The following is a 261,555-nucleotide window of genomic DNA, read 5'->3' on the forward strand; positions in this document are numbered from 1 at the left end:
CTAAAAAGGCGAAAAACGGATAGATAATTAAAAGTATCATTTTTATGTAAGTTCATATTGTACAGTCTCAAAAGGTCAACAGATGATTGTGAATTTCATCAATGCTTTTGATATCTTAAAGTTAAGAAATTAACACCCTACGCATCGCCTGTACACGCATTCTACAGAAAGACAGCGGAACCTTGCAATTACTAGACAATTACTAGAGATTAAGCAATTACTAAACCTTTCTTTTCTTTTCTTTTTTTTATATAGTAACATTTAAAATATATGTGATCGCTGATGAGCAATGACTGTAGAAATATGACCTGTCGATAAAGGAAATTTAAACCATGCAGTTTAAACAAATGGTTTTTTTAATTATAAAAATAGATATACTTTTGGCATAAAAAGTAGTCACTGTAACTAAGTAATTTATTTATTTATAGTGACATGTGTATACATTTCCAAGTGTAATATTAACAACAGTCAGCATAGATTAAACACCCGGCCCGTCGGGCCACTTTGAACATATAATACATATAATACATATGTACATGAAAAAAGAAAAGAAAATAACACAGCGTCAAGCGGTAAAGAAAGATATGATTGAAACTGTATATAAACTTCTAGGTCGACTATTAAATAGGTAAATCTTTCGTATTGTGTTAAGACCGCGGAATATTAATTGGCAAGATTGGAAATTGGAAGTACATGCATGCGCGGATCTAGAGGGGGGGTCGGGGGGGTCCCGACCCCCCCTGGAAAATGAAAATTTATTAAATTTACATAGTAAAATTATCGCGAAAATATGCCTCGGACCCCCCCTGGCAAACACAATTATCCTTCGGACCCCCCCCCCCCTGGAAAAATTTTCTGGATCCGCGCATGCCATGTATACAGCGTACGTCAATTTCACTTGTTGCAGTCAAAACATTTGAAATGGGCGGGAACGAATTGACACGGACGTCTGAGAAAACATTGCATTGAAACTGTACATGTAGTTATGTAGGAAATGTATTTTGAATACACCCCGGCATTTCTAACTTGCTAAATACATGTTAGTTAAAGCGATCGAAAAACATTTTATTTAGTATCAGCAAAGTGATTGAAAATAAAAATTATTTCACCAAATAAGTATTTAATCAGCAAATATAATACGCAAGGCAAGGCATTGTCCGATGACTTCAGAGAATCAGTCGTCACAAGTGAATTGAACATATTTTATTGTGTAAGTAACACAAAAGGATCGGAAACAAGTTCTTGCAACTTACAAGTTCCTCTCCTAATGATAATACATACAATATATACAATTGTCATAGTACATGTAATATTACATGTTACTTATAGTTATTGACTTTATAATAATTAAATTCATAGACATACATTTACAAAGTAATTGCAAATATATAGTAGATAACGTTAATGTACAGTATAGAAAGCAAAAGCAAAAAGGAATTTAATTATTAAATCTTCCAGACTCATTAATAAACTTTTGAACTGCTGAAAAAATAAAGCAGTTTGTATTGTAAGACAAATTGTCACTACCCCAAAGAAGCAAATGTGAGTTAGTTAAAATTGTTTCATCAAGCCTATTAAAAAGTAATTCAAAAAGATTGTTTCTTGCATTTACATAATTCTTGCATACAAAGAAAAAGTGATAAACATCCTCCTTTTGACCACAAATACAATTGGGTGATTCAATAATGTTTCTTCTATACAGATCATAATGTCGTCACAAGTCTGAAATCAAGTGGGGCCATAGTTGAAACGGGGTTTATTCACAGAGAACAATCAAAGTTCCCATTTATAAGATTAAAATCATATCCAATAATAGAATATATAAAATGTCATCGGACAATGCTTTGCCCTTCGTATAATATCTCCGAATTGGTATCTTTTCACATTTGCTGATTATTTACTTACTGATGAAATAAAATGTTTTTCAACCGCTTTTCTGATACTAATTAAAATGTTTTTCGATCGCTTTAAATTATTTAGCAAATTAGAAATGCTGAGGTGGATTGAAAATACATTTCCTATTACTACAGTTTCGATGCAATGTTTTCTCAGACGTCCGTGTCAATTTGTTCCCGCCCATTTCAAATGTTTCGACTGTAACAAGTGAAACTGACGTAAGCTGTATATTTCCAATCTTGCCAGTTAATGTTCCGCGGTCTTATCATTCATTTACAATTTTATAAAGTACCAGTACATTGAACAAATTTGTAAGTCCAAAACTAAGGTGGCATATATCTGTCATCAGTTGTCAGATATTTATGTCGACTTGTCAGATTTTTTAGGTATAGTCTTGTTTGATCTTTATGTCGACCATGACTTGGAACTTCAAGAAATGGATGTCAAATGTATAATTTCACTTAATCGATAGTCGCAAAGAATTAATGTGGACGACTTGATTTTTGTTTGTTTTGCGTGTGTTTGAAAACTACAGTAAAGAAACTCCTTAATGGACTTCAAGTACATGTTCTTTTAAAGTTTTATGAAATTCGATCATTAGGGTATTGATAGGGGATGTCTAAAATTACAGGTGTATTACTGCAGGATTAGATACAATTATGAATTAAGTTCCCCCCCTCCCCCCCAACTTCAATTTATTTCACATTAAAATCGTTTTACTGTCATTCTCATCATCAGAATTGCTAGTCCACCACACTGGTCATGTTGTTAAAAAATTAAGTTTGCCAGAGTGTTTTTACTAATTTGGTTTTCCAAAATAACATCATCTATTATGATTTTTCCTGCAAATTATTCCAAAATACCTATTGTATAAATTACAAATCTAGCTCCGATTATTTGCATTGTGTGTGTGTGTGTGGGGGGGGGGGGGGGGGTCACAGTTACTCTTGTTAAAGCGGTGTTTTATTCCACCAATAAATAAATAGTCAAAAGATTCACTAATTCTATATTAATTTTGATTGTAAAGAAATTTATCACTGAAACCTGTTTGCCAGACTGTTTTTACTAATTTGGTTTTCCAAAATAACATCATCTATTATGATTTTTCCTGCAAATTATTCCAAAATACCTATTGTATAAATTACAAATCTAGCTCTGATTATTTGCATTGTGTGTGTGTGTTGGGGGGGGGGGGGGGGGGGTCACAGTTACTCTTGTTAAAGCGGTGTTTCATTCCACAATTTTTCTAAAAAACTGCAAAAATATTGAATGCATGTGCAGGACGAATGAGACTGAGGCAAATTTGCTTATCGACACCAGAACACATTAAAGTCTTTTAATGATCATCTATTCGATTTAGTTGCCTTTTAAAAGCAATTTATGTATTTTTAAAATATCTTTGAAAGGATTTTGTTCACTTTGATAAAAAAAATATTAGATGAAAAGATTGGTACAAAATTGAAAGATAGAGAACAGAATGTTAAGTAATTCAACATTGCTAATTAGTAGAAATTACTTGTTTGTCAAATTAATGATAATTGACAGAAAAATTGTAAAACTTGTAAAATTTTACTTTTCCTTTCCCTTTTCATATAGACATATTTTTTTAAAAATATGTCCATGATTTTTCTCTCGACGGTTGTATTTCCGCTGTATGAAGAAACATAGAGAAAATAATAATAATAATAAACTAATGTTTAGTGAAATCAGGTTCATTTCACTCCTTTACTTACATTCATATTATATATAGATATATTTATTTATTTCACCATTTTGGTATGAAAATATTAGGTCTATACACGAATTTATATGACATTTTCAATCTCGAACATGAGCGGACCCAGAATTTATTTCGACTGGGGGGAGGAGAGTGTTCAGAGGGATATCAATGTTTGCCGGGGAGGGAGATTCCTGGCCTATTTTAAGGTAAATTTATTTTTAAATAATGGACATTTTAATTGTTTATGTGTGATCCAACCACCCACCCCCTCTCCTCAATATCCGCACATGCACCGTGACCAATTTTAAATTTTTGATTCAATAAACTTTTCATGGTTTGATAAATTACATATCACTGTACAAAGATTAATATTGAAACGTGTCTTTTGCTATATAAACAATGAACAACATTTTGCCTGTATCTGTGTGTGATGAAGCCAGTATAACTTCTTGAAACAATACGACAAAGCTCCTTAACATCCGTTACCATTACTTTTCATTAAGAAATTCTTCGAGTCATTGCATATTTTTACACCCCCCCCCCCAAAAAAAAATACAAAACTTCCAATATATGTCGTTATTATTATTTGTTTTCGTGTATACATGTACTTCATTATGTGCATTGTCAAAAAAAAATCAAACATTATATGTTTATATATATGATCGATGATCGAATATATATACTTTAAGATATAAACTTGAAGAAAGTCTTTAATCGTGTTTGTAAACTTTGTTGTTACGTCATAGGTGCCGAGTTATTTGAAAAATTCCTGATTAGTTAGATTCGTTTCGTAAATAAAGAATAGCAACGCCTGTTAACGGTAACACTTGTTAACAAAAATCATTTATTTGATTGTTCTTTTTTTTTAATTCAGTTTGAACATTGTCAAAACAAAAACTATACAACTATCCAGAAGATATATATATAGGGTGGGATTATTTAGAGAATCGCTTGTTAATCCTTTATCATATGACAGTGAAAATAATCGGATAGACGCCATGTTTTTGAACAATGCAAATGCCATTTAGTATAAACGGATCATATACTTAAAAATGCCTAACAAATAGATATATTCAGATAAAACTTGATTTTAATAGCTTAGTTCCCATGGAGATATGTTATGGTAACGCTTGTTAATGCTTATATTGCGACAAGTTTTATCAATCCTTGATTAAATAAATATTGACGAGAGGCAAATACGGCTGTTAAAATAATGAAAATGCATTTCAAAAATAACGGCGATTAATTCTATATAAATTGAATGTTAACCCCTAAAATCATTTTCTGCAATCGAGTATAATTTTATCCCATTACTTCATAAAAAAACGATCTTAACATCAGCGACAGTAATATTTCAAAATGGAGTCATATAAACAAGAATGACTGTTTAATTAACAGGAGCTTGGACTTTCGGTGGGATGTTACTATCGCATCAAAACAAGCTGTCAAATATTGATCTTCTTTCTCCTGATTCGCTAAAAGAAGCTCATGAATATTCATATATAGACTATCAAAACCGGATATAGTTGTTTGCCATTATCTGGTCTGTTGTGTAAAATTGACACTGTTTCAACGAAATATACAGTCATGGATGAAGTAGGACGAGTGTCATTGCGTTCAATGCATTCATATTTATTTTAGCCAATGACTGAACAGTTAACCATGAGTAGACCCGCCTGCATCAAATCGGAGTTTTTCACGTACTGCCCAAAGTCCAAGCTCTTGTTAAAACGGCTCTATATGCAAGAGACGCTTAGAACCATTTTGACAAGAGCTTGGTTGTTGTGTCAAACAGCAATGTGACGTAGGCCTGTCTATTTCATCGCTGGCCTTTTAGTCATTGCTCAGTCATTGCATACTAGTAGTTTTGACGCAAGAAATAGATAGTTACGTCCTAACGAAAGTCCAAGGTCTTGTTAAAATGGTTCTAATTTTACTGTCTGGTTTTAGGAATCATCTCAGGCTATCACAATGCACAGATCTTTTCAAAGTAGATTATAGTACGAATTAATTTAAAGCTTAATTTTGGAGTCCCAATCCGATACTGACTCCTCTGACTGTTACCCAAGCTTTTATTATTTGATATTTGCAAACATCAATTCATGAAAAAGGAATGGGGCAAGAGGCAGAGGAAAAAGACCTGCAGGGTTTTAATGGCCACTTGTCAATGATTAAAATAAAAGTTATACCCGAGAATGTCGCAAAATTTAATATCCTTGACGCACTTTTGTGAATGATTTTTTACCAGTATTGCGATGGCAAAGGAATTTATACATTACTATGTACATGTACATGGACAGTTAACCATGAGTTAGACCCCGCCTTCATCAAATCGGAGTTTGTCGCGTACTGCTCAATGTTCAAGACGGTTCTAATCCCCGTGCATGCAGTCAAGCGCACTTTCCACCCCCTACCCGCACCATCATAATTTGGACATTTTCAGCCTCTTTCTGTATTTAACCTAACTCTTACAGCTTACCTTAATCATGCTTAGACAGTCGCTTGTTCAATCACAGTATCTCGCAAGCTCCACATACCCCACGCTCCTCCATTACTTGACAAAGCTTCATAAAATGAATGGCAGATTATGCAAGTCTGAGAAAAATGCATGTACACAAAATGATAAAGGGCAATATTTACATTAATATTTCAATTCTGAACGAGTTGTTTTTTTTCAAGCGTAAATATAAATAATAAACAGCAATGTTAAAAAGTTCACCGGGATATGAACTTTGTTAACACGTGATCAAATCTTCTGAAAAGCCATTCGGGCTTCACAGGATTTGATTACGTCACCAACCAAGTTCATATCCCGGTGAACTTTTTAACATTGCTGTTTTTTCTTAAACAAAATCATCAGATCAAAACTTCCAGCAAATAAGCACATCTATATCTTTGTCTTTAACAACAACAGAATTCTAAGATCAAAAGGGCTGACATTCACAGTAAAATAATGGAATCGGAATTTTATGCTAATATGCAAATCTATGATTTGTGTCCTAAATACCTGCACAGTTTTACTGTTTTCCGTGCAGCGGTTCAAGAGCAGTTGTGCTTACAAACTGTTCATTACTACACTCAGCAAAACTTCTACCCTAATGAATGGAATAATTTTAAAATTACAAAATAAAAAAATGCGATATTTTCAAAATTTTGTAACTGATATCTTCTCTTTAATAGCATAGATTGACATTAGTCATAAGTAATGGTTTCAAAATAAAAACACTTGAAAAGGGCAAAATGGTCTTTGCGGAAAGAGCCAAGGCCGTTGTAATGTTGATGTCTGGAATGTTCCCAAAGAAGGTTATACTCACTGTCATTTTGTCCTCGATATTGTTTTATATAGTAAGCAATACGAAGAAAAGGTTATTTTAACATGATTTTTATCTTCTGTATCCATCGGCATCCTAAAACAATCCGGAATCTCTGTGCGAAATTCAACCAAACCGGAAGTATTCGTGATATCAAGCAAAGGTCAAGGTCTCGGGTCGTAACCATAGTAGCGGTCGCCCAAGAGTTACAATGCAGCGTCAGACTAGGTACAACCTTCGTCATCATTTACACGATCTATTCAGGCACACCGACAGCCCGACAGACAATAGGAATTCAGCAGAGACCAGTAAGCTATAATAATATTCGTCGTAGGTTAGCAACTAATAACCTTGCATGTCGCCGTCCAGCCAAAGGTGTAATCCTCACACCTAGACACCGTCAGAAACGCTTACAGTGGGCTACAGATCGACGGAATTGGCGTCATCAACAGCAGAAGAACATCATTTTAGATCCATTTTATCCCACCTCTTGCTCTGTTCCACTTTGTTAGCCTCACCAGCCGATATCGTCTAATCAAGGATTAAGGACAAACGAGACGTTCATTAATTCTATATGATTTTCCTTGATATACTATTCCTTATTTATTAACATTCAAACCTGTTAATTCCCAAAAATTCAGGATACATTACCAGGCTATTTTCGGAGCTAGAATATTTATAATTGTTATAAAAACATCATGCAAAATGCATTTGAATGCTAATAAATAAAGTCAAGTTTATGAATTATCAATTTACAGCTTATATATAAATAAAAAAGTATCATATAGCATAAAAATATAATTATGGAATTACTTAGTAGAAATCTTCACATTGTGGAGATAGGAAATTTTAAAAAAAATGGAAGATAGGTCGCGTCTGACCTTAATTAAAGGGACTTGAACACGATTTGAGTTCAAAAAAATTATTTTTATTTTTTATATATAAAATGGTTTACTGGTGCATTTTAAATGACTGACCAAAATATTGAATGTTAAAGTCAAGTTACAAGCAAGATAGAGAGGTAAGAATTGGTTGTTATGTAAACAAAGCTCGAGTCTTATACTTGTTTACAAAATATGTAATGTAGAGATTAACCATTTCTTAGACAAAATGACATGTTAAAAACAATTTAAACTAACACAATATCTTAATAAATACCAGTATCAACAAAAGAAAGATACATTTGATTGAAACTTACATCAATACAACACATATGTAAAAAATGACAATATTCGAGCTTTGTTTACAAAACAAAGAATTATGAACTCTGTATCTTGCTTATAACTTGATAATTGACTTTCAAATTTTGACATAGCATTAAAAACTTCTATATTTATCAGTATAAACATTGAAAATGGAATAATAAAATTTGAAAATTTTGAGTCAAATCGTGTCCAAGTCCCTTTAAGTGGTCGAATCAGACATAGGGCCACTAAAACACGTTGATGCAAGACTAACAAGATTTAGATAAAAACGAACGACAACCGATGCAAAACCTTCCTTTGACAATATGCTTCGCAAATAACATGAACAAGAAACTCCCTAAGTTATCTTTCTTTGTTTATCAAATGAGTTATATTACCATAAATTATCGCATAAGTCGTATATACACGTATAGTTGACCTGTATTTAGAAATGGTAGGCATTCAGGATTTTATAAATTTATCTATTTATCTATTTTTCTATTAACAACTTAATGTAACGTTCCACTTTTTGGGGACAGTGTTATCGATAAAACTTGAAACTCATTATATAAAGACCGCCTCCACCAAAACGAAGATGAGCGAAATTATAGAATCATCCCTCCCCTTATTTTAAAGATGTTGAAGAACCCATAGGACAACGATGCTGGAATTTAAAATTATTATAAATGAAGTTTTACTCTTGTTCATATGTACTGACTAGTCAGTGAGCAATCGGTTCGTGGGCCACACTGTTCAACAGGGCAACGATGTCGAACTCTTACCCAAGTAAAATCCAGTACAAACCCAATAACTTCTTGGAGTATGCTACATACATGTAATTTAATTTTACTAATTCCCTAAAGATGTCTTCCAGCCATTTACTTCCACAAACTACAGACGACATTTTCTCTATATGTGTATGCAAAATTAGGAGCCTGTATCCCATCAATAATCTTAATGACTACCATAAACATAAACTTTGTAAGTAGTCTTCTGTGATGTTTAAAATGGTTAACATAAAGCACCAGTCTGACAGGCCTGTTTCTTTAAAAGATCGGAACATAGTCAGTCTGAGACAAGACCCGTTGGCAGTAAGCAGTTGGCAGTACGCATTAAGCAGTTAGCAGTTGACAGTTGGCTGTCGTATATGGAATTCCTTAGGATGGAGAGATTGATAGCGTTTATTTTATTTTACACAAAAAACCACATATTAACAATTCGAGTACGTATGAAAACCCATCACGCACGTAACCAGGACACATGGAGTAATCATAGAATTAGAAAACAAACACACTTTGTCCATCTAACGAGTGTTCTGAAATTGCTGTAGAAACAATCTTGCATCTAAATCTATTGCTCCCAAGCACGTTGCACGAGGCTATGAAACTTTTTAGGAACCTTATAACGTTTTTTAGTGTTTAATGGAGTAAAATAATCTCTGTAAAAATAAAATCATAAATGTTAAACACACACCTTACACTGTATAGTTTTAATTTAATATGCTCAAAACACGTTTTAAAAGCCATGGATAATATTGGCAGTCACTCATAATCTATCATTCCTAGCGCAAATTGTTTGCAGCAAGTTGCAGCAAGTTGCGCAAGGGGATACTAGTAACAATATCGCGTACAGAGCAATAAAATCAGGATTTCAAATTACAACAAAACTTTGCTTGGGGTTAATAGTTAGATGCAGCATCGTTTCTAGCGTAATTCCAGAAAACTCGTTGGATGAGCCCATTACAAAATCATTTTTAGTTGCTTGTATATTTTCAAATATATCAAGAACTAGATCTCGTTACGAGTAACGAGTAGGTCTTCCGTCCGATTTTGTTTTCATATGATACGATGAATTATCGATATTCTCTGCCAAATCTGCGATCTTTGTGAATCTAGGTTTTTTGTCTCGAGACCGAAAACGGACGAACAAAAGAGGTTTATGAAAATAAAAGCTAGGGTTTTTTATACATATGTTTAGTGTACACTACTGTTAATCATAGCAGATGAAACACCAAAGATAATCAGTTAAACTTGTGAAAAAAATGAATTGTTTGAACTCTTCTGGTGAGTACCGGAAGTGACGGTTGACAAAAGAAAACCCGTTAAAAATCTTCAATCGATTGTCTATCATTTATAAAAGTTTGTGTCTCAATCACTTACAGTGACTAAAATCTCGCTGGTATCAATTTTGTAAAAAAGGCTAAGTACCAAAGATATTTGAAATCTTGCTTGTTTTCAAGTTATCTGTAATATAGTTTACGAGTGTCTTGGCTCCTCATTTAAGGGGCCAGCCCCTGTTTCTTGAGTTCAATCGAAAGTTCTCACGAAGACTAACATTTTTTGTTCTTACACCCATCTAAAATTGTTGTTCATTTTTGAGATACAAATGATTGAATATTTTAGGGGCCAGCCCTATAGATCCTTAATGGGGACAGACTTTGGAGTTTTGATTAGTGGAATTGATTAGAATCATCAATGCAAACATTTTCTTTTCTACATTGCCTAACAAAATATGTCTCCTTCTCTAGATATATTGCATCAAAGTTTAAGTACTTTGGCCCCTTAAAATCCCTAATTACGTCATAAATGGGTGTGAAAATGATTTTACCTGATAAATATTGCTACAATCAACAACTTTGCTTCTATATTGCATTACAAAATTTTGATCGTTTTAAAGTTATTTGCAATAGAGTTTACGAGTGTCTTGGCCCCTAATTGAAGGGGTCAGCCCCTTTTTCTTGATTTTGTTGGAAAGAACGTTTAATTATCTACTATTTTTGTTATATATGTCTTAACAAAATATCAACTGATAAAAAGATACAGATGAAAACGTATGAAGAATTTGAATGAAAATTCGTACCCAATTTTCGTGCCTAGGCGAGCTCCAAAAAATGGCGCCACTGGCGTAAAACAAAATAATAGTGCACAACTTCAAACTATAGACTACCTATCCTGAAAATTTCATAGTCATATCTCTGATAGTTTCTGAGATCAGCTCTGCACAAAATAGGTCGTAAAAATGTACAAAATGGCCGATAAATCGGTACCGGAAGTGCCGACAGGAAAAATCTCAAAAACGTATGAAGTTTACATCAAGACTCATCTTCTGTGAAAAAATGGTCGAAATCGGTCGAATAGTTTTCGAGAAATCTCGTGCACAAAATTTGTGGAAAAAAATAATAATAACTAGATCTCGTTACGAGTAACGATTAGGTCTTCCGCCCAATTTTGTTTTCATATGATACGATTCAATATCGATATTCTCTGCCAAATCTGCGATCTTGGTGAATCTAGGTTTTTTGTCTCGAGACCGAAAACGGACGAACAAAAGAGGTTTATGAAAACAAAAGCTAGGTTTTTTTTATACATTTGTTTAGTGTACACCACTGTTAATCATGGAAGATGAAACACCAAAGATAATCAGTTAAACTTGTGAAAAAAATAAATTGTTTGAACTCTTCTGTTGAGTACCGGAAGTGACGGTTGACAAAAGAAAACCCGTTAAATATATCTTCAATCGATTGTCTATCATTTATAAAAGTTTGTGTCTCAATCACTTACAGTGACTAAAATCTCGCTGGTATCAATTTTGTAAAAAGGCTAGGTACCAAAGATATTTGAAATCTTGATTGTTTTCAAGTTATCTGTAATACAGTTTACGAGTGTCTTGGCCCCTCATTTAAGGGACCAGTCCCTTTTTCTTGAGTTCAATCGAAAGGTCTCACGAAGACTAACATTTTTTGCTCTTACACCCATCTAAAATTGTTGTTCATTTTTGAGATACAAATGATTGAATATTTTAGGGGCCAGACCACTAGATTCTTAATGGGGACAGACTTTAGAGTTTTGATTAGTGGAATCGATTAGAATCATCAATGCAAACATTTTCTTTTCTACATTGCCTAACAAAATATGTCTCCTTCTCAAGATATATTGCATCAAAGTTTAAGTACTTTGGTCCCTTAAAATCCTTAATTACGTCATAAATGGGTGTGAAAATGATTTTACCTGATAAATATTGCTACAATCAACAACTTTGCTTCTATCTTGCATTACAAAATTTTGATCGTTTTTTTAGTTATTTGTAATAGAGTTTACGAGTGTCTTGGCCCCTAATTTAAGGGGCCAGCCCCTTTTTCTTGATTTTGTTGGAAAGAACGTTTAATTATCTACCACTTTTGTAATATATGTCTTAACAAACTACCAACTGATAAAAAGATACAGATGAAAACGTATGAAAATTTTGAATGAAAATTCGTACTCAATTTTCGAGCCCAGGCGAGCTCCAAGAAATGGCGCCACTGGCGTAAAACAACATAATAGTGCACAACTTCAAACTATAGACTACCTATCCTGAAAATTTCATAGTCATATCTCTGATAGTTTCTGAGATCAGCTCTGCACAAAATAGGTCGTGAAAATGTGCAAAATGGCCGATAAATCGGTACCGGAAGTGACGACAGAAAAAATCTCAAAAATGTATGAAGTTTACATCAAGTCCCATCTTCTGTGAAAAAATGATTGAAATCGGTCGAATAGTTTTCGAGAAATCGCGTGCACAAAATTTGTGGAAAAAAATAATAATAAGAAGAAATCGTACGAAAACTATAAGGTCTTCCGTTGGAAACGGAAGACCTTAATAATAACTAGATCTCGTTACGAGTAACGAGTAGGTCTTCCGTCCGATTTTGTTTTCATATGATACGATAAAATATCGATATTCTCTGCCAAATCTGCGATCTTGGTGAATCTAGGTTTTTTGTCTCGAGACCGAAAACGGACGAACAAAAGAGGTTTATGAAAACAAAAGCTAGGGTTTTTTATACATATGTTTAGTGTACACTACTGTTAATCATAGCAGATGAAACACCAAAGATAATCAGTTAAACTTGTGAAAAAAATGAATTGTTTGAACTCTTCTGGTGAGTACCGGAAGTGACGGTTGACAAAAGAAAACTCGTTAAATATATCTTCAATCGATTGTCTATCATTTATAAAAGTTTGTGTCTCAATCACTTACAGTGACTAAAATCTCGCTGGTATCAATTTTGTAAAATAGGCTAAGTACCAAAGATATTTGAAATCTTACTTGTTTTCAAGTTATCTGTAATATAGTTTACGAGTGTCTTGGCTCCTCATTTAAGGGGCCAGCCCCTTTTACTTGAGTTCAATCGAAAGTTCTCACGAATACTAACATTTTATGTTCTTACACCCATCTAAAATTGTTGTTCATTTTTGAGATACAAATGATTGAATATTTTAGGGGCCAGCCCTATAGATCCTTAATGGGGACAAACTTTGGAGTTTTGATTAGTGGAATTGATTAGAATCATCAATGCAAACATTTTCTTTTCTACATTGCCTAACAAAATATGTCTCCTTCTCTAGATATATTGCATCAAAGTTTAAGTACTTTGGCCCCTTAAAATCCCTAATTACGTCATAAATGGGTGTGAAAATGATTTTACCTGATAAATATTGCTACAATCAACAACTTTGCTTCTATATTGCATTACAAAATTTTGATCGTTTTTAAGTTATTTGCAATAGAGTTTACGAGTGTCTTGGCCCCTAATTTAAGGGGCCAGCCCCTTTTTCTTGATTTTGTTGGAAAGAACGTTTAATTATCTACTATTTTTGTTATATATGTTTTAACAAAATATCAACTGATAAAAAGATACAGATGAAAACGTTTGAAGAATTTGAATGAAAATTCGTACCCAATTTGCGTGCCTAGGCGAGCTCCAAAAAATGGCGCCACTGGCGTAAAACAAAAGAATAGTGCACAACTTCAGACTATAGACTACCTATCCTGAAAATTTCATAGTCATATCTCTGATAGTTTCTTAGATCAGCTCTGCACAAAATAGGTCGTAAAAATGTACAAAATGGCCGATAAATCGGTACCGGAAGTGCCGACAGGAAAAATCTCAAAAATGTATGAAGTTTACATCAAGACTCATCTTCTCTGAAAAAATGGTCGAAATCGGTCGAATAGTTTTCGAGAAATCTCGTGCACAAAATTTGTGGAAAAAAATAATAATAACTAGATACGATCTCGTTACGAGTAACGAGTAGGTCTTCCGTTCAATTTTTAAACGATACGATTAAAATATAATTGAAATTTCAAATTTCCCCCTCAACCACTCCCTTTCAGATAATGCATACGATTGTCAATATCCCTTGAAATGCTTAACAAAGAGTTTTGCTTTTTCACATACAGCACATTTAAGGTTTAAGATTTTAGTCCGCTAAAATCCCTAATTACGTTATAAATTGGTTTAGAAATTCGTTATACAAAGTGCTATTGTTACGACCAACAACTTTGTTTCTATAATGCATTACAAAATCTTTATCGTTTTTAAGTTAGTTGTAATAGACTTTACGAGTATCTTGGCCCCTAATTTAAGGGGCCAGTCCTATTTTCTTGAGTTCATTTGAACGGTCTCACGAATACTAACATTTTTTGCTCTTATACTTATCTAGAATTGTTGTTCATCTTTTAGATACAAATGATTGAATATTTTAGGGGCCGGCCCTCTAGATCCTTAATGGGGACACACATTGGTGTTTTGATTAATGGAATCGATTAAAATCATCAATGCAAGCATTTTCTCCTCAACAATGCTTAACAAAATATGTCTATTTTTCTAGATAAATTGTGTCAAAGTTTTAGTACTTTGGCCCCTAAAAATCCCTAATTACGTAATAAATGGGCGTAGCAACGATCTTGCCTGATAGATATTGTTACGGTCAACAACTTTGCTTCTGTAATGCATTACAAAATCTTTATCGTTTTGAAGTTATTTGTAATAGAGTTTATGAGTGTCCTGGCCCCTAATTTAAGGGGCCAGCCCCTATTTCTTGATTTTGTTGGAAAGGGCTTTTGATTATCTACCACTTTTGTTATATATGTTTTAACAAAATATCAACTCATAAAAAGATACAGATCAAAACGTATGAAAAATTTGATTCGAAATTCGTACCCAATTTTCGAGCCTCGGCGAGCTCATAGAAATGGCGCCACTGGCGCAAAAAAACTACATTGTGCACAACTTTAACCTATGGTCTACCTATCCTGAAAATTTCATATTCCTATCTCTGATAGTCTCTGAGTTTATGTCTGCACAAAATGGGTCGTAAAAACTGGCAAAATCGGCCGTAAATCGGAACCGGAAGTGCCGATTTCAAAATTTCAAAAAACTTCTAGAATTATGACCACTGGCAATCATCTGTGAAAAAATGGTCGAAATCGGCCGAATAGTTTTTGAGATATCGCGTGCACAAAATTTTGGGGAAAAAATAATAATAACTAGATACGACCTCGTTACGAGTAACGAGTAGGTCTTCCGTCCGATTTTTTTTTTTTTAGATAAAATGATACCATGAGATATCGATACAATTTCAAAATTACCCCCCCCCCCCCCCAAAAAAAAAAAACATTTGAAGATAAAGAATAAAAACCCTAATTACGTCAGACATGGGCCTGACGATGACTCTTTCAAACCGATAATGTAGAGATCAACAACTTTGATTTTTATAATGCATAACGAAATATTTATCGTTTTCAAGTTATTCGTAATAGAATTTACGAGTCTCTTGGTCCCTAATTAAAGGGGCCAGCACCTTTTTCTTGATTTTATTGGATAGAACTTTTGATTCTCTACTACTTTTGTTCTATATGTCTTGTCAAAATATCAACTGATAAAAAGATACTGATCAAAACATATGGAAATTTTGATTCGAAATCTGTACCCAATTTTTGTGCCTAAGCGAGCTCCAAGGAATAGCGCCACTGGTGCAAAACAACTAAATAGTGCACAACTTCAAACCATGCTCTACCTATCCTGAAAATTTCAAAGTCATATCTCTTATAGTTTCTGAGATCAACTCTGCACAAAATTGGTCGTCAAAAATTACAAAATCGACCGTAAATCCGGACCGGAAGTGACGACGACAAAAAATTCAAAAACATATAAAATTCAGATCATTTCCCATCATCTGTGAAAAAATTGTTCAGATCGGTTGAGTAGTTTTCGAGAAATCGCGTGCACAAAATTTGGAAAAAAAAAATAATAATAAACAGTACGAAAACAATAAGGTCTTCCGTTGGAAACGGAAGACCTTAATAAGAAACAGTACGAAAACTATAAGGTCTTCCGTTGGAAACGGAAGACCTTAACTAGATACGATCTCGTTACGAATAACGAGTAGGTCTTCCGTTCAATTTTTTAAACGATTCGATTAAAATATCAATGAAATTTCAGAATTCTCCCTCAACCACTTCCTTTTAGATAATGTATACGGTTGTCAATATCATTTAAAATACTTAACAACGAGTTTTGCTTTTTAACATACAGCACATTAAAGATTTAAGATTTTAGTCCCCTAAAATCTCTAAATACGTTATCAATGGGTTTGGAAATGAGTTTTACAAACTGATATTGCTGCGTTCAACAACTTTGTTTTTATAATGCATTACAAAATCTTGATCATTTTTAACGTATGAATAATAGAGTTTATGAGTCTATTGGCCCCTAATTTAATGGGCCAGCCCCTTTTTCTTGATTTTATACGAAAGGTCTCATGAATACTAACATTTTTGGTTCTTACATCCATCTAAAATTGATGATCACTTTTGAGATACAAATGATTGAATATTTTAGGGGCCAGCCCTCTAGATCCTTAATGGGGACAGAAATTCGTGTTTTGATAAGGAGAATCAATTTAAATCATTCAATCAAACATTTTCTCTTCTTTGATGTCTAACAAAATATGTATACTTCTCTAGTTATTTTTCGTCAAAGTTTAAGTACTTTGGCCCCTAAAAATCCCTTATTACGTAATAAATGGGCGTGGCAATGATTTTTTCAAATAGATATTGGTACGATCAACAACTTTGCTTCTATAATGCATTACAAAATCGTTATCGTTTTTAAGGTATTTGTAATAGAGTTAACGAGTGCCTTGGCCCCTAAAAAAAGGGGCCAGCCCCTTTTTCTTGATTTTGTTGGAAAGAACTTATGATTATCTACCACTTTTGTTATATATGTCTTAACAAAATATCAACTGAAAAAAAGTTACAGATCAAAACGTGTGAAAATTTTGAATGAAAATTTGTACTCAATTTTCGAGCCCAGGCGAGCTCCAAGAAATGGCGCCACTGGCGTAAAACAAAAGAATAGTGCACAACTTGAGACTATAGACTCAATATACTGAAAATTTCATAGTCATATCTCTGATAGTTTCTGAGATCAGCTCTGCACAAAATACGTCGTAAAAATGTGCAAAATGGTCGATAAATCGGTACCGGAAGTGACGACAGGAAAAATCTCAAAAATGTATAAAGTTTACATTAAGTCCCATCTTCTGTGAAAAAATGATTAAAATCGGTCGAATAGTTTTCGAGAAATCGCGTGCACAAAATTTGTGGAAAAAAAAAATAATAATAAGAAATCGTACGAAAACTATAAGGTCTTCCGTTGGAAACGGAAGACCTTAACTAGATACGATCTCGTTACGAGTAACGAGGAGGTCTTCCGTTCAATTTTTCAAACGATACCAATGAAGTTTCAGAATTTCCACTCACATTTCACATACAGCACATTAAAGATTTAAGGTTTTACGCCCCTAAAAATTCCTAATTACGTCATCAATGGGTGTGGCAATGAGTTTTACAAACTGATATTGTTACGATCAACAACTTTGCTTCTATAATGCATTACAAAATCTTTATCGTTTTTAAGTTATTTGTAATAGAGTTTTCGAGTGCCTTGGCCCCTAATTTAAGGGGCCAGCCCTTTTTTTATTTCTTTGAAAAGGTCTTAAGAATACTAACATTTTTTGTTCTTACACCCATTTAAAATTGTTGATCCTTTTTGAGATACAAATGATTGAATATTTTAGGGGCCAGCCCTTTAGATTCCTAATGGGGACAGAAATTCGTTTTTTGATAACTGGAATCGATTTAAATCATTAATTCAACCATTTTCTCTTCTATGATGTCTAACAAAATATGTCTACTTCTCTAGTTATATTGCGTCAAAGTTTAAGTACTTTGGCCCCTAAAAATCCTTAATTACGTAATAGATGGGCGTGGCAATGGTTTTTTCTAATAGATATTGGTACGATCAACAACTTTGCATCTATAATGCATTGAAAAATCTTTATCGTTTTTAAGTTATTTGTAATAGAGTTTAAGAGTGCCTAAGCCCCTAAATAAAGGGGCCAGCCCCTTTTTCTGGATTTTTTGGAAAGAACTCTTGATTCTCTACCACTTTTGTTATATATGTCTTAACAAAATATCAACTGATAAAAAGATATAAATCAAAACGTGTGAAAATTTTGAATGAAAATTCGTACCCAATTTTCGTGCCTAGGCAAGCTCCAAGAAATAGTGCCACTAGCGCAAAACAACACAATAGTGCACAACTTCAAACTATAGACTACTTATCCTGAAAATTTCATAGTCATATCTCTGATAGTTTCTGAGATCAACTCTGCACAAAAAAGGTCGTAAAAATGTGCAAAATGGCCGATAAATCGGTACCGGAAGTGACGACAGGAAAAATCTCAAAAATGTATGAAGTTTATATTAAGTCTCATCTTCTGTGAAAAAATGGTTGAAATCGGTTGAACAGTTTTCGAGAAATCGCGTGCACAAAATTTGTGGAAAAAAATAATAATAAGAAGAAATCGTACGAAAACTATAAGGTCTTCCGTTGGAAACGGAAGACCTTAATAATAATAAGAAATCGTACGAAAACTATAAGGTCTTCCGTTGGAAACGGAAGACCTTAATAACTAGATACGATCTCGTTACGAGTAACGAGGAGGTCTTCCGTTCAATTTGTTAAACGATACGATTAAAATATTAATGAAATTTCAAAATTCACCCTCAACCCCTTTCTTTCAGATAATGGATACGATTGTCAATATCCTTTACAATGTTTAACAAAGTGTTTTGCTTTTTCACCTACAGCACATTAAAGATTTAAGATTTTGGTTCTTTAAAATCTCTAATTATTTCATCAAATGGTTTGGCAATGTGTTTTACAAACTGATATTGTTACGATCAAAATCTTTTCATCTATAGTGCATTACAAAATCCTTTTTTAAATCGTTTTTAAGTTATATGTAATAGAGTTTACGAGAGTCTTGGCCCCTAATTTAAGGGGCCAGCCCCTATTTTTTAAGTTTATTCAAAAGTTCTCAAGAATACTTACATTTTTCGCTCTTACACTTATCTAAAATTGTTGTTCATGTTTTAGATACAAATGATTGAATATTTTAGGGGCCAGCCCTCTAGATCCTTCATGGGGACAAACATTAGTGTATTGGTTAGTGGAATCGATTTGAATCATCAATGCAAACATTTTCTCTTCTACAATTCCTAACAAAATATGTTTCCTTCTCTAGACATATTGCGTCAAAGTTTAAGTACTTTGGCCCTTGAAAATCCCTAATTACATAATAAATGGGCGTGGCAATGATTTTTTCTAATAAATATTGGTACGATCAACAACTTTGTTTCTATAATGCATTTCAAATTCTTTATCGTTTTTAAGTTATTTGTAATAGAGTTAATGAGTGCGTTGGTCCCTTATTTAAGGGGCCAGCCCCTTTTTCTTGATTTCTTTGAAAAGGTCTTAAGAATACCAACATTTTTAGTTCTTACACCAATCTAAAATTGTTGATCATTTTTGAGATACAAATGATTGAATATTTTAGGGGCCAGCCCTCTTGATCCTTAATGGGGACAGAAATTCGTGTTCTGATAAAGGGAATCAATTTAAATCATTAATTCAAACATTTTTTCTTCTATGATGTCTTACAAAATATGTCTACTTCTTTAGTTATATTGCGTCAAAGTTTAAGTACTTTGGCCCCTAAAAATCCCTAGTTACGTAATAAATGGGCGTGGCAATGGTTTTTTTCTAATAGATATTGGTACGATCAACAACTTTGCTTCTATTATGCATTACAAAATCTTTATCGTTTTTAAGTTATTTGTAATAGAGTTTACGAGTGTCTTAGCCCCTAAATAAAGGGGCCAGCCCCTTTTTCTTGATTTTGGTGGAAAGAACTTTTCATTATCTAATACTTTTGTTATATATGTCTTAACAAAATACCAACTGATAAAAAGATACAGATCAAAACGTATGGAAATTTTGAATGAAAATTCGTACCCAAATTTCGTGCCTCAGTGAGCTCCAAAGAATACAGCCACTGGCATTAAATTTAATAGGGCCTAACTTCAAGCTATACTCTACATATCCTGAAAGTTTCAAACTCATATCTCTGAAAGTTTCTGAGATCATCTCTGCACAAAATAGGTCGTAAAAATTACAAAATCGGCCGTAAATCGGTACCGGAAGTGACGACGTCAAAAATTTCAAAAACATATAAAATTCAAGTCACGTTCCATCATCTGTGAAAAAATGATTGAAATCGGTTGAATGGTTTGCGAGAAATCGCGTGCACAAAATTTGGAAAAAAATAATAATAATAATAACTAGATACGATCTCGTTACGAGTAACGAGTAGGTCTTCCGTTCAATTTTTTAAACGATTCGATTAAAATATAAATGAAATTTCAGAATTCTCCCTCAACCAATTCCTTTTAGATAATGTATACGATTGTCAATATCCTTTAAAATGCTTAACAAAGAGTTTTGCTTTTTAACATACAGCACATTAAAGATTTAAGATTTTAGTCCCCTAAAATCTCTAAATACGTCATCAATGGGTTTGGAAATGAGTTTTACAAAATGATATTGCTGCGATCAACAACTTTGTTTTTATAATGCATTACAAAATCTTGATCATTTTTAACGTATGAGTAATAGAGTTTAGGAGTCTATTGGCCCCTTATTTAAGTGGCCAGCCCCTTTTTCTTGATTTTATACGAAAGGTCTCATGAATACTAACATTTTTGGTTCTTACATCCATCTAAAATTGATGATCACTTTTGAGATACAAATGATTGAATATTTTAGGGGCCAGCCCTCTAGATCCTTAATGGGAACAGAAATTCGTGTTTTGATAAGTAGAATCCATTTAAATCATTTAATCAAACATTTTCTCTTCTTTGATGTCTAACAAAATATGTATACTTCTCTAGTTATTTTTCGTCAAAGTTTAAGTACTTTGGCCCCTAAAAATCCCTAATTACGTAATAAATGGGCGTGGCAACGATTTTTTTAAATAGATATAGGTACGATCAACAACTTTGCTTCTATAATGCATTACAAAATCTTTATCGTTTTTAAGTTATTTGTAATAGAGTTTACGAGTGCCTTGGCCCCTAAAAAAAGGGGCCAGCCCCTTTTTCTTGATTTCTTTGAAAAGGTCTTAAGAATACAAACATTTTTTGTTCGTGCACCCATGTAAAATTGTTGATCATTTTTGAGATACAAATGATTGAATATTTTAGGGGCCAGCCCTCTAGATCCTTAACGGGGACAGAAATTCGTGTTTTGATAAGTGGAATTAATTTAAATCATTAATTCAAACATTTTCTCTTCTATGATGTCTTACAAAATATGTATACTTCTTTAGTTATTTTTCGTCAAAGTTTAAGTACTTTGGCCCCTAAAAATCCCTAATTACGTAATAAATGGGCGTGGCAACGATTTTTTTAAATAGATATTGGTACGATCAACAACTTTGCTTCTATAATGCATTACAAAATCTTTATCGTTTTTAAGTTATTTGTAATAGAGTTTACGAGTGCCTTGGCCCCTAAAAAAAGGGGCCAGCCCCTTTTTCTTGATTTCTTTGAAAAGGTCTTAAGAATACAAACATTTTTTGTTCTTGCACCCATGTAAAATTGTTGATCATTTTTGAGATACAAATGATTGAATATTTTAGGGGCCAGCCCTCTAGATCCTTAACGGGGACAGAAATTCGTGTTTTGATAAGTGGAATTAATTTAAATCATTAATTCAAACATTTTCTCTTCTATGATGTCTTACAAAATATGTATACTTCTTTAGTTATTTTTCGTCAAAGTTTAAGTACTTTGGCCCCTAAAAATCCCTAATTACGTAATAAATGGGCGTGGCAACAATTTTTTTAAATAGATATAGGTACGATCAACAACTTTGCTTCTATAATGCATTACAAAATCTTTATCGTTTTTAAGTTATTTGTAATAGAGTTTACGAGTGCCTTGGCCCCTAAAAAAAGGGACCAGCCCCTTTTTCCTGATTTCGTTGGAAAGAACTTATGATTATCTACCACGTTTGTTATATATATCTTAACAAAATATCAACTGATAAAAAGATACAGATCAAAACGTGTGAAAATTTTGAATGAAAATTCGTACTCAATTTTTCGTGCCCAGGCGAGCTCCAAGAAATGGCGCCACTGGCGTAAAACAAAATAATAGTGCACAACTTCAGACTATAGACTACCTATCCTGAAAATTTCATAGTCATATCTCTGATAGTTTCTGAGATCAGCTCTGCACAAAATAGGTCGTAAAAAACCACAAAATGGTCGATAAATCGGTACCGGAAGTGACGACAACAAAAATTTCAAAAACATATAAAATTCAGATGATGACTCATCATCTGTGAAAAAATGTTGAAAATCGGTCGAATAGTTTTCGAGAAATCGCGTGCACAAAATTTGGAGAAAAAAAATAATAATAACTAGATACGATCTCGTTACGAGTAACGAGTAGGTCTTCCGTCCAATTTTTTAAACGATTCGATTAAAATATCAATGAAGTTTCAGACTTTTCCCTCAACCACTTACTTTTAGATAATGTATACGATTGTCAATATCCTTTAAAATGCTTAACAAATAGTTTTGCTTTTTAACATTCAGCACAATAAAGATTTAAGATTTTTGTCCCCTAAAATCTCTAATTACGTCATCAATGGGTTTGGAAATGAGTTTTACAAACTGATATTGCTGCGATCAACAACTTTGTCTCTATAATGCATTACAAAATCTTGATCATTTTTAAGGTATGAGTAATAGAGTTAAGGAGTCTTTTGGCCCCTAATTTAAGGGGCCAGCCCCTTTTTCTTGATTTTATACGAAAGGTCTCATGAATACTAACATTTTTTGTTCTAACACCCATCTAAAATTGTTAATCACTTTTGAGATACAAATGATTGAATATTTTAGGGGCCAGCCCTCTAAATCCTTAATGGGGACAAAAATTCGTGTTTTGATAATAGGAATCGATTTAAATCATAAATTCAAACATTTTCTCTTCTATGATGTCTATCAAAATATGTCTACTTCTCTAGTTATATTGCGTCAAAGTTTAAGTACTTCGGCCCCTAAAAATACCTAATTACGTAATAAATGGGCGTGGCAATGATATTTTCAAACAGATATTGGTTCGATCAACAACTTTGCTTCTATAATGCATTACAATATCTTTATCGTTTTTAAGTTATTTGTAATAGAGTTTACGAGTCTCTTGGCCCCTAAAAAAAGGGGTCAGCCCCTTTTTCTTGATTTTTATGGAAAGAACTTTTAATTCTCTACCACTTTTGTTATATATGTATTAACAAAATATCAACTGATAAAAAGATACAAATCAAAACGTGTGAAAATTTTGAATGAAAATTCGTATCCAATTTTCGTGCCTAGGCGAGCTCCAAGAAATAGCGCCACTGGCGTAAAACAACATAATAGTGCACAACTTCAAGCTATAGACTACCTATCCTAAAAATTTCATAGTCATATCTTTGTTAGTTTCTGAGATCAACTCTGCACAAAAAAGGTCGTAAAAATGTGCAAAATGGCCGATAAATCGGTACCGGAAGTGACGACAGGAAAAATCTCAAAAATGTATGAAGTTTATCTCAAGTCTCATCTTCTGTGAAAAAATGGTTGAAATCGGTCGAATAGTTTTCGAGAAATCGCGTGCACAAAATTTGTGGAAAAAAATAATAATAATAACTAGACACGATCTCGTTGCAAGCAACGAGGAGGTCTTCCGTCCGATTTTTAGATCAGGAAATGACCTTGCCTTTTATCTTCATCAACGAAACATATCAGGAAATGCAGATGTGATCTAAAAGAGCGATGGATGAAGGATTATCCACCTTGTAGGATCCTTAATTTTAAGGACCAGTCCCATTTTATTTCATATTAAATAAGAGGTCTTTTGACTTAATAACAGGTCTAATAACCTGTAATAAAAAGAAACCGAAGAAAAAAAGAGAGCCTTCCTTTGTAAACGGAAGACCCTAATAACAATAAGAATAGAAGGGTCTTCCGCTGAAGACGGAAGACCCTAATAATAAAAGACTGTTTTTGTCTAAATCTTAATTGAAGAGAGTTTTTCAACTTGTACTACAGTCCAACAACCCTTTTATGTTGATTATTTTAGTTAGAAAATTAAATAAAAAGGAGAGAAAGAAATAAAGAACAAATCTTGGCTCCGGCGAGATTAGAACACACAGCCTTTACAGGTGTCTCAAAACATGCCTGACGCGAAATAATTCCCGAATTTGTGTTTGAATTTGGGGCGTTTCCGCCCGGGAGAAGAGCTGAGTTTTTGTATGAGATGAAAAACAAAGTGTAAGATGTCTGACTATTTAGGTTTGGTAACAGTGCGAGGTCATTTGAAATATTGACGCGTGTTTTTGTCTGGAGGGGGGGTGAAAAGACCCGAGCTTGATTTTCGTCGTAAATAAATCGAAAATAGAATTTTGAGGTGTGGATCTCGGATTCGGGTAACAACAATTAGGGGAAGTCCTAAAACAATGACTGATGCAGTTTACCCATGTATTTCAGTGTTGAGATTTTTTGTTCGTGTCGTTTACTATTATGTTTGACTGTTTTATTTCAGCAGGATTGATAAAATCTTTATAAATGTAGAAATAACGAAATCAGTAACACGTAAATTTATTCGGTAAAAATTTGATGCAGTAATTTCCACAGTTCTTACATTCATAAGTAGTTCACACGCTATCGTAGATTCAGACTAAACAGAAAAAAAGAAATATACATGCAACAGAAATATTATGCGGCTGCACAGGGGCCAAGCCCATTTCAACATTAATTTCAATGAAACCATAAATAAAGAAAGAGGTCGAACTCTGACCCAGATAGAAAACTACCAGCTCGCTTCAAAATCCTAAAAAATCAATTAATCTTTAAAACACTCGCAACGTGCATGTATGTTTCATAAAAGTAATGTCTGAGATACACTCCTGCCGAATTTTAAGTTGATGGGTCTTACAATAGCGGAGATATACGCAATTATTCTCTCGAAGTCGCCAGTTTATTTTTACTCTGACATTTACCGGTCCAGAGCTCACGATGGGATTTTGCCTATGACAACAGCAGTATTGCAACAAGTCGAGAAACATTTGCAATAATCTTTTAAAATCTTACATCAAACACAATTTATGGATTTACTTTTTACTTTTAAAGTTTTCAGAAATAAGATATATAAAATGCCATAACATTTACATGCTAAACACTACATATGTATGATGAGAGAGAGAGAGAGAGAGAGAGAGAGAGAGAGAGAGAGAGAGAGAGAGAGAGAGAGAGAGAGAGAGAGAGAGAGATCTAGAGAGAGAGAGAGAGAGAGAGAGAGAGAGAGAGAGAGAGAGAGAGAGAGATTAATCAGAAATCGATTTGATCAGAGACATAAATAACATTTATGTCTCTGATTTGACAAAGAAATTTATAATTGGTTTATCTGCTTTTTCATATCTATTATATTTCTTTTTGTCTCAAGTTTTTCTTTGCCGACAATAACTGCATAATAAAAAATTCTGGTAAGTCAGCAAATAAAATAACCTACATCATTAGAAATATAGTATGATTATTTATTCCCCATTTTCCCGAATCCAAACGATACCCAAGTGTTATGTCTAAATGACCAATGTTAAGCATTCAGTTGATAATAAAAATCGTTTTTTTTAATCCCAGACAGTCAATAGATTTGTTATTAAATCATTGAACAGTGAATTTCAAAAAATAACATCCGTAGACAAAATCCCGTAACTAGAAAAAAATACGTATTTACTTTTTTGACGTCAAATGTACATTAGCCTCTAGCCTCATTACTCCATGTTACCTGTAGTAGATCTTTTAGAGAGAGAGAGAGAGAGAGAGAGAGAGAGAGAGAGAGAGAGAGAGAGAGAGAGAGAGAGAGAGAGAGAGAGAGAGAGAGAGATTTTAGTGTTCAGGAATTCAATATAAACGCAACATTTGTCAATAAACGCATGTATACATGCATACATGTACATATCTAAATGTTTGAATAAATACAAAACAACCTTTCTTTTTAAGCCATGTGAAATACTAAAACGTTGGTGCATTGCTAAATGTTGTGTGTATACAATCATTGACATGGCGGCATTTCTTTGATGCCGGCAAAGCGATCCAGTGAACTCTAATGCGGTCGAACTGCAGGGGTGCTTCGGCGGCATGTCTTTGATGCCGGCAATGCGACAATCGTCCGAATTTAGCGAGCAGTTGACAGAAAAGAGCTCTATATTTGTACTGAAAAAAGCCGCTATTATTTTTATTTATGACAAAAAGAAAACGTAAACATTCAAATCCATCATTATAAAGATAAAATCGTTAAACAAAACACAGTTAAGCAAGAAAAAATAATCGGCACTCGGGGACTGAACCCGGGTCGCCTGGACACAAGTCCACCACTCTAACGACTGAGCTACGCGGACTCTCGCTTCAGAACTTTGGAGCCCAAAATCTCGAAAATGCATGGATCGATTTTAAAACAGATTTCATATTCAGAGGTTTCTAGAGTGTCTCTATCGAATAGTAGCTTAAAAAAATTCAAGTTCAAAAAATTGAAAAATTAAGGTTTTTCATTTCCTTCCGCTGACGACCGGAAGTGACGGCGGACGTTCGGATATGCGTAGTACACTGCGGCCGTTCACTCTCTACGATCTCTGAACATTTGAAAGTTCTATCTTAAATACTTTTGGAGAAAACTCGTGAACAAGCAAAAACATAAAATCTTTAATATCTCGGGACCGGAAGTGACGACCAAAAAAATCCCACGTACTTTTCTTACAAATGTTGTCATTAACAAGATCTGAAAGTTTTATCAAAATCGGCTGAAGCGTTTTCGAGAAAACGTGGGAGAAAAAAAAAAATAATAATAATAGAGGAAAAGAAACAAAGCAAAAACAATAAGGTCTTCCGTTTCCAACGGAAGACCTTAACTAGATTCGATCTCGTTGCGAGCAACGAGTGGGTCTTCCGTGCGATTTTTGAATAGATTTGATCAAACTTATCAATTCAAAGATAAAAAAGTACATCGAAGCGAAAAATAGTGAAAAAAATTTTGCGGCACTCCAGGCTTGAACCCGGGTCGCTTTCGCCATGTCCACGACTCTATCGACTGAGCTACTCGGACTCTCGCTTCAGAACTTTGACGCTTAATTTCTCGAGAATGCCTTGATCGATTTTAAAACAAATTACATATTCTTAATCAGTGAAAGGGTCACTGTAAGGTGTAAAAATTTCGAAAAAAAATATTAAAAAATAAAAAAGTCGAAAAATTCAATTTTTCAAATTTCCTTCCGGTGACGACCGGAAGTGACGGCGGACGTTCTCTTGACCGAGGTACATTAGAAAAACGGTAGATCTGTCATCTCTGAAATTTTCAGCCTTTTATCTTTACTCGTTTTTGAGAAACCCGACAGACAAAATTGACTTTTTAAAATCGTAAACGGACGATAACTTCTGACCGGAAGTGTTTTTTCAAAAATGAAAAAAAATGTATCAGCTTTAGATAAAAACACGTTAATATTGAAAATTTGAGCGAAATCGACTCAGCCATCTCCGAGAAATCGTCTGCACAAAATCGGTAAGAAAAAAAAAGAATAATAAGAAAAGTGAAAAAGAAACAATAGAATAATAGAAGGGTCTTCCGCTGAAGACGGAAGACCCTAATAAGAAATCGTACGAAAACTATAAGGTCTTCCGTTGGAAACGGAAGACCTTAATAAGAAACAGTACGAAAACAATAAGGTCTTCCGTTGGAAACGGAAGACCTTAATAAGAAATCGTACGAAAACTATAAGGTCTTCCGTTGGAAACGGAAGACCTTAATTAATGTTTAAGTCTACACCCTTTTTCATATCGCAACAGCCAAATACTTCTGGGTTGCTATACAAAAAAGACGGACGACCCGATGGACAAAGTGTGTTATGTTTTTAGATATATGATTATTCCATGTGTCCATCATTGTTTCAATGTCATTCTGAATGACAGGAATGAAACAAAATCTCAAACATTTTACATGTATATGGATAGCATCAGACAAATCAAGAACTCCACTATCTCTCATGTCTTTTAAAGGAGTAGTAAACACGAGTTAATGTACTTGAAATTATGTGCGTGGTGGGTTTTCATACGTACTCGAATAGGTTTCTGGTCACGTGATCAGGTAATATAAATGGTAGGATCATGCAGTGGCGTGGCACTCTAAGCTCGCTCGCTAGTTGTGATTTAAGGTAAAATGGCAGATGATATGGAATGCATTGATTCAGGGCTGACAGATGGTTGTTAATTTGTGTTTAATATGTGTAAAATAACAAAAAACCGCTATCAATCTATCAATCCCTCCATCCTCAAATAAATGTCTGTCCATGCGCTTAACCCAATAAAGAGGTAAAGAAAGCATTAGGCAATACGCAGTTGGCAGTAAGCAGTTGGCAGCTGACAGCTGGCTGTCGTATATGGAATTCCATACCATTCTCAAATAAATGTCTGCAAATGCGCTTAACCCAATCAAGAGGTAAAGAAAGTATTTGGCAGTAAGCAGTTGGCAGTAAACAGTTGGCAGTAAGCAGTTGGCAGCTGACAGTTGGCTGTCGTATATGGAATTCCATAGTTACTGGCATTAAACAATTACTGTACAATCATATCTTAACAAAAAATTGAAACGAAATCGTGAAATTAAAGAAAGCTTGGAAAATCTTAATATCGAACTGATCCCGCCGATTGTGATTAAAATGACCCCCAACGAAATCATAGAAAGTTAGAATATACCACAATTATTGCCAAAAATTCAGGTTTTTTAGCTGTAAAATGATTTAATGACTTTATAATTCATATCAATTAGAATAAACTGCAGCATTTTTGTAAAATTTCAATTTGAAAATAATTCTGATCGGGATCATTTTTTTTCAATCGGGATCGGTTCTAATTTAATAAATTATAGCAATTTTTTTGAAAACTTATACGACAGTCAACTGCCAGCTGCCTACTGCTTACTTGCCAATTGCTTATTGCTTACTGCCAACGGCTTACTGCTAACTGCCAATTGCTTTCTTTACCTTTTTATTTAGTTAAGTGCATGTGCAGTCATTTATTTGAGTATGCAGGGATTGATACACAGGGGCATCGTATCCGCTCTACACTCTATGACATATATATAATAATACACAAGGGAAGAATCGAAAGTAGGACACGATTTGTAAACAATGTCATAAAACAACTTACTTCACAAAAGTTACGCAAGTCCTCGCACACAATGTTGCAAATGTTGTCAAAAAACACGTTCACACTCAAATATTCCTAATAAACTCGGTAAAAAGCGTTTTTATCCCATTAAAACCGTTGTCTGCTGCAGAAACCCAATCTCTTCGCCCAAGAAAAGATAACTCTGTACTTTCTCTCTATTTATTATGTTCAGTAATGATAGTAGAAATTTCGGCGGTAAACTGTAAAATGTCTGGGGAAATTTTAAATATTTTTTTCTTCTCTAAAATGTTAATGGAAAACTACGTTGGTGTTCACATAAAAAAAAAATTATATTATTTTTTTATTCAATAATTAAAATACTCATAATTCATTTTTTGTCTTTGCAACCCATTAAACCTTCAAAATTAATTGCAGAAGAATTTCAGCATCGTTTTAATTGTCAATATCAACCCCTACTTTAAAAAAAAAAATAGCCTAGTGTAATTTACGTTTCTACAAAAGATTAAATGATAGGAAATATATTAATTTGTTTTTAAACAATTGCATATCAAATTACGCTAATTAAAGTAGATGCCAAATATATCGGAACGAATGTTAACTTATTATGCTAACGGTAGTAACATACGTTTACCGCCGAAATTTCTACTATCATTACTGAACATATAGAGAGAGAAAGTACAGAGTTATCTTTTCTTGGGCGAAGAGATTGGGTTTCTGCAGCAGACAACGGTTTTAATGGGATAAAAACGCTTTTTACCGAGTTTATTAGGAATATTTGAGTGTGAACGTGTTTTTTGACAACATTTGCAACATTGTGTGCGAGGACTTGCGTAACTTTTGTGAAGTAAGTTGTTTTTTGACATTGTTTACAAATCGTGTCCTACTTTCGATTCTTCCCTTGTGTATTATTATATATATGTCATAGAGTGTAGAGCGGATACGATGCCCCTGTGATTGATAGATAGGTCTTTCAAAAAGGGTACACACTCTGCCATTTAGTTTAAGAGTAGATGCAGGGACAACAAATTGTTGAATGGCATATGCCCATTCGCTGCTTCGTTAAGAAAATAATAATGAATTTGCGGAAAACTGTGTTTTTACAGGGAGTCCTCCCAATAATAAAAGAATATAAATGTGGTGGAGGTACATTAACTCGTGTTAACTTACCACTTTTGAGAGACATGACAGATAGTGGAGATCTTGATTTGTTGGAAGCTATCCATATATAATGTCAGAGACTTTGTTTCATTCCTGTCATCCATAAAGATCTAGTAAGAGTGATAACCCATTGAATAATCATAGAATTAGAAAACAAAACAAAACAAAACTTTGTCCAGCGGGTCGTCAATCCTTTTCGTATAGCAACCCATGGCCGGAAGTATTTGGCTGTTATGATATAAAAAAGGATGTAGACACAAATATTCTTGATATGTTTGAAAATATCCAGGCAATTGAAAATGGTTTTGTAAAAGTCTCATCTAACGATTTTTCTTAAATTGCCTTAAAAACGATGTTGCATCTAAATCTATATATTGCTCCAAAGCACATTACATGAGGCTATGTAACTTAAATTTTTGGGAACCTTATCTTTCAATCATAGCATATATTATATAATGTTTTCATATCATAATTATCATATTTCTGACATACTGAGATATTGGCTGTTTAAATTACATTAACATAACTAGCACCAGACCTGTTTCTTAACAAGATTAGAATATAGCCAGAAACATTAAATAAACTGTCTTCCACTTATGCCTTTATTTCTGAGACAAGACCATCTACAAGCAATTGGCAGTTAGCAGTAATCAGTTAGGAGTAAGCAAGCTGGCAGTAGGTACGTGTAGTAAGCAGTTGGTAGCTGACAGCTGGCTGTCGTATATGGAATTCCATAAAACTTCGCATGTTCGTTTCAATTTCTTTGTAAAGTATCATTGTTTAGTAAGTACTTCATGTGACTATATGTTATTCTTTAAATTTTATCCATAGATTCAAAAGATATTAAAGAATTACAATTTTGATTTTCAGAAATATTTTTTTAATTAAAAAATTAAATGCTTGAACAAAAAAACCGATCTTTGGCATGTATTTATTTACGATCATATTACACATTATTTGACACCAAGTTTTAAGCTCTAAAATACCCTGTTTGTCCTCAAAACAGTTTTTCCCTTTTCACTAAAAAAAAATAAATACAAAAAAAATATTATAAATTAACAGATAGCCGATATCGATCTCTCTTGTGTGGAATCATACTTCAAATAAGATTCACTATTGATCCATAAAATAACATTTTGGTGTGTCGAGGAACCTTAATTAATATGGTTTTATCGTGTACAATATGTCATAAGTACTTGCAAGAAAATTTAGATTCGGAAATCCCCTAGACTACTCTGATTCTCACCCTTATTTACGATGGTTCTAAAATTTTCTTCTGTAACACTTGTCTTCAGAGCTTTCTAAAGAAAAATCGTATGAAAATTTCGGGAACACCCCTGCAGATAATAAATAAATGTACACCTGTGTACATCTATGTGTTCTAATGATACAGCTGCATGTACAATGCATTGTTTGTCTTTGACATAAAACCTGCCAGTGCTTTGGTTAGATCGATTGGTTTCATTATTTACCAAGTAGATTTTCCCGATCTCAACAAAGGGCTTTAAAAGTAAGAGCGATAAAAAGAGTGTTCAACCCAAATCTATCTCGTGTGTATATATTTGAGCGTGTACCTTTAATTGGAGTTTATGGTTTTATATACAGCTGTGTGCCCGATTGGGAAGTGTGCATTACAATAGCTAGCGATCACTAAGGGACACCGTAAACAGAGCCAGGAACGGAAGTGGGTGTAGGGACATACTGACGGATAACCGGTGTGGTGTAACATCATATGGGAGATTGGTCCGTCTCTTAGAACCGAACGATGGCAGCTAACCCGACGCCTTCGGGACGAGCGCTAGCTGGGTGTAATTTTGTGGCCCAGGATCAAATTTGGTAAGGGGCCTCTTTCATATGACGAGTATATTCATTAGTAAATCATTCTTTTTCTTTTTAGTAAATATTATGATTATTGGATTTTCTGATTTTCCGTACTTGTAATCCACGAATGCATGACAGTTTTTAGTTTTTTTTTGGGGGGGGGGGGGGGAGGGGGGGGGGGTGTTCATGATTTTAACATTGAGCAGTAAGATTGTGTGCTCATTTAATTAATGTGTTTTAATTTGATGTAGGTTTTATATGTGTAACACTGCGTTAGGCCTTTAAAAGATTAAATCGTTGTGTTCTTAATAAATACAGTTAAAAAGAATCAATTTAACTTGAGCTGTCTGGTTTTTTAAACAGATTTCCAAAAACGATTTGGGTTACATATTGATATTTGACGAAATATTAAATAACGTTTTGATTGGTCCCACGTTAAAGTTTAAATACACACGCCTGTATTTTTAAAAAGAGAATGTCCTATGAATGAAGAATTTTATAACGGTTAACAGCAATCCAGAATGTTTAAGTTTTAATCCGCCCATATTTGTTTAAATATACTCATGTACATAGCAAACCACTTTCTATGATTTGATTACACTTTGCGGTTGCTAACCAACAAATAAGGGCTATTGTTTTTTACATGAATAATGAAAGATGGTCGGTCTCATCTTCCTCCTTTGATTAACACACAACCTCGCTTTTCTCTTGAACATGACAGGTTATCAAAATTGGTACGGATAATAAACTTTGTTGACATGAAACGGGTTATAAGCACTGGTTCGGCACCGTTGGATTAAAAGAATTTATTGGCTAAATTTTCATTTGGAATAAAAGATCGATTCATGTGTACGGCATTAGGCGCAGCAGTGTTTATTGTCTTAACGTGATAAAAAATTGATCAGCTGACGTTTCATAAATCATCAATATAAAACTGAATTGTGCGCGGATTCAGAATTTTTAATTTTTCCGAGGGGAAGAAGGTCCTAGGTCATTTTGTTAGATTGGGGGAGGGGGGTCCCTATGCAATTTTTTCATAACTTTATTGTGAGAGTTTAGAAAGTTTATATTGATTTATTAAAGTTAAAATGTTCAAGGGGTATGGAGTTTCCAACACAACTTATGTAATGGGAAAACTGGCATACGTACATGAATAAATAACAAATTGAAACTTCTTCAATTTCAACAATGATGTAAAAATACGCACTATCTGTTGTCATCCAAATTTTTGAGCATATCTCGTGGATCTGATTTTCGTTCGGACACAAATAATGGATTTCCTCGACTGTGTTTTGGGGAGGATGGGATTGTTTTAGACATATTTTAATTTCTACAATTTGAGGACGGCAGACAGTGTTTGTTAGCGTACGGATTCTTGAAAACATGTTATTCATGAATCATTTAGAAAATGCTGTTCGAAGAAACGCCAAGTGCATGTGGATTTGTCCAAGATAATGCACAGAAACGTCCATGAAAATTATATTTTCTATCCATGTATTTTCTTGCTGACCCCAGAACTGAAATCTTTTATGTTGAAAATTTTTAGCAAATGCCATTAAAATTTGAATATTCGTCTGCATTATTGTCTGTTTATGATAGGCCTACAGTAATGCAATTGCTAGAGCATTGAATGATTTATTTTTGACGTCGTCGTGTCAATAACTGGCGTCAGGTGAGCAGACAAATTGAATAACGCGCGTTATGATAATTTGTCACCTCACCTGACGCCAGTTATTGACACGACGACGTCAAAAATAAATCATTTAATGCTTATATTTACATCCCCTTACTGATGAAATTAATTATTTACTTAAATAAATCGATATAAATTGCAGATAACGGTGGGAGTAAATTAGTAACAGCAAGAACAGCTGTTTATAAAACCGGTTTAAACTGGTTATCTAAAAGACTGTTGAGATGAGATCGCCGAGCATGAAAATATAATCCATGAAAAATAACTCTTAAAATTTTGCTTTTAATAATAAAGTCAATTTTTTTAAGAATAACTGTAAAACATGATGTTTTGACAACATTTATAAAATGTCTTTTTTTTTCACCGATAACATAGAAATCACTGTTTGAGAACTCCATCTGTAAATTACTTGTAATTTCATACGCAGTGAATAGGTGTTGCATTTAGAGGCATCACTGAATTTAATGGAAAAACATAGTAGAATGTAAATATAAAGCAATAAAATTGTTCTTGACCTTTCTCGATCATGTTATAATATCTTGAAGTTGCTTTATTTAAATTTAAGTGGTTCAAGTTAATAATTTCTGAAATACAATTTTGTTAGGGTATTCACTCAAACCATTCAATGAAATAGTACATGTACATATGGGCCAGGCACATGTTGACAAACAATGAACGTAGAGGAACGTACTGCCTATAGATAGAAACACATGTGATGAATAAACAAAACACTTAAAAATCTTTGTAGCTCATTGGTAATCAAATAGCAAAGTTTCAGCTGTATGATCAAAGCTCTCTATACACATTTCAAATACACACATTACAAACACTCATCCATGGGATATTTGTTGTTGACGACAGACTTAATAATATTGAACAGTATGCAAATACATTTCAAACGACACACCTTCAAATCCAGCAACTTTTATTGGCTGGATATTAATTACATGTATACATGGAAGTGCAAGAACTTGTTGGGTGGTATTAGTTGTTTTGATTCACTGGCTGACTTTTGAGATTATGCACAATGTACAAAATTTACAATATGTTTCTGCAAAGTCATATCGAATAATATCCTGGTCTCATTGCGTGTATAAAATACTAGCTTTAATACTGAACGCATTTTATTCATATCCCGTTTTACAAAAAGTTCCACAACAGGCTTTTTTAAAAAAGTTGTTTGAAAATGTAATTTCTTTTTCTTTCTATTTCATGAATATAGGAAAGACCATGTGCACCATGAAGAAGTGGCTTCAAAGTCCTGGCCAAACCAGTGGGGTTTCCTCACAACAAAATATGAAGATGTAAGCAACAATGGGCATTATTATTAAAACATTTATGTAACGTGTGTTTAAGTTCAAGTTGCGTCTCAGCTATGTGCAAATATATAGCCTGCTCTAATCTTAAAGATGTTATCGTATACACAAAAGTATGCAGCAACAAGAATTCTTTGTCCAATATGCATGTATGCTAAGTACAGAAGACGTAATCTTGTTGAGTCCTTGTATCGACGGGATCTCCGCCTTCCCGTGTGTTTGTCGGTCAATGTGTCCCAAGATATTTTCCGGATATTTTTTCCGTTATGGTTTGGAATCTAACTTCACGATCTGTCGAGTAGTTTCTCCTCTAATTTTTAAGAATTCATAGGTCTTTAGAAACTGACAGGACTGAAATTTACAAGATCCAGTTCTTCAACCCAGTTTATTGATCTGTCAAATTAACCTTCAGCAACCTATAGCTAAGAATTTGAAAATCACGGCCTGTACGAAATATTCTTGGTTTTCTTTTACTAATGTACATAAACATTAATTTTGTTATTTTAACTTACGATCAATTCATTCATTTGTTAAAAGAAATATTTAGATATAAACAAACAAATATAATAAGCGATTATTAAATAAAAATAACCCACTAAATGCGGGTTACGTATTTTTTCTGCGTTACCTTCATACCCGCATGAATCACCATTAGATTTTTGATCGGGTTCAACTTTGAAAGAAAAAATCACTGGTTTAATTGGGACGTGATGTACAGCACTATTAAATGAAGAACTGTTTTTTGAAAACATACTAAAAACAGCAAAGCAGACCAGCTTTATAAAATTCAACATACTCATTTGCAAATTCAACATACATATACTAGTAACCCGATGTTAGATGGCACACATTGACAAGTCGTATATATACGTCCCTGGTCTGTCTTGCCTTTCCCAGACTACGCTTCAGCATAAACTGATAAAATGTGTGCTCAAACTAATAAACACCGTAGAGCGCCCAGGAGGCCAAATCTTCTACAAGAAGATACTTATTGGGATTGACTTCATATATATCATTTTAGCAAATAAATCTCGCATATATATAAAAGATAAGCTTGTTAATATTATAGTCACATTTTTTATAAAGATAATTCGTGACAACTTTCGTTTTTATTGGGTGGATTTCCTTCGTCGTAATTTATTTTCAAGGTAGATTTCTACCAATATAAGGCGTTATAAAAACCTGATAACCATCAAGAACTTATGAAAAATTAAATCTACTTCTCTAAATATTAATATTTCGAGTCTACAGGTAATTTTACAGATAACACGAGTTTTGGATGTAATCCATGTTTATAATCTGCTTGTCTCTCTGGTGTACAAAGTATTCTACAACTGCATTTTCTTCAGCCCTGCAACTGCTATATATTGTTTTGACACTATCTACATATGAGAACAGCAAATTTGACCCCAACATTTTTTAGACATGCGAAGGTTGTTTTTTGAAAGATAGAGAAAGAGGGAATGTTAATAATAATATTAGAAAGGGACAATTTAATTACGTCAAACCATGATTATAAAAGTGGCCCCCGGCGCAAACAAATTAAAAACTATATCCACCAACTTTATAAAAATATGATTTTTCCCAGAGTTATTTGCATGATCATAGCAGTTTTTATCAAAATCCTTCTTATCGTTGATATTTTCAGCTTGTGAAAGACGACTTTCAAAAGAAGGACGAATCCCAAAAAGCCGATTTAAAAAGTTTAATGCAGGTGAAACCCGTCACGCCCATCGAGGAGTACATCCACGTCGAACCGTCCAACAAGCCGGTACCAAAGACCACGGCCCAGGCTATCGGCTGGAGGTCGGCCGAAAAGACGCACCAGCTGGAAAAGTACGGCAAATATGCCAAACCCAAAGGGGGACTTGTTAAACAACTGAACTGGCCCATGGAAGGAATTATCTAACGAACTCGCTCAACTCTCTCCCCCGCTTAAATTACTTCAAGTCATAGTGAACTTTAATTTTGATTATGAAACAGTATTATTCATGCCTGCATTGACTTCTTGTTTTTTTTTTTAAGTGTGCGTTTTTACATTGATATGATTGAAGATATTGTTTGCTCAGGAGTAGGGTGATGATGTTTGGCAATAGGATATAAATAATACTTAAATTCACATTGCTTATATTAAAAACAGAAACATTGCAACTTTCCTCTTATCTGCAATAGCCAACCAGGGAAAAGTCGCATGTACCCGGTAATAAATGTACAACTTTATGATAAAGACAGATTTAATTGGAATTATACAGGCCCTATTGATCATTGTGTTTTCAAATATCATGTGCACAAGAATCTTCTATACTTGTAACATGATAAAAGTGATAATTATAAATTTAGATGCAGTATTATGAAGTATTGTGTTGTTGACACTGTGTGCAGCTTTCCGAGGAGATTTAGTTTGTAGTGAAAAGAACGAGTTAATTAACTTTTTTCATGTGTGTACATACTCGGCATTTTACGCATTTTCGTCTTACTTGAATGTTACTTGAAATAGTTGCACAGTCTTTCAGATAGACAGATGATTACAGATAAATAAATGCATTGATATGATATTCAGTTGTGTTATTTTTGTTCTTGACTTTGAGACTTTGGGTTTTTATACACTAACCATATACCAATAAACATTTTTTTTTTTTAGATCTAATTGAAAATCTTTTCTTGCAATAAAGAACCCAGGGGAATAAGCCGATGCATATGCCCACAAATGGCCACAACCCTATCACTAGTGTGTTTCAAATGACAATCACGCATTTATAGTATATTGTGTGTATTAACTTCAAAATGGTTTTATTCCCGTGCTTACATATCTACAGAAAATTCATTAAAAGCGTTTACATAGAATAAAGAATTTCTATCTTTTTTCTAAAAGTCCATAATTTGCACCCCTACAACAAAGTAACATTTTTATTTTTTTTTAAAATAATACTAAAGATAACTGATTTAGCTTTAACTAAATTCTATAAAATGATTAGGTGGGTGCATGTGTTTAATTCATAGTAACGCATTTTTTACTTTCTCTACATCAAATGAGTTTTTCGAATTAAAACAAAGTAAACAAAGATATCAATAAATATTACCTACACGATTCTGAAATTTCATAAAATTACTTGATTTCTCCCATTTTCGTCTAAAAAACCTATCTCACGAAAAAAATAGTTACTCCACAAACTTGTTGCATGGTTATTGAATTCAAATGTTTTTTTTTCTTTACAAATATTGTGTAATTATGAAATATTAATAATTTCTGTGCTGGTTTAATAAATAAAATCATACGCAATGAAATAAAAACGTGACGAGCAGGTAAGATAGAGGAAGATTTTTATACGATACTCCAAAGAATGCCTTCGAAATTGTACGACTGAGACGCGATATTCCAATGAAAAGTTGGGGGGTTTTGAGAATATATTTCTGATGTGTTAATTGATAAAATGATTATTAATCAAATTAATGATTGTATATAGATAATAATATATACCTTTTTCATAATATATACCTTTTTTAATGTTACACCCTGCATTAGACCGAGACACCAATATCAGCCAGAGGGCCGAAGGCCCGAGAGCTGATATTGGTTGATGGTATGTATTATTAAATTTATTACATACTTCGTAGTAACATATCGAAGACATGTTCTATGCCTTAAACCAATGAAGACGTAATAACGCATGAATTATGTAAGACGATGTTTTGTGACATATGGATCATTGCCTTAAATTTCTCCCTAATTCTGAAGTGGAAAAAATCAGAGGAGTTCCGAGAGGGGTTTGTTACGGATCTATCAGCCCCGCAGAATCCATATCAGCCCTTGAGATTAGAATATAAAGTTAGCTGTACTACATAATTTTATGCAAAAATCCTGTATTTATAACTAAGTATGTAATAAATATACATAAAACACTTACCTGGAACTTTTTCCTTTAAATGACCTTGAACTTACTTAAATGACCTTGGGTCAAAATCATGACGCAGCCCAGGTCGTAAGCAGTCTTTATGTATACTAATAACTTTCAAAGATTCACAATAAGAAACATTTATCATAGACTGGACACAAATTTTGCACTTTTCCTTCCAGTAACCTTGAACTTGTTCCAATGACCACGGGTCAAAATCATGACGTATCCTCTGGTCATAAGCAATCTTTTTGTGATGCAAAAAGAAACTTCCAATGTCTCTCCATATGAAAGATATGGACTACATACAATGTACAATTGCACAAACAGGCGGACAGAAGAATGACAGATGGATGCCAGACAAAATGTGATCAGAAAAGCTCACTTGAGCTTTTAGCCTAGGTGACCTAAAAAGAGTTAGCAAAATAAAATGAAACTTGTCTTCAACATTTAAGCGACACAAGTTACATAGTGTTTGTTCTCTAGGTGTTTGTGTAGAAAAAAAATGAAAATAAATTACAGAACTTTAGAGTACAGTCTAGAATGTATTTGGTTGAACATAATATGAGTATTTTCTTGCAAAAAAATATTTTTGAATCAAAGATACGGCTAATATGTTACAGGTAGTGAAAAGTTAAAACTGTTTCAGTGAATAACATCTATAGGGAGATGGTGATTGCTTCTTCTGAATTTCACAAAAATATTTCTAAAAAAATTTCTGTCAAATGTATTTAAGTATTCTTCACATACAAACTTTGTTTTAAAAAAAGGCTGTCACCACACAGTCTCCTTAAGCTCGCTTCAACCAATGACAATTACACAAATCTGTTGGATGTTTCAGTGTAAAATAATATTTATTTCCACCAAAAACTCACGGAAAAACTAATTGATAAAGATTTAACAAAATGCCAGTGCTCTTTGGGAATATACAACATTTCTCCCGCCTTGAGAATGCATTCTGAGTAGGAAGCATTCCTAAACAATGGAAACCTTTCAAAGTCGGGGTTTTCAATGTCCACCTGACTTGTATTTTTCAGTAGCATGGTTTCATGGGGATACACATGTTTTGTGAAATCTGTAGAGTAAAGGCGAATATACTTTTCCCCAAATACTTGTGTTAGAAAGTTTTCTTTTGGGTCCTGGTGTAATGGGGACACAGTTCCTTGGGGACCAAACCAAGCATTAATGTCAACCTCATCCTCTGACCCCAAGCAACAATAATCTGGTATAATGATATCCTCTCTCATCTCTGGTATCTGATCAAATAGCTGGTGCTGTGCCAGATATCCAGTTGAAGTGCATCCAGAAGAATTGTTAATGAACTTTTCAATGAATTCACTTACTGTCATCAGACTCTGGGTCCAATTCTCTTCTGTGTACTTTGAACCTATTTCTACTGGAACTAAGCGATGTCCAGCCATGGACCGGATCCTATCTAGACTCCAGGATTTGGATCCATTGACTGCTGGCCAGTGATCCATCAGTCCAGTCAAAATCACAGCTGTATGATTATCCAAATACTGATGTTTAAAAGTTTCCAGAGAAGGACGATAGCACCTTTTGATCTCCTTATCACTGTTGATAATAATTTTTTCACTTCCAGCTGCAGAGGGAAAAGCTTTTTTAGTCTTTGCATCTATATGTTTGCCCTCGTCTATTAACTTTCTTTTGTTGACTGTCACTGACTTTACAGAGTTCTTATAGATATCACTAAATGCATGCATCAACCGGTCAAGAACATTATCAAAGACAGGTGCCCCCATCAAAATCCCTGTATCAATTGTCTTTGTTATATCTCTGTACAAATCCTCATCCATGTCAGATCTGGTATCAGTAATATATTTGCAGATGCTCAAAACAGCTGACCCTAATGTATACAAATATCTCCAGTTAACATCCACATCTTTCCAGTATCCAGTGTTTAATTTCTCCCAAGTATAATCTAACACAGGTTTACACAGCTCTATGGCAGAAACAAAATCTCCAATATAAAATGCTGTGCAACAGTCATTAAACATTTCCAGCAGTACATCATCTAAAAACTGCCTGTTCTTTATCCCTTTCAGTAAACCTTCCTTGCAGTTTGGGAGTATGCATAACAATGTTTTTGAATTTGTGCTCTTAAAAATAAAAAGTAAAATAATGTCAATTTTTCTTTTCAATGAATTGCTACAAAATTAATAAACTGATAAACACTTGAGAGAGAGAGAGAGAGAGAGAGAGAGAGAGAGAGAGAGAGAGAGAGAGAGAGAGAGAGAGAGAGTTTACCTACCATGCTAATGTGTTCAAAACGGAGTCAAGTCGAAAATGAAAGTAGACCAACCCTTATACAATAGCATAAAGCTACATGTAAATGTATTGATTAATCAGCAGAAATTTATTTTCAGCACTCAGTTTAAAATGCAAATGCACTCTATTCGATCAGATTACCTGCACGGAGAGTATAGATATATAATTTTCTTTTTGTGCCTATTTAAAATCGGGTTCATTATCCAAGAAAAATAATTATAAAAGCGGGAAAATTCATAATGGTGCAAGTTCTAGTATCATTGTAAGTAAAAATGTATATTTCGTCTTCCAGTGTTTTTGTAATAACACTAGTTCACTGCGATTCGATTTTGTAATGTGTAGTCCAATGCATTTCATCAAAAATATTTCAATATCAATCGTATAGTTGCTGAAAATAAAAAAAATAATGGGGAATCATTCTTTAAATATTTAATATTTGAGCCCATGAGGTGATCAAATACGGTTGGGTGATGTGACATTTAATCTTTCATTAAGTCCTTCGTGCTTTATTGGATATCATCACATGGACCGTAATTGATAGCCTCATAATACTTGAAGGATGATTCCTTATTCCTTAAATATATTAAGTATGATAGATGTGTATTCACATGTAGGCTCAGTATTGCCACGGAGATTTATAATGGGGAAAGTTGACATTTTTTCTCTATTCAGAGTCAGAATAACACGAAGAATTTTTCAACGTTATCAACTGGGTCTGTTGAAATCCCCGTAGACACCTCATTTTTTAGCCATGCATGAAACCTGATAAGCAAGAGGGTCATTTCGAAGGAGAAATCTTGGAAATTGTTCATACATTTTTTGAACATTGTTTGGATCCTGAGGAATATGCAAATATCGAGTAATTAAGCAAAATGTAAATCGAGGATATCTTGGGACAGAGTAGTGGGTTAACCCTTTGCTCAGTCAGTAGAGCATTGGTTTTTAAACTGAAGGTCCTGAGTTCAAGCTTAGTTGTGGTCATTCCTCCTCTTCTCTTACATTCTTCCCCTTTTCTTTGAGGTTTCTTACCCAGTATCTCCTAAGAAATCTCACTCGAGACTCTTTGAGTCTGTTGAGCGCCAATGCAATAGGACTAGTGCTAGTCATTGTTGGAAACCATGCAAGATTCACATCGAGGGAGCTTGTGTACTCAAAACCATGGTTTGCAATGATGGTGCTAGTAGAAGCATGGCATTACTGAGTCTATATACACATCATTCTATTATCTAAGTAATAATCATTCTTTAAATATTATGAGGTGATCAATTAAGGTTGGGCATGATCAAATTTATCATAAAGCTGTTTGGGCTTTATTATACCCCCGCAAACGAAGTTTAGGGGGGTATATTGGTTTCACCCTGTCCGTCTGTCCGTCTGTCTGTCCGTCCGTCTGTCTGTCCGTCCGTCTGTCTGTAGACGCAACTTTGTCCCCCCTATAGAATTTTTTATTACTGCATGGAACAGTTTGAAAATTTGTACATATGTTGAACACCATCTGAAGATGTGCACCTGGAATTTTTTTTAAGATCAGACAAGATTTAATGATTTTATGACAGTTTTCATTTTCCTTATTCTATATATTGTACACTAATGTTGAAAAGTAAGGGAGGTAATCCTTACAGATTTTATTAATTAATTAATAGAAAACACTCTAAAATATATTTATATAAATACATCCAGATGGAGTTTTTTGTCTTTATGTCTTAATTAATAAAAAAGAAATTATTTTTTATAAGTGTTCTATCAACTGACAATGCAAAGTTTTTGTTTGTCAATGATAAATTCTTAGGAGCTAATAAGAACATCAAAGACAAGTGTGGCTGAATTCATTTGTCCCAAGGGAGCCATTATCTGAGCCATGGTTCAGATGGAGCATGTGTTTAGGGGAAATTGATAATCTGTAAAGTGGGTGATGGTTTTGGGGCTATTTTAAAACTGTTTCATGTAAACCAAAAGGTCTATCATTATAAGGAAATAAATAATATAATTATTAATAAAGAAGTTAAACTATTTTTAGAGGTTGTTTAAATTTATTTGTCAAGTAAATTGATGAAGTGACCCTATTGGGCATTAATTTTAATGAAATTCAAAATTACTGATATGATTGTAGTGTTTTGGCAATTTTAAAATTGTTTGTAATATTAAATTTTCTTTTTTTACATATTTTTACATAGTATGGTAATTATGGTAATGTTTTGGGAGTTTATTAAATTTAACAAGTTCATCAAAGAAAATCATAGTCCTATGGGATCAATTTTCTGATATGGAGTTCCATTGTGCCATAGGAGAAAGTGAGGAAAATTTGAAACAACTAATTGCATCTGTCAAGACTCTTATTAGAAAGATATTGAAAGTTTTATCAACAGAAGAGCATTGCTTGGCTACTGGTATTTCTATTCACTGCAAAGGGAGGGATTATTGTCATTTTGTTGGTTTTTCTTTAAATCAATTAAATTAAAAAAATATATCATCAAATACATACATTTGTAAAAGTATTACTGTTATAGATATGTATTTACAGTGAAATTCTGACAATTTTGATTTTAATTTTTCTTTGTTAACTATTTTTTTTTTTTTTTTACAATTCTAGAAATTTTTTTTTGTATGTGTTCCAAACCTTTATTATTCAATTCAATTATTTGTCCCATTTGAAATTAGCCTAGCGGGGGTATTAGTCCCATTAGGACAGTTCTAGTTGGATTTGATCACTCCTGACCGAATTCGATCACCTCATAATACTCAAAGAATGATTCCTTAAATACATAGCAATTGATATATTTTTGGCACTAGCTCTGTATTGTGCCACTGCAGCTTTTGTTTAACACAGTCTAACTCGCTATGGATGATCAAAGTAAAATTGTATGTATTTTTAAATAAACTTTTTTCCAAGACCAGACAGCCCAAACCAGTGCCCAGAGTGGGCAATAGTTGATCTTCAAGGAAGTTTAGAAACCAGACAACCTGTTCCTCTTGGAGGGAAGTTTGTAGGAGACCTTCATTTTACGAAACAGGTACAAACCAACTGTGAAATTTGGAACAGTACTACTGAATCGAAAATTAAATTTAATTTATAGTGATATACAATTTTTTATTCATGAAAAACATTTCTGTATTGTTCTTTATTGCATTATAGAGTTATTTTGTTTTTATGTTTTATGTTCTAAAAGTGGAATATGACTTTGGTTGCCAAAAACATTATTTCAATTCTAGTAGCTGTGGACCTGTAGCTCATTGGTCTGAAATAAGTTTGGATTGCTGACCAGTGAGCTTCAGATCTGCAGCTAGATTTCCGGTGTCAGTTTGTTGTGGTGTGAGAATCTGTCAATAGTTTGGCAAAATTTTGTAAATAACTAAAATTAGTCATTATTTTCTGTAAAAAAAAATTGCTTTATGATATGGTTTTAATTTTTGGTCTTAACAAAAGAAGCAACTTAAGTAAGCTAAGTATAAAAAAGAGGCTCTTTTGTTGTTATTTTTAATAGACTTTGTGTGCTTCTGTGGTTTTGAATCCTATTCCCATATTGAAAATGACATGTAATGAAGTTATTAAAATCTCAAAGATTGCATTCAAATACTGTTCCTGTTTCCTTTTTTGGTTTTATATAGATTCTCATTGTGCTGGCATATTTTTCATTCATCTTTTGATATATTTTTTTCAGTTTGTTTACATAATCATATAGCTATAATGGTGCCTTGTACCAAATGTGACCATTTTTTATTTTCTAATAATAACTTGTAATGTTGTTTCTGCTTTGTAGAATGTTCCCATACTCATCATTGGGCATCATATTCTGTATGGTAAAATTGTGGATATGGAAAAGCCCTTTGCTGTTATTGTGAAAGACGAATCTTCTGAAACTGCCACAGACAGGGACACTGATAAAAATACAAGTGTGAACTATGTTGTGAAGGCACTCATCAAGAAAAAGTTACTCTTCAAACAGAGACCCAAACCAATCATTGCTAATATACCCAAAAAACTGTGATAGATTCTCATATTTTTTTTATTTTTCATATTCAATTATAGACATTTTATGTATGAATGTACAATTCTGAATCAATAAAAGTGCAATCATGACTGCATTTTTCACCACACTTGATCAGGATGCAACTTTGCTGTTAGTCTAAGAGCTATTAAAATGTACACAAAACAACAGAACATTTAGTTTGTTCCAATACAACACATTTTGTGGAATATTGCTAACAGTCAACCCATTGTAAAAATTAGTTTAATGCTGAAGGTGTTGATTTTGTTCACAAAAACTTGTCCACTAACTGCATTATTCTATCCTGTTCTTTTTCTCTGGCCTCTGGGTCTTTGGCATCACCAATATTACCGGCATACTCTGAAACAAAATAAACATTTCATACAACTTGAAACTTTATGAAGTCAAACAGGATGGTTTTTAGTTATAAATACATGCCGTATAACAGTTATTTTCTGTCGCATAAAATTTTTGCAGTTAAGACCCTAGAAGGTATCAAATTATACTCTGCGTTTCCAATTTCTGCTATTAGCTAGAACTCAAAAATTGAATTTTAACATTTAACGTATTATCCCAATACATTGTATCCAACGTATTAATTGATAATTGAAATAGTAATTGTCGCATGGTCAATGTTTAACAATGTTCTGTTGTTTAAAAATTCGCACGAATATTTACAAATGGTGATTAATTTGAATCTTTTTTTTTTTTACTTCTTTTGACTCGTAATCAAATTATACATTTATGTTTTGACTGACTTAAACCTTCGATATCAATTATTTGACTTGACCGATCATATTGAGGATACTTAATCGGTACAATTCTTATATGATTGTTTATCCTAGAAGAATAGGGATATTATTACTAAGGCTGTTGCTATTTTGAATTAGATTCATGAAAATGAATTTCATACATGCTCTTCGAGTACATTATCTGCACATGCAGATCAATATGTATAACCTGAGAAATAAATCATGTCGGATGATTTTGTTACTTTTGAGTGTGTATTTTTGTAGATACATATACATGTACTAAAATATAAGTCCTTTATAATAATTAAGTGTGAATTTAATGAGTATTTCCACACAAATGACATTGAACTGAAATGATATCACAAGTTCATCACAGGTAATTACCGAATACAGACTACTTAGTAGCATACTGACCATTTGAGAATACAACCGGTTGATTTTGTGAATAATTTAAGAATATTTTGTGATTTTTATTTCTGCACATTTTTCAAACCAGCAAAATACTGCAGAAAATAAACAACTGCAGAAAATACTCATTATACTGTATATATTAAGTTTTGAAGTATGGTGAATACATGTATTTTGCTTAATCATATTTTGTATGGATGTTCAGTCTTGTTCTCAAGCACATGTGGGTCCTTTTAAATGTCTATTATAAAAAGGGTTCAACTTACCCCTCATGATACTCCTAATGGATTTGACGGATCCTCCCCTCATATTTAAAATCTGCATTATTCTTTGTTTTATCTACAATAACAAGATGCAACTGTTAGCTATTTTTCCTTCCAAGCTGGGTCACATTGCATTAGCATAGTGAAAAATGTAACGGACCAATGTTAACCTTAAACAATGAATTCAAGTTCAGACTGTCGTCCTCATCTTGTATTATACACGTACATGAGTTTGACAGAAGTTTAAAGATAATAGAAATAGATTAAAGACTAAAACAATATTAACATGTATAAAGAATCTAATTTAGCTCATTACCGATTTCAAATTTTACAAAACTTTTGGAAGTCTAGTTTAGACTACTGTATATAGGGTTTTTTTTGCCCTGTGTGTAATTTTCGCCCTTTTACCCTTGCAAGCTTTTTCGCCCCATCTTGAATTCACCCAGATGCAGTTGTGTTAACAGAAATATTATTTGCAACATAGAATTTGCACAGTTTTAAATTCGCCCTCTGACAACGAGGGCGAAAGGAGCAAAAATAAAACAGGGGCGAATATTTCCCTGTATACAGTATGCATGTAATGCTGCAGTTGAAATGACAGTAATAGGTGCTCCTCTTTTTTGTATATACCGGTACATGTATTAGTACTGTGTTCCATGCATAATTGGGTTCACAGTTTCCCAGTCAGAACACTAGTATTTAGTTTTAGATTAACACGATTAAAAATATCAAAATAATAGGCAATGGTGAATTTCTAAAATGGCATTTAGCCCAAGATGTTTCAGGGTGGGAGACAACTCTATTAGTGACATACTGTAGAGGCCCCTGTGGCACTAATCTCCAGCATCACGTAGTCGACCAGCTGGAGGGTGAACAGTCCAGCGTCCAGTCGCCGGATGTAGAACTCGTCTTCCAGGTCCTCATCCATGTCTTCACCCCTCCTCTTCAGGCGCTGTTTCTCTTGTTCTATTTCCGTGTCTATCAGTCTCACCTTGTCCAGGTATTTGAAATGCAACTCTAATAACCGTTCAACCTAAAAAAAATTATTAAAAAGCACCCATCAATATTGAAAGAAAAAAAATGAACTAAACAACAGAAACTCAATGAGCATTTGACTAGATAAATATCATATGCTTTGCTATTTATTTTTATGAATGAAGAGAAATCTCAGTTGCTTTCATGGGAAAATAATTGTTTTGACCGGGAAAATAATTGTTTTGACCTGAAAAACATAACCTATCCTTGTCATAGGTCTTCAATCATTTATATATTTTCTACATGCACGTTCAATTAACACACTTACGTTTAAACCCATGATAATGAGTATCAACTAACTTGCAAACAGTCCTAGTTTTACTTCAATTACCCACCTTTTCATGATCGTTTTCTGTGAATTTACTGATGAGTCTCTGTCGTTGTGTGGCTTGACAATTCCTCAACAAGGAGGCAATGATATTGGTGATATGTTCTGAAATATAAAAAACACTAAAACTCTTTCAAAATTCCAAAAGGAAGAAAGCAATTACACATAGAATCTATTAATTTTGATCATTACATGCTTCCATAACTGATATGTGTTACACTTATTCACAATTACAGTAAATCAGTTTCAAAAGCAGAAATTTTTAATAATTTGACCAATTTCTTATCTTCTAGTTTTAAAGGGAGAACAAAAAAGAATTTCAATAGATCAACAGTTTTTAAGTGCTCTTTCACAGATAGAGTTCAATCCACAATGAGATTCAATGTTTAATTAATGGTATTTCTTTGTCACATTTTATGCATGTACCTTCTAGTTCTGCAGGTGATGGACCTGCTCTTCCTTTAGTTGGTGTTTTCATGAACAAAGGAAATATGGTTCTGAGCCCAAGAATATCAACAAATTTCTGACTGTTGTCTGACCCTTCCTGACCAGTCATGGCATGGTTCAACACTTTTATTGCACTGTTTCTGGACATTTTCTTTTCCCTAAAGTTAAAAATAAAAATATTGTCATTTTCATCTAATAGACACCTGAATTTAGGAACATCAATTCAACGAAAACTGGAAGAAAGGTTATTTTTCGATTCCACAGTACAATGCAATGAATATATCCATTTTTAAAAGATTTTTTCTCACCTTAACATGAGATTCATCAGCTGTAGCCCCTCCCCTCGAAGGAACTTGCTGCGATTTTCTGAGCGCATTAAGCATGAACACAAAGAGTTGAAGAGATTCTCCATCATCTCAATTTCTTCCTTGGTGTTGGGGTCATGTCTTTTGTATGCCTACAAATGTATTCATTTAATATCATATACATTAAATAACAAACTGAATTCAGCTGGGTGGTGTCTGTATGCTTGTTTAAAGTTTTATATAGGTGTAACAGATAATGATGTAGATCAATATTGATGTTATTACAAACACTGATGTAAATTAGATTTTTACCGCTAACTGTTGTAATAAAACATCAATTCCATCTAAATCTCCAAGAAGCAGTCTGTTATCTGATTTAAAAACAAAAACAACATGCTTAACAACATTATAAAAAAGATTAACAGCAAGCAATACATTTTGTAATGCCAAGTTAACTTGATGAGATTTTTATGTTTAATCTTACTTATACCAAAACATAGGTAATCACAGATTACAAAGCTCACCGAGACGAGGCATCACCTTTATGAGGCATCACCTTTATGAGACCTATTATCATATTATATGAAAATCATACTTTATGATCTTGGATATTCATGGATACTGTTTTGACACAATATCGTATATCATCTGTTAAAAATTGTATCATAATCATAATTATGTTCATTTCATATGGTATTGTAAGATACAATGTTTATCAATACAATAATATAAAATACAATACTGCATCCTATCATACTTACAATATATATCATATTAATAATACAATAAAATACCGTAATAAATAATGATGAGATATGATAGTGTAACACATGATATTACATTGTATAGTGTTTTACATTATTGTATTTGATCACATAACACAATATCATAATACGTAATATATGATACAATATAGTATTATATGACACAATATCATATCAAATAAAACATCACAATATTGTACATCATGATATCATATTGTATAATATAGTATGATTTTGTATTGTATGATACTGTATCATATTGGATACAATATTGTATCATATCATATACAATATCATGTGATATAGTAAAATATTATATAATACAATATCATTTTATACAAATTGTATCATATGAGACAATAAAATATATAAAATCATATTATACAATTTAATGTGATATAATAATACATTATATAAACCAATATCAAATTACACAATATCGATTGATACCATATCATATTATTACTTATTAGGTTAGTTACTGACTCACTACGGAAATATATTGGGTTGATCAATCTCATAGATGGCGAGGCGAAGCCGAGCCGTCTATGAGATTGATCAACCCAATATATTTCCGTAGTGAGTCAGTAACTAACCTAATAAGTGTTTTGTTTTCCCGAGGACTATTAAGCGACATATTTCTTCACAAATAGCGATGATCATGGCACAGCCATATACAAGATGCCTTACATCTCGTCCAGTTAAACTCATTTAAACTCTTAAAAAATATCAATACCACCTTTCAAATACACTTAAAAAATCTTCGCTTCACCCATATTACTTACAATGTTTTGTTGCTATTCAATTTTAAACCTCTGCAGAGATTTGAGCAAATTTCGGCGCTGCCATTTTGCTCTGCTCCAGACATAACAATGTGACGTCAATATTCAAAGGGCAACTACTCTAATTTAAAAATAATTCCAAAGGGCAACTACTCTAAATATTTTAAGGACTTACTGAACACGATTTCTGTGTTAAATAATATGATATATCGAGATGAGTAGGTGAGGCGGCGGCCAATGACGGCCATATTGCCTAATATAAATCCTCAAAGAACCTACATAGAGATATATGAGGCAATCACGTGCCATGTTTAATCCAATGAAAGTGTGACATTTCAGTCCGAGGGAAAACAAAGTACAATATCATATCATATGATACAATATTGTATATTGCAATATCATATGTAACAATATCATGTGATAAAATAATATACTAATGATACAATATTAGGGATGGGACGATCTACCAATGCACTGGTGCATCACAGTTTTTATTTTGACGATATTTGGATCAATTAATTTACCATTAATACAACGATACCTAAGCGTCCTTTTTTTTTATTTCCAAAAATATAATAGCTATTTTTCGTCCGGGTGCCTAATATGAAAGTACGAAATGGCCGAATACCTCGTAAAGTTGTCGTAAAACTGTTAGAAAGCTAAATCTGGAGTGTGGAAAACTTTTGGATTACTTGTTTATCAAAAAGTAGTGTATACAAGACTAAAGTAATTTGTAAATTGTACAACGCTCATTTTAAATATTATAAAATAACTGTGGACATGCGGTAATACATTGACAGATTGAATAAATATTAAACCCTTATTCATGTTTTCATTTTGTTGCAATGTATTATGATATGTATCGTATTGCATCTCATGTATCGTGATATGTACCGAATCAGCTAAGTACAGTATCGTCCCAGCCTTATCCTATAAAATATATATTATACAACATTATATCATAATATACAATACAATACATAACAATATCATGAAACAATATCACATCATATCATAAAATATAAAAAAAATTGATACAATATCATATCATATTATCACATCATATCATAAAATATATAAAACATTGATACAATATCATATCGTATCATATAACTTTTTACAATACAACATATGATATAATATTGTATCATATTAAACAATAGTGTATCATATCATACAATACTATATCACAGGAATCATGTTATATCATTTAACAACAAACACATCTATCAAGCAGGTTTGAGTGAGGTAGATTTTTTTAGCATCCTTAATAATGGAGATCAGGCTCTGCATCTGAAGCTACCTCTACGATTCATTTATATTATAGTTATGTCAACTATGCAAGCTATTATCTATAAAACATGTGACCTGTTCCAAAAAACTAAACCTCATCCAGCGTCCAAAATCTATGGCTCAGATTCAGCATTGGTGCATCAGTATCATAAGACGTATCATCCATGCAAGTTTAGTGAAGTTAGGACCAGTAATAACTAAGATATAATCATCAGAGAGCAACCGCTTCTCAAACTTTAACCAGCTATAAAAACCTTAACCTCCCCCAGCATCCAAAACTTATCACTCAGATTCAGCATTCAAGACTGTTAGGTGCATCAGTATCATAAGATCCACCATTCATGCAAGTTTGGTGAAGTTTGGACCAGTAATAACTAAGATATAATCATCAGAGAGAACCGCTTCTAAAACTTTTACCAGCTCCAAAAACCTTAACCTCCTCCAGCATCCGAAACCTATGGCTCAGATTCAGCATTCATGACTGTCAGGTGCATCAGTATCATAAGACGCACCATCAATGCAAGTTTGGTGAAGTTAGGACCAGTAATAACTAAGATAAAGTAATCCTCTGCCATAAGCTCCCCTGACTTCGTCTCGGTGAGCTAAAAACTAAGTCCAACAGGTGATTTTTTTTTCAATAAATTATCAAAAATTAAATCCAAGTAATATGCACACCTCTGGTATATGAGGGTTGTTAGAATATTTGCGGACAAAGTGATTTACGGAAAAATTACTGTTTACTTTGTAGGATGACGCATGTCTTATTAAATGTGTCAATTGAAAATAAGTATGCAAAAAATCACATGATTTGATAAGTTGTTCAAAATATACAGCGATTTTCAGTATGTATGATTTAGATTTACGGAGCGCCATTTCATATTTCCACGACGTCATGTAACGTCAAACAACTGAAAGGCACACCTGTCACGCATTTTCAAAGTAAACACCTTTCAGTTCCACGCACTTTTTAACCCATTCATAAAATGCACCTTAACACCGTTATTTGTCAAGATTTTGTATAATGTCTTTTGAGTGATATCATAGATCATTTAGGTCAGAAAATCTTAAAACTTTCAGACGTGAGTCGTCCATATTCGGAATAATATTGTCAGAAATTTTAATTAAATTGAAACTTTCCAAAAAGGACCTTCATAAGTTATTTTAATGTTATATGAAATATCGTATATTTTTATTAGTTTAAACAGTACATTTTATTAATAAGTAGAAATGCATACAAAATATGAAAATATCAAAAGCTGACATGCTTCGTGAAGCATACTTTATAATAATAAATAAGCTGTACTTTTTTGATGGTGCATCTTCAAAAAAACAAATCTTTACATATTTATAAGAAATTACGTCAAGTTTAATACTAAAAAGTTTCGCTGGTATCATGCAAATAATCCGCTCACAATCGAACTTGTTTGCGAACTTTTCTAACAACCCTTGTATGTACAATTGATCTGCAAAACAACAGCTTCCTATCTTGAAAACTTTAGAAGAAATTATCCATACTAGGGTTATCCTATATGCAATATTATGCGAAAAAATACCCGTTTGGCAGCCACATACCAGTCATTATCACCATTTTCAATAACCGGATTTTTCCTATCGAAAACCCAGTTAAAAATGGCCATGACCATCTAGCCTTGTTAATAATTTTTTCTCTTACCATCACTGTTCTGTAATAATATGGCTAAAATTTCACTGGCATACAGTTTATTGGCATCAAATGGCATTTTTGCCTGTAAATAAAGAGAAGGCAATCAAATAATCAACATCCTTCAGAAATGACTGGGTTCGACATCTGATGTTTATAATGAGTAGGTTTGCACACACCTATACCTGACTGTGGTAAAACAGTCTTTATATCACTGTATCAGTTTGCTTACTGTTTACATCGTAGGAGGTCTCAATAGGACAACTATGATCTTTTTGTATAAATTCACATTTCCATAATCATAATCCTAAAATCTATTTGATATCTTCCTCTACCCACTATTGTTTAAAGAATATATCACATGTTTTTCAATTTTGAAATTAAAATAATTCTATGCTCATTAAAAATGAATTACATTGTCTTTTATGAAGTATCAGATTGTGATCTGTGTGGTTTCCTTTCTATTTAGAGTATTTGTGAAGTTTTTTCAATGCAACTTAAAGCCAAACATAGTAATTCTGATAACCATCAAACCATGATACATATGACAAACCATCATCCACTCCATAATGATATTTACCACTATGTGTCCCATCATACCATGATTGCAATACACATTTCAGTTACAGTCAATGTGGTATCATGGGGCATTTGCATGCATGTGGAAATAGATATAATCTACTGATACTGAAAATACATGAAGTACTGATATTACATCAAGTATTACCTTTATTCTTCTCAGTAACCACTGCAGTAACCCCTGCTGAGCTGCATCTGATGACATTTCAGGGCGATACTCCAGTAAATTCTCAATTATTGCTTAAAGAATAAAAAAAATTGTTGTCCAAAATCTAAACAATGGAATTATGCAATCAAGAAAAGATATGCTTCTGGGTTTGCATTATTATAGAAATTGTACAAGTTGTGTAAATAGCATAATTGTTTACTTATGTATATGTATGCCTACAAAGAAACTTGTGATTAGCACAAAATTTTACGAGCTTCATTCCCCAAGTGTTAAGAAAGATAACTTAGTGGTAAATGCATGTTTTTCCTTTACCTTACGAAATTGTCATGTTAAAAGACTCTTGCCTGTTCTAAAAGATACGCTGAATTGTGTTTTTATTTCAAATCTAGAATGTTTGCTAGTTTTCTTTGAGGATTGGAAGGAATTCATTTTCACCAAAGCAAACAGACTGATGGTGAACCATTAATAATTGGTGGTCAGATTTTTTGTGGGCTGTCCAAGTTAACACAGTAAGTTCTATGTTGAAACACTCATCTTGGCTATCCACTCTTTTCATGGGGGAGAGTACAGGACCCAATACCCTTGGTCTGATAGAAATTATCATCTGCGCATGGACAGCATGTCAATATTCTCATGATCCTTCACAATTAAAGCAAATTTAAAAATATTACCTAAAGTGTTGTGGACACCATCTGCCTCCTCCTTATTGTTTTCATCGAGCCTTTCCATATTCTGAACCAGTATTGCTACAATCTGCCCATCAACCTGCAAGAGGAGGAAAAGAGTCAATAATCAAAATATGTTAACTTGTACATGTAGTACATAAGTACAACCTTCCTTCATGGAACACAAACTTTTTACCCAAATAATTCATTATGCAGGTTTAAAGTGAAATTGGGTTAACATGACCAGGCTCTATGAGGTACCAATAAAATGACCCCCCTCCCCATTTTTTGCTTTACAATTAGATAAATGAAGGATATTTGGGTTCTTCTTATCATTTTATAGTTGTGTCTGGTTTGATCTTACTTTGTTGACTTTGATTTTATTCTCACCATAACATCTGTAAATGCTGTAGCTGCCTCATCATTTTCATTCAATGTGTCCACATCTGTCATTTCTTGTATCAAATCCACAACTGCTATTGAGATATGTACTTGTAACTAAGGAAAATTAATTTTAAGAACTGTTTCTCTTCTTTCCATCGTTCTTATCTCCCCCTCCCTTTTCCCCAAACACCACCACCATCCACAAAACAAGTTGAGAGAGGATAAAAATAAGGAAACTGTATAAGACAAAACAAAATACTGGTATCCACAATGAGAAATGGCAAAAATGGTTTTAAAAATCATCTTTACAACTAAGGTTTTGTTACATGCTCCTTAATAAAATATTTCTTAGAGGTTTGAAAAGGATATCTGTGTTTTCATGAGAGAGGAGTTGAAGTAAGGATTGCACAGTGTTCAGGTCCACCAGAATATGATACAGCTCAGGAACAGTGGCTATCACGTGCATTTCCTGTATGATTTCGTTTAATTCGATTTCTGATTCCATAAACCTGTAAAGAGACAGCCAGAGCACTTCAAAAGACCCGAAATATTATTTCTGTCATAATACATATGAAGAATTTTGAATTTTTTCTTATTTTAAACACAAAACTTGTATATATCCAATGTACACACTTCTCAGGGAGATCTGGGTATTTAATTCTCTGCTCTTGGTTTTTGTAGACTTTTTTTTCAAAATTTAAGAGCATCTTTTTGAGACTGGTTTCATCCAGAGTTTCTGCCTATGTAACAATACAGAAAATCGCATAAAAATGGCATGCAAGATAAATATATATAAAATGTCATAAATTAGCATGCATTTACACTTTTACTGTTTTAAGTAAACATTATTATGATAACAAATAAATTTACAATGCAATAAAATGTTATCATAAGGAAGACAACTTTTCATATTGGGACTGGTTGTCTTTTTCCATAAACATTCATCAATTCATTCAACAATGACAATTTTGAGTTATAAATGAATAAAAGAAAATAAAATAAATCCTCTATGCATGTTGTATATCACAAGGGTGCAGTTTTTCAGTATATTATATAAAGTGAAGCATACACTGGTCTCTGTTTCTACCAGCTGAAGAATCTTCTCTCTCTCTTCCTCACTGATCTTGGAGTCCTCAGAAAATGATACTTGGCCTCTCTTTCTTTTATCAGTAACTTGATCTGAAGCATCATCATCATGGAATCTCTTTTTGCCTTTTCCTGTGGGCTGTGGTTTTTCTGGCTAAAATCAAACATCATCATTATGTACAATGCAATTTATTCTTACCTCATCAGGCACTACAGCACATCTCTGTTAATTTTAATCAAAGTTTAGACTATAAGTGGAACTGAATCCAGGTTTCAGGTTTGCCTCGAAATCGCTGCCACTTTTATCATCACGTTTGAAAATTCGCTGTTTATGGGTGCCATGTTAAGGATACAATCCGAGACATTCCGAGTGCGATTTCTGACAAAATGGCAGGCAAATTCAAACGCGTATTTTAACAAAATGCCTTGGTACGACTCATTCAATGGATATTTTGTGGACTAAACTACATATGCATGTTCGAAAAGGTTTGTAATGTATAAAATGTGTTTTTCCCCTGCAGATTATTTTTAACAGACTTAAAATCGATGCGAAGCTGATCTGCTTCGCGGCTGCTACATTGCAAGTATATGGGATGAATTCTTGCTGTGACCTGAGCGTAGCCTGGTCACGGTGAGATTATTCTTTCTAGGTAAATATTACATACTTAAACTGAACAGGAATCTATACATATTTTCACACAAAAAAAACATTCCTGAGAGATTTAACTACAAATTCACCACTTGATTTGCCTCAAACATTTCCTAAACACCTAACCGACCTCGAAAACAAAGTATTTTAATTCACTCAGTTCATCATTATTATCAGTAAACAAACCACCACAGTTCTCTTTACCTGATTACCAGGTTTGCAAGAGTGTTTAAAAGATATTTAGAGGCAAGTAAGGTTATGCATGCAAAGTAAAATGTCTCAGGAACTTTTTTGGTACAGAATTAAAATTTTCACACAATATAGGCCTATATTTCTAAATTAGAATAGGTTCAAAACCGTGCGGAACATTTTGTTCGCAAAAGATATACATTTTTGTATTGATGGAACTGAAGCTCTACGGTCAGTCAACTAAAATTCCGGTAGAACTTCAGTTCTGCAGCTATTGTTATATATGAGTGGTGATGCCTCACTGAGAAAATTCGAGTGAATATTTCAAGTTTTCACATTTTGATGAATATGATCAACCAAACTTCAAACCATCGACCTTCCATGTAATTAACATCTAGAAATAGAGTATATGCATAATATTCTTGCTATGATATTTCAAAAATCCCAAATAATTTACACATAAGCGTGTTACCTGAAAAGAAAGTAGCTCCCCGACGTCCATTTTGAATTATTCTTTTGATTAATCCATCGCATCTGAAGAAAACTTTAGAGAGGTATCGATAATTACTTCCACGTGACGTCAATTGACCAATCCAAAAATATAAATGGCGACGTCTATAGAGTCGGTCAATTTGTAGAAAATTAACGTTTATTTCTCAACTTTCACTTATAATAAAGCCAAATAAAGATAAGACACGAATCTTGAACAAAGAAAGATTAGATATCCACGATCCTTTTCCCTTTCCATCGAATTCTAGGTAAGAAAATTAGGTCGAATAATGTTTACGTTGTATAGCACATTGTTTCTCGTAGAATTTTTAGAAGATCTATGAATAGGGCCGTATATATTACGTGAGAATATACGTCCCTGATATAACTTGAGCAATAACAATGATTAAGTTTCATATTTGTTTGTGATCTTGTTGGATTCCAAACACCCGTATGTAAATCATTGACAGATATTCTGTATATATACAAGATGTTAATGGTTCACGTTACCTACATGGTTTGTAGTTGACCTAAAATGGTTTATACGTGGTCATTAAATTCCATATGGAGGTCCGCTCTCACCCCATTTGGAATTTACTGACCATGTATAAACCTTATTAGATCAACTACAAACCATGTAAAGATAATATTGTTAACTGTCTGCCTTTGTGTACAAATAGATATGGTCAGAAATTTAAGTCCTGAATTTTACCCCATTTCATTTGTAACCAGTAACAAGGCACTGTTTTGCAGATGACAAAAGTAACATATATATGACAAAACTTTTTATTTTCAAGTCAAGTCCAGATGCATCACCCATGCAAGTTTGGTGAAGATCTTATATACTGGACCTGCAACTAAAACTTTAACCAGGTCCGTTAATATGGATAAATGGCAAATAATGAATAATATCAATAAAAACTTAGGTTTTATAGGTTTTAATTTGGGTAAAAAACATGACATCTTTCTTCTCTAAGAATGATGTCATAATGCTCAAAGGGAGTAACATTTTGTGCTGACTATGTAAGGAATATCCTTGTGACTGCCGATAGCCAATAATTTTCGTAGAATTTAGCAGGAGGTAGGATATACATGTAAAATATGTTTATATTTGAATAGTAATTTTAAATATGATTGTATAGGACAGATTTACACAGCGACTGTTTACTGAAAGCTAGATCCCAAATTTGTGATACAGTTATATTTTATTTCTGCAGCTGATTTATTTCTGTTTACGAATTCAACCAAGATATTTAGGGGAGATTCAGTATGGTTCATCATCGGAAACCCACTGCCAGTCAAGCACACATGTATGCTTTAATACTTACACATGGACAAACTTTCTGAATTATTCTTGTGCTCATGAAGAAGTCATGCTCTGTTCAGAATGGCTTCTTCACACTTTGCACAAATGGGAAGGGAAAAGTCACCAATCATGTTTTATTGCTTACACTTGCATCATTTAATAATAATTATTCCATGCATTAAACATCATTATTGCTCTTTTTTAAAGCAAGCACATCTCACCAGTACCAAACACCTATAAACAAAGCTTTAACAACCAGTGCATTTGAAACTGAACAAGCAAGCCTAGCCCTACAAATTCATCAAGTAAATTTTTGGGGCAGTTTTCTAGCCAAAAGTGGCTGACCTTTCACTCACAATTGGTTTTGTGAGGTTCATCGACTTGTTTTGAGTACCGGTATCTCGCACGCTTTGGAGAGAACAAAACGAGCTAAGACACACTTCCATTCCTTTGTACTCGTTCGAGAAACATAAATAGAGAAAAAGAAAGTTTATGTATGATGTCACAGTGAACAAGCGCTCTTTATTTCTCACGATAAATGTAGAGGTGGATCAGGCATCTGTACTGCATGTAACGTAATAATTAATCAAACTTTTTAAAATTTAAACTACGATTCCTTGGCTAATAAGTTTTTGTCTTAATTTAATGGCTTTAGTTAGATAAGGGGATGATAGAGATGCAAGTTCCATACTTTACTTATTGATCCAATTGTGGGAAGAAATTAAAAATATCTTATTTTTAAAGAAATACAGCCAAATCATTTTGTGATAAATAAAAGAAGAGAGGGGAAAATTTAGAAAGTTTAAAAATATAAGTTACAGAAACCTTTAAATGGAAATGGGTAATAACAAACATAAAAATGAGGGGAGGGCCACATACCTACAACATATATTCTTAGCATACAAAAATAATAAACCAAATGAAACAGGTGAAAAAATTATAATCCAGATAACAAGGAACAAAAGAAATAATGCTGACAAGCTATTTAGCCATTTACAGATTTTACTGATCAAGGGTAAATGAATGTTTAGAATGGGTAATTCTGTGGAATGTAGTTGATCTTATGTTGAGTAATTAGAAACTTGAAAGTCAATACAAAGTATTACTACTTATGGTTTAAATATTTGATGTTTACAATCCCTTATTTACTTTTTTTTAGTTAAATCCTGATGGATGATGATACTGCAACAGTAACACCAACTAAGGACGAAAACTCTGAAATTGATGCCAACAATGGTGACCTAACTTGTGGCAGTACTAATGATGAACAATTGGAAAAAGATGCAAGCCATGATGATTTGGAAGATGCTGATAAAATCAGTAGTTCTCCCCTTGACAGAAAAATAGAAAGTGAGGAAGATCAGGTGGAAGATCAAAAGAATGAGGAAGCAGCTGCCAGTCCATCTTTATCTCCGAGTGTGAATGATGAAAACACATCAAGCCCAGTTGGCAACAATGAGGAATCGCCCGAGGAATCTGAAATTAGGAAAGAAGAAGGAAGTAAAAAGGGAGACAACAGTGAGGATTTAGCAAGTGAATCGCAAGAAGAGTTAGCCTGCGATGATGAAGTAAGCAATTTAGGAAATGAAGCTGTCGAAGATTCTCAAGACATTGAAAGCAAACAAAAACTTGATAATGAGGGTGTGGTTGATGATGAAAGGAATTTCAGAGATATAAATGAAATATCTCAGGAGGCCTCAGAAAACGCTCAATCTAGGACAATTATTGATAATACTGAGGAAATTTCTAATCAAGATGATGTTTGCAGAGATTCAGTGGATAAGTCAGTTGGTAGTCCTGAAAACGAGGAGAGTGTTTACCAGGATTTACCTTCAGAAACTAACTCTGGAAGAAACACACAGGGAAGTGATATTGAAAGTGATGAAGATGTGAATGAATGGGAGGATGATGTGGCTAAAAATGATGAGGCTCCAACAAGGGATATTGAGGAATTTATGGATGTGGATGATAATTCTGGAGCCCAGCATGTAAAAGAAGCAGAAGAAGTTTCAAGTGATGATGAAAATGAAACTCAGTCAAGTCAAGTATCTCAGTCAAGTCAAATATCTCAGTCAAGTCAAATATCTCAGTCAGAGTTAAGTCAAGGAAATGAAGAAGAAGAAGACAAGGCAGGAAATAATGAAGAAATTGTGGAAAATCCTTTATCACCTGCTGAGGATATAAGTGAAAGTGAGGCTGGTGAACTGTCTGATGAAGAGGAGGAAGAAAAAGAGAAACTAGAGGGTAAGGAAGATGAATGGGATTTAGACTTGACTAAAAAGGGAGATAATGTGCATCATGACCGACCTCTGGCTGAAACTGAGGACATTAATAGTCCAGAGAGTGACCTGCAGGAAAGGGAGAAAACTCCTATCAGGGACTTGGATTCAGCAGCATCGCCCATTTCTGAGGAAGGAAATTTGTCGGACATTGACTTGGAAAAGAGGAGACGTGAAATGTACAACGATATTTCTGATGAAGAGGAATCCTTCAGTGATGAAGAGAAAATTGACAATTACAAAGTAGATGATGTCGTTAAAGAAACCATACAAACTAATGACTCCTCTTCAAAGAGGGCTGACTTGAAAAAAGACAGAAAGGTGGACAAATTTCATAATCAAAGTAGCATGGGTGAGGAGCAAGTGGAACTGGATTATGATGAGGATGTGGGTGAAGAAGATGGGCGGGGTCATGAGGACAAAGAAAAAATTGATGACAGTAGGGGTGGGGAGAACGAAGCAGAGAAAAGGGAGACGGAGGAGGTGAGATTAAAGTCAACTTATGTGGGGAAAAAACTCATGTAAATAATATGAATTTGAAAATTAAAAAAAAATAACTTTCATTTTATAATCATTGTTTGTTTAACATGGTTTGTTATATATTTCAGGGTGAAGCACATTCAGATGATGGTGAATTAGATGATGTAAGAATGTTATTTTTTGTGATGAATTTAAAAAAAGTTATGCTTCACTTCACATTGTGAACACAAGTACATTTCTTTCGAATTATGAAAGTACATACTGTGTATGAAAGACATATTGTCTTAATGGAGAGTATTCGGACTTCCCATGAACTAGAGTTATCATTACTGAAAGAGTTATCTTCTCCTTATAGCATGCCGATAAATTGAATATAAGTAAATCAGTGCGGGAGTTTACAGTTATGATCCGCAAGTTTTCCTACAACAAAAACATTTGATAGTATTTGAATTACCAAACAGAAAACATCAAAACTTATCTTAAATTAAAAGAAAATCAAAGTCAGCATATCATGATCTTCAATGCAAAGATTGCGTTTGATTACAATCAATAACATGAATAATGTAATGCATATTGTTGATCAATCGGTAATCATTGCAAATGAAAGACATTTGGATTTCTATTTTAGGGACAATTCCTCCTTTTGTCAATTTCAGAGCTAAAGGATGGCTGGTGGTTTTGTGTTTTCTCTGATAAAATGCACCCACATGTTACGCAGAAATGAAAGATGTTATAAATATTAGAGAGGGCTGGAGTTGAAAAGCGGCTTTGTTCTAGAAATCAAATATAGAAATACAAATTCCTAACGAACTGTCCCTATACTTTTATACTGAGGACAATGCAAAAACAATTATATAGGGAAAGTATATATTTTAAAATTCGGATTAAACTCAAAGGACCCTGGCTTCCCCCCGCCAACTTCAGGGACTGGGATTTTGGGATTTTTACTTTTTATTGTTGTTCGTCAAGAATTTCTGTCCATCTGTTCCCCTTCCCCCCAACCACACACACTCTTTTTAAAATATAATGTTTGCACTAGTTCGTTGAGCTGCATTCGTTCAAAATGCCATGCTTTCATGAAAAAAATATACACGCTGTGGGTATTGATATCTAACCAGGCAGCGATGGTTATTAATTCAGGCAACTGTACCTATCAGGCAGGATGTTTTATCAATGAAGATTCGTTGTATGAAATAGATTTTATAGGGTTAAGAGGAATGACAGCATTGAAATAAATATCAGTGGTTTATAATATAGATTTCATCGAAATTAGAATTTGTTTTTCGGTTTAAAATAAGATTTTTTTTACAAAGCTTAGAGGCGACTGCTGATACACGTTTTTTGTAGTTTTTATTTGTTTGTTCGTTTTACTTTTTGTACCTTTATTACTTTTATCATTTATCCCACTGCCCTTTATATAATTGAATTGTACTCTATTTACGTACCACCAATAGCAATCAAATATATGGTAAAGTGTGAGATTAAATATATGATACTATAGTTAGCTTGAATTTAAAAGGAAATGCACAAGAACAAAATTACCGTAATATCAATTGCTATGCACATCAAACCATGTTTTGGAGAAAATATTTCATGAAAATTTAAGAATGGAATGAACTATATAAATATAAAGGTGGATGTTTTCGATCAAAATCGTAAATAAATGCAACTTTAAATGAAAACCTACTTGCAAGTCATATACGAAAAATTACGCAAAAGATATGTTGCAAACATTTTTGTTTTACTCTTTAATTCCCAGGATGATGAAATTAGTCATTATTTGATATAAATGAAATCCATCAAGAGGAAGTATATAAAGTAACTTTTTCAGCACAGTAGGTATAATGCCCATCTTTGTACTTCGACCTTCTAATAGATTGAAACATTCTCTTTAAGAGAGGTAAAGAAAAATCACCCATGTCTTTATGATTGCTTTGCCCGTCCAATAAAATGTACATGTATTAGCGGCGCTCTCTTGAAACCACACATTTCATCGTCAGCAACTGTATTAATTATTGGTAGATGGTACAATTAAACCACACATTTCTTCGTCAGTAACTGTATTAATTATTTGGTTGATGGTACAATTAAACCACGCATTTCATCGTCAGTAACTGTATTAATTATTGGTAGATGGTACAATTAAACCACACAGTTCATCGTCAGTAACTGTATTAATTATTGGTAGATGGTACAATTACAATTAAACCACGCATTTCATCGTCAGTAACTGTATTAATTATTGGTAGATGGTACAATTAAACCACGCAGTTCATCGTCAGTAACTGTATTAATTATTGGTAGATGGTACAATTACAATTAAACCACGCATTTCATCGTCAGTAACTGTATTAATTATTGGTAGATTGTACAATTAAACCACGCATTTTATCGTCAGTAACTGTATTAATTATTGTTAGATGGTACAATTAAACCACACATTTCATCGTCAGTAACTGTATTAATTATTGGTAGATGGTACAATTAAACCACACATTTCATCGTCAGTAACTGTATTAATTATTGGTAGATGGTACAATTACAATTAAACCACGCATTTCATCGTCAGTAACTGTATTAATTATTGGTAGATGGTACAATTAAACCACGCATTTCATCGTCAGTAACTGTATTAATTATTGGTAGATGGTACAATTAAACATGCTCATCATACCTCCCTTATGTTTTAAAAGTATTACAGCATCCTTTAATTGCACAAATGTGTATTTACATTGCCATCAACAACCGATTAAACAAGACAAAGCACGTCTATTTCAACCATCTGTTTATACTCTATACCTGCTCTAATGGAGAGATAACTTGTGTTATGAACGATAACTCCAGGTTTTGAAAATCTGGAAAACACTAATATAAGCAAAATCAATGAATCAATGTACTGTACTGATTGCAACTGAAATCAAAAAGTAAGCATAATTATTCTAAATTTTCTTTTATATATTGTAGGATGAAGATTGTGAGGAAGGGGAGATAAGAGAGCCAGGAACCAGGAAACCTTTTATTCCTCCCATCTGTCGATTCTTCACTAGGGGGGCCTGTACATGGGGAAATAACTGTAGATTTATTCATCCAGGAGTGAATGACAAAGGTAAATAACTGTAGATTTATTCATCCCGGAGTGAATGACAAAGGTAAATAACTGTAGATTTATTCATCCAGGAGTGAATGACAAAGGTAGATAACTGTAGATTTATTCATCCAGGAGTGAATGACAAAGGTAGATAACTGTAGATTTATTCATGCAGGAGTGAATGACAAAGGTAAAATATCTAACACCCTTGACACAATATTGAAAAGTAAAATATATTTCTGTATAAAAATGTTACTAATTAAAGAATACTTGATAGTGTAGGTTATTCTCTGAAATAGTAAACAAGGGAATTGGTGCAAACTTCACATGTAAATTTTTCATTTAAGGAGGTAGGGGACACCTATAGATATTAATGTTGATAAAACTACATTATAATCAAAATACTATCACTGGTTTAGAATTTTAAAATGTTACAATATTTCACCAGATAATGTGTTTTATTAAAAATATTTGGAAAAGTAAAAACTATTAAAGCCCCAGCGGGATTCAAACTCATGACTTACAAATTTGTAGGTAGTGCTCTGACCTATTGTGCTAATCTGATAGGAAAAGAATGCTTTTGGGAAAGAAAAAATTCAAAGAGTTTATACATGTAGAATTATGCTTGATTTTATTGCTTATTTCGATAGGAAGTATGGCACAATATGGAAGTGTCACAGTTGATTTGTCATTTGTTTAATAGTTTTGATTACTAGTATTACATATCAGTTTGTCCATAATTTGATAACATGTATTAAACAATTGGTAATAATAATTTCATCAATCATTCACTTTGTATAGTATGAAAACATATTCATTTCACTGTTACAGGCAACTACAGAATGATAGAACGGCCCGAATTTGGTCCAGCCACTTACGGACAAGGCAGCGGCCCATGGCAAGGCCCAGGGGAGGTAATTAGAAATCAGAATGCTCATATGATATTTATACTTTGCATAAAAATGTGTTCAGAAAGATTCTGGATTCTATTTTTGATTTTTTTTTATATAATCTGATGTAGAAACCTGCAGCAGAAGAAATCGAAGAAGAAGAGTTACCTCCCCCTCCTCCAATGCCACCCAAGGTGGAGACAGCCTGGGAGAGAGGGCTGAGACACGCTAAGGAGGTAAGGCAGATAACTGGGGGGGATTTCATGTCAATAGCTAAACAAACATGTCATGACAAGGCAATATTTAGGTAAAGAAGCTGTCAATTTTTACATTAGTTGGGTAAGTTAACAATTGTACATGTACTGAGTTGTAGGAATGGGAGAGTTTGTTGCTAGTGAATTAATGTGATCATAAGAATGTTTTTCTCTCTTGTAGCAATTAAAGAAAGCTAACATGAGAAAGGAGCAGGAGACAGACTTTGAACAGAAGAGACTGAATTTATCAGTGGAAGAAGAGTTTGAAATTAACAAAGAGAATGATCGCTATAAGAACTTACACAAAGATCCATATTATGACCAGTAAGTTGAAGTTGCTAAAAATATTAAGAGGAAATTTTTTCACTTAGTGAAGTACCAACGAATGGGTTTTATAAAAACTGGGTTTATTTAGAATCCTTGCAAGTTTTGCAGTTTTTAATGTTGAATTTCATTATTAACAAGTTTTCAAGGTTTTTAGGAATAAAATCTATAGCTAGCTAAGTTATAAAAATATTTTATCAATGGGGAAAGTTTACTCTTATTAGATTTTAATCAAGCATGTATTATTTGAAAATTTTATTCTTTCTACTACTTATTTCTTTTACATCTGCATGTTAGAGGATAAATATGATGTTGACCTATTTCTAGATATGACGATGAGTATTATGACAAGCTGCCTTCTAAGCGGTCCCCCAGCCCAATAGGTTGGCAGCGGGGCCAATATGAGAACTTTGAGGTTCGTTGGACAAGAGAGCCAGAGTGGGCACCCCCTCCAGTGCATCATTATCACAGGGTATAGTACTTGTACACTGTTCAAGGGGTTTCAATCTTTTGTTGAAAGTTATACTGTTTGTTTAAAGTTCTGTTTGCCTAATTTTGTAGGAACGTGAACATCCTTCTCAGAAATTTATGAGAGACCCTTTCCCAGAGAGGCATCCTCCAGAGAGGTATGAACTGTGTACAAGTAATTGTCGTACATGGAAACATGTACAGTGTGAAATCTAAAGATTTTTGGGTAGAAGTTTCACTTTTGAAGTTTTTTGATACCTTGCTCAACTCAAACTATCACAGTGGGCACGCTATATTTTTACATGATATTAATTTTCAAAGTGTTCCAAGGGTTCAAAGTTTAATATAGAATTACATAGGAAAAATGTTTAAAAATCTTCTTAAGAACCACTGCACCAGAAATGCCAATATTTAACCTATATAGGAAAAATGTTTAAAAATCTTCTCCTCACGAACTACAATGCAACAGTTTGGGATATAACTATGCATACATCCTTGGCTATTGTAGACTTTAAATTGTTAAAGATGGTGACCCCTGGACTAACAGTGGGGCCCCAGAAGGGGTTCAAAGTTTAACATAGAAGTATGTAGGGAAAGTGTTTAAAAATCTTCTTCTCAAGAACTACAATGCTACAGTTTGTAAGATTACTATGCAAGGATCCTCATATTGTGAAGATTCTAAATTGTGGAAGCTGTGACCCTCAGAATAATCCTGGGGCACTAGGCAGGGTTCAAAGTTAACAGAAATATTAAGGGAACGTTTTGATGAAAATCTGCTTCTCAAGAACTACAGTGCAACAGTTTGTGGGATTACTATGCAAGCATTCTTGACTTTTGTAGATTCTAAATTGGTAAAATCTTGACCCCGGGACTAATACTGGGGTCCAAGAGGGGTTCAAACTTTAACATAGAAATAAATAGGAAAAATGTTTAAATTTCTTCTTCTCAAGAACTACAATGCTTCAATTTATTAGATTACTACGTAAGCATCCTCAAATAGTGTAGATTCTAAATTACAATAGCCATGACCCTCGTTCTAACACTTGGGCCCTGGAAGGGGTTTAAATTTTAACATAGAAATCTAGAAGGAAAATGTTTAAAAATCGTCTTCTGGAGAACTTCAATGCTTCAATTTGTGAGATTACTTTGCAAGCATCCTTAAATAACGTACCGGTAGATTCTTAATTATAAAGCTGTAACCACCAGACTAATACTGGGGCCCCAAAGTTTAACATAGAAGTAAATTTGGAAAATGTTTTGAAATTTTCTTCCTGAGAACAACAATCCTAAAGTTTGTGAGATTACTATGCAAGGATCCTCAAATAGTGTAGATTCTAAATTGTTAAAGCCAACCATAATCCACTGACTAATAGTTGGGCCCCAGAAAGGGGTTCAAAGTTTAAAATAGAAATACCATATGCAACGAAATATAATGTTACAATGAACTGTTGTTCAAGTGAGCGATGTGGTCCATAGGCCTCTTCTTTTAATAAAACAAATACTACCGGTACTGGCACTGTACCAGTTATCGGCCAAAATTTAACGTTTTCTTTTCGTAATTCCTTATTTCTTGATATTTTTGGATAAAACTTGACATACTGTAAAAAGTGAACTCCTTATTTATCAATCTGTTAGTTTATATCATTATTTTGAACCCCAAACATCTTGTTTTGTGCGTTTAAGCACGCCCCGAATTTGCCGAGTTTTTACGATTTACTGTACCAGTTATCGGCTTCGTGATAATAACATAGTAAAACTCCGTGTTCATGTTGATTTTATACTCTGCTAAATGTAGTTTGAATTATGCCCCTTGTGAGGTCAGACTAAAGTATTCGGGGTCATGATACATTATAAACAAAACTCATAAAATAATTCGTTTATTATCATACGGTAATACACCAAATTGTATACTATTCAATACATAATTGTGCAATCAGGTGTTCAATTGCGCTACGAATCTCTTGGAAATTCGTGAATTCCTTTTGTTTATACATGTTAAATGTATTGATTTTATATGTCAAATCAAAGAAGGGATATAATAACGTATCAAAATGAGGTAGTATTCTATTTTTAACTTATAACGTCACTTCCCCCACTGCTGAAAGTGCAAAGATGTAAAATCAGCGGTAAACAATGATCGTTTAAGCTCATGTATAAAAAATATTAAAGAAAGTTTTCAAGCAAACTTACTTTTCTTTATTCGAAAAAGACAACTGAATTAAAAAATCTCGGATTGACGCGTGCTATAAACCCGAACTCTCAGTTTAGCCGATAACTGGTCTTAGCCGATAACTGGTACAGTACCAGTACTGGTGAAACATTCTAAAAAATGAAAAATACAAATGAAATAATTTATCACATCAGCAAAATACAGCACCACCTTTTTTGCATTTGCTGACCTATCGGTATATAGATAGCATCTGGAATGGCTAATTACTATATTAGACTCTCATCATACTTGTAGGTTTGAAAGGAAACCTGCCTCTCACAGACACAAGCCATGGGTGGAGGAACCTGCCCCTCCCAGGGAAACTAGGGACGCCCCCGTACACAGACACACTGCTGACGTGTGGCACGATCCATGGAGAAGGTAGGGGAAAGGAAACTCATTAAATCGCAAAAATCAAGATAACTCTGCCATTTTCTTATCTCTATTGTAGCAAAATATTATATGAAGCATTTTGTTACTGATTCAAGAAAACTAACTTGAGGAAGAATTTATTCCATTTATCTCATACAAAAATAAACGCTGCTCTGCAATTATCAATATCAAATGTCAACAAGTGATTTTGTCCCCCGCCGCAACGCGGTGCGGGGACATAGAAATGCCGGGCGTCCGTACGTGTGTCCGTGGGTCCGTGTGTCCGTGGGTCTGTGCGTCCGTGGGTCCGTGTGTCCGTGCGTCCGTCCGTCACACTTTTTTGTAAGCGCTCTCATGCCTACAAATTTTGACGGATTTTCATTAAATTTATACCAAATGTTTATACCACTATTATCTTGGTCAAGTTCGAAAATCAGCATTGGTCGATACTTTTTGTAGGAGTTATCGAACTTTGACTACAATAATGACTCCGTTTTATCCAAAAATTGACCTTGTAAGCGCTCTCATGCCTACAAACTTTGACTGATTTTCAATAAATTTATACCGAATGTTTATACCACTAATGCCTTGGTCAAGTTCGAAAATCAGCATTGGTCAATACTTTTTGTTGGAGTTATGGGACTATGACCACAATAATGACTCCGTTTTATCCAAAAATTGACCTTGTAAGCACTCTCATGCCTACAAACTTTGACGGATTTTCATTAAATTTATACCAAATGTTTATATTACTAATACCTTGGTCAAGTTCGAAAATCAGCATTGGTCGATACTTTTTGTTGGAGTTATCGAACTTTGACCACAATAATGACTCCGTTTTATCCAAAAATTGACCTTGTAAGCGCTCTCATGCCTACAAACTTTGACTGATTTTCATTAAATTTATACCAAATGTTTATACCACTAATGCCTTGGTGAAGTTCGAAAATCAGCATTGGTCAATACTTTTTGTTGGAGTTATGGGACTATGACCACAATAATGACTCCGTTTTATCCAAAAATTGACCTTGTAAGCACTCTCATGCCTACAAACTTTGACGGATTTTCATTAAATTTATACCAAATGTTTATATTACTAATACCTTGGTCAAGTTCGAAAATCAGCATTGGTCGATACTTTTTGTTGGAGTTATCGAACTTTGACCACAATAATGACTCCGTTTTATCCAAAAATTGACCTTGTAAGCGCTCTCATGCCTACAAACTTTGACGGATTATCATTAAATTTATACCAAATGTTTATACCACTAATACCTTGGTCAAGTTCGAAAATCAGCATTGGTCAATACTTTTTGTTGGAGTTATGGGACTTTGACCACAATAATGACCCCAGTTTATCCAAAAATATACCTTGTAAGCGCTCTCATGCCTACAAATTTTGACGGATTTTCATTAAATTTATACCAAATGTTTATACCACTAATACGTTGGTCAAGTTCGAAAATCAGCCTTGGTCGATAAACTCGATACTAGTATACTGCTTGACCGGTGGGGGACCCAGGAATTTTATTCTTGTTTAATGTTGTTAATTTGGTCTTGCCATATTTATGTTGTTCAATTGACACTGGATTTGTAGGTCAAAATCACCAAAGAAGAAAGCAAGAGGTTCTAGAAGTAGGTCACGAGGTAGGAGGCGGTCCAGGCGCTCCTACAGCTACTCCTCCTCGTTCTCTTCAAGGTAAGGAAAGGGGGATATTACTTGACCACAAGTACAATGTCCTTTGTGATTTGTGGAAACAACAGTACAATAAACTGTTTATTCTTGTTAAAGTAAAGTTGAGGGCTTATTGAGTGACTGAGGGCAAAAACAAAACAAAAATACTGTTAACTGTTGTACATTTGGCTGTGTATTTCATTAAACAGCATACTTGTTAACTTTACTGCTTTGTGTGGAAGTCTAACACCTTTTAACTCTGTCTCCTGTCAGTTACCAGTTTACCGGTTTAGAACAAGGGGTGTTGATTTCTGGAGTCTAGTTTAACACAGAGGACTATTATTGTTTGTTAACAGTTCAGTTTCTTCACATTCAAGGTCGAGGTCCTCCTCCTACAGCTCCTATAGCAGTCGGTCCTCACGCAGCCGCTCCTCATCTACATCACGGTGAGTCCTCTGAAAAATCATTTGGCAATTTATTTGGTATTAAGAATTTCAGACATCTGTAAAACTGTTTTGACTTTTAAAAATGTTGCCTTTTTTTTTCAGGTCTCCTACCAGGTCGCCAGTCAAACGGGCTGGGGGTCCACAGGGCAGACAGCCACCATTTAAACCAGAGTAAGTGTTACTTCATCCAAACCTCGATTTACCCCAATAATCAATAGTCACAGTGAAAAGTGAAGGGAATTGATCATAAAGTAGTACTTGAATAAGATTATATATATATAGATTGTAATATTTGATTGATATTTAATTTTTCAGTAGTGGAAAACCTAGAAGTGCCATATCTGGTCAGTCAGGACCCCCTGGACCTCTTAGAAGACAGTCCAGTCAGAATCAGGGGGCTCCCCCAGGTAAAGCACCCCCTGGAGGGGATCTCTCCTTAAATAGACAGCGCTCACATCCAGGGATGCCTGGAGGACCTCCACCAGAGCCAAATCGGGGGAGGGGATCCAAAATTAAGGCTGGACCACCTTCTCAACAACAGCCACCCCAGAGAATGGGACAACCCCAAAGGTAATGGGGCCATTTACTTAGACCTGTATGTTTAGTATCTTTAGGAATTTATGGGTTTTGAAACGGGCAAAACTTCTGAATATTGCAAATTTAAAAAAATTGGTTATAAAATTGCCGGAATATTTTATTATGAAAATCATTTGAATTTGAAGGCCTGGAAGACATGGTCGAGGGCACAGTAGCAGCAGTGGATCTAGATCGAGGAGCAGGTCTTCTTCATCTGGGTCCTCACGGTCCTCTAGTGCCAGCAGCATGTCTTCAATTAGCAGCCACTCCTCCAGCAGCTCCTCGGGAAGTGCTGACTCGGAACATCTGTACAGAGGGGTGGGTGGAGCTAAGGAAGGGTCACCGGTCTCCCCGAAAAAGAAGAAAGGTTAGGTCCTAGACTATTCATTGAATCTGTGCACACTAAGTAAATATGAGATTATTTCTGTGTTGGGTTTTTATCTTACCTGGGCTGAAAGCTGAAGTGAGCTTTTCTGATGGCATTTTGTCAGTCTGTCTGTCTGTCCATCTGTTTGTCAACTTTTCACATTTTCAACCTCTTCTCCAAAACTACTTGGCCAATTTAAACCAAATTTAAAACAAAGCATCTTTATGGAAAGACAAATATAAATTGCAAAAATAAAAGGCCAATTTACATTCTGTAAAAAAAAAAGATGCATTTTAAAAAAAATCTTCTTTTCAAGAACTACAGAGTCAATTTCAGTGTTATATAGCATAAATCATCCTCATGGAAAGGAAAATATAAAATGCAAAAATCAAGTGCTAATTCTGTGCCAAATTAGAGCTTATTATGAAATAATAATAAAGGGGGTTCAATCAGTTTAAGTTAAGGTTCGTTATTCCATATCTCGAAAACATGGCTCTTTTTTCAAAGCAGCTATTTTTCATGCATGTTAAAAGGGTCAATCTTACAAGATAGATTTGTTTGTTGTGCAATAGTTAACTTGTGGAGATTATCTTCGAAACATAATGATAAAGGGGGTTCAATCAGTTTATAAATTTGGGTTCGTTATTCCATATTTCGAAAAAGGAGGCTCTATGTTCAAAGCAGCCATTTTTCATGCAAGTAAAAGGGTCAATCTGACAAAGATCAAATTGTTTGTTGTGCAATAGTTAACTTGTGGAGATAATCTTCGAAACATGCAAGATATATTGGTGCAGATTTTGTAAAGTAAATTGAGGTTAAATATTTCAATTCGTTTTCATTTTCACTTGTGACCATTGTTTTAGCTTTTTTTAATATTGTTTCAGTTTGCTTTTTAATTTGGGGGAACGATCGCCTGTTTTTTTTTATTTTAACGTATCGAGTCAGACATAAACTTCGGTAAATCAGGCAGCTGATTATTTACCTGTGCGAAATGAGCAAAATTTATGCATTAACACCATTCTAAAATACAATTCATTCTATTGGTAATTCAGTATAATCTCTCTCCTATGGTTTATTTATGCAATTCATTGCGTTTTATTCAATCTAAACAGACATTGTTTTCGCTGATGGAGATATGTAGGTATATATATAATTTTAAGATTAAACTGAGCTCTTTGAAGTCTTTCTTTGATTAAGTACATTTTTTTTTGCTTTTATTGTTTACAATTTTCTATTTTCTAACCATATTTGAGTGTCACTGACATGATTAGTAAATAGATAAGGACCAACTTAAGGGGCGACTTGGGCGAAATGATCACTTTTTGGTCACTAACTTTCCTGGAATTTCCTCTGAAGGAGAAGTTGAACTCATCCTGTATTCTGAGTTCATAATCATGTAAATTTACCCCAACAAGCAAATGATGATTATCTAATTAAAAATGTTAACACAGCCTCAGTAAACCCCTGTTGTGATTAATAACTTGCGAATGTCTTATCTTTAGAGGTTATAAATACATGTACAGGTAATGCAACCAGATTCTGTTCATTGAAAATTACAACCGATATTTATTACATTTGGTGTTGATATTACAATTGTTGGTAACTTGTAATTAATTAAAAACCCTGCCAAATTAATGCTAAAATAATAATAACTGTTTGTTTACAGTTATCTTCAAAATTAAAAAGATCCTCTACATAACCATTGTAATGGGGTCATAGAATTGGATTAATACCTCCAAAATACACATAAGTACAGAGACTGATTTTTTTTTGGCATGACCATCACAATTACAAAAGCATTTTATTTATAAAATGTATGAATACATTAAATAAGTTAGATTTAACAAATTGGATAAGTTTTCTAAATTTTTAAAAGTTGTTTTTAATTTTCATTGACTTGCTTCTATTCCAATTTAAATTATTAAAGGTTGAATCTGTGTGTTTCATCATTAGCATTGTTGTTATGCTGTTGTCAAGTAAGGAAGTCTCCATGATTTCTACTTCTCTCAATTTTTCTGAAGTCTCCCAAACATTTTGCACCGTTTGATACATGGTGTAAGGTTAGAAAATGTCACACGATATTATTCCAGGTAAACAGCAATCATTTAAGGGAATTTAAGACTAGTTCAGTTTTTGACTGTGGACTTGGCGACTTTTGCCACAGGGTTCAAACATTGGGGCTGACTTCCAGACTATCGCAATATATTTTCACCTCACCCCTCAATAAAATATTGAATCTTACATCAGAAAATTATGGTACTAAACTTTGCTAAATGTTAAATTTTTCTATTTTTAATTATTTAATGTGATTTTAGTCAAAGTTGTAAGCTATTGTTGCTCAGGTGAGCAATGTGGTCCATGGGCCTCTTGTTTGTATTAAAAATAAAAACTTATTTTGAATTTCTAGCCAAGACAGATAAAGGCCCCCAACCAAGTAAAGGAGAAAAGAAGCCTGCTGCTTCAGTGGGCAATAGATCGTCCAGGGGAAGTCGCAACGATTCTAGTCAGGCCCCAATCACTTCCAAACCTAAAGACCCATTGAAGGTGGTGGGCTCAAAACAGAACATCAAGTTAACTTTACTCAATAAGGTACTGGTCTTAAGCCTTCAAATTTAATATTTGTGTGTGTGCTTAAACGAACCAAATGCTTCAATATGTTTGTAAATTGTGTAGTTGAAGAAAGGCATTTTGTTATGATTTATACTGTTGTTGAACAGCCTGTGGAGAAAGAAAAGCCAGGTGGATTGGTGTCCAAGAAGAGACCATCAGCTGACCTGGATGCGCCTCCTGCCAAGAGACCCGCACTGCCCCCACCAGCACAACCAAAAACAGGTGAATTTCCTCTCTTCTGGTCATCAAATGATTCATGTCATTTAAACTCTGAATAATATTTACAGTCCTATTTTCACTCCAGTGTGTTTTTAACCAAAGTTTTTTCCTCTGCCAAATCACTTGTAAAAAATTTCGTCCAGATGTGCAGCTGTGTAAAGAGTTGATAATGATATAGATCGGCCCAAATTTAATTTGCCCAAAGACATTGAGGGGGGGATGGAGCAAAATCAGAAAGGGAGTCACCGTTAACCGGCAAATTGATATTTAGGGGATAAGAAATTATGAGATTCATTCTTAATATTGATACCAAATTTATGCTTTACTGATTTTGTTTTTTTTTTATTCATTTGCAGACAAGAAAGTAAAGAAACCAGCAAGTACAGCCCCTGCATCCCCGACCAAAGCTGCCCCCCACCCTGCCCCCGCCCCCAAAGTCCAGCCAAAAGCTCCACCTCCTGCCAGCGCCCCCAAGGAGAAGAAGAGCACATCTTCACGTCGAGAGGAGCTCCTCAAGCAGCTCAAGGCTGTAGAAGATGCAATAGCTCGCAAGAGGTCCAAGATAAATTGATGAAATGGGTAGTAGGGAGTCTTCAATATTATTCTCTGTATAGACCAAGGCATTTTAAAAGACTTATTTTGGTTGCAAGTTCACATATTCCTCCATTTGTATGATATGCACATCAAATCAGAGTCTTTGTCAGTGTGAATGGATGCTAGAGATTCTCTGTAAGGAAGTTGAAGATAGAATGATTTTATGTGATATATGGCACATTTTTATATGGACATGTAAATATGATTGAAAAAAGCTGTACTTTGGAATTGTTTGTAGTTTTGTATATGTTTGTGTTTGAATATTTATTTGTTTAAAAAAAAAAGAATAAAAAGTGCTAAAGGCAAACTTGATATTTTTAGACACCATTTTTTATTTGTATCTAGTTTTCGAGTCATCAAACTGCTTAGTTTCAGATTGATCTGTGAAATTGTAAGTTTTTATTAGACATAGAGAATACAAATGCACTTTTAGTTTTAAAACAAACTTGTCCATATGTTTGATTACCTGAAATTTTTTTTTTTCATTTTAATAATTCTTAAAAGTTGCATGTTTTTCATGCTACAAAATGTATTCAAGGTAAAGAATTTCTGGAATTCTGGTATGAATGTTGAACTTGTATATAATTTGCACCTTTTTGGTTACCTCCTGCCGAGTGCATGGTACTTTATCTGTTGATGTTGGGATAATACCCAGGATTCAGCATCTGGATACTAAATATACAATTTATGACTATAGTATGAATACTAATTTTTAAAAATAAAACTCAATTACCGCAAAATTCGACTTTCTCCTCATTTATAATATTTTCAGCTATTCATTTTGGCAAACTTTGTGTTCATTGTGTCATATCACACCTTTGCAATTTGTACTCTGCATGTTGAAGACATGATAAGAAAGAGAACTGATCGTCGCTAATTGTTGATGTTTTGACAATAAGGAAAAGACTGTATGCGGTTTTAAAAGGTAATACGCTGCCATTTATCAATCATTAATTAGTGGAACGGTGTGGGGAATGAAAAGGAAAGAGTTGAAATTAAAAATTATAACCAATAAAGTGAAATAGTGGCCAGAATTCTCGAGACCTGAAGAAATAAAATATACATCACTTGTTTTACTTAATACCAGTACTATACATAGTAAGCAATAAATTTTAATAATATTTTATTAAAATAAAGCTGCCCTCTTCATTAAAAGCAAATGCTTTCTACACATAATTCTCGTGCTGGAAATAAAAGGTCCTCATGACCATGGATTGTTAGGCATATTTCAGTTCACTTCATTTCATTTCATTCACTACAAATAGATTTTGTAATGTATAGTCAAATACATTTCATTATGTATATTTTAATATTCAATTGTACCATTGCTCAAAGTTATATAAGTACATGTAATAAGGAATCATTCCTTGAATATTAGAGGTGATCAAATATGGTTGGACATGATAAGTTTATCGTCAAGAGTTCTGGGCTTTATTGTATTTGATCACCCCTGACCGGATTTGATCACCTCATAATAAAATTTTTCAGTGAAAGAAATCTCTTACAATGGAAGAAAAAGCAACTATTTGTCTAAAATATATATATATATTTAATGTATTTTATGACAGTTTTACATATTTAAGTATACACATAAAAATCACAGTAATTTACTTTATTGTTTTTACTGACAAAACACAGAAAAAAAGAATTCAGACTTACATTTAAAGCTCATTCTTTCAGGAAAAATGTTCTTACCAATTTTCTACTTTGAATGAACTTTTTGTTAATATTATTCCCATATCAATAAAAAGCAATAAAAAAATGTTTCGAGACGGATTTTTCCATGTATTGAATGTTTACTGTCCTCCAAGTCCAGGATAGAATACGGTTTAAAGACTGAAATAATTGTCTTTGACCACCAAATACAATTTTATCATCTTTTTATGTTTAGCACTTCATATTATGTTTTTAAGTTGGTTCCAGAAAAACAATTAAATGTATTCAAAAACCGTTTTCAATTTGAGATGAATTTACCTTTCTTTTGATCCTGTTAGACGTAGATTTGTAGGAAAGTCAGTACATGTATTACCATAATAATAAGCACTGTTAAAAAATTTGATAATAAAGCATAAAATGATCTTTCAATATTTTAACTGATTGCATGAATTTTACAAACAAATTGGGAGTAATATCCCATTTTTTCTAGACTATAAAACATTTTAGGGATGGAAATTTCTTACTGGTTAACCGATTACTCAGTCGAAGCGATGGTAAGCAGTTACAAAATCAGTAAATGGTGGGTCATATAAAACGAAAATGATACTAATACAATATCATTGTTGAGTACCGTTACAATTATCATGGTTGTACTTGCATTCAGTGTGTTTATTTTACTTTTTTCCTTAACACATTATCAATTTATTACATAAAAAATGCAATTTTGTTTAAAGCGGGAACATATATGTTACTACAAATACAAAGAATATTCATTTCAAAAAGAGATTTATAACTTTTGACATGGGAAGACTTTGTTTTAAGAAGTTGAACTGATGGCCAAATTGTGACGTGGTCAGTAAATCTATTCCATGACAGTTTTGTCGTTGTTTAAGATTTCTTTTGAATAATTATCATGAAATAAAATATTTAGATCATATTTTGATTTATACACAAACAGAATATTCCTATCAAAATTTGTTTGTACTGTTCATAACAATGATATAAAACAATCACAAGAAAAAAAAACGCGCATCATAATATGAATAACCAGTTAATTGGTCAGAATAGCGATTAACCAATTAGCAATTCTGCAATCAATTGCCATTCTAAACCTATTTCATTTTTTTTTATTCAATGAAAGAACTTGAGCATTTAGTTTACTGAATGATAGCAAATATTATCCCTTAAAGCAATTCCAATGTTATAAGGCATTTTACACAAAATATTAAATGAAAATGTATTAGCAATAATGGAAGATTGCAACACAGACAAAAAATATTTTTAAGGCAATGAATGTGAAAGATTTGCCACCAAAGTTGCCTTTATCAGACCATAAAAACACAAAACATGTCACAACTTTAGGAGCACTGTGCATAAAATACTCATAAAATACAAAATACAAACAAAATATAGAAAAGCACTAAAGTGCTATCATGTATTATTTGGCTAAATGCATTTATTTTTTCCTCTCAACAATTCACAACCGATGAAATTTACACTATAATTATTGCTGTTAACACAGAAATTGCATTTTTTGCTCATATATCTTTCAATTGAACAGAAATGTTATCTGAATATGCACAATTAGAAAAATAACATTGATTAGATAATATATTTCAATAAAAAATATAGTTTTGGCCTTGTAATATCCATCACATGATATTCAATATCAAAATAAATAACAGCACAATATTCAGTGACCAAAAATCACGGAAAATATCAGTGATTTGTAACGTTTCATAAAATATCACAGCAATTGTTTAAATAAGGTAAATCTTATCAATTATATCATTATATATCATTTCAGCATATGAGTCTCCATATAGCCTGACAAATAGGTCTGATTGGTTTATATCTTGATATGCATAAGAATGATAACAATAAAGATAGATAAAATTGAAGAAACAAAGTCCTTTCTGTTTAAAAATAATCCTTGAAAAGTTACATCAATAGTAATTAATTGAATACATTAATTGTGCTAAATTTCACCCAAAAGGTTGTATTTCTTTTCGGGGGAAAATTGGGAATGTTGTGAATACATGTATAATTAAAATGTAAGGTTTCTTTCATGGCTCTAATTTCCCCTCAAGTGCCTGAATTTCCTCAGAAACAGTGCGACATTCTTCATCCAATTGTGCATATTCTTGCTCCAGTTGTTTATGCATGTTTGTTTCACAACACAGTTTACGATCACGAAGGCATATTCTGTGAAATCAAAATATAAAATTATTCTCAAAATCTGACTTTCGACAATAGGGCCTAATTTGAAATTCATATCCAAGAAATAAAGTTTGAAATCAAGTTAAAGGCAACCATCAGTTTACTTTATAAGTACCCCATAATTTAATATTTTGTGAAGAACTCTGATTACTGTAAACACATCAAAAAATCATAAAATGAAAAATCCCTGAAATCTAAAGGTGTACCAGTGTTATATAGTGCCTTTTCCCCCCAAGTCATCTTTCCCACCAGAAAAATGGCTATATATAGCAGTTTTTCCCCCCGGAAACACCGGTATATGAACAGTTCTCAAATTTAGCACACATTTATTATTACGTACCTTTTCTGTTTGAGTTCCACTAAATGTGTACGGAGTTGTTCAATTTTGCGTTTCAGGGCATCTGGGCTAGCACAAGACAGATCATCCATTATGGAGTCCGATTCAAATATGGCCGAGTCACATTGGTCCCTGTTAGCTTTGCTGTGACCCTGCCCAACTGTCGTCAGGCAGTTATTGACATTGGAAATGATCACATTAGACGGACTGGATACTTTGTTCAAGCCATTCAGAGTATTTTGTATGTTCATGTTTTGGTCTTTTTGATTGGAATTCATGAGTTGGAGTGAGATTTCATAATCCATGCTGTTAGGATCCTTTAGGATGTTCAGATTATCACTAGAGGAACCAAAGTCTTTCAGTGTGGAACTATGACTTGAGGAATCGGTGTCAAACTTATTTTTCCGTTCCAGTGAACTATTTTCTGATCCTGTTGCACTATTGTAGGCAGTGTCTGTTGGTGTGTCACTCACATCTTCCTCTGAGTCACTGTGTTTTCGACTTTCGTTGAGCTTGGACAAAATCTCATTGAACAAACTGCTATCATTGGCCCCACCTAGAAACCCTGTGCTGAAGGAGTGGGTAAATGTCTTGGTCATAACTGAACCTTTATGTGTGGATGTGGTAATTCTAGATAGAGTGGCAGAAGATTTCCCCATGGAATGCGTCTTTACTATTGTAGAACTAAAGAATTCTTCATCTAAACTATTAGAAGTTCTGGTCTCTAAAAATCCATTTGAAGTCCTTTGCACTTGTGTGTAGAGTTCCCCATTTATTTCCCCTGGCACTCGGGGATTTGACATAGCACTATCATTTGCAGTGACGTCTGCTCCCATAGATTGTTGCGACATTATGGATATCTCCATCACAGAGTCATTGGGATCGCAGGCTGCTTCAGCTAAAATTGTCTGTTGCAAAGAGATATTCAGAAATCAAATTCAGGTATCACATACCAGTATTTTCAATATTTCAACCACATTGATTATCTTACTAGAAAGATAGAATTTTTTTTTATCTATACATGTATTTAAACTTCATATTACCTCCTCAGCCATTTCACAAGGGAAGACATCAGACAGTGGACTGTTCATGTTTTCTGACTGAATATCGTGGTAAGGAGATTCATCATCCACCCAGAATTTGTTCAGCCCCTCAGGAAGTCGTTCCGTGGAGGTCTGGTTCATGAACACACGCAACCAGCAAGCCATGTCCTCTCTGTTTAGAGGCTGAAAGAAGAGATCGAGGAAAAATTCTCAGTGCTGAATAATGGTACGATGCTTGTCAGAGGCAATTGTTTAAGTGTTTAAATCATATCTGGTTCTTACAAACAACAAACAGAACAACTGTATTTCCCTGAGGAATGTTACTGGTAAGATCAAAATTATATACCGGTAGTAAATCTCAAATAATTTTTCGAAACAGCTTAGTCAATCATTTGACCAATATTTTTCTACCTCCACAGTAATTTTTTCCTGGCCATTTTCTGAGATCATCAGTCCAAGAACACTCTTGGTCTCTTCCACAGCTTGGAGTAGAACACATGGGTGGAGTGGGAATTCCAGCTCACACACTGTACTCGACTTATTCCTATAGCACTCAAAGATGTTGTCCCTCACAGCACACCAGCGCTTACCCCACTTTCTCTTATTGAAACTGCTGTAGATGTTTAGATAACCTATGAAAGATGTTAATATATGAAATGTCCTTGTCCTCCATTAAAAGATGATCCATGTAATAAATGTAATGCCTTGTCTGTTTTATGCTACTCCAAAAATAATGTACAAAAAATGAGAGTTACCCATATGAATTTCCTTCCTTAACAAAGTATAAAACTGTGTTTTTTGTTTTTTTAATCCATAAAATTACATCCAAATAAACCTATGCAAATTTGAAATTTAAAGATTCCGACGCCTGGTACATGTAATGTGTTTTGCAATAAGTACTTTATGCATCTTTAGTTGTTTACTGACGATTACATACCTTGATGAAGTGTTTTCCTATCGCAGACCAAGTCTTCAATGGAGTGACAGGAATTCTTATTGAAACTAGATGTATAGTTCATATTTGTTTCCAAGGGAATGAGGTCAATTTGGCTATTGTTTTCACTCCCAGTTTCCACCAAGTTCCCAAGGCTATTGCTGGTTGGCAATGAAGCAGCCATTTTTTTGCCCTTGTTTTTGCCAATGGATTCAAAAAAGGAACTTGCCCTGGAAGCTATGGAGCCCATTCTACTCACTCTGTGTCGGTCCTCTGTAGCAAGTATAAATTGGAGGGTTTGAATAAGTCAATTTACTCTCCTTAATATATATTTACATTTTTCCTTACACAGTGTATCCAAAAATGAAGCTATATATACATTTCATATATCATGAATTAAAATTTTTAAACACATTCTGATATTAAATCAAGTACATGTACAATAAATCAAACACACAACTTGCATATTGTTAAAACTTTATGACATTGTTAATAAATTTGACCTTTTTTTGTGTGCAGAATTATAATTGTAGGTCAATTATGTTATTTATATTAGTTCTGACCATTGAATTAAAGGTTCATGAACATGTACTCTATTTATATTACATTATGATCCGCATGTGTTAATCAATTTTTTTTTTAGATAAGATATTTTCTATATATAGAACACACAAATTCAAGAGGTGAGATAATGGATTCTGCATATCATACAACAACATATACATTGTACATGTTGAGGTGTTCAGTTTCTTTCAGCCTATCGGGTATCACTGATGAGTCATGTTCTAACATGTTCTGGTCTTATACAGGTGTCTGATTTCACTTTACTCCACACGAAATCATGTCTGACATGAATTGATATTAATTCCTTGTTAATGTAATATAAAAGTTATTTTAGGCAAAATACTTATGACCATGCCAGCTGAAAAACAGCATGATAGGAAAAAATTCTCAATTTAAGTGAAAAAAAAACCCAAAAGAATAAGCCACATACGGTAAATGCTGAAATAACACCCATAAAAACCTTATTAAAACCAAATTTTAAACTAATAAAAAAAAACACCAAACATACAAACAGTTACATAAAAGATAGCTGACCTGGGAAAGAACTATTAAAAAAACAGAATGTAGGTTTAAAAAATTGTCTCATACCAGTAATGTATGCATGAAATGAATTGGCATTAAGAACACCCCACCTACCCCCTGAGAAAAAACAAAACAGAGGGGTGAGTTTGTCTATGCTGATAAATCCCTTTCTAAAAAATAATTTCCCAACATGCTACTATCAATGCTGGTATTTATATATATACATTGACCACTCTTAATTTACTACATTAACCTGGCAACCTCTGTCACCAACCTAAATGCATTGCAGCGTGATACTTTTTGATGCACAACTAGGGTGGGGCTTTCTATCAGTTACCTTATTGTCTTTTTTTACACCAAATTTTGGTCTTTAAAAATTTTCTAAAGTGAATATATATATATATATATATATATATATATATAATTTTATTCTTTGTTTGGGGTTATGCTTGTAAGTGTCAGACAGAATTCACCATTGCATGATAAATATGAAAGTAATTCAATACCCAAGAAATTATATTACATAATACAAAAAATTATCACCATTGTTGTTTTTCTCAACAATTGTGTTTCATAATAATGTTATAATAATTGAATAATTGAATAGGAAATTGATATTGAAAAACATGTATTATTTTTTCGATTTTTAGGAAACAGCTAGTCTTACTAGGTGGGGCTTTCTATTAGTTACCTTATTGTCTTTTTTTACACCAAATTTTGGTCTTTAAAAATTTTCTAAGGTGAATATATATATATATATAAAATTAAATTCTTTGTTTGGGGTTATGCTTGTAAGTGTCAGACAGAATTCACCATTACATGATAATTTAAATATGAAAGTAATTCAATACCCAAGAAATTCATATTACATAATACAAAAAATTATCACCATTGTTGTTTTTCTCAACAATTGTGTTTCATAATAATGTATAATTGAATAACTGAATAGGAAATTGATATTGAAATATTATTTTTTCGATTTTTAGGAAACAGCTATTCTTCAATTTTTAAAAAAGTTTTTTAAAAGTTTCAGAGGAACACTACTTCCAGTTTTTGCCCCCCCCCCCACCCCAATCTTTTAAACTTGGATGATTTTGACAGTCTTTAATACTCATGCACATGATGCCATGGGACATGATTCACCCCTTCATTCACCTATAAATGAACCTTACAATGTACAATAAAACCAATCTCTATAATGCAGTCAATTATATCATTCACTATATAACAACTCTAAGTGGAAGTCGGCAAGATTTCAGGCAACTGATAGGCTAGGTAATGGTATAATATGGGAATTGAATTGCACACAGTATAAAAGCAAGCATAAGATATACATAAGGCAAAGATAAAAAACAAACAAAAAGTGAGACATTTAAACCTTCTTCTGCAGTCATGAATAATTGAAACAGACCTGAAAGAAAATAACACTATCAAAATCTCGACACTTCTACTCACTGGCTAAGGACATCTTCCAAACCATAAATATTTACATATGGCTTCATGTAAATGAAATCTATATAGGCAGAAAGTTATGTCTATTTTAGATGATGCTATTGAAATTTTTGTATAAAAATTTGAAAAGTGAATCTACCAGAGAACTCAGATTTGGTTATTTCATACCAGTTAATTGTAAAAAAAATAAGATTGTGTTAACTTAATTGTACTCTGAAATATGTATAAAATGTCAGATTACTAATAAGCTTGTCTGATAACAAAATATATCCCTGGATATTTCTATATGCCAAAATTATGTCATGGTTACTGCAGTGAAACAGAAATGCAAAGTCTTAGTGATGTTAGTACACTGACTATTATTGTCTGGTTTACATTTATCATTTTCGAGGAATTTATCCGTTATACTTACTTCGACTTTTCCTTTTCATTGAGGAGTACTCAGTGTCGGAATTGCTGCTCTCTGTGGATACATTGGAGATGGATTTCCGAAGATCAGGCTATAAAAATAGAAAAAAAGGTGAAAATAGATGGATAATTTAACATTTGGTACAGATAATCTTAAAGTTCTATCAATAATATAAGATCTGACCCTGACATGTTTAAAAACACATGTAATTGTTAACTAAGCACTCAGAACATTCCAAAAAAGATTAATAATGTATAACAATCTGATATTGTAATTTACTTGAACAGTGACCATCACAAGTCATTTACCTATGACCTTGACCTTTCACATTACAAAGTATAAACAAGGGCACCGCTAAGTGCAGCATACCCTTGCGACATGAATTATTTTGTGGGGGATGCATTATTCAGGAATATACAGTCATGCAAATGTAATTAATTGAGACCAAATTGTACTAACCCTCCATTACTCAAAATTTTTTTTTTTTACCTTTACTAGGTCTAAATCCAAAAAATATGAAGTTGTTGATTTGAACTGCTTACTTTCACTATAGTTTCACAGTAGTGAAGCAGAAGTAGTTATTGTCAAGTCGTACATAAAATTTCCGTTAAAATTGTGTTATTTTAACAATATATTAGAAAGTATTCAACCAATTGACTTGAAAATTGATAGGATTTGTCTTTTTACCATGCCAAATAAGTGTACGAAGTTTGATAAATATCCATGCTAGGGTTTTCTCAAATCTTCCTTGCAAGCTGAAGAAGACACACATACATACACACACACTCACGCACAGCAGCGATGCTATATCCCCTTTGCAACAAGTCTTGCGCGAGGGGATAATAAAATTTCTTTCATGTAAAGGGTGAAAGAAGAAGCAAGAAGTTCAAGATGTAGACATGACATACAGAGCAATACTATAACAGTTCATATCTTTGATCTTTAGGGAGGCATAAAAATACAGAATATGATCCTTTCGAAAAAGACAGTTCTCACCCTGCTGCCGTAGACTTTCCCATTTTCTGTACCATTGAACGTAGAGCCCCTGACTAAGTGGTGACGCTGACCAGGAGGAGGGGGTTTCCCTTTACTCATTGCATTCATGTACTGCAGAAAAAACACTGCAATTGGTGATACTGATCTCACATTCAAAATTTACCAACTGATGTAAACCTTTGTTATGAATAAAACAGACATCATACTTTAACATTTAAAAAAAAAAACAAGGTATATATTCAATATTTTTGGCTAACAAGTTCATTCATTGAGAAGTCACATTAAAGGCTTGTTAATTTAAGTTTATATACAACATTTAAGACTTAAACTTCTTGTTCTTTCTCACCTCCACCCACAACTGTGCCCAATCCTTGAGGTCTACAGAGAACATGTGAGTTTCCAGACTGGGGTGAATCAGACGGACGTCAAATCCCCTCCGGTTCTCCTTCTCCAGATAGGTTGCCTCGTATCCGGTCAGCTGGATCACCAGAGCCGGTTTGGAGTCTACCTTCTCTGGTTTGTAACACACCATTCGTCCATCTGTCAGGGCAGCCAGCTTCCTGGTCCAGGATAACTTCCCCTTGTACATTACCTCCCCTGAGAGGGTCACATCCTCCAAGGATTTGTAAGGAATGGTCACATCCCACTCTTTGGACGAGCGGCTGATTCGGGGCCTTGAAGGCTTTTTCTTTTTCATGGGTCTAAAATAAAAACAACTATGTACTAGATGGATGTTGATAAAAAATCTTTTACTAACCTAGAAAGTTTAAAGTGTTAATTGGCTTCTTTTTTATCAAGATTCAATGAATTCAATTTTTTTAAATATCTGCCAAATAAATGATAAGTTATGTTCACTAATAAATTAATAGGAAGTTGTTTTGCATACTTTGGAAGTTTGATGTTCAGTTTGGTCTCGATTTCTTGATCGTCTTCATTGCAGGACTCATATGATGTCAAATCAGCATCATCTTTGATAAAATAAAAGACAATAATATAAACCCCAGTATGAGATTTCTCTCTCCCTCTCTTTCTCTCTCTCACATGTATACTAAAAGCAAACACATACATTTTGTATATAATAAAGTACATTAATTGCACTTGAGATATACCCTTGATAAAATTCATATGTATTCAAGACATTATTCTGGTCGTAATAAAAATATCCACAAGAATAGAAATTCAAAGAAGACATAAGAAACCCAAAGGCAATTTTATGCTGAGATGAACTTTATAAATAGTTTCTTCATTAGCATTTGAATGGGGAATTCCCAATGTGCAGAGTATGTCTCTACTCATGATTTTTAAAAAGCACATTGGGTGTTAAAACATTTTGTTTGTCACCTTGGAAAAAGTTTCTATTAAAAGAGCCCAGCTCATATTAAATTGTACTTGGGTGCTTATAGTGCAAATCACAGTATGCTTTGTAAGAGACCTGCAGGGGTATTACAATTAAAAGTTTGGGTTATATAATTCTTTGTACAATTCTTTTGTTGAAGGTTTTAAACTTCTCAACTGAGTGATTTTCTTTTCTTTTCACAAATTTAATGTTTTTGTTTACACAGCTATAAAGTAATAAATTTTGGAAAATTTTCTCCTTTTTTGGATAAACCAATTTCAGAGGATTGAAAAAAATCAATTACTTGTTTCAAAAATATTTCTTTGAATATTGGGGCAAATAATTTTTAGGACTACCAGAGAGTTCCATATTTAATATTAATAGTGACCGGAGTAAAAAATGTCGATAAAAATAAATTAACCATATTCATATGACATAGATACATTGATGAAACACTTATCTAATTTTATTGTTCACAAAATATTTTTCTTAAAGATAGTAGAAGAAAGTGCAATTAAGTATACGATAAGAGTACAGAATCTTTGCACTGTTTATTATAAAGTCAGATTCTTGCATTTACTATTCCTGCAGCCAAACGGTAATTAGAGTCTTTATGCCTGTACTAAACTTTATTCGTGCCTCATAAAAATGCATGATAATTGACGTATTAATATCAAGCTGCTTAAGAAAGGAACATAATTACAGTGCATTATCTTGACACAATGATTTCATTTAAATGGGCGGAGTTGGTTTAGCTCTTTCTTTAAATAAAAAAACAAAATAAAACTTGGTTAATGTTTTGATATTGCATGTCTCTCAACCTATCTTGAGCATGAACAGAACACATCTTTGAATAAATGAATAAAAAGGTTATATTTTTTATGGTCCTCATAAATTGTCTTAATTATTGTTTGGATCAAGGAACAGATAATTAAGCTGAGGTGAAGGTCGTTTCAACAGTTGTCAAATGTTTGTCAAGTGATATGTATATCTTTATCAAGTGATACACATAGCTTTCTTATGAAAGAAATGAATTCATTACTAATGCACCGGGCTGCGTTTTACAAAAAAACTTGAAATAAAACATTGATTAGTTTGTGATTGATAAGTATTCATTCATTTGGTCTTAAGTTGTAAGTTCTTTTGTAAAACGCAGTCCTGATTAGTTGCCTTGGAAAATATGTCTATATTTACATGTACCTGGGTACTTTATACATGTAGTTAGTGAGTAATGTCAACATCTGAGATTTCAGAAAGTTCATTTGACTTTTTATATATCTCTATTCTGCTTTTGAAATATAATTTTCTACATGCTACAAAGCCTACAAAGATTAATATTTTAAAACACATTCAAATTTATTGTACCAATATTGGTATTAAAAAGCATCTAGGCAAGAAAAAACCCATTAGGATAATACATTTAATGTAGAAGATTGAGGCAAAAAAGAAAGGATAAAATACATGGCCCAAGCTGCCATGCTGGCAAAGGACCACAATTATAAATATGAAAAGACCTCAACATCAAAAGAAAATTCAAACATTGTAATGTGTTTATTAAAGGCAACGAAAGAAATAGACGTCCCCTTTAGCATTCCCTCAAACCATGTTCGTTAGACAAATTCCACTTAACTATACATGTAGACCTTTTTTAATTATTCACTTTATAATGCATGAAAGAAAGCAACTTGTGGGCCAGCCACCACCGTGTCAATTGTAATCTACAGCTGCGCTCATGTTTATCTTATTCTTTTGTTTACATAATGCTAAATAAATGAACATCAGCCATGACAAATGCCATGCACATTCTTATTGTCTTTTCTTCGATAAGGTATTGCATAACTTCCCTCAACTATGACTCATCTACAAGTTCTGTTCAGATCACGATTCTTTTCTCCTTTTGTCGAAAATAGCCAGAATAATTTTAAACTTTGTTCTTTTTTATTTGAGTAACAATTTCCTTTTCTTTGAAAATGCTTAAAGTGAATTAGAAAAAAATTGTTATCAAATCTTTTAACGAAGGTTCAAAATTGACATGTCTATTGTGCAGTGAACATTTTTATTCAACTTTAAATTATTAATTTTATAATAGTAATAGTGCAATACATAAGAATATATTTTGTTATTGACGCTACCATTTATGGTAACCCCAGGACTGAATGCCACAGTAGGTGACGTCAAAACCCATCATGTTTATTTAAAAATTCCTGGCTCATTGAAATCATTTATATTGTAAACATAATAACTGCATGTTAGAAGTGTCAAAACATGCAAAAAATTGTTTAAAAATGTCAGGTGAATTAGTTTTATTTTTTTGTAGTTCATTTTGTTTACTTAGAGATATATAATTATAATTTCATACATATAAATGTAAATCTAACACTTCATGAATAAGAAATACTTACCATTTATATTTTTAACAAAAACTCTATAGATTTACCAAGATATTCTGAACAAAAAAATGAGTGCACATGACATAACCTTATTGTCAGTTGTGCCCCAAAGAAATGACCCAATGCACAAAGCTTGGCAACAAAGGATACAACAGTCAGGAAAATTGAAATTGCAGATAATGAAATAAAGTGCAAAGAAAAGGAAAGAAAAAGGTTTTTAATTGCTTGAAACATCAACCTTACCCATCGCAAGAGAGAGATTATTATTCCTTTACCTGTAAGATCAACACTTCCTTCTGATCTCTCATCTTTCTTTTCAGCCATGTTATAAATCTCTGATCTTGTGGGCAAATTGGGCCGGGCGGGCAGATCTGGGGGTCTATCTGTTTTAATAGAGGCCTGACGTTCTGGGGGGTCAGGTCGGGTGGGGAAAGTGTTTTCTGTGACAGACTGCTCCCTCTGTAATGGGGGCTCCGACTTCTCTCTCCTAGGGGGTAGAGGTGGGGGTACCACCTCAGGAGACAAGGGCAGGTCCTCTTGGATGCCAGTGGTGGTAGCATAATCATCTTTACTTGGGGTCTTGGTCTCTGCATAATCCCCAGATTCCGCTGACTGGCTGTGGTTGGGGGATGCATTCGTTATCACTGGAATCTCATACAGATCTGTGTCATCGCTATTTTTGGATTCACTGAGGAAGAATAATAATAAAGGGGGTTGAAGTGTTATTCTAACCTGGCTGAAAGCGGCAAGTATATAGCCTCAAGTAAAAGTGCACAACATGATTCTGCATTTAACTTCAGATAATATTGTGACTAAACAGACACCTGGCAGGCCTAAATTTCAAAAAAAATTTGAATCTTAACCGAGTTTTACTTTAAAACTGTCTGGGTATTTAAGATGATACATTTACATTGATATTGAATTTCATTATGATATTCTTCCGGTACCACTATTACATATTATATAGTAAAATGTGAATGTAAATCTTCAGTTGCAACATTCATACTTATATCAAATTGCATTACAATGCTTTCATTTCAAGTTACTGGAAAAACCAGAGCATGGGAAAATAAATGTTATTTGGTTAATAGTTTTAATAAAAGCAATCTTGTTCATATGAAAAATACTAACTTCTGATCCTTTTTTGCCTCTCCATCTCCATGACCGAGATCAATATCGTCGTAAACTTTCACCTCCTGGTAATAAAGAGTGACTGTATAAATTATGAAAAAAAACCTAAAGTTTCAACCCCCAAAATTTACAAAAGCAAAACACTCAATGTAAATGAAAAAGAAACAGCACTTCTTCATCAAATAGTAAAAAATAATGTTTCACTGATGAAATCTATTAAAACAATGTGGCTTTAATTCAGCTCTGCAAACATAATGGTTTGTATTTCAAATGAAGCAAGTGTGATTTGATGATATCTGAATGAAAACACTTGGCTGACCAAGACTTGACTGTGTTTTAGTAAAGATATCATCAAGTTCCCACAACAGTCTCGATCAGCTTTTCCCCACATCACATTGACTTTCTATTACATGTAATATTAATTTATGAAGCTGTTCATAAAGTCAGGTACACCGATTCCCAAATCAACTACATACTGGTAGTTAAAATAATGGGAATCGAAACTGTATTTGGTTATACATGTTTGTCTGTGGAAGCATTTTATGTAACAAATTTACTATTCTATATTTTCAGTGAGTTCACAATTTGAAATTGATGATGCTTAAATTTTTTAAGGAAAAAAATTTTACTTGCTAGATAGATAAAAATGTAACGATTCAGGCCAAAAATTAATCCTTGTGCCTAAGGACATAATTAATGCCAACATTTATTCATTTTAAATATTTCACAATCTTAAAATGCTGTGTTGAAATTTCTAATGGTTTAAAAACGGCATTTAGTTAACAGATAGTGGAAGTAATTCAAATGTTTTTTCTATCTGTGGAAAATAGGGGCAGGTTTTTTTTTGTTAAACATGCTGAGATAAGGTGTTTTCTTCTCAGATTCTATCTTCAAGTGCATGTCACGAGCACATACGATAATTTGACAATAAATAATTATAATCGCACATTCATAAGAGGATAAGCAGGGCTATCTTGCTTGATAGATTATCTGGTTACAATGTCTCATCCTGAAAATGATGGATCAGAATCCCAATATCTGAGAAAGAAGGACTGGGATATTGCAAAATAACACCCAAAGCCTACCGATCCATCTTCTTCAATGACAAGATAAATATAGAGAGACAATGAAAGTAATGACGTAAATTTTCTCTGAATTTGCAAAACATAACAAAGTCTCTGGGAGACATGTAACACTTGCTTAATATTTCAATTATTCGTTTATCATTCTCCTCCACACGCGTCCAATCAAGATTGGTTCATAAAAAGGTTAAACTGATAGTTTTATAAGATTTTAATGTGTTTAAAACGGAATCAGTGTGAATGACAACTTAAAAAGTACTGACGTAAATTTTCTCTTTCATCTTCAAAACATTTCAGTTACAAATGCTAAACAATTAGCACTTGGACTGATTTACATACAACTCTCCATATATATTTCCATATATATGTACATACGGCCTTTGAAGAATAATTAACATGGCTTTAAAACAAAGCAAATTTTTCAAAACATAAAAAAAAATATTCTTTTCTAGATAGAACTTGACACAGAAAAAAACAATTTACACAGATGTTACTCCTGACCCTCTTTAGAACTACTTTTGATCTTTTGAAATGTCAGATGTGTATGTTTGTAAATAAAAGATCTAAAAAAGCGCACCTTGCCATCTATGGCCTCTAGGTCTTCTGGAGAGATGAACGAGCGCGAGATTTCCCTCTGATGTGCAGCAAAGTCATTCTCCCCAGAATCAAACAGAAAGTTGTCATGACTGAGAGTGGGTGACTTCAGTTCACTCGATGCTCTAGAGGGGGAGGGGGAAAATGGAGCTCCAAAGTCGGGTACTGCAATAACAAAAACAACAATTTTTTTTTTACAAAATGCAAATAAGATACCGGTATTTCGAAATGTAAGAGCTCCATTAAAAATAATGGAATTATGGTCCAGACAAAAGAAATTTATAGCAATAATAATATGACATAATGTGTACACCAAAACTGAAGAGGGGGGAGGATTTCCTTACAATGTCATCATGAAACACAATACTTTCTCATTTTAAATTCATGAAAAGTGCTAGTGACTCCTTCCTACGTTTATCAAGAACCTATAAATAAAACATGGTATTTTCTGTCAACACAGACTGCTTTAAGGTAGATATACCGGGGTATATGGAGTTTATCAAGCCACATCTATGTATAGAAATCGGTATCAAATAATCACATATGTCTAAGAATCCTTTTACAGGAGATGTATTTCACCTAAATTTACAGAGGAACCCCCACCACGAATATCATATTAGGAGGGAATTTGTACCTGTTTAATGCAATAGAACCTATCTGAAGTCTGAACAGGTATACCGGTACATCAAAAGCACCACAGCAAAATAAGTGTCCACTCTGGACAAACTAGTCATTATCCCCGCAGTCTGTTAACTTATTTAGCTTCTGGACATAGCAGTTTGACTTTTAATGTCTTCATTTGTTATCATTACTATACACTGACTTGCCCTGCCTTTCACACACAGTGACGCTTTCGTAGGAATCTCTCAAGGACATTAGGAACTGTTCATACATACTGTGTGTGATTTCTGTCTTCTTTTTCAACCTGCCAAAAATGTTATTTTTTGCATAGATGGTTAATTTCTTGTGTCAACATAGCAAGGGCTTTTTTTCTTCACATGTCAGCCTTAGTGTCTATTTGTGTTCATCTCTACCAATACAATACCCTCTAACCCTATGAAATCTTACCTTTCAATCGAGGTGGGACACTAGGTGGTAATTTCAGTATATCCAGTCGCTCCAGATAATATAATCGCTTATTTTCTGTTTCCTCAGACAGTTTTTCGCCAGCCAAGTCTTGACAGAGAAATTCTTCTATTCCAGGAAGCAACTCTAAACGTCAAAATAAAAATATATTAAGAAAAGAAAAACAATAAACTCTTTTATAGAATACCTTACACTGTTATAAAATGTCACCCTCCCCATCCGACTTATATTGACCATCTACCTATCCATAGGAGATTCCAATCCAATGTACACAGTGCCCGATTAGATCTAGCATCCATTACTGCTCAGTGTAGCAGAGGAAAATTAAAAGAGAAGACGAAGAGTAAAATAATGATTCCCCTCTCCTTGTTAGAAGCTTTTAATTGTCAGATTGCCAGGCAATCTGTGATCTTTGAATAGAACTTGTTAACAAACTACATGTAAAAGGGCTGCAATATCAGTAGGATCCTGGGATTTACGTAAAACATCAAAAACTAAAGAGGAAAGGAGCAGGGGTGAAATCAGAAATGTTTGGAATAGGAAGATCTGCAAGGTGTTCTTTATTTAACAATTTTTTTCTCCCTGACTGATAAAACCAGAGCTGCCTTCATCAATATGGCTTGTCAAATCTAGTTTATATCAAAGAAGTGAGTGATGTGATATTGTGAAGTATGGTGGAAGGGGTCGGTTTGAGAATTGAGGGGGTGAACTTACAGACTTACAATATATAAATAAAAGAGTAGAACATCTGTTCATTTAAATCACAACAACTGGTGTCTGACTGTTGGAATCTTGAGAACCTCGGACAGATTCCATAAATCATGTACATGTATTATGATGTTAATAAAGTTCTATACTGGATAACATTGATATCTTATCATACCTTCCTTAATATTTGACACTTGTTTAAATTCTTAATCATCGAAAATAAGATGAATGTTTTTCAAATCATTTATTACATATCATAAAGCTGTTGATGTTCCATAATACACACCTGGGGTTTACAAAAAGTCTAAAGAGAATTAATTTCAATGTAGAAATACTTATCTATCAGATGTCAGATTTAAAATAATTTATACACAGGATTATTGATGAGCTTCTTGCAAACTTAACTGAATGGATAATTGGAAATATGTATACACAATGTTACATGCTAAACGCTTCAAAATTACATCATTCTTTGTAAGGCAGGAGGAAAAAATCCACTCCAGTTAGATTTATATGTAAGTCAAGCATTCTGTTAATTCTGAATGAAGAATGACTTAAGCAATTTGGAATATAATGATATGCAACCTAGGCAATTAAACTCTGGATATTATGAAGCTGTTTTTCTGGGCCAAATTTTTAGATGAGACCCAATTCAACAGGTGCGTGCTCCCACTAACTTTCATGTTAGCATATACAGCCAGATTATTAGAAAATATTAATCACTTCATACATGTATTTAGCGCCCATGTGACCCCATAACATTGTATAACAATGGTCATCAGTTAGCGAACAGAACTTACCAAGAACAGTATAAAACTGTTGTGCACCTGCACCTGCAGAAAGTTAACAAATATTCAAAAAGGGAGCAGCTAGGCTATGTTTTGATAGAATCTAATATACTTCAAGTCTCCTACATTATAAAATCTATATAGTCATTCTCTTAACAGCCTCCCTCAAATTAGGTAAGCTGTCTCCCTCAACTGCAATTAAGTTGAAAATGATACACATAATGTCCTTTGTCCAGAACCTGACAATATCAAGCCATATGATAAAACCCCAATGTTATGCAGCTAGTCAGCTACACCCCAAGATAATACATGCAAACATTCAACATGGTACCAAACTCAGCAAAAACAATATACTTTAAATATTTTTTCTGCATTTAAAATCCCTTGCAGTGTGAACAGTGTTTGGCTAGACTAAGTTATTTTGCGAGTTTCTGCACTTATTTGAACCGTGTCAAGCTCACCTTGCATTGGTTAGTTCATTAATTAATGTGCAAATGAATACTCTAGTATAAAAATAACACACCCTCTCCACCTTTCAGTCATGCAGCAGAACTAAACAGAATGCTGTAAATTTTAATCAGGTATTTTTTTTCTTAAGGCTCTCTGTAATTTTTAGCTCCTAGCTGAAAGATCAAATGCAATAAAATAGTAATTTTATTCATCCATCATGAATTTTGTCGTAATCTTGTTTTAATACATGCCACTTTCCTATCCTGATCTTGTTAATTATGGTGAGGGTAAGAGGTAATCACAAATTTTGTGCTAATGTTTGATCTATAAACCACAAAGGAATTGTCATATAAAAACATCAGAAAGATGGATCTCACTCTGTTTTTGTGCAATCCATTTGAACTCCTTGTTTGTTGTAACCACGCACAAAACAGAGTTACATGGCATTAACCTTAATTAGGTCAACTTACTAATTACAAAGTAAGAAATCCCTTTTTCTGCCTCTTATATTCTCTTGAAAAATGAACTGTGTTAGTTTTCTTTCTTGTAAAAATTTGTCCAGTTCTTAAAATATATTGCAAAAAATGCTTAAAGTTAACAAAACAATAAAGCACAAATTAAAAAATTTTTTTTTTTCTAAATTGCAGTGAAAATTTAAAAGTTAACTTGATGATTTATCATCCTGTCTGAAATTCTGCCCTTCAGGGTAAAAAAGAAAGAAAACATATGCTTGAAAATTACCTTCCCTTACTATTAAACTTCTGTTCAAGCATTAATTGTATAATCGGAATTAAAGTTCCTGAAGATTATCTACTGTAAGAATCAAAAACACATCTAATGGCTGAAATAATTTTAAAAAGTATAATCCCATTATTGTTATATGTTACTTTTCAACTAATAATTTAATTAACAGCCTAGATAAAAATCATTGCTAACATTCTGCATACACATATTTGCCTATTATCCACCACCATACAGGTTTTAAGTGAACATTATGCAAAGGTGTACTGCTGAGACCTCATTACTCTCCAAATCAAAAAAGATAACAAAATACCCCTCAAATTCTGTTCAAATGTTGTTCACATTTTAATCATAACCACAGAGTTGTGAGATATAGGAACTTATAATATCACCTGGGCTTTTTCCTCTTTTTATTTCTTGCAATACTTTGAAAATTTAGGTCCCTGAACTTAAGAAGATTTACGAGGTAAACTTGTGCTGCTATTTTTAATCTTTGCCCCACAGGGTCAATAACCACACCCATTGAAGGTCAAGTTGATTGTGTTAAGAGTAACAAGATATGTGCATTTAAAAAAAAGTTTTACATAAACCTTGTCATATTAAATTATTTTCCTGTTTACATTTCCGAACAAAGCTAGCAGATTGTATAAACCGCAAACTGGCCTTCAAGCCTTGGTATGCAAAAAAAAAGGAACTATTAGTTTGGAGAAAAAAAGTTTGAAGAAAATTCTCTAGATATTTTGAACTAATTACCAGGTGATAAATATTGTGATGCAATCTCTCTTCACAATTTCACACCTCACTCACTTACTTTACAACAAGGTTCTTGAACCTTCTTAGTGGAAAAAAAAAATAAAACCCCAAAACCTCTGTCAGAACTATTATAGAGGGTTTGATGTCTCCACATGACCTTCACGGTCCATGCGCAGCAAAAACCTGAGCTTTTAAAGAAAGAAAGATTGCATAACTGTGCACAAAGTCAAGCAAGCATGCATGAAAATGGAGTGTGTGCTAAAGAATGTGTTAAAAGCAAAGTGTATTACGTCCAAAACATGCGTCTTAAATGAGCATCTGAAAAACAAGAGGACGAAAAGACGTCAATAGCTTAGCCGTAGACATGAGCCATTTGTACTGGTGATGCGATTTATTAGAGTCACCGGCTGGGCTAGGGCTGTGACTGTTTTTTTATACGACCCGGTATATTCCAAGGTGACAGCAGATTTATTTTTTACATACAGCAGAGAGACATTTCCATAAAATTATGTTCCCCCATATGACACACCCCAGCTGACGCAGTGGATTGGGGTTTTTGTTTAAATATGGGGTTCTGTTACGCTGTCTAAATGTATATATACATATAACAGTGATAGACACACAAGTCCATTCTCATTTGTACTTGGTACATGTGTTCTTGTAATCAAGAAAAAAAATTAATAAAAATTAGGAGCTAGGGAATGACAGAAAACCTTAGACAGTTGAAATGATAAGCCTGCATCTGAGCTCAAGCTTGTATTGTATGAGTTTATACAGTATACATATTAACGCTCTGTTGTGACACATGTCGGTAACTTCTTGCCTGACATGTGATAATCAGTTGTCATTTTCATGTAACATATCCATCACAATGTATTAACCTCAGCGGTCAATATCAATATCACATTCCCTTAATCACTATGGTAGATGCACTTTCGTTGAAAAAGTACCAACATTCAAAGGACAGTTGACTTCCAATGTGGTAATACATGTATAGTAAATCTTTTTAATATGGTCGATGAAAACCAGTCTCCCCTTTCTATAATATTACACTGACTGAAAAAAAAACCCCAAAACCAACCAAGTGTCAATTATTTCATGATAGGTCAACTATATATCAAGTCAATGAATTGGTTTACTACCCACGTCTACAATAGATGCAACCAGAGCCAAAATCTCCCCTTTCTTTAAAATGTCAATATTCTTTTGACTACTTCCATGAAAAATCAGGTAGATCTTGTCTGAATACTGAGACAAAATGACAAGTCAATGCACCTTTGCCACCTGTAGTGGCCACAGAGATTACACGCCCAGGTGTGTGCTTTAGATACCGTAGTATCTGATGAAAATCCTTGAAACCACAACCTTTTTATTCATCACATGCTCTCTTCTCTCTCTTAGTTCTGTCAGAACTTGGTGAGTAATGATAAGATATTGACCAAAGTCCAGAATCTCTCTAGCTTAATTAGTAAATCACAGTTGCTGTCTGTCACCAAGTGTTGCAGGTGTGGGTAAGAGAGTGCACTGTCCAGAAATGAAAAAGATTTTGCAAAATTAAAATTGTAAATATTAAAACTGTGTGCTACTAATATTGGTCTATTGGGAGCATGAGAGAGAGAGAGAGAGAGAGAGAGAGAGAGAGAGAGAGAGAGAGAGAGAGAAAAGGGGGAGGGGGAAGGGTATTCTTGTATTCTAATTAACAAATGAACAGCTGCTTGTTTTAAATGGTCAAGACAGTTCAAAACAAGAATACATGTAATAGCTAAGGTAAACAATACCCTGTTGTGTGACACTAATCTTTAGGATTAATTATAAATGAAAATCAGGGGACCTAATGCAAGATATCAGCTTTCAAGTGGTAGGCTCTTATAGTTGTGAAGTTATTGGCTTTTCTATTGATCTCCAATAGCAACACTGCAGATGGTATATATGTTACAAATTACTTCTATAAAAATAACCATTTAGGAATAATCATTGATGGTCCATTAGCGGGACTGTTCAGAGGTCTCTTTGTGGTCAAGTGTTTGAGTGTGTTATATGTGTCACTGTGTGTAAAAAGGGGGATTGAAAAATAGGGAAAATGAATGAGAGAGAGAGAGAGAGAGAGAGAGAGAGAGAGAGAGAGAGAGAGAGAGAGGAGGGGGGGGGGTTCAATCAGCAAGACTCTCATTCCAAAATGATTTTAAATGAAGTGGTTGATAATGGAATAAGATACAGCTATCTTTGATATTAAGTAGGTTTCTTAACTTCCTATTATGTAAGTGTTTACCTTGGAGCAAATGTCGCCACTTGTATCACTTTCTAAACACAGCATGTCTTATGCTTAATTAATACTAAACATCAACACCTGAAAAGGTACTCATAGACAGGTGATAGGTAATCGTTGCTAAAACTTGATTGAAGTTTAGTCAGTATGTGTACCCAGAGGAATGTAACAAATTGCCCCAGTCAATCACTGATAAAAACATGGCCTGTGGAACAAAGAAATCAAATGTTTACAACCTTACCTGTACAAATGAGGGAGGTGTTCTACAAGGAGCACTGATGTGCTCATAACTGTCAATGTTAACTGTGCATGGTGCAGATATGTGCAACCTGCAGATTGGCACTTGAGATAAAATTGATATCAATTAAGCATGAACATTTCCTTCTACTTCTTAGGCATTCTGAACAAATCTTTTACCTATTTTTTTAATTTGGCCGCAGCAAAATGAATAAAACAAGACCACCCATCGTTTAATCAACATCATTATGAGTCAATGTCATCATTAGAATATTCAGAGTTTGTAAACAGAACTTTTTATCAACATGTTTAAATGTCCAGCATCATCGTGAAAAAAATTCAAGCATTAGAATGATTACCATTAATATGCCTCTTTGATATTGTGTAAAATTACATTTAACAAAAAAAATGTTTTCTATATAAATTTTAATATCCTTGTTAGATTTCAACCATGCTTGTTTGAATCCAGCACAAACTTTTTTTCTGTATTTTGATAGCTAAGAGAGACCCAGACTAGGCAAGTACTGGTAAGGCCCCATATTAATGCACCTAATAATCACATGAAATCGTGATAGATCTTGATTTGACCTTGGACAAGAAAGAAGATTATCTATTTGACCACTTAATTTTATCTGCCTGGAAGTATGACTCAAATGTAAATTTCTTTCAAAACCATCCTGAAATCTGAAGATTTAAAACTCCACAATCTGAATCCATCATACAACTTTGCTCATGCATCTCAAAATTTGGACAAAAGGTTAATTCACCGCAAATGATGACCTATCCAATTTCAATATGGGGGTTAACAAAACACAGGATATAGATTTCTTTTTCAGTATTTCTAGCAACTTTTCGTTGTTAACACAAATTTTATACTATTTCTAGAAATAAAAAAATGATTTATTGATATGTACTTCTATACTTACTGCATACAATAGCAAAACTTTTTAATATTTAGAATCAAATAAATGCAACAGCTGATGCGTCACATGGCTAAACTTTGACAATGGTGACGCCACAAATTGTCTTCATCCAGCCGAATAAGGCCTTAAGATAATTGTTTTCCTTTAATGTCAAAATTTTAAGAATTATTTGAAATTGAAATCTTTGTTACTGTATAATTATGAAATAGTTCCTTGTGTTTGATATGCAACAAATATAATTCTGACAAATGAGAACGATGGAATAGCTCACTTTTTAGTAAGAAAAAGGTTAAAAGAAATTGCTTAGCACAATACTTTGTCATTAAATACTAAGAAGATTTTGTACATTTCTTTGACCGAAAGTGTATTTCATTCACGTTTACAGTACGTGATGACCTCTTCCTGTGATTTACAACCAATTCCATAAACTGTCAGAATCACGTCTAATTTGGGATTAAGACCATTTTTCTTTGACGGCCAGCTTACAATGATCGTCACTTCTGCATGGTCAGCAGTAAACAGTTTATGAATTTATGGGCATATGAACTTTTTTTAAAAGGAGGATAGGGGTGTGGTTAATAGAAAAAGGGGATAGGACTCTATGGGACTGTATGCCCCCTCAAAACTTACAAACAGTACCTATCCCATTCAGACCACAAAGCAGTTAAGCTTATCAATAAAAGCTGGGTAGCTGGCTGAAATAGCCCTATACTAGAACCGACACCTCTATGTTAAATCATCCAGACCATAATTAGCACACATGGACAACATCCTGAGGACAGGGTCACACCGTAAATAAATTAATCCTTCCTCTATGGGTTTATTGCTTCCAAATGTCACCAAGTGTATATACTTCTATTCAATGGAACTCAATACAGACACATATGGCCATAGAAAAACAGTGTGTTGACTTTTCAAGTATTAGGTAACTGGCATTCAACAAAATCATACAATAGTGCCTTTTCTGAACAGGATTTAGTAATTTTAATCTTAATAGTGGTATTAAATTGATTTTCTCTTCTTCTATTTAAACATGGAACATTTCTGATTTTTAAGAATGTATTAGAGACAGAATTACAATATATGCAGTTGTGTACAAAATCTTTAGCAAATATTTAGAAAAGGTTACTTCAATATTAGACTGTTTTCATTACTAAAACAAGGATGTTAACAGTAATGTACCTGTATTATTAACATTATAATCTAAAGTTTTGATGAAAATAAGTATCTATAATCAACCCAACACAAACTGACAAAAGCAAATCAAAACAGGTGCATGATATATTTAGTTTGACACACAAGTTCAAAGCCCAAAATCAAATCCTAACTACCGTACATGTATGTGCTTCATGTGATACTTTACCTATCTACTAAAATGTAATTTGATTACGGGTATATAAAAAGTAAAATAATAAATTTAAAGTTGCAAAATATACTTAATAGAATTTTCATGTAACTATCTGGGTATATTTTTATCATTCTTTTTCTCTCTCACTTTTTTTTTTTGTTTTTAATTTTTGGCTGTAAATGATGAAGAAAAACGTAGATTTCTTCAGGGCAAGGTGGCTAAGATGTTGGTCAATTAGGCTGCACGCATGCTGATAATGAAGAAATATGCAGTGCAAAACAAGCTAGGATAACAGGTTCAAGTCAGAGAAATGTAAATTCATGTTATTAATTTATATTTTGATCCTTACATAGTATAACTTTAGTAAGCTTCATGTACTCAGAAAACCAATTTTATTTATTAATTTTTTATTTAATGCTACATATATTTCTGTGCTACAGATACCAACAGACAAATATGTAATAAATTTATTTTTTATGTTCTTCTAAAGAAGTTTGAAATGATATTTGTAAAAATTAAGAGTTAATTGTGCAATCTTCAGTGTCAAGAAACAAACTATAGACTGAAAATAAAATTGAGAAAGCAAGAGTTTATTTCTAATGCATAATAAAGCAAATTCATATTTTTAAAAAGGTTTTTAATAATGAAAACTAAATTTTAACATTATTAAAATTGTATTATTTGTATTTTAAACTCACAAAACAAAAGAAAGATCCCCTCCGATGACCAATAACCTATGACACAGACTCGGTCATGTATGCCGATCACCGATTTTTAATAACTCTAAACTAAAGTTCTGACGATTGTATAAAAAGTTCTTATTGATATCATTTGTTCTGGTTGACGTGTGTTAGAGATCTTACCTTCAAGTTTATCCATTAGAACTATTGATAACAATATTCACATTCTCTTTATTTACTGTCCACTGTCACATATCCTGCGATTGCACACCTTAGCACTCAAACAGCTGGAAGATAGCGTGACTAGTAAGTCGAGTATATTTACCTCTTTAAACTTCGACAGCCAATGAAATCATGGGTTTTATTTCCCCGGGAAATCAAACGTCCAATCAGAATTGTGTTTACATTTCAAGGTAATGGTGGAGTAGAACCGACGATTTTCAGATGAAAATGAAAAGAGCAAACCCTTTTCCCGAATGACAGATTGTCAGCTTTTTTGTCGTGGTATGCACAATTTTAAGATTAGAATACTTAAGATTAAGGTGATATTTGTTAATTATTGAACATTATTTATGTAAACTCTTAATGCACGTGTGTTTTTAAAGATGGCGGTTAACAGCAGATTTGTATAAAACAAGTAATCTATGATTACAGTATCTGTCTTGTTTACAAAATATAAAACTGCATTAAGATGTCAGATATTGTTTTTGCAAACATTTTACATGAACTAACATGTATTACCTGCATTTATTCTAAAGAACAGGTGAAGTTATTTTCTTTTCCCGAATTTCCTCTACATTTAGTTTATCATTTTTAGGCATTAAGTTCCATTGAAGGCTTCGACATTTATAATCATGAGACCGGGAACAACTCCACACACAGTTTCCCCCCTTAAACCATTCACTGGAACCACGACTTCAGCAACATATAATCAAAATGATGTTGCTACTGCTGGGGTTTCTAAAGGTAAAATTAATTTCTCATAGTCTGTCTCAGGTAAGAAAGAATAATCTTACCGTGACCAGGCTACCCTCAGGTCACTGTAAGAATTTGTCCAAAATCCTTGCAATATAGCAGCCACAAAGCGCCTGCCATTTTTTTTAGAAATCCCACTCAGAATGTCTCGGAATAAATGTCTCTTAAATTGTCAAGAAAATGGCAACTGAAAACAGCGTATTTTCAAACATGATGTTAAAAGTGGCAGTGATTTTGCTGCAAAACAGTTAATGTGCCACAGTGGTAAAATGGGATTACAAAAGAGCAACATTGTAGGTATTTGAGACTAATCATATGAAAATTAAGGCGATATACAACGTACACAATATTTTTTTTTCATTTGCAGCAAAGCAAGTATAGGTAAAAAATTCTATCATTAAACCGGGTCTGTAGGACATCTGTCATTTTAATGATAGAACATTCTGTCTAGTCCCAAGTAATTGTTCCCCTCCCTTTTTAGCTCACCGAGACGAAGTCAGGGGGAGCTTATGCTATACCCTCGGCGTCGGCGTCGGCGTCCGGACCTGGTTAAAGTTTTTGTTGCAGGTCCTGTATCTAAGCTATTACTTGTCCTATCTTCACCAAACTTGCATGGATGATGCATCTGGACCTACTTATGGACTTGAAAGACTTGGATGCTGAATCTGAGTCCTAAATTTCAGATGCTGGAGGAGGTTAAGGTTGTTGGACCAGGTTAAAGTTTTTGTTGCAGGTGCCCTTTGATAGCAATATCTAAGTTACTGCAGGTCCGTACTTCACCAAACTTGCATGGATGGTGTGTCTTATGATACTGATGCACCAGACAGGCTTGAGTGCTGAATCTGTGCTATAGGTTTCGGATGCTGGAGGAGGTTAAGGTTTTTGGAGCAGGTTAAAGTTTTTGTTGCAGGTGCCCTTTGATAGCATTATCTAAGTTACTGCTGGTCAGTACTTCACCAAACTTGCATTGATGGTGTGTCTCATGATACTGATGCACCAGGCGGGCTAGGATGCTGAATCTGAGCTATAGGTTACAGATGCTGAAGGAGGTTAAGGTTTTTAGAGCTGGTTAAAGTTTTTGTTGCAGGTGCCCTCTGATGGTTATATCTTAGTTACTACTTGTCCTAACTTCACCAGACTTCCATGGATGGTGCGTCTTATGAAACTGATGCACCAGACAGGTTTGAATGCTGAGTCTGAGCCATAGGTTTCAGATGCTGGAGGAGGTTAAGGTTTTTAGAGCTGGTTAAAGTTTTTGAAACAGGTGCCCTCTGATGATTATATCTTAGTTATTACTTGTCCTAACTACACCAGACTTCCATGGATGGTGCGTCTTATGATACTGATGCACCTGACGGGCTTGAATGCTGAGTCTGAGCCATAGGTTTCAGATGCTGGATATGGTTAAGTTTTTTGGAACAGGTCACATGTTTAATAGATAATAGTACTATTTCAAACTTGCATAGTTGATTAAACTGTAATATGAATGAATCACAGAGGAAGCTTCAGATGCAGAGCTTGATCTCCATTATCAAGGATGCTAAAAAATATATCTTAGTTATTACAGGTCCTAACTTCACCAAACTTGAATGGATGGTGTGTCTTATGATACAGATGCACCTGACAGGCATGGATGTTGAATCTGTGCCATAGGTTGCGGATGCTGGAGCAGGTTAAGGTTTTAATTGCTAGTGCCCTCTGATGATGATATCTTAGTTATTACTGGTCTGAACTTCACCAAACATGCATGGAGATGCGTCTTATGTATACTGATGCACCTGACAAGCTTGAATGCTGAATCTGAGCCATAGGTTTCGGATGCTGGATGAGGTTTAGTTTTTTTGGAACAGGTCACATGTTTTATAGATGATAGCTTGCATAGTTGATTTAACTATATTATAAATGAAACGCAGAGGTTGCTTCAGATGCAGAGCCTGATCTCCATTATCAAGGATGCTAAAGAAATCTCCTACCTCACTCAAACCTGCTCGATAGATAGATGTGTTTGTTGAGAAATGATATAACATGATTCCTATGATATAGTTTTGTATGGTATGAAACAATATTGTTTAATATGATACAATATAATATCATATGTAATATTATAAAAAGTTATATGATACAATATAATATTGTATCAATTTTTTTTTATATTTTATGATATTGTAACATGATATTGTTATGTATAGTATTGTATATTATGATACAATATTGTATAATATTATATTCTATTATTAATTTATTATTTTATCACATGATACTATTACATAAGATATTGCAAAATATAATATTGTATCCTATGATACAATATTGTATATTCTATAATATTGTATCATACGATATTGTATTATATGATATTAGTTTCTATAATATAGAATTATATCACATGAAATTGTATAATATGATACTGTAATACTATATAATATCGTATCATACGATATTGTATAATATGACATTGGTTTATAATATGATATATTATCACATTACATGAAATTGTATTGTATGATATTGTAAAATATATTATTGTATCATATGATACAATATGTATTATATAATGTTGTATTATATATTTTACTTTATCACATAATATTGTATCATTTGATATGATACAATTTTGTATCAAATTATATTGTATCATATGATACAATATCATATTATTTTTCAAAAATGATACAGCATCATACAATATCATACTATATTATACAATATAATATCATATGTTTCAATGTTATGATGTATTATGTTATATGATATTGTAATATAATACTATATTGTTTTATATATTATGATATTGTATTATGTGATCAAATACAATAACGTATAACACAATACAATGTCATATCATACGTTACAATATCATATCTCATCATTGTTTATTATGGTATTTTATTGTATTATATGATATATGTTGTAAATATGATAGTATGCAATATTTAATTTTATATTATTGTATTGATTAACATATGAACATATGATTATCATACAATTTTTTAACAGATGATATACGATATTGTGTCAAAACAGAATCCATGAATATCCAAGATCATAAAGTATGATTTTCATTAATATGATAAAGGTGGTCTCATAAAGGTGAAGTCTCATAAAGGTGAAGTCTCATAAAGGTGAAGTCTCATAAGGGTGATGTCTGGTCTCGGTGAGCTTTGTAATCTGTGATTACCTATGTTTTACAAATTTTAATGAGAATACATATACCCGTCAATGAAGTACAATTGAAATTGATTCAATGGGGGAAAAACCAAGATTTTTTCATTTACACTTCATTTATTTTTACCTAAATTAACATGAACATGTAAGACTATACACAATATCCCCATAACTTTTTATTTTTGGTTGTGTATTGAAACCTGAAGGTGTAGAGGGGGCATATTTCAAAATAGACAATCTGGACTCTTTTCATTCTAGAGGATGAACATGGTGCGGGCACAGTGGTATTTATGATTATATAAATATTTAGCAAAAACTTTGGATAGAGTATATAATCACTTAATAGGATGAATGAGCTGAATTTTCTATGGATGAAAGTACAATGAAATTTTAAGGAAGATAATTTGCTCTGGCATAAAATTTGAAAAATAGTTATGATTATTATCCGGTAGATACAGGGACGTATATATAGTATATATGTCCTACGTTGATTTGAGTGCACTTTTTATACAGGTTGAGACCAATTGCCTAAATGGGATATAATAGCTTGTATGTGATATATACTCCAAGTGGGATATAAATTTACTGTGAAAAACAATGGAAAAAAAATAACGGAATATTTGTCATAAATCTGCATAAATATACATGAAATAAAACAACTTTTGGTGAGAAAGTTTTTCTTTAAAGCTATACATGGGGTATTTTTAGTGAATAACATTAATAAGATCTGATTATTTGCTTCATAAATACTTTATTTAAAGAGAAGGCTTTTAAATTACGCTGTATATTAAGTCAATTGCATGACAAAGATACAAGAAATGAAAAAAAGATATTTTATTTTTTTTACGTGCTGGTAAAAAATTTAAAAGATATGAATGACCCTGCCTTAAAAGGGTCACCACGTGACATCCACCTCCTGTTATCAACAATAATGGTGATGACAAAAAAGAGGGTAGACCATTAAGTTTGACAGATTTGGCAAGGAAAGAAAAAAAAAACCAGACTGACAAAGATAGGAACAAGGGAAGGTCGTTAACGGAGACTGTAGATTAATGGAATAAGAATTAAAGCCGATTTAAATTTAAGTTTCCATCATGAAGTTGTAAGGGTTTTGCTATATATATAGTCAGGTTCATGCTCCATGTGTTCCATGCCTTTACTCTATAAGTTATAAACCACAAGTGGATTTTCATTTAGAAGAATTTTCGAATAAAGAAGAAATAAATACTCAGAACATGCATTCCTTAGGGAGAAGGGAATTTACTTCGTTTATGGTGTTGATGATGCTCAAATCATGTTTCATCTTTATTACATATAATTAACAGTTGATATTGTTCTACATTAATGAATTTTGGAATAATAATGCTTCGGGTATCATCTGATATAAGAGTTATCTAATTTAAGACATATGGATAATGTGATTCTAATTTGTAAACAAACTGTTCTTCCATCATGTTTTCAATGCTGGGTTTTCCAGCACTCATGCACACTGGTGTTATAAATGGTGGATCACATCAATATTCATTAGACATGTAGGGATCAATCTCCCAAAAATAGAGTTACAGAAAAATTGTTTACCAGAAGTTGTTTCATTTAATGTATTCTAATGCGGGTTCAGAATATTTTTAAAAATATCTATTTTTGCACTGCAATTTTATATCCTGTGTGGGATATTATATTTCATTTGGGCGATTGGTCACATTTTGTTTAATAATAATTTATACAACGTATTTCTTTTGGAAATCCTAAGAACATTAAACATTTTTCATTTTTACGCATAGGAATTATGATTTATGAAATAAAAGTTTTGATAAGGGTCATGTTAAACCATGATTTGTATTTGAATTTGTATTTTTAAGATGGAGCAGTGTGTTGGCTTGTCAGAGAAGCAGTTTTAGAGGTTATGGATACCAGAACAAGCCAGTGTGTGGCATCATGGAAATTTGGAGAAATCATTTGTGATTCAAATGCATATATTACATGCGTAAAGGAGTATCAATATGGAAGCAATCGACGACTATTGGTTGGAGTTTGCTATTCATCATCAAGCGGACTTCTATGCGTTCTTGATCTCCATTTATCAAAAATCACCAAGACTATAGAAATTCCACAAAAGGTATTTAATGAAAATAACAGTCTCTCACAATTACTCAAACACATTATCTTATCTGTCTTTAATAATTGAGTGAATTAACGCCAAAATCTTGCGTAATAATCTGCATATACGTGTCACATGTAGTGATTCTTTTACATGGTAAGCAATCTCAAGTTATCTAGAATATTGAAGGGAAAGCAAACTAAGATATAAGAATTAAAATGAATTATTTCAGTAAAAGACAGCTTGAGCCAAAAGGGATGCTTCATGCCAATTATTTTTTCTTGTAGATTTCCTCTGTGGACCCAATTACAAACACTGGAGGAGACGATGTTCCTGTCTGGGCTCTGTCTGCACATCTACGTCATTTCTACGGCATAGTCGCTGTGGGCACAAATGGTGGCATTGTGTATCTTATAGGTAACAAGTCAAGTATTTAAATGCAGTACGGTAAAGCCTAGTGTATAACACACTTTTTTTTCAGCCAAAATTGGATCAAAAGTGGGGAGTGCATATTATATATAGGAACAAAATTTTACTCCATTTTTCAGAGCATTTTTCTGGATACAGTGAAAGTATGACTGCTGCTATCACACGTTATGCAAGTTGTATTGGTGTAGACTAATTTATTTTGTCAGAGATACCATATTCTTTATTTTATTTCCATGTGCCCTAATCCACAGAATATAATACACACTTTTTTTTACATGTTGCACTTTGAAAATGATTACCATTATGAGTATGTTTCAATGTGGTAGACATTCAAGGTATTGGAACAATGTGTGAATCTTTACAGATTAAGTAGGAAGGACTATGCTAAAAGCTGTATGCTTCATTAGATTTCACCGATGGTAATTCAATACTGGAACATAATGATTAAATACTTTTTGACAGACATGTGCCTAGATGATGAGATAGAGACAGATGAGATCAAACCAAACAAGCTCCAGTTGTTATCTCCACGGTCCCGGGACACGGAGCACAGGAGGGTACAGGCCATGTCCAGGTCCCAGCACCTCGCCATGGTCCTAGACGGTCAGTCCTGCTGCTTTCTCATCAACCATCATTTATCAGTTCTAAAAACCATGCAAATTTAAGCAAATGTACTCAATAAAGAAAAAAAAATTACAGTTAATTGCAAGTGATACACGGAAGCAATGTCACATGACTAGAGACATCCTATAGTATGCCTCTGAAAATGATTGTGTGCACATGTATAATGACTGTTGTACAGTAACAAAATTTAGATATTCAAAATATCACAGAAACTTTCATATGAACCCTAAATTTAAACAAAAAATATCAATTGTCCAAAAAAAAAAAATCTCCTCTATATAAAAGGAAAAAGAATAAAACAGAAGGTGTTGGAACTGCCTAATGAATCTATATTTCTTGTAAAAGCTTGTGAAGGTCAGCCTCTTGAACAAATTGATTTTGAAAAAAATGCTATTAGTTTTGCTCGAAATGAAACAGAAATATTATGGATCAATATATGAATTACAAATAAAATGAAATAATACTTGCTGATGTAGATTTCATGAGAATGCATCAGTTATAGTACTTAATATGTAGTACATTTCATCAAATGGTTATATTATTATTACGCGCAGTGATTTCGCCCTGGCTGGGGCGCTGTTACGTCAAACATCAAAAAATTTTCTGGGGAAACACTGATCTTAAATGTGATTACAAACCACGTTCATTGATTTTTTTTCTCGTTTTTGCAGAGGAAGCACAAGGAAATGGCTACAAGTACAGAAAATGTGATGGAACTGTTGTGAAGACATTTGGTACAGGTTTCAATTCATCAACTTTTTAAGTTATATGCAACATGTTAACTGGTTTGTAAGTCTTATCTTCACTTACAAGAATTTGTTCTTGTTGTAGACGCTGTTCATGTCAGTTGTTTGCAGTATATTCAACAAATTGGCAGCCTCTTTGTGGGCTTTAGTTTTGGCTGTTACCAAATATGGAGACTTCATGCACCAGTTCTAGAGTAATTACTTTTTTCCATTAGTTCATAGCTGATTCTTTTCTATTTCTCTACTATTTTCTGGATTTATACATGTACTATGATGGAGTGATCATTACTTTTGAATAGATACAGCAGTAGATTGGATGGAGAAATGATTCCCATCACCCACATTGCATATCAGGAGCCAGAAAATGATCCCAAGAACTTCAGCTATATTTGGATAACTAGAAGCACTGGCGACCATCAGTAATTTTTTTTTATTTTTTAAGGATAGTTATATTTCCCCCTATTTTCCCTCCCCACCATTTCCCTTGATAAAAGTGTTGTTTTGCACATGTAGGTCTAAAACATTTCTAGTTTGGATCTTACATGTAGTTTGTGTATTATGTATCTTTTTGACACTCATTTTCTAGCTCTTCAAAAATGCATATTTGCATCTACAGTTTTGTTATTTAAGTAAACTAATTTTAACAATGTGGTTGTGTTCAGTATCTGTCTCCATGACCAATCACCCTATTTTCTTTTTGTGTTTTAGAGATGACAGTTTGTCCATTATTTCTCTGTACCAGTTAGCTTACAACAAGAAGACTATGTACAGCAACTATGGAGCCTTTTATGAGGTGAAATTAATCTTTGATTTTAAAACAACAAGTACCTATCCATGAATTCTTCATGATATTTGAATCTGATAAAAATATAGGTATTATACTCATGAAATTTTGCAAATTTGTAGGATCTGACTTCAGTAAGCCTGAGATTTGACCTTGAATTGGTGGCATCACCTTTGAACCCAAGTCTAAAGCCAACTGTCTCTAGTCGTATAATCTCCTGTTACACCCTCCAAGATCCTTGCTACAAGCCTCCTGCGAAACTGGATGAAGAGGAATCATTCGAAGAAAGTAAGATTATGAAATGAGAACTACATATACATGAACTTTCAAGTGTAGCAAAGCATTTCAAACAAGTTTATCACACATGATGAATTTTGAAGTAAATTTCTTGAACTTTCCATTGCAGTGTTACACGGTCCAGACTTGAGTTTATGTGTGTTTGTTTGGGAATGCTCGGATGGATCTAAACAGACTTCTCACATGGGGATATTTGACATGAATAGATGGTACCATGCTCAGATGCCTACCACTGTCAGGTAAACTCTGAACAGGATGGGATCTAAAATTAGCTTATTTAAGAATTACAATACTAATGTCCTGAATTTTTAGTACAGTTTAATGCATTTTTGATTTATTTTTGCAGGGCTTCTACTGGACCCATGGACACTTGTTCCTACTTTTCCTTCCTTAGTTTGGATGAGATAGCAGAGCACTCGGACCAAGGATCAGTTCTGGTCAGTACATCCCATCTACCTCTGTGTCTTTGCCATTAACAAAGTTTGATTTGGTTCAGTCGTGCTATAAATATTTCATGTTTGTTTTTTTTTCAGACTGTGTATATGTCTGTCGATAAGCTGAATAGGTTCACAAACACATCTCTCATGCCACCAGAGCAACACTTCTATCCTGCTGCGCTGGCATTTAGTAAGTCAACAGTTTTATTTAACCAAGAACTTTTTGATCTTCTTTTATTACACAAATAAAAAGAATAATTATATTGTTGAAAATGAGTTTGATTATTGTTGATGTTCTGCTGTAGACACCTTGTGTGTGGTTGATGAGGGAGTCCTGAGAGCTCAGTATCTAGGCACCCAGAGACAGGTCAGTGGTCTCAAGATGAGAAATTTCAAATCCTAAGGATGATCATTAATTTTATAACAATGATAATCTATTACAAAAATTAATAAATTATTAAAAATAATCAATCTCTTATCAAAGAAATGGATTATAATTGTACTGTAAAAGTGGTAATTTAAGCATGGTGGAAATTTACATTTAATTTAGTTACGTGGTAAGCTTAAAACCGCGTAAAATACCCCCGTGCGTATGGTAGAAAAAGCAAAACTTACGTGTGGTAAATTATGCATCCGCCTATTTGATACCCACACGTATTGTTTGACTACAGAAAAAGCGTAATTTACCACCGATGTAAATAACCACTTCTACAGAATTCATCTCTTTAGAGTATGCTTTATGGTTATTGGTTTGGGACAAATTCTGTAGGTTATGGCTACTATGCAAAAGATGGGGCCCTCTGTGCTGCTGAATCCTAAGGAACTGTACAATCTGTGTATTGTGATCGGACTATTACCCAGGCCACTAGACACAGCAGCCAGTAACCCTTCCCCTGTAAGTCATCTATTTAATATGTGGTTTTCATTGCAATATATGTGTAAAATTGAAAAAAAAATTATCATGGTTATAGGAATTTCTTAAATCTGATTCATGGTCTATTATATTTTGACATGATCACAATGTCACATTTTCACAAAAGTAAGAAGTGAGATTGAGATCAAAAGTCTGAATTGTATGGCTCCAGAGCCATTAATGTGAAATTAAGAACTTTAACCAATTTTGATTAAATGGAGTAACTTTTGTTTGTCAAGTATTTCTCTAATGACATTGTGTTTTAGGCACAAATGAAGGAGTCTCTGTTGACAATGGCCCTCAATTACCACATGCTGTCATTCATCATCAAGTGTGTCCAGGAATGGGCTCTAGGGGGTGTGTACTTAACTGATTTCTTTCACTTCTGAAATACTTGTTCTGTCATTATAAACATGAATTATAAAGCTGGTTCTCTCTATCTCTACAGAATTTGTTCACGTTGGCTGTTCACTCAAGTTCCTGTTGGATTGGGTTTGGAGTCGAGTCGCTGAGATCAAGAATAACATTGACAACTCCTGTAGGTGGTTCAGTTTTACTACGGGCTTTCTATGTCTGGAAACTCTGCAAGCTTTTGAAAAAGTTTGCCTTTGAACTGATTGAATTCAACTGTCTGAGAAATGAATTCTTGTTTGATAGGTGTGACTTTGTATGACTGGTCAGGAATTCCCCTGGACAGACGGGCTTTGCAGACCCTCTACCAGTCCAACCAAAGACTTGGAAGCATCTTGGCTATTATCAAGGCACTGATCAGTCAGTCAGCACCCACAACTGAAGAGGGTAGGCTTCTACAAGAGAAATCATTAGTCTTATGATTCGACTAAACATAATTCCATAGTTCTGTAGTTTTTCTAAATCTTGTTTATGTACATGTACAGTCAAAACTGTTTTAAGAGGACACCTTGGAGAAACTTTGAAAGTGGCCACTTAAGACAAGTGGCCTCTTATTCCAGTTTGCCTCCCAAAAGTCATTTGATCATTATACATGTAGTAACAAAATTCATCCATAGTTTATTCTATGACTCATAATAATGATTTTCCCAACAACTTTTTCAAGAAGACTCTATATAGAAAATACAGAAAAACGTGCGCTAGTTTTCGACTGATTTACCTTATTTATTTATTTTTTCTGCGCAGTAAATATACAATTCTTTCAATGGGTGGCCCTGTAGCTCTCCGGTCTGTCAATATTTTTTTTCCCGGAGAGCTACAGTTCTGCAGCTAATATAAGAGTATTTAATTCATGATGGATATTCAAGGTTAGAAAAAATCGGTCCTAATATGGGTCGGATAGCTTAAACTTAATGAAATCTTTGTTAAAGCAGAAAAAACAGTTTTGAATGTATTCAGAAAGCTAAAAGTTAAGTGTTTAATCATTTTTTTCAGGTCTAGGTGACCTACAGGATAAATTGTCTGTGGTGACCTACATACAGCAACATCTACAGATGGTCATCTGGTTTCATAAGATGGGCTTCCTTCCAGAGGGAGATGGTCAGTGCTTTTTAGAGGAATTTAATTTTGTAGAATTTACCTTCCCTTTTGTCATTTTTCAACTGAATCGTTGGTATAATAGTAGCCCTGTTGTATTACATATAGAATTAGAGGAGGAAGATGAGAAGCAGTACAAGTATCCAGCAGAAATGCTGATCCAGTCCTACTCTCAGAAAAGACAGGAAATACAGAAACTGGACAGGTGGGTGGTCTTAGAACTCACCAACAAAACTTTAAGCCGATGAAATCTGGTACAGAGCTCCCTTCCATACCATCATACTGACCAAGTTGTAAACATTCTAACATCTTTACATATCTCTGTATAAATTCAGTGGTTAAATACAAATATCATGCTAATTAAGTGATTTTCTTTATGATGTTCTTTTTCTAAACTTAATGCAAATAGCAACCTGTCATTCAAATCTTTTTGAACATATGTACATGTGCATACCAGTACATGTATGTTTTGTCCATTTTTGCATGTTTTGGTATTTTCCACAGCTCTGTCAACTCCACAGACATTCTGATGATAGATGGAATGGTAGAGGTGATGGGACAGAAGGTTGGCGACCTCTGGCACGCCGAGGGAGGGAGTGGCCTGTACCCGCCCTGTAGCCTACACGTAAGTGATAGAAGACCATGAAGCATCAGTTGTAAATTATACATCTTTTCATATGCAATAATCATAAAATCATATCCAATCCCCATTAAATTTCCTGAAGGCTTTACTGAGCATATATCTGTTGGATGACATTTCCCTAATTGACAAGCACTCTGTGGTCCTGTACGCTCTTCTAGACATGGTGTCCCTCGCAGATCCAAGTACCCATGATAAGGTAAGACGTTTGCATGTACGAGACATTGCCTTAACTTAATGCATGTAGTATAAGTCATCTATGTTCTGTCCTGTTTGCCTGTCATTCTTGGCATTTTGTTCAGTTTCAAAGAATCTACTGTAGATTCCTTATTTTGCGCGAGTACTTAATTCCGCGATTCAACGATTTACCATCAAATCGCGAGAACATAAAATCGCGAATGCCGAAATTTTATCTTAGTTTCATGATGTTTACATGTGTCCCAAAATTAAAAGCGAGATTTTAAAATTCGCGAGACAGGCTTCTCGCGATTTTACGCGGATATTAATTCCTCGCGTTTAATTAGGAATTTACAGTATCCCAGCTATTCTCAGTTACACGAACTTTATAAAGCTAAGAGACATGTATAGGTGAGAATATTTCCTAATAAAAATAACTTGTTAGTTATCACCTGTTTGGTACATAAACAAAGTGTATTAACAAAAGGTGAGTCTGTAAATTGACTTGTGCTTAATGACTGGGCGATAATTATTGGGTGTGATTATACCGTAATTTGACAAATACAAATACACACAAGTCTTTTTTTCTAGAAAATTCAATTTCTTTGGGTGTATACTATACATCCCAATGGGATTTTGACACTTTTTTAAAACAGGTAAAACGTTGGCTATTGTAGTTCAGTAAACGCTTCTTTGGTTTATTTACCGCAATGTTATACAATTGAAAATATTGTTAGGGGATATTTAGCAATGAATGTACTTGACCAAACTGTGACTATTATGATAGAATATGCAGTAGAGTACAGGGTTTAACATAGCAGTGAAAATCAGATCTTTAAAATTTTTGAGTAATGTTAGGGTTGGCATCATAATGAGAGCAACTATAGTGATGACTTTCACTTGACACTCGAAAGTAGAAATACTGTATAACAGGACAAATATTTACGTAGAAATATAAAGAGAACAATCTTTAAAAATCTTCTTCTAACAATACCATTTGCTTTGAAAATTTGTGAGGGACCCAATTGTATAAAGGAAACCATTTTCATTATTCCAAAAAACAAATGTTATCATATATGGTTTTACTTATATAGAAGCATTTGGACTTATTGCTGATTCTTTAAAATGTCTGTCAGTCTGTCATAGCACTGTCAGTCATATTGCATTCAGTGATGATCTTGTAAGAATCTTGTATGTTTGAGGTCAAGATCACCCAGAATGTTTGCCTTTTCATATCTTTCACTTGTCTCCAGTAATGTTGTTCTTTGTGGGTATTATATTGACTATTTTACATGACAATGTTTTCAGATGGTTTTTTTCTCCATATTTTAGTTGGTTTTAAAAGTTCAGAAATTTTCCAAAAAATTTGGAATTCCATACACAGTGGTCAAACAGGTGCAGGGGTTTTGGCTTATGGATCATAAAGATTTTGAGGTAATACAATAAATACATACAACTTTTGAAAGTTTGGTCTCAATTCTTTAAATCAAATCCATGCTTACTTGTCTGTCAATCATAAACAACTAATGGAACTGCCAGTAAATTAATTAGTTTGAATGTTTTTTCATTACAATAGGAATCAATGTCTCAGATCTTGGATCCTTTTGTGATCTTAGATTTTGGAAGATGGCAGCATCAGCGCATTGTTAAATCCTTATTGTATCAGGGAGAGAGTAAGATGGCTGTGCGCTATCTCAGCATTGTACAGCCCGCTCTGTCCACCCCTGAGGAAGTCAAGCTGAAGCTAACAGTGCTCCTGGCAAATGGGTTAGTTTGTTTACATTATTATTTTTAGTAAGGCTTTAGATATGAGATAGATATTAAACAGTGAACTTTCCTTAATCAACATATATATTGTTTTATAAAGGATGACAGCTGAAGCATTGGAATACCAGAGATCCTGTCAAGACCAAACAAATGCCCAAGATCTACTACAGCACATTTTTGAGGCTTGTAAACAGAGTAAGTATTGAGTCAGAGTGGATGTGATGTACATGCACTCGTATATTGTCAAAATTGTGAAAGACTCAAGGAACAAATTCAATATTGAGATACTGTAGGATCTTTGGTGTTGATTTAGTACAAGTTAAGTGTTTTTTATGCTGTTTCTGTACAGCACGGACGGTGGACCAGCTGCTCCAGCTGCCGATGACGGGTGGAGAGGAGGAGACCCTGGTACAGTTCCTGACCAGCAGCACTGACCAGTACTGTCAGGAGGTGCTCATCCTCCACTACCTCCAGAGAGCCTGCTACGTGGAGGCCATCAGGCTCAATGAGAAACTCAAGCAAACTGTCATGGTGAGCTCCTATATATACTGCCTACATAAACACAAGTAAAGTAATTCCTTAGTTAACTTGTGTAGAAAAAATGGTGCTGTACATCTAGAAGATGGCCAAAAGAATAGGATTTAAAGAATTTTGTAGACTGATGCAAGTGCCAAGGCCAGAGAAAGAGCAACTGCAAGGAACGCTATTGTGGATGGCTTCATGTCGGTTTTAACAAATGTTCAGAAGAAACTGGTCTGGGAAAGTTATCACTGTCAAAAAAAGCCATCCGTATTCAGGAAGGAAGGTGTGCAATTTATTTAAAAATCAGAGCACTTCTTCTAAATCTGTCTTTTAAATGGCTTTTGAATACTTGAGCAGTGATTAATGACTACATTGTGTACACAGTGAAGAGGCCCCAGCCACTGTCCACAAAGGTCACAACCCGAAACTACAACATGCAGTCCCGCTCCTCTCTGTACGCTGATGTAATGAATCACGTGGAAGAAATGGAGGTAGAGGAGAATCTGGACACCCCTGATGGGTATGTATTCACATGCTTTGTACAGGTATATGTACCTGTAGATGTTTAGCTTTAAAAGATGGAAATTGCTTTGTTCATTATCCCATCGCCAACTTGTCGCTTAGGGGATAAAGCATCACTGCTGTGCGTGTTTGTATATGTGTGTTTGTCCATTGCAGCCTTTTAAGCAAAATTAAATGAAAATCCTCGCATGCATGTTTATCAAACTTTATAAGCATGGTTAAAGGACAAACCCTATTCATTTTCAAGTAATTCTGTTAAATATTTATTAAATTATTGTAAAATTACAACACTTAAATAGACTTGACAATAGAAATTTCCGGTTTGCAAAAGGAAATATTTTAAATCAACAACTTGATACTTTGTTGGATTAAGGCTCTGAAAGGGTAAGAAACAAATGCTCTTTAGAGATTGGGAGTTAGAAGGATGTCCTAAGTGAAAAATCGAGGCTGGCAGAAGATTAAGTTCTATATTTCCCAAATTACATGTACTAAGAGAAGAACAGGTTTATAATTCAGATGCAACTTTGACTAATATTGTCAACATTGTTAACGGGGAATTCATTTCATGTTAATCAATGTAGATACATTACTCTATTCAAAAAAAAAAATGGGGTTGAAATTACGACATGTTAACTCGAATTTTCCCATAGACTGATAGAGCAGAGTACAAATCACTAGATCTTTAGTGTGTCTTATTCATTTTGAAACTTAAATTTGCGTACACTAATTGTCTGAATGCATAATGATTGTTACTGAATAAAAAGAATAAAACTATAATACTAAAGTTTAAAACATTTGTGTTTTGTTTTCGCTGATAATCGGAGGAATTGTACAATTATGTAAATGTACCAGTCCCACATGGATACATACTAGAGCATGCATAGGAATAGAAATTAACGAAATATTTTAATTCAAAGTGGTTGAAAAAAGATAAATATCTGGTCTCTTCTATTACATGTATATTCCTAAATAATGCATTCCCCCCCCCCTTTCAAATGTTTTATTTTGCGAGGGGATTCTCTGCTTTGGGATGCTCTTGTTATCCCCTTGCGCAAATTGTTGCAAAGGGAATATAGCATCGATGCTGGGCGTGTGTGTATATGTATGTGTATCTTCTTCAGCTTGGAAGCAAGATTTAAAGAAAACCCTTGCACGGATATTTATCAAACTTCATACACTTATTTGGCATGGTAAAAGGAGAAACCCTATTAATTTTCAAATCAGTTAAATACTCTTTAATATATCGTTAAAATAACACAATTTTTAACAGAAATTTTATGTATGACTTGACAATAACTACTTCGCTTCACTACTGTGAAAGTAAGCAGTTCAAATCAACAACTTGATATTATTTTTTTTATATAGATCTTGTACAGGTAAAAAAAAAAACCTTTTGTAGTAATGGAGGGTTAGTACAATTTGGTCTCCTCAATTACATGTACATAACTGTATATTTCTAAATAATGAATCCCCAACACAATGATTCATGTCGCGAGGGGATGCTCCGCTTAGCGGTACCCTTGTTAAGTATGAATTTCTGCAATCCTCTATCTAGTCTGAATTTGAAACACTTAATAGGAAGTACATTTTTTGTATAGTAAGGTATGGTCATTTGCTATGTGTTTTAGGACTCCTGAGATTATCTCCAGAAAGGCTTTCCTTGGAACTCTTGTGACACCAAAAATTAATGACACACTGTAAGTTGCCATTATACATGTACATGTATGTCTATCGGCTTGTTTGTTATCAAATTGCAGTACTTTATCTTTACATGTCTTAAAATAGGTATGTTTTATTTCAGAAACACACAGCCTGTTGTATACCCTGATATCAATGCACCTACGTGGCAGAATACTAGTCTTGGTTTAAATGCAAGCTCTTTGACTCCAATCAGGTAAGGAAGACAAAGAAAAACTTTATATGATTTTGAAATGCTTATTGTGATATTCTGTATTTACTTTGGGTTTTCCCTCTAACATTTTTCAGGTCAAAATTAAAGGTTCAAGGTGCCTCTGCATTACGACTGTTGCAAACTCCCAAAGTAGAGCGAAAAACTCCACGTAAATCCACTCGCTCAGTATCTACAGCTCCCACCCCTCAGTCCATCCTAAAGGTCCGGAACCTTATTAACAGTGCCACCAAGTTTGACTCCCCAGATACCAGCAGCAAAGGTATGCATAGCAACCACAGCTGTTGTCCCTTTTAATGGAACTTTTCTATTGAGAAATTTCTTAAAATACGAAATAGGGTTGATCAGAAGTATGTTATTTCAAGAAAATTTTTAAAACAATACTGTTTTCAATGTACAACTTCTTTGTTTACTCCAGTCTTCTGGGAAAACAAATACTGTAATTATTGCAATAGTTTATTTTTTTAAAATACATGTACTTGTATATTTACAATGTTTTTTAGACATTTCTATCAATGAGCCTTGTTCAGATCTAAAGCTGAGCTTCAGTCAAGAATCCATGGCTGGCTCTCTTTCCGTTGGTAAGCCAGCCTCTACTAAAGTCACTCATCTAGCAAATGCCAACTCTGGTCAAGGGACTCCAAAGAAGCTTAGGTTTGCCATGGAGGATGATGAGGATTTAGAGCCAGTGAAAACACAGAGAGAACCTCTTGTTTTATCTGCCAAGAAGTTACGGTTTCCAGACAGAGATTCCAAAGCAGGCCCCTCCAAGACTCTAGGGTCACCTACCAGTCCCAAGTCAGCCATGGCCAGAACTCCTATCAGACCTGTAAAAGACCGCAGCCCCACCCCTGAGAGGTAGGGATCATTTATGATTTTTACGTTGACAAAATCCTCAGTTAAGTTACCATGTCAAAAAAAAATTATTTTTTGGTTTTGCAGCATTTCCATGTCTCCTAAGAACCGATCCAAACTTGACAAATTGAATCGTTCTCCAAGAGCAAGTATATCAGAGGAAGAAGAAAATGTCAAGAATAAGCCACAAGAAGACATTGGTATGCTACTATTGAAAACCTGTGTGAAAGTACAGTGTTTATGATACAAAGTTTTCTATTCATAAATATTTCAAATATTGAATTACAGAAATGGAAGATGGGTCATTTTTCTCCCCATCTGTGCCATACCCTGGAGAAATCAGTGCAATTAATCCAATGACAAAAGAGCCAGAAGTTGCTTCAAACCCAAAAGAGATGTCTCCTACTTTAGTGTTGACAAATTTCCCGAAAGGAAGATTCACTCAGCTGAAGAATTCCCCACACAAGGCTAGTCCTAACAAGATTAGTGTCAGCTCCCTCTGTAGATCCCCGACTGTCAAGCTATCTCAAGAGAGAACAGCTCTGTTCAGTGATAAAGAGATGGTCAAGGCTTCAGAAGAGGAGGTCAGTACTACCACAGGGGTCAAAGAGCCGATTGAAATAGATCTAACCATGGATGGAGACACAGAGGAAGAACAGGCTCCCATTCAGTCTGGTCAAGGAGTGGATGAATCGGTCGATCAAGTCAAGGACAGGACTCTGGTATCAGCAGCCGACAGTTCTGTTGACAACATTCAGACCTATGCTTTTGCTCCACCAGCTAGTACTAGTGACATGCCTTTGATGGAGAAAAGGTCCTTCCAGCGAATACGTTCGAAGCATCAGTTCACATTTTCACCACCAGTGCAGGTGAAATCATCTGGACAAAGAGATGAGGGTAGTAGTCTTGACATCAGTAAGACAGCTGAAGCAGATAGCACATCAGAAATGAAAACTGACAATAATGAAGTGTTTTCATCCTTGAATGGAAAGTTAGACAGTTCTTCAGATGAAGGTATAAAAGATAAAAAGTCTAGATGGCACAGAGGAAACTTAAGGTCCCAGAAATTCAAATTTTCTCCACCCTCAACAAAAAAATCTAGTGGTAAAGTTGCATCTTCTGAAGGAGCAGATGGGTCTTTCCTAGACACTTCAGGTAAAGGACGAACCACAAGGACTCGTTCTCAACAGGCAAAAGAATCGGCCAAATCTGAAAGATCTCAGAAAACAACAAAATCATCAAAGAAATCAGCCTCTGAGGTGGAGTCCTCTACAGAAGGTTCTGAGGATGTGCAGATGGAGAGTTCTGATGTTCCAGATTCTGAGGCAAAATCTGGACATGAAGACAATAACGAACTGGAGCAGAGCAAATCTAGAAGGGGGAGAAGTAGAAGACAAAAAGTGGTCAATGACATAGAGAGTTCAGATATGGAATCTAGGGCTTTAAGTGTATCCCCATCCTCAAGGAAAATATATGAAAAAAAAACAAAATCACCTTCTGTACGGAAAAAGAACAGAAAAGGATCAAAATCTCCCAGTGCATCTCCACCTAGTGCATCTCCATTGACAAACAGAACATCAAAGAAAGGATCAAAATCACCTAGTGTGTCTCCTTCAGCCAGAAGAACTTCAAAGAAAGAATCAAAATCCCCTAGTGCATCTCCATTGACAAAAAGAACATCAAGAAAAGGATCAAAATCCCCTAGTGCATCTCCATTGACAAAAAGAACATCAAGAAAAGGATCAAAATCACCTAGTGCATCTCCTTCACAAAGATCTAGCACTTCCAGATCAAGTTCCCGATCAAAGTCACAAGAAAAAATTGAAAATACTAAAAAGTCAACCAGAAAAATAAATGAATCCATATCAGGAGAAGCAATGTCTTTGGAGAACAAACCAAGTCAACATTCCGCCAGGAGGGGAAGTTCCAGGTCGAAGTCTCCTGCTAAGGCAGAGGTACAACCAACACCAACTAGGCATTCTGCAAGACTAAGGAGCAAGAAATCTCTCTCACCCTCAACAACTGATATATCAGCGTCAACTAACAAGTCTACAAGGGTCCGTGAAGCAGGTTCATCATCCAGAGAGAGAAGCAAATCTCCAGCAAAATCAAGTCCTGTTCATGAAATAAACACTAGATCCCACTCAAATGTAAGTTCATAATCATGTGGTTCTGGTTTGAATGCCTTTGGTAATACAGGTAAATATTTCAAAATATATCAGCGGTCACAGTCATTTCTCCATATAAATGATTTTATTACATACTTAGTAATAAATACAGGTTTTTTGCATATGTGATACAGATGACTTCCCAAAACTCATATCCGCCTCCGGGGTTGATACAGGTTATCGGCCCTAGGGCTGATACGGATCTGTATCACACCCCTTGCAGAACTCGTCTGCCTTTTTTTGGTTTTGGCATTTGTGCATGTTTACAGATGAAAAATAAAACTTTTTTTATATACAGTGGACATTTTTAAATGCAGTTGAAAACTTCAGTTTTGGGGAAGTTAATTTTAAAAGAGGAGGAAATTCCGGTTCCGTAGCTACATGTTTGGTAAAGATCTCATATTTTATTTAATACATGTACAGACTACTTTCAAATAATATTGAAAATCAATTTGTTCAAGTTGATGCCTTTTTATAATTTTAATACTAAGTATGTAATAAGTATAATAATAAATATCCTTTTTCCATATCACAGCCTGTATCATCCCTCGACCAATATCATTCCTTGGGCCTTTGGCCCGTGGGCTGAAATTGGAGTCTCGGTCTGATACTGGCTGTGATATGGAAAAGGGTATGTATTATTCTCTATGTAAAAAACTCCTGATATCTCGAATATGGTAATCTCGAATACCCCGTTTATATTGAAGTATTTTGAAGGGCAGAAACCCTATTTTTACGTGGTTTATTTTAAGTGGAGACATTTTTCTGGTCAGCTGAGCATAATTGGTGTCAATACTTCACACAAGTTGTTTTGTGTATAAAATGCATGCCCTTCTATTTATTATGTGAAGCATTGTCAAGTAATGGGAAAGTGTTGGGTATGTGAGCTTGCTCACTTTCACACTAGTTTGATAAATTTCAGGTTGAAGAGTCAGAGAGAGAAATCACTCCAACACCAAGGACTAGAGGTAGAAGAAAACAGTTGAAAAGTGAGTCATCAGAAATAGAAGTTCCAGTACTGAGTACTCCAAGTAGAAAAACCAGAAAGAAAGAAAGTGAGGGGCAGCAGGATGAAGTACTAAGAACACCCAGCAGAAGGGGAAGGAAGCAGCAGACATCAGAATCAGAGTCTGTTGTAAAGACACCCACTCCTAGCAGAAAAGGGAGGAAGGTACAGGCAAAGATAGTGGAGCATAAAAAAGATTCAGAAAGTGAAGCAAAGGTCTCTGAAGAGGAAAAGAAGGGGGAGAAAGATGAAGGGTCAGAAATCGAGACAAAAGAAGCTGTAGCCACTCCCAGTCGGCGAGGCAGGAAGAAACAGGAAGTCACTGACAATACAATTGAAGAGTCAATAATTAATCCAGTCTCCACACCTAGTCGACGAAGCAGGAGGAAGGCTGTGGAAAAAGACATCATAGAGCAGGTGGCAACTCCTAGTACACCCACCAGAAGGGGAAGAAAAAGGCCGACCAAGAAGGAGGCTCAGCCAGAGGAGGAGGATATAGTGCAGGAAGATACAAGTGAAAGCAAGGTGGAGGAAGATAGAGGAGTAGAGGAGACTGGTGGAAGCCAGGTGGAGGAGGAGATGGAGAGTCAATCCGTGGAGGCTGAAGAGGAACATGGGGAGAAACTAGATGGTAGGTTTTCTCACTTGTAATGAATAGAGAAGATTTGCAGAGGATATTTATCACTGGTTATTAAAAGAATTCAGGATAAAATCTGATATTGTTAGCAGGAAAAGTTGAAAAATATTTTAAAGAAAATTTATTCATATTAATAGTACATGTATTTACAACTCACTGAATTGTGTATTATTTAGGTGATATGGATGACAACCAGGCAGCTGAAGAGGAGAATGAAAGTAAGAACACATATATTTCTCAAGCAAGGCTTATCTTTATACTCATACACTTGTAGGTTTTGATATTTGCTTTAAATGAGTCCCACCTACTGTTATTTATAAATTGTTTGATTCCAGATAACAGTGCAGCCTCTTTATCCTTTACATTTGCTAACCCTGTTGATGTTGATCTTGATGAAGGTGAAGCTTTTGTGGTCTCAATATAGAACTTTTATGTTACATTATATTTGTTTACCACATTTTGATAACATTTTTCAAGAGTTAATGTCTTTTGTAGATTCGAAAAAAGAGCTTGAAAGTAGTTTTGAAAAGGCCAATAACTTTTACTTTTCTCCACCCCTCACAAGAGGACTAAGTAAACGGCTGAGTATTGATCCAGACGGTACAACTAGTATATCAAGCCGACTGAGCCTAGAACCAGATAACCTCAGTCGACCATCCCAAAGAAGGCTCAGCCAACAGGGGCCTGAGGTCGAGCCTCCAATACTTCTACCCACAGATAATGTAACCCCAAGACCCCCTATTCATGAAAATCAACCTATACCCAGGAGAATGTCTCTACGCGGTTCAAGAAGCCAGACCCCAGAGGTTCAAGAAAAACCAAAAGTGCCTCGACGAGGGGCATCTGAGCCCCCCGACAACCCAACTGTAGCTAAAGTCAGAAAGAGGGGAAGGAAAAAGTAAATACGTTCTTTCAGGGTCAAGTTTATTATTAGAGAAAAAATAAATGTTACTGTTAAGAAATTCCATTTTAAATAAATTGTTTTGTAATAACCATCAGAAAGGGAAACGAGATTCTTCATACCGTAATTTTATTTCATTCTGGGTTACTTACCCGTGTCATCTAACTTATAGGATTTACCAAATTGGAACAGTGTTTGAACTGAGTCCAAGGTGATGAAAGTTTTAATCTGTCCTTTAAATGTTTGATAGGAGGGACCCTTCGCCTGTTGATGATGTCAGTCTGATTCCACCAATCCCCGAAAATGAGGCAGTAGAGACCCGCAGCCTCAGGTCAAAACGGGGCGCCTCAGAGGAGTCTAATTCATCCCAGTCCACTACCCGCCGGGGGCGCAGGAAGGCCTACAAACTCTGGTAGTACTGCAGGAGGAATATAAAACTCGGAATCTGGATCAAATACCAAAAATGTCAGCACTTAAGAATTTGCTGCCAGAACCTTTTTTTAATCAGAATTTTGGTGAATGGTTTAAATTCAGTTCTATGCTGTGTACATTATATGACCAAGCAGCACTGATGGACAATGCATAATTGGGGAAAAGTCCAAAATACATCTAATAGAATTTCTTTACATTTTGATGCAATGCTTGAAAGTGATATGTTCAATTTGTGTGGGAGAGAACTTTATAATGAAATATTTTTGCAGAGCAAAATATGAAGAGTTGTAAATTGATATTTGTTGTATTTCAAATAAAGATATTGTAATATTGATTGGTATTTTTTTAATTGTAGTTGTTCAATTACAGATTTACCATTTATTATGCGCCACCCCCCCCCCCCCCCCCTTCAAAGAAGGGAGGGCATATTGCTTTGCTGCTGTCCATCTCTCTGTCGGTCGGTCGGTCCACCAATAGTTTCCGTTAATTTTTTTCACGAAGGTTGCACGTATTAAGATGAAATTTGGTATACAGATTTATTCTAATAAAGTTTGATATTGGGTGTGTTCGAGCAATTTTTGACAGCTATTCTCCTTGGACTTAGTAAAATTCCACTTATTTGTAGTTTCAAGATAGGAAGTTGTTCTTTTGCAGATCAATTGTACATATATCAGAGGTGTGCATATTGCTAGGATTTTGATTTCTGATAATTTATGAAAAAAAAGTACCAGCTTTTGAACTTGGTCATTTTTTGGCAAAATGTTGCATATAGGGTACTCCATTTCACTGGAACGGTAGGTAGTGTGTATCAATTCAGGATTGACTGAATTATAGATACAGTTCACATAAAAGAAACCCCGGTTTGCTGTCGCATTGACAGCTTTTCACTTATTGCAGTTTCCGTTCATTTTCTTCGCAGAGGTTGCACGTATTGAGAAGAAATTTGGTATAAAGATTTATTACAATAATACGAATGTGCAATTTTTTACAGTTATGCCTTTTGGACTGAGAAAACAATTATTTGCAGTTCCCGTTCATTTTCTTTGTATAGATTGCACATATTGAAATGAAATTAGGTATACAGATTTATCATAAGAATCTCTATTTTATAGGTCAAGTTCGATTTTGGGTTACAATTGAGCAATTTTCGACAGTTATGCATCTTTGAAAAATTCCAATTATTTGTAGTTGATGCTAATTTTCTTCGTGGATGTTTCCACCGGAGGGGGGCATAAGTGTTTCACAAACATCTTTTTTAATGTCTTCATAAGTTATGACACAAATTCTTTTTGACAACTTGAATCCAAAACGCATCCCTTGAATATGGCAAAAAGGGGTTAAAAAAACATGGTTATTAAGGTCAGACGACACGTTCCTTGAGAATCTTTTTTGTATCTCCTCGTAATAAAGAGTTCCAATAAAAAATATTAATTTTATAATTATTTAAAATTGATTAAAATTTAATTGGATGTGGTTAAGTGTCTAGACGGCCGACTGGTTAGAACAGTGGCCGCTTACTGCCTGAAGCGTATACGTTCTAGAGGTCGTGAGTTCAAAGCCCCGCCCCGGCCGAGATAGAGTTCCAATATAGTGAATTTTGTTGTGCTATATATGTATTTATTTTTATATCAGCAATTCAAGTGTATTTTCGAGAAGATTATATAGGAAATTGCATACCCCAGTATTTTGCAGATATGCCTGGTAATTTAAAGTACCCTCATTTTTTGCAAGAAAGCTTCTCAAAATAGTAGTCAACCGTTAACAAATTCCTGGAAAAAGTTATATAAAATTGAGGAACGTGTCGTCTGACCTTAAAAAATATACAGCTAAGAAGATGGGTGAATAAGGCGTGTAAACTGCCCATATGAGGATAGATAAGATACTGTAAAACTAAAATATGAACAAATCTCATAATTTCTTTCTCATTTATTGAAAACAATGTATATTTACTATAACATCGATTTATAACTTTTAAATATGTTAAATACATGTATTTATAATAGGTTGATTTAAACTGTTAAACTGGCGTATGCGTGTCAAAACCTCCAAATAGTGTCAAACTTCAAAGCCTTTTCTTTTATAGAGTGGGTGTGGGCTCCATATTTTTGTCATAGTCTATATGAGGTTTAAAGGAAATCAAACCGATTTCAATCAACAAAAACGTGGAGAGATGACCCACTATACTTTAAAAAAGTTAATTTGTATCCCAACAATTGAACGTTTTAGAGAAATACTATAAGTCCGTCAATTCGTGGTTGAAGTTGCATTTAGCATCTAACAATGATGTTTGTTGTGACTGAAATGACTCAGTGGTTAGAGCACAAGACATGAGGTAACATGATAGAGCAAGGGTTTTTAGATACCACAAAAACCGTAGAATTTATTTTCTTATCGTTTGTTAAAATATTCAAAACTGAATATAGTTAAAAATCGTGCTTTTGTAAACTTGTAATATAACATCATCTAGTATATTTGGTTGGAAAAAAAATTAATATAAGCATTAAATCATGATTTTTTAAAAGATACAGTCTCATTACGGCACGATGTGTGCATACAAATTTTCATAACGCGCTAACTAGTGGTGCATTTCTGAGTACCCTGTGTGTGTTATGGACAGTGTTACAACTGTCGTAGCTTTCAACACACTTTACAAGCAAAAATATATGTGGAATGTAAATATTGCTATATACTCTGTCCCGAGTTTTTGCTTCCGCCACTTTTTGCTTGGTATTTCGATAATCATAAACACCTTGTGCTCAAACTACGTTCATCCACTAATATGAAAAATGTCCAGATTATATGTTTTGAAACGCCCGTCTTCCGCTTCAGGTTTCGGAATAGGACAACAGTTATATAACATTTGTAAAATAATCGTCCCAACTAAGCTTAATACATGAATTACTACATTATTTTATCCAAAACCAAGATGAAAAGATTAAATTGGCAATATCTAAATATAAAAAAAGAAAAGAAAATTTTAGTGAGATTAAAAACAATAAATGACACTTAACATTTTTTTTTATTGTGATATCTAGAGAGCTAGTACACTGTCCTGAAAAGGTACACCATATTTTTCATTTTTTATTTTTTCTTTATATTTGTAACATATTTGTCTGTTAGATGTTCTTTCTCATTCCTATCATTTGCATTGTTATTTAAAATTGTAAATCCTCTCTGATTAAAGTATTGCACTGTCATATACTAGTAAACAGTTAATGCATAATAAAATCTTCTCAGAGAAAAAAAGAAGTAAATTATTTTCTACAAAAAGCAGAATACATTTATTGATTAACTACTCAATTGATTCATTTATACACATCATTCATATCAGTATAATATGAAGTCAATCTTCATCATGTCATTTACAAAGCACATCATATAAAAAATTCAGTTATAAAAAAATATTTAAAAAATTCAAATATTGACTTTTGAAAGATATCTTTTATTAATTCATTCTCATGTTTTAAAAAGGGGACAGAGAAAGTTAACAGAATGATTGCTAGATAAAAAATTTTTAAAAACGTCATGTGTACATGTATATCACTCTCATCAGTCAATGTTCATCAGGTCATTACGACACGGTAGAAATATTTAACCCCCATTTTATGAAACATATATAAATCATTTTTCTATTATATCTAATAAAGAATAAAGTTACTTTTATAAACCAAGCTAAAAAAAAATAATTTCTATATCATTATTTTTTAGAAAAATCGGGGAAAAACCTCATCAGGTCATTACACAAAACATCAAGTCATTACACACTTGTGATCATCAAATGACATCTTAATGATGGAAAATCCTATTAAAAATTTTACTTTAATATAAAGAAAATATCATAATTATTATCATTAGATATAATCATTAGAGTTGTATTTCCTTAAATGTGTTATTTTGCAAAATATATCTCATCAGGTCAATCAGGACAATACACACATCAGGTCATTACTCAGTCCCCGGTTAAAGTGAAAGTAATTCGTGACATAGTACTACGTCAGAGTAAAACTTCCGGTTGAAGTTGTATTCATTTAGCATTTTTTCATACAATGAGTCTTTAAATATTTCGGAAAATGTTGTTTATTGTGAAAGAAATCTTCATATAGCTATTGCGGTTTGTGTCAAAGTAGATCCAGTCAAAAGTTTGCGGCAGTCCGGACCAGCCATAGCCAGTTCCAGTATATCAGATACTGAGGTCAAGCAGAAAAGGCACTCGAAAATACAGCACGTAAGTATTTACATACGCTTTATTTCACCTGAAAGTGATGTACATATCAAATTAATGATAAGTGCTGGATATCTGTAAAACACAGAATTACGCATTACTCAGTTACTCTTTCATTTGCGCATGTAGATAAAGTTAATATTGGTGGATGCGAGGTAAAAAAAAAAACTGATAACCCCAACCCCCCTTAAATAGACAGGTGTTCTACTAACTGAGGTATTCATTACTTTTGATTTAGATATTACATATCAATGAAAATACAAAAGACAGTGAGTTATTGAAAAAAGTGCTTATTGTTAAAGTAAAATTTTGAAAACAAGAGAATTAAGTGCTAATAGTTAAACAATGAAGACGTTGCTGCACTCTCCTTTAGAGTCTCAAATGTGTGTCATTTGTGACAATGAGAATTTATCTATGAGCAGGCTTAAATAATTGTGAGAGGATAATCACTAAAGTCCATATCCTTGCAATGATTATCAGCCTATACTTGATGTTCCATATCGTCAATCAAATTTCTATTTTCCATGTACATATATTTTTGTTTTCTTTAACTCTTTGTGATTGTCTACATTTCTATTGTGATCTATCAATGATAAAGAAATCCTTGCTATTTGGGTTTTTTTTTTCAATTAAGAAGGTCTGAATAAGTATGACCATAAATGAGTCGTATCCTTTAATTTTAATTTCAACCAGCTAGTATACTGTTTATCAGTTAATCGAAGAACCATTGTGGATATCAGGGACATATACCCTGGTGGATATTTTACCTCATAGATGTCCAAAATAACAAAAATACTATAATTACTTTAAAGAAAATAATAATTCCTTTATTACTTTGAACAGGAATATCTATAGTCTGTCCCACAATATTTATGCAGCACATTTTCTTACATTATTTTATATTTATAAACACCTCTGGGTCAAAATGATTTTCAATAAATAGTATGAAGAAATTCCAAGCTTTTCTTATTTAAAACGCCCCCTCTAGCTTGTCAGGTTTCAATACCTTGCTAAAAACAAAAGTCTACCAAGATTTTGCATTTGCAAAAGAGATCAAAGTACCCGGACGATAACGAAAAAATTGTGCGAGGTAACAGTATTCGGAATGACTTTCGAATGGAGAAAAGATGTAAACAATTCCTATTATAAACAATCCCCATTATAAATTTCCGTAAGAAATCCTGTTTTGTTCCTGTGATTTTTTCTGAGTGAAAATTAAGTGATAAGGTGTCAATGAAGATATCTAGGATATTTTCTTTTTTGTGGATTTTAGTTGCACTTCTTTCACAGGTTTGTGTATTTTTATTAAAAATTGTTCAAATGTGCTGCATAAATATCTTTGGACAGACTATAGTCTTGTATCAAATACAGAAACAAGGCACAAACTGTTAGGCACTTATGGTCAGCATGTCAGCTACTATGAAAAGTAATCGGACAGTACTTTTTAAGTAGCATGATATTTGCAGATTTTTCATACGAAATAAAAATTAATGAAGTTGCATTATCAAGCACATACCAGGTAAATAATTTGTGTAACTGTGTCTACTTTCCCGCCCCACAGGTCTGTAATTATCTGCCCATGTTTATAATATTGTTTTTTTTAAATTATCTGCCCTTATTTGTTATATTATTTATGTACAAAGACTTAAATACATTTATATTTAATACAACCTCAAATTTTCATTTGGCCAAGGTGTCTTTTACATGGGCCGATGTGTCAATAATTTTGGGCTGACCTGTCAGAGTTGAGGTGTCAATCGCTAGGGGCCGATATGTCGTTGAGCCAAGATGTCTGTCTTCCTAATAGAGATATCTAATATCAAAAGAAGGAAAATCTTAGAGATTTGTGATTAATCTTCATGGAGAACAAACTTCATTATTAATAGCCTGACTAATGCAATAAATTGTGTTTTATACTTAAACAATTTAAATACATGTACAATTAAATATACTGTATATAATATACACAGAATATATTGGATTAAAAATGTTTTATAATCCAGTCATGTAAAGTTGGAAATGAATACAGCAACTGTCTTAATATAGTGGAGTAGACTTAAAGGAGTGATTAGTAACCAGCCCAATTAGTCCAGATCTTTTGGCCTTGTGTTAACATTCCCCATGCTAAAGTAAGAACACAGCTTCAGTCCCAAGTGCTGGTGCATTGCACTCACTTTTCTATACCTGTCCATCTGAAGAAAAAGAACTGCGAATGCTAACACCCGTTTCCCGCCAATATTTTACATCCAAATATTTCAGAATTTCTGTCAGATATTCAAAAACAAAGTTGTCTACTCAAAAGTATAATCAATTTCTATGATTTATATTAAAATAATACTTGTAGTCAAATAATGATTTTTAAATGAGTTTTGCCTGGGGGGGGGGGGGGGGGGTCTAAAAACTTCTTTATTGAAATTGGTGTCTATGAGTGAGGAACATATTATTAAGCAGCTGATATGTGTATAAAGAATTAATATTAAATCACTTCTTAAAGTTAGATATTAAAGTAAATTTTCATTTTAATTCATATTTGTTAAATATTGGCGGGAAACGTTATACAGACCAAAATGCTTTTTCTTAGCGTATTTAATTAGTTATTAAAAATGACTTTTAGATAAGTGGCTAGACAATGCTGTTGTTGCAAATCTTGAGCACATTCATCTTTTTATTTGTATGTACCATTGATTAATATTTATCTTTTATCTTTTTCACATATTAAGAAAGAAAATGGAATAAAGAAAATCATCAAGTACACCATTTGAGTCAGTAAGAGAGAACAAAATGGAGATTGGACAGCAAACAGACCTTGTAAACTTAGGTATAATGATGTCTTCTAGAATTTAGATACAAAATTTTATAACCAATAGCTCAGTTAATTCTAACATTGTTGCAATGTAGCTTAAGGCAGATTTTTCAGAACTGAATGAAATTGATTGCTTTGTAAAATAAAATTCATTCATTTCAGACCAGACTGTGCCAGGCTCACCTAGACCTGTGGAAAAAACTAATATGGATGTGGAAATGAGTGAAAGTGAGAGTGTACAGGGGGAAAAGAAAATGGAATGCGAGACAGAGAACCAGTCAAAAACTAGTCAAGACTTAACAGGTGTTCAGGAGCTTCCCGGAAAAAAAATGGATGATAAGGACGCTAATGTACCGGAGCTGCTGAACACAATTTCAGATATTGTGGATCCTCATTTAGACACTTCAACAGATCCTGTTGACGATGGTTTGATTAATGAAATAGCAAAGAAGGCTGAGAATGAAGACAGAATGACTTTCTGCATTGAAAAGCCCACTGAATTGATGATACCTGTCACATCGTCTGGTCAGACATCAGAGCTTCTGGTTGTGCATCCAGTGTGTGCTTTTGCCCGCCCTGTTGACATGGAATATGCTTTAGTGGAGGAGAATGATGTGGGGTCAGAACTAGCAAAGGAAGTGCAACTCTTGATAAATGAAGAGGAGAAAGCATTATCAGACAATGGTACTGTGTCTAAAGCAGTTTCAAATGGAGATGAACTTGTAGGAAATGTGCCGGTCAGTGAAGCTGAAGGAACGATCGCTTCTGCTGTAGAGCAAGTTGTGAGGAGAAGTCAAAGAGTGTATAATTCCTTAGTGGGGCCTGACACTGCAGTGAAAGTAGTGGCACCAATACCACTCTATCGAAAAAGTTTGCGACTCTCAGATGCTGCCCTGGAACAGGTTGCGAGAAAAGTAGATGTTCAGCCTAAGCAGGTTGCAGCTTTGAAAGGAAAAAAGGGTAAACTGAAGAGTAGTAGGAACTTTCCCTTATCTAAAGCAGGTGTAAAAACAAGGACCCCTGTCCGCTTGGAAAGTATGAATGTGTGTAATCCAACCACTATTTTGGAACAAAGGTCAGGATCATCAAAGAGCAGGGATCAGAAAGGCACTAAGAAACTTCCAAAGTTTTTGTCACAGTATAGTGTAAAACCCACTGTGGATGAGAAAAAAGATGTTAAAAAAACTGTGAGCAGAAAAAGATCAAGTTCTGTCAACCTCCAGGAAGAAGAATCATCAAGAAGTTCAACACCAGTTAAATCAATGATAAAGCCCACCTCCACTGTGAGTGTGAATCGTAAAACGGTTAGCAGAGGAGGAAGTTCAAACAACCTCCAGGAAGAAGAATCAAGGAGTTCAACACCAGATAAACCATTGCAAAAGTCGGCCTCCACTGCAAGTCTGATCCGCAAGCTGAAGATGAGAGATGGAGGGGATGTCCCAACTCCAAGACGGAGTCAAAGGATCTACAATTCATTAAATGGGCCAAAGGAGGCTGTCAATGTCATAACACCGACAACCAGAGACTACAGGCCAACCAATGAGGTTGTGTATAACTCATTAGTGGGGGAAGACAATGATGTCAAGCTGGAAATTCCTAAGATAAGAAAGAGAACCATCAAGAAAGAGAAACCGATTGCCAGTTCCAAGAAATCAAAAGTTTCAACAGAAGAAACTGTGAAGGGAGGTAAACCAATCCAAGGCTACAGTAAATTTGATAGAGTTTTATTGACTGAAACAAACCCAGGAAGACCAATGGGTATTGTGAATGAGTTTTCTCGAACAACTGATACAAAGACTGTTTCATACTCAAAGTCTAGACCCAAAAGAATGGTGAAAGGCCTGCAAAATGATGAAACAGAAGAAACTAAAGGAACAGCAGAAACTTTGTCTCCCAGTGTTTCTGAAGTCAGCAATTCTAGTGTTCTTGTTGCCTCTTCTTACTTCACCACGAGGAGAGGCACCCAAACAAAGGTAGTTTATTCCACACCAGCAACTCTTTCCTCCTCAACGTCTGCTCAGAAGAGACCCGCAATGTCAGCCTCAGTGCAGAGAAACTCGCCAGGCCTGAGGAAGAAGAGATTGGGTCTGGCTCCAGACCAGCCTGACTCTAGCACCTCGTACCTGGGCTCTTCCTCCTCTGCGACAGGTTCAGAGAGATCTAGACGTTCTATGTCAAAGAAAGTGGTGGAGAATGCTGCTTCTGACTTGCAACAGGTACATGTATTAATTTTATTTCACTGGTAAAACAATATAATTTTAAAATTTGTATAACTGAAGAAATAAATTCATTATCCAGGCCGGCTGTTCCAACCAAGGGTGTATGGGGATTTATCTGTGGCCTTAGAGTGTATGGAATACAGCCCGGGTAAATCCCTATACACCCTTGACTGGACCTGGATAACTATTACTGTATAGTACTCCACAGAGGTAAAGTACATGCATTCCTTCAAGTAAATTTTTTCCTTAGCTAGATATGTTGAAAAATACCTATGCATTTTAAAGTTTCATATTTAACCTAAATTTGTATTTACATTGCAGGTGAATGGGCCAAATGAAGAAAATTTGGCAACTCTGAAGAAGTCAAGATCGTCTTCTAAACTAAAATAACCAAGTGTTAACTTAGTTTCGTTTACAGTACATAGCAAGTGCATGAAGAGCTTTTAATAATGTAAAAGCTAAGTTGGATTTAAAAAAAAGTCGTACTTAACTCCAGTTGTGACTTGACGTATAAAATATTTGATAAGTAATCCTGTTTTAAGTTGCCATTAAAGAATATTACTGTTTAGCTTTAAAAAGCATATATGGAGAATGTTTTAATGACAATTGTAATGTTATTAACTTAAAAATAAGCTTGCTATTCACCCCTTTAAAAATAAATTTTCATTGCCAGTTGATTGTGTCACCAGTTTTTATAATTCAAAATGAAATAAAATTTCGAAGAACAAAAGAATGATTTTTTTCTTTACATTTACTGATTTCAAATAACATCACAGGTTAACTTAAAGATGAAGTAATGGTTAATTTAAAAGTTAACTAGATGATATCCCACGCAAGCGCAGGAATTAACACTTTACACATCAAAATGATACAATGCTTACTATGTAGAATCATATTTTTGTTCATTAGGGCCCTGCTCTGGGGGCGCCCTACAGTGATCAGTTTGACCATCCATCTGTCCGTATGTCCATCCAAGATCTCTTGTCTTTTCTCCCTTTGGCCCGATCTTGCTCATACTTCACCCACAGATTGCCTTTGGGGAAAGGGTTTGCAGTGACCTTGAACCATGTTTCTAGGTTGAAGCTGAAGGTCATAGCAGAATTATTTGAAAAATCCTTGTCCGGAGCATATCATCTTTCCCCTTGGTCCAGTCTGGCTCAAACTTCATTCATTAAATACCAATGGACAAAGCGTATGCAGTGACCTTGAATGAAGTTTGTAGGTCATGAGTCAAGGTCATATTGGATCACGCAAAAAATTCTTTTTTTGAGCATATATGCTCTTCACTTAGCCCTATTGGGCTTATACTTTAACAAAAACGGAGCTTTTGAGCAAAGGGTGTGCAGTGACCTTGAACCAAGTTCCAAGGCCAGATGTGAAGGTCAAAGAATAATATCTTGTCCGAGTACATCTTTTCTCCCTTTGGTCCAGTCTGGCTCATACTCCACTCATAGAGTGCCTTCAATCAAAGGATGTGCAGTGACCTTGAATGATGTTTGTACATCAAGTGTCAAGGTCATAATAGATCTCTCAAAATTCTTTTATTTAGAGCAGATATATATACTCTCCACATGGCACTATTTGGCTCCTACTTTACGTTGACAGAGCTTTTTGGTTAATGGTATGCATTGACTCCATAATTTGAACCAAGTCAATGTGAAGGTCATAGCAGATCTCAATATACATGTAATCAGTTTTAGACAGTAGGTTATTTCCCTTTTCTACTTAATCTCGCTCAAGTTGAATAAAAAATCCTGTATGTAAGGGGTAGAGAGAATGAATTATAAGTTTTATGCCACCTGGAAAATTTCTAAGTTATAGGTCAGGTCATAGCAAAATTCTCAGAAATGCTTTTCATCATATTGTCCATTAACATTATTAAAGTGGGGCCCTTTGAGATGGTCACCATCTCAATGTTGTATAGTTTCTGTATAAACTGTGTCCAATTTTTTTTTCTTAATTCCTTTCCTAAATTGATATTAAAAACTGCATGGCTGGATAACTAGAGGAGCGGGCAGGGATAAAAAAAATCTAAACTGAAATGGATGTATATACATTATGTGGCCTTAATTCTTTTTGTTGCAGCTGATTAAAAAAAAATAGCTAACTTCTTTTATTTAATTTCAAACCAGTGAGTGGGTTTTTGGTGCATCATATCGCTATAGTTTGTTCTTTGATCTCACTATATTTTTTTTTTGTTATCATTGTTCCAAATAAAATTTCAGAGAAAGAACCCCCCCCCCCCCCCATTTCAACTTCCCCGTTTTATGTGTACATTAGAACACAATGGGTGCGTTCAGAGTATTTCCAGTGGTACCAATACCTGTCTGCCTATGGTAACAATTTGTTCCATTGGTGCCATTGGACCCATATGTACTCTGAACGAGTTTTGGGGTACAAATAGTGAGAAATTTACCAATGTTAACAATGGTACCTTTGGTGTACCATTGTTTACACTGGCTGATTATTTAGCGGAAAGTGTCAAACCAAGATGCAATATGTTTGCCTCGTTGATCATTTTACACCAAAAGGATACATTCAGAAATATAATTTCTGTACAGTAAATCATTTTTTTCTTACATGTTTTCTTCTCCTGCAAAACGAGCGTAGATCTTTGAAAAACATGGTTTGAGTGAGTCATTACTAGGACAGGGGCGTAGCTTGAGATAATATTTTAGTGAGGCAAATTTATTGCGGCATGGGGTCTGGGGCCGCCTGAGGCCCCCAGCGGGTCCCCCCCCCCCCCCAAGGCTCTCCTCTGGTGGGAGGTTCAGGGGGCGAAGCCCCCTACGAAAAATGAATTTAGGAGTTTTAAAATGTAAAAAAAAAAACATTGTCCGCAACGGAGTTTTGTTAGAATTCTAAGAAATTCAAAAATTGAGAACACAATTGTCGTATACTCAATTTTTGAATTCTTTATTATTTAAAAATATGTATACAACAGTATATAATAAAATAAGACTTCTAACATATTTTAGATGAATGAACATTTTTATTTTTGAAAAAGCAATCGTTGCTTTACTTCAAAATTTAATGGGCCGATTCGGCTTTTTTATTTTGGGGGGGGGGGAGTTTGCAAATTTTGTGAGGATATTGTGTCAACTGAGACCATTTGGTGCCTGTGAACAAAAAGTAAGGCAAGGCCAACCAGACATTCCTCGGTCATTGTTGACCTTCCCTAATGTTTCAAGCGTCTCATTGCGGAGAAAGATATCTCGCAGGGGACAGAACCAACTGGCAAGGTGAGTAAAGTGCGGAATATGACATGCAAAGTGGGATTTGCTTAATTCTTAAATTTACAAAAGAAAGAATTTCTACTATGTGGGAGGGAATATCCCATTGATGGTCAAAAAAAATTCTAGTGAGGCAGTTGCCTCATTGCCACAATGGAAGCTACACCACTGTAGGAGATTACTATACTATCATACACACCCGATGATTTTAATACCGTTTGTCCAGGGACACATTTGACAGTAAATGCTATGGTTAATGCCAACAACAATCTAAAGGGTCCTACCCCTAATGTTGAAAAGTCTTTGTTGGTGTTTGTGGAAACTACATTTGAGAGCTTTCGATATACATGTATGGCTGATCGATTTTGGAACATCTATAAAGGGAAGTTTTTTAAAGAGTATATTCTCCTCCTTGGAAAATATTAAGGCCGAATAGATAGCCTACACCACAAGCGAAAAAACCGAGAAAACTTTTTGCAAAATGTTTTAGGTGCTTAAATGGAAGTCATATCCCAAGCAATGTTCCCAAACACCTTCAAAATGCCTACACATACTGAAAGAAATTTTATTCAGTTGTAATTCTGGCATTTTACAATGCTTAAAACGAATTGTTCAGCTACAACAAGATTTAAGGTGGAAAAAGCTGTGAAATTAATATGTTGCCTTCAATGCCACTTTTGTGACGTCATAAAAAAGTTAGCTCTAGATTCTGCTCATTGTTTAAAAAATTAAGGTACATGTATAAGGTTTACTACCGCCAATCTGTCGTGTTAAAAAAATATATGAAATTAAAAAGCTCTAGTGTATGCATATTTATTAGAATATTTTTAACCAAAGTTGTCAGATATAAAGTATCTGCCCAATGGTTAACTCGGCCTTCACTCTCCGCCATGACGTTCATTAGCCTCGGCACCCGTTCGGGGAAAGTTCTTTCCATCAAATTTTTTTTAGAAAAATCTCTCAAATTAATCCATCTTTTTCAATTAACCATAGATTGCCGATCCAAGGTATCTGCCTGCGATGCATGACGAACTCGTCCTGTCAACATTACAATTATTTTGATGCAAACTCCCATTGACTTTGATCAGCCAAAGCGTGTCCACCACCTCTCAGTTTTGCTATTTCGGGCTGGTTTATCATTTTTAATTTATTTCTCAATAATTATTTATCAGGTAATATTCAATGATAGCTTACGGACATCAGAATATAATTGTTGAAATGCTAGAGCTACAAGCAGTTACTCCGGTGCAGGCGTTTCGTAGTTAATTTGTGAAATGTCTCATTTTTTAAGTGTAGATTCTCTTAGGTAAATGATGCTAGGGACTCGGACACGATTTGACTTAAAATTTTCAAATTTTATTTTTCCATTTTCAATGTTTATAATGATAAATATTGAAGTTTATAATGCTATGTCAAAATTTAAAAGTCAAATATCAAGTTATAATGTTGTCAATCTTTACATATGTGTTGTATTGGTGAAAGTTTCAATCAAATGTAGCTTTCTTTTGTTGATAATAGTATTTATGAAGATATTGAATCGGTTTAAATTGTTTTTTACATGTCATTTTGTCTAAGAAAGGGTAATTCTCTCCATTACATTTTTTGTAAACAACTATAAAACTCGAGCTTTGTTTACATAATGTCAATTCTTACCTCTGTATCTCGCTTGTAAGTACTTGACTTTAACATTCAATATTTTGGTCAATCATTTAAAATGCACCAATAAACCATTTCATACATAAAAAAATAAAAATAAAATTTTTGACGTCCAAGTCCCTTTTAGACTTTCCTTTTTTGAAAAGATGAGAGAAAATATAAAACCTATCCGCCATACTTCTTTTCCCTTGACCTTAATTATTTCTTCGGCCTCCATCAAGACCCTTTATTAATTGTACGATATCGGGTTCTTTCATTGTTTTCATTAATCAATCTCTTCATAATGTTTAAATTGATCAGAATACAAAAAATTAACATATATATACATTAATCCTAATAGTGTATAAAAACTAGACTTTGACCCGTGCGTGCACGGGTTGACATTGCATATGATATCGGACATTTATATACGAAATACTGACACCGTATTGTTGACATTTACATAACCAAGCTTTAGGCCTACAATAATGCTATTAATTTCACTTCACTCTGCTTAGTTGGAATAATCTGTGTCTCGGGACAGGCCTTCACCACATTTAAAATGCCTCCCATATGCCCATAATGTAGCAAACAATTGTGAATAGGAACCTATTATATCCGCTATAGACGGACATACATATATACATACTAAGATACCCCCGAGGTCGCAAAAGAGTGGGGGAGAATGAGCGACCTAACCAGGAGGATTATATGGATACGACTACCAACCGTCCAAGGACTGAGGTGAACACGATTAACGGATCAACTTGTAGTTGTGGAAAGACTCTGAAGAACGCAAGGGGGCTGAAGATCCATATGGCAAATGGATGGGGTGCAGACCAAATCAACGACTGGCACAACGCACAAGGCAACCTGGTAAGACGGAGGAGGGGGTGGTCCAGGACTCAGACCAAAGTGAACACAGCGTCCAAGTGTCAGACAGCGAGGAAGTCGACCAGCAGGTTGAGGTTCAAGAGGATCACAGCCAGGCGATTCCAACGCCCATCCTTGATACAATATCTGAAGAACGGAAGCAGAAAGTCAGATGGCCACCTAACAACAACAAAGCAGATTGGGAACAATTTGATTTTGATGTAGATTCAATCCTGAACACATCATTAGCTGGAGGAAAAGACAAAAAGGCGGAGGCCATGGCCACAATAATGTACAATGTGGGAAAGGAGAGATTCGGTTTGGAAGAGGTTCGGCAGAAACAGCAGCAATCAACTGGGCACAGAAATAGACGACAACAGGAAAGAGCATCGATAAGGAGAGATCTGAGGCAGTTGTCAAAAAGATACAGACTCGCACCCGAAGAGGAAAGAGCAGCATTGGCGGAGCTAAGACAAGGTATGAGAGAACGACTGAAGATGCTGAACAGGGCCGAAAGGAGCAGGAAGAGGAGGAAAGAAAGGGCCAGAGCAAGAGCAAGGTTTACACAGGCGGATAGGTTGGTCCCGGGCTGGGAGCTGATCACCCCAGTCGGCGCACCTCTGGATGTTGTCGTGGACAGCGCCGAAACAACCGAGGAAGGAGGATCCACCTGATGACGGGATCATCACGCATCTATACCACCAAGATGTTTACAGGTACCTGTGGAAACATAAACTAAAGAGCCTCCTGTGGTTTAGAGTGAATGTAATGAGCATGTGCAAGATTGTAAAATCCCAAAAATCCAGATGATTTCCGGATTTTTTAAAGGAATTTTCGTTGATTATTAATTAGCGAAGCTTGATTGAGAAAAAATAAAAACAAATTGGTAATCTTTAAGTACCAATGATGTTTAAAATATATAAAACAAAAGACAGTCTTCTTCCGATTTCTCGGTATTAAAGCCCAAAAATTCGAGTCTATTATTTTAATATAGTAGTATAGATTAGGCGAACGGACCTTGGGCGAACGGCGTCAAGGGCGAACGCGTTTTAGGGCGAACGAACAGCCAATCTAATTGTACATGCACTTCTTGCAACTTCAGTGTAGTTGCAATGGGAAAATGGCCCTTCATTTGAACAAACTCGAAGACACAATTTTAAGGATGCTTTGTGCAAAGTTTGGTTGAAATTAATCCAGGGGTTCTGGGGAAAAAGATTTTTAAACGCTTAACCTTATCTTCGCTCTTCGTTATCTCCTCGTTGGAGAGGAAATGGACCGCATGCGCAGATCCAGAAAATTTTTCCGCGGGGGGGGGGGGGGGGGGGGGGGGGGTTGTCCAACGGTTATTTGAGATGGCCAAGGGAGGTCCAAGGCATAATTTTGGTAATTTATTATGTAATTTAAAGAAATTTAAATTTTGCAGGGTGTTTTGGACCCCCCTCCCCGATATCCGCACATGGACCTTCAATGATTTTTAAAACATCAAACTCTACATATATGTTCACTCTATCTCAATTATTAAGCTCCCATTTGAAGGATAACTGACTCTTCATTTAAACTAACTTGAGAGTCCTTCCCTCAATTTTTAACAGTTTAAGGTTGCTTTTTGCCAACTTTGGTTGGAAGTCCGGTTGATCTGGATAAGATTATTGAAACACCCAACCAACATTCACTCTTGTCATCTCCCATTTGAAGAGGAAATAGACCTTCATTTGAACAGAATTTAAAGCCCTTCCTCAAAGAATGCTTTTTTCAAAGTTTGGTTGAAATTATCAGAATATAGCCGCTTGTTTCTAATGTGGAGAGTTTACGACGTCAACGGCTACGATAGACAACGGACAGTCCGACTTGGCGGTTTAACTGTTTAATCTATCACAATATATAGTCAACAATATCAGTGAACTTTGCGAACAAAGCGATAGGTCGCTTCCCTCGCTACGCTCGCGAACCTCGTAGTTGTTGTATGTGACTATATAGCAAACCGGAACGTTTACTTTCCTTTTTGCTCCAGATATTGGAAACAGGGGCAGATCACTCTAATTTTGGAAATTTCAACGTGATCAATTTTGGTCAGAGAATAAAGAAAAATTGAAATGGCAGAGGAAGAAGAGAAAGGATACAGATGGGAAACAGAATATGAACGCACTTGGTAACTTACTTTTGTATAACAAAGGATACTTGTTTGGAATTAAGAGAGATAGAATTTTTTTCATTGTCGAGATTATTCGGGATCTAAATACAGGTAGCCAAGGCAGATTCATGATAAAATTCATTGTTCCATGCTATTGTTGTTAAATTTTTCAAATTTCATTAATAATAGACCTAAATTTCAAATTGCCAAAGAGAGAGATTGTTACAATGTTTATTTTATAAGTACCTTATTCTGTCCTTATTTTTTCACATGATCACAGGGAAGCAATTCAAGAAGATGAAAAAGGGTCGCTTCAGGCCAGTGTTGATGATATCATCAGCAAAGCTAAGAAGAGAAAACTCTTGGAGAAAATCAAGAATGTTCGGCTTGGTATGGTAAGTAATTTTAAGTACATTTTGATATATTTATGTATTTATAAACAAAACCATCCTAAATATAAAACACTGGAGATTTATGATATGATTTATGGTGTATATGTTATGACTTTTCAATCAGATGAGGCACTTATTCCTGATTATTGACATGTCAGAAGCTATGAGCGACCAGGATCTGAAACCCACTCGTCTACTTTCAACACTGAAAGTAAGTTTATTATAGTCTGTCCCAGGTTACCGGCACTTCTTCCATCATGAAGTCGAGGGGAGCTTATGCTATACCCCGGTGTCAGCTTTGGCGTCGGCGTCCAAACCTGGTCAAAGTTTTATTACCCCATGCCTTCTGTGCTGTATATATATACACAAAAATTTATATCAGCAATTCAAGTCTATTTTCAAGAAGATTATATTGGAAATTGCATACTCTAGTATCTTGCAGAAATGCCTGGTAAGGTATCTTAATTTTTTTTCATGAAAGCTTGTCAATGTAGTAGTAAATCAATAACAAATTCCTGAAAAAAATTATGTTAAATTGAGGAATGCGTCGTCTGACCGTAAGGTGATGCCTCGTCTTGATGAGCTTTGTAATCTCTGATTACCAATGTTTAAATAAACTTACCAGTCAATGAAGTACAATTCCAGTTGATAAAAGGAAAAAAAAAACCCTTATTTCTTCATTGACACATTGTCTGTTTATCTCCCGGAGAATTTCACATGAAAAAAAAACAAACGTCCTACAGAGTTTCAAAATGGGAAATGTTTACATCTTTTTTTCCATTTGGAAATACTCAGGACATCTCACACAATTTTTTAATGTTTTCATCCAGGGTGCTCAATGTTGTTTGTAATGCAAAATTCCCATAGACTTTTTGTTTTTGATTAAAGTGGTATAGGGGGTGTTTTAGAACAGGTACCGGTAATCTGAACTTTTTTCAATCTAGTGAATGGATGTAGTTTTGGCTCAAAGGTATTTATGATTATTGAGATATTACGCAAAAAGTGGTGTAAGCAGAAACTTGGACACTTGTTAAAATATTTTTTCAAAAGGTTCAATAACCTTTATAAAAAAGAATGTTTGTTTGCCATCTATGAACTTTGGATCAGTAGGCAGCAAAAATTTATATTTTTGTCAATTTATGTTAGGACAATCTAATTAAAATTTGATCTTTGATCCACTTCTAATAGATCGCCACACAGAAGCAATCTACCGGGTATTAGGAGCAGATCAAAGGTTTGATTTTAATTAGGTTGGTGTTAGAAAAAATAGATTTGAAACCATTTTGATAAAGAAAGTAATAGAATGATAAAAGGTGTACTCAAAATGTTGAATACTTGTATCTGAGTCAAGTATTTTTTTTATCATCAGGAGAAGGCAAACAATTGTTTAGTTGTGACTGTAGTTGAAATTCCATTCCTAGCATTTCTTTTCAGCTTTTGGAATACTTTGTTGAAGAGTATTTTGATCAAAACCCTATAAGTCAACTTGGTATCATCATTACAAAGAACAAAAGGGCAGAGAAAGTCTCTGAGCTTGGAGGTTGGTTTTGTTGTACATGTTCATGAATATCAAATAGAAATTTATATTCATACTTCTTTTGATATGGTTTTCAATATATTGGATTCTGCATAGTATATACATTGAAGTATACAAAATGAGACAGGAATGAAATGAATTTAATTATTGCAAAGAGTTGATGTTAATTTAGGTAAACTGAATGAATTGATCTATTTATATGTATATTAATTGATATATTTGCAAAGTGTTTGCAAAATCCAATATTTGATAAAACAAGCCTACCGCAATGAGATCTGATTTAAGAATGATCTATTTCCAAAGGCAACCCTAGGAGACATATTACAACTTTACAGAGTCTTGCTGATAAAGTGTGTCATGGTGAACCGTCTCTACAGAATTCATTAGAACTTGCCCACCAAACTCTCAGGTAAGCAGTGTTTCCTCAGTGAAGATGCTCTGCTCTCTACACCTGTGATGTGAATTTATACTGATCAATTTTATATAAGTTAAAGGAGCAAGGGAAAAATATCTTGCAAATGTTGTAGGACTGGTGTGTACATAAGGTGTATTGCTAATGCAGCTATAGGACTAATGTGTACATAAGATGTATTTCTATAGGACTGGTGTGTACATAAGGTGTATTGTTATAGGACTGATGTGTAAATAAGATGTATTTCTATAGGACTGGTGTGTACATAAGATGATGTATTGTTATAGGACCGGTGTGTACATAAGGTGTATTGTTATAGGACTGATGTGATCATAAGATGTATTGCTTTAGGACTTGTGTGTAAATAAGATGTATTTCTATAGGACTGGTGTGTACATAAGATGTATTGTTATAGGACTGGTGTGTACATAAGGTGTATTGTTATAGGACTGGTGTGTACATAAGGTGTATTGTTGTAGGACTGGTGTGTACATAAGGTGAATTGTTATAGGACTGGTGTGTACATAAAGTGTATTGTTATAGGACTGGTGTGTACATAAGATGTATTGTTATAGGACTGGTGTGTACATAAGATGAATTATTGTTATAGGACTGGTGTGTACATAATGTGTACATAAGGTGTATTGTTTTAGGACTGGTGTGTACATAAGATGTATTGTTATAGGACTGGTGTGTACATAAGATGAATTATTGTTATAGGACTGGTGTGTACATAATGTGTACATAAGGTGTATTGTTTTAGGACTGGTGTGTACATAAGGTGTATTGTTATAGGACTGGTGTGTACATAAGGTGTATTGTTATAGGACTGGTGTGTACATAAGGTGTATTGTTGTAGGACTGGTGTGTACATAAGGTGAATTGTTATAGGACTGGTGTGTACATAAGATTTATTGTTATAGGACTGGTGTGTACACAAGATGATGTATTGTTATAGGACTGGTGTGTACATAATGTGTACATAAGGTGTATTGTTATAGGACTGGTGTGTACATAAGATGTATTGTTATAGGACTGGTGTGTACATAAGATGAATTATTGTTATAGGACTGGTGTGTACATAATGTGTACATAAGGTGTATTGTTTTAGGACTGGTGTGTACATAAGATGTATTGTTATAGGACTGGTGTGTACATAAGATGAATTATTGTTATAGGACTGGTGTGTACATAATGTGTACATAAGGTGTATTGTTTTAGGACTGGTGTGTACATAAGATGTATTGTTATAGGACTGGTGTGTACATAAGATGAATTATTGTTATAGGACTGGTGTGTACATAATGTGTACATAAGGTGTATTGTTATAGGACTGGTGTGTACATAAGGTGTATTGTTATAGGACTGGTGTGTACATAAGATTTATTGTTATAGGACTGGTGTGTACACAAGATGATGTATTGCTTTAGGACTGTTGTGTACATAAGGTGAATTGTTATAGGACTGGTGTGTACATAAGATGATGTATTGCTTTAGGACTGGTGTGTACATAAGGTGAATTGTTGTAGGACTGGTGTGTACATAAGATGTATTGTTTTAGGACTGATGTGTAAGTAAGTTGCATTGTTATAGGACTGGTGTGTACATAAGATGTATTGTTTTGTAGGCACATGCCAGGGCATGCCAGTAGAGAAGTTTTAGTTGTTATGGGCAGTTTGACAACTTGTGACCCAGATAACATCATCAGCACCATCTCTGTAAGTTACTAGTGTAGTAATTTTAATGCAGCATATACATGTATCACTTAACATTATTCATAAGCAGGGTATCTGTAACCTTTTATAAGTTTGTATAAAAACACATATTGTTACACATATTGTTTCCAGAGATACCTGTAACAAAATCCCCACAAACACAGGGGTCCTTAGTTTCTATACTTGGGCAAAGGTTTGGAGTCTATACATCTGGAATAGATTCAAAGTCTTTATACTTTGGACAGAGATTAGGATCTTTGGGCTGAGGTCGTGAGTCTCTTTACTTGGAGTCCTGTACCCATATTTACTAAAGTTCGTAGACGTAGACATAAACTTAGACGTAGTGTACCTTTATGTCTACGTCTACGTCTACGAATTTTAGTAAATATGGGTACAGAGTCCTTTTACTTTGGGCTAATATTCTGAATCTCTATACTTGGGGCTGAAGTCTTGAGTCTCTAAACATGGGACTGAAATTGTGTCTTTAATCAATTCATTTTGCAGAGGTTAAGATGTCTATACTTGGAACCGTGTTCTTCGTCTCTTTATTTAGGACTCTCTACTTTCGCACAGGTCTTGAGTTTTTACATTCGGGGCCGAGGTCCCGACTCAATCATTCAAGGCTGAGGTCCTGAGCCTTTGTACTTGGGGATGCTCAGAGAAAGACCCACCCTGACATTGTTATCATGTTGTAATCCTTGTAATTAATATGTATTCTGTATCTTTCAATGGTAAACTTGCCGTTGTGTTACGAACCACAATATTTTAACTGTAAACTTGTGATATGATCAGTCGACTAGTTTTGTTGGATACTAGAAACTTTTATGAAGTACACAAAGTGCTGAATACTGTAAAGATTACGTCAAGGGCGTCGGAACAGGGCTGCCCGAAAAATTTTGCCCAAAAAAAAGAATTCAAAAAAAAGACTATAGCTGTAAAATGGAACTATATAACAGCAATCTGTGTGCATTGGAGAGGCGATGGTAACTGCAATCAGATTTACCTGACACAAGAGAGAATTAATTTAAAAAATTATCTGAGCACATTCACCAATATGCTACCTTTCAGCAATCGAATTTGTGCCAGGGCAATAGAGACTGATTGAATCAAAACTGGTGCTTATATATGCATAGTTACATAACTTCTCTAATTAAATGTGAGTAGTGTTATATTGATACACATTTTATGTCGTCAAACGTAAATAAACAATAGTTACAATACTGCTTTTATTAGTCCCCTACCGGTTTTCACCGGAGGGGACTATAGCTTTCCTCTGCGTCCGTCAGTCTGTCCGTCCGTCCATCCGTCTGTCTGTCCCACTTCAGTTTTCCACACTTTTTTTCTTTATGCGTTTGAGGAATAATATGAAATTTGCTGAACATCTTCAAAATGTCAAACTACAGATCAAGTTTACACTTTTGTAGCGTCTGGTTGACATATTTTCGAGAAAATAAATTTTTTATATTCCAATTTTTTAATGTTCGGGTTCGATATTCTGCATAACAGTGCATTGTTTTCTTCACAATTTCCACAAACCGGTAGGGGACGTGTATTGCTAATGCAATACTCTCAGAATGCTTGTTCTTATAGTGCCATCAAATAAGTGACAACATAATTTATTAAATTAAAAAATACTGTACAGGGCCTGTATGTACATGTATCAAGGTTTGAAACCTCTATGTACATTTTTCTTTTCAGATGCTGAGGGATGGTAATGTCAGATGCTCTGTCATTGGTCTAGCAGCTGAAGTCTGTGTCTGTAAAAAGCTTTGTAAAGAAACACATGGTAGTTATCTCAAAATGAAATTATCTTTTTACCCATCACAATCAATTCAGGTGACCTATTGCTGTCTGTCTTTGTTTATCCTGGTGTATTGTTTGTCATTTTGGTGAATATTTTGGTCATATTTGAAGGGGAAGGGGAACAAAAATTAAGAAATTAATAATCCCCAACCCCAAGGGCCATACATTTTGGACACAAACTAAAAACTTTTGCATTTAGAAAAGTCTTTTTTCTACTCCTAAGCATCCAGTTGACAAACAAAGTACACGATCTTGATTATGATGGGCATGCCTCTACCAAAATTGTAAAATTCAGAGTTAAGGGGTATTAAGTGTTAGGGTGGGGCTCCATTGGTCCTAAATATTTCCTCACTTTTCATAAACATTTGACCCACAAATAAAGTTTATGTACATGTTTTATGATGAGCGAAAGTGCCTTTGAAAAACTTGTGAAATTCTTGATCCCTGGTTCAGAGGTTCAGACTCCAGATTTTATATGGGCTCCCTTTTTTTTTTTCTTTATCTCTATCTCTCTATTCTGTTATTTATTCCTTTTTGTATTGGATATAATATATTCAAGTAGCATGGGTTTCTTGTTATTAATTGTAACTTGTGTTAAACACAGGTAGCTACAGTGTTATATTGGATGAATGCCACTTCAAAGATCTCCTCACTCAACACGTCACCCCACCACCCGCCACTGTACGTCAATACCCCAGAATCAATTGTATGAGTGTCGTAAATTGAAGGGAAAAAAATTTCTACTTATGCATTTTCTCTTTTGATTGAAACTCATATAAAATTTTGAATATTGCGGTGCATAGTTATAAAATATGTCGAACAAATTTTGCTGATGCATGTATTTTGATACAATTTATTGTTTGTTTTATAGGCTAGTACAGAATCTTCACTCATTAGAATGGGTAAGTATCAACAGAGAAATTATTAAATATAAAGAGCCAAATGTTTTTTAATCATTATGATGAACCAAATTTTTATCATTTTGATTTCTACTTCTTGTTGTGATTAGGTTTTCCTCATCATCAGCTGAGTGCAGACAAGGAGGAGAGACCATCCATGTGTATGTGGTAAGGATCGTGTTGTGATTAGTGGTCGCCTCCTTGTAATAACCTTGTCATATACCGTACCTTGCTGTGGCGGTAAATGAGTTTGATGACATGTACTCTTGTCCTTGTGAATTATATGGAATTAGTTTCATTTGATTCCACAGATGACAACCAGTCATATTATACTTAAATATTTCACAAACATCTAAGGTATGGGGTTCTGGTTGAAGTGAAATGCTTCTATCTTTTTTTCTTACAGTCACCTGGACAGTAAAAACAGCCAGGGGTTCAGTAGTACAGGCTACTTCTGTCCCCAGTGTAAGAGTAAATACTGCGAGCTGCCCATCGAGTGCAAGGCCTGCGGTGAGTGTTTCTCTGTATAACATGAATTACGGGTACATGTAGTTTTTATCTGTAGATCCCATTTAGATGTCTGTTAAGTTTAACAATTCCTATGGTTTTAATGTGAAAATACAATGTAAGTTTTCACTACCCAAAAATATGGATAAGCATTCCCTCACTTTTCAACATTAAACCATGACCCAGTGAATACCATGCAGGTATATTTCAATACCACCCTATATAGCTATTCTGAAGGTAATTTTGTACAAGTATATAAACAAAATGTTTTTGAGAAGGATATAAAATAGATTTCTCTATTCAGTGTTTGAAAGGAAATTTGATTATTAACTACATATTGAATATTTATGGTCTTATTTAGTTAATGAAAGCTGAATAATTGGAAGAGGGTTAACAGTGCTGCATTTGTTATGTATTTATGATTGGCCAACTGACTCCTTACAACTTTGAATCTATTTAACCAGTACATCTGATTAATAGTGTGAACTATACTGTACTGTAACGTATGGTTTTGTTCATTTTAGGCCTGACTCTGGTATCAGCCCCTCATCTTGCTCGTTCTTATCATCACCTCTTCCCACTGGATCAGTTCCGGGAAATACCTACAGCTCAAGTAGGATCCAATGTGTAAGACTCCCAAATGGGTCTATATTTCTATGTTTTAACTTTAATGCATCTGAAATTTTTATGACACCAGAATGTTTAAATGTGGTTTTCTTTTCAGATTATGTTTTTCTTGTCAAACAGCTGTTCAAGAACTCAATGTAAGTAGCATTTTAAGGATTTACACTATATGTGCTTTGGGATGATTTTTATATAGTTTCATACTATGAAGTACAGACATTAAATTCGTGATATTTTTATGTAGGATAATAAAACTTAGTTTACATGACTATCAGTGTTGTATTTTTTGTTGTAGGTATACATATGTGACAACTGTGAGCAGATTTTTTGTTTGGACTGTGATCTCTTTATACACGAGACTTTACACTCCTGTCCGGGGTGTGCTAGCTCACGACAGACTCAACAGTCAGCCAAGATGGCTGGCTTCTCTTGACACAGTAATAAAAGTAATAACAACAACACCATCTCTGTCTTTTATGTTTATAATAATGTACTTTAAAATAATATAAGAACAAAATTTAAACATAGCCACTGAAAATTAAGGAGGAATGGGACACCTGTCGATATTTATGTGGATAAAAGAACATAATAAATAAAATACTTTTAATTTTTTTAAAATTTCAATATTTCACCAAAAAAAATGTTTTAAAATTTGTTAAAAAATAAAACCCCAGCAAAATTTGAACTTATGACTTTCAAATTCGTAGTTGACGATAGTTTTAAATTCTCTGAATTTTAAAACTTTAATGTAACATAACCCATAGTGCTATGCGGTTCGGTTACAATTTTGGGAAAGAAACATTTATAAAATTGTACTAGTTTTCTTGGTTATCTTGATAGAAAATGTGTCACAGTATGGAGGTGTCCCATACCACCTTAAAGCAAATGCTAATACATGTGTTGAAAATATCCAATGAAGTGTAACGATACACATTCATCTGTGTGATCTGCAAGTGGTTATGCTTTTGATATTGAATTCACCGTGTTTTTAAAATGGGTTAATGGGATCAAGTTATCTATTTTCTATGAGCAATATTGGGTTGTCTTTATGGGGATAAAACAAGTACAATGTAGTCTTTATTATCTGAATCTTTCGAACTTTCCTATTGCACTGCTGTAGTTGTTGACTGTTGTCAGAAGTCGTCCACTTGATTATTCCTACAGCATGCATACCAGCAGCTGCAAAGAGAAGGGGGTCATTCTAAATCATGGTGTACCTTGCATTAAAAGCTTATCTCCATTGCAGAGTTATTTCTGATGCCCAGATACCTACTCCATCAGAGCATAGGTTCATGGCTAGTTATTTTCTAATAACATGTGCAATCTAAAGGGGACCCCCCTTCCCTGAAAAATTCAAATTTATCTAAAAAAAATTCTGGATCCGCGCATGACTTGATAGCTTTTACGTAGGGTTCGTTACTGGCGCGGATTGAGATTTTTTTTCCAAGGGGGGGGGTTGCTTGTATATATATATGGGACATGTACCGTTATTCTGACCTACTCAGTATTTCAGAATATGCTTACTGCATAAAATTACTAACTGTAAAATCCTGGAGGGTGTGTGCCCAGAATTCCGCTCCCCTGATCCGCGCAAACAAAACTAATATATATCGTACAATTATGAATATATTACAGAACTGAGTATATTTATATCTAGATACCGTACATTTCATTTGATTTTGCTATTGTCTGTCAAAGTTCAATTTCTGAACACTATAAATGTACCTTCGATATTCTAAGTTGAGGACCTCCTCCTTGTTTAGATTTCTCCTCTCCCAACGAGGGGTGGGCAGGTCCTTGCCAGACTGGGCCTTCATTAATGCGCTAGTCCACATCCTGAAACAAGAAAAGTTTTTCATTGAACATTTTAATTAATAATTTTTTCAAAACTTTAGTTTTTAAAGTGTTTGCTCATTCAGACATGATTTGACCAAAAGTCTTTTTTTTCACATTCTCTGTATTCCCTCTTTTATTGGTATTTTCCCCTCTAAGGGCAACCCCTATAGCACAAGCAGATCAATTGTCACAAGACCCAGATATTTTTCAGTAAAGTCTTCAATTTTTTTTAATAAAAGGCGATGAACTAGTTGCATATGTGTAGCTTGTCGTAAAAAGTTCGTACTGTTAATGTACTAGTAAATGTCCACACAGTCATACATGTATGCATCAAGCTGCGTTCAGTGAAACCAGTCCCCGTTCACAAAGATAGGTGTACATGTATGGTTAGCCTGTTAACAGTTGCTTAAAGAAAATGGTAATCAGATGTTGGTCTTGCAGTCAGGGGACTCAAGAAGAAAAAAGTGAAACAAAAAGTTTTGTTGATGCAAGGCAATCACATTTTTAAAGGAAAAAAAACATCCTATCTATCACCAACCTGGCGGTTTCCGAGTCGTTTGCGCAGAGTTTAATGGCTCTATCACCGGTAAGAACGATTTCTATGAGCGCTGATGAATCGATGCCGTTTGGTGGAAGAAGATACTGACACTAAGGAAAAACAGATGGAATATTGTTATTTTTGTAGTGGCTAGAAATGAAATGAAAAGCATTTCAAATTGAAGCCTTCCAATATTCCTAAGTTTTTAGCGGGATGGAGGACAGTCTGGACAAAAATACAGCAATTTTACACAGATTCACCGCTTGATGAGATAAATATTTAAAGGTACTAAGGACTTAATAAAGTTATTAGAATATCAAATTGGTTTAGATATATGGTGATGTTTATTAAATTTCTCCCGCACGGTTTGTTACAGCTATAGTACATCATAAAAATATGGTATTTGAAATAACAATATTAAGGGGTAAAACAGTAATTCATTAGCCTACAGGAGTGGTGTAACTTTAATATTAATTATTAATTAGGATTGTGACGTTATTCTCGTACCTGACGTCCTGTTTTGATGACGATGCAGTCCATTTTGAGATCGTAAGATTTCTGAGGCCGACTAGCATTTTTATTTTTGAACACCCTGACTGGTCCACCCGAGCAGACGACGATCCAACTCTTCTTCCACTTCCGGAAAAACGCTTCTGCAAAAGTCGAGTTCAAACAATCTAAAGTTAATACCTGTAGTTTCGTCAAATAAAAGGTTTAGGGCGGATTTTCTTCACGTAATGGAATTATTGTTCAATCCAATGTTTGCTCAGTAGCTGTTGAGTCGAGATACTTTATTCGATCTGACTTTTGAGACGTTTTTAATTAGTCCTCAATAAACATGATAAATGATAATAATAAATCAACGTATGCAAAGTTTTCTTCTTTTTTTTATTAGCGTTTGTTGACGCAAATCGATTTCGGTTATAAAACAAATTGAAAATAGCTTCATTGAAAATTCCATTCTTTTATCCAAGCTACATGTAATTGGAATATGTAAATAATTTTTTGAATGAATTCAACGCGGACCCTTGTGTTAATATCGAAAGTCTGAAATAAAATAAAACATATCGTATTTATTAAATACAAGTAAATAAACAAAACAGAGCCCCAATTTCTTGTAGATTTAAACTATTCTCCTACTTTGTCTGAAGATCCATCCCGCTTTTACTATCATGCCATCTCCTTCCTTGGTGAAGAGAGAGGCAGCCATTTTTCCATCAGGAGGGATCCGCAAACACACTGTCCTGAGAGGAACTCTCTCCTGCTAGGGTGACGGAGCTTGTATGGAAACCTTTGTCCCACTAATAAAAGCTATATGATTCAGTCATTACTGCCTCAAGTAGATCGCCACATGTATATTGCTTTCTAATCCTTTTTGTTACCAATCTCTAATCCTTTTTATTTAAATGACCCAATGATCCATATTGCATATTGCCCCAAATCGATTTTACTTTTAAAATGCCAGACACTTTTCATTTCGTGAAAAGATTTACTCTTTCATAATTCAAATAATCGACTTCGGACTCATTTAGTTAAAGGTAATGACGAGATGAATACGGCGTGAAAACTTCATGTGTATCATTACTGTTGACCAGGGGTCCTATTTCCTACGTACGTCACTGCTGCAATTGAAGAAAATTATAAGATCATGATGAAATCTCACAATCCTCCAGTAGGCTGGCAGTTTTATTCCAAACCAGTTGTTGTAATAAACACTTAAGGATACAGCATACATGTATAAAGAGGTAGATTCTTCTTAAAATCACATGCATTATATTTTTTACCGGTATTTTCTACTCAATAAGGAAATAGTTCGATCTTATCTTACCGCCCCTGACTACTTTGTACATGTTTACAAAGCAAATACTAGCATTATACTTTTAGGAAGATTCGATGAATAGGCATGTCTATCCTTGTAAAATTAGCAAAGTGTTCGATCTTAAACTCATGCATGCATGTACTGCACTAACTGAAATAATTCGTTATGAAACGATTAAAATAATCTATTATCACCTTTTTGCAAATAATTCTATTTTTGATGCATGTCCGATCTTAATCTCTTATCTTATGCATTTTTTTTATTCATTAATTTTTTTAAGTGCAAAAATTACATGTATTTTTCTCGACATGATGATTTCCGTATCATACATTGACAATAATGGAAATTACTAGCACATGTTTTATGCAGAATGAAAATTATCTCAAATAAAGAAGACAATCGAAAAAATACTGGGTAAACGATATCTTGAAAAAGATCGAACGTGCAATGATTATGATGTACAATGTATTGGGGTATTTATCTAGATAAACAACAAAATACCGGTACATTTGCCAGACGATTGTTTTAGTAGCCGACGATGCAGATTTATATTGGTTTATTTTTATCAATTCCAAAGCAACATCGACCTATATAATATTATATGATGATGTATAGAGAACTGTAAATGAAGTTAAACTTTGAAGAAAAACTATCATAAGAAACAATTCTAATTCAAACAGAACATGGAGTTGACGACCTATGTAAGTTGTAGGCTTAAGCACTCATATTCTACACCCAACAAACACCTCTGCACAGTATGTACATCAAAGACAAAGTCAACTCATTGTTATGACAGTCGTTTGGGCTCAGTGGAATCTCGGCCATTTGCATCATGTTCATGGTTTATTTTACGGCGTGAAGTGATTCGGTCTTCAATATCTGAGGACTCATCAGAAGACAGGACTAAATAAAATACTGGAGACTTTCTTATATTACTCAATTTACTTCACACAATATTCTGCAATATCAGACGAATCTGTCTCTATTCGTCCCTATTCCTGCTGAATGAATATAATCCGTTTCTGATACCACGTAAAATGCCGTCGATCATACAGTTGTAATATTTTGATGATTAAAACTCTTTAAAACCATGCCGTTTTCTAAAAAAAATATATTTTGATAATCGTATCACATAATTAGCTATTTTAAAAGCTGCAGTAGCTTAGAAAAGGTGTGAAATCGGGGCAAAAACTGGGTTAACGTAAAAAGGTGGATGAAGGAAGATACGGTTCCTTACAAACGCGAAATATTTATTACGCAACGGTTCAAGCAAGCTTGGCAATCTCTCTTTGACGCTAGTGTGCATTTTTTGTCTTCCTGATTCAACATTCGCGATTATTTGAGATGACCTTAATTTCATCTTAAGCCAGTGGTAATCAGAGATGATAGGAACCCCGATATCTTACGATATGCCACGACGTCACTAAATCTTTTCCGTGAGTAACTGAGAAATTGTGTCTGAGAGTGAATTTATGAAATATTGAAATGGAATCCGGCGAAAAAGGTGATTCTCCAAGGTAAGTCAATTTTTACAGTACTTCATTTCATATCGCTCAACCTTGCATAGAAATAGAATTTATGGGTTGGTGAAATGTGGAAAAGTTTCACTTTTTCCAAATAAAAAAAACAGAAGGCAAGAAATATGCTCATCAATGCTCTACCTTATTAATTGCAACTCGATAATTAATGTACATAGTTATTTTTTCTGAACCTTTATTATGGCGATAAACAAATAATCTCTTTATATTGTTCTCTACCAATTTGTATAGTAAATAAAATTTGATTAAAATATCCAGAACAGTTCAGATGAACGCACAAACTAGTACATATATGATTTGTGCGGTCACGGTTATTCTAGAATGGATCAAGGTAATAAAAATGGCAGTAAATTAAATTGCTAATATATATGTCTTTGATCAAATTTCGATAACAATTATTTGAACAATTAATTTCCTTATAATTCATCAAACACATAAAAAACGAATAGTGTATCCAAATAGAAAAAAAAAATAAAGGCTATGATAAAAAAGTACGGACCTAGTCCAGTTGCTTTCAACTATACGTATCTTTGAGATGGGAAAACAATTCCTTTAAAACTGAGACAAATGTAGATTGTGACAGACAGACAGACAGATAGATTACGGACACAGTGAACTGCTAATTCTACTACAGTTATTGCCGAGATCAAAGAGATGCCGCGGACATTATTCTCCAATATACCACGAACGTCATCAGTAAATTATCAGATCAGAAATACCTATTTGTCTCGCACTGATCATGAAAGTTCAACTTCAAACCGTAAAAAGTTTTAAAACCATGTCAATTTCACGTGTTAGTTCCAGTCAAAACGATGTGTATTGCCTCAAATGTTTATTTTTAAGAGATCAATTCGGCTGTTCCTAGGACCTCCCTAACACATTTTCAATGCGTGTTTTTACATAAAATATATAACATATAGTAGTAATAATCGTATCAAATTGCCCTTAAAATATTAGGAATGTGATTCAAAGATATCTTATAAATAAGTGAAGAGTATTAAAAATCCAAAGAAAAATTTTGTCGTCTGCATGTGATTCCTTTGATTGATACACATGTAAACATTACTAACAAAACCGTTGGGGTTACCCGGAACAGCCGTCAAAATGACCTAGATCGTCTCTCTATAGGAGAAACGATCTGAAGAAATACTGGGCTGTTAGTAGAATAGAAATAAAGTTCTTGTTATCGTGAATGTTGCAGGATAACCTCCTCGGTCTCGAAATGTTGTTTGAAATATAAAAGCCTCGGCTTACGCCTCGGCTTTTATATTTCAAAACAACATTTCTCAACCTCGGCGGTTATTCTGCAACATTCACGAAAACTCGTACTTTATTTCTTAAATAAACCGGTCTCAGAAAAAAATGTGACAAAATCTAGAGGAGAACAATCAAAGTATACATTGGATCCTTAACATCCTTAAATAGTTATTGACACAGCTGAATTAAAACAACAACAACAACAACAGTTGTGATCGGCCAAGGAACCTACTTACATTGTAAATGAGTTTACACTTATAGCAAAAACAACAAGCGAACAATTGAAACACTAGGTGTATAATAGGACTGAAATCTAGAACCAAACCACGCATTTTTAGATCATCCGACTCAAAATTGTAAATATGGGTGTCCGTCAAAATTCTTAACATTTTTCTCGCCTTTAGGAATGTTACATGTCTTGCGTATTTAGGCGCCCTGCTTGAGAAAGGGTAAGGGATTAATCGACATTAATAATTCAAAGTAGATCATGAAATTTGCTTTTGATACAAGGGAACTGTATGAAGGAGTTTCAGGGAGTTATCTGGGCCCGCTGCTTGCTGCAAGTTATGTAAACATTTCAATTTCAGATCAAATATCTGTCATTTCCTTCTCATATCTGCAATGCTATGCTAAATATTTGAACCTCAATGCACGAAAATAGTTTTATGGCATAGCATCCACTACGTTTCATAATAGGTTTGCTATAATTTAAATAATTAAAGAAAATGCAATTTTTGTGAACTATGAAATTGTTCGTGAAACGTTTTATATTACTTCTTACCAAACTGTCCTAGTACAATAAAATCAAAACTAATGCTTCGCTTTGACTATGTAAACAGGCAAAAAATGTACATTTTGTACATTGTATCAATATTCTTAAATGTAACGACATAAATTTGTCACTCCTCATCAACATCAAATCATTAAACAATATAGTAAGGTTACAATTCAGAAGAGTTTTGTAGAATTTTAAAGTACTTAATGCATAAACATTTGTTGCCCCTTGTGAATGTAGGAACCGGGAGCCTTGGTTCAGGGGGCGTACGAGGACCGAGAGATTCCTCCTGGTTTTGGCCCTCGTTTTGATCCTGCTGTGTGCGGCCTTAATCTGCGTAGTTGTGTATATCTCGGTCAAACTCGGTTCTTCTGATAACGTAGAAGGTAAGCGTATTGAGCTTTTGAAATATGCCGGTGTGAATTTCATTTATTATGAAACAAAAAATGATTAAAAATCTAAACTTATGGCAGCAATTAATGTTATGTAACATTTAAATATTTTTTTTCAGCTTGTGATAAATTAGAATGCATCCGAGCTGGTAGGTTTTGTATTCTTTTATTTCCCGTAATTAAAAAATACTGCAAAATCGATTTGGTCCAGTAGCGTAATCTGAACTCAGTTTCTTCTTCTGCCCCTCTTGTAACGAAGTCTTCAACTATGCCGTAAGATATTCTCTTTCGCTCAAGGCAAGTTGTTTACAGAAAAGGGTTGAATAGATTTCGCATGTATTTAGTGGTTAATATACTGATATGTACAGAATCAACAGAGTAACGACCCCCGGAGTTTGTTGAACAATTTTATTTCACCGTTCTCGAAAACTTTTCGAAAGACCCATTTTTTTCATAATATGAATCATTTAATTTTTACAAAGGTTTTTACGACTTCATGTATGCCAACAATTCATCTTTATCGTTAAGCTGCACGAGTTGCGGATGGAATAGATTTTTCTGTGGACCCATGTGACAATTTCTACGAGTACGCCTGTGGAGGCTGGATGAAAAATCACGTGATACCTAACGATAGATCCTTCTTGGCTAGTTTTAGTATTTTACGCGACACAGTCCAAGTCAAATTAAAACGTTCGTTGAAACAGTATCTTTCATTGAATATTTTGAGTTATCAATTGACAAGAAAAGATTGATTAATGTTATGATTTGATATGTTTAACGAAAGTTTCTCTGATCAATTATTTTTAGAGGTACTCGAAGAAGATATAAGTGAGGGAGATATAGAAGCGATTGTAAAGGCAAAGAACCTGTATGGATCCTGTATGAATACAAGTAAGAGCATTAGTAACTTAAGAAAAGTTAGTTTGAAACAAAAATTATCACATATATACATTTACAACATACCCTATTCTGTCTTTTTGCATTCTCAGCATCACCAACTGTTTTCTATATTTTCTCAATAAATGGCGTTGACATGGCACTATACAGGCACGTAGCATCGTTTTTGAAAGTGTGTGTGGGGGGGGGGGGGGGGGGGCAGATTCATCCCAAAAATTTTGACAAGCAAAAAAAAAATCCTAATCCGTAGGATGTATACTTTTAACTTTAATCTCACTGTTTATTTCATTTCAGTTTTTTACATGGGCCATGACAGTGCGTGTGTGTGTGTGTGGGGGGGGGGGGGGGCGGAGGCAACTCAGTGTTAATACACTTTTTTGTATGTAAATTTAACAAAAAAGTGGGGGGTGGGGGTGGGCAGGACCCACTTCCCCCCCCCCCCCCCCCGATGATACGTGCCTGCTATAGCACGAATGAAGCATGCGTCATCAATTCAAGCCGTTGAAGAAAAAAAAAAACGTGACCCTCTCAATCGGCAAAATAAGTTACTACAACTTCCTCTTTTTTTATGTACATGTATTTTAACAAACAATGTAGGTGTGATCAATTTGCTGTAGTTTACTGCTTTATCCCCCACCCAGATTACAATAAACACGTTACTATTTTACATCACTAACTCTTGCCTCTGGTCATGTTTACCGGAATAATAAACTTATCATTGATGACAGCCCGTCAATTGCTTTCTATTTATCATAATATAGTAGTCAGAGTCTACGTTTTGGACTAGAACACAACTCTCCTGGTCAAGTTTTATAAAATAACAATCCCACTCACTCAATTTTCTAAGAACAAACAAACAATTCACACCTAGATTAAAGCAACACATTTGCAAACATTTCTCAGAAGCAACTAGTCGGTGAACATTATTTAATCGATGGACACTAATCATCTGGATATGGACGTATACAATCAATCTGTGAACAATCTTCACCTTTATTGAGCAATGCAATCTCATGAACACCAAGAATCCGGATGGTGACGATATACCTCATGAACACGTCTCGCTTCTAGTAGTGTGTTCAATGATATATATTTGCATCATTTTACCACTCGCAAATACCTTGTATTAGCCTAGACCTTGACATTTAGCTATTACATCAAAAGTAAACATTCAGACTCTAATGTTTCTTTTTAATTCACATAGATTTATTAACAGAATCAATGAATCTTTAAACAGTCAGTAACAAACCTAATAAGTTTTTTGTTTTGTCGAGGACCTAAAGTTTGATATGTAAACAAACGTTTGTGTAGAAAATCAGTTCAAATAACGTTACGTTCGCCATGTTGCGCTATAAATTTTGACGCTTGCCTTTTAAAGAAATTTGTAAGGCAGCCACGTGACGCGTTTCATCCAATGACGTCGAGGCATTCTAGTCCGAGTCAAAACAAAAGTATTCGTCAAAATCTACATAAACATCTAGTAACAAACCTAATAAGTAATAATATAACGTTACACCTTTATGACGTCATAGTATATAAAGACAGAGCAATTGCGGTTATAGAGAAATAATTGCAGCTCCTCCGTATTGGCTTACAGTGGGAAAGGACAATGGAAATGCAAATATAAGTAATAAACAACGATTATATAGTGAACATGGCGTTATGAATAGCAACTGCTCTGCTGGCATATTTTTCATGATCGATGCGCTAGCGCGCATCATGGAATATGCCAACAGAGCAATTACTATTCATAACGCCATGTTCACTAAATAACGTTCATTCTTTATACGATATAAAATAATTTTTTAACCGATCAGAAAGCGCGTTACAACCATAATTAAATTATTTTCCTTTCAATTTTAGCAAATTTAGAGGCTGTAGGAATCTCCGTGTCTCTGCCCCTTCTACGTGAAATAGGAGGCTGGCCAATTCTGGGCACAAACGAGGGAGGAAATTGGAGGGAGGGGGATTTCTCGCTCACCTCCCTAATCGTCACCATTAACAAGTACAGCAACGTGCCTTACATCTACCCTTACGTGTATTTAGACAGCAAAGACAAGAAAAGGCGTGTATTGTATGTAAGTTGTATTTTACGTTCAGTAGTCAGGTGGGTCCCTATCACTTAATTTACATGTATCTTTCATTGTGGTTTTGGTTAAACGAAACTGTTCTTTGTAAACAGCTATTGCTGAACATATCCAACAAACTCCTGTATTTCAACCAAATTATTTGCTTTTCTTTTATTATTTTTATTCAAATACAAAAACGTAAAACAAAATTGATGCGGTATGGCTAACATCGGTAAAGTTGTTTACAGCTTTTATACATTAGGTAAAACTACGTGTAATATTTGACAAACAAAATGCTGAATGCAGCGATATAACTCTGATTTTATCTACGACTCTTCCCAAGATCTCTCTTACCCTGCTATAGTCGATATCAACTTATAAGCTCGGGTAGGCATTTCTCAATTTTAGACACGCAGGATTAAAAGACACATGATTGCTGGCGCTCTCGAGCGCTAGCAACTACGTTAGTCTTTTTCACTGGAATACTCACGCTCGACTCCAATAGTAGGGGATTCTGGGACTACAACTGTAGATAAACTGTACCATTTGAATTTCGTTTTATCATCTTCACATAAAGTTTTGTGTTTATTGTAAATGTCAAAAAGTAACAATATCATAGATATTATAATGCAAAGTTATTCTAAATATATTATAATAAATAGCTTGTTTTATCTTAAATTTCCGGCAGGCTCGGAAAACAACCTTGGATATTTGTTTTCCGAGCATGCCGGAAAAGCCCGAGAAGATACGATTGTTATAAAACAGCACCAATGGTTCTTGAAAATTTTCAACAGTCAATGAGCTATGCCATTGCCGATGTGAAGCCCACTCTAGATTCACAACCCTACTCCAGCCCGGCACAATTCTAATACACCACTGTGTCTTCCTATTCTTAATCAATCGATTTAGAAATTTAAACTAATGTTTTAGAAATCTGCTTCTGAGTTTTATGATGGCTACAACGCTACAACGCAAGCTCACCAATCTTTTTTAAAAGATAAGCTTGTGTAAACATAAAAGTGTTCCACGCGCAATGGTATGTAGAGGAAGGTGACATTTATATAAAAAAAACAATTAAATTGTCTTTGATAACTAATTGCTGTTTGAGGTTCGCTCTTAAGACGGTAAGCTTTTTATAAAAAGCTAATCTTGTTGTAATAGTTTCCGCCTAAGAACAACTGTATGCCGCACGTCAGTACACACAAACTTGTACTCATATTTTTCGACTTTTGCGCTTACCCGAGTAAGGATTAGATTAACTGGATATTCGTGTGGATTGTATATTTTAAATGTTCTTCTGAATACAAATTCAAGAGTATACTCGTATAAATCTGAAGATATTGGAGATGTAAATTCGTGGATAAAGCTTTCCAGAAAATCCACAAATTTTGAGCCGAAACAATTTATTTAAAGTACCAGTGTCTATTTACACTGCATCTTAAAATTTACAGTTAGATAACCCTGGCTTCATCCTCCCTGAACGGAAGCACTACGACCAGCCCCGGGACAGTCCCCTGATGAAGGCCTACGTTGACCTTGGGGTCAAGGTCGCTATTGAGTTTGGAGCCGACGAAGAACAAGCGCGAAGAGACATGGAAGACATTCTGGATCTTGAAACAAATCTTGTCAATGTATGTAAGCACGTATATACTGTAGTGCATTTTTATCTCAAAATACAGCGGTATAAAAACTAATGGATGTCACCTTTTGAAAAAAAGTTTACTAGTAACTTTATGTGAAATTCTCGAGACCAATTCTTGCAAGGTATGTTTACTGTACTAGTTCAGGATGAGACATTTTCGTAAATATGGGATATGATATCGGAAAAGTTTTATTATATTAAATAAAATATATTAAGAAATATTATTGGAAAAAACCTTCTGTATACAAATTTATACAATTATTTTTAAAAGTGTTCAAAATTTTAAAGAACTGTGTAATTTGGGGAAGTATCTCCATCTAGCTTTCAATATTCATGATGATTAAGAAAAATTTCTCTGGTTTTTTCGCCTGTTAGTAAAATTTTATTTTATATACATTGTCAATGTACTTTACATGTACTTCTGTCCGTGACGCCTTTGGCGTGTGGGAAGCGAAAGTTCGTAGGAAACACAAAATCTACTTCTTTCTTCCCTCCTTCCCTTCAAAACGCATTGACATTTGTAAATGTGAATATATATTTCTAGATTAGAAAACGATCTTATTCTAGCATATTGTTCTTTTGATTCCAACAATTTTTCATTAATAGTCAAAATACATGTACATTTTTTTAAAGATAAAGAAATCAAAATAAGGTATCTGCCTTGTCATAGGATTGCCTTTCTATTATTTTCATTCATCCATTCCTTAAAGATTACAACGCCCATGGAAGATCGAAGAGACAATGAGAAGCTGTACAATAAGTTTACTGTAGGGGAAATGAAACTGAATTTTACAGAGTCAAAAGAGGTAAAACGCGAACACGCAGAAAGAGAGAGAGAGAGAGAGAGAGAGAGAGAGAGAGAGAGAGAGAGAGAGAGAGAGAGGGAGAGAGAGAGATCTTGCTTTCCTATATTCTAAATATTATTTTCATATACTGTATCGTGAATCAGAATTTCATATACACACCAGTTACATCTGATATTGTAGCTGGACTTTACGTGGAGAGGCTACATCCAACAGTTGCTACAGATAGATGGGGTGGAGTTTGACCTTGATGAGAACCAGACAGTGATTGTTGTAGATATACAGTACATGAAGCGCTTAATTCCAGTCTTGTTACAGTTTCCAAAGAGGTGAAAGGCTTAAGCACACTGATAACCCATCCACTTGCTGTATTAGGAATAGGCAGTAGTGCCCTGATATTCATTTCATCAAAAAAGGTCTAGAGATCATTGAATGAGGAAAAGATACAATTTATATGATAATGTCTTGTTTGTTGCAGTCATAAAACATAATATAGAAAGAGGAAGCATGTTTTTGTTATAAGTATCACAATGCTTAGTACCTAAATCTGATCAATATTAGGATCCCGGTCAAGGTCACATAACTTCAAGGTCAACCGACTGTTAGTTTGCATTTCATTATTGAAGGCACGTGTAAAATTTCTTTTTAGATATAAATGCACAACGGTAATCTCAATGGAAGCACTCGTACTATCATTGAAGTGACATCTTCCACTCGTTCATTCACCGCATTGCTCCAGATTTTTATGACCGCAAAAATCCAAGCAAACCAATGTTGGCATTCAATGTCATGATATACATACCTAGCATAATTAGATAACAATGCTCTGTATCTTCTAGGTATCGGCCTAGAAACGATATTGAAGGGCATACTAATAGTGTATATCATTGAATAGAATTTGATTTAGCAGAGTGGGATATGACTGGTATGGATCGTCCAATCCATCCATCCATTCACATCCATCCACATCCATCCATTCATTAATCCATCATGTTCGCATGAAAAGACATCTAAAGCAAAATAATAGTTATTTTGTTAAAATAAGTGGTTGATTCGCTAATACGTGTACATACACGTACTCCAAAAATCCTGAGAGGTTCATACACGAATGTAGAATGTTCAGTAAATTTTTTTACACTGTAGGACAATTACAAACTATGCAGTCTGGCGCATCATGAATAACCGTATCAAAGACCTCCCTGACAGATTCAGACAGTATCTTGGAGAATACTTAAAGGCAAGAAACTGTTTATCAAACATCAATCTCGATCGACTATCCATCATTGTCTATTTTTTAAAAATTAAAATCAATTCGCAATTTCCCTCCAAACTTCTTATTCTCAATACATTTTGCACAATAAGGCTGTTCTTTTGGTACATTTTACACAACAGGTCCTGTACGGTTCCTCCCACATTCGCTCCCGATGGCGTAAGTGCGTGGACGTAGTAGTGAACTATCTGGGTCTGCCCATAGGCCGCCTGTTCGTACAGAGACACTTCGACGAAGAGGCCAAAGCCGGGGTAAGAGCATCGAGAATTATATTACGTCAGATATTCAGTGCTGTCCTGAAATTACGTTGTTTTTGAGTTTTAAAAGTATTCCCTGAACTCTTTTCGAAATTAAACCATTATATATTTCTTGAATATTCTTTTTATATCAAGCAAGCTCAGAAAAAATCGCATTTATCTTTTAACGTGAAGAATCCTACTCACCCCACCGCCATCATAATTCCTAAAAAAATGAATAAAAACTGTTTAGATTATATGATTTAATCATTTTACAATTATTTGTGAAAATAGGAAAAATGTGATATATTTTGATATTCTAATCAGGCCATGATTACTTCCCCCTTCCAGATCAGTGACATGTCAGACAATATACTGGACTCATTCAGGACGATTCTGTCAGAGCTGGACTGGATGGACAAAGATACACGGGAAGTTGCCGAAGAAAAGGTTCGAGGTCTACTGACTTCCATAGGAATTTAAGGAAGACTGATATCCTGAAACAAATACTTTGTATCATACAAAGATTTCATAATTTTTGTATTTTGAATAAAGAAAAATAGTTTAGGTTTTTTGGTTTTTTTTTGTAAAATAAACAATTCATGAATTTTTTTTATGCCATCATTTTTTTCTTCATGATATAAATTGTCTTGATGACAGGCTCTATTTATAAAAAGAAAGATTGGTTACGAAGACAGCATTCTGGATGACGATTTGCTGAACAGGCGATACGAAAACGTAAGTCGGCCTGTCAACTACAAACTGAGCTGTGATGTTTGATATTAATAATTTATAAATATTATTACTTGAAAAATAACCAGAAAAAATGAGAACGAGTTTCCTTATATTTACACACACACACACACTGGTATATATAAATGAACAGGAGTTACGTGTAAGTGTTACATAATGATATACATGTACTTATCATGTAGGTAACAATTCATCCAGTAAACTACTTCGAAAACATGTTGTTCCTCTTGAAAAGGACCGTGATTGACGATTTATTGGAACTGCGTACAAACCTGTACAGAATGGAGTAAGAATTGACCTTCCTTAGATAACTGTTAAACTAACGTTAAATTGCGGGCGATAAATAATCGCGATAATCCCGAGCAGCCTATTGCTAGTATATATATTCGCGAATATTTATCGCCGCAAACAAGTTGTTTGTTTATATATGTAAATTAAACTAACTACTAATACATTCCTAGCAGAATTTAATCATTTTCAACAGGCAATCGGCTAAAACATCGATTACAATATAAACAATAAACAAACTAGAAATAGACTATTTCCTTTGTCATCTGATTTAGGTTTTAGTCAATAAAATGCCGTATGGTTAAATTCAATTATATAACAGAATATTAAGTATTGGCAACAAGTATTCTGAACATGTGTTTCTTTATTTTACTCCATCTTTTTTTGTTTTAGATGGGAAGTGGCGCCATCAACAGTCAATGCGTATTACAGTCCTCCTCAGAACAGAATTAGTAAGATACATAGAAAAAAAAATACATTGCTCGTTCATTTCACATGGAATTTTTCATGTGAAATGTACGTGAATTCGAAGGGAGCAAAATATTATATGTGAAATTAATGTGAAGTGAACTTGACATGAAAACAGAATTTGTGTATTTGCTTTTTCAGAATGATTATGTTTATAAAAAAATCCTCATCAACAAATTGTGTATCAGTATTGAATCAAGCATGGTGTTGTTTTGATAGTGTTTCCAGCGGGTATTCTACAGCCTCCTTACTACCACAAGGATTATCCAAGGTCAGCACCTTGAATTAAATACAGGGGAGAATCAAAATTAAAATTTTTAGTTGCATGTTTTTAGATTAAAGGAAGGGGAGGGGGCTCAATATGGCACACCACTTTTTGGAAGTAAAAAGAAAAGATATAGTTTCAAGATATGTTGTAATTTAAGGTAATTTTAATGTAATTTTTTTAAATTACAGATCCCTAAACTATGGCGGGATAGGGACGTTGATTGGTCACGAAATCACACACGGGTTTGATGACAGAGGTACATTTACCGATCCTCCATGAAATACTTTAACTCATCTTTTCTTTTGTGGTTCATGTTTATATGAAGTAACCCATTAGTGCAGGAAAGAAAATTACAAAACTTCGTCGGTGGAATTCAGTAAAAAATTATTCTGCGAAAATTGCTACATGTACCTTAATAGACTGTATTAAGTAACTTGTCACTTGTGACTTTTGAAGGCTGAGTGGGCGTGGCTAATTCCATACAATATCTGTTTCCTTGAAAAGAAGAGCTCCGGAAATGGACAAAATATTCAAATATTAGAAATTTGTCTTTACTATATAAATAATTTACAGCTAAATAAAATACTATACCGATCTCCTGGGTAATTTGTTGACCATCCAGCAGCTTTAAATAGTTCACAGAATGCGTTTATATTTACGCTGACAAATTGATTTCAATTGATTAGATCTTGGTTTGGTTTTGTCAAAGGCCTTTTAAATTCCGAACAAGATATACAAAATAATAAAGTATAAAATAAAGCATCAGTACGTCTCCTCATTTATTAACATATTTATGTCTCCCCTTTCAAAGGGGAGACATATTGTTTTTGTCGACTTTCTTATTCTTCTTATTCTTATTCTTCTTCTTCTTATTCTTCTTCATCCATATTTGTCCAAGCCGTAACTTAAATACCCTTTGACATTTAGACTTCAAACTTGGAACATAGGTAGATGGTATTGAGAAGGAGTGCACGCCACCAAAAGTTTTGACCTTGACCTATTTTTTGCTTCAAGGTCAAGCATTTCATAAAAAATATTGTCTGGACCATAACACAAGACTCCTTTAACATACAGACTTTAAACTTGTATCATAGATAGATGGTATATAACCTAGTTGAACCTCACCAAAATTTTTGACCTTGACCTATTTTTTTTATTTCAAGGTCATATTAGAAAAAACTTCATTGTTCAACTCCTGAATATACTTTGACAGAAGGACTTCAAACTTTAAACAAAGAACAATAATAATGCACTTTGGTGTACTATTGAATAATATTTGACCTTGACTTTGTTTTACTGAAGGTCAAATTAAGAAAAAAATAATAAAATTTTGTCTGGGTCATAACTTTTATACCCTTTGACATTTAGACTTCAAACTTAGAACATAGGTAGATGGTATTGCGAAGGATTGCACACCACCATAAGTTTTGACCTTGACCTATTTTGTTTTTCAAGGTCAAGCTTTTCATAAAAAATATTGTTCGGACCATAACACAAGACTCCTTTAACACACAGACTTTAAACTTGTATCATAGATAGATGGTATATAACCTAGTTGAACCTTACCAAAATTTTTGACCTTGACTTAGAATTTTTATTTCAAGGTCATATTAGGAAAACCTTCATTGTTCAACTCCTGAATATACTTTGATAGAAGGACTTCAAACTTTGAACAAAGAACAATAATAATACACTTAGGTGTACTATTGAATAATATTTGACCTTGACCTTGTTTTACTCAAGGTCAAATTAAGAAAAAAGACAAAAATAATAAAATTTTGTCTGGGTCATAACTTTAATACCCTTTGACATTCAGACTTCAAACTTGGAACATAGGTAGATAGTATTGAGAAGGAGTGCATGCCACCAAAAGTTGACCTATTTTGTTCTTCAAGGTAAAGCTTTTCATAAAAAATATTGTCTGGACCATAACACAAGACTCCTTTAACATACAGACTTTTAACTTGTATCATAGATAGATGGTATATAACCTAGTTGAACCTTACCAAAATTTTTGACCTTGACCTTAAAATTTTTATTTCAAGGTCAAATTAGAAAAAACTTCATTGTTCAACTCCTGAATATACTTTGACAGAAGGACTTCAAACTTTAAACAAAGAACAATAATAATACACTTAGGTGTTTTATTGATTTATATATGACCTTGACCATGTTTTACTCAAGGTCAAATTAAGAAAAGGATGGGTCTGGGTAACATATAGCTGACATTATTCTTTTTCAATTGTTAAAATTGCCCCATATTACAATCCTTGGGGAGAAGGGGAGACATGTGTTTTTTTGTTAAAAAAACAATACCCACTAGTTTATACTTTATTTTATAATAAATTATAAAATATGTTAATAAAAGAGAAGACGTACTGATGCATAAGGACAGGAAACCCAAATTTTGAATTCTAACCTCGCCCCCTCTTCGGAGCACATGGCTCAGTGGTCATAGGCGTTAGGCCAGTAACCCAAAGTAACTGGTTCGAACCCCACTGTGGTTAATTGACGTTAGTGCTGTACCCTTCGACAAGGCACTCTATCTACATTGTATCAGTCCATCCAGCTGCAATTGGGCACTGGCATTCACTTGGAGTTAACCTGCGATGGACTGGTGTCCCATCCAGGTGGAGTCAATGACTCTCATCCGCTTAGCACCACGGAAACCAGGGATAAGCACCAGCCCTATGGGCCTTCATGGCTCCTAGAAGGATACAACTTTAACCCCCTCTTTACGGGAGATGGGGTTGGTTTTAAAACGTTAATTTTAGCGCTAATTTGAAATTTTAAAATGGGTTAGGTTGTGTAAATGCCTTTTTTAAACCAAGCGGAGATTTACCTACCCAAGGAAGTCTTAATCGGGGAGGGGGCTGTCTTTAAACACCTGTCACAAGGTGTAGCATATTGTTTCATTCTAATTATCAAGGATAATACTCAAAAGCAATAAATGAAACAACCACATATTGCCAGAACAACCACATACTGTCAGAACAGCCACATACTGTCAGAACAACCACATATTGCCAGAACTACCACATACTGTCAGAACAACCACATACTGTCAGAACAACCACACACTGTCAGAACAATCACAAATTCGTCCGTAAAACTTTGAAAATGTACACAGTTTCAAATGGATGTACACATTTTCAAACGTATTTGTATAAATTGTTAGATATCTATTGTACGTCTGCTTACTCATCATCCTTTTAACTTGACGTAGGGCGACAGTATAACAAGGAAGGGGAACTACACGAATGGTGGAGCAAAAGGTCCGTCGATAAATTCAAAGACCTCCAGACATGTTTTATCAACCAGTACGGAAACTTTTCATCCCCTGAAGCCAATGGAATGAAGGTTATTCTCTGTTATCTTTATTTAGGCTGCATGTTTTAGGAAAAGACAATTATAATAAGCGAAAATTGTCTTCAGCTTCATCTGTCATTATAGGACTGGATAACACTTTCCATAATTCTTTGAGAGTACTACAAACGCCATAGTTTCTTTTGTAGGTTAACGGTATAATAACGCTCGGAGAAAACATTGCTGATAATGGCGGAGTGTTACAGAGTTATAGAGTAAGTTAGGTTTTCCTCGACAATAAAAAAAAAAACCACCAAGACGCAAAAATAGTGGAAATAGCGTGAACTCGCCCAGAAAGTTTTATACCCGACGTGTTTAAAGTTCCTGTCTCGATCAGAGCTGTTGCTAGATAAACCCTTATTTTTCAGCGGAACAGGTTCAAAACGAGCGAAGGAAAACAAAAACAAAAAAATGCAAAAAATCACAGTGTTATTTGAGCCCACAATTCTAGAACAATAGTTAAATCAATTATAAACTTTGTTGGTGTCGTTATCAAATCCTGTAATGTGCGAAGGGTTTAATACATACATGTAGAATTTTTGTATGACTTTACATGTTCACTTTTACTCGAAAAGAGATTACTAGTATTTCGAATTCTGAATGTTTATCTGAGGCAGAAATATCAAAATGTACATGTATTTTGTCGTTCAGCTTACTGTCATGTTGTAAATATTGAATTTACCGGGTGGCTGTAAATACAAAATATAAAAGTTGTCATGTTGTAAGTTTTGTAATTACTGCCACCCAGTAAATTCAAAATTTACATGACATTACTATACAACTATTTGCCTACAAATGCGTCAAACGTAAAACCCCAAAGCATATGTGTTTAGTATCATACACCTATTTTTCGTCTTAACAATTATATTACATTCGTATATCCTGATAGGCTTACAGAAATTTTGTTTCCAAAAGAGGAAGCGAGGAAAATCCTCTTCCAGGACTAAATATCACACACGACCAACTCTTCTTCATCAATTTCGCACAGGTTTGAAGCTGCTTTCTGACATTTGTTTTTACATTGAAATTTAATTTAGAAGAGAGTGATTTTGCCCTTTACTTTTCCATTTCTAGATACGCTGTACAATTGCCGAGAAGAAAAACTTCGTAAATCACTTAATGACGGGACCCCATAGTCCATCCAGATTCAGGCAAGTGAGAAAAGTCGGGAAAAGATACAAACCGATTTTTAAATTGTGAAATGTATATTTTTTCATATTTATCAGTAAAGTTCTGAAATTTTTGTGGTGTGAATTAATGCTAATAAAAAGTCTTAAAGTTCCTTAAAACGGATTAAAAAAAGAAATGGCGACGAACAAACCCATGATTGACCAAATGTCGAATTTGTACACGATTTCCTGATCTTTTATATCACATGGGAAAAAACGAAATTGCGATACATTAATGCAAATAAGTTTGGTTGAAAAGAAAAACAAAGTAGTATTATTCATTCACCCAACATATAAATACTGAGTTACCTTTCCACTTCAAAAAATAGGATTTCACGCAAGAGCAGGGGGCATGTAAATACTGCAGCGTGGGCCAGGGATATAGGGATGAGCAAGCTCAGCCTCTCGGTGAAACCTGATCTCTTGAGAAACTAATATTAGTTGTATATTTATTAAAGTAAAAGTAATTTTGTCACTTAAACTCGTTGTTTGCAGGGTTACGGGAACTCTACAGAATCTGCCTGTCTTCTCGGAAGCATTCCAATGCCCTAAAGACAGCTATATGAATCCAAGACACAAATGTCGGCTATGGTAGCGTGGAAGGATAAACAGATACCCCTGCATTTTTATCTTTATTTCACATTACTAGTATTCTGTTTCAATATATATATTTGTTAATCGCCATTTGTGAATGTGTGTGTGTTGAATGAATTAAACAAAGAAATTTTATTCATTTAATTCGTTTCATAGTTGAACAAAAATACAACAAGGGTTTGGGAAAAAAAACCATCGAGGAGATTTATCTCACCTAAAAACTGAGAGTACAAACGAACTTTTTAGATCACGTCTGGTTTTCTGTTCGTTTGTCCGTAAACTTAGCGTAAGCGACAGAGCGCGGTAGTCGACCCCGCTTGTACACGTGGGTTTTCTTTGGCTGTTTCCACATCATTAACTCTTTCGTGCTATCTTCCGTGCTAACGAGAAAATCCATATAATATAAATTCCAGAACTTTTCTGCCAATTGTAAGTTTTAAAATGAAAAAAAAATGCATTTTAGTCTGTAATTTTTCAATTTTTTTTTTACTTTTTCTCTTAGATCCAATTTCAACCAAAAGTGACACAAAGCAGTCTTATGTAAAGAAAAGTGTAGAGATTTAATAAAATTAGTTTCATAGAATAAAGGGAAACCCCTTTTTAAAGATTAAAAAATATATATCGAAATAGAGCATATGTGTTTAAAAAATGTCATTCCAAGAATCACTGCTCCAGTTGTGACAATATTTTAGCCCTGGATGACACTCAGTCGAAAAATCGGTTATTTGCGACCGATTAATTGATTATTGTAACAATACACACATTAATTACAAATTGTTACATTTTTTATCTACTCACGTTATATGAATTAAAAAAAGATTTCAAAGAGAGGCATAAAATGTACAGTAATTTCCATTGGTGTTTCAATCAAAAAAATGCAGAAGATATTTTTTTTTTCATGAAAATCGTGAGCTATTTGTACATACAAATATGAAGTCTGTAATAACAAATATTTCTAAAAAATAAACCTGCATTGATTTATTAGAAATTTCTTTCACAAACGACCCTCCTCGTGGACGCGCACGTGATGTCGAGCCACACCCCTTTTACTCCAGTCGCCGACACAATTTCCATTGGTGTTTCAATCAAAAAAATGCAGAAGATATTTTTTTTTCATGAAAATCGTGAGCTATTTGTACATACAAATATGAAGTCTGTAATAACAAATATTTCTAAAAAATAAACCTGCATTGATTTATTAGAAATTTCTTTCACAAACGACCCTCCTCGTGGACGCGCACGTGATGTCGAGCCACACCCCTTTTACTCCAGTCGCCGACACAACACACTCCGCCGGCACGCCAGCAGCATCGCTTGGTTCACCAGGGAGCCAGTTGGTGAAGGTTGTCTGAATTTTACCATCAATCCACGTAAATGTCCCAGAATTATCCGTATCGTTCCCGTTTAGCCAGTATTCGTTAGGTAATCCACAATGGTTAGCTGTTCTCGGAATAAACAAAGTGGGAAAATAATAAAATGATAATATAAAAGAAGAAAAAATTACTATCTAAATCTGACCCAGTTCTTTCTATCTCACGAACTTCATGTTTACAATAACTGACTGATCTGCACCTCTCCATTAACCACAAAACCTTTGTAATCTCAACAACAATGGGCAGATATATATGTGCATGTATTATAGAATGTCAAAAAAATCATATGAATAAACTCCAATTCCCTGCTTTTCCCCCTCATCTACATCATTTAAATTGGGCTCTGATTTTCAATAAAACAAATATGACCCCCCCCCCCCCCTCCCTATTGACACCATAGAATTCTTGCATTTTTCGCCAGAAAATCAAATAAAAGAGGCCAACAGGCCTTAACGGTCACCTGAGTACCATAGCATATACACAGACATTTTGAGGATTCTCATATGCATTTACTTAAGCTTCATTCTGGAGTAAAAAAAAAATCTAAAACAAGGTAATGACCAACATCTTCCTACCTGAAAAAAAACTTAAAACGATGGTAACTAATTGTCCCATATTTTTTAACTTTCAAGATAGCTTTTATGTTTTCACAGATAAAGATGGCTGGTATTCATATTTTATTAAAAACAACAATAATTCCCCCTTTTCTATCCCCAGGGGCCAGACAGACACTCTCTCCCTTTAGACATTTATACATAAAAACCCACTGATAAGTTATTTTGTTAGATCAATTCTATTGTTTACCTGTTCTGTTATCAACGATTCATTCAATGACATCTGACATTTAATCATAAAGAACTACATGGTACAGACGCTAACGCCCGTTTCCCACCTACATTTTACATCCAAATATTTAGGAATTTCTGTCAGATGTTCAAAAAAAAAAATTATCTACTAAAAATATAAGTAATTCCTAATTGATTTATATAAAAATAAAGTTTGTAGTCAAATAATTATTTTTATACGAAAATTTCAATTCCCAACGGAAAAGGTTTTTGTCATCGTTCCTTATTGATTTAAGTGAACCAGATACATTTTCTAGTGCCTTGGGTGACTATGGGAACCTCAATTATACTTGGCCGCCATTGCCAGTCCTAACACTCCCAACTCGTCAACCCAAGACCAGCCACCCTTTTTCCTAGCCCAGTGGAAGACTCTAAATCTACCGGACATAATATTTGGGGCATTCAAAATCCAAACCCTAGTGAATAAACTCGTCCCTGTATTGACTGAAGCTATAATGACAACATTAAAAAGAGCATAGAGAGTGCATTCCAGTCACTAAACGATACAATCAAAAGTCAGAAACAATTGACAAACAAAATCGCGAAATAGTCATATTACATGACAAACTAAAAAATGCTGAAATATCATATCAAGATCTTTAACAACAAATATGGGGCATGGAAGAGTCAATGGATGAACTAGAACAATATAATAGACGAACATCCTTACGATTCCACAACTGTCCCCAACCAAATTCCAACAACAGCACAGACAACATTATTAAAGATATTTGCAAGGAAAAACTGATACAGTAAACTCTACGTTAAAATTTCAAGGATTGCGATTTGGAATTCGTATCCACCAATAAAAACTTCTGAAGGTGTTATATTATCTGATGACCTTTCCTGGTCATTTTATATAAATTCTATTTTAGCAAATGCTAAAAAAAATTGGATTAATAAAAAAAACTTCCATTTAAACCTAACAGAAAACCATAATCACTATTATATACTCCATTTATAAGGCCTCAGTTAAAATATGCACCTGTCAGATGTATCGGGCTGATGTTCTATTACTGATTCTGACAAATTAGAAAAAATACAATTGATTGCAGCAAGAATTGCTACAGGTTTACCTATTTTTGCTTCTCGGGAATCTCTATACTTTAAAACAGCTTTATAGTAGAATGAAAATATCCAGGCTAAAAACAATGTATAAAATTGACCGAAACATTTTACCCAGTTATGTGATGGATATTTTTTCGAAAAACTGTGCTACTGCATCTAACTAAGCTACCAGAAATGCACAGAAATACTCTATACCTAAAAGTCGTTTGGAATTGTATAAATCTTCGTTTGTTCCTACTGTTGTTGATGAATGGAATGCGCTTTCAACGTGTGTGAAAGTGACTCGGTTCGCATTTTTAAGGAAAAAATATATGTTTCTGTTAAAATGAAAATGTACTTACTTTTAGAACTAGATCTATTTTTTTCATAGATATTTGAATATTATTCATACGAGACTTATCACAATTGTGCACTGAATAATGATTTATTTCGATATATCATTATTGACAGTCCACTCAGTTCGTGTGGTGAACTCAAGGATACTTACCATTATTTTTTCACATGTAATAAATAAAAAGATGCTAGAAATGTTCTATTTAATGAAATGTTTCATATTGTAAATCTAAACATTGTCAATACTCATGTTTAACTTTGGAGTCACCGTGCAATAAGTGACAATGAAAATAAATATTTATTTACATTAGTTTATAATTATATCAAAAACATTGAAAGATTGAAATGATCTTAAAAACTACTAGTACACCATTCTTAATTACATACATGTCAATTGCATACTGTTATATGTAAACTGCCATTTGATCCCCTGACCTTTATATATATTGTGTATACATCTATTGTATTATATCTTTGTAATGGGAGAGGGCGGTCTAAGTTAATATGGAACTTGTGCCCAATCCCATTTGTATTTTTGTACAATGAAAAATAATGTTCAAACCAAATCAAATCAAATTAATGAGTTGAATATAAAAATAAATTCCTTTCTGTTGTTAGTTATAAAGTACATGTATAATTGGTCTCTATAAACCTACCCAAATTAGTAAGCCATTCGTTTTCAGCTTCAGAGTTTACCTCAATGATATAAGATGGTGGAGTCAGGCTGGCACAATAAATCTGCGTAAAAAATAAACTGAAGCAATATGAGCTGCGGTTTTGTTAATCCCGTATTTTGCTGCATGCCTATCATGTTACTATCATAATTATGAGCTGTAACTTAAGTATTCATATATATTTACATTTTCCAGTGCCTTTGTCTGAGATTATAAAACTACAAATCGATTTTGTAATGCATATGCATAGTCCAATACATTTCATCAATATCTATTTTAATGTTTGGTCGCATGCAATAGCTGAAAAAGTATGAGGTGATCAAATACGGTCAACAATTTTTGGTTCTGATTTGCTTCCATGTAATTGTACTGCATTCTTTTCAACATTTGGTAAAAAAAAAAAATGAGGTAAGCTATGGTCGTGTCAAAATTGAGTGCTATATTCCCATATAATCCAATTGCGATAGAAAACAGTTTTTTTTTGTAACTGCAAAAAAAATCTCACCCGTGATTCATTGAAGGTCCTCAATGTACCATCCAGAAAGTACCAATGGCCCGAATATTGGTTCCATCTTAAACAATCTATGAGAATGGAAAAAAATTGTTTAGCTTTATTTATTAGTTTATGATACTTTTTTTTTTTTTTTTTTTTTTTTACATGTATTCTATACCGGTATACAATCAATTGTACGAAAGCCCATTGAGCTCATTTTCGTAGGTAAAAAAATATTTTTTTCGCGAATAAACGCGAAACTTTCGCGGATAAACGCGTAACTTTTGCGAATAAACGCGAAACTTTCGCGATATAACGCGTTAGTTGAAACTTTCGCGATATAACGCGAAACTTTCGCGATATAACGCGAAACCATTACATAAATATTGTCATTTCATACAGAACCCTTATGAAGAAAGATCATTGAAAACAAACACATTTTAAGTTTTACATTATAAAATACTTATTATTCATTATTTTTATAATATCCTTGTTACGTTGATTTATGAAGACAAAATTATCTTTTTTGCACATAGATATCAATAAATCTGATAAAACTTTATAACATTTTTATATGTTATATGTCCAAAGTAGATAATAAGTTTGGGCATCAAATTACGATATCCAGTTGTTCGCCGACCCTGTGTTCGAACATGCATTCATTGATGATCTTTTTCTTATAAAATTGATATAAATTCAACCGTCAGAAACCTTTAAAATCTTAGTATTAATTTTCAAATGACAGATGTGATAAATTTGGAGGACGAATTTACGTCATCTAGATTTGAACAAAAGCTTGAAAATTTCAATTCACAGCTTGACTTATCTTTCTGATATTAAACAAGACGTTAAGTTATGTCGCAGCGATATAACATATATTATAAGGTTTTAAACAATGATATCCTTTAAATTCTAAAATGATACTTAATAAAACGTTTAATTCGAATAAAAATTGTTATAATTAAAATATGTTGCTGCCTCATTTTCAATAATACAGCGCCCATTAGAATGTGAGAAGCGCGATGCATTATGTCCTTTTTAAAATCAGTACAAAGACTTTAAAGCTTTCCAACGTTTGAATTTATGTTAATTTGTATAAGGTTAAATCTAATTCATTTACATCTTTATATGATATTATTTTGTTTTATTTAAGTTAATAATTCTGTTTTCAGTAATTATTCTTCATATGTGTTCTTCTATGAAACAACAATATTTATATTTAAGTTTCGCGTTTAATCGCAAAAGTTTCGCGTTTGATCGCGAAAATAACGCGTTATATCGCGAAAGTTTCGCGTTTATTCGCGGAAGTTACGCGTTATATCGCGAAAGTTTCGCGTTTCTTGCGAAAGTTTCGCGTTTATTCGCAAAAAAAATAAATTTTATCTACGAAAATGAGCTCAACGGGCTTTCGTACAATTGAAAGCCGCGGGAAATGTATGGAGGGTAATCGTGTTCAAAAATCCAGACATGTAAACTTGTAAATCCGAATATGCAATCGTGTTGATGTGTGAGCATGAGCATGAATATGTGTAATTCTGATCGTGTAACCTATAAAACTCGGGCATAAACACGTGTAAAATTTGACTCAGTTCCTTCGCATGATGCACATTTTGCAACTTTATTGTTTACATTAGTTAATTAAACCTTCAACTTTGCACACTTTCAATCCGTAGTTTCTGCGTTTGTAACTTCAGGCTCGGCAATAGCACATCTGACATGATAGAAATTGACAAATGTAAAGTCTACAAGTTTGTCGAATTTTGACATGACCTTATATGGCAACTGCCTTGCTGCGGGAAAAGGCATGCCGTAACCGCCGGACCGGAATGAACGAATAATAAACATAATATTCAGCTAAACTGTTGCAATAAGCTTTTAATAAACGACAACTTTTCTATCGAAAACACCGGTATTATTTTTAGAAAAGAAATTGAGGTATGATTGAAACTGGACCAAACAGGAAGAGGTTCATGTAGAAAAAAAAATCGTTGCCGATGTGACGAATGCGCTAATTTCCGTAATATAATTCTCATGGTATTATAAAAGGAAATGCCTAATATCTTATATCTCTAAAAAAAATTGACATGTAATTTAAATTGGATTATAAGTAAATGCGTACTCTTTTCTAGAAATGAGACGGATCAAGAAATTTCCTAAGAGGGTAAATATATTTTGAGCGGCATGGGGTTCGAAGACCTCCGTGAGGTCCCATGTAACTCCATTGCTTCTGAATTCTAAGAATTTTGAGAGTGAATTTTTAACCGGGTTTCCGATTATTGAAAAAAGTAAAAATTGCAGACGGGCGAGTGGCTGTCAAAAAGGTACCCTTATTGTACCGATAACTCCTCGAACAGTTTTCAAGATAGGAAGTTGTTCTTTTGCAGATCATTTATACATATATATCAGATGTATGCAAATTGCTAGGATTTTGATTTCTGATAATTTATAAAAATATCAGCTGTTGAACTTAGTCACTTTTGGGCAAAAACATTGCATATAGAGTACCCCATTTTTACTCTTGTTATTTTTCTGAATTAGTTAGAATAAACGACCTGCAAGGATTTGGTAATTTTTCGCGGAAAAATTTATGTTACTTTACATGTATTTATGCTTTTTGTTGTTGTGTAAGTGAAAAATAAATAATAACACAATCTTCAATAATAATAAGTTTACTATGGGAGGCACTGTAGCTCAAAGATCGTCGATCTGTATTTTTAGACAGGGAGCTACAGACCTGCAGCTAGTTCACAAGTGGCTGTAAAGCAGTATTATACTAGCTATCCAGAAAATTTTTATCAGCCAACTAGTCCATTAGGAGGTCTAGATGCATCATCCATGCAAGTTTGGTGAAGATAGGACAAATAATTACTTAGATACAGGACCTGTAACAAAAACTTTAACCAGGTCCGGACGACGACGCCGGGGGTGTAGCATATGCTCCCCTTGATTTCGTCTCGATGAGCTTAAAAACGATCCAAACTATCAAGACTAATCAGAATGTGTCATATTTTTTACCCTTGATTTGACATATTAAAAAAAGTATATAATTCATTGTATAAAAGGGGCCGCTTTCATATGTTTAGGGATACAACCTTTGAAAATCTTTTTATACAGAATGTATTCTACTACATCGACCAGATATTTTGTATATGGCTCCATAAAACTGATTTTATTATATCTATTGTTGCTCAGGTATGCAATATGACCCATGGGCCTCTTGATAAGTGAAACAGTTGATATTGCAGTTTTTAATATCCAGTGTTTAAAACCAAACTTTGTGTAATTTTCTTTCAGTTTTTAGATAGGCCGACAGTAAGTACTCAACAAAACGATAGATCGTTCAAGTTCCCCACCCTCCAAAAGAAAACCACACTCGTAAAAGAATTCCAATCAGTATCCTCCTCCAAGCATTAAAAAAACCATAGCAACTGATTACAAAATATACAAAATTCTATATTTAAAATATCAAAATTCATAAACAACGATATACAAAAATAATGCAGATAAATATCATTTCTCTCAGCACTCATACGCGATGTAGCAATGAAAGTATATACACAATCTTAATGCGTGCTATTCATTTTCTAGTTATTCATTTACCACATACACTTACTCACAATAAGAAACAATTCCCCTTTTCAGCACTTAGAAACTCGAAGCATTAAAAAGTTGACGGTTTTACATAATCTTAATTTTCTGCAGTGGACAATCACCTGACGAATATCGCAATGAGAGGTACTTGTATGTCCTTTGTATAAGAGTTAAATATACGAAAAGATCACTGTTTACGAGTGCAAAGAAGCACCACTAAATATTGTACATGAGAAAATTTCGGCAAGACACAACGGAAAGCTCTAGATGTTCTAAAACATTCCGTCTGCACATTTTGATATCCATTCAGGTCTAGTTCTTCTTTGGAGCAAACTGATTCTCAATATGGCACTGAAAAAACAATAATAAATGTCAGATTTAGATATAAATTAAAGTTTTAATTAATGAAGAAAAAATAATTTCATACCACGCCATTCACTCACAATTTCTCTCTGGATAGTACATTTGTTCCTGGGCATTCATGCTTCCTCGAACAGAGTTGGTATCATGAAGCATACCAACATTGTCGTATTGTCTGCCATACACTGAACCTGAAATGGTCAAAGTGGTGATAATTATAAGTTCTTTATCAGTGCTGTGAATACGAGAAAATGTCTTATCATCATAAATTCGAATTACCTCGAATACTTCTATCGTCTACTTGGGACTCCCGCTCCAGTTTGGTATCAAAACTATTGAGGAGATATACTCTGCGCAGTGGACCTAATACAAACATAATAGTGGCGTTCATCAGCAAACCTATAGCAATGGCAGGATCACGCATTTTGTATTCTCCCAGCGTGGCAACAATACAAGAAACGACCCAAACTGGAATGCCCAAAGCGAAGATTCCCAGAATCCATCGCACCTCCCTGTGGTTTTTGATCGATCTCCATGACAGGATACCAAGAATGACACTGAGACTTATGATGACCATTATATACACAAGAGACAGAACAAGACCTTCGTCGTAGAAGTCGTCGGGCGTACAACGCGGCCAGAGCATGTTGTTGTATATGACGCGCTCCATTTTTGGTTCTTCCAGGATCAACCACTCAGCATTTATCAAGCACTGAATCAGCACTAGTAAGCATGCAACAAAGAAGAGACCCAAAGGTTTGCCGAGCTTTTTGTAAGAATTAGAATATTCGACTTCCTTCTCTTTGTTTCGCCAACAGTCCACAACCTTAATAAACAAGGCACTGTAACAGATTGCATAGACAAGCCCTAGACAGAATCTTCGGAGACCGCATACTTCTTCAGTGGCGTGTACAATGAAAGCAAACACCATAGCGTACACTAAAACAATTCCAAAGGACAACATGAAACCCAATACTGTTGTTCCACTCTTGAATGGGTAGTTGACCAGTAAGTATATGAAGATGCAAAGAGAAGCAAACACACCAATACCAGCCAAGGTTGCCACAATAATGCCCCATATATCCCTAAATCTATCGTCGATTTCAGGGGCACTCTCTACTTGGATTATTTGTCCTGTCTGGGCATTGACGTAGCTTCCGTCGTCTAGTTTGTAGTAGGACACACCTGGCGTTCCCTCGTGCTCCTGGAAGTACGTTGTTCCGTCTGCGTTTTGACAGACGCATCGACCTCCGATGGGACACAAAGAAGAAGGTGGAGCCCGGGATAGAGCAAAGCTAAAGGCCTGGTAGCGAGTCTTCTGGAGGACCAGTTCCTGCTGGTAACTACCAATCTGAAGAGAAAGAAATCATATTTATACATACTTTATAAACAATCACAATTCACATACCTACATTTAATATTGCATGTATTAAAAAACCCTAAATACAGTTATTCAAATAAGTCTTTCACCTGATGATAACAATGTTACATGCAAGTTGTAAACTTACCTGTTCATACACGAATTGACCCGTCGTTGGATCTCTGTGAAAGTTAAGAATATTATAGCCAACGTCTCCATATCCATCATCATTAAATCTAAAATTGAAGGATTTGTCGCCCAAATCATCTGGCAGGACTCGATACTGAGCATCAGAGATTCCTTTGAAAATAAGATCCAATTTATCATCTTGAAGAGACAGGCAAGAAGAAATTCCCAAGTTTGATGACTTACAGGCTTCAATGCGGTTTAATCCTTGTGCAATCATAAACACGGATATGATGGTGTGAAGTACATATGGATCCTGAGGTATCATTGCATCTGTGATTTTCTCGTTCCCGGTGCATATATTTGTGTAGGTTTTTCTAACAGCGCTAGTGAGAATTCTACATTGGTGCATTGTTTGGTAAATATCTTCAAACCAATCGGTTGGCAAACCGTGGCGATTTTGGAAAGTAAGAGTCTGGAGAAATTCTTTAAAGCTGTTGATGACTTCGGATTTGATTTGAATAGTTAGGGCACCCTGTGCAACATCTTCATAGCCTTTAACAACAGACATATCATTAGCCCACGTGTCGCTTCCAAACCAGATGAATCGTTGGTTCAGACCTTTTTCTGAAGTCGCTTGCAATAGAAGTCTAGCGTGACTGGCTGTTACAAACAGAACAATAACCCTAGCACCAACTCTCTGGTTCAGATTGTCAATGACCGTTTTAGCATCGGCTAATGTGGCATCCGTCTTCATGGATAATGTAAGAGTAGTACAAGTTTTTTTGTTTGCGGATGTATTTTCGAGGAAAGTTTTAATAGCAGATTTTCCATAGGGGTTCTCCGTATAGACGGCCGATATGTAATCCCATCCAAACTGTTTGATGACTTCCGCCATAGCAACTGCTTGAATATTGTCGGGAGGGACAGTTCGGAGGAAGTAATTGTGGATGGTTTTATCGCTGAGTTCCACAGCAGTTGCACTTTGACTCATGCTAGTAATTTTCAAAGGAGACAAAATACTACTGGCTGCGATAGCATTTTGAGAGTTCTTGGCCAAATGCACAATGATGGTCGATGGATCTATTACCTGGCCAACTCCCTCCTCACCACAAAGTCCTTCGCCACTGAGTAAACTATATAAATCCTGTCCTATTCTACCTGGGGTTGAGCATGTGTCTAATGCCAGACCGCCAAGCTTAAGGGTGGCTGGGAGGTTTACATACTGGTTGACAACGTTCAGGGCATAAAAGAATGCCATCAGATTCTGGAAATTTCCTCCAGTGTCTATCTTTCCACAAGCGTAAGGATTATTGGGATCAGATTCGTGAATATCTGACAAGTACACGACATTTAGCTGGTTGTCGGAGGCGTTGAGCATGTACCTGGAAGGCTGATACTCGGGGAAAGGGCAGGTGCAAGACGCAACTCCCTCGCAAGGAGCATACCACTTGGGGTCATATCTTGCGTCTATTTTCAAATAATCAGTATCGTTGTAGCTTCCAACCTGAAAAAATATAATCAAAAGTTTAATTTTTTCGGTGATAAACTTGCAAATTTTTTATATAAATTATCAAAAAATCATATACCTTTAGTATTTAGTTTGCAACTAGTTCCAAAATGTAAGAAGAAAAACCAAGATTAGAATACGTACATCTTCAAGATAATATGTGCCTGGTAGTTCTGGCCTTTCAAGAGGTTCCCATATATGATAACCACGGTCACTTTGTCCAGTTTCTGTGAAAAAGAAGGGCTGCTTAGTGGCATCTATAAATTGCACCTGCTTTGCACCATTAAGTATCTCTTGGCGTCTTTCACCGCTGGTTCGGAAAAGATTGCATACGCCTAGCGTGTTTGGAGGGCAGATTTTTTCGATAGCTTTTTGAGCTCCCATAGCTGCTGATAAAACTGCATTGACAACATAAAGAACATAGCGGTCTTGAACATAATCTTTGGCGCGTGGTAGTCCATATTTTCTCTGAGGACAAGCTGGTTCGTTTCCACCACCCGACAAAGAACAGTTGTAAACAAGTTCATAATATTCATTAAACCAGGGATTAAAGGTATAAGTATCTGGAGTTTTATCTTCTAGGTATCTGTCAAAGAGTGGAAGATCAGCAGTTTCAATATCAAATGTCACCGCAGTTTGATTACGTTTCATGTTCTCTAGGCCTTCCCATATATCTGGATCTTCGCCCCACTTGTCTGTGCCGATAAACCTAAACGTATTTCTGATGTAATAGTCATTTTCAATAACCTTTAAGAATGGTCTTGGGTCATCAACAAAAAGAATAACAACCTTTGCGTCTAGCATGCTACTTAGTTTCTGCAAGGCAGATTTCGCCTCGGTTTCATCCACCGATCCGGTTCGACCAACTGTGATATTTTGGGCAATGCAAATCTTATTTAAAAAGGCCAAACGTGAAAATTCTTCGCGACCAAATTCTCCAACACTGTCAAAAGAATGAATAACTTGAACATGGAAAAGCTCAAATCGTTTTAAATACGAAACAATCGCCCGAGCTTGCTTGTCGTCTGCTGGAACAGTTCTAATGAAATAACGGTATTTTCTTTGGTCCATCAACTTAAGCGTTGTGGCGCCGTAACTTATTTGCGGTATGCTTAGAGAATTCAGAACATCTGCAACACGAATTGAAGACTCGCTTTCGATAGTTCCGATATATGCATCAAATCTAGCGGGATCTAACACGAAGCCGTTGTTTTTCAGTTCAAGATTTTTGCTATGTATGTTTGCAACAAGATTTCCTGCTCTTTCGGGACTTTCACAAACGTCTAATGCAATACCCCCAAGAGTGACCCTTGGAAGAATGTCCTCTCTGCTGTTGACATAATCAATGGCATAATGGAAGGCTTCCACTAGCTGGACGCCGTGTCTATGGTTAATCTCTCCACAAGTGTACGGGGTCGGGCCTTTCTTGTGAACGTCAAATAGACCTGAAAATTAGTAAAGATTGTTTGAAATCTATTTTACAATTTTTTTTAATAATATTTGGAGCTAAATTCAAAGTATCATTTTAACGGAATAAAAATTCTATTAAAATATAATCGTTTTTGTAATTCCTGACAGTCATACTAAATTCACATAAGTAAAAGCTTGAATATATTTTTACCTATCAACATAATGTCTGCAGGAAAATATGTGAACTTTTCTGCTCCGGTGTCTTTGTCGTAGCATACTGCACAATCTCCGACACAATTGGAGGGAATGTTTGCATAATTCTGGATAGGGAAAGTTGCATCAAGTCGTACAGTCTCGTTGTCAAATGTCCCTTGCTAAAAAAAATCAACATCAATCAACATAAATAAATCATGAAAATAAAATGTTGGCTATCATTCTGAACAAAAATGATAGGTAAATTGACATATTCTTACCTGATTTGGCAAGTAGTTATTCATTATAAAAACTTTCATGTTCTTTTGAATCTCTCTTTCATAGAAACGGAAAGCTTCATTGAGAATGTCCGTGTATATTAATTCGTCCATAAACCTGTTAATCACACTATTTGTGTCAACATCCGTCAGATATCTGGAAAAAAAGTCCTTTCTTTATTTAATCCGATTCATCAAAACTAAAACCCAAATCATAATGCAAAGCTATTAGACAACCCAATAAGATGGCTTTAGATACCGGTATCTAAAAAATTCTTTAGAAATACAATATATTTTATGCTTAAAATTTCCATCTGATAGTCTTACTTTGAGCAGACAGAATCATAATTGGCTCCACATTTTAATTGAAGAGTTTCATGGACGCCATGAGCAATGGCTTCGACGGCGTGAATTGTTGGCAAAACAGTGTAATCTTCCACAAAGTCAACAGATGCTGAAACAAACATAAAACTCACTAACTCAGGAAATTCCACCTTTTTTAACAAGTACATTACGGGTAAATCATATACCAATTTTTATAATAATGCAAAGAAAACCATTTACTTACATGAAATGATGGGTCTACCATTTGGGTTTACACATGGTGCTGGGTATTTCCAGTTACCCCCAAGGTTACATTTGAAGAAATGCTGGTAAAAGTCGTAGAACCAAGGGTTGTCTGTATAGGTGTTAGGATATTTGGTGCTAAGGTAGTTTCTGAATTCAGATATGGGTGACTGTGACATGCCAAACATCAAAGTCCGTTCGGCGTAAGCTAACAAATTTAACGGAACATTTGAAATCATTGGATTAGACCAAACTCTATTGGCCATAAAGATGATATTGGATGCAGCATTGTTAGTGATTTTCGCTTTCAGCAGATCCTCAATGTAACGATCTGGATCAGCAAAAACGGCTACGACTCGGCTAGTGGAAGACACGATATACTGAATTAGTTGTTCCATTGTACCGTCGGTTACAAACTCATATGAAGCACCGATGCATATACCCTCGGCTTTAAGATATTCCCGGAATTTATCAAGCGAATCTCGGGCACCCTTTTCTGGAGCGTTCAGGGTAATAATGTATTCAAATCTTAGTAGCTTCGCTGTTTGAGCCATTGCTTTCACAATCATACTATCTGATGGTATTGTTCTGAAGAAGTTTTTGAACTCGGTTTTATCATCTAGAACTGGGCTAGTTGCTCCGGGTGTTACCACATGCATCTGGTACCCTGCTGACCCGATCGTTAAACTATTACTATAGGTCAGCCAATGTGTGAACTTTTGCAGCGGTATTGTGAAACGGCCATTGTCTAAAGGATATACTCCAGCATATAATCCTGATAGAATTGTTGAAGCTCTATGGTCATCCATGCATCCATCAAAACCAATTCCACCTAACTTGACGCCAGGATTAAGCTTGACGGAAGCATTTCTAGAGTTGATTCTCTCAATGGCAAATTTGAAAGCTTCCGTGTTTTGGAAGCCATTCTTGTAGCGAAAGTGTCCGCAAACGTAAGGCAGAAAACCTGGATAGTGAACATCGAAAATCGCCGGAATCATGACGTCTCCGGGAATATACATGTAGTCCTGGTTGTTGAACATGTACAGACATGTGGTGCAAACTTCAGTACAATGTGGTGTGATGGTGGTAGCGAGCACCCCTCCGTAGATTAAAATTTGTCCAGTTTGGATTGACAAATCGTTGGTTTCAAAATTGTAACTGCCAACCTAAATTGTAAATGGTTGCATTTAGGTTCTTAATCTTTAATCAAGAATATGATATTATGATATTATCGTATACTCGTAAATTATACTGTAAAATAAAGATGTGACAAAAGAAATTGAGCAACTTTTATATGATGGAAATCATTTGACTTGCATAGTAGTTTGACATATCAGACAAATACATGTAATTACATGTACATATTTTTTAAAGTTAAAAAGAAGAAATAGTTACCTCCACAAATCCCCCATTTTTGAAATTGTGGTATTTGATAAGAAAATTAGCACTTTCATCTTTCATCCTGAATACTTTTCCTGGCTCGACTTCAAATGTAACTTCATCGAGCTTCTGTAGCAGAACCTGGCCTTTGTTAGCAGCAGTCTGGAAGTTGCTGCAGATCCCACTATAACCCGGCCCACAGTAGTGTTTAAGAGTCTCGTCTATAGCATAAGCAGCGGCATGTACTGCTGCCACGACTGGGAACACAGCCTGAGTGACAGCAATGGTATTGAGCTTGTTCGTGATTGGATTCAGATTGGAATCAGCGCATACCGTCTGATAGGATCTCATATTTGAGGCATCCAAAGAGCAACTATATGCATGCTCATATAATTCTTTGAACCAAGGGTTTGTGGTGTATGTCAGAGGTTGAAGGCCGCTAAGATGTTGGATGAAGCCGCTCATATCTAATGGATCGGCATGGACTGTCCACAACCCATCTGCAATGTCTTCAATGCCCGTCACGTGTTGATATTCTGTCAAGTGTGAGAAAAAGTGAAACATGCCACCACCACTACTTGTTTTAACGGTGGTCAAAAAGCTCCGTAAATCCGTGCTGTTCGCCAGAATAAACACTGGTCTGACATTCATGTCATGCTTGAGATTGTTGAATGCGTCCATCATTTCGCCATCTTCCCCAAAAGAAAAGCGAGAAACGACACATATTCCTTCCTCTGCTGCCAGCATTTTGAAATCTTTGAAGGCTATGTCATGGTACTCATCATTGCTTTGAACAACCTGGACATAGTTCCATCCTAGTCTTTTCAACATAAGAACCACTGCTTTCAAAGTGTAGTAACTCGATGGGAAAATATACCGGTAATATGGATATTCCTGGAGTTTGGTTGATGAAGCGAAATATCCCAAAAGTGGTCTTTCCAGATCATTCATTAGAGATGCTAATGGAAGGGTGTTGAAGAGCGCCTCTGCTCCCATGTAGGCGTCAATTGTGTTTGGGTTTAATGTATTATTTTTAGAAGAATCCACAATGGTACGTCTACGTTGGTGAACCTCTGTAACAAGTAACTTTCCAAGCACAGGACTCATGCAATCATCAAAACCAAGCCCGCCGAGCCTCACGTTTTTTAGTATACCTTTGCTATTTACTTGCTGAATGGCATATAGCATTGCTTCCGACATTATCGTCCCTGATCTGGAGTCTCCAAAGAAAAGTCCACATCGAACGGCCTCGGCGCCAGGGAAGTGAGCAGAGAATACTCCGTTGATGATGATGTCTCCAGGTTGGTATATGTAAGGGTATGAGATTGGTTCTCCTAAACATGGAATGCAGCCAGTGCTGGGACACACGGAGGACGGCGGTGGGCTCAGGGGATTGTCCCTTCCCTCGTCATACATCCGTATTCTGTTACTGAAGATTTCCAGACGCCCGTTCAAATGAGACCCAAGCTGTAAAAACCAGTGACAATATATTGAAGGGGGATATCATTGTTTCTGTGAATCAAATTTCAACAAGAGGCCCATGGGCCACATTGCTCACCTGAGGAACAATAGGTATGATAAAATCAGCTTAATGAAGTCATAATACAAACTATCTGGACAATGTACAATAATACATGTAGATCCTGTATAAATAAAATCCCCCCCATGGATAGTCTTATGTTTATAATCATTAGTCCCTTTTCTAACAGGATGATTTTATAGTCATATCACATGTTGAGTATTACAGTTCTCAAAAAGATCCTTATAACAATTGTTTTTATATATGGGTTATAAACCTACATCAAACTCTGAACCTTCTTGTGAGGCCAAAGAATTGTCCTGGGGCCAAAGTCTTAACAATTATAAAGAATCATCTGGCTGATTAGTTTCTGAGAAGAAGATTTTAAAAGATTTCCTCTACATATTCCTATGTAAAACCTTCAAACCCCCCCCCCAATCCATTGTGGCCCCACCCTACTCCTGGGGTGTTATTATTTTCACAACTTTGAATCTACACTACCTGAGGATGCTTCCACACAAATTTCAGCTTTCCTGGATGATTAATTTCTGAGAAGAAGATTTTTAAAGATTTACTCTATATATTCCTATGTAAAACTTCGATCCCTCCTTATTGTGGCCAACCTTACCCTCGGGGGTCATGATTTTCACAACTTTGAATCTACACTACCTAAGGATGCTTCCACACAAGTTTCAGCTTTCCGTTCTGATTAGTTTCTTAGAAGAAGATTTTTAAAGATTTACTCTATATATTCCTATGTTAAACTTCGATCCTCCATTGTGGCCCCACCCTACCTCCGGGTATTATGATTTTCACAACTTTAAATCTACACTACCTGAGGATGCTTCCACACAAGTTTCAGCTTTGCTGGCTGATAAGCTTACGAGAAGAAATTTTTTAAAGATTTACTCTATATATTCCAATGTGAAACTTCCATCCCCCCATTGTGGCCCTACCCAACTCCCAGGGGTCATGACTTTCACAACTTTGAATTTACACTACCTGAAGATGCTTCAATACAAGTTTCAGCTTTCCTGACTGATGAGGTTTAGAGAAGAAGATTTTAAAAGAAGATTTATTCTATATATTCCTATGTAAAACTACGACCACCCCCCCCCCCCATTGTGGCCCCATCCTACCCTTATGGGTCATAATTTTCACAACTTTGAATCTACACTATCTAAGAATGCTTCCACACTAGTTTCAGCTTTCCTGGCCTAATGGTTCTTGATAAGAAGATTTTTGAAAATTTCTCAATTTTTTTCATTAATTTCTAATTATCTCCCCTTGAAAAAGGACGTTGCCCTTTTTTCACAACTTTGAATCCCCTTTGCCTAGTGATGATTCGTGCCAAGTTTGGTTAAAATTTGCCCAGTAGTTCTTGAGAAGATGTTGAAAATGTGAAAAGTTTACGGACAGACAGACGGACGACAGACAAAATGTGATCAGAAAAGCTCACTTGAGCTTTCAGCTCAGGTGAGCTAAAAATGAAATATTAGTACTCACTCTTCTAAACTTGAATGGCATGCTTCCGGGATAATCATTAAAATTATAAACATCGTAAGTTGGGTCCATAATATCTCCATTGGCGTCAAACTTGACTTTAGCGGGAGCATTATAAGGCTCAAGTCCAACTGATGCTAAGCTTTCAACTCTTTCCTTTTTTGTGTAAGTAAAATCAACGGCCCGCAAATAGTTTTCATAGAATTCTTTAGTCGTCATGGCAGACAAGGCGGCACAAAGACCAGGCGCTCCATTGCATTTGTCCTGATGCGCCTTTTTAAAGGCGTAAGCATAGCCATATACTGCATGAACAGCGGGTTCCACAAACTGGTCCTGGACAAATGAGTTTCGCCTCTCAGATTCGGTCAGTGTTGTACAGGGTGTTTTAGAAGTGAATTTAGGATTGGTATTCCCGGGCAGACGACAGTCGTACTCTGTCATGTACCAATCTTGAAACCACGGATTCTCTTGGGATGGACTGTTCACATCTATTCTAACCCAGTGGTCTTCAAACTCGATGATTTTTCTCGATCCTGATAGAACGGATATTATACCTCTGGGATATTTCTGATTATTGAATCTATCAGACAGGGATATACTATCAGTGAATATCCATTGAAGTTTTCCTGCACCACTGTATCCTTCGGCTCGTTTCAACAAAGCATCTGCAACAGTTGATCCACCCAGGTAAATGACGCCAGTCGCTTTCGTTGATAGAATTTTGGACAAAATTCTATCCATAGCAATTAAACTGACATCGTCTGAAGAGATCGATATTGCCATGGTCAGACACTTGTCAGCGGCTACCAGACGAGGCCTCAGTTCAGCCAACGCTTCCTTACCGTAAGTCTCATCAGTATAAACAACAACTACGTATTTCCAGTTTACTTCGTTCATGAATGCAATTATAGCCTACAAGTAAACATTATATATCATTATAAAAGAACGATATATTTATACTTTGTGGGGTTTTTTGAACTGAAAAGCATACTCACATCCATAAGAGGGCCGTCTGTTGGTACTGTCCTCATGAAATATGGGAAATCCTGTGTGTTACTCAGCTTAGTCGCGGTGGCAAAAGGTGACACTAGTGGAATATTGTGGGCTGTCGCAAAATCACTCAGTTCTACTGCCACTGTACTAGAAGTACCGCCAACCAGTCCTGTACATAATCAGAATAGTCATAAATTACAAAATATTGTTATTAAATAATGTTTCTTTTATATTACATATTTTAATAAAGTGGATACTTTTTGTTTATAAGTAAGGCATTTACCCAGCATAACGTGTGATCCATTTTTGACACAGTCCCTGGACTCCGCACTGAATTGTGGGTACAATTCCTGGGCACTACCAATAGCTAAGGATTTTTGCGAACAATAGTCGTAAACCTTCATGCCTGAAAATTAAGAGAACGTGAATGTTATTTGGATATGCTTAAAACGTGTTTGAGACTAAGTAGAGCTGATGCATTTGCATTTATCTATTATTCTGGAGAGTCAATACGTCATCTACTAAAGATTGCTTTCGGTGGCTTTCTGAAGCTGGACATATTGTTACATACAACATGATCTTGAAGAAAAAGTTGAAATACAGTAAAACATCAATAAAAGAATTTCATATCAATATTAATAGAATAAGGGCCTAACAAAGACTTATAATACGAACAACATAATTTTACTTCGTATACCAATTGATTAAACAAAATATTCTCGTTTAAGGTGCATCGTTCTGAGACTATATTTACTGATAGAATTTTTTTTGGGTGTCCATGAGTTCTATAATTCTTTTTCCAAAGACTCAGGAAAATAAGCGGGGTTTTTTTGGGTTTCATTTGTAGAAAACTGCAAAATCAGAATCGTTTCCGTTTCTAACAGCATTTACTACCACTGAGTGCAGCACAAAAGGAGAAAAAATATGTATCTTATACAAACCCTACTTTATAATATCAAAACAACCTAGTATATGCCATACTTGAATTTTTCTTAAAATTTTGATTCGTTCCGGGTCTAAAAATAAGCCAATCATTATTGCTTTTTAAAATTCAAATATACCGGTATATATATATGCAGGAGTTACGTAAAATGCAGCTTACCTAGTTTAACCCCGGGGACGTAGCTGTCAGTCAAAAACTCTCCATTCAATACTGTGTTCTTTTTGTTCAATCTATCCAAGGCCCAGCGAATTGCCTCGTAGGATTGCATCGTTCCTGTCAATTCAGACAAACGGTTTGTTGGTTTTCATAATGATGTATTTGATGATACATGTACATCAATAATTTCATATTTAGTTAAAATGTACTCTTCTAAAATTTTGAATAGGTAAAAAATAAAACTACCTGTTGAAATATCGCCACACCCGTATCCGTTTGTTCCTATCCTTCTCATAGCAATGATGCCCCCGATCATTGCCTGGGCTCCGTCCTGTATGATGGCGGACTGACCCCCGGCGGAGCACGTGCTTTCTCGCAGAACTGTCGTCTGCGGCTTGGATACGGCGAAAGTGCAGCAGAAGACCAACCAAACACGAAGCATCTGTATAAGATTGTATTGTATATTAAGATAAGATTCTTTCTACTTTGTATTTAATTGCCTTCATTGATCGATCATTTCATACATTGATTTTTCTCTTTGAAAAAATCTGTCAAACGCTTGATTCTTCGTGCCTCATTATAGATCTACACCAAAATAAAAATTGAAAAGAATCTCAGTTGAGTATTCTTCAAAGTTGGCCATGGGATGTACATTTCAAAGTGTTTGCAAAATACATATATATTAAGCTATTACATGTAGTTTGGTTAATCGCAATGTATTCATTTCAACAATCAGTTTTGTAAACTTGATTTCTATAACTTTGGTTATAACTTTTGATTTCACGTTTTAAAGGGAGATAACTCTAAAATCATGAACTTGTTCCAACAGCTCTGTGTCTATTTCTTTTCAGTATGTGACTTTACATTTTACGGTTTCAAAAATAAAACTATTATACTACCAGGAAAAAAGAAAAAAGGGTTGACAATGACAAGAATTATGATGCACGGTAATAAAAAAAACCAATCACTATCATAATGAGAGTCAGTACAAATGCACATGTACACAAGTTTAAAGTTAATCAATGAAACAATTAATGTTAGCAAATGAAAACTATGATGGTTTTTCATCGATTTTTCATAAGAATTAAATTCAAATCAATATTGATCATATTTTATCAATAAACTGTACGGTTGTTAAATCCATCTACAGACACAAAAAAACATGCATACATGGATCATTGATATATCAATTGATATATCCATAATGTCCATTTGTAATCATATTCGATACAATTATAATATAATTTTCAATACATTTAATCAAATGTAACCAATGACTTAATTGAACTGAAGGAGATTTTCTGACTCTGCATCACACCCTTATTTCGACAATAACAAACCGGCTCAAAATGGGACATTCGCCAGTATTTATCTTCTAATTCAATGAAAATCCTCACCTTGAGCTTCTGTGAAATCATCCCTCTAAATTAATTACAAAATCCCTGCCCCTGTAGCCAGGGTATGCGGTCACTAATCGGGTGTAGTAGAATTCCCTACCCTCTCTCGCGTGTTTTGGGTGTCTCGGTGTTTATTTTTAGATTTTCGATCGATACACTACCTGCACATTTTCTATTCATTCAAACCTGTCGGACAAGTTTTCCAACAAGTTATTTTTAACCTCAGTAGGCGGGGCTAACAGGTATTTAATGAAGTCGTCACGGCCGAGATATTTCAATGCAATGATAAATTGTACCAGAAAATTTTAAGCAAATGAAAAAAAAACCCCGCTTTTGATCATTTTGTGATTTCCTAGCAATTTAATTGTTTGAAATCATAACACATTAAATCCATAAACCTATTATTAAAGTTATTGAATAGTGACTTCATAGTCTGTAGTTTAGAGGAAAAAAATTGCTAACTTTTATGCATTACTTTAAGAAACCATTACATAAAAAGCGAGCGATCACAATACTTTTAGAAACCATTTTAAACGGCGCGCGATCACAATTTAAGTAAAAAATAATATAATGTATTAAATTTTATCTATTCTGCTTAACTAAGGTATATCTAATGGCATATAATTTGTAATGTAAATCACAAAGTCATAAAGTCTGCAAATTGAAAAAACAATAAAGCGCTTAAACCAAAACAAGACACGAGAAATTTAACTCTCGCCAATCAGATTTTGGTTATCCGTTAGAAATATCTTAGTGAAGCATAGACAATAATATTGAAAAATGGAAAAAATAAATTTTTTTGCAAATCGTGAACATGTCTTTTAAAACACATCTCACGTATACATTCTAGAGTTATCTACCGTTACCAACATTGCCTAGGAACTTACCATAATTGGTCCCAGGATCGGGGAGGGGATAGGGCTCTGGTGTTAGGACAATATGGCTCCATTGGTCATTTTGTGATTAAGTAACATAATAAAATTTACACGGTAACCGAGACCAATGGAGATTACGTTGTTCGACGCTATTTTTTTGTTTTGTTTTGGTTTCATGAGTTAAGGTTTAATTGTCAAATTGAGAAAGAACAAGATAACAACATTTAACATTATCAATTTAATATTTGATGTTTAAAATACGTCACAAAACACTGATACAGTTAAAGCTGATCAGACAAAGAAACCCCGATACAAAAGCTCCTTTATAGAAAAGACATAAAGGATAGATGGAACAACATCAAACTTTAATATCTACATTACATATAGCATGGGAGGCTCCAAAGATCGGCTTTCACATGAACATTCTTATCATAAAATAACAATTAAAAATCAATTGACAGTTGTGCAAAATTAACAATTGAATAACAAAATCAACAGACACCAAAGCGACTTTCTTTAAGAACGACTCAATATATCTATATATTACAGTATATAACATGTTTTGGCTACATCCATTTAACAAGTCTCCTATTGTTCACTACAATGATATGAGTGTGAGATAAACAGGGGAAAAATGAATAAAAATTCTACAGCTGATGGTTTTGAAAATTACATTAAATAGTATAATGCATACATCTTACACACATGTTCTGTAAATAGGATATGTAATGCAATTTAAACAGATTCTTTTTTTTACTAATGGCGATTATTTAATACATGTATTACTAAATGCAAATTTGAAAAAAAAAAAAAACTTTTGCCATTCTTGATATGAAACACCCTAATATTTTTACGGTACACATACAGGTACATGTATATAGCCATTAAATTTTGATTATTGTGAGAATAAGTAGTTTAAATATAATTTAAACAAAAAATTTTAAGCACTGTTTGATATGATATGCCTATGAAAACACAACAGTACTATAGAAATTATACCGAATTCTTGCCTATTAATATAGAAATACTGATCCTCTACTGATATTTTCCACTCTATGAAAGGAACTCTCCAATCAGAGCCTTTTTTCTGTATATATCTTAAGTTTATTTGAAGATTGAAAAAAAAACCCAAAACTATTCATGCATGAAAATGGAGCATTAAAATACCGTAGTTCTATGGTGGTCATTTTATCAACTATTTCTGATTCACATAAATTATGGATAATTGCTATTAATAGTAAAAAAAAAATCAGAAATGAAAAAAAAAATCATGAACCTTCTAAACCTGGATTACATATTTTTCGATATGAACCTGATGATCACATACATGTATTGCACAAATAAGATAAATGTACTGTCTACATCAATACATTTACATACCCTGATAAATCAAACATAAAAATCAGGATCATTTTTGTAACAATGATGGTAAGAACATATATATTCATATAGCAAAACATTTTGGTTTCCTTTGCATGTCAATACATGTACTATTGTAAGGAGAGGACAAAAATAGGCCATGCCTGCTGTCCGATCCTATCTTATCTTGATATGAAATATTGTTTAAACTCTAATGTATTATTGTTTGACGTTGGTTTTAACTTTACACATTAACCAATATCTCTATGGCAATATATATATATATATATATATACAAACTGGAGAAAAAAATCCAATATAGTACCATGGTCCACTGATATTAATTCTCCATTTTTTTTTTACTACTATGAAACACTATACCTAACATGCAAATCTGGTCCATCAGATTTTTGTTAATAAATTAAAAAAATAATTCCTTTTAAAATAGTTATCAAAATTAATGAATTTTCTATAAACAACACACACATATACATGTTTAAATTTATACTCATGATAAAATTTTACAGCATTGATGTTCCTTATGGTACATATTGGTACAGGTTTTTGACGGGCATTGATTCTACGAAGGCAAATATATATATACACACACACCCGAGATTCATTTCAACTACCAGTACATATACTTGGTTTTGTTGGAATCTCTCTCTCTCTCTCAAAAATTGATAGATGATACTCAACATAATATCCAAGATGCCTCTATAATTCTTTTACAATGTAATACTGGATTTTGCATATTATGGAATAAAAGAAACGGTGGGGGGGGGGGGGGGGGGGGGATAAGTCAAAACTTTATGAATAAATTGACATCATTTACATCCACACCTAAAAGCACCATTATTGAACTCCCAATATGGGGTTGCATAGTTCATATATTATAGATTGTCTTTTCATTTTTTTTTTCAAATGTCATGGTTTTATAAACAAAATGAAAGACAATGATAATTTCCAATTCAAACTGCATGTTCTCTACTGTTCAAAAAGAAAATTCAACAAACTGATGGTTTTCCAGATCAAGTTTTAAATACAATAAACATGTACTTTATACAATAACATAAGATTTTAAACATATTCATCAATTACATTACTGGTAATTTTATTAACTTTCATCTTCCACTGATCCACCCTTTTCTCTCTATCTGTAATACTACACTCCCATGTCATCCACTCTTCTACACCAGTCTGTCATCCCCGTGCATTTCAATCGTGGAGGAATCGCATCGTCGGATGTTCCGCCCGCTGGCTGCTAGCTGCAGGAGGAAATAGAGCACCCCTGCCTGTAGGAACACGTCCTGGGCGTCCTGCATCAGCTGGGAGGGGGTCTGGTGGTCACTGACTGCTGGGTGGAGCAGAGTGGGGCCAAACACTGTAGACAGGTTACTGAGGGACATCTTATTCTTATCCTCATGTTTACTGACTCTGTAACGAATATGTAAGAATTATTTTGAGGCACATATAATTATATGTCATGAGTTCAAATTTATTTACTGTACTGGTTTGAGATACCTGACTAAATGCTCCACAATGGCCACAATACAGTAATAGTTCTCATTCGGTAGGTCATGTAGCAGTTGAAGAAAGACTTTTTCTTTAGCATCTCCATCGTGCAAACCTGAAAAGTAGAAATCCAGTGACGTAAAATCCACTTTCCTCCTAGCTGTGGTATGACAGACATACTCTTGTGGGTAATTTTTGTGACCCATCCAAAAGTTACATACTGTATAGAATCAGAGAGGAATTTTCTGAGTGGAAAATAAGATAGTTAATGACCCTAGCTGTTTGGTGATTGCAAAACTTACTAAGCATATGACCCCCCCCCCCCCCCATTGCTCACCTGAGCAACAAATATCATCAGATGAAAGTATAATGCTAACTAAGCTTTATTGTATACAAAACAATCAATGACATGTCTTAATTTTTCTAGCTTCCAATGGCCCCTTTCCTAGCCCCTGGGGACATAATTTAAACAAAATAGTTTTGATATTACAAGCTATTTGGTTATTGAGAAATGGGTTTTTAAAACATATTCGACCCTATTTTCATTCTCTCCTTTGAAAGAGGCCTGGTATGTTATTTGAAAGAATTACTTGAAAAACATTTACTTTGTGGCAATTATTGAACAAGGTAATGAAGAAGAGGTTGAAAATGTAAAGCATTTACAGATTGACAGATGAAGACCCGGAAAAAAGGTGATCAGAAAAGCTCACTCTAGCTTCCAGCTGAAGTGAGCCAAAAATAGTTGTGCTGTGATAAACCATGTTCCAAAGAACATGTACGTAGAAATCAATGAATCTTTCAAACAAATATAGTTAGAGATATTACTCTCAGTACCCGAGGTAGTGTACATACCGATTGAATCTACAAACTGCTTGTAGCTGGCCTCAGAAAAGAGAGGCTCTGGGAGCTCCCTGAAGTACAATTTGAGAACCCCAGTCACAGCATGAATATCACTGTCTCCAAGGAGATTAACCCCAGCCTTCAAATCTATCAACAAAAAGATACTGATTGTAAGAAACTTGAAATAGCTTGAATATCATGTGATGATGAGATAATAGATCTATTAATTATATATAGTTATTAGTCAGTATTAAATAAAAAGGCAACATTCTGATTTACTACCTAAAGCACAATCCATGTTATACAATGCACAGAGCACTAACACATATTTATATGTATAATTAAAGAAAACATGCACACAATGTTGATTTGCAATAACATAATGAATATTGGTTACAAAACTTTCCTTTTAATACACACACTGCCAATTAATGTTTATCAAATCAGAGCTTTCATTCATCTATCTACTGAACATTACACACTATCAGATTATACATAATGCATTAGTTTTAGATTTATTTTTCTTCATTCAAAACCTCATTAAAATATTGTCAGTTTTACACCATGATAACAAATATGTACACGTCTCATCCGGCATGACACTCCTAGAAACCTGCATGTCTATAACACGAAATCCTTCAAATCTCAAGTTTCTTTTTTGAAGTTTATTTTGGTTAAACAATTTTCTCACATTAGAAGCTGGAAGAATTAGATAGTTAAAGAAGGCAAAAGAACTCGAGTGGCAAAGTGGATCAAAGTACATTTATTTTAGAGAGAGTCTGAAATGTTTGTTTTCTTTTAACAAATGCATGTATATAACAAATTTCTTTAATTCCAACCCTAGAATTAGAATACATATCCGTATTGATCAAAAGACTACAAATGATGATAAAATGTCAATTTTGGGTCTCATATCTCTAAAATGTGTTGAAAAAATTATTAATTTTGTATTTATAACAGTACCAGTATTTAATAGATTCCTTTTGTTTTAGGCCGTGAAAATTGCTGTCTGAAAATCATGCTCGCCAATATACATGTACATGTGCTCATATGTCCCTGAAGAATTGATTTACGGGTACATGACAGAAAAAAAGCAATAACAAGATGGAGATGCAGAAAAAAAAAATATATATATATACAATTAAAAAATATATATACTGTATACGTAATAAGGCATGTTAAGAAAGTTGTGATTTACATCTGATGATTGGATGATTTCAACAATGTTGAAATTCTTCATGTACAATACAAAAATATGACATCAAATGAAATGGTATATTTTTAGATACTATTTTGGTAAAGTGATTACATGTATAAGTAATTGCATCTGAAAACCAGCTGATATAGAAAAACAAAGTACCAGGTAATACTGCTGGATAATGTTAAAAGGGTCCAAATCCCACCAGCTATGTTTGCATAGTTAATGTTCCATCACAACGCACATAATAAATGGAAAATCCAACAAATACTCTTCTCTATTTAGTGAATTTTAAAACCATAATTTGACTTTCTAACCTCACTACAGTTATCATGAAGGTGTATCGTTTCCTCCATGATAAAGATATAATCATTATGAGTTGTCTATCAGAAACATTGAACTCTAAGCAAGCTAACTCCATCATTCATACAAAAGTCAAATGCACAGTAGCAATGATGTGATTATTGAAGCCTGTGATTGCCGTCAGACATAGGAGCATTCATTGAACAGCTAATTGTAGATATTATAAGACATAAAAAAGAAAGATATTTACAGACTGGCACCCATTTACTGTCTAAATCTGAAAATGGTGGAGAGAGTGGTCAGCTTATAAGTGGATATATATATTTTTCATACTACACACTCACAGTGTACGTATAAACAAATCCAATCAAATTTAATCCACAACTTCTGAAACTGATTTTCTATATTTGTCTCTGGGAGCATATGATATATATATAATGTCTTTGTATTTTCTTTTAATTACACATATATATATGTAAGCATTACAACCTAAATGTTGATATTGAATTTCATACCTTCAATGGGTAATTTAGAAAATATACCATAGATATTTTAAAGATTCAAAATCCATTGAAAGACACTGTGTTCAAATATTTACAATGTTATATGTGTATTTTATATATAGTTTATGGAGAAATGTAGCTGCATTATCAGAATATCATACATGTAGATTATTAAATACACATGTAATACATGTATACCTGGTAAGCAATAGTACAGACATAAAAACATGTACAGTCCACTATATAACTGAATTATTCATATAGTTGGCATGTTATTCAATTAATCGTTATGTTCGTGAAGTTTACAATAATATACCATTAATATACCATAACCTATTATTCTTATACATTGTATTTATATAAATATATTTACTTCTTAATTCTATCTAGAACTACGCATGACATTGTACTGTATTTGAAAGTAAAAAACAAGAAGAAGGCCAACTGCAGAGATGAAGAGATCCCCAAACTGCTGTGTTCTGTTTGGTATATGTAAACTTTGTAAAGAATAAATGTTTTACTTTTGTCAAAGGCTTTCTTGATCCTCTGGATCTCAGAGGTCACTCCAGATATTCTGTACACTCCAATTTCCTCCATCCCTTTAAAAAACACAAAGCAAATTGATCACCTATCCAAACAATTTCTAATGTTCTGTGAACAGTTCAAACCTTTATTACCAAATTATCTCTTTGCCTATCCAGGTTTGGGAAATATTTTGCATTGTAGTATAAGTTTTCTCAAAGCTTAAATTTGAACATTGAACATGTATCAAAAAGAATTGTTAACCAATCTAATCAACAAGTCTTAAGTAGCCTGTACTTGCCTCTAGCCTCAACTTCCTTTATGCATGCGGTGACAAAACTTGGAATTGTTTTTCGTTCACGACTTTAAAAAAAAAAAACGTCAATGGATTTTAAGCATTTCAACATCACATCATCGTCTGAGTAAGTTACAGCATACAGCATGTTATAGAGTTACAATGTCATCATGCAAGAGTCTTGATCACATTTCATTTACTTGTCATAGAATTCTCTTCATCAACACTGATGAATAATTATATTAAGTAAATGTGTATTAAAATATAAAAACTGAGAACAAAGCCAATCAGATCTTAATTATGACAATCAAAAATTGATATTACATTAATGAATATTTGTTGTGTTCACTTCTGTGAGAAGTTTACAAACTGATCCTTATGATAAATTAAATATCACATTTATTTAATGAATTTTTATAACATGATTGTTCATAATAGTCTTTAACCAATCGAATCTTACTTGCAGACTATTCCAATCTTTGTTCCGAATAGTCCCCCCTGGATTTTGGAGGGAGACCTCTTGAGAGTTTTGGTGGCTGGAGTGTGCCTGACTGAGATCATCAGAGATAACTGTGGGGAAAAACATCTCAATGGATCATGCTTGATAAACTTTTGAACTCTTGGGCTCAAAGCTAGTGTACTGGTACATTGTATGTTGCTATCCCTTAGTATCTGACACAACATCCATTTATCTGACTGGTATTTACACTAATATTTCCATGAATTAATTGATGAAAGAATGTTTTCATGAAAATAATGATATATATACCGTGTTCATGCTTATCTTCTGCTCTTTGAAACTGCTACTCAGCCAAGCCCTGCTCAGCTGAAAAGAAAACAAGAGGCCCATGTGCCACATTGCTCACCTGAGGAACCATAGGTATGATGAAATCAGCTTAATGGAATCATAATACAAACTGTCTGGACAATGTTGTATAAATGTAGATCCCGTATATATAAAAATCCATTTTTCCCCTTGGATATTCATATTATTATTATCAATAGTCCTTTTTCTGATAGGATTATTTTTTATAGTCATAACACATGTTGAGCATTGCAGTTCTCAAAAAGATCTGAAACAATTGTTTATGTATATGGGATATAAACCTACATCAAACTCTGAACCCCTTGTGATGCCCAAGAATTGTCAAGGGGCCAAAGCCTACACAATTTAAAAGAATCGCTCGGCTGATAAGTTTCTGAGAAAAAGATTTTTAAAATTTACTCTATATAATATATAAATATATATATATAAAATTTTTACCCCCATTGTGGCCCCACCCTACCCCCAGGGGTCATGATTTTCACAATTTTGAATATACATTACCCAGGGCTCAAGGTAGACTTTTGGACAAAGTCGCCAAATGACACCCTACTTCGAATTTAACTCGTCATTTTCAAATTCAGGTCGCTAGTAGTAAAACTTTGTGTAGCATTAATATATCTGCATATTTTCTCTCTGACATTAAAGCTGAACACCGCTTGTAAATAGGCACTGTCACACAGGTACCTGGTATATAAACCCTTAGATTTCGTTACACCCGATTGCACACCTGAAACTCGTGGCCGAAATGAAGTATTCCTTTCGTAGTCTTTGGATTTTATGCATTAATTCTTATTTTATGTGCACATTCTGTTTGTAAACTATATTTTGACCAGTTAATTTGACGTTAGTATTCTCCTGGCTTGAAAAAAGTGCGTAGAAGTTGATAATTTCATCGCGACCAAGTAACACGGCAAGGCAAGATGTACATCTACACAGGTGAGACCTCTACAGCGAAATACAACCTGTAAACAGGTCTGCAGATTATATAAGGGTTGTAGGGATAACGGTGGTGAAAGAGAAATATGGCGGACAGTGCCTATTTATGAGCGGTGTTCAGCTTTAAATATACTGTAGAAAATAATAAAAGAAGTATATTGTTGAAAAGGTTTTTATTTATTGCATGTTTCACATCTGGCCAAAAAAAAAATTATTTCCATCGATCCAGTCATATCCGTCAAAAATGACACATCACATGATATTTTCTGACACTAGTAGTTTTTCTTTTACATCGATTCTAGGGAGTCTACTAAATCTCCAAAATTGTACATTGTTTTGAGTGGATACGTAAAAGGAATACCTCGTACGAAGTTTTATCACATTGGCGTAGCAAAATAAGTTTACCTTCACATTATGTTAAAGTCTCACAAATGTTACTAAACATATTTGTCTCATGCAGTTTTGCATATAAATCTTCCATTGGACAAAGTCTCTTCTATGTATAGATGAAACATGCCACGTTGTTTAAATAGTTCGCCATTTTGTTCATTTTGAAAGATTTTTGAACCCGGTGTAAAAAATTTTTAAACGAACCAGGCGGATATTTTTGGTCACCAAATGGCGACTGGCTTTTAATTTAAGTCGCAAAACCTGAATTTAAATTGCATATGTGACCTATTTAGTCGCAACTTCGAGCCCTGTTACCTGAAGATGCTTCCACACAAGTTCAGCTTTCCGGGCTGATTAGTTTCTGAGAAGATGATTTTTAAAGATTTACTCTATATATTCCTATTAAAAAAATTCCGATTCCTCATTGTGGCCCCACCCTAAACCTAGGGGTCATGATTTTCACAACTTTGAATCAACACTACATGAGGATGCTTCCACACAAGTTTCAGCTTTCCTGACGAATCAGTTTCTGAGAAGAAGATTTTAAAGGATTTACTCTATATATTCCTATTTAAAAATTCGCCGCCCCCCCCCCCCCCTTGTGGCCCCTACCTACCCCCAGGGGTTATGATTTTCACAACTTTGGACCTACATTACCTGAGCATGCTTTTACACAAGTTTAAGTTTTCCTGGCCAAATGGTTCTTGAGATGAAGATTTTTGAAAATTTCTCAAAAATTTTCAATAATTCCTAATTAACTCTCCTTGAAAAAGGGCATTGGTCCTTAATTTTCAAAACTTTGAATCCTCTTTGCCTAAGGGTGCTTTGTGCCAAGTTTGGTTGAAATTGGCCCAGTAGTTCTTGAGAAGATGTCGAAAATGTGAAAAGTATACAGACAGACAGACGACAGACAAAATGTGATCAGAAAAGCTCATTTGAGCTTTCAGCTCCGGTGAGCTAAAAATGATATACTAATATTGTTTTGGAGTTTATACAAATTTCATAAGTAACCAATTGGGTTTGTGTCAGAGTGCTGTTTGGCATCACTTTTTCTCCAATAAAAGATATCAGTTTGTTTGCTTGAATCACACTTTTATCATGTAACAAATTACAAGTCACAAAAATCATGTCACAAGTCATAATTTATTTTGGGATATGACATTGTGTGTGTGTGCGGTGGTTAGGGTTTCTACCTCTAGAGCACTCCTCCCGATCAGTTCATCCTCCCCCTCCCTGTTGACAGTGTAGCACAGTATCCTGAGGGTCTGTGATCCCTCCAGCTCCAGCTCAAAGTCCTGGTCCCAGTTCGGCTCCGTGCTGTTAACACAAGGCCTGGTCTTAGCTTGCATGAAGAAGTAGCCATAGGAGTCTAGATGGAGTTGAACATATGTGTCTGAAATCCAAGATAGGGCTTTACTTTATATAAATCAAAGTACTGGTGTGAACATAGCCAGTCCAATGTCCAATGATCACATGCTCATGACACACTTGATTTTAAATACTATTGAATCTGGAAAGCTTAACAAGAAACTTTGTTAATGGTTAAAAAAATAACCAATTTCATGCTCAAGCTTGGATACCAATTTAATGACTATTGAATGAACATTTCAATATGGTACAGATTGACATCAATATGAATTATTCTGGAAAAACTGACCTGTTTATTTTATGGTATTAACAATACATCACATCCCGAAGATGACATTAAAAAGCATTCATGGAAGCAGAAACCCCAAAAACCTTCATTATGCTCTTTTTTCTTCAACAGATTTTGAATTAACCAAAAGTAAATGAATAGTAATGAAATGATTTGCATAACTTTCTCTACATACCACAGGGACTTTCCAGTCCATCTAACTTGTGGATGGTGACATTTAGAGACCCATTCAACATCTCATCATCTGAAATAAAAAATTGGTTCTCATGTCACATTCTTGACTTGAAAATTTAATAGTTTTTTACATGTATACAAAGTCATGAAGCAATTAGTCTAGATAGACAAGTTCAAGGAGGTACGGTAATTGATTTAAACCTTATCAACAATAAGATAATTAAGATAAGAAATGGCTGGGTTTTTTTTTAAATGATTTTAATTTTCCTTATAAATCAGCTATGTTGCTTTACTTAATTAAAATCAGAGACATAAATAACTAATTACCGGTAATGTTATTTATGTCTCTGATTAAATATGACATACCTTTCTTCATCAAAACGCTCCCAATGTTGTTGACTTGGGGAAGCTGAATAAGATGCAATAGAAGAGATTGAAAATTTCAGAATTTATAAATTTAATTAAAATTTCATTTACATACATTCACAGGCTCCTATACAATATTCTGCACTCAAACAATAGGACAACCAAACCACAGTTTAGTTTTTACATTAAAAGCAATGTGTAACAGGTTTTTTTCTTCAATGATTGGAATGTTCACATACCTGTTTGCTCTCATTGATCTTCGCTTGTACATCATGGCCACTTAGCTGCCTGATAATTCCACCTTTTTAGAAAAGACAAATAATTAGCACATAAATCAAAAATTCAAAATACCGGTAAATTAAATTATTGACATTTTTCTAAATTTAATCACCTTTTCACATTTCTTAGTAGGACTTTTTTTCAATTCATGGTTCGACAGTTTCCCATGCAATAAGAAGATACCTTGATATTTGTCTCTAAGCTCTACTAGCATGTCAAATTTACAAATTACTGGCACATTCCTTTTAGTTAATAAACATTAAAATTCATTAATTTGATTTAAATCAAAATGTTGTTATTCATGAAATGTCTACATTTTAAAGGACTTTGACAAGTGGAGTGTTTTGGACCTGGCGTAGATACATAGCTGGGAGCTTACCATGATAGTGGTTCTGTTGAGCCAGTACAGCATCCCTCCATTCCTCTCGTTCATAATCCGTAGACAGCAGAATGCAGTGATTTTTTGAGTCCTCTCTTGTTGTGAATTGTAATGGCAGATGAGGTGATGCAAGGATTAAAGCAGCTTCCTAAAAGACAATTTTAATCCTCTTCAAATGAAAATTTCAAGATTTACAAGAGGAACATGGTAATAAAAGAAATGGAAAATCTGTTGACTTTGTTTATCATCAATGCACAAAGAAAACCTGTATAAATCGTGTCTAAACTCCATTTCATTTGTCCAGACAGGCATTCATTTTTCATCACATCAAACTGATCATTCCAACTCCAAATACTCCTCCCAACACTTGAATTTATACAGCTTTAACTGTGTAACAAAATGAAAATATCGTTTTTAATAATCATACCTGCTCTTCAATTTTCTTTTTCAATTTTTCCATGGTCCTTGTTCCAGAGGATAACCAAGATGTTCTCTAAAAAAAACAAAAACCAGGAAACAATATTTGTGCAATATCTTCATTTATGCACACAAAATATTCAACTTAAGTTTAATTTTATTTAAAACTTCAATGCTTAGATCCAATAGCAGAGCATTCCACATTCAATGACATAAAACAATTCTTATGTCATCAACTTAATTATTACTGTGATCAATAAATCTCGCAGTTGTTTGCTTGACTGATCAATAATGATTGATTGATTAATCATTGATTGAATACAATATGTAGTAAATTAATAAGCATATAAGCCATTTCAGTCTCCTATGTATATTTACCTCTCCTTTATCATCATGGATTTTCATCTCTTTTCGTAACTCAGCCTTTAGGCTGACAATCTTCTTCTTCATGCTTTCGGTATCTTCTTTGATTTGGAACACTTTGTCCACTAAAAAATGATCAAACACTGTAAGATGTCAACTGGTAGTCAATTTTGTTTGCTGTCATACATCAATACCATGACTTTTATCTTTATTCTGGAAAGGATCTATCATAATCTTGAATCACATAGATGTTGATAGATTATGCAGTCTTTACTTAACTTCTAAGAAATCAGAATTATACAACATCCCACAGGCTGGTTTGTCATGTATTTTATATTTAAGTAATTTAATTGCATTCCAGTGACCTCTAAAGCTATTTTAAGCTAAGAGTGAGAAAATATGAAATCTTTGCAATAAGGAAATCTGTTTAAAGGCCAAATACTGGTAAATACAAATTTATAGAGTGTGAGCTTAATAAATTTTCCTTCTTTCTAAATCAAGCCCCTTTTACTTCATTAACAGTCATTTAGTGTTTTGGATTTCCTTTTATCACCTCCATCCGTCATAGAATGACTGGGAAAGCAGGGCCTTGAGATAAACTGCACAACTTCCTGCATCAAGTGACTCTACATGTTAAATTAGAGCAGCCTAGCAACCCTAACATCCAGATGTGTGTCATGTCCATTTCTGGGCAAAATTCATTTCTAACCAGGAAGGAAAAACAAATCTTGCGACTAGCCATATAAAGGCCAATTTCTCTACCTTCCCTTTGCAAATATGGAAATAAAATATTTGTAATGTTATACATTTTTAATAAAATTTTAGGTGTGCATCCATGCTTGTTGACTTACATTTGGTTTCCATGTTGATCTGGGGAACAGGAAGGAACCATTTCACTTCAAATACATTCACACGATTCCTGAAATATATGCTCTGATTTAGCTTAATTTAAGATTAGTCCGGCTTTGCAAGATTATAAGGAAACTGATAACCAAAGACCCTTTTCCTTGTTATATTTTGAGAATAACAAATAATATGCTAACTAGATGTGGGGTTAAAATATCTAATGACAACTTTAATGGCCTATCACACACACCTGCCACTTTGTTTGTGTTTGGTACACACAAGGACATCTGTGAATAAGAACATGAATCTCAATTTTCTAGAATTTCCGAACATCTCCACTACAAAGCCACTCTTTACTAGATGGTCCTCAATCTGCAATGTAGATTGGGTAATAGGTCATATAATAAGCCTGGTAAAGACTGATAATTTGATGCATATCTTACCCGTAGTTTAAGTTGATTGATTCATATGATAAAATTATCTCATAAAATGTTAGAAGTTTTAAATCAATTTCATTTCAACTCTATGACAATAATATATGTCATAACACAAACAAGATTACAGAATAATTTCAAAGTGTGTTACTTTATATACCTATATATATGGACTGGTATCGAAGTTAATATTGTTATAATTTTCAACATACTGCAACAAACACATCATTTCTTTTATTTTAATTTTCTACTTCTAAATTCTACAATTAACACCTTCATTAACCCTCCTCTTTGTTAGCAAGTTAGCAACAGTGATGTGAGCAATTCTGTGTCAAAAGAAAATTGATCGATGATTTACATTAATCAACCACACTACTCACTGGTATTAAAGGTTCAGCCGATGCATCTTCTACGTCATTTCAAAATACAATTATTATTTTGATATTTAAAAAAGCACTTTAATAGCATGCTAATTTTAGTCTTGGGAATGTTTGGTTTGGTTTTTGCCTATAATGACCAGGATTTCACAAACAATTCTGATGCAAAGGACTTACATTTGCGACTTGTGAATCTGGTTTTGTTGCAAAATTCTTCAGGTTGTGGTCAGCCAGATCCAAAGTCTTCATGAGTACTTTGTAATCCTCATGATCTTCGGGCGTATATTTCAGAAGGTCCTATATGTATCACACAGCAACAAATAAAGCTTTTTTTACATATCAATCTTCTAATTATCTCTAGTAACTATTTTAATAAATATGCCAAATTCATTACTTTTTCCTTTTTGTAGAATCAAAAATTTTACTGGCAATCTAAAATGTTCACAAATTTTACAAAATTTTACAAGTTTAAAACATGTACTTTTATACATGAAATGAATTTTTGTACCATAGTTTGGCATGTTTTCTATTGTTAAAAGTGTGGGTTGTCTGTGCACCCAACACTTTTTTAAAACTCTGCCCACTATCTCAGGTAAAAACAACATCAATAATGATGTGTTCTAACATGTCCATGATACTGCTTACAATAAGAGATTCCTCCAGATTAAAATTGTTAATAACTCAACATGAATAAATGACTCAAACTAAGTTTGTCGAATTAATCTCATTTGTAGTTTGAGAAAAAAAAATATCGACAATTGCTTTGTCAATATGACTCTAATTTAATATTCTTCTCCATGTGTGCAAACAATTAGAAAAAGGCGTGTAAGATGAAATAGGGGTATCATGTAGAAAGGTTTTATAGAAAGTCAATCACTTGATAGGAACGCGTTTGAATAGAAAACTTGTTTTGTGGACAAGGTGATTAGCTGCGGCCAATCGGATTTGACATTTCTTCATGGTTTTGCGCCATACATTTCTCAACTAAATTTTTTTCTTGCTTATTGGTTGATTTTTTAAAGTATATATATGTACATGTTTATTCAGCCATTTTAAAAGACATATACACGTGTATCATTGATCTAGAGTATCAAATAGGATTTTAAAAAGAGTAACTATATCATCATCAATTTAAATCTAATTTCAACAGAAGGATTGCACAAATAAGGGCTTGTAAACGTAAAATTGTGTTAATAAGTTTAATTCTATGAAGCAAGTATTGATACTACAAGTTGGAAAATAAATAAATATCGAATAAAAATATGACATTGAACAGTCAATTTATTCTTTAGCTATGAATTTTTTTCAAAAAATACAGAATACATGTAATTTTAAATGTTTATCTGTGATACAAAATCATTTTAGAAATTCACATAGTACAATATACATATATACTACCAACACATTGGTACCATTTAGTTTACGGGAAAAGTGCACCCTCGAAAACTGTTATTACTAGGTACAAGTAACTTGCCCCATATAATATCATTGATTATGTGCAGATTCCCGACGGGCATGGTCTTGTGACACTCGGGAGCTAAGCTCCCTTGTGTCATTATGACCACGCCCATCAAACATCTGCACATAACCAACAATATCATATGGGGTAACTTCATTTGACTTTCACTACTTAAACTTATACACACAAATAAAGTCAATGCAAAACAACATGATATACCACTAAGACTTATTGAGTTGATCAATCAATTCTAGAGCAAAATTAAGATATCTCAATGCAATCTTTGCTACTGGGATAACACTTGCTATAAAGTTCAAGCTGTCTGCTTTCATCTAATACCTACATGTATGACTAGAGTGTTTCTCTGAAGCCTCTGTACAGGGGTAAACAAAAGTTCTACAAACAAAACAAAACATCAGATAAAACAGCACCACCTCAGCTAGATAGTTCAAAAGAGAGCTATAGTATCTACCAGCAAAGGTCCTTATAGATTAAGAGTAAAGCTATAGGGTTCTGCTTTGTTTCAATTGAGAAATAAGAGAACTTTACTAAGACTGAACATATTAAACAGTTATACATACATTGGGAAAGTGCTTTGTACATGTGCAAACTGTTTGATACTTCTACAAGTTTCTCTTTTTTGTAGGTGTGATTGCAATGTCTATGTAATATATGTGATAATACATATGTGGATTATGCAGTGGATTTTTTGAGCTAGTAGTCTCTAGAATTACCTTGAAGGGAATGCTGGCCTCCCAAAGTCAATCTCTGAAGAAAAAGAGGGAGAAAAAAAATGTTAATATGACTGTCAGTCTAGCTCAACCATCATCGACAATACAATAAAAATACAGATAAGTGGTCCCTTTCGACATACAATTGCAAAGTAAGAATAGATCTACGTATTCCTTTAATAAAATATTAAACGAAAACAAATGCAATGAAAATTTTTGATTATGCTGGCATATTAAAGGTTTAATGAACACTCAGATATACAGATGAATGTCTATCCCTACTCAAATTACTTGACTTATCTACAGTAAAATTTCAGACATGCATAATTTGAATTTGACATATTGAGAGTGATGTGTAATTATAAACAGATATAGCTGACTTTACCACAGCGGTAACAAGCTTTCGGAACTCCTCGTTACTGTTGCTACACTTTTGTATACATTCTGCTGCTTCATGCGTATGATTGACATATTTCATGTACATGGGGAAATACACAATCTAAAAAAAAGATTGAACACTTCATATCTCCTCTAATTTTGCAAGTTAAAATCAAAATATTGTAAATTAGTCATCAGCTTTTACTGATATATTGGCTTCCTTTTCTTACAAAAAATAATTATCCTGAAATCGTTTTGAGCTTGAGAACGGTCTCCAAATGAAAATCTTTCACTCACTAATTCTTTAAACGTATCTCCCACTTTCTGTGTGTCTGACCAAGCGTCCACTTTGGCCTGGAGTTTGCTCACAAAGTTACTGTGCTGGACGTGGATCTCCTCCACCTGGTAGAACATGGTGGTCACATCCTCCATTGAACACACTGGTGTCTCCCGCAGGTTCGTTATCTGGTTCTGAATCTTTCTTTTCAGCTGTCATCAAAAGAGGAGAAAAAAATCCCAAATTACAGCAAGACTTGAAGACAGTTTGAATGTCCATTAGTAGAACAAGAGAGAGAGAGAGAGAGACAGAGAGACAGAGAGACAGAGAGACAGAGATGTTCATCTAGTCAACATAACACATGTTTGAGTATCAAGTACGAGTATATAACTTTGATTGGGAAGAGATATAATTTTCTATACTGCTCACACAGTATTCATCAAATGGCAAGCAAAAAAGAAATGCACTTATCATTGAAAAAATAACAGACAAAAAAATCCAATATATTGATTTTGATTTTAAACATTTCTTAAAATTGCATTTTTCCTTAATTTAAAATTTGAAAAATTACACAAGTTTAAAAAACAAGTGAGAGTCAAATACCAGAACATAAAAATGATATCCACTGAATATTTTCTCCTTTCTTGAGAAATATGAACATGTTCATAGAGATTAGCTATTATAGCAGAAAACATTATGTAACAAGTTGATGTGGTATGATGAATTTCTTCTGCAATGCTTGCAATCTTTATACCTACAGAAAACACAGCAGCATTCAAATTTCATTGTTTGAGTAAATAAATGTTATACTAATAGCACCAGTACTACGTATAATTTGCTGAATTATTATAAAACTAATAACAATAAAAGTTTTTTGTGCATTAAAACAGGGTGGGACATATTTATATTTCCTGAAAAAAACCATTATTCCTTTAATATTCTGAATACATCATAATTGTTCAAGTTTGTAAACTAAGGGACACTGTACTAGTGCTACAGCTAGATTGTATACAATCTATATGCTAACAATAGGACTCACTGAGTTGAATTTCCTGATTTATTTGATAATTTACTTCAAGTACTATTTAATAAGTTGATTGGGAAAAAGAGAATCTTTGATATTTTAAACTTGAATATTATGATTTTGATTATACCAGTATTTATTTCAAGAGGCTTGGCACACAAGTGCTTTGATTTGAACTCTTAGACAACAAAGCTTTTTGGAGAACACTTGTTAATCTGTCCCTACCATGCCTATATGTGGATCATATTCTATAACATGTAGCTATTAATTATGCAATTGATCACTGACAGCTATTTGCATTTCTGGTCCTGTTCTGTCTCCAAGTTTCATAGCAAGAGTGAGATTCCTATAGATTTCCCCCCTGACATATGTAAATATTTTCCTTATCTCTCTGTGGTACCTTTTAAATAGGAAGAGAATATATAGCCAGTCTTGCTAGCCCCCCTCCCCTTTCCATCAATCCCAAAATAAATATATTTTATATGTTTGACTATTCAGGAGAGGTGAATTTTTGCCAAAATCCTTCCTATATTCCTTACCTCTGCAAGCTATTCTCCTACATGTAGAGGTAAGTGATGGTTACATGCACTGTCCACTGTATATGTCTGAATGTGTTCATGTTGTTTATTTACGCTTCTGTGATATCTGTGGGCAATAAGCTGGAAGGTCTTCAAGTTTTTCCTTACCTATGTGTATTTTGTATAACATTCTTCTTACCTCACCTAAGTCTTTGTAAGTCCTCTCACTTTGCAGTATCTGAGTATCAGATATTTATTTTCATATTCTCCTTACCTCTGTTATGTCTTTGTAAGTCCTCTCAATTTGCAGTACATGTATCTGAGTATCAGTCATTTATTTTCACATTCTCCTTACCTCTGCCATGTCTTTGTAAGTCCTCTCACTTTGCAGTATCTGAGTGTCTGTCATTTATTTTCACATTCTCCTTACCTCTGCCATGTCTTTGTTAGTCCTCTCACTTTGCAGTATCTGAGTGTCTGTCATTTATTTTCACATTCTCCTTACCTCTGCCATGTCTTTGTAAGTCCTCTCACTTTTCAGTATCTTAGTATCAGTCATTTATTTTCACATTCTCCTTACCTCTGCCATGTCTTTGTAAGTCCTCTCACTTTGCAATATCTGAGTATCAGTCATTTATTTTCACATTCTCCTTACCTCTGCCATGTCTTGGTATGTCTTCTCACTTTTCAGTATCTGAGTATCAGTCATTTATTTTCATTTCCTCCTTACCTCTGTTATGTCTTTAAGCAGGGACAGGTAAGTCCTCTCACTTTCCAGTATCCCTTTTACAAGGATTTTTCTCATGTGCAATTTCTGGTCCCTAACCCTTTGGGCACTGCTAACGCTCATTGTCCTGGACAGCTCAGACTAAATCAAAAGCAATATGTTTAAATTTTTCTGAAAAATTAACTTTGTTCCCAATTCTTTTTAAAATTCAACATGCCATAATCAAATTGCTTTTAGGTATTGTAACAAATCCTCTATGAAAGATCAAGAAATCCCCTTTTACCTCTGTTAAGACATATACCTCTGTATCACTGGTGTCCTCTGAGTCCTGCCCGGTAGCCTCCACGGTTACACAAGGTCTCCCATCCGGATCATCCTTGGGCTGAGTATTTTCTGCATCTTCCATCTCCAAATAAGCTGAAATGGCAAGAAAAAAAAATCAAAGTTGTTGTCAAATGACTCTCACCTTGAGATATGTCACAATCAGTCTTTTTCCTATTCTTTTTTTTTTCAAGGTTACATTTGCTTATGAATAAGAAATTAATCCCTAAAATATAAACATCTGTTACAGAAAAAATATCCATTTTCTCTTATTTTGATTCCTTGTCCAAACTAAATTTGCATGAAAAACATATTGGATCATTCAGAGGAGCCTGTATTTTCTTAAACTTATGAAATAACATCCAGAGTTGAGAATTAGGTTACCACAATTAATTCTAATGCCATGACATACCTTGATAAAAGATACACAACATTCAAATATGAGAAAATGTTATATTTCATGTAATTTCATTGTTCCACTTTCTTAAAGACTAGACTGGATTTTGTTACATATCTCATTTTGTGTGATAATTAGAGGACAATCAGAGTAAATTCAATTTACACACATTTCATAAAAATGTTTAAATTTTATTAAAGTTCTAACCATTTCAAGATGTATGTAAAGTACTCATATACCCAAGAAGCATTCATATATCATATTGAGTGGGAGTTTTTTAAACATTTAAAAAAAAAAATAGAACAGGTAGAAACCAGGGTGTGGTCAGAAAACGAAACTGCTCTTTACATAAATATGGAAAAAAGTAACCACATGTGAAGTTTCAGAAAACCTTTATGTATGTGTACCTGTAGTAGGTTATGACTATACAGGGTAGTTACACTTTTACCTTTCAGAAAGATCTCATTCATTGTAAATTATCACCTCATAAACAGGAGGCGGTACTTGACACATTTTTCATTGATGAAACTGACACAATAACAGAGTCATTTCAATCTTAAATTTAGCAATGTATTTCAAAATGATTCAGTTTGTTTGAGTTAGTTGGTGTAACAAGAGCCATATTAGAAATCTGAGAAAGGGAAGGGGAGGGGGGTAGGAATATTTGATGACTAACAAAAATAGACATCATGTTTTGTATTGTCCTATAAATTGTCATGACTATATGACTAATGGTAGGGTTTACAAATGTCTCGACTTTACAAAATTTTATTCTTAATCAAGCAAAACGGAAGGTTGTGTAAATTTGATCGTTGACTACACAAACTCAATCAATAACCTTTAACATTTTCATGTTCAAGTTCACGTTTTATTTTAGAGAATCGATTCTAAGGAATGTTAGCCATTATACAGTGATTAATGCACACTGGCATCTGCAGGATAACAAAAAAAATAACAAGAAACCCCATTCATATTTTTGATAGATTAGAGCTCTTATCTTCTGTTTGCAGAGCAATATTAAATCAAGTTGCATTTGGAGTTTTTTCCTCTGGAGAAAAGTATTCTCTGGTATATTTTTTTATTCCAAAATTGCCACATTGGATTGTAATTAGTTCCGAAACCTTAACCGCCTTATGACAAGTGCAGAGTTTGTTCTTGGTTTAAACTAAAAGAAACACAGCAGTATTGGAAAAAAAATTAACCAGGGATTTTAATATGTGATCTTAAACCATCTGCCTTGTTCATTCTAACATTTGTAAATTGTTATTCTCAAATCCATCATGACTTCATTTTTTTCATACAATGCAATCCCTCCCTAAAAAAACAAAACAAAAAAAAACCCCAAAAAAACATGAGGCCATTAGGCCTTGACAGTCACCTAAGTACCATAGCCCTTAGATGGAAATGTCAGGTAGTCTCATGTTTGCATTTTAAGAATCCTCGACACCCTGTGACTTCTACTATTTATGACAGTACGTCACAACATGGCGATTTTAACGCATTGTAAAACAGTTTAAATCGCCAGTCTATGATGTCTATCTCTGTGGCGCAATGGGTGAAGCTTATACATACCAACTCACAGGTCCTGAGTTCGAATACCTTTTATTTTCATGAATAGCGATAAATTTTTATAAAGTTGATTTTACCCCAAAAAATTGAATTTTTCCTGTCATTTTCAATTCAAACTCATGCTAGAAATCCATTCTTTAGGTAATTTAGAAGAATGGGCTTGTATGCAGAACTTTTCCCAGGTGTGTGGAGGACCCTTCATTTTGAAAAACATTTATTCATGAAAATGGGTGGGATGTTCTAGAGTCTGAGAAAATACATACATGTATAACTAAATTTAGCTCCAGGGGCCAAAAATTGTAAAATTGTGGTAATAAGAGACCTGCAGGCCTTTGATGGTCAATCTTTTATAATATTCACAGTTTCATAATAATGCACACAAAATGCATACAGCTTATTTCTACAAGTATACAATGCACAGGATATTAAAGTAGATTTCCTAAAATAGAACAAATATCTAATTCAATCCATGCATTGCCAAATGACAATTTACCATGTAGTTTTCAAGACGAGGTTAAAATTGTTAATGCATGCCACACAGCAATCACCTTAAGTAAAAGTACATGGTTAATATTTGGACATATTTATCACACCACCCCACCCCCAATAAATTCCTCAACTTCTATCCCATGGCCTGGGCAGTACATGATTTTTACTATTGAACAAGACATCATGAACACAATAACAATTGCATGACTTTATCTCCCATGGTTGTGATAGTAAAGAAGAAAATATTATCAAATCAATACATTTTCACTACGTAGTGTTATTGCCCCTGCCCTTGGGCCTGAACCCCTGAAACTGGGATCATGAATTTCATAATTTAGATAGAGGACTTCATGGACATCATAACCATGCATTTATTTTTTCTCAAATATATATGGAAGTAGAGAAGAAGATTTTTTTTATGAATTAATACATTTTCACTAGATAGCCATATTGGTCCCACCTTGGGGCCAGAACCACTGTCCCAGGGACCATGAATATCACAATTTAGGTAGAGGACTAAGTGGACATCAGAAGCATGCATTTAGCTTTTATAAAAAATATATGGGAGATTTTCTAAGATTTTATATATTTTTATTATATACATGTATAGCCATATAAGCTTCGTGTTAGCTTCTGAACCCCTGACCCTGGGGCCATGACTTTCACAATTTGAGTAGAGGATTTCAAGAATATCAGAATCATGCATTTAGTTTTTCATAAAAATATATGGGAGTAGAGAAGAATTTTTTTTAAGATTTAATACATTTTTACTATATGGCCATATTGGCCCCACCCGAGGGTCCGAACTTCTGACCCAGGGGCCATAAATTTCACAATTTTGGTAGAGGACTTCATGGACATCATAACCATGCATTTAGTTTTTCTAAAATATATATGGGAGTAGAGAAGAAGATTTCTAAGATCTTAATACATTTTACTATATATATGGTAATATTGGCCCCACCCTAGGGTCTGAACTCCCAGGGGCCATGAATATCACAATTTTGGTAGAGGGTTTCATGGACATCATAATGCATTTAGTTTTTTCTCCATATGTGTGGGAGTAGAGAAGAAGATTTTTTGCATACAGTCAAACCTCGTTATCTTGAACTAGATGGGACTGGTTAAAAACTTCGAGATATCCAAGTATTTGAGATATCAAGGGTAAAATTCTTAAAGTTTAAGTGTTTGGGACTTAAAATCACTTCAACATGCATATCCATTGTTTTCGAGATATTGGTGTTCGAGATACCGAAGTTCAACTGTATTTTACTCTGCCTAGGAGGCCTTGGGGTGGTAAAACAATGTAATTCACATTATAGATTCCTCTTACCATAGAGATGCTTCACATTAAAATGGTAACAATTGTCTTGTAGTTTTCAAGAAGAAGTTAAATATGTAAAATTGTTAACACAGGATGCACCAGGACAGAAAAACACCAATTAAAATAGGTCACCTGAGTGACTCAAAAGGTATGGTATAACTTGACATTTTAGACTAAATAAATGGTCTTTAACAGATTGGGACCAATCGCCTAAACGGGGTATAAGATCCAAAACAGGGGTATAAACATACAGTGCAAAAATTGGAAATTATTTATTGAATAATTTTTGTAAGAAATCCACAAAAATTTACATCAAATACAACAACTCTTGGTAAGCAAGTCTTTCTATAAACCTATGGTTAAAGAGATTGAAGCCAAAGAAGTTTTAGATGTACCTAGTGATCAATCTCCAAAACAGTAGGGTAATATAGAAAAAAATGTTTACCAAAAATTTTTACATCTTATTGCAGATTCAGACAATTTTTGTCAAAACTAAAAAAAAAATGTTTTTGCTCTGTATTTTTTTTTATCCCATATTTGTTTTAAAAAAATACAAATACATGTAGCTCATCTTAATAAAGAATATGTATTTCAAAATCTTGTGAAACAGCTAGGTTTTAAATACACATGATTATACAATTATATAAATTTAAAGTCTCATCCTGCAATCCCAAGCTTGAGGTGGCTTTGATATGAAGAATAAATTGTCTTGCATTCTAATACATGTATTAGACAAACATCAGGTGCCTATGGTATAAAAAAATGTCAATTGTTTAATCTGTCTATTTTACCATTTCTAAACCTCACTCTTGTTCATAAATACATACACTGGTACATACTATTCAGTTTTAGTTCAAGTGTTCAAGAAATTATGATTTATATGCATATTCATACATGTAAATATATATTCATATATAGAGAGGTGTGCTGCTTGATTATATTCTATGCAATGGAAGCTAGATAAAAAGTCAGATTAAATATCATTTACCCACCAGATTGGCAGAAACAAAATCATTTCAAGGTCTCAACAAGTTCTTTTCTAATTAAATTCTAAGCTTGGTTATAGTCTGTAACTGCTTCCTTATTTGAATACAAATTTACACAAAGATCGCATGTGTGTATTTCCTCAAATTACTCTATATCTAGTCTCTACATCTAAGGCTTTTTAATCTTTTGTCATATTTTCTGTGCAATCTTTTTAAAGTGCCACTTGAACTTGCATTCCCCTATTTTCAGTTTGTGCACTTATTTTAAAAAAAAAAATAATGAAAAATAATTGTTCATGTTCAGAAACATTCAGTTTAAACTCAAAGTTGTATTTTCCAACAAGCAGGAAATCATTTTCAACAGTATTTAGCAGAGTGAAACATAGAATTCAGTGCACCAATTAGTTGAGAGAGAGCGAGAGTGAGAGAGAAAAAAAAGAAAAGAAAAAGCTATTGGCACTGAAATATTTAAGTTTTAAAACAGTTGAAGTTTTTACCACTTTCCACATGCTGAGTTAATTTCTGTCTTACAGTTGTGTTAATCTGCAACAATGCATTCCACAGAGAAAGAAAAATGTTTAAAAAATACAGCTTGCATGTGATATTTTAGAGAATCATTTACTTTCATTTCACAAGAACTAATTAAAACTGACAGCTATTGTGTAAATTTCAGGGGCAGATGTTTGTACGAGTTTTTATATCTGACAATAAAACTACAAAACATGTACATGTAGTTAACTGTTAAAACCATTCTAAACCTTTTAGAATAGTTATTAAATGGCATCACAACTGATTGGAGTATATATCTATATCAAAATGCATATCTATACATTTATTTCTAAAGCAATTCATTTTGTCCCCAATGCAAATTATAATTCAATCATTCATTTTACTACTTTTGGGTATACAATTATCTACCATTGCACTTGTACAGCCAGGTTTAATTTGTTTAATACATGCAAGTAAATTTAAATTTTTTGATTGGTGCAAAGGACTATGTGCGGTATTATGCATTTGTCGCCCCCCCTCCCCCCCCCCCCCTCTCCCCCCCAAAAAATAAAGTTTTTAAAGAGCATTGAAATTAAGGTAGAAGATAGTTGAGATCATATTGAAAATAAGTGTGTAAAAGGCTAGCACCACAGTGTTGTCATAATGTAGAAACAACATCATAAAGATTGTCTTGTTTTGATAAACTGATGTTTTGTAGCAAAATATAGGTGTTTTCCAATGGTTTTTCGACCAGAAACATCGAGCGGGGCTTGCTGAAGTACCATATTTTAGTATGATGTGTATACATGTAATTATATGAAGAAAAACATATGTTAAAATCGTACTTGAGCAGACCTGCAGTCTATACTTCCGAATGCAGAATATAAAGAAAAATTGACAATATTTTTATTTGTTTGCAAAATTGCAGGAATTGGGTCATTTAGGTGACATCATAGATAAACAGCGAATGAGTCAATCGATGTTCTGATTGCGAATGAGCAAAGATAATTAATACCAAGATTAAAGTGATAGGCATCCTCTGTACAATGATTTATGAAGATTTTATTTTTTATACAATACTATTTAAAAATTGGTTAAAATTGGGGGGCAAATATTTGACCATACCAAATATACCGGTAGTCCTTTTGTGGTTTCATCTCAACAGCAAAAAAAAAATTAATCACAAAATAATGTTTGATAAATGTATTTTATCCATAATAGTTATCTGAATTAAGAAACTGCAAAAACTAAACTGGCAAAAACTAAATGTACCTATACATGCTATATTCAAATCAAAATGCTCATACTCTATATGACAAAGTTCTTTTTTGTTGTAAGTGGGTAGGGTGGGAAATAAGAAGGGCTACATGGGTATTTTGGCTTAGTTACAAAATTATATTGTTGGACTGCACAGTACAGCTGTTACTCAAAATGCAGCTCAAGTTATCGTAATAAAAAAAATTGAAACATTCCAGGAATTCAACATCTGACACCTCTACATTGTAAACTGATAGAGAGAATGCATGGTGGATATCATTTATAAACCAGTAAGTCTTCTTACATAGCAACAACTGAGAGCATGCATACATCATGATATATGACCATATTTTAATAACAGACAGTGCCTCAGAGCCCACCAATGAATTAGAATTTTTCACAGAAGAATTATCAGTTTATCATATTCCAGTAAATGAAAGCCCTCAGCAGCCACCAAAAAAAAAGTTAAACATGTGCCCCAGATTCTGAACAATTCATGTATTCATGTGCCAAAAAGAGTGAATTTGCTTTTGGTGTTTTATTTTCAAACAAAAAATTCCAAGTTTTCATCATCTTTTTAAAACTTGACATATGCTATGGTCTCACTGCATGTCTTTAAACGCCAGTAAACATGCACACTCAGAAATTAATACATGTCGCTGTACACGAAGTAATTGAGTGTGTTCAATCAGGAATTTGAACTACATATACGTTCATAAATATCATTAATAATTCATCAATTTACATATATATGTGTGTGTGGTTCAAATTCATGATTCCTATCAGGATTTTGTTATAACAGAGAGAAAACTCTAACTAACTCTCTCTCTCTCTCTCTCTCTCTCTCTCTCTCGATACAAAAAACATATGGTCAAAGGACCTAGATGAAAAAACCAAGCACCCTCACTTTCCCTCCCTCTCCTTCCTCTCCTCTGACACTCCCTTTCTCTGTCGATATACATTAATCAGCAATAGTACTAAGCGGTTCAGCTATCTCATGTTTATTCATGAATTAACATACTAATTCATTCCTATATGTGTAAATTTCAAAGTGACAAGCAACTTGTCAACAAGTCATTAGTCCTAGTTGTAAACATCATATCAACAAAAAAAATCATGTTTTCACCAAACTTTTTATCACAAAAATCTGATTCCTCGCACACTTAGCAAAGCATGGAACATGTACCAGCCCTAGGCATAATGATATAAGGAAGAAACTTTATTTTGCAACATATTATACTTATATCATGTAGGTTGGATGTGTGTTGTTTAATATCATTTTCTTGAAATTTATTGCTGCAGAACATTGGTCCTTTGTAGAATATGGAAATTCTGGGTGAAATTTAATATCAGCAAACACTTTTACAAGTATTTATTTTATACATGTATGGTTTACATAATGTGTGTCACTGTCAGTATAGAGCTATATGTAGCACATGAAATTGTAAACAGGAAAGCAAAACCACTCAACACTGGGCCATCAGATTACATCTCTAGATTTGTAGTCAACTAGTCATCTTGTTTTTATTTTTAAATTTTTGAGCATTGTCTATAAATCAAACGCGACAGATATTACACTCTTCTGTTCAATCTAGAAAACATTTACTCAGGTAGCTCACAAATAAATCCAAATATTGATGAACACATACAGATTGAGGAATAATTTCATCCTAATGCCTCGGAATAATTTGTTTCTTTTGATCAGTTCTGCAAAGCATTTACCAGGAAGTTGACCAGAAATAAAAAATGACATGACAAACATTGCTGTGTAGACAGGCTTGTGTAATGAAATCAAAAGGTGTGTACAAAAAGGTATATTCACATCTATAGAAACATTATAATGCACCAATAACAACTGTTGACAAATTCTGAACGAATATTGTATAGTACCACTGTCTAACAGTTCACACGATAAGAGACCATTTTCCTACAGAGATAAGGAAATACTAGGACATATATTATTTGATTTTTTCAGGAGAACAGATTTCATTACATGAATATGTTCTCTGTGGACCAAAGTCCATATATCAACATGCAGATTACCATTTAAAGCAAGAACAGGTCACTGAGCAACTCCATGTACACTTCCTTAAATTAATCAGATCTGTTGCATGCTTCATCAAATACATGCATTAAGTTAATCAAATTTTATTTACATAAATTTGACACTTACACTTGCTACTGGAACTATCCTCCACATATTCTTTCTGTAGTTTCTCATTTTTCCGCAAACCAGAAACACTCGGTTTTGAATCGACACCTTCCCCACTGGTAAGACTAGTGTTGGATACAGTGTCTATGCTAGACGTATCGGAATCACTGGATTTTTTAGTCCCCTTGGTCACAATGGTGACATTATCGTATATGTCCGAACTCTGATTGTCTCGCTCATCCTCATCTTCTAAATCAAACTCGGCTGTCCGCCTTAGAAGAAAGTCCACCGAAAAGTTTTCATAATCGTTTGATCTGAGTCGCTTCTTGCTACGATTGGTGGCTGGTTCAGGGGAGGAATTCTGACTAGACTCTGTAATATTAGCATCAAATGTATCCAAGTCATTGCTCAGGTGTTTAAACCCTGTAGATATAACTTCACCGCTGTTATGTTTCTCCTTCCCTCCATCACTCAAGCGAAATTTTCTAAACATGTTTCTGTTAGCTTCCTCAGAACTCTGAGATATACCTGCATGACTAGAGGAAGTTGTTTCCTGATTGTCAGAGGAATATTTTCCTGTCAAATCATCTAAGTTTGTTTCAGGTGTGCTTGGCCTCCTGTGATCGTGTTTCCCATTGTTTACTTTCGTTTTAACAGGTTCACCTGAACTTCTCTGAGGACTTTGAGGACTAGAATCTTGTTCCAGCTTTTTACTGCGAGGGACAGTGGCTGGTTTTGGTCGGGTTGGATGCTCACTTTTGGGTCTCCGGGGAGGGATAGCAGGCTTAATTGAAGGTACCCTCTCTGTTGATGCTGACAATTTCCTCATACACTGATTTTCATAATCTATTTCATCGTCATCACTTGAGACTTTACTTTCATCATTCACAATCCTAGCATTAGCATATGGGCTATTATCCCTACTGTGAGGAACATCACTTATTCTGACACTGGGAAGGCTACCTGAGTCCCGGCTGTAATTGTTCAATACCTCAGTAACTAGGTTTTCCCCAGGAGCCACATCACTCATTTTGTTATCTGTAATCAGATTTTTATCTTTATGTACGAGAGCATTCACCTGGATTTCATGGTTTGGAGTTACATCAATGACATCTCCACCCAGACCAACATTAACAAATGTTTCTATAGAGGAGTCAACACATTTCCCAAGTCCATCCAACAAGGAATATTTTCTGCTTGGAGATTCGTCTGAGAATTTCCTGTCCTGAGTTCTGGAGCCCGGGAATGATATTTTTTTGGTGATACTTCTGGAAGAGTATTCAGCTGAGTCAATTCCATTGCAATCCTTCATAAAAGTTGCCCAAAAATTTTCGATCAGCTCGGCTTTTCTGTATTCTCGCTTAAGCCTCTTTGCGGTTTCCCTAGATTCGTTATACAACTTCCCAAGATGTGCAGTGTTTACGGATTCAAATCCATCATTCGATGTCAAGATGCAGCCATGTAGGTCAAGTAACGGGGGATCGTCTTGAGGGAATTCGGCAGACCATGTTTCAACAAACTTGTCGTACAACTGCTCCATTTTCCTACTGATACAGATTAATCAAACAAGAACGGACGGGTCGCACTAATCATCCATCACATGATGCGAAGTGCGATCAATTTATCTTCAAGGAAATCCTTTATTTTTAGTCGTATTTTGTCATGTTTCACTTCCGTATTTTTGATAGTCGCCATTTCTGTTTACGTTTCCTTCTTCGGAATACCTCGGTTATTTACTCATACAAACGGCCCCATCCTAATTCGACCCTGGGCGGAGTTTTCACATGTTCATGTGTTACACGAGGAATCGTTGTCAGTTACACACATACATATTGTACGTGATAGGGCTGGAAAAAACCAAAATGAAATTTATTTTATGCGTAGTCGATGACATGGATAAACATTTCGAAATAATTATAATCCACAAAGGCTATTTTACAAAATTATGCGATAATATCTTACATATATTAGGGGTTTTTTTATACCCGAGTACATATAGCTATATAAAGCTCTGTGGCTTTTTTCGTTATGATTTTAACTATATTAGATTAATAAAGTAAAGAACAAACAAACCTTCCGGTTTGAGACTTCGACTGACAGTAAACCAATAGACGTACGGGGTCTAAAAACACCAAACAAACCCCCAAATAATGTAAACCTTAATCCGTATTATGACCTTATTTCACTCTTAATTTCCTTACTTTCATTTCAATTTTTTTACATATTCCAAAACATACCCCCCCCCCCCCCAAAAAAAAGTGGGGGGGGGGGGGGGGGCAAGTGCATGATAATTCAATTTGATATAGGGTAGAACGGGGTAATTTCGACCACTTTTACTGATACGTAACTTTTAGTGTCAAATTTTGTACGATATTCCCATGAGCTTGTTTGAAATCATTTAGGATAGTTCGGATTACTTTCCTGTCACGTATTTTTCTACTTCCGAGTAAAAACTGTCACTGTACACAGGAATATGAAGAAAAGTAAATAAACATGTCACGCGGGTTAATTTCGACCGGTCTCGGGGTAATTTCGACCACATGAATAATCAAATTCGACCACTCACTTTTTTTTTTGTCAACTACGTTTGTAAAAAAAAAAAACACGTAAAAGCGATTTAAGTAAACTGTAATCACGGTAATTTAGATCTGAAAAAATGGAACAATCCACCCCGCCAACCCCTTCCCCTACAGTGGATTAATCCAGGGGCGCACCTCTGCATCAGCGCAGTGAGAAGAAATGTAAGCATGCAGTGAGAATAGATGATCTATCAATACCTTTAAAATCGAAATGTCTGAGACAGATCTACTTATAAAATTGAGAAACAATATATTTGAAAGAATTGAGTTGTTTCATTTTATTACCTGCTTATTTATTTATTTTATAGATTTATTCAAGGAATAAGGAGTTATTCTTTGAGTATAACAAAAATATATAATTTTGGTCTGAGCGTGGTCAAATCCAATCAAGCCCGATTTATGATTGATTTAATCAGACATGTAATTGGATAGAAAATATGCTCAGATTGCACAACCTTTTCTTAGTTGTTCCGTGCAATAATTGAAATATTCTACCGATCGTCGCCGACATTGTTCGTTTGAAATGTGTGTCTTTATTGTGTGTGTAATGTATTTCTTGAAATGAAAAAAAAAACCACAAAGCAAAATTTGCTTGCGAAAATATGCTAATACTCCTTCCTACACATCGCCAAATCCTTAAAATCCAAGCGTTATTTTATCTCCTTAGAATAAACACTGAACACCGCTGATTTTAGTTTTATAATGTACATTTTAGAATTTCGCGTTTAATGAAAACTGTTCTTGACGATCCCTCCCGATATTTTTAACGTTATTACTGGCGGGCAATTTTAATATATCCACAGTCGCATCCATTGTCGCTCAATAAACATAGCTTGACTCCTCTTCGTCTTTCCTTCAGTTATTTTGTGACTGTCAAATTCTTAATAATGATACAGTTCTTTAGTTCTAATTCAGGAATATGCAAAACAACACATGGACGCGTGATTATTTAGGCATAAAGTTTAACCAAAGTGGTCCGATCCATTTCATAATTTGAATGGTTTGCATGAATGTGAATTAATAAAAAAAAAACCACATCATATACTCAAAAATATAAGAAAGAAATGTTTTAAAACAAATTTTTATTTGAATTAGTTTAGGAAATTTGATCTACATTGTATGAACTCCAAGATCATTTAAGCTGCACATATTTATTTCACCATCGATCAGACATAAATTAACCATGTATTATAAACAGTTTTCAATGCATGGTTTTATCTCATCATTAACATGTTAGGTGCGAATTCATTGTAATATAACTTAAATCCATATCAAAATATATTCTTAATTCCTCCAACAATCCTAGTTTTCTTTTAATTAAAGCCAAAGTTCCAGTAGGTGCTGGCACGATAATAGTACCCCCCACTGATACTGCGATTAATATCCTTTATTTTATATGTTTTCAAGCAAACTCTCTAATTTTCTTTCAAAAATTAAGCAAGGGGAAAACCTGTAACTATTAATACAAGTTAAATTATTTATATTCGGACCATAATTGACGTATGATAAAAAAAAAAAACCCCAAGGGTGTCTGATGTATTGTGAAACCACCTTTTTTGTGGCCACGAGTGGTCGAAATTGACCCGCGTCATTAAACACCATACGGGTCAATTTCGACCAAACTTCTGCGGGTAAAAGGTGTGCATTTTAAGGGAAATCAAATTAAAAATAGTTAGAACCTGTAACATTAAGTAATGCACATAGAAATTAAATCAGTTTTAATTCGATACGTACTTTTGAATTTTGATACAAGTTATGAAATGTCAACAATGTGGTAAGAGTTGCCTCTCTTGTATTTGCCGACGTGAAAGCAAGCGTTCTGAAAACGGGGATTTTAAACAAGAAAACTATTATTCTGATCAAATAATTTAAATGGAAAACAAATTTTGGGACTGAGTTTCTCTAATCCCGGAAACATCATACGTTTCTAAACACTTCCCTGAATCCTTGTGTTGAGTTTTTGTAATTTGGTCGAAATTGACCGGTGGTCGAAATTACCCCGTTCTACCCTACCGTAATGTATCGTGTATAATACGCACTCGTGTATAATACGCACCCCCAAAGTTGATAAAAAAAACTTGCGAAAAAACAGCAGGTCCTATACATATATCACGCACCCAAAAAATGGCGAAATCAACGGCCGCCCCCCCCCCCCCCCCCCCCCAAACTATCGATGTTTCATGATAATTTTATAATCCATGCGCAATTTCTTTAATTTTGTGATCGGAACATAGCACAGTGATGAAAATCGACGGCCGCCATTTCTCCAAATAACTATAGATGTTTAAAGGGTACCTGCAGTGCCGGTCAATTTTTGATATAATGGAGATCTATGTGTAAAAACATCATCCTGAAAATTTTACAGCGATCGCATAAGTAGTTTTATGTATTAGCTACCAAAAGATTTAAGTTTTAATGCATTATTCACAGTGTCATTCAAACAGCTGAACTGCTAGCTTTCTACAACTCTTTTTCATTTTCTACATAAATAATACCCGGTACCAAGCTTGTTTTTCTCGACTATATTCTATATTTACATTGTACCATCAATGTTTGTCAAATTGACTGTTAAAGGAGATGGCTCAAATAGGCAGATTGCCTGCTGCCCAATCAATACATGTTAACCTACAGTGATGAAAAATAGGTAGATTTTGAACTAAAAAGCGGTAGCATCGCGCGCGGCCTTTTTCGCGTATATTTCAAAGCACAGTTTTTTATGTACTACATATGTAGTAAGGGTTTCTGATTAGTAATTAACGATATCAACTAAAATATAAAAGACTTGAAATTTAGTAATATTAACACTAGCAATAAAAATGTTCGTATGCATTTACCATTATTATAATAATGATTACCGGTAAGCTATTTTTAAGGAAAAATATTTGAGTGCAGAGCCCTTAACAATTACCTTTGTTCAGAAAAATAGGTTAAGTTGCCAAAATTGATCATATAAGAGCAGTAAGAACTAGTAGGAATTCATATGTTCTTTTTCAATATCAAAACGATGTTTACATGCTTATTTATTACAAATGCAGCATTCAATGCAAGTCAAGTTTATTATTATGGCCAAGTTAAAAGATATATTTAATCCTCGTTAAAGCCACGTGTTGAATTGCAAAGCTTCTTTTTTCCATTGCGAGGATAATATCGGCATGTCTTGTAACTAATGTAATCACGGGAAGTGGCTTCTTTCATCGTTCAATGTAAAATTTGTGTGCCTCCGATTCAAAGTCACGCGCTAATTTCAAACCCGACGAGAATTTTTGACCACAATGGCTTCCAAAATGGCTATCTATCAAAACAAGGAACGTATTTTGAAGAAAAGCGGTAGATTTTAAAATAAAAGCGGTAGGCGGGAGACAGAGCTAAAAAGCGGTAGACTTCCGCGTAAATCGATAGAGTTAACACGTATGGGCCAATGCTATTGTGTAATATTTTTTTACATAATAAATTATTGTTTAAATTAAATAAGTAGTTTTCGAGGTAATTGGGGAAAACCCGATTTCACACTGTCAAGCCGATTTGGCGTGAGATGAACTGTGACGTTACGGGGTCAACGCCGCTGTATGAGAAACAGGAATATCATATCGTATGAAAACTGTTCGTTTTATTGCATTGTTTTATCAATATATAAACATATTTTCTGTTGTTTTATTTCCTTATCAACCCTTGATGACTAAATATACTGTTGTTTGAGGTTAAACTCGTATTTTATCGAACAAATATGCCGAATTCGGAAAATTGTTTGCTTCACGAATTTAGTCAAATGTGTAACCCATTTTGCATATAAATGCACAGCATATGTAGCAAAATGACAATTAATCAAAGCAATATTGTTCAAAGAAACATATTTTGTTAATATTGTCATTCTTTCGAATGATTTTTCCGTGGCATTAACTGATCAATAATATTCATTTGATAATACATATTTCGTAAAAGGTAACGCGGGGTCTATTCCTAATATCAAAGTACTGAAGTACTAACGGGAGTTGATTTTATCGATTATCATTTATTTTAAAATCAACTTATCTTGCATGGCAATTAGTTTCTAGTCTGTATTTGAATTACGCACTTTTTTATGATATGGATTTTAGACTTTTCCGACAAGAGTTTCGAGAAACCCCATATGAATCATGTAGTGTAATATTTAAAGATAGATTTCAAACTATGAATATTAAAGTAATCGAAGCAATTCTAAAAATTGTATGGATCCAAGCACTGATATCGAACTCAAATCTCGTTCAACCAGACGCTAGGCTGTCTCCGTTAATCTCCGACAAGCAAGAGAGCCTCTCTGCTTGTCGGAGATTTACGGAGACAGCCTAGCGTTTGGTTGAACGAGCTAGGCTATATTAAACTCTGGCGTAGGAATACATGAGACTATAAAAATATCTTAGTTGCTCGTATTATATAAAATCTGACTATTTTCAAAGTGTTTATTGATTAGTTTCCTTGAAAAACAATGCTTCAGCATACATTACATCGAATTTTTCTATTATTTTCAAGAAATAAGTCTTGTCAGCGGTGGTAATTTGTGCTTAGGTCCAAACACTGTTTCACTTTCGGTTTGCAAGAGTAACTGCATAGGAGAGTTGATTAAAATCAACTCCCAATAAGGCATAAAATTACAAAAGATGTCGCCCGATTATTCAATAATATTGATATCGGACCAATAACAATCAAAATAGTATGCATTCTTTAACAAACAAACACGGGATTATAAACGGATCAAGGCGAAAGTCCAATATGGCTGCATGATTAAGTCTTTCTCGTATTCTTTTAAAAATACGATAATGGAATTTCAGTTTACATTTATTTACATCCTTTGTCAAAATGTTCAAGTTTATTCAGATTTCATAATGATTCGTTGTCAGTATAACAATTTAAGCTATATGGAGTTAAAGCGTTAAAAATTGCTGACCATAGCGCTCAAAGAAAGTTGCACTTTATCAAATGTTCAAGCTGTTGCAATTGTTTAATAGCGAAAATTTTAAAGATATGTGTAACCTCGGCAAATACATTTATTATAGTATGAAATTAAGAAACGATATATGTAATTAACGTTAGATGTTGTTCTTTTGATTCTTTTCGCCTTTACTCATATCAATTTTTCATATTTATGTATGTACAATGTAATAGGGTCTCCTGTAAAATATCCATTTCTATACTTTACTATGTTTTACTATGTTTTATATAGTTTGTAAAATCTGATGAGCTGCAAAGCTTAAAGAAATAAAGAATGAATGAATAAAAAGAAATTAAGATCAACGTGATTACTTCCGAAATAATTACTTGATCTCATGAAAAAGGTTTAAATTGTTGAATTGTAAAGTTGGTCATTATTTACGTGATTAGATAAGTAACAATAAAGGCATTTACTTCGAACATTAGTTTTACTATTTGATAGTCTCGAGCTCATGCATGATTCACATGCTATAGACAATTTCAAACGAGACCAATCTCATGATCTTGATTATATTTTGAATGAATATTTTATAGAATTCAAGGGTATACTTATGCCATATTTACATAGTATTTTTAATCGTATACCGGTATTATCATCCGGTTATTTTCCTACACAATGGTCAGATGCAGTTATTGTTCCTGTTTTTAAAAAGGGTGACCCAGTTGACCCCAACAATTATCGAGGTAAAAGTCTTATCAGCTGTTTTTGTAAATTGTTTACCTCAATATTGATTAGTAGACTTATATAATGGGCATCTTCTAATAGTATTGTCACAGATGCACAGTTTGGTTTTCAACCTATGTTAGGTACTACAGAAGCAATTTTTGCACTTCATTGTCTGGTTTCACAAGCGCTTCAAACTAAAAAACGGTTTTATTTTTGTTTTGTTGATTATAAGAAGGCCTTTGACTCTATCAATAGGGAGAAATTGTACAGAAAATTAAAGTATTATGGTATACAGGGAAAGTAACTTGCAGTAATTCGTTTAATGTATTCCAGAATTAGAACGTGTGTTAAATCTTCTGGTCATATTTCCAATTTCTTTGAAAATCATGTTGGTCTTTTACAAGGAGAAGTGTTGTCTCCCATGTTGTTTGTATTATATGTTAATGATCTTGAAAATGAATTTATAAGAAAAGGGACTGCCCCTACTGACCTACAATTACTAAGTCTTTATCTTCTTATGTATGCTGATGACAGGGTATTGTTTTCTGAATCAATTGATGAGCTACAGAGCATGTTGAATATTTTACAGTTCTATACAAATGAATGGATCCTTGATGTAAATGTATCTAAAACTAAAGTGGTTATTTTTAGAAATGGTGGGAATTACCTGGGGAGACTATATTGAACTCTGGCGTAGGAATAAATACGACTATAAAAAATATTTAAATTGTTCGTACCATTTAAAATCTTACTATTTTCAGGGTATTTATAAATAAGTTTCCTTGAAAAACAATGCTTCAGCATACATTAGATCGAATTCATCTATTATTTTCAAGAACTAAGTCTTGTCAGCAGCAATGATTTGTGCTGAGGTCCAAACACTGTTTCACTTTCGGTTTGTCTGAGTAACTGCATAGGAGAGTTGATTAAAATCAACTCCCAAAAATTATGCAAACATACTGATAGTAAATAACATTTTTTCCAGTGAACGTGCAATCGACCTATGACCTATTGGTGTGCCAACAAGCATTACAAATTATATATACCAGAAAAAACAATTACAGCTCATCTTTAAAAACAATAAATGTTTCATGTGTATACGAATGTAATAAGGCATTAAAGAAAAAATTGGCTTTAAAAAACAATAAATGTATCATGCGTATTTGAACGTTATACGGCAGTCCAAAGAAAAAAAATATTTCGCTTTACACGAAATGGTCTCCTTACTGAGCAGTTCAATCATAGGAATTCAACAGCACAATTTAAAGGTAAATGATTTATCTAAATTCGTTATAAATGTGTATTCCTCTTAAAGTTTCATTGTTGTGAAAGAAGTTACAGATATACTATATTACTTTTATAAGTTTGTGACAAATAGAGTTTATGGTTGACCGTAACGACTGTGACCGTGCATGTTAGGTCTATGTAACATAGTATGTTTCACCCTCGTCCAGACCACCCGGTAAGCATCTACCCAAAAGGATTTAAATGTTTGTTCTTGTAGAACAAACGATGAGAAAAATAAAGAGAAAACAAAATGCCCTATGCTTAGAATTGGCAATAGGAAGTCAATCTTTACTACTGCGGGCATAGGAGACTATAAATATATAAAGTTATCTTCCGGTTTGTCGATGTGATTCCGATCCGTCTTATAAGAATTCGCAAAGCAACTGAACGTTTTGTAAACATGATTTTTCTATGATCAATTGCTTTAAAAACCTGTTAACTATAGCCATGAGTTCTGACGACGACGATTGGATGGATGTGGTTGTCATTGACAACGGGTCAGGGTCGTGTCAATCGGGATTTGCCGGAGAAGATGCCCCTCGATCCATTTTTCCCTTGGTGGTAGGAAGACGCAGAGAAGGGGTACGTAAGCACATGAAGTATAAGCATTCCATAGACTATGTTTTGGTTTATACTTATGTCTTATTATTATTTAGATATTGAAGCACTCCCACAGCGTGTAGTTTCCCTCACATTCATATATTTGCATTATAGTCAACTGTGTAAAAACACCCCGTGAACCCAAAGCATACTAACGTTCAATTTGCAATTGCCGGTATCACAATAACATTTTAAAACAAAGACCCGATGCCTATTGAATGCATTTATAATGTTGTTTATAGATAAAAGATTTCAATGCCTCAAAGTCTGAGAGTTTTGTGGGGGACCAAGCTGTTTCACTGAGCACAGTTCTGTCCCTTCGTCATCCCATAGAGAGGGGTGTAGTCACCGATTGGGATGCCATGGAGACGATATGGCACCATGTTTTCGAGACTGATCTAAGGACAAAGTCAGAAGACATGAAGGTTCTTATGACGGATACTATTTTGAATCCAGCAGGAAATCGGGAAAAAATGACAGAGGTTACTATCCAATTATTTACGAAAGCCTATTTTGTAGATAAAAAAAAACATCCGTAATTATTAGTTGATTTGAAGAGACAGTACAGCTGAAAACGCGCGTGAATTACTTCAGATTTACCCTAGTATGGTTAGGAAATAAGAAAAATGACGTTGATTATGACAGTTGATTGAAGTATATATAAAAATCCCTTTCATATACCTCATTAATGTAATTATGAGCTTCCGGAAATTTAAGGGTCGTACAAACCGAAATAATCTTATATCGATTCGATTATTTGTACCACGTGGATTTTGATTGACAGTAATTGCATGACACGTGTTGAAAACTACAAGATCTCCCCCCGACTTATGTCAAATAACCCCTCAAGGGGCATGAATTTAGGTTGTAACAACTTCTATAATACACACGCAAAGTACATCCTTACAAAAAAATAAAAAATAATTGTGGTTATTTTAAAAACTTTGAACAATTATTACCTGGGAGAAGTAAATAGTAAGTAGAAAAGACATATTTCTATCAAAAAACATGTCCGGGAGAAACTTCGCGAGCCTTGCATGTGTTTTGTTTACAATAAATACGCATGCGTAATAGTTTGAACCCCCGTAACACTTTGCGATGTAAATATTCATTGGTTATTCGTAATTTATTTTAATGAAATAATTAGATTTATTTCATGGAGAAATTTGTAATTTTCTGAAAGTTTATACATTTATGAGTAGTACAAATTAAAATACCGAACCCGATCGGAATTTTTTTTCAAGCTGTGTTTTTTAATAAGATGCGCCGTACTGTCTCTTTGATTTTTCTATTGCATGAAATAACAGTTGTGATTTGTATCATGCTCCATTCAGGTATTGATGGAGACATTCCACGTTCCTGGCTTCCATGTGAAGAATCAAGGCATTCTCTCGGTGTACGGATCCGGAAGGGGGAGTACTGTAACAGTGAACATAGGAGACGGCGTCATTCAAGTATTTGTTATTTATGAAGGTACATCTACCTTATACTCATAAATCAGTTTCTATTATGCGTTTGATTTCATCGTGATATAAAGAAGATGGGGGAAGAAGATGGCGCAACTGCCCATTTGGTTTTGTCGTAAAATACAACTTCAAAGTTTACATTCTTTTCAATTAAAAATATATGATGTTTTAATACAACTTTACAAAAGGGTGATTTCTAACTATATATATTCAGTTCGAAATATTTATAAAAACGATAAGAAAAAATATTAAAACCTAAAGTTTTGCTGATTTCGAACCCACATCCTAAACACCCAAGTTCTATAAAGTTACCTAAAGTCTGGTGCCACTAACCACTGAGCCATTTCATTCACAACAAAGTTCGTTGTTTAAATGCTATATGAGACGTTGGCCACAAATTAACGGACTTGTATTATTTTTCTAAAAGGTTCAATTATTGGGCTAAAAAATGACATTTTTAAAGTATAGTGGGTCATCTCTCCACATTTTTGTTGATTAAAATCGGTTTAAATTCTATTAAACCGCATTTAGACTCTGACAAAAATATGGAGCTCAGACCCACTCTATAAAAGAAAAGGCATTGAAGTTGTAAAAATGACACTATTTGGGGATTTTGACACGCATACGCCAGTTTGAATCAACAAGTATACACGTATTTAAAATATCCAAGGGTTACAAACCGATGTTACGTTAAATAAACATTGTTTTTAATTATTTTGTTCAAAATCATCAGATTTAATGATATTTAAATTTTGCAGTATCTAATCATTCCTCATTTGGGCATTTTACACGCCTTATTCACCCATCTTCTTTCTCTACAAGTCCCAACTTCATGATCAATATTGCATTTCATTGTAAGTAAATATTTTGATGCAAATTTCCACTGACTTGGATCCGCCAAAGCGTGTCCACCGCCTTACTCTCAATTTCACTATTTCGAGCTATTTTATAGAAAATGATAGTAGGTTTTTAATTAATTTTACAATAACTACTTATCAGGGAAAATTCAATTATAGCTTACGGACATAATATGTCTCGCGTTGAAACACAAAAGGTGTAAACAGTGACTCTGGTGCAGGCATGTTTGAGTAAATTGGTAAAATATCTTAATTTATAAGTATTGATATAGGTAAACACCTTAAAAGTTAACTCTATTTATTTTACAGCGATTGATAAACAAGTTCAACAATTTATATTAACGATTCCCTATCCTCAGCAATGTTCGATAACTATAAAAAAAAATTATTCGTACCATAAATTAAATCTATCTTTCATATACTAATAAACAAATTTTAATGAGTTCTAAAGTGTTAATATTACATGCAAGCCTCAACGAACTGCTTAGCTTATAGTTTCACGGAGAACTAGTACCCACTGCGAAGAGGGGTTCGACCCGCCTATGCCCAGGTACAACCGATTTTTTTTTTATAATTCGATCTTAATTTGTATATTTATTCCATAATATCCATCGTGGCCAAAATTGCAATAACTTCGTAAAATGCATGGATACCATCGGTAAATTTTTTTCATTTCATTTCATTTGTAATGTTTGAAGGATGAATAACATTTTATGATGAAAAAAAATTGAGGCTGAGGATTGGAGAACTTTTTTTTAATCTCTCTCGTTAGCACGGATGTAAGTGCGAGGGGGGGGGGGGGGCTTTAATGTGGGAGGAGCCGGAGTACATGTACCCGGAAAGAACCCACGTGTCCAAGCGGGCGACTGTCATACCCTATCACATATACAACCACTGTCGATTGAACTGGGTTGCATCTGTGAGATGCGAGTACTTTGTCCACTACGCTACTTGGGCACCCTATAAAAGTCGTGTAAACTCCAACAACTACTAATCTTCTTGGACTTTTTCGCCAGATGGAAAGATAAAACAATCGTCTTTCTCCTGATTTGGTTATATTTTACTCGTAAACTACTAACGATACCACTGAACTTTGCCGAAGATATTTTGTTATTGATTCAGTATTATCAATAATTAAGTGGATTTCGTTCTGTTGGTAAAACGACCAAATTAATATTACATATTTTAGTCAGATCGTATGTTTTGAAATAATAGAAAAAGAAGATGGGTGGATAAGGCTTGTAAAATGCCCATACATGGTCGGACAAGCTACCGAAAAAATAAAATATCAATAAATCTGATAGTTTAAAAAAAAACCCATTTAAAACAATATATTTTTAACATATCATTGATTTGTAGCCTATAAATATGTTCAATACTTGGAATATGTTGACTCAAACAGGCGTAGACGTATCAAAATCATTTCTTAGAACTTCAAGGCATTTTCTTTCATGGAGTGGGTCTGTGTTTCATATTTTTCTCATAATCTAAATAAGGTCTAATGGAAAACAAACCGATTTCAGTAAACAAAAATGTGGAGAGATGACCCACTATACATTAAAAATATCATTTTGTGTTCCAACAATTGAACGTTATGAAAAAATAGTACAAAGTTACACATAATATTTAAATAGCGTACTATGGTGTGTCAATGGCTCAGTGGATAGAGCACCTGATATAAACAAACCCTATATATTGAGGGTTTTAATGTTACGGGTTCGATACCACCAAAATTTTAGGCAATATTTTTTTTTCCTTATCGTTTGATAAATATTCTAAAGACTGAATATAGTTAGAAATTGTGCTTTTACAAACTTGTTTTATACATGTAATATATTTGAATGGATTTAATTGGGGAAAAATAAAGTGTATTTCACGACTGAACCGAATGGGCATTTGCGCAATCTTATCCCCCCATCTTCTTTCCCTTGAAAGATACCGGTATTCAGATTGTGGTATATAATCAATGAAGTCTTTTATTGAAAGAATTCAATCTTATACACTACCAGGAATGACGGTTCTTGCAGCAAACAGACGACTAGATCTTGCAGGGAGAGATTTAACCCTTTATCTACAGAGACTTCTGTACGACAGGGGATATTCATTTACCACTCATGGTATGAAGCTCTGTGCTGCCCTAAATTTAACAAACTCTACAAACTTGAATTTGTTTTGGTACATAGAAATATACAAACGATGTCATTGAATAAGTCGATTTGTTTTTTCTTTAGCGGAGATGAAGATTGTAGAAGACATGAAAGAAAAGTTATGTTTTGTGAGCCAGGATTATATAAAGGACCAGATAACTGCTGAGACGACTTCATATTTAGATAAGTCGTACACACTGCCAGACGGAAGTCAAATCACACTGGGACATGAGAGGTTTCAATGCCCGGAAGCTCTGTTTCAACCATGTTTAATAGGTTATTTTTTTTTTATTTACCGTTGATTTTCTTTTTCTAAACATGAAACGGACACCTTTAAATATGATATCGCAAAATCATAGATGCAGTTTGATCGATGGTGATGATGATGATGATGATGATGATGATGATGATCTAATGGTGGTTGTAATGATTAAGTTACATTTACCAAGTATCCAAGTCAAGAATTAATCCGACATTTTATTTGCGCTGATTGCGGTAGGTGTTTGATTGGTAGCTATATTACTTCCCTGCGTTTCTAGGCCTGGACTGTGACGGGATCCATCAGCAGATTAACCAGTGTATCCTGGAGTGTGGCCTGGATATGAGGAGATTGCTGTACTCTAATATCGTCCTATCCGGAGGAACTACGATGTGTCCGGGTACTTCTTACAAAGCATGTTGACATCATTTAATGTTGAATAGTTGTTCTTATATAATATCTTTGCTCCATAGAGGCATTGAATACTATACTTTGTTGATAAGAGACTGCATGTTGGGGTGTAACGTAGAACGGAAAGAGAGACGGTAAGCAAACCGGAACGGAGAGCGGAAATTAGGGTATAGCTATAGGACAAAAACGATATACATTGTATTTAGGAAGATGGTTGGTCAATAAATCAACCATCAAATATATCTTAACATTATAGACCTAATATTTTTAGCCATGAAGTATTATTTAATTCCTAATACTTCAGCTTTAAAAATTTAAATCATTTTACAAAGCTCTCCTGAAGGAGATTGATATAATCCTGAAGGAGATTGATATAATAGTTTAAAAATCGCAACGACCACCCAGCTCTCTTAATTATTTATATCTTACAGACTTATGATAGCAATAATTAATTATTAAAAGAGTTGCTTTATTAAAATTTTTCTTATGAATCTCCCTCAACTAAAGCATTGTTTTTCATTTGGTTAAGTGATGAAAGTTGAAATAAAACGTACATAGAATTAAATTGCAAAAAAATTATGTAATGATTTATTAATAGTCATTCTTAATTATACATCATTGAGAAGACTGATAAAATCAAGAAATTTTTCTTCATAATATGTCTTGTTCACCAGGACCTGGCTTTTTTAACAGACACTTTGATCGTTTGATCATGTTGATAGGATCAACAATGATGTAGTTTCCTAGCACCTTTATTTATTATTTCCCTTTGATATCGGACTTGATGTCCTAGTTTAGGATCTACAATTGCAGGCCCCTTTTTAATACCTACAGCGTACATGTCATCTTCTCAAATCTCGGGTTTCTTGTCCGCCCCAAGTGTCTTGAAGGAGAGCAGCTAGCCAATTAGAAACTCTTTATTTACGTCACCTGAGGTGACCTATTGTAATTGGTCTTCGTCCGTCGTCGTGCGTTAACAATTTTACGTTTTTAACTTCTTCTTGAAAACTACAAGGCCAATTACTACCATTTTTGGTGTGAAGCATCTCTTTGGTAAGAAGAATCTAAATTGTGATATTAATGGCTCTACCACCCCCAGGGTGCCACAGGCGGGGCCAAATATGCAAAAAAGCAGTCTACCAAAATTGTGAAATTCATGGCCCTTGGGTCGGGGTTCAGGATCTATGGAGGGGCCACTAGGCCATATAGTAAAAATGTCTTACAAAATCTTCTTCTCTACTCCCATATATATTTAATAAAAACCGAATGCATGGTTATGATGTCCACAAACTCCTCTACCTAAATTGTGAAATTCGTGGCCCCTGGGTCAGGGGTTCAGGTTGTAGGGGGGCAATATGGCCATATAGTGTTAATGCATATACTGTTTAAAAATCTTCTCCTCTACTCTCACAAATCTCTATGAAATACTGACTTCATAATTATCTTTAGCAGGAAGTCCTCTATTAAAATTGTAAATTTAATGTCCTCTAGACAATGGGTGTTGACTCTAAGGCGGGGCCAAAATGGATGTATATTGTTAATGTATATAATGTTTAAAAATTATCTTCTCTACTCCCACACACCTGTAGGGAAAACTAAATTCATGATTTTATAAGTCCTCTACCAAAATTTTTTTAATTTCATGTCCCCCGAGGTAGGGTTTCTATATCTAGGGCCGGGCCAAAACACTCATATAGTGTATAAGGTTGGGATTCTTAATGCAGGGTGTGGCTAAAAACATGGTCTTTAGTGTTAATGTATAGAGAATGTATAAGAAAAGTCTACTGACAAGGAATAAAAACTGACTGCATATTTAGAAAAAAAAAAAACATTAAGCTGTCATCTTTTATAATATTTCATGCCACCTACATGTAAGGCAAGTGTTATGGCTGGAAGGGAGGGGTATATTTGTCTTGTTATTTTATTCTGCTCAGGAATTTCAATGAAAGAAATGAGATACCCTGGTAATTCACATACATGAGTATTTAGAAAAGAAAAAAGAATGAAGCTGTGTATCAAAGTTAAGATACTGTGAAAGTTAATTGAGTTATCTTCCCTTGCTTTTTCATAATGGAGTTATTAATCATTAAATATAATGAAATTAAGAAGTTGTATGATAAAAAAATACTATGCATGTATATATTTATTTATTGAAACAAAATCAGTTTTTTTTAAGTTTTAATATAAATAAATAGATATTAATAGTTAAATATTAATTGGCTAACCAAAATCACTGATAAACAGTACATGTAAATGATTTTGGTATGAATACCGAAGGTAATTCACATATGAACGTTCGCGTAGAATGAAATTCGGAAGTTGGACCAGAAGTGAAGAAAAATATTTTGCTTTATCGCATTTCTTTATTATGTTTTTTGTTTAAGGTGGAATAACACGCCTGGAAAAAGTCCCCCAAATTAACAGGAAATTTCTTCATAATGAAAAATATGATGATATATAAACTGTACAAATGTCAAATAAGTGAACAATTTGCAGTGTGGGGATAAAAAATGAATATCTGAAATAATTATTCCAGTTAGTAACAACAAAATCCCCTGCGGGATTCGAACTCGGGATGTACGGATCACAAGTCCGACACTTTATCCACTCGGCTGTGAAGTAAGTTACATGTTTCAGTCCATAAAATCCTTTTAATAAAACGAAATGTCGTTTCGATCAGCGGTCAGCCATTTTGTGATGATGTGTTATTCAACCTTAAATGCCCACAGGGAGAGTTTCTGTCTGCCCCTTGGGATGGGGGATGGGAGGCTGTTTTAATAAAACATGTCTACTAGCCACCTTGTTTTAGTTTATCTATGAAAACATATACACATATAACCTATCTTGAAAGTTAAGAAATATGGGAAAATTCTTTTGATCTATTTGACTCCATTGTGATCTTTATAAGTTTTTCGCTATAATTATAGGATTCATAGTCCTTTTTGAAAGATTTCAGGCAGGAAGGTGGTCGTCATTACAATATTATAATTAATTAAATGCGTATATGAGACTCCTCGACAAGTTTGTGTATGGGCTATGGTACTCGGGTGACCGTTAAGGCGTATTGGCCTATTGTTTTTTCAAGTTAAGTACTTAACATGAGAGATGTTTCTTATTCCGTTCCGTTCCGCTTTCCGTTCTGATTTCCCGTCAAGCAATACTTGTGATGGTGTCGCTGTTGGAGTATTCTGAATGATTCGTTATTATGGTTATCGTATTATTCAATTGTTGCCGCCGATATTGACAGTTGCCGAGCAAAATATCATAGCTTTAGACAAGCATAAAAAGTGATAGAATTTCAGTGTCATATTTCTCAACTTTTACAGGATTTGCCGATAGACTGGAGCTTGAATTGCGAGCTTTGGTACCGAGATCCACAAGGGTAAAGATACTAGCTCCCCCCGAACGTAAATATTTGTCCTGGATCGGAGGTTCAATCATAGGATCTCTGTCTACCTTTCAACAGCAATGGATTACTCAGGAAATGTATCAAGAAGCTGGACCCGGAATAGTTCACCAAAGATGCGCAAATGTATAGGGATAAAAACACATAAACATATGATGCATTTCAAAGACAAAATATCAAACTGAACCAAAAACTTCGGGATCTTCGTGTTGTTGGACTGGAGTTTGAAATGGTTTTTTTCTTATATGCATGCATTTTGTAAAAGCAGAAAGAAAAAGATTTGAGTACGAGCACATTCGCTATACAGTGATTTGAGTACGCGCATAATTTTGTGCTATACAGTGATTACGAATACAATACATTCATCAGCAATCCTGTACCACCGTTTGTATACTTCTGTGTGCTCCTATCGACAGTGGTTGTTGTACACGAAGCAGATATTTATTAACTTTCAGAAAACCCCATTGGGGAAAGTCTATATATTGGATATTAATGTCGTGTCAGAGAAAAAAAGCCCATCCAAAATCTCATCTATAGAGCTACACTGCTGTGATTTGCAAAGTAATAGATGTTATATATATATATATATATATATATATATATATATATATATATATATATATATATATATATATATATATATATATATATATATATATATATATATATATATATATATATATATATATATATTTATATATATATATATTCTAGAATTTGAAAGAGTAGAAATATGATCAACAATGAGGGCACTAAATGGTCCATATTTCGTTATATGAATTCAATATATAGGAGAAATCTGATTGAAAACATGTAGAGATAATACTCCCAAATTTATTGAAATAGCTTTTCAAGTTAACCATGTTTTCTCACAATTGTTATCAATGCTGCTATCTGGCCACTACTAGGTATGGCCTTATTTGTTAAAGTCAATTTGTTCCTCGTTGATAGTTAAGCATTCAATAAATACATAACTTGTTACTTATTTTTTGTTGTTTTGGGGGATTTTGAATCCGTTTCTGGATTTGTTTTTAAGGTTTTTTTTTCTTAGAGAAATAAAGAAAAAGATAACAATAAAACGTCATATCATTTGTGAGTCTTCATTATGTATAACAAAGCCAGAATAAGTTCTTTGCTAATGAGATTCCTCTCATAACCATTTAATCACACTCCACTGCCACAAATATTCAGTTGACGTAACAGAAATGAGCCACCTTAACAAGCAAGAATCTGATCAGATAGGTAGAGCACTATTGTGAGGTATTGACCACATTTCATTGACTTAATCTGAATTCAGATTTGAATGTGTTTTCCTTAAATTTTTTTCATTTCATTGACATAGATTTTTGTAGTAAAGATTTTCATCGGTATATATTTACAGTTCAAAAACGGAAAACATTGCACTGGTCATACTCTTATAATTATGTCACTCCAAATTCACTAAAATGAGCTAAACATAGTTTCACATTTGATTAAATTAGGTTAATCGATTGGTAACTATAGTTTACAAACCGCAAAACTATAGTTAACGATTCGTTAACTATAGTTTTCATCTGCAAAACTATATTTAACGGTTGTAAACTATAGTTAACGAATGATAATCTATTAGTTTATTCGTCTGCAAATAACGTTAACAATAGATTTTGCTTATAAATATAGATTTACATACATGTATGTAAACTATAATTTACATTCGTTGACTATAGTTAAAAGTTGTTAATCATAGTTTCACAATCGTAAAACTATATTCATCAGATAAATCATGTTTTGCAATCGCGAATGGTGGTTTTCAGTGTAAACGATAGTGATACACTTATGAAACTTGGATGATCGCATTAACTATGATTTACAGATGTAAAATATAGATTAACGGCGTTAAATAAAATTGTACAGATTATAAACTAGGTTTATCAACTGTTATTGACTATAGTTTACGGACGATAAACTATAGTTAACAATAGTTCATCATTAAATATAGTTTACGGTTGGTAAACTATAGTTAACGATTCGTAAACTTTAGTTAACGATTCGTTATTATAATTTAAACCCGTTTACTACATTTTTTTTATCTGCAAAACCATATTTAACGGTTGTAAACTATATTTTACGAATGATAATCTAGGTATATCTGTTAGCAAATAACGTTTACGATAGATTTTGCCGGTTAATATAGATTCACATTGGAAAACTATAATTTGCACTCGTCAGCTATGGTTAAGAGTTGTTAATCATAGTTTCACACTCTTGAAACTATATTTATCAGATGAACTCACCGTAAACTATAAATTATAACCGTTAAACCTAGTTTATCGACCGTGAAACTATGATTAGCTCATTTTCGTGAATTTTGCGTGTCATATTTATTTACATCTATATTCCATCTATAATTCCATCTATTCCTACAGCGATCTAAGAAAAATCATGGACTGCACGAAATAATTATGATTATGTCAGACTCAAATTCCCAAAGGAGACGGTTTGGCTGTTTTCTTTTAGCTTACATTTAAGCATTGAATCATTATTTTTTGAAAGATGTGGTCTCATAACTGCAACGGTGTGTGCATACAAATTGAATAACGCGCGCTAGCGCGTTATGAAAATTAGTTTGCACACACTGTTGCAGTTATGAGACCACATCTTTCAAAAATTAATTATTCAATGCTTATATTTACGTTTTTTAACATTTTTTCTCTTTCTGCAAATATGATTTATTGTAAAAAATTTCGACATTATTCAATGAGTAATGCACAATTAACGGAAGAGCCATTGGAACAGCCGAACTATGCTGACAAAAATAGTGCACAGCGTTTTTAGTTCTAATAACACAATTTTATTTATCTGGTATTTAGTATACCAAATTTAATTTCTGTATTCTAAGAAATTAATCAATTGAATTCATTTATATCTTTAAAAAATATTTACATCCATGAAATATTAATCAGCCCAAGTATAATATCAGGTCGTGATCCGGTTTGAAGTCGGGAGGAGAGTTGGTCATGCTCTGAAGGAAGACTGAATGTATTCATACGCACCAGATTTGGTGATTGGGTCTTCTGTGTTATGCGTAAATATCACTCAAATCTATCAATGCATTTTAATAGGAGGAAAGAATGTAAATATACTGATGTACATTAACAGTATTAATTAAGTGGATTGTACTTACTTTTAACAATCAATTTATTGATTTGTTTAAAGAAAGATGTAATTATTAAAGATAAAATGTTTCTTTGATTAATCGTGCGGGTTATGAAGGTAGTGATCACTGCAGAATTTTTTTTAAAATACATGTATGTATTTTTTTTTCAATGTCGTAACCTTCGTATCCAGCATAAATCAAAGAAAGCATTTTATTGTTTTAATATATACATGTAGCTAGCTGACTGTGAACCCAGAATTTTAAAACAAAAGTGCTTTCCTTGTAAAGCGTTCCAAAATGTGAGAAATACATAGCAAATGCAAATTACTACGTGACATATATTTACCATTATCCCGTTTTTAAAATGTAATTTGGTAATGACAATATTTTCAAAAAGATTTACTTACCTGATTCGAAGGTGCCCGTCCGTCCGCTCGGATGTCTAGTGTTTGTAAGTTTTTCGATTTTAGCTCAAGTGTGCTTTTCTTATTACATTTTGTCTGTCGCCCGCCGTCCGTAAACTTTTCACATTTTCAACATCTTCTCCAGAAACAATTTCAACCAAACTTGGCACAAAGCACTCTTAGGCAAAGGGGATTCAAAGTTATAAAAATTAGACCCTTTTTCAAGGGGAGATGATAAGGGATTATTAAAATTTTTTTTTTAGAAATTTCAAAATATCTTCTCAAGAACCATTTGGTCAGGAATGTATTGCTACACTTTGTGACAAAACAATAAAATAACGATGCTATATTGTAAGTTATACAATATTGACCTTTATGACAATAGTTACAAATTGTAGGTCCTTGGAATGGTACAAAGTTGCATATGCAAATACTAGAATAAATGGAAAAATGCGTTAAGATCTTTTGTTCAATACGCAAGAATTACATTTTGCATTATCAAGTACTACGCATGCGTTCTGGTACATTATTCTATTCTTTAATAACATAATGACTACCGGACCAACCTACTAACGAACTTTTGACTGATGTAGCCCATGATACTCTTGTTTTATGATTTTATATGATATTCAAACATGTTAATTACAGAAATGCCATGAGTTCTGACGATGACGATTGGATGGATGTGGTTGTCATTGACAACGGGTCAGGGTCAAGTCGATCGGGATTTGCCGGAGAAGATGCCCCCCGATCCATTTTCCCCTCGGTGGTAGGAGGACACAAAGAAGGAGTGAGTTCATATTAGGTTTAGGAGGTGTTAGCACCACCCTCCACGACTTGTTCTGTCCCTATATACCATATGATAGACCATTGTCTAAATAGTATATCACCACTTTTGATTTAAGTGTGTTTCAAGTGACAGGGGAGATATTTACCTTTAAAAATTAATATCTCATAGGAAAATTATAATTCCCATAGGAGAAATGATTCTCCTACAGAAAATATTGACAGTCCTATAGGATTTTCTAAAAGTCTTAGAGGAATTATTTCTCCTATAGGAGAATGGTATTTCCTGTGGGAATTTGTTTCAGACAGTAGTTTTCTTATAGGAAATTAAGATCTCCTATCGGATTTTATCAAATCCTGACGGAATTAAAACTTCTATAGGAAGTTTTGTATTCCGATAGGAAATTTCAAATCTCCTGTAGAAATATTGTTTTTCATATGGGAAATTATATTTTCCTGTAGGAATTTATTTTTGAAAGTTAAATATCTCACCTGACAGGTGAGATACAATCATAACAAAGGTGGTTGTACACTCTTTAATCATATGGTATATTTGAATTTTTTGGTATATGCAGCTTAGATGGGTGCAAAAATGTCACCTTGGCACTGGCATAATTTTCCGGCACAGTGTTTGTTTATACTTAACAAAACTTTATGTTGCTTTTAACAGATGACACATTTCATCGCCTCAAATTCAGGGAGTTTTGTTGGGGACCAAGCCGTTTCACTGAGCAAAGTTCTGTCCCTTCGTCATCCCATAGAGAGGGGTGTAGTCACCGATTGGGATGCTATGGCGACGATATTGCATTATGTTTTTGAGACTGAATTAAAGACAAAGTCTGAAGACATGAAAGTTCTTATGACGGATACTATTTTGAATCCAGCAGGAAATCGGGAAAAAATGACAGAGGTTATATTCCGATTCACGACCTGTTATGTTTAAATGAAAGATAGTTTCGTTTACCCTTTAAATGTATTACCATTTGGAATTTGAACAATTTATCATGCTCCATTTAGGTAATGATGGAAACATTCCACGTCCCCGGCTTCCATGTGAAGAATCAAGGCATTCTGTCGGTGTACGGATCCGGAAGGGGATGTGCTGTAACAGTGAACATAGGGGACGGAGCCACACAAATATATGTTATTTACGAAGGTACCAAGGTTGAATCTATTTGTATCGATCGCTTCCAATATGTATTATTCAAGAAAATACAGAAAATGGCATTTAAAATATCTTATTAATCAGTGTAAAAACATAGATCATAAGATAATATTTACACTCAGTCTATATTTCCCCTTACGATTGCATCTGCGACGTTCAATTTCATATATTTACAGGTAATACTGTGAATATAAATATAAGTATTGAATGCTTATTTTTGGATGTCGTAGGTCCCATAACACACCAAGCGGTGTAGACAATTAACTAGGACCGACGACATCCAAAAATAAGCATTCAGTGCTTAAATCAAAGATAACAAACTGAAAAAATGCATTTTAGCTGTGAAAACCAATGAATTGGATATCCCACATCGTACCGATTTCATTTGTTAAATCCTCAACCTTTACTTGAAAGCTCATAATTTTTAATAAAATCAGAATACTAAAAGAAGCAAACTGCATATCATTAAGTTATAAAACTTTACTTTGAAATACATGTATTTAAACAATAAAATGTTTTCTTTGATGATTCATGCGGCATATGAAGGTGGCGACATCATGCACATTGCAGAAAAAATATATAACACGCTAGCGCGGGTTATGTAATTTTTTTCTGCAATGATCGCTACCTTTATAACCCGCATGAATCATCAACGTGTATAATTGGCCCTTACAAACAAATTATATCTTAATTCGAATTTGTCATCCGACATCGGAATATGTATAAATATTTTGAGACAAGAAAGTGAAGTCTATAGTTAATACAGCTTACCGTGAAGGTTTTCTTACACTTACTTCATCATTTGTCTGCTTCAGTGGGTCGTGTAGAACAGACTTACATGTATCTTGCTGAGGCCACATTTCTTATCAAGAACTAATTTTTTAACATGGTATTAATAACTGCCGTCGGGTGAGCAGACTAAATCAAAGTGTGTTATTTCATTTTATTTGCTCATCCAACAGATAACTACGTTAACATTGAATTTTTTAATGCTACAGAACATAATTTCTCAGTATAAGAAATGATATATCCACCACCAGGAATGACGGTTCTTGCAGCAAACAGACGACTAGATCTTGCAGGGAGAGATATAACCCTTTATCTACAGAGACTTCTGTACAACAGGGGATATTCATTTACCACTCATGGTATGAAGCTCTATATTGCATTTTTGAAGAGTCCATTTTAAAAAATAATCAACATTCACTGTAAATACTAATTTATTATACTTTTAATGTATTTTTGAGCTCCTTCTTCATTTAGCGGAAATGATGATTGTAAAGGACATGAAGGAGAAGTTATGTTTTGTGAGCCAGGATTATAAAAAGGATCAGATAACTGCTGAGACGACTTCAGATTTAGATAAGTCGTACACACTGCCAGACGGAAGTCAAATCACACTGGGACATGAGAGGTTTCAATGCCCGGAAGCTCTGTTTCAACCATCATTACTAGGTTAGAGATTAAACAAGCTTATCTTATATTAGATATTCACAAGTTTATCTTTTTAAAAAAGATTGGTGAGCTAACGGTGTTGCCATCATTAAACACAAAACAAGTTTTTAAAACCATTGGTTAAATTTTCTTAATCATTTAGTTATTGATGGGAGGACACAGTGGTGTACTGGAATTGTGTTGGGGGTGGGGTAGGGGTCTCAATTTAAAATATTGCAAATCTAGACAGGGCTTCACATCCACAATGGCATAGCTCATTCACTGTGCTTAAATCATTCTGTATCTACTGAAACAATTTCGAGGTGAAAATTTTCAAGATTTGTAGAACCATTGGTACTGTTTTGTAGCAATCGAATCTTCTAGGGCCTTTCCGGTAAGCTCGGAAAACATAGCCGAGGTTGTTTTCCGAGCTTGAAGGTAGTGAAGATAGAGCTATCTATTTGTTATAATTTTATTTTAGAAATACTAGTAACTTGGCATTTTAACACCTAAGCTTCTGATACTTTTTGACATTTACAATAAAAGACAAAACTTCAGATCATGTGTAGATGATAAAACGAAATTCACATGGTACAGTTTATCTACAGTAGTACAGTATGGTGGCAGGGGACAGTTTTTTTGACACAATTCATTGTAGCCAAGGGATGCATGTCTTCGGAACTCTGTAACTAGAATTTCCTTTGTTCCCATTCAGCACAAATACCTTTAATTCACTCTTTATAAGGCCAATCACCAATTTCTGAAGAAAATTACTAGTCAAAACCTGTAAAATTCTCTACATACTGGTCTTTATGAGATTTTGACCCTTTCATATTTTGCTAATTTTTCATGATTTTTCAGCTTTTTAGACCTCCCCCAGCTAATTCCCTGCAGAGGGTTGACTTTCCGTACCGCGTGCATGTTGCACTTTCACATGTCAGAAACTTACCGGTGTATATTGTACAATGTCCCATCCACCTACTTTTCGTGTTATTTTACCTCCCGTCTGTAACTTGCAATTTCACTGTGTTAAGTCAACACAACAGTCGCAGGTTTCGCATTTTACTTCTGATTCTCATGTACCTAACATAAGGGGCCTACATATTGCATATCAATTTCAACAAGAGACACCCCTCTAACTTTTGATAATCATTAAAAATCATTTCATGAATTATAGCAACACTCTTAGCCTTCAAGTACAGCAACTCTCAATTTTACAAAAATATTGACCGGGTACTTTATCCGAAACTGTCCCTTGCTACCTATTCCCAGAATCTCTTACCATGAAGTCGAGCATGCGTATTCCAGTAAAAAAGACGAACGTACATGTAGTTGCTAGCGCTAGAGAGCGCTAGCAAAAAGGTTAGTTTTTTAAAAAGCTTAGAAAGTCAGTCAGCGGAATATTAATTTTAGGATAAAAGTGAATACACAATCTATTAAAATACGAGATGTAGTACAGTTTCGTGAATAACCACAATATACGTACGTACATTTGGTTTGCACAGTTATGTTTTATGGCTGTGAGGAGACACGGGTGTAGCGGTGTACATACAGTGTACGACTGCAAACCTGCTTATTACTTAAAGTTGTAACTTTGCTAAGATTGCTCTCTAAACTTCATGGTCCACCACCGCCAATATATACAATCTCTCTAATCTTGCTAAGAGAGTCGGGAAGATGTATATATATGCGGACTTGGGACCACGGCTGCGGACGATACCCATGGGCAGTCGATGCGCAGGATTATAACTTGTACGAATTTTTCTACCACCGGCTGTCTAATTTCTTCCCAGAATTCAATTTACGTTTCATCCTTCATTAAGTTTCATCCTAACTTAACAAGTTTAGCTTTTTTTTAAAAAGCTTACCGTCTTTAGAACAAACCATAAACAGCAATTAGTTATCAAAGACAGTTTAAATCTTTTTTATATAAATGTCACCTTCCTCTACATAGCATGGCGAGTGGATTTATCCGAACATTTTTGTGCCATGTGTCGTTTAAGTCTGCGCGTCTAAAATTGAGAACTGTGTACCCAAGCTTGTAAGTTGAGATCGACTATAGGGTGAAAGAGATGTTAGGTAGGGTCGTAGACTCGTATTATTTTGATAAAATCGAAGTTATACCACTGCATTTATCTATCTAAGGTGCAAATAACTTTACCGAGATTAGGCATTCCGCATCAATTTTTTTTACATTTTGGTAAAAATATTTGAATAAACAATGCTAAAAAATCAAATAATTTTAATTGATATTGTAGAATGTTACTTTCAACTGGTTGGGCCTGAAAACTACTGAATTTCATTCATAGCAATTTGTATTGCTTTTTCGTTTTCTCACTTTTTAAGATTTGAAATCTACGAAATTTGTTAAGTCGTACGTGAAAAAGATCATCAGAAAATTATCTCCCTTGCGCCGAACAGTATTTTAACCAATGAAATAAATGTAAATTTTCACATCATGTATTTTTAACCAATCACAAAGGAGAGGAAGTGCACAACCCAGAGACTGTAAATTATTTCAATTCTTTATACCGTCTTCGAAGACGGTAATAAGTCGGCCCGCGGGCTGACTGAAAACTTACGACTTGGTATAAAACCATTTCTCAAAGCTACATGTATTTAGTATTAGATTTTTAGTATATGTTTTTTGTTAGTTTTAAAAGTCATGAAGTAATTAAGCGACACCACGACATGAGTTGTGTAGGTGCATTCTGCATTTTTGATATTAACATAGTTGTGCGTTTTACTAAAATAATAAAGAATATTAGATACTGTCGCAAGTTCTTTTCTTAAAAGCAAATTAGTCTCTACCCTTATTGGTATTCAGAACCGTCACCTAGAGTACAATTACACATGTTTTCAAATTCAGTTCATTCTTTTCCGACCACCTCCTGTAAACTGTATACAATAAATTAACCATGAAACTGTAAACACGAAGTTTTGGTAAACCTTGTGGTTTAAGCTTTGAATGCTTATTTTTGGATAATATCGGTCCTGTAACACACCAAGCGGTGCTGACAAATTGAATTTCGCGCGTTAGCGGTTTGATAATATGTCTACACCGCTTGAAGTGTTATAGGACTGATGACATCTTTAAAGATGATTATTTTTCAAAAGTATACTTCAAATCAGTTATATAATGTTCAACCTTTTATTTAATCTAAAAAAATTAAATATACTCAAAACACGTGATTACATTTATTTTTTGTGCTCAAGGCGCATGAATTAGCGAAGTGTATTCACAGGAATTTGAACATTGCAGATTTCCTATGCAAATGTAAGGGGAAATATACACTTACTGTAAATATTAACATATGAACTATCACGTTTTTAGCCCACCTGAGCTGAAATATCAAATGAGCTATTCTGATCACATTTTGTCCGTCGTCCGTCTGTTCGTCCGTCCGTCCGTCCGTCTGTCCGTCTGTAAACTTTTTACATTTTGAACTTCTTCTCTAAAACCGCTTATCCAATTTGAACCAAATTTGGCACAAAGCATCCTTATGGGAGGGCAAATATAAATTGCAGAAATAAAAGTCCGATCTGTATTCAAAGCGGAGAAAACCTTGAAACTGTAGAAAAAGGGGGGTGCATTTTTAAAAATCTTCTTCTCAAGAACTACCAAGGCAAATTCAACGTAGTTTAGCAAAAATTATCCTTATGGGAAGGAAAATATAAATTGCCAAAATTAAGGGGTAATTCTGTTTCAAATCTGAGTTATTACGAAAATAATAATAAAGGAAAGGCGTGTTTCAATCAGTTTAATAGCTTCGGGTTCGGCATCCGGTAAAATGGTTAGGCAAGACTTGGCCTAGGCAAAACAAAAGATTGGCAGTTATTAATCTGCCAATCTCATTAAAATTTCAGGATATTTGATGGACTAGTATATTTGTATTCGCTGTAAATATTGCTGCAAAATAATGCGTATTTGGAATTGACGATTGCCGATCTGCCCCGGCTTTTATTTTGCCACGGCCCGGGTTTGCATACCCATTTTACCATGACTCGTATTCCATACTTCTAAAACGAGGTTCTTTGTTTAAAGCAGCCATGACATTATACGAAAAAGGGTCGATCTGACTATGATGAATTTGCTTGTTGTGCAACAGTTCGCTAATGAAGGGAAATTTTGAAACATGCAAAATATATTGGTGCCGATTTTGTGAAGTAAATTGAGGCTAAATATTTCAATGCGTTGACAGTTTTCACACATGACGTTGGTGTTAGCTTGTTCTGATTTTCGTTTCGTTTTCATTATTTATGCTTTGTAACCTGGAAACTATCGTCTGTATTTCGTGATTTTTACGTATCAAATCAAACAGAGACTTCGGTAAATCAAACAGTTAACTGTTTATCTGCGCAAATTAAGCAAAATCTGATATAGGGGTACTGAAATACAATTCATTCTATCGGTATTTCGGCATTATCTTTTGCGTAATGGTAGATTAATGCAATAGGTTTTGTTGAGATGCTCGGCATTTACTCGAGTTTATTCAGTTTAAATAGAGTTTGATATCACTGACGAAAATATAGGTATATACATGTATATATATGATTCATTTCGAAAAAATAAATATACTTGTAGTGCATGTTTCTTGTGTTTAATTGTTTACAATTTCTATTTACTAACCATATTTGAGTGTTAAGCTTCGAATTATAAGCAAGATACAGAGATTTGCACACAATTCTCTGTTTTTAAAGGGACTTGGACACGATTCGACTTAAAATTTTCAAATTTTATTTTTCCAATTTCAATGTTTATACTGATAAATATAGAAGTTTTAATGCTATGTCAAAATTTGAGAGTCAAATATGAAGTTAAAAGCAAGATACAGAGTTCATAATTCTTTGTTTTGTAAACAAAGCTCAAATATTGTCATTTTTTTTTTACATATGTGTTGTTTGGTGTAAGTTTCAATCAAATGAATATGTCTTTTGTTGATACTATTATTTATGAAGATATTGGGTTAGTTTAAATTGTTTTTTACACGCCATTTTGTCTAAGAAATGGTAAATCTCAACATTACATATTTTGTAAACAACTTTAAGACTCCAGCTTTGTTTACATAACAACCAATTCTTACCTCTGTATCTCGCTTGTAACTTGACTTGAACATTCAATATTTTGGTCAATCATGCACCATTTGAAATGTACCAGTTAACCATTTTATGCATAAAAAAATAAAAATAAAATTTTTGGTCTCAAATCGTGTCCAAGTCCCTTTAAAAACCTAAAAATCTTAAAAATCTTAAAAACTAAAGATTAAAAAAGTAAAAAATTTGTCAATATTTATTAAGAAAATTTTCAAAGTCTGTTCTTCCAAAAACCAACTTTAACAACTTATTGTATTGTAAACTTAATCTTTTTAGCTCACGTGAGGGTGGGGCCACAATGGGGATTGAAGTTTAACAAATGAATATATAGAGTAAATCTTTAAAAATCTTCTTCTCAGAAACTAATCAGCCAGGAAAGCTAAAACTTGTGTGAAAGCATCATCAGGTAATGTAGATTCAAATTTGTAAAAACCATGACCCCCGGGGGTAGGGTGGGGCCACAATGGGAGATCGAAGTTTAATATAGGAATATATAGAGTAAATTTTTAAAAATCTTCTTCTCAGAAACTAATCGGCCAGGAAAGCTGACACTTGTGTGGATGCATCCTCAGGTAGTGTAAATTCAAAGTTGTGAAAATCATGACCCCCGGGGGTAGGTTGGGGCCACAATGGGGGATCGAAGTTTAACATAGGAATATATAGAGTAAATCTTTGAAAATCTTTTTCTCAGAAACTAATCAGCCGGCAAAGCTGAAACTTGTGTGGAAGCATCCTCAGGTAGTGTAGATTCAAAGTTGTGAAAATAATAACCCCTGGGGGTAGGGTGGGGCCACAATGGGGGTCGAAGTTTAACATATGATTATAAAGAGTAAATCTTTAAAAATCATCTCAGAAACTAATTAGCCAGGAAAGCTGAAACTTGTGATGAAGCATCCTCAGGTAGTGTAGATTCAAATTTGTGAAAATCATAACCTTGGTGGTAGGTTTGGGCCACAATGGGAGGTCGATGTTTTACATAGGAATAAACAGAGTCAATCTTTTAAAATCTTCTTCTCAGAAACTAATCAGCCGGCAAAGCTGAAACTTGTGTGGAAGCATCCTCAGGTAGTTTAGATTCAAAATTGTGAAAATCATGATCCCCCGGGGGTAGCATGGGGCCACAATGGGGGTCAAAGTTTAACAAAGAAATATATAGGGTAAATCTTTAAAAATCTTCTCAGAAACTAATCAGCTAGATGATTCTTTATAACTGTTAAGACTTTGGCCCCAGGACAATTCTTTGGCCTCACGAGAAGGTTCAGACTTTGATGTACGTTTATATCCCATATATAAACTATTGTTAAGGATCTTTTTGAGAACTGCAATATTCAACATATGATATAAGGAATAAGGAATCATTCTTTGAGTATTATGAGGTGATAATTTTGGTCGGGGCGTGATCAAATCCAATAAAGCCCGAAGGGCTTTATGATAGATTTGATCACGCCCCGACCGAAATTATCACCTCATAATATTCAAGGAATGATTCCTTATTACTTATATTTATATAATTTTTAGCCATTGTGCAATTAAATATTTAAATATAAATAAGCAAACCCCGCTGGCGCCTCAATTTGGCGTCACTTGTATTATGGGTTTTATAGTACAAAATCGATACGTAGTGTATCACAGGCAAAGACACTGGAAAATGTAAATATATGACTATAAAATCATCCTGTTAGAAAAGGGACTAATGATTATAAACATAATGGGAAAATGTGGAAAATGGATTTTATTGATACAGGATCTACATGTATGATTGTACATTGTCCAGATAGTTTGTATTATGACTCCATTAAGCTGATTTTATCATACATATTGTTCCTCAGGTGAGCGATGTGGCCCATGGGCCTCTTGTTTAAAAGAGGGATGGATGGTCATTTTAAAGTTATATTTACTTTCGAGTACAGCATTCAGACTTAAGAAATGTCCCAAGTGTTTCCGAAGATATTTAATAGTCCTCAGATAGCTTCATAAACATGCCTGTATATTGTTCTAGATAAGCTGAAAAATCTTTTAAACTCTTAAGTAACATACTTGTACATATGTCTCTTTCTGCCCGACTAGGCCTGGACTGTGACGGGATCCATCAGCAGATTAACCAGTGTATCCTGGAGTGTGGCCTGGATATGAGGAGTACTCTGTACGTCAATGTCGTCTTATCCGGAGGAACTACGATGTGTCTGGGTACGATTCCATTACATAGTTACTTTAATTGTCCTGGCTTTTTAATGATTTTGATATTTTACCTGCCAGCTTGGCATGTGAAATATCAAAATCGTTAAAAAAGCAAAGAAAGCGTCAGATATTTCGGACTATATGAATACCCTTTATAGCCGCGACAATGTAGTCATCTCCCAATTTTTTATTACTTTTTTTAATGGTTGCAATTTTGTTTTAATTATATACGTTATGGGGTGATTCATTTAAAATATATCGTTGTTTTAATTAATATTATTTGTTTAAGAGTTCTTAAAAACTTTAACAGGATTTGCCGATAGACTACATCTCGAATTGCAAGCCTTGGTTCCTGGACCTATGAAGGTAAAAGTAGTGGCCCCTCCCGAAAGAAAATTTTTGCCTTGGATCGGAGGTTCAATCGTAGGATCTCTCTCTACCTTTCAACAGCAATGGATTACTCAGGAAATGTATCAGGAAGTCGGGCCCAGCATAGTTCACCGACGATGCGCGAATGTATGAGGATGTAAAAGAAAAACTTTAAAATATCATGTATAAATGCAAACCGTGATACCGTGTGTTATATCTACATTGATTAGCAAATGCCGAGATTTATATGTACATGTAGCTCAATAGGAATTTGTACATATGCAGATGACATAGTTGTCATAATTTGGGTAATATAGGTATTTATCTAAATTTATGTACAGTATACTGTATTTACTGAAAGGAATAATTTTAATGGAATATATCGCCTAATTGGTAATTATAAACTAATAAAATGATGATTATTTTACTGTAAGCTGTAAGAACACAATTTTAATCCAATGGTAATTAAACTAATTTTATATAATGATAAAGGTTTTTGTTTAAATGAAACGTTTCTGAAGATTCATTAAGGGTAATCGTAGCTTTAGTTACAACCCAAAGTGCGTTCCATACATTAAGCTCCAAGGACTCCACGAGCTCCACGAGATACTGTTTATAAATGATAAATACTGCGATCCATGACCATTTTTGATAAGTAAGTATTATGAAGTATTGCTAATGCTTTTCAGTCTGGTACATTTTTGTAGGACTGAATGTTCATGTATGGTGTATAAAACCGAGGAGTAAAAAACAAACACACGATTGTGTGGTCTACAGTTCTTTTGAAATGCCTTTTGTATCATCGTCGGTGACCCACGTGTGATTCACATCGATTCTCTCCATCATGAGGAAACTTGTGGACTCAAAACCGTGGTTTGCGACGATGCTTTTGTATAAACTTGTTAACAAAAAATACGCATTGTAAATCTTTTTTGTCCACATTTTATGCATTGCTTGATTTATTACAAAGTTGTAGAAAATAACCAATCCGACATAGTTTGTTCATTTTGCAATCTCTCACCAGAGGGTGTTGGATGTAGGTATGGTGAGCGGTTATAGGGATTATTACATAGCAGAGAAGAATCACTGATCTAGAACAATGAGAAGCTAAGTGACAGTTTTCACAATGTCTGACTTGTTAAGTCTACTAGCTGGATTACCTTTTATATTCCCCCCCCTCAATGCTAAGAAGAATAAAACATCATTTTAATAAATCTATTTTAGTCCTTCTATTTTTTTCTCTTGTGGAGATATATAGAAAATTTGATATGTTTAATGTAAGTTGCATCTAATTTTAGTTTACCTCTGTGTATATAATATTTTTTATATTAAATTACAACAAATAGAAATACTATTCTATCAAATTCTGACTTGTTTTGAAGGATTATTTTTATCAGTGCCCCTAATATATATCTGAACATAAAGCGAAAGAAAGGATTTTTTAAAATTATTAATCTATTTTTCAGACAGCAGATAAAATGGTGAGCGAATTTTTAAAGCCTACCAGCGTGCAATGAGTGACGAGGATAACGAGATTTTAGAAACTGTTGTCATTGACAACGGGTCTGGTACCTTTCTGGCGGGGTTGTCCGATCAGGTTTCTCCAAGATGTATTATCAAACCGAATGCTGTAGGGAGACCAAAGCACAAGGTTCAATCATATAAACACATAAACGTTCAATAGGTTCATGTAGGTATGAAAAAAGCGAGCATTGCAGAAAAAAAGCAGTTCATGTATTTTTTTCTGAATTGATCGCTACTATGAACTTGAATTATATAGAAGGGTCAAGAATTGTCTTGATGTTTTTAATTCAAATCTGGGCAATGTTTACATGACAATGTCTTTTAATTTAACTGGTGTTTTAATTTGTATCTTGGTTTGGTATCGGATTGTGGATTTTCCCCACACAATTATTTTTCCTTACATGGAATGATCACTAATTGCAGAGAGAAGGTGAACATTTTTACACCGACTTAATCAGACCTTTATTTTAGCTCTTTTAAAATAAATTGTACCAGCTATTCTATAGATACGTTTCATATGCATATTGTTCATTGTTTGAGGGGACTATCCACAAAGAATGTGTCGAATAGTTACTTATAATACTGATATTAAAAGTACCACGATCCTTATTGTTACAGGAATGCTAGTTAAAACATGGAAATCCTGCTACACGTTTATATTTTTTTACGCGGAAAAATTGATTAAAATTGCTTAGATCATGATTCAGTTTTCTCAGTAGCCTTATGGGCATAATTGGATTTAAGAAATATGCATGGGAAAAACGCATTTGTTATAAATATGCCCTAAATGAGCGATAATCCGCTACATGTGTAAATTAGTCCATATGTTCTTGACTAATGACTATGGTTTAAATTATATACTAGTTACTAGTATTTATAGGTAAAAGTAAAACTATTGAAGCAGTGCAGTATTTAGTGAAACGTCATATTCCGCTCAAAATAGGCAGTGAAAAAAACCGAGTAATGTTCTTGCAGAATAGCTCTCCCAAAAGGTTTCTATTCGAATCCACCCAACTACATATTATATAGACAGGAATCATAAAAGATGACAATATCATCGGGGACAGACTGTATCCAATGCGAAATACTCTCTCATTGTCCTACCCCATTGAGAGAGGAGTCGTTACAAACTGGGATGACATGGAACGGATCTGGAGATATATGTATGACCAGGAGCTGCGCATCAAGTCAGAAGACAGGCCTGTTCTGATAGCAGACGCCACTCTGAATCCGGCTGGAAACAGAGAAAAGATGTTACAGGTTAGATACAAACGGTTACCGATAAGAGCAATGCCCGTCAGTTATTACTGAAAACACATTTTTTATAAAAGATTTGTATAAAACACACGCTGCTAGAAAAAATAGCCAGATTTAACGCTAGTAGAAATAACCCTTGTTTTAAGGTTATGATGGAAACATTCCACGTTCCTGGGTTCCTTGCCATGAACCAAGGGCTCCTGTCCCTGTATGCCAGTGGAAGAACCACGGGGACCGTGCTGAATGTTGGGGACGGGGTATGCCACGTGGACACTGCCTATGAAGGTATTACATATACTAGAAATCATGACTTTTCACGATTCGATTAAATCAATCAATGCTAGTTTTGGCCTTTCTCCTTTCTTTGATTTTGCATGTCTTCATGGTCGTAAAAATATAAAACATTTATTCATTTTCTTGAGCTCATTCATTTCGACAAATTAAAATGAAATGATCTACCATCATTGAAGGAGAATCTGAACTCTCGTCAAGAAGAAGAATTGAGGTAGCTGGACGAGATCTGACCTTATACTTACAGAAATTACTGTACGCAAGGGGATACTCCTTTACAACGGCAGGTATAGCTATAGCATCCAGTATTTCGAGCCGTTTGGTTCTGATCAAGAGAAAGTTGCAGCATGCTGTTTGCGATCGTCTGTGCACAAAAGCTGTGCTATTGCCAAAAAAAATAAAAAAGAAATACGGAAAAAAACGCTCGATCCTTGTTCATCTTTTTGGTCAAGGGGTAATATTTTAATGGCGTCACAATGATCATGGCACGAGCTTATGGGTTGAAGGTCGCAATATTATAGATATAAAAACATGTTTATGCTTTTAACTATTCTGATTGATTTGACTTTCTCAAACGTAAATATGAACTAGTAAAATACAGGTCAGAAATTCATGCATCGGTCTATTGATTTGGTTTGTACGTGATCTCTGGGCTTCCCAGGATTTAATCACGTGACCAACTAAATTCATATCCCAGGGAACTTTTTAACGTTGCAGAATGCTTTTTTTAAAAATACACTGAAATTAAAAAGGGAAAGAATGCACATGTACTCGGAATATTTTTTGATCTTTTGAAAAGCTGAAATTGAAATGGTCAGAGACATAAAAGAAAACCTATGTTGTGTACGCTTGCATAAAGAAACAGACAACAGCAAATCCAGTACAGATAGCCCGGAGAAATCCTATACTCTACCTGATGGAAGCAAACTCACGCTCAACAACGAAAGATTTCTCTGTCCTGAGGCTTTGTTAAAACCTTCTTTGCTAG

General features: G+C 34.3%; 16 protein-coding genes and 1 pseudogene across 24 annotated transcripts in view; 10 read left to right on the plus strand and 7 right to left on the minus strand.

Annotated features, from left to right (window-relative positions):
• Nucleotides 1–32,337: 32,337 nt before the first annotated feature.
• Nucleotides 32,338–38,106, plus strand: LOC128190565 (uncharacterized protein C20orf85 homolog). The gene is made up of 3 exons (XM_052862656.1): nt 32,338–32,557; nt 35,458–35,539; nt 37,200–38,106. The coding sequence occupies exons 1-3, from the start codon at nt 32,487–32,489 to the stop codon at nt 37,458–37,460; spliced, it is 414 nt and encodes a 137-aa protein (XP_052718616.1). The 5' UTR covers nt 32,338–32,486; the 3' UTR covers nt 37,461–38,106.
• A 2,107-nt stretch (nt 38,107–40,213) lies between these two features.
• LOC128188262 (lysine-specific demethylase 8-like) lies at nt 40,214–41,829 on the minus strand. The gene is made up of 2 exons (XM_052859217.1): nt 41,717–41,829; nt 40,214–41,564 (listed from the first exon to the last, which is right to left on the minus strand). Exons 1-2 carry the CDS (start codon nt 41,717–41,719, stop codon nt 40,299–40,301), a joined length of 1,269 nt encoding a protein of 422 aa, XP_052715177.1. The 5' UTR covers nt 41,720–41,829; the 3' UTR covers nt 40,214–40,298.
• A 40-nt stretch (nt 41,830–41,869) lies between these two features.
• LOC128188263 (chromosome transmission fidelity protein 8 homolog) lies at nt 41,870–45,811 on the plus strand. Its single transcript, XM_052859218.1, has 3 exons — nt 41,870–41,995; nt 44,624–44,744; nt 45,492–45,811. The coding sequence occupies exons 1-3, from the start codon at nt 41,973–41,975 to the stop codon at nt 45,717–45,719; spliced, it is 372 nt and encodes a 123-aa protein (XP_052715178.1). The 5' UTR covers nt 41,870–41,972; the 3' UTR covers nt 45,720–45,811.
• A 127-nt stretch (nt 45,812–45,938) lies between these two features.
• LOC128188261 (beta-catenin-like protein 1) lies at nt 45,939–58,095 on the minus strand. Its single transcript, XM_052859216.1, has 15 exons — nt 57,950–58,095; nt 56,623–56,793; nt 56,187–56,293; nt 55,918–56,062; nt 55,560–55,652; nt 55,176–55,269; nt 54,484–54,575; nt 53,769–53,841; nt 49,570–49,628; nt 49,261–49,409; nt 48,932–49,110; nt 48,513–48,610; nt 47,957–48,175; nt 47,146–47,218; nt 45,939–46,079 (listed from the first exon to the last, which is right to left on the minus strand). Exons 1-15 carry the CDS (start codon nt 57,977–57,979, stop codon nt 45,988–45,990), a joined length of 1,674 nt encoding a protein of 557 aa, XP_052715176.1. The 5' UTR covers nt 57,980–58,095; the 3' UTR covers nt 45,939–45,987.
• On the plus strand, nt 58,094–76,863 carry LOC128188258 (zinc finger CCCH domain-containing protein 18-like). 2 transcript variants are annotated; one of them, XM_052859210.1, is made up of 19 exons: nt 58,095–58,235; nt 58,764–58,839; nt 60,432–62,034; nt 62,160–62,195; nt 64,996–65,137; nt 65,951–66,033; nt 66,141–66,245; nt 66,445–66,587; nt 66,915–67,059; nt 67,149–67,213; nt 69,520–69,645; nt 71,234–71,335; nt 71,689–71,757; nt 71,860–71,928; nt 72,073–72,327; nt 72,480–72,700; nt 75,108–75,289; nt 75,418–75,532; nt 75,886–76,863. In XM_052859210.1, exons 3-19 carry the CDS (start codon nt 60,442–60,444, stop codon nt 76,098–76,100), a joined length of 3,666 nt encoding a protein of 1,221 aa, XP_052715170.1. In that variant the 5' UTR covers nt 58,095–58,235; nt 58,764–58,839; nt 60,432–60,441; the 3' UTR covers nt 76,101–76,863. The 2 variants fall into 2 exon arrangements, with proteins under 2 accessions (XP_052715169.1, XP_052715170.1); XM_052859209.1 differs by lacking the exon at nt 58,764–58,839 and having other exon boundaries at nt 58,094–58,235.
• Nucleotides 76,864–79,219: 2,356 nt separating this feature from the next.
• Nucleotides 79,220–103,102, minus strand: LOC128188260 (uncharacterized). 4 transcript variants are annotated; one of them, XM_052859212.1, is made up of 16 exons: nt 102,953–103,072; nt 95,384–95,416; nt 93,858–94,001; nt 92,773–92,954; nt 91,114–91,178; nt 90,258–90,670; nt 87,143–87,224; nt 86,603–86,957; nt 86,257–86,367; nt 85,264–85,351; nt 84,778–84,810; nt 82,317–82,586; nt 81,791–82,011; nt 81,380–81,562; nt 80,340–81,244; nt 79,220–79,984 (listed from the first exon to the last, which is right to left on the minus strand). In XM_052859212.1, the coding sequence occupies exons 1-16, from the start codon at nt 102,966–102,968 to the stop codon at nt 79,846–79,848; spliced, it is 3,240 nt and encodes a 1,079-aa protein (XP_052715172.1). In that variant the 5' UTR covers nt 102,969–103,072; the 3' UTR covers nt 79,220–79,845. The 4 variants fall into 4 exon arrangements, with proteins under 4 accessions (XP_052715172.1, XP_052715174.1, XP_052715171.1 ...); XM_052859214.1 differs by lacking the exon at nt 95,384–95,416 and having other exon boundaries at nt 102,953–103,102; XM_052859211.1 differs by lacking the exons at nt 95,384–95,416; nt 102,953–103,072 and adding an exon at nt 94,117–94,813.
• A 54-nt stretch (nt 103,103–103,156) lies between these two features.
• Nucleotides 103,157–126,613, plus strand: LOC128188257 (protein ELYS-like). The gene is made up of 39 exons (XM_052859208.1): nt 103,157–103,273; nt 103,587–103,735; nt 108,769–109,025; nt 109,295–109,424; nt 109,899–110,039; nt 110,732–110,794; nt 110,892–111,000; nt 111,106–111,225; nt 111,515–111,599; nt 111,713–111,878; nt 111,997–112,126; nt 112,234–112,324; nt 112,421–112,514; nt 112,630–112,691; nt 113,094–113,219; nt 113,504–113,594; nt 113,686–113,775; nt 113,895–114,035; nt 114,642–114,746; nt 114,852–114,948; nt 115,248–115,368; nt 115,469–115,582; nt 116,893–116,994; nt 117,137–117,327; nt 117,428–117,522; nt 117,677–117,858; nt 117,985–118,132; nt 118,234–118,369; nt 120,000–120,068; nt 120,173–120,265; nt 120,358–120,542; nt 120,784–121,138; nt 121,223–121,335; nt 121,424–123,285; nt 124,226–124,940; nt 125,123–125,164; nt 125,282–125,344; nt 125,442–125,844; nt 126,098–126,613. The coding sequence occupies exons 2-39, from the start codon at nt 103,624–103,626 to the stop codon at nt 126,261–126,263; spliced, it is 7,365 nt and encodes a 2,454-aa protein (XP_052715168.1). The 5' UTR covers nt 103,157–103,273; nt 103,587–103,623; the 3' UTR covers nt 126,264–126,613.
• Nucleotides 126,614–130,261: 3,648 nt separating this feature from the next.
• On the plus strand, nt 130,262–136,256 carry LOC128189553 (uncharacterized). 2 transcript variants are annotated; one of them, XM_052861208.1, is made up of 4 exons: nt 130,262–130,504; nt 133,222–133,319; nt 133,467–135,520; nt 135,845–136,256. In XM_052861208.1, exons 2-4 carry the CDS (start codon nt 133,283–133,285, stop codon nt 135,911–135,913), a joined length of 2,160 nt encoding a protein of 719 aa, XP_052717168.1. In that variant the 5' UTR covers nt 130,262–130,504; nt 133,222–133,282; the 3' UTR covers nt 135,914–136,256. The 2 variants fall into 2 exon arrangements, with proteins under 2 accessions (XP_052717168.1, XP_052717169.1); XM_052861209.1 differs by lacking the exon at nt 130,262–130,504 and adding an exon at nt 131,509–131,591.
• Nucleotides 136,257–141,848: 5,592 nt separating this feature from the next.
• On the plus strand, nt 141,849–151,745 carry LOC128190152 (general transcription factor IIH subunit 2-like). The gene is made up of 15 exons (XM_052862066.1): nt 141,849–141,980; nt 143,276–143,413; nt 143,676–143,790; nt 143,912–143,998; nt 145,222–145,327; nt 145,628–145,733; nt 147,364–147,454; nt 149,150–149,237; nt 149,859–149,935; nt 150,126–150,156; nt 150,264–150,321; nt 150,560–150,663; nt 151,185–151,287; nt 151,385–151,424; nt 151,580–151,745. The coding sequence occupies exons 2-15, from the start codon at nt 143,358–143,360 to the stop codon at nt 151,715–151,717; spliced, it is 1,200 nt and encodes a 399-aa protein (XP_052718026.1). The 5' UTR covers nt 141,849–141,980; nt 143,276–143,357; the 3' UTR covers nt 151,718–151,745.
• Nucleotides 151,746–151,908: 163 nt separating this feature from the next.
• Nucleotides 151,909–155,030, minus strand: LOC128190153 (pleckstrin homology domain-containing family B member 2-like). The gene is made up of 5 exons (XM_052862067.1): nt 154,799–155,030; nt 154,166–154,311; nt 153,659–153,768; nt 153,010–153,120; nt 151,909–152,463 (listed from the first exon to the last, which is right to left on the minus strand). The coding sequence occupies exons 1-5, from the start codon at nt 154,866–154,868 to the stop codon at nt 152,418–152,420; spliced, it is 483 nt and encodes a 160-aa protein (XP_052718027.1). The 5' UTR covers nt 154,869–155,030; the 3' UTR covers nt 151,909–152,417.
• A 1,607-nt stretch (nt 155,031–156,637) lies between these two features.
• Nucleotides 156,638–173,397, plus strand: LOC128190585 (neprilysin-like). The gene is made up of 22 exons (XM_052862689.1): nt 156,638–156,994; nt 159,288–159,433; nt 159,559–159,588; nt 159,968–160,129; nt 160,247–160,330; nt 162,200–162,414; nt 163,857–164,036; nt 164,758–164,853; nt 165,034–165,179; nt 165,994–166,087; nt 166,243–166,371; nt 166,708–166,806; nt 167,017–167,094; nt 167,292–167,395; nt 167,791–167,849; nt 168,085–168,136; nt 168,322–168,389; nt 171,360–171,493; nt 171,649–171,714; nt 172,389–172,487; nt 172,574–172,650; nt 173,164–173,397. Exons 1-22 carry the CDS (start codon nt 156,963–156,965, stop codon nt 173,261–173,263), a joined length of 2,250 nt encoding a protein of 749 aa, XP_052718649.1. The 5' UTR covers nt 156,638–156,962; the 3' UTR covers nt 173,264–173,397.
• A 965-nt stretch (nt 173,398–174,362) lies between these two features.
• Nucleotides 174,363–178,265, minus strand: LOC128187475 (C-type lectin domain family 17, member A-like). Its single transcript, XM_052857907.1, has 4 exons — nt 178,247–178,265; nt 178,061–178,137; nt 177,538–177,619; nt 174,363–174,702 (listed from the first exon to the last, which is right to left on the minus strand). Exons 1-4 carry the CDS (start codon nt 178,263–178,265, stop codon nt 174,461–174,463), a joined length of 420 nt encoding a protein of 139 aa, XP_052713867.1. The 3' UTR covers nt 174,363–174,460.
• A 3,215-nt stretch (nt 178,266–181,480) lies between these two features.
• LOC128187925 (uncharacterized) lies at nt 181,481–195,492 on the minus strand. The gene is made up of 16 exons (XM_052858608.1): nt 195,334–195,492; nt 194,183–194,378; nt 193,940–194,053; nt 193,121–193,243; nt 192,840–193,006; nt 191,848–192,756; nt 188,838–190,289; nt 187,444–188,608; nt 187,203–187,329; nt 186,879–187,032; nt 186,617–186,779; nt 185,140–186,440; nt 183,508–184,992; nt 182,279–183,350; nt 182,083–182,190; nt 181,481–181,990 (listed from the first exon to the last, which is right to left on the minus strand). The coding sequence occupies exons 1-16, from the start codon at nt 195,352–195,354 to the stop codon at nt 181,980–181,982; spliced, it is 8,568 nt and encodes a 2,855-aa protein (XP_052714568.1). The 5' UTR covers nt 195,355–195,492; the 3' UTR covers nt 181,481–181,979.
• A 939-nt stretch (nt 195,493–196,431) lies between these two features.
• On the minus strand, nt 196,432–226,124 carry LOC128190251 (active breakpoint cluster region-related protein-like). Of its 2 annotated transcripts, XM_052862227.1 has the most exons (25): nt 224,307–226,124; nt 215,603–215,718; nt 215,305–215,442; nt 213,053–213,244; nt 212,763–212,876; nt 212,381–212,414; nt 211,990–212,042; nt 210,365–210,484; nt 209,627–209,748; nt 209,382–209,449; nt 208,546–208,655; nt 208,178–208,243; nt 207,751–207,898; nt 207,332–207,393; nt 207,093–207,135; nt 206,728–206,796; nt 206,089–206,288; nt 203,513–203,569; nt 203,204–203,313; nt 202,750–202,811; nt 202,448–202,525; nt 201,674–201,700; nt 199,935–200,069; nt 199,092–199,197; nt 196,432–199,004 (listed from the first exon to the last, which is right to left on the minus strand). In XM_052862227.1, exons 1-25 carry the CDS (start codon nt 225,823–225,825, stop codon nt 198,758–198,760), a joined length of 3,996 nt encoding a protein of 1,331 aa, XP_052718187.1. In that variant the 5' UTR covers nt 225,826–226,124; the 3' UTR covers nt 196,432–198,757. The 2 variants fall into 2 exon arrangements, with proteins under 2 accessions (XP_052718187.1, XP_052718188.1); XM_052862228.1 differs by lacking the exon at nt 201,674–201,700.
• Nucleotides 226,125–233,695: 7,571 nt separating this feature from the next.
• Nucleotides 233,696–243,511, plus strand: LOC128190252 (actin-6-like; annotated as a pseudogene).
• Nucleotides 243,512–245,969: 2,458 nt separating this feature from the next.
• On the plus strand, nt 245,970–257,649 carry LOC128190253 (actin-6-like). Its single transcript, XM_052862229.1, has 8 exons — nt 245,970–245,993; nt 247,118–247,259; nt 247,926–248,165; nt 248,273–248,411; nt 249,461–249,568; nt 249,684–249,875; nt 257,016–257,135; nt 257,437–257,649. Exons 2-8 carry the CDS (start codon nt 247,125–247,127, stop codon nt 257,646–257,648), a joined length of 1,146 nt encoding a protein of 381 aa, XP_052718189.1. The 5' UTR covers nt 245,970–245,993; nt 247,118–247,124; the 3' UTR covers nt 257,649.
• A 365-nt stretch (nt 257,650–258,014) lies between these two features.
• LOC128190254 (actin-1-like) overlaps nt 258,015–261,555 on the plus strand; it is a 6,513-nt gene continuing 2,972 nt past the window's right edge. The window contains exons 1-6 of one of the 3 annotated variants that reach the window (XM_052862230.1): nt 258,015–258,150; nt 258,962–259,146; nt 260,049–260,279; nt 260,423–260,561; nt 260,747–260,854; nt 261,367–261,555. In XM_052862230.1, coding sequence (XP_052718190.1) covers nt 259,009–259,146; nt 260,049–260,279; nt 260,423–260,561; nt 260,747–260,854; nt 261,367–261,555 — 805 coding nt within the window. In that variant the 5' untranslated portion in view covers nt 258,015–258,150; nt 258,962–259,008. Of the gene's footprint in view, nt 258,151–258,961; nt 259,147–259,994; nt 260,280–260,422; nt 260,562–260,746; nt 260,855–261,366 lie in introns of those variants that run through there. The other 2 variants (XM_052862231.1, XM_052862232.1) reach the window with 2 other exon arrangements.

This window comes from Crassostrea angulata, chromosome 6 (assembly GCF_025612915.1).
Source record: "Crassostrea angulata isolate pt1a10 chromosome 6, ASM2561291v2, whole genome shotgun sequence".
Lineage (NCBI taxonomy): Eukaryota > Metazoa > Mollusca > Bivalvia > Ostreida > Ostreidae > Magallana > Magallana angulata.

Coding starts and splice junctions, on each gene's coding strand:
- LOC128187475 (XM_052857907.1), bottom strand. Junction 177,620..178,060: donor GGACCTTCAATGAATCACGG/GTGAGATTTTTT, acceptor TTTTTTACGCAG/ATTTATTGTGCCAGCCTGAC. Junction 174,703..177,537: donor CGAATGGCTTACTAATTTGG/GTAGGTTTATAG, acceptor TTCCGAGAACAG/CTAACCATTGTGGATTACCT.
- LOC128190153 (XM_052862067.1), bottom strand. CDS start 154,868: ATGGCTGCCTCTCTCTTCACCAAGGAAGGAGATGGCATGATAGTAAAA. Junction 153,769..154,165: donor TCATCAAAACAGGACGTCAG/GTACGAGAATAA, acceptor GTTTTTCCTTAG/TGTCAGTATCTTCTTCCACC. Junction 152,464..153,009: donor CTCAACTTAGAATATCGAAG/GTACATTTATAG, acceptor TTCTCTTTGCAG/CTGCTGGTATGCATGCTGTA.
- LOC128188263 (XM_052859218.1), top strand. CDS start 41,973: ATGGTGCAAGTTCTAGTATCATT. Junction 41,996..44,623: donor GTGCAAGTTCTAGTATCATT/GTAAGTAAAAAT, acceptor CTTTTTTCCAAG/ACCAGACAGCCCAAACCAGT. Junction 44,745..45,491: donor ACCTTCATTTTACGAAACAG/GTACAAACCAAC, acceptor TCTGCTTTGTAG/AATGTTCCCATACTCATCAT.
- LOC128188261 (XM_052859216.1), bottom strand. CDS start 57,979: ATGGACGTCGGGGAGCTACTTTCTTTTCAG. Junction 56,063..56,186: donor TACCCAGATCTCCCTGAGAA/GTGTGTACATTG, acceptor GTCTCTTTACAG/GTTTATGGAATCAGAAATCG. Junction 46,080..47,145: donor CATTAGGAGTATCATGAGGG/GTAAGTTGAACC, acceptor ATTTTGTTTCAG/AGTATGCCGGTAATATTGGT.
- LOC128190565 (XM_052862656.1), top strand. CDS start 32,487: ATGGCAGCTAACCCGACGCCTTCGGGACGAGCGCTAGCTGGGTGTAAT. Junction 32,558..35,457: donor GTGGCCCAGGATCAAATTTG/GTAAGGGGCCTC, acceptor TCATGAATATAG/GAAAGACCATGTGCACCATG. Junction 35,540..37,199: donor TCACAACAAAATATGAAGAT/GTAAGCAACAAT, acceptor TGATATTTTCAG/CTTGTGAAAGACGACTTTCA.
- LOC128188258 (XM_052859209.1), top strand. CDS start 60,442: ATGGATGATGATACTGCAACAGTAACACCAACTAAGGACGAAAACTCT. Junction 72,701..75,107: donor CTCCCCGAAAAAGAAGAAAG/GTTAGGTCCTAG, acceptor TTGAATTTCTAG/CCAAGACAGATAAAGGCCCC. Junction 75,290..75,417: donor AGTTAACTTTACTCAATAAG/GTACTGGTCTTA, acceptor GTTGTTGAACAG/CCTGTGGAGAAAGAAAAGCC.
- LOC128187925 (XM_052858608.1), bottom strand. CDS start 195,354: ATGATTTCACAGAAGCTCAAG. Junction 193,244..193,939: donor CGTCCCCGGGGTTAAACTAG/GTAAGCTGCATT, acceptor CTTAATTTTCAG/GCATGAAGGTTTACGACTAT. Junction 187,033..187,202: donor TATGATTCTGTCTGCTCAAA/GTAAGACTATCA, acceptor CTTTTTTTCCAG/ATATCTGACGGATGTTGACA.
- LOC128188257 (XM_052859208.1), top strand. CDS start 103,624: ATGAGACCGGGAACAACTCCACACACAGTTTCCCCCCTTAAACCATTC. Junction 114,747..114,851: donor CTTCCTTCCAGAGGGAGATG/GTCAGTGCTTTT, acceptor TATTACATATAG/AATTAGAGGAGGAAGATGAG. Junction 115,583..116,892: donor ATCCAAGTACCCATGATAAG/GTAAGACGTTTG, acceptor TCCATATTTTAG/TTGGTTTTAAAAGTTCAGAA.
- LOC128188260 (XM_052859211.1), bottom strand. CDS start 94,174: ATGGATGCTAGATCTAATCGGGCACTGTGTACATTGGATTGGAATCTC. Junction 94,002..94,116: donor TTGGAATCTCCTATGGATAG/GTAGATGGTCAA, acceptor TTTGACGTTTAG/AGTTGCTTCCTGGAATAGAA. Junction 81,245..81,379: donor CTTGTGAAATGGCTGAGGAG/GTAATATGAAGT, acceptor TCTTTGCAACAG/ACAATTTTAGCTGAAGCAGC.
- LOC128190585 (XM_052862689.1), top strand. CDS start 156,963: ATGGAATCCGGCGAAAAAGGTGATTCTCCAAG. Junction 164,854..165,033: donor ATTTTACAGAGTCAAAAGAG/GTAAAACGCGAA, acceptor CTGATATTGTAG/CTGGACTTTACGTGGAGAGG. Junction 172,488..172,573: donor TCTTCATCAATTTCGCACAG/GTTTGAAGCTGC, acceptor TTCCATTTCTAG/ATACGCTGTACAATTGCCGA.
- LOC128190253 (XM_052862229.1), top strand. CDS start 247,125: ATGAGTTCTGACGATGACGATTGGATGGATGTGGTTGTCATTGACAAC. Junction 249,876..257,015: donor GTTTCAACCATCATTACTAG/GTTAGAGATTAA, acceptor CTGCCCGACTAG/GCCTGGACTGTGACGGGATC. Junction 257,136..257,436: donor AGGAACTACGATGTGTCTGG/GTACGATTCCAT, acceptor AAACTTTAACAG/GATTTGCCGATAGACTACAT.
- LOC128190251 (XM_052862227.1), bottom strand. CDS start 225,825: ATGGAGCAGTTGTACGACAAGTTTGTTGAAACATGGTCTGCCGAATTC. Junction 209,749..210,364: donor CAGATTCACAAGTCGCAAAT/GTAAGTCCTTTG, acceptor TCTACATTGCAG/ATTGAGGACCATCTAGTAAA. Junction 207,899..208,177: donor AAAAGAAAATTGAAGAGCAG/GTATGATTATTA, acceptor ATTGTCTTTTAG/GAAGCTGCTTTAATCCTTGC.
- LOC128190152 (XM_052862066.1), top strand. CDS start 143,358: ATGGCAGAGGAAGAAGAGAAAGGATACAGATGGGAAACAGAATATGAA. Junction 143,999..145,221: donor GTCTACTTTCAACACTGAAA/GTAAGTTTATTA, acceptor ATTTCTTTTCAG/CTTTTGGAATACTTTGTTGA. Junction 145,734..147,363: donor CTTGCCCACCAAACTCTCAG/GTAAGCAGTGTT, acceptor ATTGTTTTGTAG/GCACATGCCAGGGCATGCCA.
- LOC128189553 (XM_052861208.1), top strand. CDS start 133,283: ATGGAGATTGGACAGCAAACAGACCTTGTAAACTTAG. Junction 133,320..133,466: donor AACAGACCTTGTAAACTTAG/GTATAATGATGT, acceptor CATTCATTTCAG/ACCAGACTGTGCCAGGCTCA. Junction 135,521..135,844: donor CTGCTTCTGACTTGCAACAG/GTACATGTATTA, acceptor TTTACATTGCAG/GTGAATGGGCCAAATGAAGA.